This window comes from Trachurus japonicus, chromosome 9 (assembly GCF_045865225.1).
Source record: "Trachurus japonicus isolate A0001 chromosome 9, Traja_1.0".
Taxonomy (NCBI): Eukaryota; Metazoa; Chordata; class Actinopteri; order Carangiformes; family Carangidae; genus Trachurus; species Trachurus japonicus.
This window is the reverse complement of record NC_140915.1, coordinates 27,884,063-28,128,807: the sequence shown is the minus strand read 5'-3', so window position 1 is coordinate 28,128,807 and position 244,745 is coordinate 27,884,063. Positions and strand designations below refer to the sequence as shown.

The 244,745-nt window shown below is 41.2% G+C and overlaps 10 protein-coding genes and 3 non-coding genes across 23 annotated transcripts in view; 6 read left to right on the top strand and 7 right to left on the bottom strand.

Moving 5' to 3' along the window:
- Positions 1–8,788: 8,788 nt before the first annotated feature.
- Positions 8,789–16,731, bottom strand: arrdc3a (arrestin domain containing 3a). Of its 2 annotated transcripts, none has more exons than XM_085787113.1 (8): positions 16,213–16,731; positions 14,093–14,245; positions 13,834–13,981; positions 13,368–13,470; positions 12,916–13,172; positions 12,236–12,392; positions 11,998–12,140; positions 8,789–11,879 (listed from the first exon to the last, which is right to left on the bottom strand). In XM_085787113.1, exons 2-8 carry the CDS (start codon positions 14,215–14,217, stop codon positions 11,811–11,813), a joined length of 1,002 nt encoding a protein of 333 aa, XP_085643239.1. In that variant the 5' UTR covers positions 14,218–14,245; positions 16,213–16,731; the 3' UTR covers positions 8,789–11,810. The 2 variants fall into 2 exon arrangements, with proteins under 2 accessions (XP_085643239.1, XP_085643238.1); XM_085787112.1 differs by having other exon boundaries at positions 14,093–14,174.
- Positions 16,732–16,815: 84 nt separating this feature from the next.
- Positions 16,816–21,718, top strand: arsk (arylsulfatase family, member K). 2 transcript variants are annotated; one of them, XM_085787111.1, is made up of 8 exons: positions 16,816–16,930; positions 18,637–18,766; positions 18,898–19,057; positions 19,385–19,667; positions 19,784–19,955; positions 20,622–20,846; positions 21,034–21,249; positions 21,339–21,718. In XM_085787111.1, exons 3-8 carry the CDS (start codon positions 18,900–18,902, stop codon positions 21,611–21,613), a joined length of 1,329 nt encoding a protein of 442 aa, XP_085643237.1. In that variant the 5' UTR covers positions 16,816–16,930; positions 18,637–18,766; positions 18,898–18,899; the 3' UTR covers positions 21,614–21,718. The 2 variants fall into 2 exon arrangements, with proteins under 2 accessions (XP_085643237.1, XP_085643235.1); XM_085787109.1 differs by lacking the exon at positions 16,816–16,930 and adding an exon at positions 18,172–18,454.
- A 173-nt stretch (positions 21,719–21,891) lies between these two features.
- On the top strand, positions 21,892–37,101 carry skic3 (SKI3 subunit of superkiller complex). Of its 2 annotated transcripts, none has more exons than XM_085787103.1 (41): positions 21,892–21,985; positions 22,337–22,437; positions 22,565–22,708; positions 22,889–22,980; positions 23,136–23,211; positions 23,308–23,454; positions 23,568–23,666; positions 23,785–23,893; positions 24,412–24,552; positions 24,697–24,795; positions 24,936–25,060; positions 25,226–25,312; positions 27,059–27,162; positions 27,292–27,418; positions 27,606–27,785; positions 27,927–28,051; positions 28,147–28,397; positions 28,506–28,608; positions 28,723–28,905; positions 29,022–29,166; positions 29,252–29,330; positions 29,642–29,703; positions 29,794–29,850; positions 29,942–30,010; positions 30,378–30,452; positions 30,674–30,815; positions 30,938–31,031; positions 31,123–31,200; positions 31,299–31,423; positions 31,529–31,652; positions 32,136–32,360; positions 32,531–32,603; positions 32,746–32,799; positions 32,997–33,108; positions 33,448–33,576; positions 33,657–33,781; positions 33,876–34,040; positions 34,922–35,074; positions 35,465–35,595; positions 36,309–36,438; positions 36,639–37,101. In XM_085787103.1, the coding sequence occupies exons 2-41, from the start codon at positions 22,348–22,350 to the stop codon at positions 36,717–36,719; spliced, it is 4,710 nt and encodes a 1,569-aa protein (XP_085643229.1). In that variant the 5' UTR covers positions 21,892–21,985; positions 22,337–22,347; the 3' UTR covers positions 36,720–37,101. The 2 variants fall into 2 exon arrangements, with proteins under 2 accessions (XP_085643229.1, XP_085643230.1); XM_085787104.1 differs by having other exon boundaries at positions 21,897–21,979.
- A 352-nt stretch (positions 37,102–37,453) lies between these two features.
- Positions 37,454–39,260, bottom strand: LOC146981669 (uncharacterized). The gene is made up of 2 exons (XM_085787105.1): positions 39,191–39,260; positions 37,454–38,345 (listed from the first exon to the last, which is right to left on the bottom strand). The coding sequence occupies exon 2, from the start codon at positions 38,342–38,344 to the stop codon at positions 37,670–37,672; it is 675 nt and encodes a 224-aa protein (XP_085643231.1). The 5' UTR covers position 38,345; positions 39,191–39,260; the 3' UTR covers positions 37,454–37,669.
- Positions 39,261–39,347: 87 nt separating this feature from the next.
- On the top strand, positions 39,348–39,421 carry trnai-aau (transfer RNA isoleucine (anticodon AAU)). Its single transcript has one exon. It is a non-coding gene; the product is annotated as a tRNA-Ile (tRNA).
- An 841-nt stretch (positions 39,422–40,262) lies between these two features.
- On the bottom strand, positions 40,263–45,465 carry LOC146981666 (uncharacterized). Of its 2 annotated transcripts, XM_085787107.1 has the most exons (3): positions 45,416–45,465; positions 43,621–44,367; positions 40,263–40,366 (listed from the first exon to the last, which is right to left on the bottom strand). In XM_085787107.1, exon 2 carries the CDS (start codon positions 44,316–44,318, stop codon positions 43,656–43,658), a length of 663 nt encoding a protein of 220 aa, XP_085643233.1. In that variant the 5' UTR covers positions 44,319–44,367; positions 45,416–45,465; the 3' UTR covers positions 40,263–40,366; positions 43,621–43,655. The 2 variants fall into 2 exon arrangements, with proteins under 2 accessions (XP_085643233.1, XP_085643232.1); XM_085787106.1 differs by lacking the exon at positions 40,263–40,366 and having other exon boundaries at positions 43,334–44,367; positions 45,416–45,464.
- On the bottom strand, positions 40,385–41,093 carry LOC146981667 (uncharacterized). Its single transcript, XM_085787108.1, has one exon. It carries the CDS (start codon positions 41,052–41,054, stop codon positions 40,395–40,397), a length of 660 nt encoding a protein of 219 aa, XP_085643234.1. The 5' UTR covers positions 41,055–41,093; the 3' UTR covers positions 40,385–40,394.
- Positions 45,466–45,536: 71 nt separating the features above from the next.
- trnai-aau (transfer RNA isoleucine (anticodon AAU)) lies at positions 45,537–45,610 on the top strand. Its single transcript has one exon. It is a non-coding gene; the product is annotated as a tRNA-Ile (tRNA).
- Positions 45,611–46,012: 402 nt separating this feature from the next.
- trnaf-gaa (transfer RNA phenylalanine (anticodon GAA)) lies at positions 46,013–46,085 on the top strand. Its single transcript has one exon. It is a non-coding gene; the product is annotated as a tRNA-Phe (tRNA).
- Positions 46,086–46,681: 596 nt separating this feature from the next.
- On the bottom strand, positions 46,682–59,756 carry fam81b (family with sequence similarity 81 member B). Its single transcript, XM_085788186.1, is given in 9 exon segments — positions 46,682–46,705; positions 46,708–46,808; positions 49,079–49,250; positions 50,878–51,013; positions 53,086–53,192; positions 54,322–54,451; positions 56,774–56,892; positions 58,341–58,548; positions 59,125–59,756. Coding segments are annotated over 9 exon segments (1,041 nt in total). The 5' UTR covers positions 59,169–59,756.
- A 2,149-nt stretch (positions 59,757–61,905) lies between these two features.
- mctp1a (multiple C2 domains, transmembrane 1a) lies at positions 61,906–205,695 on the top strand. Of its 7 annotated transcripts, none has more exons than XM_085787087.1 (22): positions 61,906–62,827; positions 118,004–118,124; positions 134,200–134,342; positions 134,565–134,644; positions 137,170–137,281; positions 138,851–138,889; positions 141,883–142,047; positions 142,675–142,805; positions 143,622–143,808; positions 150,434–150,527; positions 155,280–155,382; positions 156,280–156,382; positions 156,978–157,079; positions 157,578–157,652; positions 159,913–160,032; positions 168,040–168,156; positions 180,247–180,303; positions 186,406–186,504; positions 195,221–195,330; positions 196,114–196,223; positions 196,529–196,626; positions 204,549–204,865. In XM_085787087.1, exons 1-22 carry the CDS (start codon positions 62,291–62,293, stop codon positions 204,618–204,620), a joined length of 2,775 nt encoding a protein of 924 aa, XP_085643213.1. In that variant the 5' UTR covers positions 61,906–62,290; the 3' UTR covers positions 204,621–204,865. The 7 variants fall into 7 exon arrangements, with proteins under 7 accessions (XP_085643213.1, XP_085643214.1, XP_085643215.1 ...); XM_085787091.1 differs by lacking the exon at positions 61,906–62,827 and adding an exon at positions 98,573–98,825; XM_085787088.1 differs by lacking the exon at positions 138,851–138,889 and having other exon boundaries at positions 204,549–205,695.
- Positions 84,307–86,772, bottom strand: LOC146981662 (uncharacterized). The gene is made up of 3 exons (XM_085787102.1): positions 86,699–86,772; positions 85,734–85,803; positions 84,307–85,517 (listed from the first exon to the last, which is right to left on the bottom strand). Exons 2-3 carry the CDS (start codon positions 85,778–85,780, stop codon positions 84,413–84,415), a joined length of 1,152 nt encoding a protein of 383 aa, XP_085643228.1. The 5' UTR covers positions 85,781–85,803; positions 86,699–86,772; the 3' UTR covers positions 84,307–84,412.
- A 2,959-nt stretch (positions 205,696–208,654) lies between the features above and the next one.
- The window catches only part of slf1 (SMC5/6 complex localization factor 1), a 37,221-nt gene continuing 1,130 nt past the window's right edge, over positions 208,655–244,745 (bottom strand). The window contains exons 4-17 of the mRNA XM_085788260.1: positions 244,552–244,705; positions 243,476–243,598; positions 243,236–243,301; positions 242,519–242,665; positions 241,869–242,038; positions 241,620–241,754; positions 241,250–241,403; positions 240,878–241,055; positions 240,361–240,506; positions 239,635–239,744; positions 236,165–236,244; positions 231,192–231,284; positions 229,718–229,900; positions 208,655–209,127 (exon numbers count right to left, since the gene is read on the bottom strand). Coding sequence (XP_085644386.1) covers positions 208,655–209,127; positions 229,718–229,900; positions 231,192–231,284; positions 236,165–236,244; positions 239,635–239,744; positions 240,361–240,506; positions 240,878–241,055; positions 241,250–241,403; positions 241,620–241,754; positions 241,869–242,038; positions 242,519–242,665; positions 243,236–243,301; positions 243,476–243,598; positions 244,552–244,705 — 2,212 coding nt within the window. The remainder of the gene's footprint in view (positions 209,128–229,717; positions 229,901–231,191; positions 231,285–236,164; positions 236,245–239,634; positions 239,745–240,360; positions 240,507–240,877; positions 241,056–241,249; positions 241,404–241,619; positions 241,755–241,868; positions 242,039–242,518; positions 242,666–243,235; positions 243,302–243,475; positions 243,599–244,551; positions 244,706–244,745) is intronic.

The following is a 244,745-nucleotide window of genomic DNA, read 5'->3' as shown; positions in this document are numbered from 1 at the left end:
GGTCTGTTATATTCTCTGATGTCATACAGCCAACTCAAATCCCATCAACATTTCAGCAGCTCTCACTTTGTTGTGATTAATAGGTTCTGTGGCTTTCATCAAATTGTCATTTGGACGCAATCAAAAGTGTTGCCAGGGGACAATGTGGACACACAACTTTAGAGTAACACTTGTATGTGTGTGTTTAGACTTCACCGTGTGTTTCTGTGTGTGGGTGTCTATGTGTGTCTTCTCCTTGTTTAGCCACCTGGTAATTCCTATCCATTTTGTTGAATTCAGCTTTACAGACACCAGCTGGAGCAGCAGACATTGTTGTTTACACTTCAGTCTGACCGAGGGAGCGTACGCAGGGTTGGGGAAATGCCCACCCTGTCTAGTCCAGTCCAGGCCAGACAGATTCTGGAACATGAGCTGGGGTCCCGAGATATCTGGCAACAAATTTAAGTGCGAAGAAATGTAGGTCTTGTCAGCAAGTGTGGGTTATCATATACCTGAGATGATGATAAAATATTGGATTGGATGTGTGTTTTTTGATATCACACTCCATTAATAGCTGAGGTCTTTAAGACAATATCATCGACCTTATCTTGATCCCCAGCAAAAAAAAAAAAAAAAAAAGTTTTTTTGAAGGATGTTACAAACTCTTAGAAAGAACCCAACACATGAGTAGCCTCTGGATAGAGTAAGGATAATAATAATGAACAGACATTTTGGTTTTCTCCATAAAATAAAACAAAAAGGAACATTGGCTGTAGATACCCATCAAATTATTGAAGATAGAAGACTGGACGTCTGTCAGCTCTTATAAAATCAGGCTGCTGCAGGGTTGTTTTTAATGTCAGCTCATACGTAGACAAATCAACAACAAGTGTCTCAGGCTTATTTTGAGCAAGACTAAAGGAGAAGATTTTATCACTTGTGTTTACCAGAAAGAGGGTGTGTGTCTTGACAGTACAACAGCCGCTCCAAAGGCTCCACACACATATAATCTCAAAATAGCATCAGGAACATTCTGCCTCAAGCCAATTAATATACATACCTGGAAACATTCATTCAGTAGTTTCAATGCAGTAAAATAAGCAATGGGCGGCCATAGACATACAGTAATGGTGCATTTACAAGCTCCTTGGATGGTCCTGTTTCCAGAGTTCGGAAGTCTGGAAAAAGTGTCTTTACGCGGAAACAATATGGCTCCAAAGAAGTAACCATTAAAGTGATAGTTCAGGGTATTTGATGTGGGGTTGTGTGGAAGTGTATTCTTTGTTTTATGTAATTGTTTTTGTTGATTTATCAAACTCCACTTTCCTCTGACACTACAGTTTGTGAGCCACTGAGCTGTCGTATTCTTTCACATAAGTGCTCCCATGCTGCACACAGTTACATCCCACAGCAGTTGTTTGTATTTGGCCAATCAGTGTTGAGACAAAAGAATACCTTTGTGACCGAAGGTAGACACAAAACTTTTGCAAATGGAGAATGAACAAGTTGAAAGTGATGGGAAACCTATGTGAGAGCCACAGGCCTTCTTGAAAATATTCAAAACTGTTTTAACAGAAAAGTATATAACGACCCACATCAAATTACCCAAACTTTCCTTTAAAAATAACTCATTAATGGCTGTTTCCACTATCTGTACCACTTATTATCAGGGTTGCTGCCAAACCGTAACTTTTCTAACCAATCTAGGTCACTCTACGTAGACAGCAGCTGACGGTGGAAACCTTATATCAAACTACAAATGGAAAGTAAACCATATATGACGTCAACAACTTGGCAAGTGGTGTACTAAATTGGTTGGAAAATTCAGCTTTTTCAATTATTCCAACACCACACCACATAGCACTGGCATGTTTTATGATTTTGACATTGAAAACTGACATACTTTTAACGGAAATGAAAATATACACATTTTTACTGCTGTTTTATTTTACTGCAGCTATACACAGTAGATAAAGTTTTAACTCAGCAACTTGGCAAACACCACAGCTGAACCTCTAATAAAAACCCTTTTGACACTTGTAAACACTTGTGCACTTACCCCTCTCAAGCTGTATTGTACAAGCTGGCCCATTTTCCTGTATGGATAAGGGCACCATGCTATTTTGGAAGTCACTGGGCTATCACCTAGAGGGTGTTAAACAGAGAGATCTGGGTTAGAGAAGAAAGGGCATTTGATGTTGGGAACCTACTGTGTGCACAACACTAGTGATGGCCTAGAAACCATATGGACTACATACAAAGAGCAAACCGCTGCACTGACCCACTAAACAGGCAGATGTTGTTGGAGTTCCCGAATGCTAAAATGTGACTTTACACAAATCATGGTGATTGTGAACAATGAAATATCTGCAGAGAAATGCACATTTGTATTAAGAAAAAAAAAAAAAAAAAAAAAAACTAAACTAAACTAGCATGAGTCAGGCTATTTTTGTACCAGGGGTCATCCCTGTGGTAAGCTCCTTGCAGTGTAGGCGCGATTGTAGAGAGGACATTGTATAATTTGCCTGGAAGGAATGTGCATCCATTGGAAAGAAGAGTGGCAGGAGTTTGAGATTAGAGGGGCAGAGAAGTGGCAGCGGTGGAACGAGTGCAGAGATAAAGGTGGTGGGACGGGCCAAGAGGGGGTGAGAGGGTTTAGACAAGGATGGGGAAGAGGCGGCAGATTGGATGTTTGGAAGGCAAAGGGGGTGAAATAACAGTGAGAAGTGACGGGAAGGCTTGGACACACTGCCCACCAGACAGCCCGCCCTCTGCAGGCCCCGCTGCACCTGTTGTTTTTCAGTAGAGGAGTGAGACGCACTGAGGGAGGGGGGCTGAGAGACTGTGAGGTTGAGGAGGAGATGGGTGGGAGGGTGGGGGGGACTGTCTTTGCTCCCTGTGACTCAGGAGAATCTGAGCAGGCAAAGAGGGGGAGAGTTAAAGCTGAGCAGGGACTTTGCAAAAGACCCAGGAGGTGGGTGAGGGGGGTGGGGGATGGGGGATGGGAGCTATGCTATGAGTCAGCCATGGCTAAAAAAGGAAACTGAGCAACTTCCACCGGGGACCAGCGGTGTAAAATAAGACAAGTGGCGAAACAGCACTCCTCAGCCCGGCCTCCCATCCCCTTGAAACGGAACACAAGGTGAGGGACTTTGGGGAGAGAGTTGCATAAAAAGCACATCAAGTTTCACCTTGGATAATCATGCTTGACTTGTTGGCATGCCGTTAGATATCATGTTTTATATGCCACAAATAGATCTAATAGGACCGAATAACAAACATGAAAAGGGACATTAGCGCAGCTAAATCACCTGGGATCTCAATTTCCAAGAGGCGTTGATATGATTTTGTCAATGAATTAGTGAAGGCGATTGTCAATACTATATTAAGACACATGCAGTGACTGCTGCAGACATATACTCAATTCATCTCTTAACAAGGTACTAACTGCTACATCTTAAATGTCTTTTTTTAGGGCTACACCAGAATTTCACCCACACTGTATTTCTGGAGCCTTGACATAACAGGCGAGGTAGAGAGTCAGTGGTGAAGATATCTCCCATTCCTCCCTGCAAGCTCTCAGAATAGAGCAGCATTGCTTATCATGGTGAGTATATGCAGTAATCTGAGTTGCATGCTGTAACGCTATTTTATGTTGCGGGGTGCTCTTTGAACAGAGAGGCTGACTTTGTTTTTCTCCTTGGGTCCAGCAGCTCATGCTTAGCACCCAAAGTCACTGGTCCTCCTCCTGACAGTTATGATAAGCTATCTTGTGTGGGCTCGCCACAGTCACTGAAGCAGTTCTGGCATCTGCACAACTTCTCCAACACATCAGATGATTAGGTGAGATTTTGAAGACTTGTGGAGTATAAAACAAACATGTTGAAGCACAAGATGCTGCAGATGACAAAAGGAAAAGAGGATGAACTCTGAGTGACTTTTTTACCGGGGGCCCGTGGCTCTGACAGGATTTTAAAATATTACAATCAAAAAGTGTGGAATTTACTTCTGCTGGCTGGGGTGAATGTATAAAATGTGGAGAACAGCTGACATCCTTCTTATGCAACAGTATGACTGTCTAATCTCTCTGCATCTTGACTAACAGAAATCAAACTAACGTCACTGCACTAGGCTTGTTTTTGCATGGCTGCGGGCTCAGTTACAACAGCCACTTAAGGGCTGTACTCACTCAGTGTCTCATCTTTTAGAGCACAGGTGAACTAGGGGATTAGGTATTCATACAGTATTTCTTTTTGGACAATCAAAATGCCACCTAATATTTCTGCCACTACCTTGAACCTGACCCCTACCTTTAAATACATCTATTCTGGTCAGTGCCTATCATCCAATGGGGAGTTGTGCAGGACGTTTTGTAGCAGTGGTGACGGCAAAGGGTTTGAACTTGTACTGCTGTGTAAGAGTTGCATACATGCCAGTGAAGGGGACTACAGTGCAGTGGGTCTATGTGTGTGTGAGGGATGGTCGGATGTGGAATGCTGACCATGCTGGGACTGTGGTATGGCAAGGATGGGAGTCCTGGCATGGGAACATAGCACAGTGTCAGTGTCTGGCTATCAGGTTCCTGTCCATACTAAACATGGGGGTTCACAACGGCCCATACAGCTCCACTGAGGATATTTAAAAGGATTTTCAATTAGCACCATCATCATGAATTATACCCGGCCTGTATGTTCAGACCGCTGTGGTAAAGCCATTGATAGCCACATCTAACTCTCTCTCTCTCTTTTCAGAGCAAAACAACTATTTCATTTCTGTGCAGTGCACAGAAAAGACGTCAACGAGGTGAGGACAGACTGTGCACTCGAGACTGAGATTAGAGGAGGAATCTGACATCTGTCTTTCATGGAGGGACTAACTTAGAGTCAAACAGTCTAAAAACTGACAACTGACATATGCTGTTTATGTGCAGCAGCTGCCATTGACATGCACGCACTGTATCAATATTCATTTAAAACGTCTGCCGCGAAGTGGCATGTGCTCGGATGTGTTGATAGAGACAAGACGCAGGGACAAAAGGTCTGCAGGAAGCTCATCACAATATGGGTTCCCTTTGTACTAAAGCAGAATTGCAGAGGTCCTGCTTTGTGTCATGGTAAGTTACTCTGGTTCAGCTGTCCAACGTGGTGCATTCAGCTCAAGGTAAACAACTTGTTCCTGGCAAGGTCAAAAAACAGCCTGGGTCTCAGTGAAGAGAAAGTAAGCAGCCTGTGCTGTCAGCCTCCTCATGCAGAAGTGCTTTAAACTGGAATGAACCAGCTGCCAAGAAAGATCATGACGAAAAGCCCTTGAAAAGAACATCGCTCCCCTCTTTGCCTCCATTCAGTGTATCTGTGGCTCTAACTCTGTCCTTTCTCTTGGAAAAACAGAGCAAGTCTGTAGTGGGGACAGATGGAGAGCTGGCTGCAGGGCTGCTGCTGATGTGTGTATGTGTGTGTGAGTGAGTGAGAGAGAGAGAGAGAGAGAGAGAGAGAGAGTGAACCGGGGTGATGAAAAAGTTCATGACCAGAGACTGGTGTTACTCTCCTACAGGATGTATTAACAAAGTTATTCCCTATTTTTCCCTCTGCACTCTGAAAAACAATTTGTTTACTGTCACTCCACTCTGATGTTTGACCTTCACTGTGCAGAATAAGTGTGTAGAGTTTGACCCCCAAGAAAGAAAGTTTCCCTGTCTGATTTTAGGAGGTATACATGTGACCATGACTTAATGATAACACAGTTGCTGGTTACTAGGCCTATTGTGTTCCAATATGCAACTTACACAAGAGTGACTTGGCATAAATCAAGTTTACACCAACGTGCTGCACATCCACACTGACCAGGAGACCATGTGTATCCAATAGTTAAACAGATATGAGCATATTAACACAAACACACAAAACAGTGTTATGATTAGCTCCAATATTCTAAAGTTTAAGTGGATAAGGTTGCAAAAGAGTTTGTATGAGTAAGATGATGAACTTTAAGATATGTTGTGATGACGGTGGTGGGAAGGAGGACAGGAAGACCAAATAAACCATGTGTAGAGTGTCATAGAGGGTTTGTTTGGTTTGGGACCGGATTCTGGAAAAGGCGGAATAACCACAAAAAGAAATTCTTGGAGAAATATGAAGCGTGTTTCAGAGGTTCTGAGAAGTTGGTGTTCTTCCTCGTTGAACTTTTCTTGCTTCATTTAGCAGACAAGACAGTAACATTTAATGTTTGACACAGAGCAGTGAGACGTCCAGAAAAAGTGTGTTAATGATAATGGTAACTAATTTCTGTCAATTATTGAAGTTATCAGCTGCAGAGGTCAACCTGCCACTAACATCTCCAGGCAGTATGACCTGGCCATGTCAGCAAAACAAGTAAGTGACCAATATAATGTTCTGTGTGCATCGAGTTTGAAGGGACTGAAGAGTGTGATATTGTTCCTGTGAGCCCACATGTACATATGAGGAAGTTCCTCCTCCCAGGCTTTGATAAAAACCAGTCACAAACTCGACTTTTCTCATATGCAGTTACAAGTCTCCATCAGTGGATCTACTCCTGCATCACATTTTGAGAAGTGTTGTAATATTGGCTGTTCCATTGTTTCAAGGAATGCGTGGGCTCACATCAATGCTGCGCCTCAGTGCAGAGATGTGTGTCTGTGTGTGTGTATCTCTATTATGTCACAATGATGATGTGGCACTGGCAAGCAGGCACAGAGGGGCCTCAGTCCAAACTTCCCCATCCATGCTGAACGTGCCTGGTCACAGCAGGCTGCCGAGAACCTCTGGATCACACGGGCTTCTGGGTAGTGGGATTAGCTGGTGAGAGGAAACAGCTGAGGCCTGTGTAGCGTCAGCACTTGCTAATCAACACTCCCACTGCACACACATGCATGCACGCCGCCCAAATCTATGCTCTCCATCAATAATCCTCTCCTCCTTTTTTTTTTTTTTTTCAATCCGCAGGGGTCAGACACCCACAAAGGCCTGGGCCCACAAAAGTCAAAGGGGCCTGGGGGGGGGGGGACTGAGGGGGAGGAGGGGACAAAGGCAAACTGAAGTGCTTGGTCAAAGCTGACAGAGCTGCTGAGTCATCACTGATGCTGGCCCGAACTGATAATTTGCAAAAATTCTCCCGTGAAGTTGATGAGCTGACACTTTGTATTTAACATGTCAGTTTTGGGCAAAGGTTTACACCCTACATTCGCTGCAGGCTCCTGCGTCACAGGGGCCTTTTGGAAATCAAATCACTGGCAACCTCAGTTACGCAACACCAATGACTTTCATGCTCTTTTTTTCAGAAATCGTTCTGTGCATTAGTTCCAGCTTGACCTATGAGATAAACAGCACAGTATATTCATTCACCTCCGGCATGATCGAATTTTCTGACTTCATTTGTGCTCGCATGCTTGTAGTTTGCAACAAAATCAATTAGCATAAAACCAGACTGACGTAATAGACACGTTGATACGCTACGAGTGATATTGACTGACTGGTCACGAAACAGGCTGTTGACCATCATAAATAGGTCGTGTGTACGCAAACTGTTGGCAGAAAGAGAGCAACCCAGACTAAACACAACATGGCAACATATTCAAATAAAGTCCTGCGTCAGCAGCAAACAAACAAGGATTTCAGACTCTAGACATCTCATCCTGATCATAACAAAAGAGTTCAAATGAATACAAGAGAAGATTAAAGAACATGGTTAACGCATTTAGATCTGATGCTGGCACCTTCTTCATTACTGCTCTGCAGTGGGCTGCCATGCCTTTCTTGCATGCATCATTCAGCAAGGATCAATAAATCATGTGTTTTGTTACATGTTGACCTGTAGCTGTGGGTCACCTGGCTTCTAGCCATCAACTCATATCAGGTTCACTGTGAGTTTTTCTTAGTGAGGGGCGCTGCACATCAACCATGATTCAACAGCTGAGTTGCCACTTCATAACCAGCTGTTTTTAACACACCAGATGTGAGGACCACCAGTCAGCATCACATCAAGAATTGAAAGATTTGGCTCCATCAACAGAACTAAACACGCCTGTAATACAAGGTGAAAAGATTCTGGGTTAATTATTTGAAAACACAAATGTAATGCAGTCACATAAGTAGTGCTTAGAGGGAAAAGTGCATTTCTTTGGGTTAGCCCCTCCTCTCCTGACCTAAGGAATTTCCACAGTTAACCTCTGGTAACTTTGGTCGGACCAGTGTGGACATGTACAGAATAAATCCCAAGCTGTCTGTGTCTCTGTCTAAGAAGCAGTAATGGATATTTCTGTTCTCATGGACGAATTCCAAACCAACTTGAAATATAACTAAAGATTTTTTTTTTTTTTCAAATAAACTGGACCATGATTTACTGTAAGTAATACTTATCCAGTGGCAGCCTTTGGGCCTCACTACCATACAGATTTCTGCCAGCAAAGCCCCGAGTGTGTTTTTTGAAGCACCTCTAGGGGCACTGTTGTACTAGTTTTAAATCAGATGAACTGTGTCCACTGTCCAGCAAAGAGGCAACCTGTAATCAGAATTGGCATGACCCAAATAAAATGGGTTTCTAGGGTAAAACCAGCCAAAATGATTAATCATTGGCAGCTTCTTTTTTTTTTTTTTTTTTGACTCTGTTTGCTTTTCAGTTGAAGAGATGTTTTGTTGTAATTCTGTGAAAGAGTCATCAGCTGTGTGACTAAACAAGGGTCAGTCTTCCAAGTATACATTTTTTTCTGAATTAAGCACACTTATACATACACAGCAGCTTCCAATCAATATGATGTATATGTGTTCATTGTGTAAAAATGCACATCAGTCCATAGTAATTTAAAACAAAATGTTTATTCAAATCAAAAGGAAGAACTAGACAAAAGGTTAAATCATTCAGAACATAGTATATTCATAGAATATCTATTCACCGTCATGATTAACAGACAAAAAAGATAAAACAAACATACAAATGGAGAATGAAGAAAATTCAGTGAGTAATATTGCACTTTGTTTCTAAAATGTTTCAGATCCCGTCTCCTAGGTTCTTTTATCTCTGAACATTTCAGTTCCTGCCTTTAACAAGTCAGGAGTTTAGCTTAGTTTTGACACTGGACTACACTGAGGCCCAAGCAAATGGACTACGGAATTGACCAACCTGAAACAAATATGTAAGCTTATTCATTAGCGTGTAGCTTGATTCAGTTTCCCTAAGATAAAATCCAAACAAAGAACTGCAAACAAATAAAACAGCCTAGGACAAGAGTTTACTGTGGAAGAAGCAGTTTGTCTGTTATCCCATGTTAACTAAATGTTTCTCAGAGAAAAGGGGGGGAGGGGGCTGGTCAACAGCTGCCACCACCACCCCGCAGGCCTGAAGGGGATCAGAGAGGTCAGGGAGACTAACTCAGGAAGGTTGCTTGTTAAACTAGAAAGCAAACTATCAATGCCCAGAAACACATGGAAAAAAAAATCAACCCTCATCAGCTTCAGAAAAATAACACAATCGAGAGGCCTGTCCAGGATGTCTTTTTTTTTTTCTTTTCTTTTTTTTTAAACACTTGCTTCTAAAGGACTTTTTTTTCCCTCTTCCCTTTTTGTCCTTTTGAATAAACACAGAAAGGTTTAAAACATACAGGTGTTTACAAACATAATAGAAAGGAGAACAAGAGTTAACGTAGACACTGAAAGATGAAGAATCATGATCAGGTCTTTTCTGTGTCAAGGCCACTAAGATAAGATCACTTTAATAATCTGCAGTTCGATTACGGTCAGAAGCTGTATATTTAGTTGCCAGCTGGATCTCGGTAAGAGCGTGCACACACACACACACACACACACAATACATACAAACTTGTGTCAGCTAAAATGTAAACTTAAAAAAAAAAAGTTATTAATCTTAAAAAGATTATATAATGCATTTACGTCCTACACAACACTGCTTTACTGGAAAATCCTCTAGTATATTGCGGTTAGTACCAAATGGTTTTTTATCCAGACCTTCACCATTGAATGCTTTTTTTTTTTTCTTATCAAAAAAGTGCTGCTTTTCTTTTTTCCTGACTGACTCAAACCTCTGTTGCAGCTGGTCTTTTGTGTTGAATGAGTTAGAAAACCAATGTATTACTCATGTCAACCTACCACTACTTGTTCTGACCAGTCTGAACAGAGGTTTAGCAATGTCCCCAGCTATTCATTTGTGCTGGGTTTAGCTTCTTAAATGCAGAAGCAGTGTCATTCCTCCATTTTCCTTCCTTGATTTTACTTTCTTTCTTTTTTTACTAGCATTCTGGCTTCACTGGTCTGGCAAAATCTAACTGTTGGTTGGATGAATAGCGCAAGTGCAGCAAGACAAAAAGGGAATGTGATTTATCTCAGAAAGCTGCCTTGCTTCTCTGCAGGTCTGTTCTCTTGTTTTGGTAGTTAAAAAAAGAACTCTTCATTATTTCTAACAGTGCAATTTAAAAGAAAACCTAAAACGTTTTTTTCTTTTTCTTTTTTTCCCCAACCGTTTGGCAAGTGAGAAGACCACCTGAGACAGTGCTTTTTGGGCAGTTATGCAAGCTTGTCCTGAGATTAGGAGTAGGGGGGCTGCAGGTGACTGGGGTGAGGCGAGTCCCTCCACCATGTGCCACCTTCTGTCAAACACACAAAGTCACACACACTTCTCTCGTCAGCTACAATTTCAGTGGCAAATTCAGGTCTGCAACCCTCCTAGTCCAAATCCAGAATGACCGCAACATAAAAAAAAAAGCTAAAAGATATTCTATGATTGGAGCCTAATACAAGAACAGAATAACAGAACTAAACTAAGAGGAGGGAAGCCACACTTGGATCCAAGCTGAGGAGGCAACATCTTAAAGAGATTCAAGATGGAGATGGTGTGCTGCAGCTGTTGTAAAAGTCCAGTCTAGTTCTTTATAAGTCACTGAGGAAATGTCATAAGGAGAGAAAGAAATTTCTTAAACAGCTTAAAACAAATTCAGTGCATCGTTCTTGACCTTTTTCAGTCTTGTTTTTGTTTTGTTTTTTTCAAAAATCAAATCCTGTTCTCGGCATTGCTCAAAATGATGCAGAAGAAAGTCTTTAAAGTTAAGCCTGCAGTCTCATATTCTTAGTCTGGTGCATTACAAGGCTGAAACCAAACTATTAGTGATTTTTTTTTTCAATTCTCATCATTAAAATGGAGCCACACAACTCAAGTAAAGAATAAAATGTGCAAAACAAAATCCCAAATGAGGCAGGAGGACCTAGTCTTTGCTCTGTTGATGACTGCTGCCGCTGAAAACTTTCATTCATACAGACTGTGGTGGTTAGAACGTTGTTGTCGTTATTTTTCTCTCCTCGTCCCAGTTTCTGCGGGAGATTCAGCGGAAGTCTGGACATGATTACTTCTGCCCTTTGTGTGAGGAGCCATGTCCATATGTGCCATGAGTGCAGAAGAATCAAGGATGAACGAGGAGCTTGGCAGGCCGAGCCTTGGTGATTCTTCCTTTTCATCGTCAATACTTTCACCAGGGCTCTCGCTACTAGTGGGGTATTTTTTTTCTTTCATACAGACTGAATATGTGTTCATCTGTACATATCCCACCCTCAGCAGGCTGGCACAGGAAGGAAGTGATACCCCCCACTTGTGACTCCTGTTTCTCTCACTGAGGGAAGGCAGGAACAGATTTGTCCAACCCGACTCAACCGTGGGTATTTGTCCAAGACTTGGTTGGTCGGATACTTTGTTTTCTCGTGATGTCAACAGTGTAGCATGAACGCTGTTGTTGGAGAATAATAAACAAAGTTGAGCCTTGCAAACAGGTTCCTGGGAGTTCATCTTGTTGCTCAGGGGAATTTCAGGAATACCCTTCAGCGTGATGGACAGGCATCGAGCCTGCGCTCCTCTGTGCGGCTGGCATGATCTGGGTTTGGATCGATCTGAAGCGGAGGAGGGAACAGAAGAAGGTGTTTTATTTATGGACACAAAGAGCTGATTTCATTTAGCATGTAATAAAAAAGATGAGTGGGAAATGCTTTGCCTCAAAGGCATTTTTACCTCAGAGTACAGAGGAGGAGGCTGGAAGCGGAACTCGTGAATATAGGCGAAGAGAGGCCCATCCAGCTCCTCACGTGCTGCTGGGACATCCAGGCTGCTCTGCCTCTGCTCTTCTGTCACAATTTCTGCATAGCTTGGAGGAGCTGTAGAGCAGGCACAAGGCACGTGTGAGCATTCTAGGGAATTACATTTAAAATAGAAATTTAAATCTGATTCATGACCATGAGATCTAACCTACCTTCAGGTCTCTCAGGTAGACCCATGCCAAGCCAACTCATGCTGCACTGGCTGCTGACGCTGGATGTGCGGGACCCGAAGGGGTGGAGGGGGATGGTCCCGATGACCAGGGGCAGGTTCAGGGACAGGTTGATAGCGCCCGGTATGTCCACGTATACCTGAGGCGAGACACAGGGACACCACAGCAGGTTAGAATGATGCAAGTTATTTGGATGTTTAATCAATCTTAAGATAGAGCCACGCTAGCTGGGGCTACATGGGTTGTGCAGCAGTTCAACAATATGTGGGTCGATTTCATGAGGTTGGTTGCTTATGCAAGGTAGAGCCCTCGTCTGGTGCCTGTCTGCTCACAGGGTAAAGAGGTTATAAGCACCCGCGAGGCAGGTGTTACCACAGATATTCTGGGTTAATGCTCTTAGCAGCATGTGGAGATAACACCTGGTGCAATCCAGAGTCCAGATTTGGCAAGTGCAAGCTGAGTCAGTCAGGTTCTTTACCAGAGGAGATACTGACTTACTAGGAAATATTGATTATGTTCTGATAATAGCACTGAGTAATGGTGATTAATTAAGGAAGAGACACTAGCCAGTGATCTCTAAAGGGAGGGAAGGTGGCAAATGAAATGGGGGGGGGGGGTTGTGCTGCATGCCCAGGACATGAAAGTGGTGAGGCCCTACTTACCATGAGCGAATACTCCACTCTGATGATGCTGCAGTCCAGGATGGAGGGTGAAACTGGTGGGATCTTCAGCATCTTGCCACTCCAGGTCTCTGTTTTGCCCGACGACAAAGACTCTCCCCGCAGGTTGGCCACCAGCTGCTTGACCTCCTTCATCTTCCCTTTGGCATAGAAGGTCTGGGTCTGGTAGATGGCTGCCTTTGGCACGACCATGCGGGACGAGCAGTTCTCAATCTCGGCAAAGATCTGGATTGACTCTCCTGCAGAGTTGCAGAGGGTGAAGGAGAAGTTAAGTCAAGGTCCTTTTAGTTTTTAAATCAGCTTTTCATCCCATGTGTGATTACTAATCAATGCAATATTCAGCAAAGTGTAATACTTTCATTTACTTATCTATGAAGTTAATAGATGACTAACAAGGTTATCAAGTACATTGTTAATCATTGACTTATTCTCACCTGGGGTGTATCCCTTCCTTTCAATTTTGGCACTTAGGGAAATAGGACCTGAGGTGCAGAACCAACAGCAAAGCGTCTTGTCTTTCGTGCCGGCCTGTGGTGACTGAAACAAACAAAAACACAGAGATTGATCAGATCTGTGATAATAGAATGAAATAATTTTCTTTTGTTCACCAATATTATTGGAAAATCCATCTTTACAAGACGGCTTAACAACTTTTCCTCTTCCAGACTCACGAATATCTATCTTTCCATAATTCAAGGTTGTGCAGTTGAAACTGCTGACATTTCTGAATACACAGTGCCAGGCATAACACATATGGAAACTAGATGCAAGAGGTCAATTTTTTTCAAATGTTTCCACATAATTAGGAAAATTATGTCTGAAGTGAATGATACTCTTCATACAATGCCTCTGCCTGCTGAAAGCCATATTCAGAGTCAAAGCTGCTTTAAAAGAGCTTACCAGCAATAATGGAGTGTTGATGTCAATGTGCTCAAAGACTGTAAATTCCTTCTTGGTCTTCATGGGCAGAAGCCATGGCCTGTGAAGTTCTGCCTTTACCCAATAGCGAACACTGCCATGCTTCCCTTCGAAAGAGGTAGCCAGAGGTCTACAGAGAAGAAGAGAGGAGGGAAAGAATCCAGAATTATATTTTGAACATCTGGATATTGGTGGTGTTGAAATGTAATTTCCATCAAAAGTGTAATATTGAGACACTTACGTCTGTGGAAGCTCGAGGCTGAATGCATACTCATGTCTTCCTGAATGGATAGTGGTGAGTCCTTCCTCAGAGTTGTCATCGTCTGAAACACAAGGAGGACAATATTCCAAACACATGTATACCATACCTGGGTAAAATGCTCTACGAAGGCATCTGAAAGTCATACCAAAAAAAGAAAGAAAAAAAAAACACAGGGTGGGGGAGGAAAAAAGAGAATAAACTGATTTTACTATCTGTCTGTAAATAATTACTGTATTGAGAGATGAGAAGCAGACCAAATATTAACAGCAAAGAAGTTGATTGGATGAAAAGGAAAAAGTACAAGAAATCTGAAGGTGGAAGATTGTGCTTTTGTAAGAACAAAGACCTACAGCCCTTAGACATATGAGAGAGAGGATATATGGAAAACTAGAATACGAAGCAACGATAAAAATCCTAATCAGCAGGAACAATCTGTCTCACTAACAACGACCCATTTGTTTTTATTTTCCTCTGACATAAAAAACTAAACAAAACGAATCCCCTTCCGCTTTACAGGGGGAGGACACATTCGCAACGTCACACTGCTGGTTAAGTTTTTTTTATTTTATTTAATTTAGGTAGGAATAAAAAATTAATTTCTCATTTATAACATCATGAGTGCGTTATGAAGAGCTGGGGCGACAGGCTGAGCGTGCTTCTGCCAGCTCAGCACTCCCTCCCCCTAGCAGCAGCCGTGTGGTAAACAAGTGCGGAGCTGTCAGTCAAAGCAGCAGACTCCAGCAGGAGGAGACCGGCCTAAACCGGTGCGAGCAGCTTCCCACAACCGCTCCGCTCTCATTACGCATTCACTGTGCGACACCGCAGTCACTACTACAAGCCTGCTGCTGCTCACCGTCGGGCTGCAGCGGTGGCTCTCCGCCGCCTCAGCCCCGAAGGAAACCTTTCATTCATTATGAACTTTTGGTGAAATATGTTTTTTAATCAATTTTCATGAAAGGCGTACAGCACTGGGTACAGTGTCGCCTCCCTGCAAACGCACTGTTGATTTTAACAGTTTGCTTTGCATGACACACAAAAAAGACTCTGTGGCTGAAAAAGGACAGCTGGACCAAACCAGTTCACCTGCACATATTGTCGACGGCTTAAGACTGAGTCTATTAACTATATCCATTTATTTAGTAAGAGTAGGGATATTACAGACGATGGAAAACAACAATAAGCTTAACCCTAAACCATTTGATGCACATTTGCAGAAGCCGCCGCTCACGATCGAGGTGTTTTACTTTTTACAACCATAATATGCTGCGGTTAATATGACACATACATCAGTGACATACGTCTCAACCACTAAGCTGCTGACAGGAAAAACCCAATGCAACCCAATTAGCCTTCTATATGACGTAAAGCACATAATCGAGTAGAAAAAAAGAACCGAAACTGCGTATTTTAATAGGTTTTTCATCCAACTGCAGGTACTTTCACCGACTCGTAATATTTTGCAGGTGCTCTCCAAATTAAAAAGTTGCAGGATTTTCTGTCACTCTCTGCAAGAAGGTGATGTCATTGGCCACACATGAGCACCTCAGCCAATGACGCCCCGCAGAGGGAGGGGCCTGCGCCATGGCCCCGCCCTCTCCCGGTCCAGTTTTCTGAACAGGATTGAACCGCTTTGAACAATGGGTGGAAACTTCAGAAAAGCTACAAAGAAACGCTCGATAAGATGCGGTTCTGGGCCAAAAATGTATGATAAAGCTACACGTACTTCACCGCAGATTGTTACTCTATCGTCCAGTGTGTCGAAAATGACCGAAATGGTCGATTTTACACTTGAAATGGAGAGAAAAACACGGATGCTCGAGCTGCTGTCATTCATTCTGACACCTTGACACAAACAAGTGACGATGTAGCTTCATCCAAGCAATGTCACAAAACAGTTATACCAACACCAGCATAAAAGGCTGTAATGTTTAAAGTCCTCCAGCTCTTAATTGTCGTTTTATAATGTCATCATCATTGTTTGTTGCATTCAAGCATCAGCATCCTCCAGTGAACCTGATCCCCATCCAAGCACAAAGAGCATCCTACAGTCAGTTTCTACAAACTTCTGCCTAAGGAGAAATAAAGGCACGGACTCTTACCTCTCTCGTGTCCAATTAAAATGTCTTTGTGATTTAGGTATTCCACTTCTTCTGTGTAGTTTTGCGTGTAGGCAGTGTTGGATCCAGCATTTCTCGATTCAGTCCAACGAACTTTTGCAAATCCTTTTGCGTGGATTTTGAGAGATTTCACACGGATTTCTCCCGTGACTTCGATGATCACCCTCCCTGAGACGCAGTCCCCGCTGGAGAAAACGGGAACATTGCTGTCATTGAGACAGTCGTAGCTTACTGTGAAGCTCTTTACCTTTCCTAGCACCATGGTGGAAAGAGACAGGCTACAGAGACCTTGAAGTTAAAAAAGAGTCTATGAAAAATAATCTCATAAGAAAAAAGGGTATGCAGTTTTTAGACACTGATCAGTATCTCTGCCCTGCAAAAAGCAGTAGGCACGATCAGTGGCTTCTCTGCGAGCAGTTCATTGAGATGTGTGAAGGCTGAATAACAGCAATGGATGCTGTTATCATCCGCCTCTCTGCTAGTTGGTCTCCAGTCAAAGACAAGGAAACCCCCGTAGCTCAGCTCACTTTAAGCGACGGTCTGTGTGAAAAACAACCTTGAGCGCATGCGCGGCTCTTCACAGCCCCCTCCTTCCGCCTTCTGGAACAAGGCAGAGAAGTGTGGCACACAGCCAGATGACAAGTTTGGTCAAACAACTGAAAGACTGCACAAAGAAATGTTCACCACACTGGCTCTCTAGGTGAGGCTATACAGGTAATTTGTAATATTTGAAATATGCACGAATATCCATCCCCACCAAATGTTGTCCCTATTCATCTCCACATTTTAAATTCTGCGACTGATGTTAGGAATAGGCTGTGTGCTTCTGATTGCACCAGATATAATGAAAACAAATATTCCCATTTGTTATACAGTCATTAGGCCTATACAGCCAATCATGCAATAGGCTATAGCGCATAATCCCACATGTAACTTCCACACTAAAATGTTAAGACATAATGCTCATTTATTTGTGGGGAAAAATTCCTCACATACTCGCAACAACCTTTGTGTCCCGGTGCAATCAACAGAAAACAACAGATCTGCATCCTGTATGATGACTGCAGCATAGCCCTCTTGTATTGATGGATAATATGTGGTTTTATGGTTTAAAAGGGTAGGGGGTTAAACAGACATATAGCTCCCTGTGTACTAATCTATCACATATATTGTTTCTGGATTAAGATTAAAATGATGCACATATGGGAGGAGGGGGATCTCTCATTGTGTTGAAGTCACAGTTTTACAGAAAAACAACTCTGAGGCTCAAATCGCCACCTGGTGGTCGTCAGGGTTTCTGAGACGAGCTGCACGTAGGCTACCACCTGTTGAATAATAACACTGGCTGGCGCACTGATTTCAACATATCGACGATTGCCAGAAATATCTCTTTCAGTTCGATGTAAGTGTGTTTAATTAATGCACATTATAATTTAGTGGCACTATTTGCATCTATTGGGTATTTACAGGAAACTGCAGGATGATGCAAGATCTGCAACACCAAGGCAACTGATAAAGCTGTATATCATATAAAGCCCTCATTAAAACAAACCATAAAAAAGATGACTTGATGAGTTGTCTTTTTGTTGTTTGTTTAAATAAAAAATAAAATAAAATAAAAATAAAATATATATATATATTTTTATAATACCATAACAACACAGTCAAAAAGATTTTACCATTGAAATGCTTACCATGTATAGTTTCTCACAAACGTGTGGACATCCTTCTCTATTATAACTACTACTACTACTACTACTACTACTACTACTGCATCATGTACCTACTAAAAGCATGTAGTTATGGCTATAGCAAAGCTGACTCAAGACTGTGCAGCCAGCATACATACGTATATTACTGTAAAGTGAATGCTTCCCTCTAGAGTTTTCACCATGTCATTACAGCTTGGTTTGATATGCTGCAGAAGAAGGCTCTTATTTTGAAAGCTTTACCGGGATGTTTATAGTCTACATTTATTCCCCTGACTTGCCAGAGCCTACAAGCGAAGAGGAGAGGAATTATTTTTATTGCGCACTCTAATGAATCGTCTCCACCTCTGTCAGATTTCTGCTTTGCAACAGCAGATCGCCAGAACACTAGAACTTGAAACGCTGTCATGAATATATTAGTACCGACTTTGATTTTTCTGTTTCAAAACTGTGGTCAAAGTTTTTGCCACACAGAACCCAGACCTAACATTCTGATGGTGATGAGTGATGCTTTTGTAAGTATGGATTACATTAGCCTACATTATATGCTTTATTGCTGCCAGCAGAATGAGAGAATAGGACTGTGGGTCTAACTTGTACACTTTACAAAGAGGCTCTAAAGTCTGTCTTTTGTTTTTTAATCATATAATCTTTATCCGTCTGGCTGGTTTAAATGTAATATGTCTTGATTCTTGAGGATGGGCGATTGACCTTTGAACCTGGGAGCAAAGTTGTTCAGCTGCCATTCATAAACTACCTCAGGGAGCTTGGTTCAACCTTTCTCAATGCTTACACTAATTCTCCCATCTGCTGCCCTTCAAGAGCAGGTAAGTGACTGATCTCCCCGCCAAAATGCAAAGAGAAGTTCCCTTTTAATTGCAGTTAAACATATGCCGTGGTAATTAGCATGGTTTTACAGGTGGAATAATGAACATGTTTCAAACGTTGTTGTTCTCAGCAATGTGGAGCGGTCAGTTTGTTCACCTCACTCAGTCGTGGAACAACCACAAATGCCTAGATGCAAATACAACCACATGGATGAATTTTCTGGAGGAGAATGGATATCGCACCAAGATGATGGGCAAGCTGGACTACACCTCAGGGAGCCACTCTGTCAGGTAGGCAGACATTGTCAGTGATGTGGACAAGAGTGTTTTTAAAGTAGAGCCTGTATCCCTGGTGTGGATTCAAGAAAGAAAACACCTTCACTATCTTTTTCTTCTCCAAACTCATCTTAACCTAAAACACACTGATATACTGTACACAAAATGACTGGCAGTAACCTGCTTTATGAATATTAAGCAACAACCAACTGTCTGCGTGGGCAGATTTTTTCTATAACAGTGTGAATCATCGGTCTGATGCTTTTCTTAATGTCTCTTTCCATTTCCCATTTTTGTTTCCTGCTCGCATCTTGTCTTTTCCATGTTGTGCCACTTCTGCAGCAATCGTGTCGAGGCTTGGACAAGAGATGTTCAGTTCCTCCTGCGCCAAGAGGGACGGCCAGTTACACAACTTGTTGGGAACATGTCGACCGTAAGGATCATGGGAGAAGACTGGAAAAACACAGACAAGGCAACACAGTGGATACACCAAACAGCTGCATCCTCACAGCAGCCCTTTGCTCTTTACCTCGGTCTCAATTTACCTCATCCCTACAAAACTAAATCCCTGGGTCCCACCGCAGGAGGATCCACCTTCCTCACCTCACCATACTGGCTCTCAAAGGCAGGCTTGTTTTTATCCCTGGTTTATTTTAGTCTTCTCTCTGCTGTTGCGAAATCACACCATATCACTAGATAGAAATCATTGTCAAACTCAATTTCCCTACTTCATGTACACAGGTGTCTTCTGATCTCATCTCTGTTCCGAAATGGCTGCCCATGTCTGCCATGCACCCTGTCGATTACTACTCCACCTTCACCAAAAACTGCAGTGGTGTTTTCACTGAGGAGGAAGTCAAACGCATCCGTGCCTTCTATTACGCCATGTGTGCTGAAGCAGATGCCATGCTCGGTTAGTTGACATCAGCAATTAGCCTAACTAAAAACCAGTCTCACCTGCTATTACTTTTTTGGCTTAGACAGCCATCTGTGTGTGTGTGTTTGTTTGTTTTTAGTGTACAAAGATTTCCTCAGTTCAAACCAGACTCTGTTTCTAAAGTAACATTAATGAAACAGCATTTTTTTCTCAATGCTACTTTTTTTGAGAGACTACTTTACTTTAGAGTGCAGCAACACTCTGGCAACAGCTGGTGGCGAGACTGTATGTGCATCAGCAATAGTAATAGATGAATTTTACGAATTTCAGTAAAGTTAATTCCCAGTGTTACTGATAATACAAAACAGCTTGTTAGAACACTTAGGGGCTTTGAATTTAATTAGGCCTACCCTTTGCTACTGCTCTTTTGGAGACACAGTAATACGAGAGGGAGCCTATTTCTTCTGTGCCCCACTAGTTAGAGCAACAACATGCAGCTTTCTTCTCTGTTCTCTTAAATGCTCTGTATTCCCTGTATTAATTATTCATTTCCAACTCAAAGCAAAAGCGTATACAGGACTTTACGCTATTTCCCCTCAGTACATCAGCTTCATCAGCAGAGAGATTATGTTAACCGGCATTTTCTGATTTAAGTAGAAATTGTACAGATGTCCAGCTTACTCTGTGCCTTTGTCTCACCAGGCCAGCTCATTTCAGCTCTGAGAGAAACTGGGCTGCTGAACAACACTGTTGTAATCTTTACGGCTGACCATGGCGAGCTAGCCATGGAGCACCGGCAGTTCTACAAGATGTCAATGTTTGAGGGCAGCTCTCATGTTCCCCTGCTCATCATGGGGCCTGGGCTGATGTCTGACCTTCAGGTCAACCAGCTTGTGTCTTTGGTTGATCTCTACCCCACTGTGCTAGGTAAGGAAAGACAGAAAACGCAGGAAGAAATTGCATTCTGAAGGTTATAATTCATTAAAATGTCAGGCCAGGATAACACTGTTAATGTGTTATCTGGTGCCAATGGTCTGTAAATGCAAACAAGTAAAAGCACCAAGATTTTGATTTTCGTATTTTTTGATTTGACTTAACACACTGTATTTTTCAGACATCGCTGGTATTTCAGCAGTTGGTAATCTCAGTGGCCACACCCTCCTTCCTCTGCTGTCCAAGTCCATTGGATTTTCCAAGAAGCAACATCCAAACTGGGTAATGAGTGAATATCATGGTTGTAATGTCAACGCCTCTACATACATGCTGAGAAGTGGAAGATGGAAATATATCACCTATGCAGATGGCCTCAGTGTCCCTCCCCAGCTTTTTGGTGAGTTTCTCAATTTGGAAACAAAACTTAAGTCACTTCACTTTCTCTTACTGCTCATTCATTTTTCCATTCTTCTTTCTCTTTTGCAGATCTCACACTGGACAAGGAAGAACTTTACAATGTGGCTCATAAATTCCCAGATATACAGATGCATCTGGATAAGCTGTTGCGGAGCATTGTTGACTATCCAAAAGTGTCTTCAACTGTCCATCTCTATAATAAAAAAGCATTTAGTGCTTGGCGAGATAGTCTGGGAAGAAACTACAGTGAGGTCATTGCTAATCTCAGGTGGCATGTAGATTGGCAAACTGATGTGTTAGCCAATGAGAGAGCTATTGACGGGTGGCTTTATGGCTCTTGGTAATTTTTTTCATTTTTAATGATAGTTAAGAGCTGGACTCACTCTGATTAGAAATTAGATCATTTCCAATTCCTTCCATTCCTAATTTCATCATAAATAAAGACGTTTGTTGTTGTTTTTTTCAAATAAATCAGTCTTTTATTTATTTACTTACTGACTTATTGTTTTGATTCTCAGTCTGCCTTGCAAATACACTATTAGGGCGGACCAGAGCCATACTCTGGGGCGGACCAAAACTGCAAGAGTTTTATTTTGAAAATTCAGAGTAGGAGGCGCGGCTACTTTCAGTTTCACTTCCGTGTTATTGGACATGAGCAGTCAACGTAAACACTGGACGGCTCCCAAGTTTTGAGAACATTTACCAAACCTGTAAGGGTAACTATGGCCGAATCAACTTAAGGAGCTTTGTAATGTGCATAAATTAAGGTATATAATACGTTTTTATTTTAAAGTACATAGTTTGCAGGTCTTGACAAGCTTCAGAGCTAATGCTAACGTGCATGTAGCTAGCTAACTCTGCTAATTCAAATGAACTAACTCCCAGTCAGTCAACTGTCAGGTGTTCACCTAGGTAACAGACAACTGGGGGTCAGGCAGCTAACTCGTGTTGGGGTAGGTGGGCACATGCCGTTTGTGTGTTCACCAGGCTGTAAGGCTATCTGTGTTATTTATGACTCAGCGTGACGTGTCAGCATTTCTCTTCTTATGTCTCTTTGTTATACTCAGATAATCTCAAGATGTCTGGTAAAGAGGTGAAAACAGCACTAAAAAGTGCCAGAGAGGCCATTAAAAACAAGGAGTTCAAAGAGGCTCTGAAACACTGCAAGGTAAAGGATTATTTACATGATATGTTCACTGCATGCTCCAACTATTGTGGCTACTGAATGAGGCAATGCACCTCTCACATAGGGATGTTGTGTATAGTTGACTTTTCTCTCAATGATGTGGTTTTAGGCTGTTTTAAAACTTGAAAAGAACAACTACAATGCATGGGTATTCATCGGCTTGGCAGCCAGTGAACTGGACCAACCAGATCAGTCACAAACAGCCTATAAAAAGGCAGTGGAGCTGGAGCCTGAGCAACTACTGGCATGGCAGGTAAAATTCAAGTAGTAAGCGCTAACACTGTTTCTTAGATGTCAGTCATCAGTTGAACTTGCATAGTGATTTATACCATAAACAAATAATGTTGATAATGTGAATGAGGGTCATGCATTTATGTTACTTGTGTCCATGTGTCCAAATATGAACCATGTCAGTAACATGTTTGTGCTTCAGGGTTTAGCCAATCTCTATGAAAAGACGGACCAGTGGGATTTCCAAGTTGAGCTGCCTAATGTTTATCAGAAACTTGTTGAGTTGTATGCTAGGTAAGATATGGGATTGTTTTTCATCAGTATGTTTATAAAAACATTATCAAAATGTATGATGGTTTCAGTAGTTGAGCTCACTTCATTAGTTTTTAATGTCATTTTTCTTGTTTGTGGTGTTTATGAGCAATTTTCATTTTGTTCTCCATTCACAGCTCAGACAAAAATAAATGTTATGAGGTGATCAAAAAGGTGTCGGAGATCTATCAGTCTGACAAAGAATATTTAAAGGTATGCAATTTTAAGGCACATTGCCAACACTAATGAAAGAATGGTGTTTTGTGTTACTCTCACACATTTGAATGCATATTTTGTACATGTGGACAGTTGGCAAAGGTTTGGCTGCAGCTCATTAGGCTGAAGGAGGAAGAAGCTGTGGACAAGAAAGTGTTACTGCAGCTATGGCAAGACATGACCCAACAGCTCTCAGAGTGCCTTAATGAGGAAGAGCAGGACAATGAAATCCAGCAGCACGTAAGTTTTCCTAAATGTTAACAAACCAAATCAAAACGGATATGCTTCACCTCGTGGAACCCATACTGACTATCAGCCTTTTGATAACTATTTTATTTGTTCATGGTCATCAGTTAATCACGGCATTTGAGAGCACCTTGGCTCTTATGGAGGCTGTGCCAGGAGAGAAACACAAGAAGATCTCAGCTGACTATGTCAAATGTCTTTCTAAAGTAAGCACACCTTCTTTACATATGTTTCACCAACCATCACAGAAATTAAGTAACAATAAAATGCTGTGTACAGACTTTCCTAAATCAATTGCTCATCAGGAATCTGCTCTTACTTTAGCTGCCCCAGGAAGAAGCTAAAATGAAAGAAGCCTGTGAGACCATGCTATCCCACTACCCCACCCAAAGTTATCCTCTTGAGGTCCTTTGTTCTCATTACCTCAAAACAGGTAAGACTCTTTTGAATATGTCTGTACTGTGATTTTAGATTTTATGAACAAGACAAGTACAAGCTCTATTTGTAATGCCTCTGGGCTGGTGACAGCCATAGCTAGAGGCATATTGTTTTCAAGTTGTCCATTTGTCCTTGTGCGTACGTCCCATTCTCATTGATATGATATCTCAGTAACACTTTTAGAGCTTCTTTAGATTTGACACAAACATTCAAAAGGACTTAACGATAACTAATTAGATTATGGTGGTCAAAAGTCAAGGTCACTGTCACCTCAAAAAATACTTTTTAACCATTCCTCAAAACTTAACACAGCAATTATGTCAGGATTTCACACAAATGGTTAATATTTTAGATTAAGTAAATAAACGGGGATGTGATTTAAAACTAGTCTGAGCGGCAGACAGCTGCAAAGAGGGTATTCAAGTTGATTTTTTTTTTTACAAAAGGCCTTGGTCAACCACTGTCAGTGAAGGGCAGAGGCAGTCTTAAATCATGTTATGTTTTTATTTGAAGGTATCCTGAATGATGACGCAGTCAGCTGTTTCTCTCGGCTCCTGAATCTGGCCCCTAACTCTGGGTTAGGTCACCTAGGTCTGGGCACCAAAGCACTTCAGGAAGGAAGATACAAAGATGCCATTAAGGACCTTTCACAAGGTACATTTGAGCAAATGAGAAAGACGGAATTCTGTTTGTTGTGCAATCACTGAGCACTTAATAATGACGCAGACACTTTGTGGCCATCATTGTGATATAGAATGACAGTGGTGGTGGTGGTAAATGTCCCCTCTGTTTTTTTAGGGCTGACGAAAATGGGCAGCAGCACAGGTTGGTACAGTCTGGCTGAAGCTCAGTTTAAAGTGCACCGATACTCAGACAGCGCCACATCATGCTCCCAAGGTATGTTTAATCTGCTATACATAACTATTAGACAAACTGACAATCTCTGATCCAGATATAATCAAAAAATAAAAAGTTAAAAAAGTGTAGAAAACAGAGGATTTGTGAATGAACTAAACGCCAGCGTCTGGTTCCCTTAGGTCTGATCATGTGTGTTCCTGGAGACAAGGAGCTCAGGGTCAAACTGCTCAGGATGAAGCTAGAGACTTTAGCCAGATGTGTGGGAGAGGCAGCTGCAGACCAGGCTTTGGAGACATTTTCACAGGTAATGCAATTAACTAATACCTTTTTTTTTTGGATAACTGGGTGTCAAATATTTTAACAGTTAAAAGTATTTTATTTATTCTTGATTTAATATGAATGTATTTTGTAGTTGTAATTGTGGATAAACATACAAATGTCATGTTTGTGTTTGTTCTTTTTTTTTCAGATTCCAGACGCTGGGAAAGACCCTGTTCTAGTGGCTCTTAAAGGGCGTGCATACCTTAACAAAGGACAGAGTGATCAAGCACTTAAGGTTGAAACTTTCACCTACTATGAAAACTTTATGATAAACAAAGGAGTATTTTTTATACTAATAAAATTGATTGATAAAAAATTGTATACAATTTGTAATAATTGTAATAATAAGAGCAAAATATTATTTTTTTATATTTTATTCCAATATTATTATATTTCAGTAAATACTACATTCAAATCATAGATGATTATGTTTCTGTAACTGGATTTTCTCACAGACAGGCCTCAGTTTGTTTCGGCAGCTAAGAACATATCAGCCACCATTTCATTGATTGTGGTTCCCCAATGGGAAGATGTGTTCTGAGTTCTTTATTATACACTCTGATTTCAGTTGTTGTGCAAAGTTAAGTACAAACTATGCGGAAGACACAACATGGATGTGTCTCATCCAGGGTTGTCAGGAAAAGACAAATGGAGAAGAGGTGACCATTTTTGCAGACTGTTGTAGTAACAACAATCTGGTCCTGAATAGTTGACGACTAATTTTAGATAAACCCATGCATATGCCGATCTACACTGATGGCACTACTATGTGGATGTCCAGTACAGCACACTCTCAGTTCTCAGTCCATCAGTCCTCAAAACCTTTTGTAAAGGCACTATAGAGAGTGTTTTGATCGGTGGCATGTCTCTGGTATGAGAACTGTAATGTCTCGGATACAAAGAGCCTGGAGAGAGTGGTGAGGTCAGCTGAGAAGAGCCACTACTAAAAAACTCACACTGTCATGTACTGAGGACTTGGCCTAAATATGCTGCCTGTCAAAAGCCACCAGCATCATCAGTGATTCCACTCACCCTTGCCCCTGCCTGTTTTTCCGACCTGCCCTTGGGCAGGGGATAATGCAGCCTCATTAGCAGGACCGTCAGGTTCAACAAGAGCCTCTACCCAACTGCCATTAGACTGCTGAGTAAAAAAAAAATCCATCCCTGATCATGGGTGCACCCTTAACTCGTGCGATACGCTCTCAGCCTCAGAGTCTAACTTGGAGCAATTTTATGCTGTGAAATATTTAAAGCAGAAGTAAGTGGTCCGGTCGTTTTCACTAATGCTGCGTTCCAGGCAGGCTTTTGAAATCGTAAATTACAGCTTCAAGTCACAACTTACGACTTTGTAGCGTTTCAGGCAACCCACTCGTGTTTTTCCGACCTGTTTTACCGGTGAAAGTCACTATAACGGCCACTCGTAACTTCCGACCGGTGAACTCGTACCAGATCGAACTGGTACCACTTCACGGTCGGAAAAATACGAGTTTCCTTGAACGCACCATAACAGTCCTCGTCGCTACGTCACCACATTCACGGCGTCCCTTGGCTGCACACACAGCCCTGCATGCCGTTCTCTCTCCTCATTGGATAAAAACTGTAGGATACGATAAATGTTTTCTCTTCGGCTCAGAGCAGAGCAGAGGGACTGAGAGACCCGTGTTTCAGTCCAAACACTCTATGTAAGTGATTGCTGTCGGAAGATATAACTATTTAAGACTTATATTAACACAAATATATCACTTACTTCTGCTTTAACAGTATCTTGTGTGCAGTAACTATGAGTTTCAAGATGTATGTTTTATTTTTTTAATTCATTTTTTAAAATCACGTTTATGCATAGTCACTAGCTTATTATTTGTTTTTTGTTGGGGTTTTTTTATAGATGTTTTCAGAAGATTGATTCTGCTGTGCATCTCTTGGTGCACTTGTTTTAGATCAAAGATGGTACAAATAAAAATAAAATTTGTTTCTTCCGTAGGTGTCATCAGAGTTGGCGGCCTCCAACCCAAACCTTGCCCAGGGTTTAGCACTGAGAGGACTGGTACACGTGGCTGAGGGCCAGCAGCAGCTGGCAGAGCAGAGGTAAAAACAAGCTCATTTATGTTCTTTTATTCCATCTGTTGCACCGACTCCATTAACTGAACTTAGGTAGAGTAGGCCATTTGTATATTATTAAATGATACAATTCTCCCCTTTTCTTCCATTGTGTAGTTTCTTAAATGCGGCTACCCAGAGTCCAAACGGTGCAGAGTATTACTTTTTGCTGGGACAACTCTACTGGGACATGGGAGAGGAGACCCGTAAAGACAGGAGTAAAGTTCATACAAATTTGCTGAAGGTTAGTATGACTGTTGAAAAATCAAGGTTTTGGTTGCTAGTGAGAATTAACTGTATTGCTCCATTTTTGATAATTAAAAACTGCCTCCCTGCCTCATTTACTCTTAAGATTGAATATGTGTCCAACTACTCGACTCTCCCATAAATACATAGCATCATAATTTGAAAGCCTCATTTGTCCATTTCAGGCTGCAAAATTAGATCCACACCATGGCAGTATATTTCGCTACCTTGGACATTATTACAGAGAGGTGGCAGATGATCTTGGCCGTGCACGAGGCTGCTATAAAAAGGCCTTTGAGTTGGACAACGAGGATGCAGAGTCTGGAACTGCCTCAGTGGATCTCAGTATGGAGCAGGGGGATATGGTGAGTCACCTTAATGGTTAACTAAAGCCACATTGTTCTGAGTTTAAGTGTGTTATTGGCTTTAGTTTCACCTATGTATTTACCCATGTTCCCTTCCTTTCAATTTTTTTTACCCCCTTTCCTGTTCCTTGAATGCCATAGGAAACTGCCTTAGCAACACTTGAGTCAGTGATAGAGAAAGCAACTCCAGGCTCAGCTAAATGGGCTTGGATGAGGCGAGGCCTTTACCACCTGAAGGTTGGAGAGAATCAGCAGGCCATAGCTGAGTAAGAATTTCATATCTGATACAACTAAATCTATTGCCTTACTTTAGATGTTTTATGTATATGAGCATTGTTGACCCTTGGGTTTATATTTATAGTCTACAGGCAGCTCTGAGGGCAGACCCAGAGGACTGGGTGTGCTGGGAGTGTTTGGGTGAGGCCTACCTAAACCGCCGGAGCTTCACAGCTGCTCTGAAGGCCTTCGGTAAAGCCCATCAACTGAAGCCCTCCTCCATCTACAGTGTTTACCAGGCGGCTGCAATCAAGCAGACGCTGGGCAAGTTCAAAGAAGCAGTCGCCGAGTACTTGCAGATCACTGCACAGCAGGATTATGTTCCTGCTCTTAAAGGTTGGTGTTTGTATGAATGCATCTAATTTTATATAATTTTATGTTTTTATTGCATAACCACTGTCTTAACCTGAGCATTTAATTAGATTTGTATGATGTGTTGTTCAGGTCTTGGAGAGTGTCAGCTGTCTCTGGCAAAAAGTTTCATGGAGGACTGCAGAGATGGTGGAGCCATTGACCTCATTCAGCAAGCCATACAGAACCTCTTCAGGTAATGATTAGGCATTTGTGCAACTAACAAGCCTTTATATGAAATGATGCTTTGTTAGTCATTCATATACGGCAGTATCTTTAACTTTGAGTGCATTTCTGCTGTTCTCTTCAGAGCTGTGGAGCAGCGTCCGGACCTGTCCTGTTTGTGGAAGCTGCTGGGAGATGCATGCACCGCAGTCGGCACCGTATCACCAAACAGAGTGCAGATTCTAGTGCCTGCCCTGCTGGCTGGTGCAGACCCCAACTCACAGAGCCACATGCTGAACCAGGCTGAGACGATCAAAGTCGGTGAGAGGTATGTCCACAAACAGGCATAGTTTTCCAAGCTGACCATACCATCGCTACTCTGTGAAAAGCTCACACTCAATAGCTTCAATGTCATAATGGGTTATTTGGGTTTCTTGTCTGTAGATGCTATGCTCATGCTATTAAGATGATGCCTGAGGCCCCCAGCCTTTGGTATGACCTAGGGCTCAACTATTACCGCCAGTACAGCGTATCAGAAGCAGAAGCAGACCAGAACTCCCAGTCTGTGGTCCTAGAGAAGGCTCAGCAGGTAATATCCTGGATTCATACACAACAGTTTTGCATTGTTTGCTCCCAGGGGTGGATTTTTTATGACAGTTTTTTTCTCTTCTCAGTGTTTGAAAAAGGCCATCATGATGGACAGTGGGAACCACAGCCACTGGAATTCACTGGGAGTGGTTTCTATGAACAAAAGTAACAATATGCATCCTCATATTTGTAAATAATAGTGGTCTTCCCCATCTGGTTGACACATTGATCAACCACACCATACTGTACACTTTGCATGATAACACAAATACAACAAATGGGAAAATGTGCTCAAAATCAGAGTTCACTATGCAACTTGCAGAATTTTTCCAACTGATAAACAAACACCTATCAAGCATTTCAAATTAGACCTAGTATTTGCTCACAGGGCAGTGTGTTAAATGAATTGTATACATTTGAAATATCAAACTTGTAAGTTAAGTCTTTCTTTCTTTTCTTTCTTCCTGGCGTGTCAGGTTCGGAGAACTTTGCTTTGGCTCAACATTGCTTTATCAAGTCCATACAAGTTGAACCCAATGTATGTACAACACATTTTATCTGGCAATTAATAGCATTATCAGAAAAATATTCAGAAGTTTTTACTAAACCTGATGATATTTCATTACAGAATGTTGTTGCCTGGACAAACCTTGGTACGCTGTATTTGAAGAAGGACAATATAGAGGTATGTATGATCAGTTTCCTTGCATATTGTTCTTGTTTTAATCTTGGCTGGCAGATATTTGTAGTGTTAAAGTCTGGACTTTTTGTCCTAGCTTGCACATGAGGCCTTCAAGATTGCCCAGTCCTTGGAACCACTGTATGTCAACTGCTGGATCGGACAGGTACTGCACCCCACCCGACCTTATCTTATGAAGACATCAATAAACAATGTTGTAAAGGTCGCTTCAGTGCCAGCATGTTGTGGAAATTACCATTTGCCTGTAGTTCACTGTGGCCGGGGTCGTCACATACTATATATATATTGTACTACAGACTGAGGGATAAATAAGTAAAATTATTGATGGAATTCTGTTGACCTTTCTACAGTGTTAGAAACATGAAAAATGTGATTAGCAATAAAAGATTTTCATTGGAGTGAAAATATTGCAATTTCATGGTTACTATTTATGAGACTAAATGTATTTCTGTCTTTGATATCTTTGTCTGTGTATCTAAATTACATTTTTATCTATTTTCTTCTATTTCCAGGCTCTGATAGCAGAGAGAGTGGGAAGCTATGACACAATGGATCTTTTCAGGCACACCACTGAACTCAGCACACATGTGCGTAACCTCCCAAAACCACTTGGGTTTCTATTGTAATACCCACTCATTAGCTAGATAAAGGCAGTTTAATATTGGCTTCAGCTGTCACAGTCATTCTGCTAAATGCTCAGTTATAAGTCTTTTGCTGCTACTGTTAGGTAGCCGCCTTACTTCATCAGACTTTCCTGCTGTTCTCTTTCTTGTCATCTTCATTTCTGTCACTCTTCTTTCCCTGGCAGATGGAGGGAGTGAAAGGTTATGCCTACTGGGTATGTTCCACCCTGCTGGATAAGAGCAACAGAGACTCTGAGCTGTATCGCTACAACATAGTTCAGATGAATGCCATCTCTGCTGCTCATGTGGCACTCAGCAAATACACAGGTATAATGTCTATTTGTGGGGTGATGATGATGCAGGATCCACATATCCCTTGGTTGTATTTGGGTGATGTGTTGGAGATGAATGTTGTGTGACATGAAGTTTCTTTTTTTTTTGTCCCCCAGAGAGGATCCAGTCAGATCCTACAGCCTTTATTATGCTGGGCTTCCTGAATGAGCATCTGCATCTGAAGAGACAGGCCTTACAGGCTTACCAAAGGTAAATTACACTGACTAAATAAATATTTATATATATGAGGCAGATATTTGTCCCATAATTCACTTTTTTCAATCTTTCTCTCTTTCTTCAGAGCTGTTGAACTGTTGCGATCCGTGTCCTCAACAGAAGAGCTGGCTTTTGCTCTGGGCAGCTATGGCCGTGCTTTGTGGTAACAACCAACTGTCTCATTATAATGTGTTGTATTTCTTTGACAATACTTCCATTTCTCATAATTCATTCTTGTGTACGTTCCACTGTGTTTCGCAGCACCGCGGGCCAGTGGGAGGAAGCAGTGCATGTTTATAATTCTACTCCACTGCAGGAGCTCAGTGATCTGGCTGGGCTGGCTCTGTCTTACTGCAGGGCAGGACTCATCACAGAGAGCACCAGTGGTGAGGACTGGCAGACACACTGAAATTAGAGATTGTATTTGCCTTCTCATGTCAAAGTGACTGTGAATAAACTATTGTGTGTGTGTGTGTGTGTGTGCACCGCAGCCTATGAACGTGCCTTGGCTGTGGCCCCCACTGAGAAGGAGAAAGCTTACATCTTGACAGCTCTGGCCCTGCTGCAGCACCAACAAGGAAACGTAGACTCAGCCAAGACTCTGCTGTTTAAGTGGTGAGAGCCCATGCTGATGTTTGGACTGTATCAGTGGTTTTGTTTGTTTTTGTTCTTGTCCATTAATTGAAATGTGTTGACTTAACCAGTCTTTATTTTCTATTCATGCCAGTAGAGATAGGTAAACAAGCCTTAGTTAAATGTATTGCATTTGTTTCAGTTTTCAGAATTTCAATGCAATTCAAGCAGGATTTTCAAGCTAAAACATTATTTTAGTGTCAGTCAGGGACAGGTTACCAAACAATATTGAATTCACATGCCATGACGCCAGAAATACAAACCTGATTGACAAAGAGTATAAGGTGTTTAAGGACTGCTTAGTGTAGATGTGATAGTCTGCTAGTCAAAGCATTTGATTGAGCATAGGGAAAGCTTGACTTCAAAATTGTTATTGACTGCATTATTACTTGACAACTTTGGGAAAATACATGCACTGTACTTGCAAGCTAAAAGTATTTCTCTGTTTGCTTTCTGTCTCCACAGCTCAATGTTAAAGGAGCCAATCCCAGAGTCTCTGCTGTGTTTATGTGCCCTTGGGTTGGTGCACAGTGATGCTACACTAGCTGCTGCTGCCCTGACCGAGTTGCTGAAGCAAGGTGCAGCCTCTGGGAGTGTTGTGGAGCAGCGATGTTTACTCACCTGCACCTTGCTGGCCCTGCAGGGTAACTACAGTGCCGTGCAAAGAGAAGCCTCCAGAGCTGTGCACAGGTGAACTTCTTGCTTGAGTTGTTTAGACCCCACTCTACTGCTGCGCTTTACCCTGCAATAGCCGTGTGTGCACCTCCTGTTTATTTTAAACATCGCACCCACTGAGATGTAGCTGAAGAATCATCATCATGTGCAACAGGGTAGCAACATTGTTTCTGTCTTATTCACAGCAATCCTGGAAACCCCTCACTGTGGGCACTGCTGTCTAGAGTGGTACCACAGTACTACCCCAAGAGGGCAAATGTAAGTCAAACACACAGGCATAACAAACATCCCAAGCACAAGCACAGGAAAATACACATATTAAACTAAGCAGCTGCTGTAGTGCTGTAGTGCTGCTGAACAGCTACAGGTGTTTTCTTCATGGTTTTGATGACTGTTTCAGGGTGGAGCAGTGGCTGGGCATGTTGCCTGTCTCTCCAGTATGACCCAAGGAAAGGTAAAACTATGACTGCATCATGTCGTTTAAATGGCACAATTTCTAGTTTCTAGTTCACAGTCATTTATTCATTTACCTCAGATTCACTATGTTAAATATTTTGTACAAACACAGCTGAAAAGGAAACTTGGTTAAAATCCTTCTGTTCTTTAGTGTTCATAAATTAACCTGAGGTGGTTACACTTGTGTCCCTGCAGAGGGCATTGTTGTACAGTGGAGTGAACCAGCTGGCTCACGGAAAACACTCTGGAGAGGACAGGAAGAGGAACGCACTGAAGACCATGCAGAGAGCTGTGCTGCTCTGTCCCGGTAAACATTCACATATACACACATATGCAAACACAACAAAGTTCACATACTTAATGAAAATGCAGATGGCCATGGAGAATTAACCAGTGTTAAAGAAATTATGAAAAACCCACAGTCTGAAATGTCTGGGCACTCGAGTGAAATATTTAAAATGTAACTCCACTGTGTGTGAGAACCATGCTTCAGCATAATGGTGTCTCTGATGTTGTACAGTTGAATGAGGTTTTGCTGTTTTGTGTTTATCCCTGTCCAATCCAGAGCTTTATTTTATTTCATGTACCAAACTGATACTGTGAAATATCTGTGTGATCTGAGTCTGAGTCTCCTCTCTACCTCCAGATGATCCAGCTGCATGGGCAGGATTAATGGCTGCCTGTCACACAGAAAACACATCCTGTTATCTTTCCGGTTCTGCTCCTTGCAAACAAGGACTGGAGAAAATCCTTATGGCAGTAGTTTCTGAGAAAGGTATGTTTGTTGGGGTGAGGATTTGAAGCGTGTGTTTTTTTATTCTACACAAGTCACATCGACCTCTTTCTTTTATTCAGTGCGAAACGTGGAGGAGATAGAGCGCCCTCTGGCCCAGACGTTAGAAGGCTGGGTGCTGCAACAGGCAGTGACCGGTCTGGTGCTGGCTGGAGAGCTGGAGCAGGCAGAAGCCCTCTGCACACAGGTTTGATTTGAACACACACAGCAACAACATTGTTTAAGGCTTGTGTTGTTCCTTCCTCTGATGTGTACCGTGTGTGCTCTCTGCTTTGTCCCAGGTGCTGAATGTCTCCCCAGAACACCCAGCGGTGATGCTGTCACTGAGACAGGTGCAGTGTCAGCGCCTCCTTCTGGATAATAAGGGCACTGCCCTTCCAGACACGGTGCTGGAGCAGCTCAACAACACGGTGATGATGAACCCCACCAACCTGGGGGCATGGCATGTAAGTGGGCGCACATTCATTTTGTACTTCTCATTAAAATGCTACGATGGCATTTTGTTTTGAAGTGAGATACTAATGATCTGTTACTTTTTAATTTCAAGCACCATGTTTAGTGCTACAAACAGCATCATGCCACATAGTTTATGCAGACAGACAGTATAAAGGCAACAAACTATCAACCAGATATGAACGTACTGCTTGTGTCAGCATCAAATCGTAACTTGTTTGAAAGTTGAGTTCATGTTATACTGAGACAATTTGATTTTCTTTTCTTCTCACCAAAAATGACAGTTTTCTGTCACTTACACTGACATACCAGCCTAATATCGTGCCTTGCTTGAAGCCTCATGTTGCAGCACTTAATGTCAAATGACTGCAATCAGCAGATGAGAAGCAATCAGCAGATGAGAAGGCCAATGACCTCAAATATGACAGTGTAAATCAGGAGTTAGAGATGTAAACGTACATCAATATCAGGCTGTCATGGTCAGATCGGTATAAAACGGATCACATAAAAATTATGTCAAGATACGGGACATACTTTTATTTAATGATAGACATTTCTTGCTGTTTCTTTGTGTCATTTTGTCTTTGGATAAAATATTTAAGCTTTATAATTCATTGTTGCTGCAAGTAATAAATGAGACATTTGGCTTCATTGTAGTTAAGAAAAAAAAAAAAGAAAAAATATTGTACTTTACTCTCTCCTGCCTCTTGTTTAACCTTTCCTCATCTCATATTGCCTGTAACAATCTTTTCTATGTCCCTCTTGTCTCACCTCTCATATTCTTTCTCCCACACATTCCTCTGTACATTTCCCATTCTCACCTCTACTCCCACTCATCCGTGCTTGTCCTGTCACTCTCATCTCCTTCACTCAGTGGCTGGCTGAGGTGTATTGTAGCCAGGGTCTGCTGGTCCAGGCAGTTATGGCTTACAGACAGAGTCTGCAGCTTGCCTCACAGCTCGGCCTGCACAGCAGTCAGGTTTCCAGCCTGCTTCGACTAGCCCTGCTGGCTCTAGGACCCTGTATGGTGAGTTCCTGCAACAATCTAGATCCATAATATTCTTCATTTTCGGGTATAAATAAGATCCTTTTCAGAAATTGGAAATTTAATGGTATTGCAAAATAGAAGTTAAATGATGAGTGTTTCAGCAAGAATGGCTGGTAGCATTGAAAATAATGACACACACACAAAGCCAGAGTCAGGCTGGCTATGTTCCCTATGAGGGCAGAAATGAGGTAGAAGGCTATCCAGCTGAATTATGGGATCAATAGCCATGGCCTAATGGAAAAACAAATGAGACAAGAGGGAACCCTTGTGATTTGACTGGAGGAAATGTGGTTTTTAGTCCAATGCTCACATGACAGAGATTCCCATGGTTACCTTACGTAATTAACCAAGTGTGATCTGACCTCTCAGGCAGGTGTCCCTGGAAACGACTGGAAGGACCTGGTACTAGAAGCCACAACTGAGGTTTTGAAGCTGGGCTCCTCCCCAATGGCTCACCTCTTCCAGGCCCTGATGCAGTATGTGACCAAGATGGCAGCCAGGTCAGTGCTCCACATGCTGTTGTTTACCTTGCTGCACAAACTATGCAAATGCTTGTGTAAACTGCTACGTGTCAATATGCAAATTCTTATTTTCCACCATGCCTCCATCTGCTTTTTTCAAGATGTTGGCACTTCTGGAAATGCAAAGCAATTTCCAAAGCAAAGTTTTCCTGTCCTCACATAATAGCCTTCTGTCACTACTTGACAGACTTGCCAGGATGCTTAACGAGAGTGCTACATTAATCACAGGCTGAAGAGAAGGCATAGGCCAATAGTGATTTGGCTCCTAGAGAGCTCCAACAGGAATTCCTCTGTGCCAGACATCATCACAATACACCCGCAAGACCTTTTCATGTCTGAGACTTCGATACACTTTACACTTAGAAATAAAAATTGAAATTATAATACCGGATTTCTGGAAGCCAATGAAAAGCTGAGAGAAGGACCGGCACAAGCAGCAGTCATATTTTAAGTAGGGGCCAATTACTCTTTTGGAAATTCCAAACTTTCAAAAAAACAAGACAGAGGAAAGACAAGTCAAAATGACAGCACTGCCTGCAGGCAGGGAGGAAGAACACAACAAACCACACTCATTCATACAGCATGACTCAGTTGTAATACATATATATATAAATATGTCAGAAAAAACTAAAGGGAAAACACAACAGACAGACATGAACATGTTTGACCTTTTGTCTGTTTGTCTTCTGCAGGGAAACGAGACGTTTGTTGGAGAGGCTGGTGTACGTTTCCTCTCAAGACTTTCCAGTGAGTGTGGTGCAGGTGGCCAGCTGGTACCTCCTCAGACACTTGCATGCCAAAGACGACCAGGAGCTGATCACTGTGAGTACACAGCTGCCCACCTACACTAGCCCCAGATAACTGTGGTGATATGATGATTTAAAATGCCTGTTCCCAACCAAATCTTGTGTGGAGACGGCATTAGCACAGAAATGTTCAATGTGATGCAGGCTCATGTTTATGCATATTTGTTGTTTATTTTCAACACAATTTTGAGACGTATTTTCTCATCTTTTTTGCAGGTCCTTTTACAATATGCTAAAATAAGGGGAGATCAAAGACTGCTGAAGTTGGATTCACTGCTAGCCTCTTCTTCATCCTGAATGTTCCATATCTACAAATACAGCTCAATGAAATAATGTATTTTAGCTAATTATGAATGCTTGCATAAAATGGACACTAATAATATGAAATTTATTAGTTTTACATAATTCTTTGGTTTGCCATTATACAGCATTTAGAAAATCAATGCAGTAAAACAAAATCATGAGTGAAATTCCATATTATTTAAAAATATATGTCAAACAACATACCCGATATTAACATTCAGGCTGAAATAAAAGCATTGCCTTCAGTATATGAAGATAGTCTCATCTTGATTGCATATAATCTTAACACATGCTGATCTGTCAATTTAACATAGAGTACAAATGAATGGCTCATTTCCATCACATGTGCAAAAATACATTTTGTTATGATACAGTATATCGTGTTCCTCAAGTTATATGCAGCAGAAACCAGTAACCTATTACACCAATTACAATTCTTAAGTTGTGGAAGAAAAAGGGAAAACTTTGATTGTCGTTTCTGAAGTTTGATTATACTGTACCCTGAGTTACATTTCTTTTCTAGTTAAACCTGCATTGTGGGAATTTTGTCTCCCCCTTCTGGCAGTGAGAGTAATTACACACATACTGTTGATAAAGTCAAAGTTTGTTCTTGCCAACAACTTCTTCCTTTTTAAGTCTTGTTTTCTTTTTTTGGGCTATCAGACACTTTTCTTGAATACCTTTTAGGTTTTTCCACCACACTCTCTCTTCTTGAGCTTAGGCAATCAGTGCTGGGTCATGTATTGGAGTGACTGTCACGGGCACCAGATTTAAAACTCTATTACACATTGATATAGATTTAGTTGTTGTAATATCGCCATCTGTAGCCTTAATTAGCATTGTGTAAACTCTTTCGGGGAAGGTTTGAAAGTTACAACTCATTTACACATAACTCCCACACTACATCTTTAACTGTTTCGGGTCATTGGTCATGGATCCTCCTCTCAGACCCTACCTGAACAAACATGCTTGGTCATGAGTGCGCAGATGTTTTGCCCACAGCCCCAGCAGGATTGTTTTATGTGTGGAGATCCATGGAGGGTCTTTCTCTTGCACAGCGAGCACACCGCTGAACCTTGTGATGCTGCATCGCCTCCTCCGTTGTGGCTTGTAAGACTCTTAGCCACACTCTGCTGAAGCTCTGTCAGCACATTGCCCGGTGCTTTTGCAATAGCCACCACCTTCACTCTTTTGGGGTCAAACACACAGTCCTCCTCTAGGCCACTGGGCACAGCTTTCATGCCACAATTGGGGGGGACCCAGGCAGTGTCATACCCCTGTGTGCTCCAGGTGTACTGCATAGGGTGGTTGTCGATGTCAATTCGCTTGACACGGCCAAGACGCACACGCAGCTCAAGGACCACGCGGTCTGAAGGGTTCAAGTTCAATGGGTAACGATCAGCCTTTTTCTTATCACGACTGATGTACACACCTTTTCCCAGCATGCCACCTGGCGACTGCTGAAAGCCGTTGGCAATGATGAGTCGTGCATTGGTAACGCTGGTGCCATGGTACATAGTGTAGGTGCCCCGGTCCTTGGGCTCCTGGGCGGCCCCCAGCTCCACACGAGGAGAGTCATCGTCATAGGTCGCCTCCCAGCCAAAGAACTGCAGGGACATCCTGTTTCAATAGGATAATATTAATAACAAATTTAGGAGTGATGGTATATGACCTTTCATGGCCAATGATTGTAAAATGACTGGATGTAGCTTTACTGCCTCAGTGGACATGGTGTCCTGTTATAAACAACGTTGTGATCCATCAGATTCATACCAGAGAAGAAATTCACCTCTGCAGCCACTAGAAATAATTTTATCATAAGATCAATACATATATGTAGATTGGAACTGAAAATGTTCCTGCAGTTTTAAATACAGGGTCACAGCTTTTTATGGCTACTGGCAAAAACTGTAGTGTGCTGTAACACCATGTCCTCTATAGGCCTGTGTATCATTTTAAGAGATAATAGGCCTACCTATATACTGTAGAAATCACAGCTACCTACGTTGTGACCTCATCTACATACTAAACGGGGCACCACTACATCTGGTAAAAGCTACCAAAAGCAAGTCATAAAATATGATTCAAAAACACACTAATAAACTGACATTTTCACGGGGCCACAGGTAAGGTAAGGTAATCTGTCCTATTTCTGGTCTTGCACAAGTTAGGTGCTATATGTTGGTTTTCATAGTGTTGAGGTATAATCCTGTCACGTTATAGAAATACACTTCACCAAAATGAACTATATCATATTTAACAAATCTAAAGTTGCCAAGCTAACGCTACATTAGCATTGTTTTATAAGAGAGCATATTTGGACGCTACAGTGGAATGAAGGTGAACAAACTACGGACTCAAACGTCAACTCACTTCCATAACTTCTGTCCCGATCATTTCATGTAAGTTCTGTGTTGTAGGCCAAATATTTTATGTATTTTACCTCGTTTATTAAGTGTACAAACCTTATCGTCGGTCAGGAGCTTCGGTCTGTGACTTCAGTAACTTCCACTTTCTGTTCACGAGATGTTAATTGTTGTGTATCTACTTTCGTTTCTTTTACAGTGATGACACCAGTGTCAGGATGGATTCATTTTGTAAAATGTGTAGCCATATGATCACGGCCGGTTAGCTCAGTTGGTTAGAGCGTGGTGCTAATAACGCCAAGGTCGCGGGTTCGATCCCCGTACGGGCCATCGAGTCTTTTTTCCCCCCCAGTCGTCGTTGTTGTTCTTTCACCAGAATAATCACAGTGACTGCCTTCTGGTTCTCTTAAAAAATACACACATATTTCCTATCAGACTATCAGAAACTTGTAACAGAAAGTTCTATTTAGAGGACTGAGTAACTTTCAGTCTGTGCTTCAGCTGAATTTGGGAATAGGATCAATTGTAGTTTGAAGATGTAATGGTGATTCAGACCATCTGCTGATGACAAACAGCTTATTTTGTAGCCGTGCTTGTGCCCCCCCCCCCCCCATCTTGTCCTCACTTAACAAGGCTGAAAACACCATGCAAGTCATCTATTCTAGTGGAAAACTAGTGAAAGGTAGGCCGGCAGGCAATCCTGTACACATCAGAAATCTAAATTTATCCTACAGAAATATGACTGTATTGGCTGTTTGTACCAGAACTGTCATCTTTTTTCTATTTGCATGAGCTTTTAGTACCTGCCAAAATTACTTCAGCCCATCTATTTTGCAATTGCATAAACTCATTAAGCTGTGTGGGTCATCTGCAGGCCGATCCCAAATCTCTTCACTGGATATGGAGGCCTACCAAACCAGACATTTTGGTTGCCATAACATAATGAAATTTATTGGCTTTAAATCTGTTTAAGCAAATCAACATCACTGTCACATTTAAAAATATAAATCACAACAATTGGTGTGCTCTGCTCTAAGTCACATTACTTTAAATTAATAGTGTCATGCTTGACTAGACATGATCAGAGAGAATATACAGCTAGTGCATAAGAAATATAAGTAATCATTATAAAGACTGATCAAATTATGAATACGATTTTACATCATTTATAGATTCCCACATGTCAGGTAGTGATTATCATGACAGTTTGCACCTATAACACTGAACATACAAAGGCCACAAAGATGTGAATTGTCTTCGCACCATAACTCCACTCTTTTTTTGGACCTTCTTCTGCCCTGGTTCAGCGTTTAGCCTGACAAAAATGCTTGGACATGAGAATACAGATGTTTTTCCCACACTTCCAGCACTGTTGCTTGATGTGTTGAGAACCCTGCTGGGTCTTCCTCTTACACAGTGAACACACCTTCACTTTAGCAGCACCATCTTTTCCAGATGGTTTAGCCAGAAGTTGCTGAAGCTCCGTCTCTACGGTGGTGTCTGGTGCCTTTGCAATGCCCACCACCGTCACTCTTTTGGGGTCAAACACACAGTCCTCCTCTTGTCGACTAAACAGCATATTCCCACCCATGGGGGGGATCCAGGCAGTGTCATAGCCATGTGAGCTCCAGGTCACCTGCATGGGATGGTTGACTGTGTCAATACGCTTGACACGGCCAACACGCACACGTACCGCAAGAATAACGTGGTCTGATGGGCTGCAGTTCCATGGATAAGCAGAGGCTTTTCCCTTGTCGCGACTGACATACACGCCTTTCCCCAGCGTGCCACCTGCTGATGGTTTGAAACCACCAGCAATGATGAGCCGTGCGCTGGCAACGCTGGTTCTGTGGTACATGGCGTAAACGCCCCGGTTCTGAGGTTTCTGTGATGCCCCCAGCTCGACCCCAGGAAAAGAGGCGCCATCATCCACCACCTCCCAGCCAGAGAACTGCACTGACATCCTGATGTAGGAGTGTGACTGAGAGACAGTGTTGTCCAAGTCCTAACCCTGTCAGGGATGAATACAGAAATGTGATATGTTGTTAAAGCAGATTTAAGACTGAACTGAAAAGTGTATCTTTTACAACACAGAGGCAAGCAATAGTCATTTTTATCCTAACCCAATGGTTGGCACCGTTTTCCTTTCACTCCACTTTCTTTAATTTGGAACCTAATGAAAAAATATTATTTATGATGAACTGCATTTCTCTTTTCATGCATGTCTCTCACGGATTTTGTTTTGCAAAAGGGAGTGTAAGTCGATCATAACCCAAACTGTGACTGTCCCTGATAGGAGTATCTGGCACTGCATGGCAATCTTTATTCCCATCTTTAATCTCTTCTTGCCTATTTCAACTTTTTAAATCTTCTAGTTAACTTTAATCTTTTTAAACCATATTTTATACATGTCTTTATATCTATTCCTTTGTCTAAATTCCCTTTTACATCATATTGAAATCACTCTGAATTGTCTAGGTGCAAATAAACTTGCCTTGCCCTATGCCCTCTTCTGCTTCCTCATATGGGTGACATATTTGCTCTCTGAATCACTTGTGTTTCCGTAGTGTCCTATGTTTTGCTCAAGTGAATCTTGACAACATACAGTTTAATACACTATTGTTTGGGGCATGGATTCAGATCTGTTCATCTTTCCGGTACATTTCTTGTATATAAGTGTTGTAGGTGTTCATTTATTTAGAAATGAACACAAAGGCTGCAGATTCAGTGTCATCAGCTGACGACCTTTGCACTTAACACTTTTCCCTTTATGACCCTCCATGGGGACCCTTCCTCCACTGTGAACCCACCACTGGGTTGGACAATAATCTAGGCTACATATATTTACACAAGTAAAACAAGGCCATGTAGCATGCCCACCTCTAAATGATTACATTAGTGTTACATGGTATATTATGACACCCATTGTTTCATGAGGTTGCTGTTACGGAGATTTTCTCTACGGCTTTTTGAAGATAAAAGAAAACACCTTACCGTGCGTGAGGAGTCGGTCTCTGCCAGCTGTAGCATACAACTTTCACTTTCTGTTCAGTAAGTTTCACTTGCCTTCTAGCTGACGTCATAAATTTTGCAAGTCATGGCTGGAAAGTTTAGTTGGTTAGAGTGTTGTGCTACTAACACCAAGGTTGTGGGTTTGATCCCCCTATGGGCCAATCAGTCTTTTTTCAATCTCTGCCACTGATGTTGTCATACAGTATGTCTCACCGCGAGCGTGCCTATGTTCCCACAGCCCTATGTTCCCTCAGCCCTATGTTCCCTCTGGACTCTCTCTACCTATCTGGACTCTCTCTATCTGGCCTGTCTAGCCTCTACCTGGTCTTTATACTAAACTTAACCAACTCCTTTCTTCATTGCCTAAACCTAACCAATGGTGGGACCAAAGGGCTGAGGGAACATAGGGCCTAATTTTCAGTGACAACAAAAGTTAGAAATGAGGGAACATAGGGCTGAGGGAACATAGGGCTGTGGGAACATAGGGATGACCCCGTCTCACCAGCTGTTCATAGTAACTCTATTCTAGCTCTCTTAATTAATTACACCCAGATTTTTAATTAGATTATCAGAAACTCAAGAATGTTGTTATTTAGAGAACTATAGGCCTAACAGTCAGGGCACAGAAGCCAGGTGACACTGAAAGCGCTGGAGCCACTGTGGGAATAGGATCGATTGTAGTTTGAAGATGTATTGGTGATTCACACCATGTGCTGACATGACAAACAGCGTACTGCTTTGTTATCTTGTATGCACCGTCACCGCCCACCCTTTCCCTCCTTACGTTGTCTTGACTTATAAAGTTGAAAACACCACCATGTCTCTCTGTCTTTAAAAATCAAACCTCCAGGTCTGTGTGATGGAGGTCAGTGGAAAATGTTTTTTTGGTTTTTTTGTCAGTCGTGGTTAAAAAAAAGAAAAGAAAAAAAGTACTGGTATTCAAGTTAGGTTGTGGTTGGTGGGCCAGTTTCCTGGTAGCAATAAGAAATATACAGAAATAGGACTGCATTGGCTGTTTGTACCACAGCTGTCTTTTTTATTTTTTATTTGCATGAACCTTTAGTACCTGCCAAAATTACTTTCAGTCCATCCTAAATTTTGCAATTGCATCAGTATAAAATCATGAAGCTGTCTTCACTGGATATGGAGGCTTATCAAACTGGACATTTTGGATGTGATAATGACATTTATTAGCTTTGAATCTGTTTCAGCAAATCAAAATCATAAGAGGACTGTCACATTTAAAAAAATATACATCACATAAAATGATTGATGTCCACTAAGTCACACTGCTTAAATACAGTGTCTTGTCTTGACTAGACATGATCAGAGAGAATATACAGCGAGTACATAAGAAATAAGTAATCATTATAAAGACTGATCAAATTATGAATAAGACTTTACATCATTTATAGATTCCCACATGTCAGGCAGTGATTATCATGACGGTTTGCACCTATAACAGTTAACATACAGAGGCCACAAAGATGTGAATTGTCTTCGCACCATAACTCCACTCTTTTTTTGGACCTTCTTCTGCCCTGGTTTCGTGTCAGGGTTTAGCTGGACAAAAATGCTTGGACATGAGAATACAGATGTTTTTCCCACACTGCCAGCACCGTTGCTTGACGTGTTGAGAACCCTGCTGGGTCTTCCTCTTACACAGTGAACACACCTCCACTTTAGCAGCACCATCTTTTCCAGATGATTTAGCCAGAAGTTGCTGAAGCTCCTTCTCCACAGTGGTGTTTGGTGCCTTTGCAATGCCCACCACCGTCACTCTTTTGGGGTCAAACACACAGTCCTCCTCTCGTCCACTGGGTACAGACTTCATCCCACAGTTGGGAGGGACCCAGGCAGTGTCGTAGCCATGCGCGCTCCAGTTGTACTGCATGGGATGGTTGTCCTTGTCGATGCGCTTGACACGACCAATACGCACACGTACCTCAAGAACCACGCGGTCTGATTGGTTACTATTCTTTGGATAATCAGAGGCTTTTCTCCTGTCGCGACTGACATACACGCCTTTTCCCAGCATGCCAACTGATGACGGTTTGAAACCACTGGCAACGATGAGCCGTGCGCTGGCAACGCTGGTTCCGTGGTACATGGCGTAAACGCCCCGGTTCTGAGGTGTCTGTGATGCCCCCAGCTCGACCCCAGGAAAAGAGGCGCCATCATCCACCACCTCCCAGCCAGAGAACTGCACTGACATCCTGATGTAGGGAGACGGTGTTGTCCACGTCCGGCAAAGGTCTCTAACCCTGTCAGGGATTAATACAGAAATGTGATATAACAATAATAATAACTTAAAACCTTTCAAAATACCCAAGGATATGTCGTTAAAGCATATTTAAAAGTGAACTGAAAAGTGTAACTTTTACAACACAGAGGCAAGCAACTGTTTTTATCATAACCCAGTGGTTAGCACAGTTTTCCTATCACCCCACTTTCTTTCAGTTGGAACCTAATGAAACAATATTATTCATGATGAACTGCATTTCTCTTTTCATGCATGTTTCTCATTGGATTTTGTTCTGCAAAATGGAGTGTAAGATGATCATAACCCAAACTGTGAATATCTGGCACTGCATGGCAATCTTTATTTTCATGTTTAATCTCTTCTAGCCTATTTCAACTTTTTTAATCTCCTAATTAACTTTAATCTTTTAAAAGCGTATTTAGCTTTCTCTCAATTTCCTTTTACATAATATTATAATATATATAATATTGAAAGCACTTTGAATTGCCTACGTACAACAAATAATTCTGCCTTGCCCTGTGCCCTCTACTGCTTCCTCATATTTGCTCTCTGAATCACCTGTGTTTCCATACTTGTCCTATGTTTTGCTCAAGTGAATCTTGACAGCATACAGTTTTAATTCACTCTTATATTGTTTGGTGCATGAATTCAGATTTGTTCAACTTTATGGTAAAAGTTTTGTAGGTGTTCAGTCTAGTTGCAAATAAACTCAAAGGCTGCAGTTTCAGTGTCTGACAACCTTTGCGTTTGAGTAGGCTACAAATTATTTTATCCCTTTCCCTTCATGACCCTCCATGGGACCCTTCCTCCACTGTTTGAACCTTACAGTCTATGGTTTGAACCCGCCACTGGGCTGCACAATAATTTACGTATCTTTATTAAAACGAGTACAACTGTGGCCATGTAGCAGACCCCCTCTAAACGATCACATTAGAGTGTTTTTATACTATATTGTGTTATATTAAGACACCCATTGTTTCATGACACTATAGGTTGGTGTTACGGAGATTTTTTCTACGGCTTTTTTAAGTTAAAAGAGATCAACTTACCGTCTGTATATAGGAGTCGGAGTGAGGAGTCGGTATCTGCCAGCTGCAGCATACAACCTTTACTTTCTGTTCAGTAAGTTTCACTTGCCGTCTAGATGACGTCATTTAACCCTTGAAATAAGGCCGGTTAGCTCAGTTGGTTAGAGCGTGGTGCTAATAACGCCAAGGTCGCGGGTTCGATCCCCGTACGGGCCAGCGAATATGTTTTCTTGAGTGTCCTGTCTAAACTGTATGGCTTAATCTAGAAGCCATGTTGAGTCCCTATGGCTGAGTCACATCATAATCAAGTTATGGTCCCAGTAGGCCTAATATGGCGACGCTATAACTTCACACCACACGCTAATGTTTCCTGTACAATAAGTTTGACTGTGTAGGCTACACATCACCGAAAATTATTAACTCTGACCCAGGAGATTATTAAAACGTTATCATTTTTAGTGGGAGAAAATATCGTATCCCACTCATTATGCTTAATCGTTCGTCATGTAAATGGACTGTTCACTCACAGGCTGCATGCATATATGTTACATGCTTTATACAGTCTATGGTTACATGTTAGAAATGTGAATCTTCTCTGCTCCATGGTGGGGCTCATAAGCCGAAATAGCTCAGTTGGGAGAGCGTTAGACTGAAGATCTAAAGGTCCCTGGTTCGATCCCGGGTTTCGGCAGGGTTTTCCTTTCCAAAGAAGTGTGCCACAATACTTCTGTCAGTAAAGTAGTACATCCTCACAGTATAGCTACACCCCAGTCTACCTGTAACAGAACAGGATCTACTAACTATCATAGACTGTACATAAGGAAATTACTTTCAAGCAGTCATTTGTTACTGGAGATATCAAATATAAACAGTATGTATGTATATTTTATTTTTTCAACAGGAAAAAAAATGTATGTAACAGGTTCTGTCTTAAAACAGGTTTAAACTATTTAATCTTATATTAAAAAAAAAAATCAGTCAGGTCTGTGTGCTTCTATAAAAACATGCAAACCTAGACAATCTTTGTTAAATAGAAAAAAAATAGGCAAAATAGGTTATTGAGACAAGCGATCACGACTGGCTCACAGAAGGTATCCTCTCTGAATGACAAGATTTCTCTATTTCTCATGAAAAGATTGAATCAAACACAACTACAGTCTACATAGCTATGGGCTCATGGAATAAGATGTGAATGGTGGGCTAGTGAGGAAGCAATCAGCACTGTCATCCATGGTCATGTCTTGAGAAGAGGCTTGACAGTAAAATGAGCTCCTCTTCAGTCATGAGTCATTGAGCTCTGCCACCTTGCTGCTGATGTGCCTGATATCTTTCTGCAGCATCTCCTTGTCAAGACGGGCTTTGATGTCACCTATCTGCCTCAGGGACTCGATGGCATCATGCACAGACAGGAACCCTGTCCAAAATAGAAGCGTGGTTAACCTCTTCTCATTGAGATTATACTGGTACTGTCTGAGTTGGGCTTCCGGCCTGTGGCTGTGCACTGGCTTTGTGATCCATCACTGTTTTCATCACCTTGTATCATTTGGTGTTCTATACCAACCTTTGCTAACCTGTTACACTAATATTTAGTTTCACTTTTGTCGAATGATGTTAGCCTGCTGCCGGTAATGTGGAGATAAAATTGGCTGCGGTCCCCATGAGGTGGAGGGATAAACTTCCTTGCACAGTGGCGGGATGATAAATCTCTCCTTCTCTGTTTGATTCCTTTGCCTGTCCTGCCACACATATTTTACGACTTTCATTAAGTATGCATTGCTTTTCTCCCCTCTCATACCGTCTCCTTCCATCTTTTCATCCTATACTTAAAACAGAGCCGTGGATGAATTGCTCTGCACTGAGATCGGTGGCTGAATGGTGATTCATAGAGTAGTTTACCCCCTTCTCTTATCTGCTGAGGGAGACTTTGCCCGTTTTCTGTTTGTCTGATTGAAAGAGACTGACAAGAGAGTGGGAGAGTTTTGAGATCTAGTGCCAGGGCTCCTGGTAATTGAACTTCCAATATACACAGCGGAGAGATGGGGATGAATGCCGACAGCAGCATGATGCAGAGTTGTGCTGTAGGAGCGTTGTGTGCTCCAATGGCTTGTCCCATGAATTATTAGTTTTGAGGTAGCTATATGAAGCAGCTGTTGCTCACATCCACCCGATTTCCTCTGGAAGTGGAAAAGACTGCTGTATCTCCAAGTCCTTACACATCCCTTGCATTTTACCTGAAGCTGAAGGAGTATTTGTGTACCAAAAAATCCCTCTTGATATATTTGTCCTTTCCCAAACTTCACTCTAGAGTGTCGGGTCTGGTGTCATTTTGTGTTTAGTCTCTGAGCAATATCTCCAGATTGGCTGACTGCACTTTGAGACAGGCAAAAGATTGTAGCTACTAAAGCTTTGTCAAACTCACAGATGAATGCAAATGCTGATGGTCAGTCAGTGCTGAAATGCACTGAACAGATTGTCAAAGTTAAACTAAAATTTTCTGTTTTTTCAGAAGAATTATACTTAAGCCACTGAGCTTTCATATTTCCTATCCTTGGAAAGCTTGTGCAATAATATATTGGCTTCCTGACATCCAAGACTTTCCTCATCATTTTTCTGTCTCAAGACTTGCACACTCAGTGATAAAGTGACTTATTCGTGTTGTGTTGTGAATAAAGGTAAAATGGATGGTTGGTCCTCGAGGACCATGCTGGCAGCAGGGTGGACAGCTTCTTTTAAGGCAGAGTTTATGACTATGAGCTGTGCATTTTTATGTGCTTTCTCCATACGCCCACAGTACTACAGTAATACAATACCACTAATTCTTTATGTAAAAAAAAAATTTTTTTATGGAAATCTCTATTTCTACAATTTGGGACCTTTAAGATTCAGAACTCACATCAGTGTGTTGTTGCTGGTAGTTTTCTGTGTTGCACAGAGAGTCTCTGGTTGACATGTTTTTGTGATATACCCATAACACTACCGTCTTTAAAAATCCATATATTAGCATATAACGGTTAAGTACAGCAGGTAGAGTGTTGTTTGTCATGAGCCTGTTGCAGTTATGGGTGAATATATGTCTTCCTTGGCAAAATTGATCATGGCCTGTCAAGAGATTTTTAGGCCAATTAGAGGCCAGTCCATCTCAATAAATCAATCATTGGACTGGTTCTATAGTTGTGCTGCTCACTGAAATAATTATTTAAGTAGCTGCCAATGTGAAGCGAATTAAAGACAAAAACAAAGAACTACTTCAAAATACAATATACATACAATAATTGTAACTATTTTACAAAAGCATGACAATGACATTTGGAGAAGTTGTGGATTAGGTTGTATTCATGTGTAGGCTATATGAGCTGTGGCCCACAGTGGCTAATTTAAATGTAGCTTGTTTCTCGTGCATCATTTAAGATGTCATCACCAAGTCATCGACCATTGTGATTAACTGCTTTACTGAGCATCTCATTTGTGGACAAAAGAAATGACCCACATTTGTCGAGCAGTCGGGTCACTGAATTTATGACTCACTTAACAGTCTCTGTGTATCTTGCTGCGTCTCTGTTTCTGACTGTTGTGAACTGTGACTGTTGCATGTGATTTCTTTCCTTTGACATATATGGTATGGCACATGTAGTATGTATGTGTTTACTCACTGATGACAGGAAGTTACCCACAGAGATCACTCACCTTTGTGGTATTCCTGTTTGAGCAGCTGCAGCTCCTGCTGAAGGCTGTTCTCCACAGAGGTCATTCTTTTACTGAGTTTGGTTTCAGAGCGTTTCAGCTGATTTGCCTGAAAGTGCTCCACACGGGCTTCCAGAGCGTGCAGCCGTTCAGCTAACCCAGACTCTGCTTCTAGCTTAAAACAGAACAACACACACACATAAAACTAAGATTTCACAGTTAGCTACAGCACTGATCAGTTCTTTAATCCTCACTGTGTATACGCAACAAGTCCTAAACACTCTTTTAATCCTGTTTTAAGGCACTAATTGTTAAAAATTGCAGCGTTATACATATAGAAGCACATTACTTTTAAGATTGGTGTAACACAAAGTTCACAGCCTGCAGCCTAAGTACATGAAACAGGAAAAGGATGCTTGTCATCAGGGGAAAAAAATGCAGAATTGTGCAATGAGAAACAAGAGAATGAAATCAAGGCTTAATCAGCATGCACATTCAAGTGAGTGCGGGAGCAAGTGTTGACTTTTTATGTTAAATAAGAGAATGATCAAGGGCACTATCACATGCTCTACAAAAAATGTTATTTATTTAATCAAATGTCCTTGCGGCCTGGCCTACGTCGGGAAAACCCAAAGGGCATTAAAAACAAGAATTGCTGAGCACAGGAGTGCAATCAGAACACAGGATTTGCGTAGCCCGGTGGCGGTGCACTTCAGGGAAGCTAATCGCCCAATTTCTTCCCTGAGATACATTGGCATCGAGCATGTTAAACCCCCCAGAAGAGGTGGAGACCACAATAGTCTCCTATTGAAAAGAGAGAGCTTCTATATCTTCACCCTCCAAACACTAACCCCCAGAGGACCAGGAGTATGATATTAAGCATTTTCTTTAGTCCCCTAAAAAGAGGTTTCTAACACTTGCTCTGTAACTTTAATGGTTTATTAATAACTTTGTAACTTTAATGATTTATTAATATTTGTTTTGTAACTTTGGTGATCCTTTATATGTGTAATGTTGGTTGTTTATGCATGTATCCACTCTGGATCATATACACGTTGTTTACTTTTTTTCTCTCATGATTATGAAATATTTGATTACTGTTTCACTGCTATGATGAAAATAACTTTTTGACTACAAATGGGTTCCCACTGATTATATTTGTGTTTTTCTGGGCCCAATTGTTTAATGATAAGTGTATGATGTTTTCTATATTTAAAAGATTTTCTATATTCAAAACTGTATATTTAAAACTATATATTTAAAAGTGTATAATTAAATACTGTAAGCTGAAGGATGTGCCCCTTACCTTCAGGCTTGCCCCTCCTCACCTCATTGGACCTCACACCCATACACCTGTGACCCTATATATGGGTGTGAGCGTTCCTTTGTTCTGTTGGCACCTGAAGAAGACCACACATGGTCGAAAACGTTTGTGCAAGTGCTAAATAAGTCACAGTGACCTCCTTTAAGAGTGTGCGGGCAACCCTCTCTTTTTCTAAATAAGAGAATGAAACCATACAAAAAATCAGGGAAGCTATGAAAAGCAACAGCTTTTGTGGTGGGCAGGAAATTATATCACAGGGCTCATACTTCATTTACTGATGATGTATCAGTGCTTATGTTTGTAAGCACTGACCTCTGACTGTGCAGCTTTCTCAGCATAAGCTATTTTCTGCTCAAAAAGTATGAGTGAACTCTGCACATTTACACACCACTAATCAATCAGTCAAGTAAAGGGAGTTTAAATGCACAGATATGATATATTCTGGATTAACTGTGGATCAAACTGAAAGACACTATACCATTTTGTCTTGCAGCAGTGAGCGGAGCTGTTGGCTGCACGGTGCATGTGTGTGGATAGAACTCTTGAGCTGTTGCTCTGTCCATGTTCGTAGTGAGTCCATCTGCTCCTTGACTTCCTTTAGCCCACATGACACCCTACAAAGACATCAGACAGAGAAAGTAGAGAACTGAGTGAGCTGTAATTTGAAAATGCAGTAAGGGATGACAACTCCGAAGATGCAAACAATTTAAGTAATAGTAGAAGAGATTAAAAATGTCTTGGAAATGCATCTAAGCTAATATCTTTCTGAGGATCTAGTAGGTAATGCTAAATGCAGCTCCTCTACTTAGGCTCTGCTTGGTGCTTGGCATCAGAAAAAGAATTTGTTTCCACAACCAATAATTCACTGGAGCCTTTAATGTCTAATAAACCTAGACATAAATGTCTGTGAAATGAAAGTGGAATGCCAATCATATATCAATAGGCTACTTGATAATCTGACAATTTATTTTAAAAGTTGCTTCATCTGCTTAAAAGGAAGTGTTAATTAGATGTAAGACTTCCTCAGCAACAGTGCTAACCTCTGCAGGCAAAAAACTGTTACTGTGTTGGGGTGCTGTTACTGTATGAGGATAGTGGTACAGACTCACATTCATATAAGCTCTTTTCAAATGTGATAATTATTGATTTGTATTAGCTATTAGCAGGAAGGAACAAAGGTGAGAAAAAATGGAGACATGATTCTGCATGATGCTAAAACAACTGTTGAAGAACATCTGCTGTCATTCTTATTGTTTGTCTCTATTGAGTGTTTGCCATTTATATACTGTAGCTATATTCAGCTGATATTAATCACATAGCCCAACTTTTTTAGCACAAGTTAAAAAGTTAAAATGTCTCTGAGGTAAACTTTGACTTTGTAACCTTGGACAAGTTGGGTGAAATTTTATGTGGGATGTATCATACTATATAGTTAAGTAGCTATCTCATTGGGAATATTGAAGTGCCATTTTTTTTAAATTAAACTTAGAATAGAATATATCACTTCAGCTCAGCCGACTGCCTTTCCTTTCCATCAATGTGAAGGATCCTTGAGACAACCACTGAGGCAAATGTCAGGGCTGTTGGAGCATCTTAGACAGTTCTTCAAATCAGACTCTGTGGCTGGTCCTACACATTCCCATCAATCGCTTGTGTTCTTGGTTGTTTTAGAAAAAACACGAGACCCCCAAACAGATATTGGGGGTGCAAAGTCTACAGAGCTACCTCTGTGAAATGAAAGCTAAAAACACGCTGTCTGACTTGTGTGTCAGTTTATGTGTTTGTGGACATGAACCAGTCGTACAGAGCAGACACAACATGAAACTCTGATTGTGGCTTTTCAGCAGCTATTTTCATGTGTTGGACTTTGTGGTTTTAACATAAGTGACCTGGTTTCCCACTGATCTTCATCATAACTAAAAAGAGCATATTCATGGGGCGGTGCGTGGCGCAGTGGTTAAGGCGGCCGCCCCATGTAGAGGCTACAGTCCTCAATGCAAGCGTCCCCGGTTCGAATCCCGCATCGGGCTGACCCTTCCTGCGTGTCATTCCCCCTCTCTCTGCTTCCCCCTTTCCTGTCTATCTCTACTATGGCTATCAAATAAAGGCATAAAAAGCCAAAAAAAAAGAGCATATTCATCATTTCTGCCTCCACTATGGCAAAGCTATACTCACTTCTTTTAGCAAATTTGCTTTTAAATGGAATTATTTATTAGTTTGGTTAGTAAAAGCTCCATACTCCTTGTCGGACCTCTGGTATCCATGGCTTTCTATGGCTTTAGAATGCGAAGGTTTGGCATATGATTTGTTAACAAATGAGTAACTTGTAGATTTTTCCCCTATTATGTAGGTTTGGACAGAATAAAAATAGCAAAAAGGAGAATCAGTCCCAAGGCTTGTTAAAAAGCAAATAAGCCAAATTTGTTACCCACAATATCAGCTGTAAGATATTTTTGCTATCTTCACTGTTTTCTTTCTTTTTTTCTTTTTTTTTAACGCCTGGTGACAAATTCCCTGCTCACCATGTTGCTGTGGAGACACACTCATTGCATTGAGAACACTCCATGAAAAGAGAAGAGGGAAGAAAGCAAAAGTAAAACACAATAACTCCACTACATTCTTCACTTCGTATTTTAACAAGTAATCCAAGTGTGGGTTGTGCTGACTTTTAAATGCATGGCCTTACGTGACTTCTAGTTGTTGGACTTGTTTCTGCAGATCAGACATGGAGCTAGTTTGGCTCTGCAGATGCTCTGTCAATGAGGCCTGCAGTCTTCCAAGGTCGTGACGAAGCTAGTGACAGAAAAAAAACCCCAACAACACACAAACAGATGCTGTTACGTGACGTGGGAGTGTCTTGAGGTGCAGGCTCCATTAACTGACCCTTACCCTTTGCGGTTTCTGCAGAGTCGAGCTGTTCAAGACACTGCACCACTCCTGCAGCCAGTCAGGACCGCGACCCACTTCCTCTGCATTTTCAATTATCCTTATGGTACATGCTTGACCACTGCACCACAGCTAATGTGCTACCATCACAATGATTTACCACCTTCTGCCGCCAACACAGCTGAGCACAGGCTGAATGAGTATGGGTGTGTGAGATTAAGTAAAGTGGGGAGTATAATAATATGTGACATATATAGTATACAGTATGTTCTAATCCAGGGTTTTTGTGTTTTTATAACAATGAACGTGTAAAGGAAACTGGAAAAAAGGACGGTGAAAACTATTTATGGTGCGACCTTGCCATCCCTGTTTACTTGATTTCATTTCACATCTCATTTCCTTCTTTCTGGGGCCGTGACTGTGGTTGAGCCCCTGAGTTTACTCATTTAGGCTTTTCTCCCCCAGCAACAGTAAGCTCTAAATCACCTGCCAAACAGCCAGTCAACCTCTCTCGGATAAACAACAAAACACATCCCCTGTGTGTATTGTCAGATTATACTCCGTCACACAAGCAGCAGTTTAATGAATATAATCCCCCCACCCCTTTATACCTACTGGGAACCATTAATGCCAAATTTGTGTCAGTCCGTCCTCTAGATGTTGAGCTATTTCATGGGATAAAAGAAACATTTCACCATGTGTGGCACTTAGAAGATGATTGTTTACCAAAGTAAGGTGGCTTCTTCCTCCTTCTTCAGTTGTCAAGACATGTCACTATGAAACAAATGTTAACCTGCTGGTGGACCTAGTATAGAGGAAATGTCAAAATCATCATTTTCTGGGGAGCCTTGAATATCTGAATAAACTTCATAGTAAACCAATGAATAGTTGTTGAGTTATTTATTTTAAAGAGGATTTTCATTGTGGCACTGGTGATCAGCTGTGTTGCACATTCTGTTAAATTCAGTTAACTAAACTGCTGCTTCTCGTTTATTCTGTCAAACATCTTTGTCAACACTGATGCACCATATCTCACCTTGACTTCCAGCTCTTTGACCTTTACATCCACAGCTGACCTGAGCTCTGCCACCTCCTTCTGCAGTCTAATCATCTGCTGCTCTCCAGAACTTATTTCAGTGCTCAGCTTGGCAATGCTGGCATCACACCTGAGATAATAGGTGAAGAAGCACAGAGGGATGGTGAGACTGTGGTGAGAATAGTGGGGTGGGAGGGAGTTGGGGAAAGGTGTGAGGACAGGAGAGATGAGCAGAAGTCTGGGCAGTGCTGGGAGGAAGAGTAATGAAGCACCAACAGTGAAGAAGGTAAGCAGAGAGAATTTATCATTACAATGCTGAACAAACACATTTGAATGTGCCAGTGGTTTACTGCTGGAAAAACAGGCAAATCACAGGACATCATTTCACAGATCCATTCTTAATCTTTCTGTATAAGACTAAATCTGACACAAAATATTTCACAGTCTGCATTTTTCAACAAAAAAAGACTATTAATCTATCTGTTTGTCCATATATCCTAGGTATCACTATTCAGATGTTTTCATCCCTGTAATACAACATTAAAACTCAACCCCTTCACTACAATTCTAGGTTAAGGCTAGGCTTTTCTGGTCATCAAAGAAATGCAATTTCATTTGCCTTGCCTGTCAACTTATCCTGTTAAATTTTAAATTGGATAGCAAAAAAGCCACCAACTATTAAACAATGCATTCAGCAGGTGATGTCAATGTTATAAGGTCAGATGTAGTGTACATGGATCACACCAAAGGTTTGATGAAACTTGGTCACCTTTTCTTAGCTACTTTGAAAACTTTTCATTTGAATAGCCTGTAAGTATGTACACGTATTAATAGGTCAAATGATTGTATTTTGAAAATGTAAATGTAGCTCTCTTTAAGCACGCCCCCAAGCCTCTTCCCAGTTTTCCCACTCTCACTCCACCCTTCTTCACCTAATTCATCCAATCACAGTCTGCCATCCTCTCTCTTCTATCAAGCTGTCATTAGCTGTCAAAGTTAAGAGTGCTCTCTTTCTCTGCTGTCATCCAGCTGTCATTTCAGCAGAACTCTCAGCCCACCTCCACCCCTGCACCACCTCCATCAAGATACAGACCGTCTTCATCCGGATCTTCAACCAAGATCAGTTCACTCAGCTAGTCTCCTGCCCGAGGTCCAAGCACCAAAATTTATTTTTTGTACACAATAAATGTAATTTTGTCTCTCTTTGTCGTTATTAGTCTGCCCTGATTGGAATAAAGTTGTAAAAATCAAAGAAAAAATGGGCAAAATACAACATCAATCAAAAACGTGAGTATCACCAAACCCAATCCAGAGAGGGTGGAGAAGTATATTTACAGCCTCTCATTATGTAACATCTTGTTTCTCTGTGCACTTTCTGTGCTGACCCTTTATCAGCATTGCAACACAGCCCTCTTCCTTCCTGTGGCTTGAAGATATCATCAACAGGGGCAGCAAAGACTCTTAACTTGTCTATATCAGGGATACTGAGTCTCAATATAATATTTGTGTTAAAACAAATATACGCTCATCAATCAAATCCAGCAGTTAATTATTGAAATGTCCAGTAGGCAATTTATGTTAGTTTCCTGTGTAGACCATTAAAATGCTTCCACAGAGGGAACAATACTTTATCCACAACCACTGGACCCTTGCTTACTTGATTATTTATGACAAATGACAAATTATTTATGACAAAATGTTATTAGAGTGAGCAGATGTGGTTTTTCTATGGCCTTATTGGACCATTAATCAGGTATTTGTTGAGTAATAGGCAATATCCTTCTCACCACTGACCTCTTCAACCCCATGAAGGATGCTTTCCTGCTCTGAAACAAGAAGCTCACAGAATAACACAACTTCTTTGATATTCTGTCTGATGCCAAACTACATTATATCAGACTGAAATGATTACTGGGGATGTTCATAATAATTGGGCTCAGGTAGCTACACAGCAAAAACACAATTCCTAATGCAAGTGCTGTTAATCAGAGCACTAAGATGACAGACTCTACTCAGCATTTTGATCTAATGAGGATGACCTGAACAGACACAGACACAGAATAGCAAATGCTAATCAGACTGTGTTCAAATCTCGAAACTTCAGTGTGGTGATAAACACATTTAATTGTGTGCATGTGTGTGTGTCTGTGAGGCTGTCAGAGGTGAGGCCATGATGGATTTGGAAGTTGTGAGACTGTTAAGAGCTGCCAGACAAGATGCAGCCTCCACAATTTCACTTCATTAAGGGGAGAGAAAAACAAGTTGGATATCTGCAAGGAGACTTAATCAGTCTGATCACCCTGTGCAGCAGACCTGGCTCTAAATTACTGTGAAATTGCAGTGAATAATGCTTTGGAGGAAATTTTTAATTACTTGGTAAACATTTCATTTTTGTATTTCATACCCGCTGTGTCGTTGTGTCTCAGTGCAGACAGTGGGTTTGTGTGTATACCTGGCCACTCTTCCTCTCAGGTCTCCAATACCAGCCATGTTTTTCTGGTCTAAGCTTTGAAGAGCTAGTGTGGTTCCAGAGGTTACAGAGTCCCGCTGGGTGAGCTGTCTCTCTAAAGCCTGTGTGTCACAAAAGCAGTGTATTTGAAATACAGTGTCTATTTTAATTTAAAAGAATGGAAATATTTTCTCAGCAAATTAAAGTTAAACAAAATACAGATGAGAACATGTAATAGAAAATGTTTATGAAAGTGTTATGGATGACTTTCATTCATAATCGCATGTTAATTCCCTCTCTATAGGGATGCACCAGTGCATCGGCTGAACATCGGTATCGTCCGATGTTTGCCTCATTGACTGCCATCGGCCATCAGAAAATACTGATGGCCATGGCCAATGTAAGTGGCACATTATGCTGACTCGGAGGAGAAGCCTGTTTTCTATTCTCTTTTTTGGGGGGATGTGACTCTGCTGAGACACCAGAGGGCGCGTGAAAGATCAATTTGTTAAAGTCAAGTGAGCAAAATTTCTGTGTTTTTGTGAGTCATGAAGATTTCTTGGTTTCCTTTACACAAAAGAGGAATAAACAACAGAGAAAAAAAATCGGTACCAGCATCGGCCATTGGCCAAATTGTTACTTGTAACATTGGTATCGGCCAAGAATTTCACAATTGGTTCGTCCCTAGTACTAACCATTGTTGGTTAACTAAAGATAACCTAAACTATTGAATTTCATTACCACATTTACATGACTGATTGTTCTTGATGTATGTAATATCTAACATCAGAGAGACAACCTTATCGTAAGAGCAAAGAGCAACTGTCTGATGTTACTTGCATTTGATTTGAATAGTCCTTTCATGGTTTAGCTTATTACTGCTTCATCTGCAGAATTAATTAGCTCTTAGGCATTCATGTAATATTTCGGATAATGACACCCTCTGAACACATTAACGTCCCATTTGGTGTGCACTAATGAAGCTGTGTATTTCATTTTAGTGCTCTGTTTCTATATCAGAGTGTGGCTAGATATTCTGGGTGGTCAAAGATGACTCCAAACCCTAATTTGTTTCATGAGTCAAATTTCCATGCAGTAATTCTTCTGACCACTGTTTTTCAGACATTATTACATAACATAATAGCATTTATTTAACCATGGACATCATTATTTTTTTGCTCATACAGATAAGATGACTACGAGCTGCTGCTGATGAAGACTCAGTTGGACTTTGCTCAGACGCTGCACCATTCTATCAGGTGTAATCAAATCAGCTGTGAGTTTGTGGTTATGAGTGTGTGTGTGTGTGTGTGTGTGTGTGTGTGTGTGTGTGTGTGTGTGTGTGTGTGTGTGCGCGCATGTGTGTGTGCTGTAACACCAAAAGAAGTGAGGAGAAGAGAGCAGATCAAAGCATGTATGGGACGCACAGGAGACCAAAGGTGGAGACAAAAGACAAAATTACTATGTAACACGTTTCAAGTAGATTACACACATGACCATTATCTGAGTAGTTTTGCACATAACACCTTATTCACTGGCACTGCTCTCCACCATTCGCCCACTTGTATACCTGGATGTCCATGCTCAGCTGCTTCACAATGCGTGTGATGGTCAGTATGTGACTCTCCAGCAGTTTGCGGGAAAGTGCCTCCACCTGGACAGAGCCTTTGCTGGACTGCAGGCCTGATGCCACCTCCTCTGTGATCCTGAAAGCCTGCTGCAGCAGCACCGCCAGCGTCCTCTCCTGACCACGCAGACCATCCTCTAAGACACCAGACCTTAAGGGGAGTAAAGAGAAAAGCAATCTCTGAGTCATGAAATTTTACAAGCTCATTATTATTGATTTTGATAATGTGGTGCGACTCGGGCAGGGCCAAGTGAACGTTCTATAGCACCACAACACAGGAATATACATATTGGGGGGAAAAAAACTCTGGAGTATAATTCAGTGAAACATTCATCCATCCAAAAGAATAATGAAGACAAAATGAGATGATGTGTATTCGCTTCCATACCCTCAGGTCATCCCCCGACCAGATCTCTCATTGACTTCATGTCCCTATGCGTGCTGTGTCACCCTGCCTGATGCTACAGTGGATTAGGGATTAATTTGATCAATGTGATTCACAGTGCTGTTAGAAAGGTCACAGGTGGTTTCAAACCTGATTTTCATCGCATCAGAATGGGGGAAATTCTACTTATCTACCTCTCTGACAGAATGATATTTAGAATTCAATGAGCGAGGCATAGGGACAGTAAGTAAGGTGAAAAATAGTCATTGTAATGCAGTTATGGTTGAAATACATGATTAGAATACATTGAGTTATATCATATAATTAAGTAAAATACATTACCTGCTGTGATTCTTGCGGGGCTCCAACCTTGACTCATGTGTCATTCTTCTTTTCTAAAAAAGAAACTACAGCAATTGCTGCTCACATGTGTTTAGTCTCACTGCTGCTTATCATAATCTTTACCATTTATTGCAATTATATAATGCAATACAATATGTTGCCTTTTATTAACAGCAATACAATGAGCAATTGTTTTCTTATTTTCTCTTCAGAATACTCACAGGCCTGTATGATTTCCTTCAGTCGGCTCCTGAGTTGATGTGTTTGTGTTGTCATGTCACTCGGTAACTGTGGTCTCGATGTGCCTGCCTGACAGTATGAATTTGTCCAATGGCAATGCGAGAATGAGGCATTGTATATCTTGTGAAGAAGCTTAACTCAGCGAACCAGAAGATCTGCTGACCTGGGAGTGTGAGCAGTAGTTTAACTGAAAGTCTCAGAAATGTGATTGACAAATCTGTTTACATAACTGCAGTTCTCAAGATAAAACACACCATGACACATTAAGCCAGTAGGAAAGCAGTGGTTGAAGTCACTTCTTACTCTTCACCTCAATAGATAGGATCAGATAAGGACATTAAACATGTTGGTCATCATGTTAAATAATCTTCTCCACATTTTGAATTTCATTTTGGTGTTCTATTTGCCACTCCATTTCAGTGGATTTAGCCTAATCTTGACCTTTCAGAAATGGTTTCAAAATTCACTTTTATTCAGAGTCTAATGCATGTGCCTATGAAGTACAACAATCAAGCCCTTCTCAAATGGTCTCGCTTATCGGATATTAGAATTAGAATGTGGTCAATTTCTGCACAGATCACAAAATGACATTACTGGCATTTGATTAAAAGTCTGTTCCTTCCTGTTGTACAGGAAAATAAAGGTGAAAGTCACTGGTTTGTACATTAAATTTACTGGAATCATTTCAAGATTAAATAGCAAATTTAAGACTTGACTCAATAACTATCCTAAAGCTGTTTAGATGAAGCACTTAAGCTTTAAATTACATCAATGCAGCTGTGCTTTGGCCAGTGTTGAGAAATGTGCTTATAGCCACTTCTAATAGGTGAAGTGGACTAAGACTATAAAACAGGATATCTGATTATTTTAACTGCAGACAGTAGGGCCATATTGGGCAATTCATCAAAGGCATCCTTTTCTGCTGTTGCTTCAATACACACAACATAATATAATAACATATTTTATTCTGTGGCACTCCATTGTACATTCATCTTTTTTCTGGACTGAATGACTTGTGTCTGGATTGGAATGATAGAACATGTAGTAGCCTATATATTAACTGAGTCAAGTTACTATAGTGGTGTCACTGAATTACATGCAACTGAGGTGAGATAAAGACGGTGTTTGTGAATGGCTAGAGCTGTTTGCAGGTGTGTGCATGCACCGCCACACACACTGTGGATTAGTCTCGTATCAATAGGATGGGCATCATTAAGGGGAAAGGCCTGCTCAGTGCAGACTCATCAGTTATCCATGCAAGCCCAATAGAAAAGCCGATGGCAGCTGAAAGAAACCGTCTGGCTCACATTCTCACATCTCAATCTACTTAACTGAAAGTGAGGTTCAGGGCAGCTCACCGTGTTGCTGCCAGTGGCCTCCTGGTTGTAATTAAAGTGTTGTATTTTGTAGGATGGATGAAATATCAAGTGATCTCAAGCTAAAAGAAAATCCCATGTTTAATTGACATTACTCAGATATATTTATATATGAGAGGAAAATTACAAGATAAGGGTTAGGGTTAGAAGTTTAAAGTTACTGTATGATTCTGCTACACTCAGTGTAGCTTTAAATAATCAAATACAGCTGAAGGCTGATAAGCATTTTCTCATTGTTACAGGGTCAGGGTCAAGTATTATCAGAACCACTCACGCTTTCACCATCGCTCCTACATCCAAGTGATGCCAAGGTCTCACATGATGAGACGTCCAAACAAACTGCATGCAAGTCCTTCAAACTCACTCCTCCCTAGTGGGATGATGTCCATATAATTATATAATTCATATCCTTTTGTAATTTATTTGTTCAAAGTATAATTGCATCAGTCCCATTTACAGAGAAAAGGTCATGATGTGACCTCGTCTGTGTGTGTGTTTGAGAGAGAGAGAGAGAGAGAGAGAGAGAGAGAGAGTATGATGGCGAGACATATTCACTGTTGTAATTACTGTCTGTGTGTGTTTGTTCATATGAACGTGGGTACAGTGTTAACCAGGGGGATGGAACAGGCCGGCAGTGAAACAAGAGCCAGAGGGGAAGACATAATGAGTTATTATACACATCACAGCAGAACAGCAACTATAAAGAGAAGAGAGTGCTGAGCTCTGGCTGCTCACTCCTGCAATGGGGTGATAACATTCAGTGAAGCCTGGCTTATTTGATGGGTAGAAAATACTGAGATGGCTACAGTGTGGAAACATTCTCCACACACAAAAGACAACAAGTCTTTTAAACCTCTTAAGCTTCAAACTCACAGCTTTTCATTGACCAAGGTCATCACTTTGAAAGAGTCAATCCACAGATCAGCAGTCACTAACAGCACTTTGGCTATCAGTTTACAAAGAGATACATACACACCGGATGGGCTGGGAGGGAGCCTACAGTTATAATATAAACGTCCACAAGGCACCGTGGGGTTGTGTTATGCAATCACCAGCATACAGATTATCCAGTCGTGTGACATGGTTGGCCAGAGGGAGGCGCGGTGGTCCCTCCGTCCTTCATTTGAATAGAGCAATTAATGAGGAAGTTTGCTCAAACCCTGGTTTAAGCACAGTGGACAGAGCAGGGAGGCAAAGACACGCAACAGCCGCGCGGAGCATTTCTTTTTTTTAGGTTATTCTTGCAGAAGTGCACACTGCATGTTCTCCAAGTTCACCACAGAGCTGAGATAAACCTTCATTCACCAGAGGAAGGTTAATGATCGCCGTTTAACAGGCGTGCTGCACTGAGTGACACTAAATTGACAGTGTTGCCTACATAGGCATTCTGCAAGGTCCGTTGTGAGGCTCGCACCCCCTCCATCATCACACTGAGCGTTTCTTTCTTGGCGCTCATCAGTGGAAGTGCTCCCCGAGCCGCAGCAGCCCAACTGTGACATCCTTCCACTATACGGAGTGTGCTCAGGCTGGCTGGCTGCTGCACAGGCACCATGGAGCAAAAATCACCCAAGGATGAGAGCAGCGCAAAAGGACAAGAGTCTCTGTCCTACCAGCGGAGGATGTGGAAGAATTTCCAGGAGAAAACCAAGCCGTGGCTCAGTCCGAAACTGGGGTCGGAGCGTCGCGGGGCCGGGGGCGCGGAGGGCAGCAAGAAGGAATCGGGGCTGTGGATGTTTAAGAGGAAAAAGAAACAACTAGACCGCGTGTTCTCGTCGTCTCAGCCGAATCTGTGCTGCTCTACGCCGGGGTCCTTTGAAGGGGACAAGAAGTCAATTGGGAGCGACGCGGTCCCCGGCACCAGCAAAGACGGACAGCCCTTGACACATCCCCTTGGCGCGGCTTCTGGGGCCACAGGGAGCAAGCCGGAGCTGACGGCGCACGGGAGCCCCAAACTCCCCGTGTCCCAGCTGATCACGTACCAGCAGAAGAGCTCCTCTCTCGGCTCGGCGTGCTTCGAGAAACTGGTCGTGGACACGGCCGCGGTGGTGGGAGAGGAGGAGCAGCTGCGTAAAAACGCAAGTGATTCTGTGAGTAAAGACTCATGTGGTAAAACACTCATCTTGGTCAATTCTCTGGAAGATCATAGCAGAAATATATATAGGCTATGTATTTAAAAAATCACAAGAAAAAGGCTTGGGAATGAAATAAAAGATACAAGTTTCATGTTGATGGTGGTGCAAGGTGCTCAATCATGTGAGGCGCTCATTGATTTGCCAGTCCACTGATTTCTTGACTCATGTCCTGTATAGCTTGAAGGGCTGCAGATGACATCCAATGCAAGTGTAGGCCTGTGTAATCATCACCAACAACAACAAGCTTGCATCACAAGCTACTTGTGTTGATGTGTTCCCAATCCAGCTACCCCTGCTGCTACATATAGCTGACTGAGAGAGGTTGTTTTCCTGAACAGGAAATCTGATTTCAAAACAGACCACATGCTCTAGTCTACATTGTCAACAGTCTGCTTGTGCATGCTCAGACCGCTCTCTTCCAGAACAGGGTTTGTCCCCTAGCTTCACACAGTCCATCTGGCACAGTGTCCTTGCCTGGAGACAGAGGCTGCAACAGGCCCCGTGTGTACTCAAGGGTTCATCGTGGCTTTCCTTTTTCAATGAAATGTGGTCCAGTTTGCAAATTGATATCAGGCACGCCACCAGTAGTAGCTGGAAATCGATGACAGGTATATTCCCACATCACTCAACGTGCTGAGTCAGGGTGCCCAATGAGGAACTCAGTGAAAGGGATATGTCAATTAGAGAAGGCAAGACTGTGAGGGATATAGTGACAAAAATGACAAATACATCCAAAAAGGTCTTTGAGAAAATGTGAATTTGCAACTCAGTCAGATCACGTGAAAAATGCTGAGTAATGTCTTGAAGGCGATGCTTGGATCCATGTTCTAAAGTAGCTACAGCAATTTTATTTACTAGACCTACATTGGGTCATGTCATTTCAGAGATGCTGTCCTGATATTTATCAATATTGACAATTATGAAGACATAATACTGTGTGAAAGCCCATAAGTGTATTCTGCTTCAGTGGCCACAGTTATTGCAAAGCTTTTCATCCCACCACTCTAGAAGTGGTCCAGACCTGCTTCTAAGCATCATCCAGATCGCTGTCTAAAAGTGATTGAGCATACAAGAACATCTCTCTCCGCTGAAGTTGATGCCAAAGATCTTCTCTCCATTAAATCTGTTGGAGAAGTGCACTGCACTCAGCTGAAGAGGTAAAAAAATTACTTCATTGAAATTGATCTTGCAGATTCATCACAGCACTTAGTCTACCAGGTCAGTTACATAATAGAAAGAGATCTCATTTTTGCCAAATAAAGTTCTCGCATTGAGCGGGGGCCATTGCTTACCTCCTGTTGTTGCCATGTGTGGTCTGTGTTCATTTGTTGGATTTTCCATGTCTGCAAAAAAGAGAGCAGCAGTCGGCACTATTGACAGTGACAGCATCATCTTCTCAGGTTACAGTGTCAGTCATTTGCTGTTAGCTATATGCATGTTTAATCTCAAGTGTAAGATACACAGTATGATGTAAATCTACTATATAATGAGGTCAGAGGAAGAAGAAATGAGAAGAGCATATGAGGTGATGGGTAATGAGAGGAAACATGTGATAAAGACAGATCGAAAGAGTGAGAGATAATGAAATTTGATGAGGTGATGACATGAAGTAAGATAAAAGATGATGTGAAATGATGAAAGAAAATTAAGATGAAAGGAAAAAAGTGAAAAGTGATGAGAACAGATGAGATGAGAGCAGACGAGTTTCATTAATAACCGACGGAATATCAAATATCATGATGAATATACAGTTATCCAGCCTTGATGTTCTTTTTTGCATGTGCATATTGGTAAAACACTTGTGTGCTGTGTGAACACGTTCCTGGCTCAATCAGGGTTAGAGCTCAAAGTCAGACATGTTTATAGTCCTCCACACACCCGGGTCAGTGTGTACAACTTCTCATTACTGAAATGAGAGTATAAAGCTCCAAGCCCCAATTTCATAAATTAAATAGGAATATACAGTATAAAGCACAACACCCAAAAGCCATTTCACCCTGGAAAATGAGTGACAGAAGGGATTATTGCCAAGTTATGGAAGTCATTTCATTACTGACTCAGTGGCGTAAAAAATAAGCAGATTTGACTTGTGATGCTTACATTGCAGGGCAGCTGGTGTGTGTGTGAGAAGGCTACAGTAAAATATGGGAATCTTTCTCGTCATCAATTTCCCCAACACTGTTGTTTCTGTTGCGATTTGCACACTCCCAATTTCACTGTCTCAATGACTTATGAATTTCAAGGCAACCTTATTATGTGTTATCTCTTTTTTATGTCACTTTTCATCTCCAGAAGATTTATTATTGTTACTGTAGTTATTGTAGCCTATTCCTTGTCATTCTGTCTTTTTAATTGTAGATTTCATATTTTATAGGATTTATCCCTTTTACAACTTTTCCTTTGCTCGCTGGAGGTTTCAATGTACACTTGGGATTGTTCTGTAGTGAAGTCACCCAGCCATTATCACCCATTTCAAGTCTGGTCTCACCTCCATCACCTTTCCTAAATGTATAGTTGAATCAGTCTCTGTCCAGTGATGGTGCCAGTTGAGCCACACATAGTCAATTTCACACTCTTTTTTTTCTTCTGTGGGGAGGTGAGCTCTCCAAACTGTAGCCTTGACCACATAATCCCTTCTATCATTACCTGATGACCTATTGATAACTGGGAAATAACTTATGTGAAAAAATGTGCTGCTTCCAGATCTCTGTCTCCGTGGCCTGGGTTTCAGACATATGGAGCTGTGCTTAGATTTATTTCTTGCCATTCGGCCTACCACGTTTGGCATTACACTGGTTTCTTCCCTCCAACTCTTTTTCTTCCTGTTACAAATGAAACGAGTTTCGCCTCATTAACTCAACATGTAACTTTATCTGCCTCTAAAGCAAGCCAACCTCAATTTCACTCCAATCCAGTCATTTTGTGATATATACTGAATATAAGATAGAAAGTTTAAATTGAGACAGGGGTATGCACTTAGTATTGGTTCAAAAGATTTAAATATTTTAATGTAAACCTGGAGATAATCAGAAAGTTTGACTGACTGGAGATTAAATATTTAATATTTGTTTCTAGCTATCAAATTTAAAGAAGTTTGGCGCAATGGCCAACCTAACTCAATTTGACAAAAGGTCAAATTTCCTCGAGTAGTATCCCTTCCATTGAAGCATTTGTTCAGACGACACTCAGGTCGATTTGATCAGAGCCTGGTTCATATAACTCAACTTGCAGCCTGTGGTCAACTGCTATAAATAAGGCTGTGCCTCAGGTTTCCAGTAGATTATTGCTTTTTAAGTAACATAGAGTGAAAATGTTGTCAGAACTGAGAGAAGGTGTCATAGGTCAGAACAGTGTCAAAAGTCCAATCATGACCAGACTTAAGGTTTCTGAGGGGGCCCGGGGCCGTGCAGTAAACTCAATCACTTTGCAGAAACTGAACAGCACGATCAGACAGACCAAGGCTACACATGATCAGAAGACCAACACATCAAGCTTAATTCCCTGGCAGAAAGAGGAGTAGCTTCATCACAGATGAAGAATTTGCTAAATAAAGAACACAAGTCTCCAAAAGGAGGCTGTCTTTAGTGGTCTGTGAGGATGCGTAGCAGTTTCTAAGCCACTGCTCAGGAGGAAAAACAAGGCCACATGTTTAGTGTGGGCTAAGAAATACGAGCATTTCACAGTAGACATAAGTCAAACTTTGCCATTGATGGTAGTAAAAGAAGGATGTATGTTGTGGGACTAAAAGGAGAGAGGAAGCAAATGCTGCAGTGTTAAAAATCGACAGTTAAACATGGTGGTGAGAATATTCAAATCTGGGGTTGTTTCTCCTGGAGTTTGACATTTGCACTGAAGTGAATTCAAGGAGAGTTATACTATTGAATTCTACAGAGACCATGCTGTACCCTCTGGTTTTTATCTTTTTGTGGAGTGATTCATGCTGCAGCAGGATGAACACTCCTCAAAGCTTTGCAAGAACTGGTTAAAGACCAAGCTCTTTCCCCCCAATCACCTAACTCCTCTGAATATTTCTGGAGGCACCTTGACTGCATAATATCATCACAGAAAAAGGAGAACATACCAAATACGAACAATAAGATGGTGTTGTTCAGTGGCTACATTTCTCAAACATTAATCATAGCCTACTTAAAAAGTGCTGTTTCATTTCTATTGAAAATAATGTAGTATTACTTTCTATAAAAATGCTAAATAGAAGTTTGCCAAGTAGGCTAGTCTCAGACTTTTGGACCCCACTGTAAAAATTGGTTCGCTCCATAAATTGGAGGTCAGGAGGTAGCTAAGCCACACCTGAATTAATTAGCTTAATTAGCTAATACCAAACAACAACAACAACAACAACAACAAAAATGTATATGTGGAATTTTTTTTATCGTGGTTTTTAGTCGACACACAAGTAACACCGCTCCTCGAGTCAGCTAACGTTAGTTTAAATACCTGAGGAAATGGTCGCGTCCAAAAAGTGAGGGAAACCAGCAGAGATCAGAGGTGAACGAAGCTAACAGTTCATCACGGCTTATTGTTAGCTTGTAGCGAGCCTCCTCCTGTCTGTTTCTTCCATAACACCTGTCTTCGTGTCGTGTTTTTTAGACACCTGTCTGGGTCGTGTTTTTTTTTTCCCCCATGAGTAGCCTACGTAGGAAAAACAATGGTTAGCATCTCGGGGCGTTTGCTAGCTCACATGTATCCCGACCATGGACTGTAGCTGTAGGCCCGACATTTGTGCAGCTTCTGCGCGGACAGTCTACCTGGCCCAGCCTCTTCTGCCTTCAATCATGGACTGAGTGACTGTAGCTGCCTGCTCTGCCTTGTGTGAAAGTCTGTTCTTCACGCTCATGGACATGTTCATGGACGAGCCATGTTTCACGGCCAGGTTAGTGCAGCTGCCCTCCCGGAAGTGCTGTAATAATTATCCTGAGATGGCTCAACAACAGATAGTATCAAATGGTGAGTAACGATCAACGTGTTCTTCTGTTGTGCCTAAATTCTTACAAGTAGCTACACCATACCCTTACGAAAGAAAAATATATTTACCAATATATTACTTGCAATATATTGTAATATATTGTAATATATTATTCTTCCATTACATTTTCCAATATATTATATATTGTAAATATATGGAAAAATATATTGATGACACATATATTATACAATATATTATATATTGCAATATATGGAAAAATATATTTATGGCACATATATTATACAACATATTATATATTGATGTAATATATTGTAATATATTGCAATATATTGCAAAATATACAAAAAACTGCCCCTTTCAATATATTGAAATATATTAAACCTGAATATATAATATATGGGTTTATATATCCCAAAATATATGCAATTTTATATTTATAAATATCCACCATAATGTATTCAGATTTATATGATAAAATGTATTGATAATATATGAAAAGATATAGTGTCACATGTATGTTCAATATATGGTAGAATATATTTTAAATATATGTAAAATTATACATGAAATATATGTATGGCTATGTGTTCAATATATTGTGGAATATATTTAATATATGGAAAATTATATGGAAACAAAAACATGACATATGTGTTCAATATATTGTGGATGAATACTTAAATATGCAAACTGCAATATGTGCACAAACCTTTATACCACATATTAACACAGACTGGGTAATTTATCAAAAGCAACCTTTATTTTCTTTTAATCAGGCACAGATACTGAACCCAGTTTGAGGTAGGGAGCTATACAGGCCTATTAAAACCCCAACCAGGGTTCCTACAGCTTAAGCCAAGTTAAATTTAAGACTTTTTTTAAAACCACTTGAAATTAAATTTAAGACCAACTTCATAATAAACACAAATGCAGAAAAAAAAGAAACACCTCACATCAATTACATAGGGTTAGGGACAATTTGACCCACTTTCCTATGTGATCCAAGGTAAAGTGACTGCTACATGAACATTGGATTGTGTCTCTTTCCAGCTGTCCTTTCAAAATAAATGCATAAAAAGCCCAAAAAAAAAAACAAAAAAAAAACACCACTGACTCGGAATCTGGTGGCTGTGAGAAATTTAGCGTTGACGGCCACCATAAAATACCACTTACCAAGTGTTAACATTTTTAAGACTTTTGAAAAATTGATTTAAGACATTTTAATGCCAATTAAGGCCTTGTTTTTAGATTAATGAATAAGGATCCGTAAGAACCCTGCCAACAGGCCTGGCATATGGTCAGACAAAGGAAATGTGACTGACTCTACATTTCTGAACAGTGCAACATTTTTAAAGAATGCCATTGAACAGACAATACATATACTTTTGGAACTGTGGAAAAGAAATAAATAGCCAAAAGAAAATTGATGTAGCAGATAAAGCAGATGTATGTATGTAGCAGATGAAGAGATGTCCACCCTCCAACTGGTAGTAATCAGCTGGCTCCTTGGTGCATCTAGGGAAAAAGAGAGAAAAAAAAAGAGATTTTTTAAATATTATTTAAATTATCTGTATAAAATGCTCTGATGTCCTTTGCTTCATTCTAATGTTCAACCTAACATCAAACATCAGATCATTCACAGGGGGTTTGGAGGGGGGTGTCAAAGAGTCAATCGATTAGTACTCCGCGATTATCAAATACTTTCGCTTGAAATGCCTATCCCTACTGGAGTCCAGACTCCACACCAGTAAAAACAAGATAATAGACCACTAGTTTAATGTTAGTATTCAGTCGGTATTCAGCTGTATAGTCAATGATTTCCCTCAACTCTATCACTCAGTCAGCCAGCATCTAGTCTGGGGCCGTTGACCCGCTGTTTTGGTAGGAAACGGATCTAAGCACCAAGCTAATAAAATGCGGTAAAACTCTTTAATTTAAGGAATATAATTTACAAGAAAGTCCCCGAGCCATTAAATTGACATTTTGCTTTTATTGTATTACAAGTTAATGTTTATTCAGGGTACCCCCAGAATTTTGCAACTCAAATTTAAGACTTTTTAAGACCTTTTTAAGACCACATCTAATGAAATTTAAGACCAACCTCGCAACAGTCATTTTACGTTTGCCAACGCAGCATTCCATGATTTTTTGCAAGTAGATACAGTTATGTTGTTGCGATGTATCATGCAGATAGATAAAAAATAAGACCTTTGTAGGGGTGTAACGATACACATAAATCACGGTTCGGTACGCACCTCGGTTTTGAGGTCTCGGTTCGGTTCATTTTCGGTAAGAGAACAAAATGCAAAACATAAATTTGCTTGTTGTTTATTAGGAATTTTCCTAAACCAAATTTACATGTTTTAGTCAAATGTAATTATTTTACTCACCTACTAATGCTATGTTGTAGGTACATTCTGTCCCTGATACAAATAAACTTATTAAACTAAACCAAGCCATTATACAAAATATGAAAAAAATATAAAAGGCTACTGTTGTAAAGTGCTGCCTAATAAGTTCAATAAATTATTCTCAAAATAACAAAACATACAGCCTTACAATGATTTTTTTTTTTTTTTTTTTTACATGTAAAGTGCAGCACTAACAGTTCGAGCCAGTGACGGACTGACCATAGGGCAATGTGGGCAAATGCCACAACGGCTGCCTGACGATGCAACCGTTCGGCCGCAAATAAATAAATAAATGAATGAATAACGCGGGTCATCACGAGGCACAGTGCGTAGTGTCAACACAGCAGCGACGTGCGCCTGCTCTGGGCGCATCTGCAGCAGATCCACATGTACTGGAGCTTGTGCGCAACACAGACACAGAGAGAGAGAGAGACAGACAGACAGACAGACGGACAGGCAGACAGACAGAGAGGAGATAGGAGCCACAGCCCCCCCACCTCCACCTCCACCTCCATTCCTCCCAAAAGCAGGAGGGTCTTCAAGCCTCTGTTTTCTCGCTAGCGGTAGCATTAGCAGTAGCATTAGCGATAGCCACGACGTAAACGGGCTGCACGTGTAGCTGCAGGCGGACTGTAAACACACACAACTTCTGTACCGAAACTCACTCGTTCACAGCGCTGTGCTGAACCGAACGCCCCGTACCGAATCGGTTCAATACAAATACATGTACCGTTACACCCCTAGACCTTTGAGAATGAAATTTAAGACTTGTAAACTAAATTTAAGACCTTTTCAAGGCCTTAATTTATAGTTATCAAATTTAAGACTTTTTTAAGTTTTTAAGACCCCGCGGGTACCCTGTTATTTTATAAGTTTTATGTTGGTGAATACTTTTATTTTGGTGAATTTGGTGATTTCGGTATCAGCTACAGACAGGAACCAGAATGCAGACTAATTGGGAGGTAACTGACACCAGGCTCTTCGCTTGTCTGAAGAGCCTGGTGATGCGAGGCTAGCCAGCATCAGTCCTGTGGAAATTTCAATTACTTCTGTATGGGATGGTGCTATACATTTAAAGCGATAGTTCACCCAAGATTGAAATTTCACTCATTATCTGCTCACTCTCATGTGGACTAAGGGCTGGGAGAAGTTTCAGAGTCCTCCGTGGCTTCTCTGAGTTACAGGGGGTCTCGACGTAGCAGTGCATGTCAATATAACGGTTGCAAATGGATACCAACTGTCTTGGTAACAAAAAGACACACCAAAAAAACATCCAAATACCTCCATGCTGCTCGTATGTAATGTCCGTCTTGTATTGAAGCCCCGAAATGCGAAATTGTCCCGGAAAAAATTGAATAAGTCAATTTTTCAAGCTTGTTTTGTAGCGGAAGCTTCTCAAAGCTCCTCTTCCTGGTTCGTCATATTTGGACGAACTGGGAAGAGAACAGACCCTGGTTCGTCCAAATATGACGAACCGGGAAGAAGAGCTTCGAGAAGCTCGAAAAATTGACTTATTTCATTGTTTTTGGGACAATTTCGCATTTCGGGGCTTCAATACAAGACGAACATTACATACGAGCAGCATGGAGGTATTTGGATGTTTTTTGGTGTGTCTTTTTGTTACGAAGACAGTTGGTATCCATTTGCAACCGTTATATGGACATGCACTGCTACGTCGAGACCCCCTGTGTAAGAGAGAACCCACACGGAGGACTCTGAAACTTCTCCAGCCCTTAGTCGACATGAGGGTGAGTAGATAATGAGTGCAATTTCAATTTTGGGTGAACTATCACTTTAAAAAACTTGAACTGAAATTAATCTGACTAGGTTTAATGAAAAAATTTAAGAAGCAAAAATGCATTTGCCATAATTCTTGGTCTGTTTGCCTACCTGTTTGCATGTTGAAGTCTGTACCCCATCATCTTTTGCTCTATTGTCACTTCGGGTTCTCCAGCACGATGATCTCATGGGTAGAGCACTGCTGATGGGTCCTTGGCTGTGTAAAAATACAGATTGACATAACAAAGAGTATTCAGTCAATTAGAAACAGAGTAAAACATTAATTAATCAAGGACAAAAATATCTTTAGCTGTGTCACAGTATTAAGGATAGAATGATTTTTTTATTTTTTTATTTTGCGGCTGATCCTGATTATTATTACTCAAATAACACTATATTTAGAACTAATATCCTAATGAAAATTACTGCCACATATCTTTGACTTTAAAGTTTCTATTATTTTGTCCAACCTATGAAGGGTGAATTGAACTTATTACACCTGTGTGTATAAACTGGATTCACTAATGATGGCTTATTTGCAGGCTATATCATTTTCAGCTGGATGACTAATACTTCATCAACCGAGTATACACTAATATCAGTGATACTTTACTTTTATTAACAGGAGTGAGTATTAGTAACCATGCTAAGAGGCCACAGTCAGTGTAGTGTCTCATCTCCAGTAGTTTCTGTTACTAGCAGAGTTCATGTTGTTTTCTTCTGCAGCAGAGTGCGTTTTCTAAAGCAGTGGTTCTCACACACACACACACACACACACACACACACACACACACACACACGCGCGCGCGCGCCGCGAGTAGCCGCGAAGCAGCGAGAAGCGGAGCCCTTTGATGTTAACGACTGTGTCACACCGGAGCCACGTCGCTCCGGTTCACAGCAGCAGCGGCGCGGCGCGCGAGCCGCGAGCTATGGCCGCGAGCCGCGAGCTATGGCCGCGAGCGAGCCTGTCAAGCCGGGCAGGAAGTCGCACAAAGAAACAGCGGAAGAATCCGGTTAATTTTCAAAATAAAACACATTCCGAAGCCGGTTTACCGCCCCCGCCCCCCCCCCTCCGTTTGGGAACCACTGTTCTAAAGGAACTTTCACTTATGGTTTACACAGTGTTCAAAACAGTGTCTTAAATAACTCAATAAACAGCCCATGAAAAAAATATTTTTTCCAGCAGATATCTTTGTTACAACATGACTGAGCTAATTGGAGTAGTTTCATGTTGTGTCCGACAACGGAGGGTTTTAACAGCTGACGTCCTGGCGTTAGCTTAGCTGCTGCTGTTAGCTGTCAGCAGCAGCTAAGCTAACGGCTACGATAGCCATGACTAGTTTGCAGAGGCGTGCACACAGAAGTGGTGGTGTTTGTTCGGTAATTCGTTTTGTAGATTTAACAAACATCAGATTAGTCAGGGCGGTTTTGGCAGCCCGGAGCCTCCACATTTGGTGCCTACACCGGTGGCTAATGCTACCAGTTTAGCCGCTAACGCTACCAGTTAGCCGCTCGCTAGAATGCTACTACGGGGTTGAAAGCCGGATAGCTCATGTGCTAATGGCGATTAGCTTTTCTCTCTTTTCTTTCTAACCCTTTTCTCTGTAACACGTTAATGAAGCCATGTACCGCTGAAACCATCCTCCTCACCGTTGGTTAGAACAAGGAGAATAAGAAAAAAAAAAAACCCTCCATGGTGACATGTCGAGACATGTCCAGGACTTCACATCCGTTAACGTTACACAGCCCCTCCCTCTCACCAGAGCCTGCCTCGTTTGAATCCCTGACACCAACAACGCCACAATAATAACAGGAGAAAAATATCGTACCTGGTATTTTTTGCAGGATTTAAATTCACTCAAGCTCTCGCTAGGACCAGGTTCCAGCCGACTGTTTGTCCATTTATCCGTATCGTAAAAATAATCCACATGACTGGTCATTCTTGAACGACTGAAGTGCGTCGCGGGGCGGTTCCCGTTTCACAGCAGCAGTAAACGGTTATTTTCAAATTTGGCGCCGGAAAGGCGCGCACAGCTGTTCATTGGCCAAGAGCCATTATGTCAGTCAGATCAACCAATTCATGTTCAAATGCTCACGATGAGACAGCCAATGGATTTTGTTTCATTGTGGTAACTTTTTATTTTTTATTTTTATATCTAATAAAAAAAATAATTCCTGACCTGCAATCGGTTCACAGACCATTGCTAAGTACAACACACCGTTGCTAGGGTCACCGCTCTGATCAGACGGACAACAGAGGAGGAGAACTATGCAGGATATTTACTTTAATTGGAATTTTTACCTTCAGCTTCGGACTAATTGTGATGTTAGATAAATTACTTAACTTGTTACAGGGGGGGGGGGGGGGGGGGTTATAAATATACACATATACACATATACTATACTATATACTATATTTTTTGAATGTTTTACACACACACACACACATATATATATATATATATATATATATATATGTGTGTGTGTGTGTGTGTGTGTTGTATAAAATATAAACATTTAAAAAATATAGTGCCTTTTTGGCCTTGATCTCAATATATTTTTCAATATATACACATATATGATCCATGCATATATATGAAAATATATAAAACATTAAAAAAATATAGTGCCTTTTTGGCCTTGATTTCAATATATTTTTCAATATATACACATATATGATCCATGCATATATATATAAATATATAAAATATTTAAAAATATAGTGCCTTTTTGGTCTTTATTTCAATATATTTCTCAATATATACACATATATGATCCATGCATATATTGCAATATATTGGAAAATATAAAAATTAAATCCCATATATGGGAATATATTGCCTAATATATCACATGATATTTTCTAATATATTGCAATATATTTTTCTTTCGTAAGGGTAGTCATGTCAGTATAGACTTCCTCTCATGTGTTGGATGTTGTATCACTTTAAGTGTCGCTGTCCGTGGTTTTGAATGGCGGATGTTAGACTGTGACCCGGTGTGCACTATCCAGACCAAGAGGCTGCTTAAATGGACATCGGTCTCAACGTGGCTTGTCCCTAGAGGACTCTTGAGTGTTTTACTTTTTGTAAAAAACAAACATACATGACATGCGCAGCTCCTCATTCAAAAGCAAATTAATTCAAACAAAACGGACTACTAGAGAAAGAAAAAATCATGCCTCCCCCTCCTCCTTCTGCTCAGCTCATATGGAGTGCTTTAAAATATTTAACACATATGAAGCAGAGAATTGGGTTTTTGTGTCACAGAGACTATACACCCGTTGCCTAATGCTAATTATATCCAATGTAAAAGATGCGTGGAGGGTATTTCCAGCCAATGTAACTGTCTCACAGACAAGGTGAATGGTAGGCTAATGTTTGGAGGCAATACACCTGTTTTTGCTGAAGATAGCCTGGACAAATGCTCCATCCTTTTTAACCACAGAGTTAGTGTATCAGTTTTTATATTTCCAATTCTGCTGTATCTGCTTGAAAATGTGATAACAATCCTTCAGGCATTGATCTGTGCTATGTGTCCAATTGATCAGTTTAACCAGGAGGTCATTGCACCTTACTTTAACCACTCCTCTTAACTCGTAGATGAGTCTTTCTGCTGTAGCTTTATAAGATTTTGGTGGATTAGACTAGCATGTGGGTAATAAGGATATAATAATCAACAATAGTTTACGGATCTCAGTGCATATTTCATATCAGATACAGTAACCTTGTGATAATGGTTGTTGTGCTTATGATAATTCAGTGACTGTGAAATTAGGCATGGATGTCCTGTAAGAGAAGGTGCTGCATTTTTGAATGTTTTCCAAACTGTGTTGTGAGAGCAACATCATGGCCATTTGGGAACCGCCTGTGGCCTCTTTCTGGAAATGTCCCGATGACAGCTTAAATTAGGATTCATTACAGCCCGGGAGGATGGGGCATCAGTTGTAACGGACACCGACAGGCACATGATTGATGCTGACCTTAGAGGTGTCTGGACAATGAGGACTAGGAGGAAAAACATCACACTGGTGAAACTATGACTGATGCCATTTGGTGATGTTGATGGATTTAAACTCTCACGTTGTGATTAAGTGTCTTGAACTGCCTGGTGTCTGCTTCCCACTCATCTGAGCGTGCCTGTTTCTGACATCTGTGAAAAACCTGTGATGGAGAATTTGAGTGGTGGGCTGCAAATTTAGATTTAATTTTAGTTTAGGAGGTGATGATGACTGATGGCTCAGCCGTTTCCAGTGTTTATTAAAGGTCTGAAGGCTAATTATGTCCAGTCCCTTTGCTTCAGCTTTCTCTATGCTCACAAGGGCTGTCCGCAGCATTTTAGGACGGTCCACTAAAACTTAAAGTGCTGATATGTGTAAGTATTATTTATCTGTAAGCCATGTGACCTTAATATCACAGGGTCTGCTCACTTACTGCTTATTACAGCCCAGAAAAAGATTGAAGATTAATTAATCTCTTTTTTATGCCTCTGGGCATTTCTGTGCCTTACCAGATTCTTTCCATGTTTTCATTTTTAAAGCTGGTTTTATCCTCTATCATTTATTCACATTACTGGAAAAAAAAAATCAGAAATACTTTATTTAAAAAATTTGCTTGATTAGTTTTGCTTATGTGACTCGAATTCAAAGTACTGATGATGAGACCACAATAAGTGGAGGAAAAAGTCAATAAGGGAAAAATAAACAGGGTTTGAAAATACAACTCAGAAAATGAAAAATACTTTGACAGAGTATTAATTTGAAAGCTGTTGAGTTACTGTCTTGCGATTCATGATTCAAATGCCTCGAGCAACAAGTTCCCTGAAATAGCTAAGAGAGGCATAAAATGGCTAGAATGAAATACCTGCTGATGCTGCTAATGCTAATGCATGCTACAAAACCCCAACATTCAGTAAAAAACAATGCAAGAAACAGAAATGCTGATTCACCACCATAAGGCCTGGAATTAAGAAGATTTAAACAATTATTGCTGACAGCTATATCATTCAGCCTGTAATTAAACAGCTATCTTAACTTCCACTTGATCAGATTATTTTCTTTTTCTTTCGTTATGCTGGTCACTGCCTGTCAATCATTCAGTGTACCTTGAAGTGTTCCCATGTCACAGGACTTGTTTTTGTCAGTCCTTGCCCTCACAGATCCAAAAAAAGCATTCTTTTTTACCTCCATTACTCCAGCAAGTCCTTGAAGGATAACCTTACATGCTGATCTATCTCTCATCTCTCCTCTGCTCATCCCAGCCCTGGTCTCTCAGATAACAATACTCCTTGCGAGTGCTTTCTGAGGACAAGTATATTTGGTCTGTCAGAAAAACAGTCTGTGTACTGCAGAATGGAAGCTCTGCATTTTGACACTGTGTTACCCTGTTAGCACTGTGCTCTCCAGTCCCAGCCAGCCCCTTTGTACAGTCATATACCTATAAGCACAAAAACATACAACTATTGTATAGGTGAACCTCAGTGTTATTGTAAACAAGATCAAATATGACAGTGTAGACAACTGAATGACTCAGGAATACCAACGTTTCTTCCTGAACGGCAGCTTTACACAGACAGAGAAATAGTGATTGTTGTGGCCCTGGTATTACTCTCAGGACCCTCCTCCTCCTCTCTTTCATCCCAGCAACAGGCAATGATCAAGCACACAACAATGCTTATTGAAAAGACCCGAAAGCAGTGGCAGCCATGATTGTCAGCCAGAGTAATGAGAGGGCAGAAAGAGATGGGTCAGCTTTTAAATCGATAGATAGAGCCAGAAAATTAGCTTTCTAACTCTAAATGCTGCCCTCCCACATAGATTAATCATCACCAAGTCGAGGATGAACGGTGGCTCAGTGTATAGGAAGCCTGTGTGTGTGTGTGTGTGTGTGTGTGTGTGTGTGTGTGTGTACGTGTAGGGAGGGTCAGATTACAGATGACATCCTTTTTACATACAGTCTATGATGATGACATCCAACAATAGCCTGCTATGTGATATTTGTCGAATAACAGGAAGCAGAGAAGTGCTTGTGTGAAAGGATAAGTTGAGCGATGGTGTAATTTTCTTGTGTAAGAGCAGAAACATGGACAGCGAAAATTTTATTTTAGTTTTTGAAAAGTGGGTCGGGTGCACAAGATGAAAGCAAGGGCAAACCCAGACAGACAGAGGCAGACAGACAAGAGTAAAATGGCACAGGTGGGCTGTGGTCATTCTTTCAGGACAAAACAACACATGGTGACCAAAGGCTGTGGGATGTTTTGCCTACTCCTCATGCTAATCAAACATGGAAAATTTGCAACTCAATGTAGACCCCACTTCCTCAGCGGTGAGTGAATATTGAATATTTGCAAATTAGCTTCCCTGTAGCATAAGATGTCCCAATACTGAGTCATAAGTGTTGCTGGGGTCCATTAAGATCAATATGGGAGCTTGGTTTGGAGCTAGATGTACTGCATATTAAGTACACGTGTGCCTCTAAGTGTGTCCAATTATTCATGTGTTCCACGTAGCTCAATATAAATCCATGTCGTTAAAAATCAAGAAGAAACGTGAGACACCCATTTTTTGTGCCCCCTGTAGCTGAGATTGTGGCTGGTAAATTGTAGACAATTATTGGATGTGGTGCTTTATGTGACTTGCTATTTTTCTGTCTCTTGAAGGAACAATGTTTATATTTTATATACTAGTTCTGGTCGACTGCTCCTGAAACACATATAATCCAATGAAGCCAATATTCTCCATTATTTAAGGTCATATGAGGTGTATAAGAGTTTAGTGAATCTGAGGCTTTTGAACCAAGGAATTATCTTTATGGGGTTTCTTGGGGAGTCAATGTAATCATCTGAAAAGCCACTGTATTGATCCAGAGCCAGAGACAGTCTGGCAGAGACAGAAATGAACAAGAGCAGTAGAAACAGGGGTTTAGTATCAGTTAGGGAAATATTTGCAAGGGAGAATCGTGCATTTAAACGCCCACCTCACATGTTTTGCATTGGTGTTCTTTTGAGTAATGTCTGCCCAGTGTTCAGTGAATTTGGTACTTCTAGAAGAAAGTGGTCTTGAGGTGCTATAGGACTGATTTAGAGTTGGAGCTCTCTGCCAATTTTACATTTGCCATGAAAAACTGGCCAGGAGAAATGTACCAATGCAAATAAGAGTCTAGGATCTATCTGGCTGTAACAATTTCTGTTTGTCTGGGATTTGTTTCTTGAACATAAATTTACTTTTCCCTGTGACAAGACATGGGCCAAACTGAACGGTCAATGTGTTTTTAAACAGATTATTTATATGATTATTATTTTATTTCTCTTTGAGTTTTGTTTTTCCCTGCTTATGCAGAGTGGCTCAGTGGTTAAATCAAGGAATGATTGTGGTTAGGCTTCATACATTTGGCACCCATTTTCTGTGTAAGTGTGTCTGTGTCTCTGGGTATTTCGTTTTGAATTTATTTTTGAATTTAGTACCAGATTTATTATGCCTGATTCCACAGTTGGGTTAAGTAGTTTGCTTGAGGCAAAAGTAAACGGCTAAGCTGTGGCTGAGGGACTTTTTACTTTAGCTAGAACTCACATTTTGAATAGATTCACAATTTCTAGCATGTAAGCCATGCCCAGAGCAGCTTGCAATTAGTGAAACATAGGGTCAGTTCCAAGTAGATATCTATAAGAAAATGCAGGCTCCAGGTACCCAGTGTGTGTTTTTTTTTCACATTTCGGTTCTGCTTATCAGTTCCTAAACTCTTCATATCTGCAACAATCTGCGTTACTATCTGCAAGGACCTGTAGAAGAAAATGGCAACATGAAGAATTGACATACACATCAAGTCCAGGGTTTTCCTTTGGTTGTCGGAGGGTCAGGTGCCCTCCTTTTTTAACCATTGTAGAATAAAACTGAAATTGATAAGTGGAACCAGAACCGATAAAACTAAACGATACTTAACTCTAGTGAAACAATAGATTAAGAAGAGATTCCTATATCTTCAAGAACATGCAACTGATAGTATAGCATGAAAAGTCAAACAAAATATTGCACTGCCATTGGAAAAGAATGTGAGGTAGAAATGATGTTTGCTTTTAAACAGAGGCAAATGGTTAAAGAGGACATGAAAACATTGGGATATAAACAACCAGAGTTGTTAGACATGAACTGTATCTATTATTATTGACTTAAAACATTTATACCAACTATAACAGAGAACATAATGTTGCAAATTCACTTAGAGGTTCAGGCAAATTCAATCCGCTGTTAGATTCTTTCCTTGCTGGCATCTCGACATGGAGCAGACAGACAGCCTGCAGACATGAATGCTGCAGCAGTCCTGAAACACTGGTGTGGAAGGATGCACCTCATCATGGCTGAGCAGAGCTAGATACAGAGAATTTTTCACATGAAGGCCTGGTTTATTTATTTAAGGCATCCTGCAAATCACATGTTCTGAGAATGACAGCGGTAACAGACGGTGAAAGATGATGATCTGTGCAATTGTTCATGACGCACATTCAGTGACACCATACGAATATAAATTACTTTATTAATCACCAAATCATAAAATAACCATCTAGTCCATGTTCAGATAAATTCACATTTGTTCACCTTGTTGTGGCTTTTTCTATTATTTTTACTTCACTCATCACAAAGAGAGGGTGTAGGTGTATGTGTAGGTGGGTGGGTGGACTTTTTTTTTGTTTTTTTGTGGAATGTTTCGAAGAAAATCAAATAAGATAAGGAAATAGGAACAGCAGTTCAGCTGTATCTACTTCTTACACTTAAACTGTTGTTTCAGTGAAGGAGTATTGTGTTTTGTAGCTAAAGCTAAACTGAAGATCAACTTAAAATCTGTCCTTTACTCACAGTCATGACTTAGAGTTGACCTTTACAGTTGGCCATGATATGAAAATTAGGAATAGACTCACATCTGCTGTCAGACATTTTTTTCAACTGTAAATGCTCCTACTGCAGTAAATATTTGCGAGTTAAATTATATCTGTTCTTGTCTTAATTCAGTTGTCTGGAGTCAAAATTGGCATTCATATCCTAAAAGCTCAACTCCATCTGTTCCTTAATGTTGGGTGTACATGTGAAGCTGTCATTTTTCTACCGATATTCATCTTACTAAGAGCAACATCATTTTTGCACATTGATTATCACGTTAGTAAAGTGTTACCCACAGCAGAGAAAATGACAGACGGCAACACCATCTCAGTATTTTACGTTCTAGGATGCAGTGTCTGCACACAGCTGATGGAAGGCTCAGCCTGTTGACACTGACAGCATAAAATCAGTCTATCATGCTTGAGAGAGAAAAAGCATGGTTCGTATCAGTGTGAACTTTACTGGCTTTGCTGTCAGTGCTGCTGAATTTGGCAAGTGCTTAGAAGGGACTTAGTGCCACCTACTGGTGCAAACCTGATGTGGACGTCTGGAGAGAGGAAACTGGCAGGATATGTATGATCAGAGGCTTTTGGCTGGCTGGATGGATGTGATGCTTAGCCCTCCATTAATATCAGACCATGGCCACTCTCTGCACTCACTGCACTGCTTTCTGCACACTATGCAGTTTCTCTCTGTGATTAAAAGGTTCATCTACAATATCTTTAAAAAGGTTATTGTATTGGACATCATTCATTCATAAATCATAGTTTCTCTTCAGGTGGATTTAAGTGGCTCTAGTAATTATGAATGTATGACCATGCATATTGTTTTGTTTTTTTAATTCAAAATTTGCTTTCAACCTCATGTAAGTATATTTGTTTATCAAACTAGCTTGTAGCCAAAGAAGCTGTAAGGTAAGGAATTGCATAAGTTGCACCTTCTGTGGAAGTGTGGGTGTGTGCATGTGGGCATGCAAAACTAAAACACAAATAGCCATGAATGTTTTAGCTCTAGTTTTTGTATAAAAAGTAGTTTATCTTTTCACCAACATGCAATTGTATTTGGAGAAAAGTCAGGTGAAATGACAACATGCGTCATCTCATGTAGGCTACATTCAAATAAAAAAATAAAAATGGTGTGGTGAGAAAGAGATGCAAAATTCATTTCAACCCCAACAACTGATTTGTTTGTTTTCACATGTGTTGTACATACAAATTATGTTGGGTTGTTGGTTACACAGAGGAATTTATGATTGCAAGTGAGTGATCTCATTCACACCAGAGTCCAATCTCAGTGTGGTACCAGAGGCCTAATCCCCTATCTTGGCCTGCATCCTGAGCACAATAACAGCCGAGCTCAGACAGCTTTACTGCTGCCTTTTCTCTCTTCCATAAAGAGCCACTCTCATCATTAGCTTGCTTTGCTTATTTTTACACTATAAAATCATTCATTGAGGAAGTTATTTGAATTATCACTCATCTCTTATCAATCTTGTTACATCATTTCATATCAACCATAGTGCTAACCAGTGATGGGAATAACGCCGTTAAAATAAACGGCGTTACTAACGGCGTTATTTTTTTCAGTAACGAGTAATCTATCTAATTACTATTTCCACCGTTACCACGCCGTTACCGTTACCGACAATTAAATGAGGCGCGTTACAAACTACTCAGTGAAGCCTGAGACCTAAAATTTACATTTTCACATTTTAGACTTTTTAAGACCCCGCGGATACCCTGTTATTTCATATAAAAGTTTAAGTGCATACATATTTTATGATGCTGTGTATTATATATTATATATTTAAGACCATCTTAGAATTTCCTAATAAATGTAATACTTTTTAAGGCCTTAATTTTAGATACATGAATTTAAGACTTTTTAAGGATCCGCGGGTACCCTGAGAAGTTGTGCGCTCACAGCAGGACAGATAATCAGATGGATAATCGGTAAAGTTAATAATTTCACTTAATGTGGCCATGAATAAATTAATTTCGATGTTTCGCCTGTTACTAAACGCAAATCTTGAATAGGTCTCCGCTGTTTTCACATTTAAAAAGGTCTTTGTTGTCTTTGTACAGAGACAATATGAGATTTGCTTGTAGCCACAGCACTTAAAAAACCCACTGTAACCTATTTTCATAGGCACACCAGCCTCGCTTTCAATAAAACACACACTCGCATTCCATAATTGCGATCAGTGAAATATATGAAAACAATAAAATACAATTTAAAAATGAGAGAAAAAAAATCCAAATTTTTTGACATATTTAAACTTTAAAAAAAGAAAGAAAAAGTAACGCAATAGTTACTTTCCCTGGTAACTAGTTACTATTATAGTGAAGTAGTGGAGTTACTAACTCAGTTACTTTTTGGGAGAAGTAATTAGTAACTATAACTAATTACTTTTTAAAAGTAACGTTCCCAACACTGGTGCTAACACTGTTTCATAACAAGAAGTTTGACTCCCGGGCCTAGTTGACTCTAAATTGTTGTGATTGTGAATTTACAAGGTTGTTTTTCTCTATATGTCAGCCCTGTCCTGTGACAGGCTGGCGGCCTGTCCAGAGTGTACTGCGTCCTTGCGCTGCACAAGTAAGATAAGTGGCAAGAGAAAGGATGCATGGATATTGATTGCTGTTTGTAGTGGCCAATGTCAACGTCTGTGTGATTATGGGTAGCTACAGTCTTCACCTGCTGCTGTGGAGGACTTTACCGTCATCTCCCCTTGAGCTCATTGATGAGTCGGGCGGGGAATAAACAGAGGAAGGTGATGAAAACAGTGACAACATTTTTGTAATGAGAACATATAGGCTATATTTCAGCCTGGAGCCGAAAGTAGCTCTTACCAGGCAGCAGGGGAGAAATGGCTCATCCCAGCGACAGACCTGATGCACAGACTTGATGCACAATCACAGACACAGCGCTGATGCATACTCGTAAACCAGCTCATAAACTATATGTGATGGAGACTGGCAGGATTTATGGTTTGAGAGAGAGATGTAAAAAATTATGAAAAGGTTTTAATTAAACGCAAAATTAGGAATGCCCTTGAGGGCACAATTGTTTTATAAGAAGAGGATCATGAATTTGACAAATATCAGCAAACAATTAGGAAGATACAGGACTTAAACTGGGAAAATACAATTTCATGTCATGAGCCTTTAAAGATGTGTTAAAATGCTGTTTCCCTGAAAATACACAGGTGTGGAAATATTTGATCTGTATCTCTGCAATATATTTTTAGTAACCAAGTTTGTCCCCATTATGAGCCAGTGGCTGTATTTCACAATTTAACTTTTTGAAGAAGAAAACATGTTTCAGGGGTGGTAGAGTTTTATCAAGGAAAAGTGCCTCTGCAGCACTAACATACTGCAAAGGGAGACATTGTCTTTTTTCAGTTTATTATAGCTGTATATTCAATGTACTGGTTGTGCACAATGTTTTATTCTTATATTTTTGTCATACAGTAATATTCAGATGCTTTATAATATATTCCAAATGGGTACATTAATGGATATTTTTGAACTGAGTTATGACTCCTCGTTCTCGAATTTCTCCCACTTATAAGATGTAAAGGGACTTTTAAGAAGTTCGCTGAAATATGTCTTCATTTTCATTAGGTTGTGTCCTCCGTCTACGTGTTGCCTAGTTGGATTGTTTGGTGCAGGGAGTGCAAGGTGCGCTGGCTCTCCCTGCGTTTCAGTTTTCCTTTTGACCACTGGCAGCTCTACTTTGGTATTATTTCCTCCAGTTTCCTGTTTGTCCATCCATTCCTTCCATTGTCTCTCAATCAGCGAAACCTCCTCCTCTTTCATAGTCTCCACTTGGACCTTTTCAGCTTCGCATCTTCGTTCTTGTGTAATGAAGCTGGGGTTTGCATGGCCGGGATTCCTTGAGCTGCCCTCCCCTTCTGAGTCCACTATCAACTGGTTGATGTTGGAGAAAATGAAGTCATCCAATGGGTCCGCTTGGTTTTCCTTTTGCTCCGTTTTAACCATTGGTGAACCGTTCTCAGCATCACTGCTTCTTTCATTATCCCAGAGGTTATACGGTGACCTGACTGATAGTGAGCTTATATCAGCATCACTGGAGACATGGAGACATGGAGACTGGAGACCGGACAAGACATCAAACAAAATCTTTATGACTTTGCGTGTGTCCCTTTTGGCTGGACGTGTGATGGTGTCAGCGTCATTGGGGACATCACTGGTTTCAATATCAGATAAGATATCTAATAAAACCTTCAAGATTTCCCCCAATGGCAGTTTGTGGTTAACTTCCGAGGAGTTTTCAGAAGAGAAGGGACTTGCTGTCCTCGGATCCAGCAAATTTTTTTCATCCTCTTCGTCGGCCCTAGAATTCCTCTTGTTTTCCTCTATTATCTCTAGCAACCTTGATCTCATACTTTGCTCTCTGTCCGACTTGGTGTATAGTAGAGATCTCTCTCCTGCTTCATTTGCCATCAACTCCGTCAACTGCTCACGAAGCTCAGTCATCATCTCCTCTTTCAAGGCATTGTTCTTTAAAATAAATTCTGAACGCAGGTCTGCAATTCTCTTCTGCACCTGTTTATGCACCATCCTGTTGATCCAGATCATGCTGAGTCTCCTGTTGTTTGCTGCTTCCTTTCTTCCCCTGACCAGTCATTAAGACAAAAGTCATTTTAATACAGCAACACTGAACTGATGAACCTCCCAGTAATGACACGTAGTAATGACATTTTCATACTTTTATGTGGTAAGCTGTTACGTAAATTGCAACTCAATTTGTATTGAAAGGTGAGGTCTGTCTTAAAATAGATAGAAAACAAAGCAACTCAACATAAAAACATAGAAAAAAAGGACATTTCACCTGAGGAGAGAGAACTTGGGACGTTTCTCTCTTAAAGTTTTTTCCATCTTGGAACTTTTTGTCCCGAGTTCTGTGTGAAAAAAACAAATGCTGGGTGATTTCAAGATGTCAGCTCTAGCCTATCCTATACAGTATGGCCCCAGAAGGTGGGCAGCGCTATAGATTAACATTTGATAATCAGACACGATAACGGCACGTATAGAAACACGGAAACAGGTGAGACAGACAACTGTAAATATAGTTGAGGACCATCTCACTCACCCATCTCAAGGAACAGAGACACTGTTTTAATTAAATTCATGAATTCACATTGACTCCAAGTTGCATATATTCTCCCCATGTGGCCTGCTTTAGAACTATATTTATTTGACTATTTTTGACAGCCTGGTGAAGACAGTTTTGCCAGCTGTGTTTACAGCTCAGAGAGAAAGCAGGAAGCAGAAAGATCTGTGATGACACAAGACAACTGAAGTCAGAGTCAGTGTTGACTGCATGGACTAGGCTACATACTTCAGTAGCTAGTGCTTAATGCACCACCCACATTGTGTTGTTAATGTGGATTACCAGTCATGCTTTGTTTATATAGGCTATTGTTTAGCAGAATGCAGTGCCGTTCTCTATTTTGAGATTGAAAGTAAGTATCAAAATGTAAACATCGGCTCAGCTCAGTAAACCCCTTTCTCTTTAGATGTTGCCTAGCAACAACACATGACAAAGGAAGATAACTCTTTAGTCACTCAGTGGACCAAATCAGATTTTTAGAAATGTCCTTGTTAAAAACATTTGACAGCTACGCCCACTTTCTTCAGCAGTAAAGTGTTTACAGGCTCCTCTCTAGAGACAGGTGGTAGGTCAGGTCTTAGCTACCTGTAGATCACTACCTACTCTTCTTTAGTTTCTGATAGCTTTTCTAATGTCTCTGTATTATTTTAACAGAACTGTTGAAATATTAATAAAGGACTTACCTTGTTTAGAATATGAGTAGCTAAAATTAGTTTTTCCTCCTTCTTATAGTTGCATCAACTATCCACCTTTTTCCATACGTCAAAAACGCTTTCCTCTTCGGTTTTGCTCCTCTGGTGGAATTGTATATTTACGTTTCCATGGTTTCAGTAGTTGCAGTAAATGCATGGATCTTTCTTCTAAATTCTAATCAACTATCTGACAACAAACATAACAAACACATTGGGTATTAAAAATATTCTGTGGATGTTTTATAGTATTTTTCCTCTTTTTTCTTTGGTAACATAATTTTGTGTCATGTCATGCAGACTTCATATCATTTACAACGTCCATCATAGTAGGCCTAGTAGTATTTTTGTATCTATTTCTAGCTGTAATATGATCAGGAATATCTGTAGCCTAATTGTTATTTTTCTGTCCAAGTTCCTGTCAGAGGCCGTTGCTTCTCTTTGTTGTGCTGGACTCTCCGCCTCCCAACAGGTGGCTGCTATTTCTAAGTCATGATTATGACCACAAGCCAGAGTCTCTATAAAAAGGCTTGCCACACTATGGCATTTCATGAGACTTCATTTCATTTTTCGCTGCTTGTCACTTTCCTTTATAAATCTATTTGTGTGCCTCCCTCTTTGCTTTGTGTAATTTGTCAATGTCAGTCTTATCTCCATCTTAATATTTCTCTTCCTTCTGTCCCATCTTAAGGACAAATGACAGAGATGTTAAGGAGTGTTACTGACTTGTAAAAATCTAAACTAAGAGGTGTGAGAGGGGTCATATTCCTGTTGGTCATGGCAGGCTCCTCCTAGCATGTGCATGTTCATCCACTTGTTTTAAATCAGCGGTCTGACTTTAGTGTGGGGCATGTTCTCTGGTGACCTCGAAAGCTGTGAGCTCAGTCATTGCCATCCCCAATCGTGTGCACATCTGCTGTTGACACACCAGCTGACATACTGGACACTTTGGGACGCACATATTGCTCATTTACTCTGTCCCTCTCAGTCCTCTGGCTGTATGTTGCTGTGAGAGAGATACTGTTGTCACCCTGTTTCATCCATTAGCTCCACAGAATCGGGGGTGAGTTTCATATCACTTTTCTGTAACTGTATATACATGTGATATATAGCATTATCACTGTTTATACAGAGCTTGAGTCTCTCTTTTTACTATTACATCTTCACTTTAACCGATCTTATAATCAGTCTGATGACTTCTTAGGGAAATCTGTAAAAAATGACTCTTGATTGTATTCATCTAACTTCTTGCTGGATCAAAGTTGTTTGTTTATCTAGTCTTTCTTTCAGTACATTTGACAGAAAGTCACTGCACACCAGAGAGCCTGAGATTTCTGTGGCTGTCACACAGCTTTACCCTAATGACAGCTGCCTGCAACTCAACACAGGCACAGCACACTCTCACCCAATTCAATTTTTATGTCCTTTGGTGTGAAGTTTTACACCCTCATGTGTCAGAAATAAACACATCCATATACGATGGATCAGTCTTAGACAGGAAATGCAGCACACATGGAGCAAGGTGTTCTTGTTTATTTAGCCTTACTGCAAAAAGGAAACACTGAAATCTGTTGAGAACTGTATTTTTTTCTCATTGGAGAATACTGAACTTGGACACAACCATTCATATAATATAACAACTCAGTAAACTGAACAGTAATACCAAGATTGAAACATGCGGTAGCAAGACAGTTGTTCATTTGACATTTCTCTGACCCTTGACTGTCTGTAGAGAGAAAGCAAAATAGAGAAAGACTTTTTGTCATTGTGTGTCAGTGACACTGAAGTGACTTTCATCATCTGGAAACTAGGAATTTTACTTTCAGTCATCAGCCATCTGTCCTTCCCTTTCTTTCTGTCTCTTCATATTTGTGTAAAATATTTCCCGCTGTTCATATTTGTTTATTCTCCTTGTACACCAATGCATACCAAATTAGTTTAAGTGGGTATTATTATGGGCTTTCACAATGCCACGCCTCTCAATGCCTTGTTGTTGCATCTCTCTGACAGTCCAGTGCACTACATGAATGGCGAAACCATTCATATCACCCCCTAACTGTATCTAGGGCCTGCACAGTGGACAAATGGGTCAGACATGAGTATCAATATCACATAGACTACAATACAGTCCAGTTTTCTCATGAGATTAGATCAGTTTAATTTTACATTTTAAATTCAGTGACAATATACTGATGTCCCTGTTTTATTGATCATGGTATACTCTGATCATCTTGTGCCTTAAAGATGATTCTTAAACTAATCTGTGATGTGATCTATTACTGTAAGTCAAGACAGACAGTCTTGAAGAGCTGGTGTTTTGGATGAAATGAGAAACAAAGTCGTCATCATGAAAGTTTAAGAACTGGGGGCAAGGACAGTTTTCATAATGAAGCCTCCGAAAGAAAGGTTTTTTTTTTCATTACTGAAGAATTCAGGAAGGTGAAACCTAAGGGACCAGTGCGCTCTCAGTGGTTATAAAAGAACCATGTGGTGTTATGAGCATCCGTGTGGGTGTTGTTATCATGAAAGAGGATGAATCACTGGGTGGATCTTGTAAAGACTGCTACTACAATCGCTCAGGTCTGGAGTGTGGGCTTCTTTCCAGGTCTGGAGTGTAGGCTACTGCGATGACACACTGTGTGGGGGAGGAATCCCGAGGTGTTCAAGGAAAAGCCTGTCCTATATCCTAAAACTTTTTAAGGAGCTGTTGTGACATATCCTGCATTTCCGGGCCCATATTTGTTTGGCAGTGTTTCTTTGTCACGGATAACATTTAAATGCAGGTATTGCTGGAAAGAATGATCATGTGATGTCACACCAGTCTATTTCTAGTGCAGCTGCAGCAGAGCTTCACACAATGACTTGTGTCAGTCCCACACAATCAAAGAATGATGGCTTCATTCTTAGCTGATAGTTTTGCTTCATCAGGAATCAGAGCTACTGGTTTGTCCATTGACAGGAGATCAGTATACAATAATAATATGGTATTAGTAGTATTGTTATTTCATAAATTATTGTTGTCATTGTGGATTCACATTCTCCAGTTATCTTTACAGGACAATCTCACTTTCCTCGACATAAACATACAGTTCCTCCCTTCATATAATCACCCCCTCCATGTTGAAGCCATAATGCAGAGTTTTGGTAAATTACTTAATCTAACTCATAAATCATGTTATGTTATTTCTGTGTATATTATACAACAATGCCCTTGAGCTTCTTAAGCTTGCTTATTGGATGGCTCCTGACGCACATATCCTTGGGACCCACAGTTGACGTCTCCTCTTGAAAGTATGTGTGTTCTTCCACTTTTGCCTATTTAATCAATGAACCAAAGAATTATTTCTGCTCACAGTCATACTGTGTATAGTGATGATTCAGCAGAAAAAGTTTCATTTCCACCCAAGCTGTGCTCTAACACTCTCTGCAGAAAATGAATATGATTTGTATTAGTGTAATACGATTTGAGGAGTGAGGACGTAGCTTTTTTAGAGGAAAATAAGAGTATGTAAATATTATTGGACCACTATTGTTGTTTATAACATACACATGATTATTTGGACGTAGCCAGTCTAAAAAATAAAATAGAATAATTAACATATATCTCAAGTCTTTATTATTTCAAAGGGGAAAAAAATGAGGAAATTATTCAGCTGGTACTTGTGACTGTACTAGGGGGGTTGTGAGCCAGCACTGTAGTATGCTTGGGGGGTCGGGGGGTCGTGTGAGGCAGTAATAACAGACCACTCGCCCTTTGGTCTGGTGGAGGCCTATAGATCCAGTTATGTCTCAGATGAAACAAATCATACAGTAAAGATAAAGGGGTAGCATTTGACCCACACATCAAAGTTTCTCTGGTTGGAGAATATTGCAGCGAGTATCTCAAGGCATGGACACTCTGAGCTCATGCACAAATCTCAGTCACGATGCATCTGCAGTAATGTGATGGAAATTAACCAGGGGGAACAGAGCGTGATTCAGAATCCATCAAGAGCAAATAATGCAGTGATACTTTAAATGGATAATTTGCCTTAAACTTCCCTCGTGGACTACCTCATTTACATTTCAGATTCATTTGTGACTCTTTATAATGCGGCTCATTGACACTATTATATCATTGTGCCAAATCATATCTGAGCTGAACAATGTTGTATTACAGGAGTATTTCAAACCAGAGACATATTGATAAACACAAAACAGCTGCTTATGTGATGTAAAAGTCAGAATTTACTTTGTTACAATGAGGACTTGACTTCTGTTGGCTGTTGAGCCTCAGCTCCTTTTACAGTGACCTGCAACCCACACAAAGAAAGTTAGTACAACAGCAATAACAGGAGAGGAACTACACATCAAAGTGGAAATTAGTACCATTACCCGGCCTTTAGAACTATGAGGGACCAGAGCAAAATCACAACAGAGGAAGGTCCCTGGCAACAGTAGAAAAGAAGAGAAATGCAATGGTAACTGCAAATGTAATTATAAAACAACAAGTAAAACAAGCCTATGAAAACACAATAGGCACTCACACATATTTTAACATCCAGTATATCCTGTACAAATCTCACTGCACATTAAGAGCTTACACATATCATGTTCAGGATATTGACAAACCGGCTATCTTGTTCTTTGCCCTGTTTCCTGCAGCCTCTAATGTGAAGGGTTTTCCCTCTGAATAATAATATCAGGAAAGACACATTAACTTCATTGTATGCTTTCCTCGTTACTGACACACACAGAGAGCTCGAGGGAAAGAGAATGAAAAATTACACGAAATTGTAGACCAAATTACATCACTACGAGGCAAGATTATGGGGTGGAAATGGGCATCTATGTTTTGAAAATATGAAAGCTAAATACGTTTTCTAAATTATGTCTTGCTTCCGTGAGTCTGTGTGAGTGTTGTTCCCAAACGGCATTTTCATTTGTTACACTGATTAGATGAACATTTCCATGTAAATCTTTGTTGAAATATATTTTACTTTTATTTTTTATTTTTTATTAAAGCAACTGCATACTTGTAAAAGGGTAAAATAAACGGCCTAGGTTGAAAATGATTTAAGATGTGGACTCCACTTGAAAGATTCTTATTCTATACAATACACTGTCAGGGCATATTATGTATATTATATTCAGTCTCATGTTAGGGTGATTCAGAGCAACAAATATATACCAGTTATCCAAAAATCAGAGATTTCTCATCTCCTCGCTAATTGAAGTGACCATTTACTTTTAGTTTATCTTTACTTCTGTTCTTGAAATGCTGAATTCAGATTGGTTGTTTGGCTGACCCTGAAGCTGTCCAAGGATACAAACTCAAAGGAAAAAGGGAGACAAAAGGAGATGAGACAAAAGGGAGACAGGAGGGTTTTGGCACCTGTTTGACACAGTCAGGAGATTGGTAGTTGTACAAGTAAGTGATGAAGCAAGCAGAGTCGAGGAGTGGTAGAGCAGCAGAGAGAGAGAGAGGGAGAGGGAGACACAGACAAGACATGGACAGAGACAAAAGTAAACAGAGCAGCGAGTTGAATCCATCTATAGATCCAGGGAAGGCAGTGATTCTCCCAGGAGGGGGTACGCTGTGTCTGGCCTGGCTCCCAGTGAGTGTTAACCTCCTCTGTTGGCAGCCACCAGGGCTACTCAGCCTTTAACCAGACTGTGCCCTTTGTACATCACTGCATCCTTTCATCCTTCACCTGACCCGACTGAAACCTCTTGTCACTCTCCCTCTGTCTGCCCCCTTTTCATTTCTGTCCATTTATGTTGTGGTTTCATTGTTTCATTTTATTTCTCCTTTGGATTTCATTTAGCTGTGTTTTGTTTGAACCCTTGTTTTTCCATATCCCTTCCACAACCTTCATTTGCATTTTTTTCTTCTTTAGAATCTAAGTCAACTTTTTTCTTATGATTTCTGGTTGGCTGCTTTATCTATGCGTGTTTTTTTGTTTTTCATCTTGTTGTGCATTAGTACCGATGGTGCTGCTTAGTACTTCTGTAGTTATAAAGCTTTAATTGCAGTGATACAAAAACAGGCGGAAATTGCCAAAAATGGCCTCTGCATGAAGAGGTTAAGGACTCTGCTGTGCTAGTTTTGGTTTATTTTATCACAGCTGTTACAAACTAATTACACATCTCAGAGCTCAAAAACAGATTAAAATTCCAGATTGACAGTTAAGTAAGTTTAAGACAGTAAGTTCAATGATCATCAGATTTGTATTACGCCTTCAATAAATCGTGAGTATGGAGTTCTTTTTAAACAATGGATCTTTGATTCTCTGGTGTCAAAAAATCGTGGTGTCAAAACAATTTACACTGTTTTATGTTCCCTCCCATTACCAAAAAAAATGATTCCAGTGAGCCCCATCCATAAATTTGGCATAAAGCAAGCACTGCCATCAGACTGGTCCTTGATTTTGGCAGATGCCCTGAGTTGAAATTTTGGAATTAGTTTCTGGAGCGAGACAGGCATCCCTGTTGAATAATCAGTTAATACTTTAATCTCTACTATGTTGGCAGTCGTATCAATACAAACCTATTCCACATATTAATTTTCAACAGGACAATTACAGTCATCTAATATTGTTTTGTATGAAGCTCCAACAGAAAGATGTACTGGAGACATTGTGTGTGTGGGTGTCCCGTGACTATGCTACATTTTTACCTTAATTAAAAAGCTCCGGAGTAATTGTGATCGTTAACTACATGACTTGTCACGACTCACGAGTGACAATGGAGGCTCTCTGCCTTCCACCTGGCGTCTCACGGCTGAAAACCAACCTTGCAACATCAGTGTAGTACCTGGCCGCCGCCCCGGTGTCCCAGCTCTCGTCTCTGCACACCGCAACACAAACGCGCCCCGTAACTCGTAATCTTATGACGGTTAAGACTACACAAACACACACGCCGTATGTAACGTTTTCCACCACTCCATTTATTGATTTTTCGCCGACTTCGTTGTAAACAGATGCACATGGGCGGGAGCAGCGTAACCAAAACAGTGGAAAAGCGAGCGGACTTATAGTTCCCCTTTAAATATTCATTTTTTTATGCGGATGATTCTACCATGTACAGTGCAACATTGACAAATATTGAGCTATCTGATATCCTGAGAGCACTGAACTCAAGAAAGTGGTCAACTGGGTGCACAAAATATGATATTTGGTCCCAGACATGCATTGGTAAATGATCCTCAACTACAGCTGTCTGTTGATGGAACACAAATTGAACAAGAAAACAAGATCAAGTTACTTGGAGTAGTCTTGGATAAACTTTCATGGTCAGAACATATTGATCACATTATGAAGAAAAGTATGTTGAATCAGATACTCTGAATCCAGTAATCAAGGCTTTAGTGTTGTCCCATCTGGATTATTGCCCGGTTATTTATCTGCAGCCACTAAAGATATTAGAAAACTTCAAATTGCACAGAACAAAGCAGAACAAAGTTGCTCTCAATTGTTCACCGTATGCAAACATCTTAAAAATGCATCAGAATGTATCATGGCTTCTGGTTGAAAACAGACTAAAATTAAGTCAACTTTCATGAGTAATATGATGAACGATAAAAAAAACACAATATTTCTCTGATCAGATAGTGATTTAGTGATAGTGATAATTTATTGTAGGAATTATTTGTGGGTTGAACTGTTCTGGTAATGTCTGATGTATTCTTTATACCTAATGTAGTTTAGACTAGACCATTTGCTGTTTGTGTATGATGAGGTGTTTCAGTGATCTGTAACAGTGATGAATGTGAGTATGTTCTTTTTTTTAATTGCGTGCGGACCCCAGGAAGAATAGCTAATGTCATGACATCAGCTTATGGGGATCCTAGAAATAAACAAATAAACAAATCTGTCTTCTGCTGGGAAACAGAGCCTACCTCTGGTGGTGCTTTGTACGTGTTAAATTGATTATTCATTTACGATACGGTAAATGTCACGAGTTTCCTACAAGGTGTGGGGCATGAAAATAAATAAATTAGTCATAGTGTCTGTGTGCTTGTCCACCTTCCCATCGCTCTGTCTCCTCCCTTTCTCTCCCTGTCCATCTGTCTGCCTGATGGAGGCCATCGCGCTACTTCCTTCGCTGACAGAGTCTGGTCATATGAGAGCAGAGGTCTGCATAGGCTTTGAAAAGCTTGTGTCAGTTCCAATGTTGAGTCATGTCATTGCGGTGTCAATGCTGAATCGTTTCAGAGTACGTGTACTGTGGGTGTTTCGCTGATGTTCGGTTGTGCATGGTTTTTGTGGGTGTATGTGTGTGCTCTGATGTGTGGTGAGTAAAGAACAGACAGATGGCGCACACTCCAGGGTTCAGTGGTGCAGACATGCCAACACAGGAGATTTAGGCAAGGATGGAGGCATCACATGGGTGTGTTTGTTTATCACAATACATGCATGAGTGTTTGGAAAAAGGAAAACCTCACACATTTAGATGGGGGGTATAGACTGTGCATTATTTGTGTGTGCATTAACACTTGCTTGTTTTTGCTGGGAAATTATTGCTGCTTGTTTACTCAAGCATGAAACTGTACAGATTATAGCCTCATTGGCCACATGTTTGCTAAATATACATGAATGTGGCAGCTACAAGGAGGCACACACATCCACACATGGTACTGTATATGCAGTTATTTTTTCCTAAGCCCCAAAGGTCTCAGTTATGTCATTTCTAAACCTGTCAGAATTGCTCTAGCTCTAAGGAAAGTGTGCTTTATCAGAGAGTGCACCGAGGCATCAGAGAAACCATTTTGTGGTTGTTGCTGTTTTTCTTGAGATGTGGGTGAAATCTAGTTTCATCTGTTTTTCTATGGCACTTGAGGCCGTGCAGGATGAGGTGTGTTAGGTCGGATCGAGCTCAGCATTTGAAGTCATAAGACCTGCTGACAGACACATCCCTGAACAAGCCTCATACAACTGCACACATGAAAGGGCCAGCTGTCGTGTCCTGGGTTCTGACTCCATTGTAATATAAGAATGTGCAGACACACACACTCATGCCTGCATGCGCCCGTGCAGCGTGCACACACACATACACACACACGCTGCTCTCTTTTGTCACTCGTGCCTGGACAGAGTTTTTTGTTTTGACTCTGCAATTGTACTATATCGATGCCAGGAAGCAGAGTGGCACCTCCCTGCTGTGGCGCCCCCTATCTGGCCTGGCAGTCGCCCCGATTTTGCTTCACAAATGCAAAGCGACAAGAAAGATTTTAAAGTAAGAAAGAGTGAAAAGAGTATATGCCTCCTGTTGTGTGAGCCCCCCCAGTGTTTTCTTCCTTTTCTTGGTGCTATCAATTGCTATTTGTTATTCATTTCTGTCCGTCCATTCCTTTAGCTTCTCCTGCTGTTTATGTCTGCACCTGAGTTTTTCAATTTATTGTGATTCCCTATGCAGCTGTCAAAACACTTTTCGGTCCGACCCTCCATATATCTACCACCTAATCTCCCTCCTCCTGTTCTTTCTGCTGGCCCACCTTTCGATCATCTGTGATGCTGTATTTTCTCTCACTTTTTATAGCTTCCCTTTTATGCTTCCCCTCACCGAAACACATTTCTTTTTTTTTTGACTTGTGAAGTGAACCTTCCCAATGTTTCTCTCAGGATCAGACTCTTTGTATTTGTATTTCTGGACTGGTAGCTCCTGCAGGGGAGTGCTCTCCACATGTGTGATATGAATAGCTATCACACAGAAAAGCGTGACGATAGTGCTGACAGAGAGAGTGAGAGAGGAGGAGAGAGGCTGGAAAGACCAACGTTTTACATTATTTACAGCTTACACATGTACTCAAAGTAGATTACATGATACTGCTGTTTGCAAAGCATGATAGAATATTTGCAACATGAAGTTTGCACAAACAAATTGTGCACATCGTCTTGGATATAGTGCTATATTTTCTTGTTTATTGATTACTTTCGGTATTCCTGAGAGATATACAGAATGATAGCACCATATCATACTCAAGGCCGTTTTTGTTATTTTCATGCACTGTACAATTAATTGTTCCCCTAAAGATTGATTGGCCACCTGAGTGAACAAACCTGGATCACCTCAGTATGATGTCTTTAAGGGAAAGTACAGGAAGGTTGTGGCTTCACAGCATTGTAGTAATTGGTTTCAGTGGGAGTTTTTTTGTTCTTGTTGTTAGTTTCCAGTAGAGAAATGTTTGTTCCAATTTCTCTCCTGTAGTGTAATAGTTGGAGAAAATGTGAGAATGAGTGTGTCACTGGCATTTATACCTGGAAAAAATCAATTTCTGACACAAGTCAGTCAATTCAGCTAAAAGACTTATTTGTATCTGGTTTTACGTGCTACCAAAGACAAACAGAAATTGTGGCTAAATGAACGGTGATTAGATGCAGCAGCTCTGAGGCTTGGCTAGTTGGAATAATATGTGGTTTTTCCTGCTCTTTCCAGTCTGCAGATAAGGTGCAAGAACAGTATGTAGGTTGTCCCAAGTGTGAAGGAAATGTCAGTCAAGGTTACATGGTGCAGAGAAGAGGTCTCTGTGAGTGGACTGTGGATTTGTACTGGCTCTAACAAGCTGCAGTGCCATTCTACTGTAAATGAACATGAGTTGGAACTAATCTGTAAATTGTGCATCCATGCATGTAGGTAGCGTTGGTAACTTTCTCTCAATTGAAACCAATTTTTATTTTTTTTTAAAATATGTTTTTCTGAGCTTTTTCACCTTTAATGGACAGGAGAGTTGAGAGAGAGAGACAGGAAATGGGACGCAGAGAGGGGGGGAATGACATGCAGGATATGGCCGCTCGATGCGGGATTTGAACCGGTTGCAGTGAGGACTATAGCTTATAGCGGGTGCCAAACCAACTGAGCTAAACAATGCTCCTGAAACCAATTTACAGTTCAAAAATGGTAGTCGGTAAGTAACAAAGGATACTGTCGATATAGTAGCTTATAATTAGGCACACACAATTTGTGTTTTGAAATAATTTTTTGACTTGTGTCAAGCAAGTGAAGCCACATTAGAAACATGTACTCAGAGGAAAGCTGTGGTGTAGGCAGAGCAGAGGTCAAGTCAGCAGGCTAGGCTGTGGAAATGAAGCTAAGATAGCTTTTCTCTTGCAGCGCTGTGGCTGCTGCTGCTGCTGCATGTCTGACCGTGATGCATCTTTACTAATTAACAATTTATTTCACCATGAGGCTCAAAGTCTGCCAGCAGCAACTGGAAACCTATAAGGTGGGATTATTTGATTCTCAATTAATAATAGATGTTTGGAAATCAGTCAATAACACCTTCAATGTTATGTTTATTTGCTGATCTCTCTACATGACATGTGCTGATGATTGGATCATCAAGCTCTTGAAAATGTATGTAAAGTCTGCAAAGTCTTTATGTAGAAGATGAGATCAGGTTGAATTACTTTATGTTTTCTACAACTCACTTTGTTCTCACTCGCGCCATGGAGGAACACCTTAATAGAAACCAATATGGTACCATCCCTCAGACTAGTGAAGGAGAATCACATCAGATCCACTTACTGTTTGAAGACTACATGTTCCCATTTATTAGTACTGCAGCTGCTGACATCCCACCACAACCTTTGTACATGCATTCTTTCTCTGTCTATATTTATCCTCACATAAATAATGCTTTTTCGTCACTGTTTCATTGCTCAATGAAATGGATATGTAATCTCTCTAAAAATGTCCAACTGACAGGACTGCCAAGGATAAAAAGCAGCTCTGCTACTGGCTAAACATCTGCAGATGTTTGAGACAACAGCTGGTAGCGAGTTTGTAGTTGAGCCTTTGTTGACGGTTTTTTGTTATCGCTCCATCCTAGCGGATTAGTTGGTCTGCAGTGAGCATCCACACACAGTTGTGTGAGTGACAGAGAGGGGAGAGAAAGACAGAGAGAGAGAGAGAATTGTAAGTCTGAGTGACTATATGCAACAACTTCACAGCTGGTTGCCCTTAACTCTGTCTGTGTGTGTGTGTGTGAGAGAGAGAGAGCAAGGTACGGAGCGAGTCGGTCTGTGTGTCTCTCTTATATTCGAGGGTAAGCCAGCAGGCAGCAGCAGCAGTAGTACAGAGGAGCGTGTTCAGTGTCTGGATGTTAGCACTGCCTCTCTCAGCTGTGGGACGAAGCCTTACTGTAGGTAATCGCACACACACACACTGAAACAAACGCTGCGACCTACATACACATGCATACATGTATACAGTCCTGTTCCTGTGTTGGCTATATTCATATTTGTATACTGTTGTTCTTTGTTATGATGGTGTATTTAGTGTCTAGGCATATAGTGGCTGCACAGGAGCGTTCTTTTCTTCTTCCCATTTTCAGTCCGAAGGGTCTGAGACAGTTGAATGAGATGAGGTGATGAAGGGATTAATATGTGCCATTCATCAATGCAATGTTTCCATCACTTCGGCACGTTCACACATTTGCATGCAGAACAGATTTTCATACAGCATTTCCATAAACCAGAGTGCCTGCTTTGTGAAGTGGCGATTTGCACTCAGTTTTACCAATTGAAAGCATTGGCTTTCTTTACAACTGTGTGTGTGTGTGTGTAAGTGTGGCGAGGGATGGCGGGCTAGAGGTGCAGTGGGTGTGTCGTGTCCAGTTTCCAGTAGTGTGGAACCTGAGCTGGCTGCTAGTATGACATGACATGGGACTAAGTCAGACTATTTGAAGAGAGAGAGCAGAGGAACAGAGGGAAAAAAACAGGGACATGAATCGTGATGGTGAGGAAATGAGAATAAACTTGAGAGTTAGATATGTGAGACAAATTGATGCAGTTAAAGACGGATACCTTCTTGCCTGTGCCTCTTCCTTGACCAGATGAGTAAAAAAAGAGGAACTGATGAATTGCTAAATTTGTAAAAAAAACAAAACAAACATTCCCGTGTGTGGCAGAGAAGGTTTATGTGACTCCCCACCCCACCTACGACTCATCCTCCTTGTCCACATCCCTTTGCCTGGCTCTCCAGCCGCAGTCTTGTTCCCTTAATTCCGGTTTCAAGGAGCTGAACGTGCTCAGAATGAGAGCAAAACAGCAGGGGAGTTTGTGGAGAGGCAAGAAGCGGGAGTACTGTAGATATTAAGAAGAAGCAAGGTAACAGAGGAGACGAGAGAACATGCAAAGATACAGCAGGTGGGAATAGAGGGAGGAGTGAGTGACAAAACTGCAGGTCCTCTCATCAGACAAATGCTGAGTTCGTTGCAGGATCGTTTCAATATCCTTAGATGTTTAAAGCACAGTTTCCCTCAACTTCCCAGATCACTTGATGGTAAGAAAGCATTTGACATAATGCGTTAAAATTTCTGTGTCATCTAAAAAGAGTCAAATATTTTTACTGCCTTCGAAGAAACAACTGAAAGAAAAGCTAAACTTGTACCTGAATCCCTGAGTAGCATTCCTTGTTAATGCTCACATACTCAGTACAGTACATGCATTATGCAGAAGTTCTCCTGGGGGGGACTAATGTGTTTTAAAGTGCAGCATCCGCAAGTTTTGTGTGGAATGTGATGTGACTGAATCTTTCATTTTGTCACTTAAAATTCTGCATCACAAAATATTGTCCACACTCTTTTGATGAATGAAGTAGGGTCACATAACACACTGTCAGAGGATGAGATAGAAAATAGATCAAAGGATTTTTAAATGATTGAAGGACCTTCCCTTTTAATTCTGCATATCAAATAAATCCATTACTCACATGGTTGGTGTGAGAACAGCATGATATAACACAGTAATGTTTCCTTCTACTAAAGATCAACATTTTCTGATGGGATCGTTTCCTTCATTCATGTAAGAATAATGGAAAAAAAAAACTGGCATGGCAAACAAATTGTCATTATAACCAACCAGTTTAGTTACAAATGTCATCAGGTGCCTCGGGTATTTTGTCCCCCCAAAATGAGTTCCTGACTGTGAAAATACGGTAACTTCCAAACATTTGACTGATCACCTGTCAACGTGCCAAGATTTCAGCAACAGCCAGCATTTGCAGTATTTCCCAGCTGGGGAGATCAGGAGAGTGGGAGGCTCTTGATCTTTACCGATGCAGTAGATTAGTTACAGTTGCAAAATGTTATTGGTTTGTTGGTGACAGATTTTGTAAGAGCACAATGTGAAAATAATGATTGCTGTCTTAAATGTGTTGTTTTGACTTTAAATGGTATAGGAATCAATAAACTATCAATAAAGTTAGATTTGTAGTACAGTAGATGCACTTGCTTATTTCTTAGTGTTGAATCAAGTGTCATGTATATTCTTAAAGGTTGAAGAATAGCTTCTACCACTTCTTCTACAACTCTGCAGGTGGATATTGTTCAGGAGCTCGATGACTCGTACATCTAAGCACCTACAGTATATACCTTCCATACAGTGGCAAAAAAAAAAACCCTCCCTGTATCTCTCTAATGAAGCGTTCCCGTTAAAGTGAACTAAACAGTCTAATTAAAAGCATCTAGGCTTGTGTTTCAGTGAATGAATCAGATAAACTCATTGTCTCTCCATCCTCTACTCTCCCTCACAATTTCAGTCTCTTTCTGTCACTTGGCACATTGCTTCACATCCATCACCTGCTCACTGCACTGATACCATCTACACCTACAGTTCCTCTCACCTCTCCATCTTCACATTTTCCCCAAACGTAATAGTGTAGAGGGTATACACTCCTGTCACTCAGCCAGTTGGTTTGTTTGCCAGTGTGGAGGTGGTAGTCTCTGATTCGCAACCATCCTCGCGGTGTGGAAACAGCGTTGGCTGGCGCAGAAACAAACTGCTCTATGTAGAAAAAAAATTGAGATCTATTGAAATGGATATTCAATTTTCAGGCATATTGCTGACATTTATCATTTGATTCTCTGTCACAGAAATTGATTTAGTTCCATGCTTAGATTCAGCAGCCCATAGAGCAATATTTTATGACAACCGTCGGTACACAAATAGATAATCAGAGAGAAGCCAGCCCATCTGGTCAGTGTTCTTAACCTTTTACAAAGCAGCTGGTGCTGGATCACATTCAAAAGGTGTAGCTTTAAGCATTATCCTTTGTCCTAAATACTGCAGCTCACACTGTTTCTGGTGTACACCACAATTCTTGTAATACCATAACATGTAAAGCTTGCACAGCATTTCAGAAAAAGAAGCTGGTGTCAATTTTTTATTTTAAATGATCTGAACAGATGCTGTTTTTTTTTTATTTCGTTTTTCTGTTTGCAATGCACAGAGTATTGTCTCAAAAGATGCTGCTGTATTTCAGCATCAAGACTGAAATAGTGTGAGAGGGGGGAGCCTATGGTGCAGGGGGAGCCAACAGTGATGTGAGGTCATGCTTTGTCACACAGTCACTTTAATACCATGGATGTAATTAAAAAGGAGAGAGAGAGTGGACTCACATAGCAGCCTACATTCTCCCCAGGCAAACAGAGGGATCTCAACGTCGTGAGGAAAATGAGGAAAAATTTGTCCCAATAGAGTAAGAAATGAGCAAATAAAAGACAGAAACTCTAACCTTCCTTGCAGCTTTTCTTATTAAAGTACATTATACAATAGAACGTGCAGCATACAACAAGACAAAATAAACTAATGCCACCACAAGCTCTGCAAGCTTTCGTTCAGTCTAGGAAGATTTTAAATGGTTCACAAGGGAACTGCAACTCACTGGAGTGCATTTAAAATTAGATGGATAATAGCCTTTTTATTTTCACACTTGTTTGAGTTTTCACATTTGGGAAGCGCTATCTTTTAGACAGAGAGAGTCAGGGAGAGATTCTGATAATAAAAGGCAGTGGTAGTGGTGAGTGTAAAGAGATAAACATAACACAAGGTAAGATATTACTGATGGGCACTGCTGCTTCTTTACCCATCTTAAAGTATTTTGGTATGAGTCCAGGACAGCACACCTACTGAAACTACTGATCATTGTTTAAAGTTGATCATTGTGCCCCGGTGTACTAGAGGTGGTACAGTATATAAACATGCATTAGCAGCCTTAGTCATCAAAACAGCCACAGCAGGTTGAAGCACAGGGATTTTCACAGAACAAGCTAAATTCAATTAAGATGAACAACAAGCTGTTTTTTCATCTACACTAAAACATTACCAAATCAAAAAAACAAATCCTTTTACTCCTCATTAGATAAACTACATTATATCATGGAACAATCTGTTTATTTGGCTTATGAGCACATCATTTATTCATTTTCATAAAACCAAGTGCCATGGATTAGATTCAGTCCAATCAAATAAGTTGTAATTACTCGTTTTGGTTATCATTCTGTGATTAATGTCCTCTTGGTGTGTGCTCACCAGTGCCACTCAAACCGTTGCACTGGTAGATATCACCAGATCCCCACTGTGGAGAACACCAACATTTATAGTGGGGCTGATGGTGGTTTACATGAGTGCAAGATTTTATGAGCAATAGCATGAATGCTAATAATACATTTGTCATATCACAAGCATCCATTCAGTAGCAAATATTCACAAAGTACACCTGTGCATAATTGTTTGATTTTTAATTAATAAGTGATAGCCTTGAACATTTTGAGGTAATAATTGATGATGCCCTCACAGGGATGTGTTATGTGTATGTAAATTATTCTGACAGAAATCTGAAAAGAAACCATCTTTTGATCCCTGGGAGCTTAGATATGTTCAGTACAGAGTTGCAGTGGGTGTGGGATGATGATGCTTCAAAATATCACATCAGCAGTCTTTTTGGAGTAGTTCTGTTCTGCTGTGAAGTTGCTGAGCCTGCAAACGGAGGCCTGGGTCGACATGTTCCAACCGAATGTGCCCCGTTCGGAGGTGCACTGTGTGTGCTCTCTTCGCGAGTCGCGTCAGCCTGATCTCCTGCCGACTTGCTCCTGGTCAGTTGACAGGTTGGGTTGACAGCAGGGCGACCAGCTTGTCTGCCCGTGATGTTAGCAACACTTGACGCTCCTAGCTCAGTTTGACTCCACCACCAAAGAATTCACTGGTGACAAACACATGGGAAAAAAGCTGCTAATGCTCTGCAGCCTGCCAGTATGTTTGTTGTGAGAGAGAGGCTTCCTGTTTTTTGATTGTGCTCTGATCAGCTTGGACGTGTTTCTGTCTGTTGGTCTGTCTTCGTGTCGTCATTTTCCATCTGACTCCAACTTCTGCTCTCGCCTATTCTCATCTTTCATGTTGTCATAACCCCCACTATCAAGTCACAGCATTTCAACTGTCCGCTGTGTTCCATTCATCATTCCACACCTCTTTTTTTCCTGGTTCTTTCTCTTTGCCTTTTGAATGCTCACTATCTTCACTGGCTCACTCTGCCACCACCACCCCCCACCCCTCACCCCTGGCTCTTATTTCACATCTTTTGCCTCAGTCTTTCTCTGTCGGTGGTAGATCCTTCCTTTTTATTATTTATGGAGAGTTGCTGCGTTGTGTAGCTGTCAGATGCAGCAAACAAGAGGCATGTTTCTCTAGCATTGACCTGTACTGAATTTCAGGCAAATCCTTGTCTCATATGTCCTTGTCAGTGTGCCTGAGAACGTCAGCTGTCACCAGAATCATTATCATTGTTAAACGTCAGCATGTGTTGCAGAGGGAAGACCAAAACAGTTGCATGAGTACAGACACAATGAGAGGCACAGCAAGGCATAAACGTTGTGAAATATTATAAAGCTACTGTTGGCCAAAATGTATCCTGTTAAGCTCACTCAGTGAGGTCAGTGACAAAGAAGTGAAAAAAATTAATATAAACAAGGCTAGATGTCATTACCTGTGGCCAACACAAAGAGATCCCTTAACTAATCCAAATAACTCACCACATAGACAACAGCTTTTCCTCCTTTGAGTATTCAAATGGTATAATTATCACACGCTGTCACCATAGTAAATCTTTACAGACAAAAAGCAAGGTGTCCTTAATCTGCATTTCAGAATATTTTCTACCACAGGAAACCACCTTAACCATATAAAAACATTTGCAGTAACTAAACCTTAATTTCTTTTTCTTTGAATTCAGAATTTATTTATTTGTCATTGCACAACATGATTAAAAGCTAAACCTTAAAGTGTGATCACACATAGAAACAAAACAGACAATAACACAATCAGTGCCGACATTCAGTTGTTGTATTGTATCTCAGTGCACCTAATTACTTTGTTCGAGCATTTTTTGTGTATTGTCTTGCTTTGCTCCAGCCTGTTCCTCAATATCCATTCTTCAAATAAACTTTATAAATTTGTACTGATTATGTAAGGAAAAAGTAGGCATTCAAAGTATCAAAAACAATAACCAATCTCAGATTTAAGGAATACCTCATTGAGTTCACAGTGTTAAAAAACCCTATGAACAAAACTGTAACATTGTCAGCCAGTCTGCAGTTGAAGGATAGGCAGCATGGATTGCGTGATCCAGCTATTAAATACACAGACACACTGAGTGCGTATAGACAGTACACACACTCACAGGCTTCAACTTAATCTGGCTAATCATGAGATTTACAATGAAAGAGGCTCTCCCTTGTCTTCTGGTCTCCGCCCATATACAGCTGAGTGTTTATTGGCCCACCACCCACTGTAACCCAAAGTGGGTGAAAGCACGCCGCTCCACCCTGACATCTGCTACAACTGAGAGGGAGGGTCTTGACACAGCTGGCAGGAAGGAGGGAAACTGGGTTACTGGTCTGAATTAGATTAGAGTCACACACAGGGGGCAGCCAGGGTGACATTAAGAGTGGTGGTGAAGATGATGAGGAGGATGATACAGTAGTTGATCAGTTGTTAGAAAGAGCAGCCCATACAATCATAATGAGGCTGCTGCTCCTGAGTCTGGTGACTTTATTGTGGTCTAAGGGGACTTCATGTTTCCACTTCCAACCATTTCATCTCTCATTCTCAGTTTTTTTCTCTCTTTCCACTGTCTTCTTCTCAGCTGTGTGCAGATGTTTTTGATGTGAGAGTCAAAATGTTTATCGAACATGAATCAGGCTTTCAAGCATAACCACTATGTTTCCCAATTCCCCAAAGCACTGCTACAATGTATACAAAAGCCATTACATAATGGTATACGAACAAACACACACAGTTGCAGTTATGCCATGGGTTTACATTCAATGATTTCAGACATATTGCCAAGTGTGACACATATAGACTGTCAGTTCATCAATAGAATTTAGTTCTTGTTTATAGAGTCTTTGTTCCAGCTCCAACCTTCATTTAATTACTCGAGATCTAACATAGCATCTGCGCTGTGTTCATTTAAAAAAAAATTAATAATGCAATAATATGACAATTATTTTTTACTAACTATATATTCATATACCATGCAGTCATTTATCTATCAGTTTTCATAATCACACCTAATTGAGTGTTTAGCTATGTGCAGTATGTGTAGACAGTTGCATCAGTGTGTCTAAAGGGAATAAAAGGTTTGTTGTTATTCCCCGTCAGCAGTAAGCTTGACGTTTTCCCTTAAGGGCTTAGAAAGCTCTGAGGATGCCCTAACCTACTTTGACAGGACTGTATGCCGCATTCCTGCTGTCACTCTGTACGGGATGTCACAGGAGACAGATAGGAAACACACAAAAGCTCTGAGAATCCTGTCCTCAGTTGGTCCTCTGACTCCCAGTCTTTTCCACTAATACTCATATGCATAAGAAAAGTACACCACACCCTGCACATATACAGTAGAGGACACATTTGAGTCCTATTAAGAGAGTTAGTTGCTGTGATGGCCACTGACCACAAACTGCTCTGAGACTGTACTGACAGTCCTGTCATCAAGATGGGTCACTGCAGGATACCTTTTAGAGCTGACAGAAAGCAGTCTGGTCCCTGATGATGTTGCCGTTGATGAAAATGGGTTGATGCAGGGCTCAGCACTGTCAATCTTTGTCAATAATACTTTATAAAACTGCTTTAACCCTCAAAGCCATTTTCACTAGTTATTCTCCTTTTCTCATTAATCACTTGTGTTCGACTCAGTGGAGCACACATCTGCAAGATTAATGTCAGTTGCTTGGTCTTGTAATGATATCTGCAGGATTATAAAGGATTAATGTTTTGGTAATTTAATGACAATTCTAGAGGAGACGTTATTTAATTAAGAGGCCTTTGGGTGTTCATTCATCTCTAAGGATGAACCTGTAGTTCTTTTGTATCACTGACTTACAAAGAGCTATTGATTGTGGTCAATGATGGATCCATGTTTATGAATGTCAGACAGTAATCCCCTGGAAGTCAGTCACCTGATCGCTGTTGAACTGCAGATTAATAGGAGATGAGTTTGGTTTTGTGAAGTCAGGGTTGTCTTGAGGACTCAGACAGCTACCTTGCTCCTAAATACCTTTGCCAACACCTGGCCACAATGACCATAATAAATCTACTGTTGTGTGAAATACAAGGCTGTTAGCTAGAGCTGCTGTAGCAGCGTGATAAATGAATTAGCTGGCTATTGTATCCATACCTTTGTTGCATTTTTGTCATGTTGATGTATTTACAGTACTGTAGTTTTAGTACACAAAACACATTTTTCAGTGCTGTACTCTATAGAGGAAAATAATTGTTTTTCTCCACAAACCTATTCTCCATTTAACCAAAGGAGGAGTTAATGCTTTTATGTTGAACACAATCAGCCAGACAAAAATGTTTCCTATTTCTCTTTTAGAATAACTGAGAAGCAGAACGAATCTGTACAAAACTTTTCACATTTAGCTTTTGTTGCTTGACAGCTGTCAGTGCTCGGTGCAGTAGACACATTTCAGTAAGTTCACTTCCCTGCCTTCATGAACAACACCCACAAGTGGGAATCTTTTCCATTCTCTCCTTAAATCCCACAGGGCAGGTACCGTATGTGGTATGAGTCACATTACTGCTTGCTAAAGGAAAGGCGACATCTTCGTTGAGGTTCGAATCTCATTTCAAGTCTCTCAGTAACAATGTTATAAATATTTTTGGTTTCAACTGACTGATAGTTGAGATCACTCTTTTACTTGAACTGCCATTGAACATGTGAACTCCTAAATCACTGTCATTGCACTTTACTTTTGTAGTCCTTTCAATTCTTTCCATCTGTGAATCCAACTCTACAGTATCTCACTGTGTCTCTCTTTTGTGATCATATGCAGTCAATACACTAAAATATCACCATATGAGCTGTTAAATCATCTTCAAGCATCAGGTTAATGGGAAAGGAGAGAGAAACAACATTTTGACATTAGCATCTGTCTCCAGTGACATCAGAGGGAAATAAGCTCAATAGCAAACAATGATGCCATTGCCTACAGTGCATGAATATTCAAAAGCAACTTATTTTCACCATTCACAAATTCAATATTTTTTTTTTTTTTTTTTTTTTTTTTTACATCAACAGAGATTTTCAGTATTTATACAGTTTCACCATTGACTCACCTGTATTCAACCACATCAAGTGTTTCAGCTGTTATCAGCAGTATTGCATCAAGAGATTCATCCCCTTTGTCTTAGACCAGCTTTATCTCTGACACTATAAGAGAGAGAAAGGATCTTGCTCTTTGCACAGTGCACTGCTACGTTATTAAGAAAAGAACACACTGGAAAGACCTCATTATCTAGCCAAGTGGCTACTGGCTTTCTACCTGCTTGAGCCCTGCACTGGTTCTGTGCTTTGTCACATTACACATTACCGGGCTGCACATACTCAGGAGAGGAGAGGCTCAGTAATGGCATTTAATGGAGCAGCTTATTTTGGCAGGGAAAGTGTAATGGAGAGCATTTCTCAGGGTTTTGTGACCGGCATGGTGCGATGAGAGAGAAGTATGAGTGCGTTTATCTGTCTCAAAGGTTTGTGCAAAAAATATAATATAGTGCCCCAATTTCAATAACTGTACCGTAAGTCCCAGACCTGGCAGTGGAACAGTGATTTCTTGTCGATGTGATGCTATTGTATGGTGCAGGAGAGAGCGAGAGGGCAGGAGAGAGGAAGACGAGTAAGATGAAAAGTGGCAGCGCAGAATGATGATGATTCACTGAAGTGACAACGTTATTGAGTTGCTGACAAACACCTTACTATGTGTGGCTAATGTTTGCTGAATGGAAGTGTGGCTCCATGTAGGTTTTGAAGTACTTGATTTGATTCATTTATTGAGGTCAGAGATTTTTAATGGGATATGACTAATAGAACTTTTTTTTGTTATTAATCTTAGGGTTAATTGAAATCCACAAGATTTTTTAAATAATTTTTCATGTTTAAATTCTTTGGCATATCATTTTTCCAACAATTTCCTAAATCATGAATATGAGGATGAATTTTTCTGGATACAACAATGTCATTTCATCCAAGAAGCACAAGAAAGAGAGGTTCAAAATATGTAACATGTAGTCATGAAACTATCACTTCACTTCAGAAGGGTCCTGAGGGAGAAATGCACTGTAGTGTAATATACAGCTGGAAACAACCTCAGCCTGAATTTCTTCCTCTCCACTATTTGCCTCCCCCATATATCCTATATTTAGAGCAAGTACATAAAAGACACATTTCTAGCAATTCAATAGACCTCACTGACAGACCTCAGGAGGCTTCCTTTCCTTTTACTTATGTGTCTGTGTTCAAAAGTGTCTGTTTACTGTATGTGATCATACATTTATGTGCTGTGTTTAGTCAGTGGATATTTCAGAGGCTAAGGATAAAAACTGTGAAGCACCGTACTCAAAGGAGGAGACTGGGTCAGTATTTAACAAATTGAATGTATTTTTAATCAGTGTGATATCATTACATTACATTAATGGTTTCTTAGCTGTGCCCTATTATTTTTTGTGTGTATGTGCATATGCAAAATGTGAATGTATCTGTGTATGTAGGTGTTACACGTGTATTGTGCTGAGCTTACATTCTGTGCAGGCAAAGCTTGTTAAGAGCCGAGGCTTTGTAGCTGAAAATGAATCCATATGGAGAAGTAATGGGATCACAACTCTGACTGGGAGCTGCTGTCGGCTTAGCCTACCTTTGATTTGCACTATTTTTGTGACATGGTGGAAAACAATGTTTTGTTTGCCTCAAATAGATAACAACTTTGGTTTTTATTTATCTTTTTTTTTTTTAGTGGTTGCATAGCAACATTCAGCTAGCATATTAGGTATTTGCCCGTACAAGACCTAGATTGATGCCCTAAGGAAATAAACAAAGGGTAGACAAGAGAAGCAGACTTCAGTAGCATGTGCCCGTTTTCTAACCTCTCCTGATAGACATCTGCTCTAATGATGTTCATTTGATTTTTTGTTTTCTTTTATTATTTATTAATCATTTCTTAGATGTACCTCTTCATGTACGTATATTAATTATAGCACACAGATTTTTGTCAAGGTCTTAAACAAGACATTGATTACAAGTTAGTGGCGTGTGTGTGCATTATTTACAATCAGAGTCACTGAGAGTGGCACAGATTTGACTTTGTAATCGCTAGTGACAGAATGGTGTCGAACAAAACAGTTAAAGTGCATCTATCAACAGCCATGTGTCACAATGCAGTATCTTGAATAAGATTACACCGTTTACTGCTATAAGACAATTGGCTAATGAATAAAACCACACATTAATATGTTAGTCTGGGTTTTGACTGGAATTCTGAATACTGCATAATGTCATTTGCTTTATCTATTGATTAGATTTTATTACTGCTTCTTAGAGCGAGATCCTTTTTTCCACAGCAGTGCTGCAGTTTACACGGTCTTATACCCAGGCATTTCTTCAGGTCATGCTCAGTTTGGAAAAGAGAAAGCATTGATTTAATGTCAAGACCTTAGAACAAATAAGATAGGATTCCTTTTTCTGTTTTGTTTTGCTCACACCAAGTCGCCCAGAACACATCACCAAACTGCATGTTTGTGACCATGTTAGATGGCTTCTTACTTGAGTGATCATTTAAATCTGTGAGGAATCACACTTTCAACTGAATTACCCATTTCCTATCATTGATAAATATTTAAAAAATTGTGCTTTGCTTGATGTGTAGCAGCAGAATTTTTTATTTTTTTTTCCAGCCATCATGGGGAAATCAGATTTCCGATCATTGAGCAGCTACAAGCATGAACGTGAATGAAATGGACCTTACACCTGGTGCATGTACTTTAGACATTTGGATAAATCAAGTAGAATAGTGTATTAAAGCCTATAAGAATCTTTTTTAAAAGGAAAGGGAGATGGTAAACTTTTTTTTTGTTTGTTTGTTTTAAACTAAGTATATAGAACTCTTTTGATCATGTGGGACGGTTATTTCCAGCAGTTTTATGCCATTACAGGTTTTCTGTGGGGCAGCTGGGAGTGGCATCTCTACTAACAGGAGGAAAACTGTCATGATGTTCTTATTAATGAGCAAAGCAGGAACAGGTTATTGTTATGCAGGAATGGAAGTGCAGAGCCTGGAAATTACCTGCCATCGCTGTGAGAAACGAGAGTCTGGCTCCACACAGCGCCCAGGGCTAAATACAGGCTTCCTCCTCCATAAAGACACTGGTGTCATGACATATTCAATTCAGGAAAAGAAATAAATGACTCTGGTTGATGTCTAAGTTTTCAAAAGCAGCTTTGCTTATATAGTTTGCCCTTAAAATATGAGTTGTGAACTCTCTCAATAGGCAGTTTTTCACTTCAGCAGTCAAGGTTAAATTGCAGGACTAGGCTATGTTTACTGTAAATGGCGGCACACATCATTTCATATTTTTAAAATAACATCACCATCAGGTATCAGTCTCACCTATCTGCTGTGTTACAGGTGATTGAAGTGCTGACCAGAAAGTTGATTGCAACACAGCTGCATTATTAACAGAGGGGAAGTAGGGATCTAAAGTTCTAGCAGGGAGTCTGGAAATGTAGGTTTTTACATGTTTCTTTTCTACATCAACACAACTGCCTGTACTCAGGAAGTAAGAGCAGCAACTGACAGACTGTTAAGTCCAGCAACTTTCTCTCACTGATTACTTACAAGTAGCAGTAGCTGAAAGGTAGTCTGGAAGTTTTTGCTCAAAAATAATACAAATGAAATCCGTCATCATCCCCTATGGGCTTCTAGTCCTGTGTGGTGGTGACTGTGTCTGCAGAGCCCCCTCCCCCTGCCTGTATTTTGGTCCTTTGCTTTGTTTTCTTGTGCATGGGGACGCTTCTGGGTGGAGAGTCATGTTTTCTCTCCAGCCAATGACAGAGCTCAGGTGAAGTTTCGTGCAGCATGAGTGGGAAGGCTGCTAGCCCCGCTAGCTGTCCAGATGCTAGAGTGTGCTAGTGGCGGAAGTCAGCAGGCAGCTAGTGGGTGTAAGTGGTGGCGGCTAGCATTCGCCACAAGCACCCACTTGCCAGCTCACCACAGCAGCCCTACTTGTTACAGCATGATTCACGAGGCTGCCGTTGCCGGCGACGGCTGGGTATCGGTCCGCCACTCCAGCGCTTCACTCGCCGGGGCAGGAGGCTGCACAGTTGAGCCCGAGAGGAGGGGCCCATTTTGAGTTTTGTTGACAAACTGCAACAAACAAACCTCCAGACTCTACCTTTAAACCAGGTGTCACATATGCAATTATTATTAGAGTTTGTGGGTAGTAACAAATAGTCTTTTTTATTGTAACTTCTCTTTAGTCTGCCACAGATGACTGCTCATACTGAGTGCTGGAAAAAATAGAACATTGTGAGCTGCCAGATGACCAGCTTAGTCTTTGGATGTGTGTCACGTTACCACTCTTCCAGTTTGAGACTATGGCTAAAAGGTGGAGATTTAGGAGCTGAAGAGGCCAAATCCCATGTTCCTCTGTTGAACAAATGTTGAGGCCTTCGATACAGTTTCAATTTGCGATACAAATGTGTGAAAAATGAAAAGTAACAAAGGCGATACAATTCATCACCTCAACACCAAACTGTTTTCACGGTTGGTTTACTTTACAGAGGTTCAGTGACATGGAATACTTTGCAGCTGCAGACATAAAGAAACAAGCAGTATTAACGTTTTTTAATTTTTTATTTCTCTGTACTTTTTAATCCTAATTACTATTTACCTTGTGCACTTGCATATAAGTTGATTTGTTTTCATGCTGATCTCTATTTTTTTCTTTTTTCTGTTTTTGTTCCCTGTCTGCCCTCTTCAGTTTTAATTATTTAAATTTTTTTGCTTCTCTCTTTTTTAATGGATAAATGTGATTCAGTCTTTGCCATGGAGATTGCCCAGATGAATCCCTTTTGAAGGATTTTTGCAACCCTCCATCACATCCTATTGACTATTTCTGCATTATTTGCATATAAAGTAAAAAAAAACCCCAAAAAACCCATAAATCTTAGTTTTCTGTTTTTCACCTAATTCTACGAAAACTGCTGCCTTGATCAAGCTGGGGAGTTTGTGTGTGTGTGTTTGTGTATTTGTGAGTTTTGTTGCACAGTTGAATTTTAATTGAAGTTCAGGGCAGTCAATGGAAGAGAGCCTGTTTTGACTAAGTGGTTTTTATGGCCTCGTAACATGCCTGAGAGCTGAACTGAAACACAGTGCAGTATATCCACATAATCTGCTGCTAACCCACTTGTGCCCTCCTGGCAGCAGATAATGTGCATCGTGTCTGGCTGGAGTTTTGTTGGTGTGGAATATCCTATTGAACCTACTCTCATTTCAGAAGTGTCATCCGTCTTATTTATCGATGAACGGTCACCTCCCCTTATGATTCAGTGCTGATAAGCCCATACATTCACAGACACACAGACACAAACATGAAGAAAAAAGGAGCGCACGCATACATGTGCATGTGTACACACGCACGCACACACGCACACACACACTGTCAGTCCATGCACTCAACATGTATGCAGACCAACCCCTGGAGATGATGGAGGGATGCCTCCAGTATTTTCAATGCAGTGTTGGACCCCATTTGTCTTGTTTGTAAAGCAGTATTTAGTTAATGGAAAAGGAAATTGGTATTGATTGGTATTTGAATGGATTCAGTTGGGATTCAGTCTGAAGAGTTTTCTGTGAAATGCTGCATCCAAGTATTCAGAGCACTCTCCTCTCGGGTTCCCCAGGGATTATTTAATGTAAATGGAAAGTGCTCTGATAGTTGAGTCTCACTGGCTTGGTGCCACATATTGAAGTTGTAATGGAAATCTTTTTTCTTTGCTGTATTTACATTGTGCTGCTGTTTATTTTGTTTTTTAGACACGTGCAAAGTGAACCACAAACATGCCCAAACTTTTTATCATCTAAGGTCTAAAGTTTTGGATCTTCATTATGCATTCCTTTTTATTTCTGTAACTACAAGAATTGATTCATGCAAACTGTACATGACCTCAAACAAAATGAAACAAGTTGGTAATCAGTTACATCTACAAATCTGCAGAAATCTTAAATAGAATATTTAATTATATGCTTGTTTATATCATGTGTTATCACTGGCATTGCAAAGAAATTGTAGAGCAAACACAGTGTTGTTCTGTAAGGCTTCCTCTTGCAGATTGTTTATTGCTGACTGGGAGAGAGACTGAAAATTGGGATGTGGAAGCTAGTATTGTTTAGTTCTCTGCCAGCTTCAAGGAATCATGAAAGGGAGCAGGTGGAGTGAGTTAGATCTTGGCTGACTTTCCTTTCCTTCCTCTCTTCCCTTCATCTCCATTTCTGTCATTGTGAAACTGCATGCGGTGTGTGCCTTTGGAGAACATGTCTCTTTAGCCTATTAAGGCCTTATGTGCAGAGACGTCTACTGGACTCAAAAACCTCTCTGCCGAATCTGTCCCAAAGGATGGACTGGGGCCGATTGTCTCTGTGTCTTTTATGTTGTGTTATTTTTTGTGCTTTACTTTTTGAATTCTCCTCAAATAATAAAAGACATTTCAGCTTTAACCCATATTTAAATCTGCCTCCATCTTTGGAAAAGGCTGAGCTTTTAAATGAGATAAATGAGTGTGAACAATGAAACAGTAAAGATGAACACACTCCTTAGAGCAGTGCAAATGTCACTGTCATTGGTCACACGCTTGAACACACAATGCAAAGCAGCACTGTAGTTTTTATCTGCTTGTTTTGTTCTCTCTGTACAGTAACTGATGATCTATGAACATGTATACTGTCACTCACTCAAAAAGCCTACGCAATATCCAAATCCATTTCATAATGGACCTTGTGGCCCCTATTTTATTTGTGTGCATCCATGTGTATGTGCTTTTAATGTGATGTGTGTTTGTTTGTTGCACAGTATAGCATAGACAAAAGCTACAGTGATGCAATACAAAGCACTAACGGTTTTTTGCCCCCCCAACAAATAAACAAACAGAACTCTGGTCTACTTTTCTGTGGACACACCGTGTCCTGGTATTTCCTTCTTAATCGCTTGTGGGTCATGACTTGACCCTGCTCAATGTTGTGTTGCCCAGTGTGTCTCTGTCACTGTTTGTTAGCCATGTCCATAGACAAAAGGGCTTAATGTTACATGGTCAGACCCCTGTAACTGTGCTTCAGTCCTATTGGTTGTATCCACACACATCCACAGCTCAGTTACAGGGACTTACATGCACTTTTGACCCTGGTTTATCCTATCCAATCACAAAGCTTTAACTCTCTGTCTGTCCCTGGATGCCCACCTTTCATTTCTTCTGAGCCAATGCACCTGTTACCTAACAGATTACATTTTGGTCTGCAGATGTATTTCAGTTCTGACTTTTCCCTGGAAGATTGACTCTTCCCCCTGTTTCCTCTGTTTTTTGTTGTTGTTGTTTTTTTTCCTGTTTGGCAGCAGGTGCTGTGAAGCTAAAATTGTGTTGGGGGTTGACTTTTCCATGGAGATTTAGGGCTTCCAGGCTTTACAAAACACCACATTTCTTGCCCAGTTGCTGTATTTTCAATTTGTTTTGTGTGTTGTCCACACTTTGTTTCTGTTATTATTTTGATCTCCACAATCACAGATATATGGATTTAAGTAATTATTGCCCTTGCACTGTGTGGTGACAGTTATTTCAAGCTTGTGTCTGTGTGCTACTGCTAACAGGGCTGAAACAACACTGTTAAGATTTCTTTCATTTACAGTACTTCATTCATTACAGAGAATTATATGGATCCTCTCTGAAGACGGCACAAGATCATGTTTATAATTCAGTGGCACTACAAGGACAGCAGTGTAATTACAGTCACCACTATTAACCTGCAGCCTCCGTGAGCCTGCAGCATGACTGTCTCTTAATAATACTTGTGTTTAAAATATACTACTATTTTAACATGTAACATACACACCTTGTTGCCATTTTACACATTTTTATAGTAGATAGCACTGTTATACACAGCAATACAGTGGAGCTCTCCATCCCTATCATTGCTGGGGTTTTGAAACCATTAAGTAGGTTTTTTTAATGCTACATTGTAAAAAATAAACTGAACACAGTCTACAGGGAAGGTTTATGTCAAAGGTCAGTCAAATTATTCTGGAGGGAAATAATGTTGTTAATAACATGAGGAAATACTCTGACAGCCTCATTATGGAAGTTTGTGTTATGATGGCTGTTAATAGGAATGATCCTTGTGGGTCCTCTTTCTTCATTTATTCATTTGTATCTATATCCTGTTTTTAACTGTTTGGAGATCTCTCCGCTCTCTTCTGCTAGCCTTGGTAGTCTGTTAGTAGCCTCCCAGTGGCCCACTAGCAGTTTTCTGCTTTTATAGTTATTCTTAGCCTTATCTCAGAGTACGATAGCTGGGGAGACATGACAAGAGTGCCCACGCACCGATTCTCCAACGGGGAGGGGAAATGAGGGCGGGGGAACAAGATGAGCAAGAGATGGAGAAGCACACTAAGCTTTAATGCATCTCAGCATAGCCTGGTCCATCATGGGGCTTGCTAATGGGCCTTTAGCTCCAAGGGGAACCACAATTAGAGCCAGTGGGGGTTCCCTGTCAACATGAAGTACAGTACTGACCTCAGGGCTACATCATGACATAGAAAGCCACATAAATGACCCTTCAAAAAGCCTGACATGCACTCATCCCAAGGAGGCTACATGCTTGCCATGATTAGTTTTCAGACTACAGTACACGCAACATATAATATAATGTTATTTTTAAATGTTCTCATCATGAGCAGTTCCTCTGTCAGTTTGAGGGTTTTCTTCCCAACTGAATATGATTTATTTAAAGCCTGGTGGTTATTTTCTTACATTTTGGACACAAATCATAATAATTTGACATTCTTTGTCCCTCAATATGATAAATAAATGAAAGAGTCAGTCTTATGAAATATATAGTCTCATACAGTATGTGCTTGTTGATTACACATGTGGGATGTAAACATCGTTTGGTCTGTTCATTTCTTGCGACACATAGGGGAGAGTGGGGTAATTTGTGCCATGGGGCAAGTAGTTCCACCCCTGTTATCTAGAAAACCATAGAAGAAGTTGGTCATGTGACCACATATTTTTGAAGGGGCATCCATTTCACTCATCCTATCAAGAAGGGAGACACATGGCTTGAGAGGAAAGCACATTTATGTTCAAAAAACTAGTTTTTTCCCTCTAAAGTAAAATTTCTATGATCAAGGTTTTTTGATTGCCGTGTTTGAACAATTATAGATAACTTTGAAAACAGTCCATACATGTTTTAGTGCTTTATTAAGCTACACCATGAGTCTATACAGTTAGCATGATGCCAGCCCAAAACAGCTGGGGAATCCTTTTTTCTCAAAATGCTGGGCTTGGGGTAATTTGTGCCAAAGGGCCTGGGTTAAGTTGTGCCAGTGGCAGTGCTGTCTGTGTATAGGAGAAACATGGCAGTGGCACGGATTTGCTTGAAACTTAACATGTGTGATGAGGGACCGCCCCTGAACACACCTGCCCAGTCTGGTTGTGCTCGTAGCCTGGTGGATGAACAAAACGTTGTGTTTCTTTGCGCCACAGCCCCCAGCGTGCCTCAGGCCCCCGCGACAGCATGGGGACAAGCGAGGGCCCGATCATCGCTGCTTCTGGCTTTAATTTTGTATTGAATGTCTTGCTTTTATATAGCATTATCATTAAATGATCTGTTTTACTTCAATTATCAATGGCACAATTTACCCCAGTGTATTCTCTCTAATGGCACAACTTACCCCGCACCGGGGGCAAGTTGTGCCAGAATTTTTTTTTTTTTTCTGAAGCTATATTTCTGAAACAGTTGATTTAAGATTCAAAGTGATTGTTCCCAGGGATGCACAACATCCTAAACTATATGTACATATATTAGTTGGGGGCATTATTATAATCCCCTTGCTTTAAAGGCAATTTAAGTAAAAATTGGCACTACTTACCCCGCTCTCCCCTACAGTATATGTCTCTCTTCTGTATGTGCTGTGTCTTAACTTATGTCAATTCTCTCTACAGGGCATCAGCATAGTGGGGCCCAGTAATGCAGAACCCGTGCCTCGACCTCCCAGTCCAGCCATGTACCAGCTGGATATCATCCTAAAGAAAGGGAACAACCTGGCCATCCGAGATCGAACAGGTAGCTCTCTGCCCTTCTCTACCTGTTACATCGGCATCGGTGTATGTGTAGAGTGTAGACTGGGCAAACAGCCTTAACAAGCCTCAATCTAGCCCACCAGATGAAAGTTACTCTATCCTGGTCTTTGTCCACCTTTCACAATTGCAGTGTGCTACTGAGGATACTACTATCCTCATAGGATTTAATTGTTCTAGTTTCATAGTTATTATTCCGTCTGTTCGTCTGCAATCTTGGAGTGGTCTCATCCATTTTTATTCTCAATGTAATATATTTTCGCTGTGTTTTCACCTCCACTCTTATTTCCCCTCACCTTTTACTCCCTTATTTTCTTTCTCATCTCTCTGCCCATGTAGAATTTTATTAAATCACACATCCCATCCTCATAGCTCACTCCATTTTCCATGTGTGAAGCAAAATAGAATTACGAGGAGTGATGATGTGCATCTAGGAATGAAATGAAGTCAGCTTCGGCTTTGGCACAGGCATTGTACACAAAGACAAGCAAAGCGTCACTGACTGGTTTGGATAGCGACAGATGCCAAGGTCTCATTAGTGGTTGTGGCAGTCACCATGATGACAGAGCCAAATGAGGTATCCTGCTCCCTCACAAAATTTTGCTCGAATAGCTGTCCACCTGAATAATGAGCGGTACGGTACAGAGCTCACCTGTCCTGTTGTGAACACTTTAAAACCGCTCATTACCGACAGGCAGAAGCATGGGAGTACAGTGGACTAAATTCAGCGATGAGCAATTATGTCTTAGTACCTGTTTCATCACACATGGCACAGGTAGGATGTCTTAAAGGGGATTTATGCAACATTTTTTACCTTAATTAAACAGCTTCTGGGTAATTATGATGGTTAAATGACTTGTTATGGAGAGAATGGATCCCAGATCTCGTCTACCGAGAAACATGGACTGCTTCACGGCACTACAACACAAACACGCCTTGTAATCCATAATCTCTTGTTTATGACAGATAAGACTACACAATTATACACAACATAAAACTTTTATGATATATAATGTTAACCCACCTCGGTAGACATCGCTCCACTGATTGCCTTCTCACTGGCTTCGTTGACAACAAATGCACATGGCCTGGGGGGACGGGAGGAGGGTTAGCTGTGAGTTTTTATGACAGTGTTGTAAAAAAGCGACCAACTTGCCCTTTAAAAGTGTTAATATACATTGCAATCAATGCCAAATGTATTGCTGGACCTTTGAATATAGCTGCTACTTAACTGTATAGCAGGTGAAGGATAAACTGCATTAGGCAAAAATGGGATTTCCCATTCATTATTTTTCCATCTCTGTCTTGGCCTCCTTGTCAGATATGTTGACTGGGGAAGAGCTAAGTTGTCAAATAAAACTAGTTTGCTGGGAGAAGCAGTTTAGTTCTGCTACCTATTGATTCACTAAAAGCCCCAGCATGAATTATAAATGATAGAAATACAGTAGTTTCCAGTTTTGTCTGCAAAACATTTTGAAGCAACAGCTTCTCAGAAATACGTCTGCTTGATGGAATTTCAGAAATTTAATCTATTCATATCCAGTGAACCTGCAAATGAAACTAAAAATAACCATGTGGAAAGTAGCATTTCAAAATGCAGGCTGGCATAGGAATCACTTTGTGATTTCCCAAACTAGTGTGGTTTCAAAACAGGCTGCAGAAAGTATTGCTTATGGTGTAGCCTGAAGCGAATCACTGAAACACTCACCACAAAGCAGTGGAGTCGATTCTCTGACTACATTCAATAATTTGAAAATATCTTGATGTTGATAACAACCTGTTCATTTTCTGTGGTCAAAGAGAGAATTATTTTATTATGTTGTTGTAGGGTAATGATTGATGGCAAAAACAGACTAAATTGATAACGTAAAGGATGGTTGGAGGTGGGAGGTTGAAGCTTTTCAAGAAGTAAACAGAAGCACAAAGTTTTGTCAGACATTGCGGCTCTGATCCATGCATCAAAGTGATGTATGCACCCAGAGACAAGGTTGACTAGCCAGACACAAAAGAAGGAGGGAGGGGGCCTCAGTGACAAGTGGTGTCCGATTCCCTATTAACACATTGTCTCCCCTTGATGATGATTCCAAGGGATGAAAGGCAACAACAAAGGCAAGAAAGAAATTAAAGTTGAAATGAAGCAGCCCTCACAATCAATGAAGGGATGTCTTACCATACAAAATTTAATCTCCTTAAACTGAGGAGCAACCAAAATAAAGTGCTTTAAAAGACTGACACAGGATAGTCAGTAATAGCAGCAAAATATATTGGAAAGAAGAAATTTAATTGTGCCAAACCATTTTTAGGGCCGTTTATTTTTCCACAGTCCTCCTCGCTATCTTAAAGATAATTGATCAGGGCTAATGTTCTTTAAGTGATTTTGATTTTAAAAAATAAGAAAAGGCTGTTCCGCATCCATGAGCCCCTCTTTACTGGCCAAAGAAAAGCCTTTGCTCCACATGTCGTCAGCAATCAGATTCCTCATAAAACATTTTTAGCCTGTGGTACCCTTTTGCACTCATTCATTTCAGCTGAGCACGCAGGTGCTGTCTGTCAAAGTCTGAGATGGTGCAGTGCCTAGAGCAGAGGGTGGACATGAATGTGGACTATAGATACAGCGCAGGCACTGGCATGATGTAAAGGCAAAATCAGTGCATCATTGTATAAATACCATGTGTCAGCCTGTGATGGTTATATGCAATATTTTACCCTTCTATAGCTTTGGTGAGCCAGGCAACAGTTGTGACACATTTCTCAGACTTGATTCTTCATGAACCTACTCTTTGTCTTCCCTTACTTCCGTTGCATTAACACATTATTTTGGAGGTAAGGTTAAAGGTATTTTGATGCTCTGTACACAAAGAATGGAAAACCATGTCCAGGTTGTATCTCTATAACTGTGATTCTGGATTGCCATTGACTTTAGGGACATGTTCATTTAATGTCACACATGGTGCTCAGAGGTTGTTTTTTATCTTGCTGAACCATGAGCCATAAACTGTACAGAGACCTCCAAAGGAGGTATTTTCTTCATCCTCAGGAGACAGTGCAAGGCTGTCTGATAAAGAGTTAGGATGTATCACTCACTCACTCACTCACTCGCCTGGTGTTAAAGAGACGAGGGCCATTTGGGAGCTTTTTCAATACAACCACAATAACTTGGTGGCATTGCCGTCGGTCTCCCCTGAGCCTGCATAGTTTACCCATTTTACAGTTCGCCACGAGGAGAGACAGCCAACACTCTGACATAGTTTACTGCTATGGTTGGAAAGAAAAATACATAATGGAAATTTGTTTTATTTGTTTTATGTTTTATTTGTTAGGATCCCCATTAGCTGCGCTCTAGAACGCCGCTAGTCTTCCTGGGGTCCACAGTTAAAACCAGTACATTTAAACGTAAATCTGCAATCACAACATGAAAGACAAGTCAACAAAATCTTACATTAAATGGAAATGGAAATGGATGAATGAAGTAGACATCAAAGGGAGATGCATGTCACATTTATTGTTGATGTGGTTTTCCAGCTAATCGTGTTCATCTGCATCTGATGATATGTATTAATTTTAATGAGCAGGATGATGGACATTAAAGGCAGTGAGTGTGAGAGAGCTGCAGCGATAGCCACAGAGCATTTGAGCGACCACAAAAGCAGCTTCTGAGTAAATGATTTTCATGTTCATGTTTATTGCTCCAGCTCAGTAAATTCTACCTGTCAAAAAGCCATGCATTGAATTTCACTGTATCCTGTATGGGTAAGACCCTGTTTGGCCCCAGGGCTCCCAGCCCTGTCTTAGCTGTCATACATGATGAGCTGCCAACAGGAGGCTGCAGCTTTGTAGGTGACCTCAGATGAAAACACTCTGCCCTCTGTCTTTACCCATAGTTCCCTGTGGGTGTTTTACTGTAGCACAAGGTAAAGTGTGTCCATTGTCCAAGTCCTGGCACGACTTTACCCCCCTCCCATCTTGCAGCACAGTGCGTGTGTGTGTGTGTCGGAAGGTGTGCAGGAAACATTTAAATCCAGTGCATTTCACAACCAAAATTTTAGAACATCGCATTAAAAAGAGTCTAATTGTTTAGGTTGATTTTTGGTGCTGTCTGATCATGTGGCCTTTCCATGTGCTATTTCAAATTCAAAATCAAGATGCAGGCACAGGTGACTATGTTATAGCAGTAGTACAGTATCCGTCTACCAATTATCACCTACATCTTGACATAAAATCGATTGTGTGTTGTGTTTACCAGGAATCTACTTTCTGCAAGTTGGAACTTTAGTGCAGCATTGTTTTTCTGTGTTCCACTTCTGTCACAGTAGATTTCCGTACCAACTTTAAATAATTATAGATACTTAATGATGCGATGGGGAATAAACCATAGAATCATTAACAAGTGAGATCAACAATCAGTGGAAGGAACGTGAGGTTCATGCACGTGCATAATTTTAACGTGCATTGTTTGTGTGGTGTGAATGTGTAGTATACTGGATGGGCATTTGTATTTGAAACAAATTCACATATGTTTTTTCAATTTATTTCTGTTGACTGTTTCTGTTGTGGTTTACCCGACCTGAGCTCTTCAGAGTCACCACATAATTATTATTATTTGTAATATCAAAGTGCTTTTAAAGCATATTGTCAAACAGTTCGCCACAGACTCTGAGTGGATGAGTGGATTGCTGCCATCAGAACTATTCCTGATGCTCTATGCTATGCTATGTAATGAAGGATGATTATGTAAATAGTTTTAATACATGGGTTTCACTGTATTGCATTTTAGGCATAGTTAGGTTTCATTTGAATTCTGAATTGTTAAATTGCTGCTATTATTTGTAATAGAAACTAGTTTTTGGTCAACAAAACATTAGCGCCTCCAACAGACTTTTTGCTGATTGTTGTAGAGTTTCATTTAGCTTCTTATGCCATAAGTGCACAACATGTCAATCATAACCTAATCAGTGTTTTAGATACATCACAGATTAGCTATACATCATTGACATTATGAGCAGTAAGTCAAAGATATGATGTATTTGCAGCAGATGACCATTGGAACCAAACTACTATCAGATTTTTTTAATACGTCTGAAATGTGGTTTTCAGGTGTGGTTTTTTTGGTTTTCAGTTTTGAAACTGAAGTAGAATTCTCATTATAAAGTATTTGTGCACAATGTAGTAGACACTGGAAGAAATGTTGTGGGTGTATCCTGTCATTAATGCTTCATCACAAGCTGCTTACTGTCTTCCCTCCTCTGGGTAATAGTCTGCTCATCCTCTTTTACCTGCTGTCTGTTATTCTCACTGGTTCCTCTCACGATGTGTTTGCTTCCTCTCTCACTGCATGTTTTCTTGTTCTCTATTTTTGCTTTCATGTTGCCGATCTAGTTATCTCCGCTTTTGTTGTCTAGCTACATTAACGGTTCCATTTGCAAGAAGTGCACAGCTGTCAAAATATGAGGTCTGGAATGAGGTTATCCTACTCTGGCTCTTAAAATCTGCAGTGAGTTGGCAGATGAGTAAATGGTATGGCTAACACTACTGTAGGTGTGTCTGAGCCATTTTGACTTGTAGACACAATTTCCCCACAACTAATGCAATGCCATATATTTCTGCAGCCTTAATATGTGATACAATTTTATGAGTTGTTAAATTATGTCTAAATGTAATGTGTCCATAAATAACATGAGCACTCCAAGAGCTGCAGTTAAGCCTGATTCTTAGTCCTTAAACATCCCTGCCAGAAACTACTGTAATTTCATCCCTATGAGACTAAGTAATGACTAGCCAGACAGTTCTAGACTCTGTTATTTGCATGTGCTGTCACATTTGTGTTCATTATAGAGTACATGCATGCTCTGTGTGTGTGTGTCCGTGTGCATGCCTGCATATAAAGGACTAATATTAGTGTGGGGTTTTACAGTGATTAGTTCTGAAATTACAGCTAACAGCAGTGAGACTACAGCGAGTCTAATTATCTCATCTGCCGTACAACAGTTTCTTAAGATGTGAAAACAGTGTGAGAGGCAGAACTTGACACCACTGTCGGCATGTTGTTGCCTATTTTATTTCAAGTCCCCTTCACTGCCTTCTCACCTCGTTATTTTCCCACATGCCCTGCAGTTGCCTTCTTTATTTTTCGTTCGTGCTCATACAGCATACGGTGTGTTAAGCAAGATATCTTACTGTTGCGCTACCTCACACTATGCACTTTGATCACAGCAAGGTCAGGCTGCTCATTAGTAACGGTTCATAAGAGGTAAAAGTCAGTGAATGAGAGGAAAGTTACATCTTCTTAGCATAAAGCAGCAAGAGGCAGAGGCATACACGTGTCTGATAACTGTAATAAGGAAGGCTCTCCCATTTGTCAGCAGTCCGTGATGGAGTTTCTTGTCTTTGTGGCCTAAACCAATACGTGCTCTTGCATTCTGGGTAATCACAAAGCTGCAACCATTCATCAGCCCTGACGTTACACATGCGCCAGGAACTCTCTCTCTCTCTCTCTCACACACACACATGCACGTGTGCACACTCAATTTGCAGCCACAAACGGCTACGATCTGAGAGTGAGGCTGTTCCAGCTTTGCAGCATGAGCATGACTGTGGGTTTTATGGGCAGCTTTACTACATTTTTCTCCTCTACTGTTCTCACATCTCATGTCAAGCATCAGTGAGCCTCCTGTGAGAAGTGGTTCTTAATTACAGTGTTTTTGACAGGTTATGTTTTGGCCATCTCTGAACAGGTCATCCTGAACTCTATATTTTTGATGCAGTAAGTCCCCAGAAGAGGCGAACGTGCGAGTGAGAGCGGACACTTTGACACTAAGCTGATGCAGAAATCCTTAAAATGAGACTTTTTGCTACAGTAACTACCATAGTTACAGTAGATGTTGTAGGTACTGGAGATGTGATTATTCAACCCTACAGCTTTACACTAAACTCAAAGGAAAGGAGCTAGGCAGGCACATTAAGCAATAACAACAGCACGTGGAACGACAGCATGAACTGCTGGTGTTTTTGTATTTGACATGGACTGTAGCATCAGGGTTGATGCCAGCTGTCAACTGGCAAAAGCTTGACAACTTTATATATTATGACATTTTATCAACATGTTATCAACATGTTGATAAAATGTCATTGCTATTGTTACTGTTATTGTTTATGAATTGTGCGAGCTGGCATCACACAACATTCACAAAGGCTTGCTTAGGCAAAAGTGACGGCTCATAACATGTGCTAGGTGCTCACTACATCAGCAGGCTCCAGTCATTATGTAATACTGTGTTTAATATTTTTTTTAGTTAGTTAGTGCAATTCCAGTGAGCTGGATGAAGTTGGAAACTTGAATTGAGTGAATAGATTTCTGACATCTGTCCTCTTGGCTCTTGCATACATTTTTCAGTGAAATAAATCACTGTTGGCTGGTACAGGAATAATTTAACATTTGTGTTTTATTTATGTAGTGTCTTTCTTCAAGGTAGACAGTCATTGAGTCATAGAATTAACACAGGTCGAACTAATGAACCATTGCTACTGAAATTCAAAGATCTTGTTAATCTACAGACAGCTCAAATAATATTTAAAGCAAGAAACAACTCACTGCCTGGAAATATTCAAAAATTATTCATTGAAAGGGAAGGGGGTTACAACTTAAGGGGAAAATTTAACTTCAAAATCCGGAACATACGAACAACAAGAAGAAGCTTTTGTGTTCCTATCTGTGGAACTAAACTATGGAACAGTTTGAATGTGGAGTTAAAAGAATGTCCAAACATAATCCAGTTCAAAAAGAAATACAAATAAATTATTTTCAGTATGTACAGAAAAGAGGGTGTCTGACAACCACAAGGTGCTTATTATTATTTATTTGGGTATTATTTACCGACTTAGTTTATTTATTGCTCGGTTCATGTTACTTTCAGTTTGTCTTTATGTATGAATGTGTTTGCATATGTTTTATATGTATATGACTATATAGAGAAATAAAGACTAGTAATCATATATTAGAATAAATCTATATGTATATAAATATAAATATAATAATATATTAGAATAAATCCAGTTAAATAACTCATACATTAACTTACTGTATATATTATAATGACTAGATAACTTGATAGATAAATTCAAGTAATAATGACTAGATAATTTGATAGATAATTTATGAATAAGGGGTGGGAATAAATAAGTTTTACTTCTTCCCACCTTTTCGGATATGAAACAAACAAATAAACAAACAAAACCAAAAAAAATCAAATTACCTTTATTGAAGCTTTATTTTCAATTATTTTCTTTTATTTTTATATATATATATATATTTTTTTTTTTGTTCATATGTTGTTTTTGCAAAGTTTTTACATGTTATGTCTGTCCATTTCTGTATTATGTTTTATTTCTTTTAACATGTCCGAAATAAACTTAAACTAACTACTAACTAACTAACTAATTGCAGTGACCCTGATTACACACTACACACCCCTGCATTTGATGTAGTTACTCGTTATGTTATTGGTTGCACCTGTGTCTCTTGTTCTACATGTCAAAACGTCTGTGCTGAAAAGGGTCTGTTTGCAACCGCTGCTTTCACCAAGGCTGCGTGAAGAGTAAGTCTATCACAGGAGTTAATAATTAGTAATTTTCTTTACTTTGGTGAAGGCTTGTTGAGGAAAGGTGCTGCACCTCCATAATTGCTATGATATGTCTCAGCAATTGTTTCTAGAAAACAGAAAACAGACAACACACAACAAGAATGCAGCATGTGACAAACTTAGACCTGTGTATGTGGTGCAATAGTGACTGACAGTGATGTTAACCTATTAACACTGAAATAATTTCCAACTGATACAAAAGAAGCATCGTTTATTGATGTGCATTTGAGTTCTATTGTGTCTCATTTCATATACTGTATGTTCTGTTATTTTATGAGCAAGTCAGTCCCCCCTCATAGAAACAACTTTAATTTAGATGTGTCTGAAAGCTTCACACCTAGGCTGCTTGGTAAACGGAAACTGCAGATTTCATATTAACATTATGCATTATTGATGGTTTTCTAATGCTAGCAGCAGGCGGATTGTCATCTATATTCATTGTGTTTGGATACTGAAACTCTAATCAGTAAGTATCAGATCTACAAGGTCTGACTCCTGTTCAAATAATATTTTCCATATTTTCAGATTTGTGTTTGGTTTCTTTGTAATACATAATTGGGCTCAGTGTGTGTAGAGCTGCCCCCTGTTATTTTTCTTCTTTGGGTGTTCCCATGCCTTTAATGTGTGTTGTGTGCGAAACATTGATAAGTCAGTTTCTGTTTATGTATTTATTTACTTATTCAATTTAATTAATTAATTATTTATGTGTTTTATTTTAGGAACAAGCAAACTCCTTAGATCTTTACTACTATAGCCTATTGTAATATTCAAAATAGTGAGATGATGACTTTTTCATGCAGTATGATACTTATTTTTAGAACATTATCACACTGTCCCCTGTAGAAATGTAATTACCCTCTGATATATTATCAGTTAATAATTCAGCACCATTTGTCTGCCCTGTGCTGACACATAAAGCTATTGATCATGAATGGATAATGGGTGTCTAAGGATTTAGTGAAAATGGGAATGCAGAATAATTCACATATCAGTGTGAGGCCATACAGTATAACACAGATGAATTTGCAGCTAATCACACAGCTGCATCACTGTTAGCCTTGCAGTCAGTAACAATCACTTTTTATGATCTTATTTAAGAGACTTGACCAAGGAATAATGTTAAGTAGAGCTGAATGTTTTTTAATGAATCTGAATGTGACCTTAACGTCACATTGTGCCATTTAAGTGCAGCAGAAGTGTCCTCTCCACAGCATACATATCAGGACTGTCTGCTCTGCCTTCTTGTCTCTTACAGACAGGAGCCATCTTTTGCTCTGTGCCAGAATTTTTCACCCAAGGTCCGAACATTATGTTCTTTCATGAGCTCTGCCTAATGGTTTACATTTATTTTTTATTGATACCCGACCCGAATCCCAAAGCGTGTTACAGAAAAACCATTATTCGTTCACCACATTCACATCGGTGGTGGTAAACTACAACCATAGCCACAGCTGCCCTGGGGCAGACTGACTGAAGCGTATAGCTGCCAATGTGCGCCAAACCGCCCCTCTGACCACGACCATGTAATGCCCTGCTACTGTACATCAGAACAATCAACGTGACAAGCAATTGGCCTTGGATCTGTGTGTGTGTTTCATGTGTGAGGGAGATTTAGTAGCGACTGATGTATGAGAAAGCACTGTCTGTAGTTGTGTTTTCATCAATGGGTTGACCACTTGTGTGTGTGAGTTCCTCTAAGTGCAATAAATGCCTCACACATTGATTGCACAAACACACAAACGGGCTCGGAGTTCTTCGTCTTCTCTTCATGAGTTTTTCCTTTTATGTGTAAAGTAAACACATGCTTGGATATTGATCAGTGGGTTTGTCTGGACCACTGGGAGGCACTTTCATGATATTTATTGTTGCTTAATCCCAACGCTGCAAGAAAGCATTACATTTTGATTAACTTTCCAAAATTATTAGCTCACCCCAATAGTGACGTCATGGCTTCTAATGCAGGAAACTGAGTCTCTTCTATTCTAAATGGATTTGTAGTTGACTTGACTTTGTTTTTATTCACAATCCCTCCAAAAGACCACTTACTAAAATCACCCACAACATAAGATAAACAAAAACTGAGAATATAGTCCCACATGTTGCATGAAATGCCACATTAGTGCTACATATTTACGTAATTCTATAACATCTACCCCTAATGTATTGATTTGAAGCATTTGTCAGGTGCTGGTCATATTACCTGGCCTTTCAGTTGCATTTTCCCTCATGCCAAAAGCAACATGCTGCAATAGCTTGTGATTTTGATTGATGGTGGAAATCTTATTTTCGTTTTACTCAGTGGCAAGTCATGCATCCTGATTCGTGAGCAGGCTCCTTGACGATATGGTGAGAAATTATGTCAAAGCCATAACTTTCCCTAAATACCTTCGACAGAAAAGAAATCAACTGGAAGTTAGTGAGATGAGGCTTAGTAATGTAATTAAATTTGGGGAGCTGGAGGGAGAGTGAAAGAAAACGAAAATGTTGAAACAGGGAAAAAGAGGAGGTTGTTTTAGGAGGGAGAAACAGGCAGAAAGAGAGTGAGCATGAAAAGAAGTTCAGTCTTCAAACCAAATCTGGCAAATAAATGGTGCAAACGGATCCGGTCTAGTGCATCACTAAAATTAAAGGCTACTGCAGATCAAAGGCAAACAAAGTAACTCAATAAGCAGAGCTGGGATGACTTTTATTCACTCCCACTATCCCTTGAGTAAGTAGACGTTGTGCATGGATGCACACTGCCTCCCATTGGTATCAGCTGGTAGGTTATGAATTGGACAGAGGTTGTAGGCACATTATTAGCATATGCTTCTGCAAAAGATGATCATGCATATTGCTATATTTTCAGTCTAGACAATAGGTGTCCTGTTTGTGTTTGAACCTTTTGTTCCAAACATCCTGGATAACTTACGTGTCATAATGTAAATATGATGCCAAGTCTGGTTGCTCCCCCCTCAACCAGCAAGGTTGCTGATTGTTTGGTTGCAGAACACAAATGTTGCTATTCCTTTTTAGCTTTTGTTTATGAAGTCAAATTATTGTCCACAATCAAACAAGGTGTCTCAACACAGGTAAAGTGTGTGCGAAAAATGTTTTGTTGACATCTGATCATTGGGTTGTCTTTTTAAGCTTGCTGTCGTAGCATTCTCAGATGTCTGGCAGGAGAGCCTGGTTTACTGGCAGACAGACACAGTGAGCAGTATTTTCATGGCGGCTGCCCATTAGGGGTTCAGAAGAGATAAATGTGTGGTGGATTATGTTTTCAGCTGCCTGTCAGGAAGACAGAGAGCAGCTATCAAATGCAAGTCTATCAGTCTGGGTCTGCCAATGTGCCACGCCCAGAGCAAATTTACCTGCTGCTTCTACCCTTGGGTCCCCTCATAAATAAATGTACTATATTTCAGCTGTTATTGTTAGGATTATTAGTATTGGTTGGTTTCAATGGCATATATATGATGAATAGATTAACATATGTATATGAGCCACTTAGTATCGAGTTGTGTCCTTTGCAAATTCTCCTCATGCACTCACCCAGTCTCTGGACTTTCAGTGAGGAGGATTAGGAAGCGAACTATGTCTTTGATATCAGAATTTAGAGAAAAGCCCCTCTTATTGGGTTTACATTGTCTGTTTACTATGGTAAATTAGAGTATATTCAGACCCCTTCACTTTTCTCACATTTTGTTATTTGCAGCTTTACTGTATGCTGAAATTGTTTCACCTTCAATACCCACTATAGCAATGCAAAATGATGTAAGTATTCAGACCCTTTGCTAATGTATGTCAGGTACTTCCCATTTCCCTCAATCATCTTTGAAATGTTTCTACACTTTGATTGGATCCACCTGTCAGATTTGATCGATGATTTGGAAAGGCATACACTTAGGCTACCTATAGAAGGTCATGTATGTGGCAGAGCAACAACTAAGTCATGAGGTTAGAGACAGGATGGACTCTCAGACTGTGAGAAACAGGATTCTCTGCTTTGATGATACCAAGATTGAACTTTTGCGCCTCAGTTCTAAGTGCTATGAATCCTATGGCACACCTCTGGAGAGACCTGAAAGTGGCCACTGAGGGTCCCCATCCAACCAGAAAGAGCTTAAGGGGATCTTCAGAGCACACTAGAAAATCCTTAAATCCATGTGTGCAAACCTTGATTAAAATCTTGCACCCTGGTCTCAGCAGCTCTGCCTCTGGACCCTACCTCCTCTTTCCATAAAAGTGACCTAATGCATGTATAGTAACATATATGAATAATCATTGGAAGACTATATGAAGGGTATTTTTGTTTTATCACAGTTTTGATGACTGTTTCCTGTCCATGTAGATTAGGGGTGTTTTGACTGGAGCCCGTGAGCATCAGCACTAATGCCATTCAACAGTGGAAAGAGAGAAAAACACTTTTTAACCTCGCTTCAGTGCCTTTGGCAGATTCTGCCGCTGCCAGTTTATCAGCGTGTGACACATTGCCTCCTTCTACCCATTCTCACCTTACTCAGCACTTCCATTTCACAGCCAACTGCCCATAGGGTGGACAAACATTGAGGTCCACCAATCAATCAAGCCACAGTCTTGAACCTCAACTGGTTTTAGGCATTCATGTCAACCATTATTCATTCTTCCAAAGTTTATAGATCTTACAATACCTATTGCCTATTGACCATTTCAACACCAGCCACCTCTTTGATCATTCCTCTCTGCTGGATCATTCCCTGGCTCACTCCTACTCAGCCACTACCCACGTACTGTACCACACCATTTCGTATGTTTCAGCCTGTGTGTGTTTATGGCACCATAAAGCCTGCGCTATGGGATGCATGAGACAGAGCCAGTGATGTGTCTCAGAGATATTGACCCAGTGGGACACAGAAAGAAAGAGCGAGAGAGAGTTGCTGCAGTTTTAGAGATTGGTGGCTTTTGCCTCCATGATGCAGCAGGGGACCATTTCTCTTAAGTCTTGTCTTTGTTCCCACATCCTCTCATCTCATGGTCATGATGCAGTGAGTGTCTTTTAAAGGGACACAGATTCTATTTTTGATGATTCCATGCTTGTATGTACAGAATTTTGCACTGTTTATGTCTTTGCTGCCTCTTACACTACATTGATGTCATCCTGTCACCTGTGTCCCCTTGCAGCTCTCCTGTAGTGTATTTCAAGTGCAACAGTGTGTGCATTAAGAGTGTGTGTGCCTCATAGCTGTGCTGGTGCACATGAGGTTGCCTGAGGTTGTTTTAAATGTGAAGAAGTGGACATCCTTTCCCAGCCAGCTGGTGTAGGTAGATATGTTGCCGCTCTAAACATCAAAGCTTGCTGGCAGCAGATAAGCATGTCAGAACATTTCATGCTTTTGTGATTAATTTTGTTAAGACTATGTACAGTATTTGAACACTATATCGCATTCCTTGCAATGAATAATAAACCCTGTCAGTCTTCCCATTTTCTCCTCACTGTCTCCATCAACCATCAGTAAAGTCATTATTTGAGAATCACATATTTGCTGTTCATCTCTTGCTACTGATAAAGCAAGACCGACTTGAACTGATGAGACATCTGCAAACACTGAGGGAGCTCATCCTGTTCTGTGCCCTTGCTGTCATTCTTGTGTCGGATGTACTGTGTTGGATATGTTGACAACACATCCACCCTCGAGGCTGCCAAACAGAAAATAGGGCAGATTACCATACGTAAATATAAGGACTGGTTACTTGTGATATTCACTGGTACTGTATAGTCTGTATATTTAGTTAAATTGTGTCTAATTCAAGAGATAAAGCACAGCCAGTGTATATGCTCTGTGTGAGAGCGAGAATTGTTTCATAATAGGATTTCCTTTCCTCTTCTATGATTTGCCTTGTAATCACTTTGGTCACAGTGCATGATAGCATAACACTGGCTTGAGACATGTACAGCACGTAAACAGATGATGGGTCCAGGGTACTGGCAAATCACCCTTTCCATTAGATGTATATACACTGGAAGGCGTGAGGGTGAAAAGATACCATGAAGTGGTCTGTGCAAATAACATATAACTTCCTTGCAATTTGATTCCATTGTAAAAAGCCTTATATACTGTAACTAACACACTAACATACTGTTTTATATGTGTATGTAACTACTGTACATGTGTTCTATATCTGTGATTAGTCTTATTCAGGTCCCTTTAAGTTATCTGAGTCTGAAAGTGAACAGACTGCTGAGCCAGTGCACAAACACGACTTTGAATACAAACACCACATTGTGAATAATTTCCATTTGCCTAAAATCTGTGTTGTTTCTTTTTTCATTTTAATTGTGATCCAGTAAACTAATGAACATCTGTGTTTGACTGAAAAAACCCTACTTTGTGATTCATATTGAAACTTATCTGCTTGATTGAATATCATTAATAGGCTACTTTTTTTCTTTTTTTTTTAACCTTACAGTCTCCTTATTTCTTGAACTGGGCCTGTTGTTTTTTTATGGTATGTTTTCCTGAGCTCTGTTAGTTTTCTTTGCCTGTCAAACCAATTGACTTTTTAGGTTTATGGACCTTGGGGAATAGGACAGTAAAATAAAGCTGAAATGTAATGGACAGGAGGATCAATGCCCGTTTGTCATGGTAATAAAATGTAGATTTAAAATTACACACCTTTTCTTTTTCCTATTGGTCATCACCATGAGTGGTGGATGTACAGAGATAATAAATTGTGGATCCTCTTGTCTGTCTGTCTGTCTGTCTGTCTGTCTGTCTGTCTGTACCATTTGTGTGTGTTTGTGTGTGTACTACACACACAATATGTATTTGTTTACATTTATGTTTAAAAGCTTTTGTATTTGTTTGTGCCCAGTTTAGCAATGCATTGTTTGTAAGCATGCTGGCCCAATCAATGTTTTTATTCATTCATTTATTAATATACAAAACCTCCGTTCACAATAGTAATCAGTGCAACCAAAATAAATCATCTGTGGCCCTTTATGAATAGATGTAAACCTATGGCACCATCTAGTGGTCAAATAGAGTCACTGCACAGGACATGACCATTCACAATTACATAGTAGTGATCATGTGACCCCCAATCACATGACATGCTTTGTGACAGTTCTAGAGAGGCTATGATAATAAAATGCATGGTAACATACGTATGTTCTAAATTATGCAAACGTATGATTTTTATATTTGGAAACAGACTTATACAACACATACATTTCTACATTTCAAACGTTAATTGTCAACAGACCAGGTTAATCTAAATGTTCTTGACTCAAATGTCTAAATATTCGATCATAGTCACTGTAGATAATATGACAATTTGACCAGTGATATAAGCTACAGCTACTACTTACTCATGATGTATTGTTAGACAGGTAGCATATGTTAGTGGTATTCTTCTCTATCCTAGTATTAACCAGTTTGTGTCTGTGTTTCCTGTCTTTCCCGGTAGGCACCAGTGATCCATATGTGAAGTTTAAGATAGCAGGGAAGGAGGTGTTCAGAAGTAAGACCATCCATAAAAACCTCAACCCAGTGTGGGATGAGAGAGTAAGCCTACATGTGGAAACCTTGAGGGACCCACTATATGTCAAGGTACTGTAAATAAGTGAAATCCAACTTTCAACCTACTGTAATATGAATTTTTGTATTATTTTGAGTAACAGTTGTCGATGAACAACCCTCAGTGCAAGCTTCAGTTTTTTCTGCAAGTTACGACTAATGAATGTGAAATGATTGTCAGTGACAGACACATGTGCAGTGTGGTGTTGAGGGTCTGCTCTTGACAATGGTTACTGTCTAAATGTCTCTTTGTAGGTCTTTGACTATGACTTTGGACTTCAGGATGATTTCATGGGATCAGCGTACATCTACCTGGAGTCGCTGGAACACCAGAGGTCTCTTTGTCTCTTATGCCCTCCTTTTTTTAATTACATCTTTCTATTCCAGTAACACCTTAATCATCTTTTAGCCTCTGTATGTCTTTTAACTCAGCTCTCTCCTGTAGTCTTTGTCTATGATTGTATTTGATAGACCTCATTGTTAACTGCAAGTCAAGAGGTTAAAGCAGAAGTAAGTGATATTTTTGTGTTAATATAAGTCTTAAATAGTTATATCTTCCGACAGCAATCACTTACATAGAGTGTTTGGACCGAAACACGGGTCTGTCAGTCACTCTGCTCTGCTCTGAGCCGAGGAGAAAACTTTTCTCGTATCCTACAATTTTTATCCAATGAGGAGAGAGAACGGCATAAAGGGCTGTGTGTGCAGCCAAGGGATGCGCCTGAATGTGGTGACGTAGGGACGAGGACTGTTATGGTGTGTTCAAGGCAACTCGTAACTCGTGTTTTTCCGACCTGTGAAGTCGTACCAGTTCGATCTGGTACGAGTTCATGGGTCGGAAGTTACGAGTGGCCGTTATAGTGACTTTCACAGGTAAAACAGGTCGGAAAAACACGAGTGGGTTGCCTGGAACGCTACAAAGTCGTAAGTTGTGACTTGAAGCTGTAATTTACGGTTTCAAAAGCCTGCCTGGAACGCAGCATTACCCAAAACGACCGGATCGCTTACTTCTGCTTTAAGAGTCAGGGATTTCTCTCCAAACATATTTCCTTTCTTTTGATGCAATCATTTTGATCAAATACAGCCTGTGGTCTCCCTCTAGTGGCAGTCTTTGGTAACTCACCTCATACCTCATGAAGCATAGCAGATCAATATACTGTCTCTGTGTGCACTCCCATTTGATCACATATAGAGGATTTTAATCACTTAATCACTAATCACTGAAAGTCCATCATTTATTTTCTGATAAGTAGAAGTGCTGCCACTGGTTGAGCCCTCCGCCCACATGCTATGTTTTTACTCCCTGAAATTCATGACTGTGACAGCCAAAGTGCACGACAGACACCCTTTTCACAGCAGAGGTTTGGCATTTTACAGCAGGAAAAACGCAGATGTAGTTGATAACATTTAGAAACAAGTGTATCCCATTAGGTAAGTCAGCTTCAGGGCACTAGTATTTTGCATGCTGGCTCATTGACATGGCTTTTCTTTTCATGACAAATTGAATAATGAGTAATAGGAATCATCCAATTATTGGGCTGAATGATTATTGGCTGCATTTCCAAGTATTGGAATCATTAGCTTTTAACTGAAAAAATTACATTAATTTCAAAATGCACTTTGGCAAGAGTTGATGCAGCTGCCTAAAGCTGTTGCGGTCTATAGTTGACTCTGTGATCTAAAGCAACTTCCTGACAACAATTCTGATTGGCCATCACGCTAAAAGCTACTGCATACATGGATGGACACAGTAGAGCTGCTGTGGCGAGTCATTGCTAAAGTTGTAATAAATATCACAATGTTATACACTAAAGTTACAATACACCACGCTGATGAATAGGATATGCTAATTTGTTCGTCCAAAATACACAACATACAAAGACAGGGAGAAAGCAAAGTTAAAGAAACCATGAGTTCTCAACAGCACGTAAACAGCAGCCGCATTAGAGAAGGTTGCTGGAAGGAGCAGAGCTAGTGTAAATAAAAAATGTACAAGCAGTGGTTAGTCATTGCCACCAGTTGCAGAAACTGAAGATGAGACACTCCACTGGCTGCAGCACACCAGCATGGAAACAGCTGCTTTTACTGAAAGGACATTTGACTCAAAGAGAGGTAAAATTACGGTATAAAATGTTCTAAAATTAAGTGCGAAACGTGTTAATATACATGAAAGGGGGAAGGGGAGTGGTAAAACATCTAATATGGTCATTAATAATATATAGTAAAACCATTAAATTAAATAGCATCTCTTGGTTGGTAATGTATATATCAATTCCTGGATCAGCCGCATACAGCTAATTAATTCACTTTGTAGCCTGTGCATGCATACTACTTCACCTAGCTGTACGTTGTTTAAGGAGCATCTACTGTAGCTAAAACTGATGCCTATAATTCTGCAGCATGTAGAGGCTTTAATGTTAATATGTTCCAGTCACATTTTCATTCAAAGAAGTTGCTTTGTATATATGCCATCTTCTCACACATTTACCAAAGATCATCACCACTTATCATAACGAAATCCCACTTTGTCAGGACTGTCTCCACATTACAGCAGCAGCATTAAGCTTTCATGACATATGTTGTAGCTTAGAGTTAGTACCTGTATTTAAACACTTAAGAATGATAGCAAGTCATGTTTTTCATCTTGTAGACTTGTTGTCTTTCTAACTGGAAAGACCCAAATGTGAGGTGTGCTGCACATTCACTGTGCCTGATTTGACCTGATTGCAAATGTGCATCCATGTCATTTTAAAATGGATGAGATATACTTGTAGTGGTGTATATGTCTGCACAGTGTTCATGTAGCAACTTACACAGCATTTGTTTTTATTAGAACATGGTTTTCTGTGCTTCTCTGTAGGACACTGGATATCACATTGGACCTAAAAGACCCACAGTACCCTGAACATAACCTGGGCACCTTGGAACTAGCGGTCACTCTGTCACCAAAGGAGGGAGACGTGAGGGATGCTGTAAGAAAATTATATGAAATTTCAGTCAGATTACTCATTCATCTTTCTCTTCCTGCACACACTACATTTCCTCCTCATTCAGGGGAATTATTATTTTCTATCTAACTCACCATTACGCACATCATGTCTGACATACTGTGGTTAATTGCACACATAGAAACACAGAGGGTATTTTCAGTGCAAAACCACACAAATCAATATAAAAAGTTATTTGGTAGTCACAATTAAAGTTCTGTAACAGTGTTATTTCAGTTCAGTGAACTGTGTCTCCATACATCAGAAACTCAGGCAGGATTTGTTGAATTGGGATGTGCTGGCTTCATTCAGCCTTAGTTGCTGGAAACTCTTCAACTCAGCAAATACATATGCATAAACACAAGTGTAATTAATATGTTCTGTGGAAAAGTTCCCTGTTCAAAGAGCACTGGATTCTCTTTCTTAATTATGTTGGCTTGTGCCTCTGCGGACATGCTCGATGTTTCAGAGTTGCATTTATTTCTGTTCAATTATTTGTTTGGTTAATTGGACCCCTGCATGCTCCATCCGGAACAAGGCAGAGTCATGGGGGAAATATTTTATTCCTTTTGATCTGATGTCTTAATTCTGCTGCTTATTTAGTACTGTAGTTCAGAGAGTCCATATTTGACAGAACAAATAAACTCTATTTAGGTTAAGCATCATTTTGGATTTCTCCAACTGTGAAGAAAATTGGTACAAGGTTGTACTAGTGCATTCTGGATGACTCACTTTGTTGCCACCTACTGGTACAGTATGGAAGGGTAAGGGATGATACAGAACTGAATCTATTTCGGAATGAATTGACTACTTAATCACTAATAATCTGGTAATTTCAGTTATTATGCTGAATCAACAATGCTTCTGTATGTGGTCATCTGTGTAATATATTGTGTGTTTTCAAATTCATGAGTGTTTGGATGACATGAGGGAATTGTGTAAGTTTATTTGTGCATATGTAAATTGCCCTCACATCATGTAATTATTATTTTTGTGACAAAAATAGGATCAAGCCAAAATGTGCGTCATGTCATAAGACTTTCAACTAAATATCAGTAGTTCTATGGACATGTCCACTTGATCAGTAGAAAAAATATTTACTCAGTATGTTCAGTTTGAGTACATCTGTTTTTCAAGATAATTCTCCATCATCGTTTCCAAACAATCAAGTACAAAACACACACCATTAAGACAAGTGAGCAGTGATTTCATCTGCTGTCTTGAACTTTGTAAAAGTATCAAATATGTTCATGCTCTGTGAGAAGCACAAACTGCAGCTACTGTATACATTCATGTTTATCTCTGTGTGTGCATGTTTACATAATGCAAATACCTCATAACACCATATGACAAGTGAGAGCGCTTCTTTACAGTTCATTGCTTATCTAACTTGCATGAATGACAACAGTTCCCCTCTCCTCATCTAACCTCCCCTGCACCAGACCAGGGCTAACATCTGAACTTCATACACCCCACACCCTTTACCCTCTGACCCTGCAGCTTTAAGGGGGAGACAGTGGGGGGCGCTCTGTAACCACTTTGTCTCATTTACAGACCATGCTTTTGAGAAGGAACTGGAAACGATCTAGTAAGGTAAACTAAAACAGCATGTAACCCCCCCACCCACAAACTTCCAACTGTACTGTAACCCTACTACCGACCGCACCTCACCTATCCCGCACTCTTCACTGGTTTCCTGGTACATGGATGGAGTCTCCCCAGCCCTTTCTCTTTCTCCCTCCTTTTCTTCCTTCCACAGTGGTATCAGCAGTTTTTTCTTTCTTGATCAGTTCTTAAGTTTTCATTATCACCAGCTTATTTTCCACAAGCTGCAATATACCACCAGCTTTTTATATTGCCTGAAGTGACTCCAAGCTACACTGAGCCTAAAGGGGAACTTTACATGTAAAGTCATAAGCTGTATAAATCCACATCCAGGGTGGAAGTAATGCTGTACAAATACTGCTATTGTTAGGAAGAATGTTTTTGGAATTCTTTCATTCAAACCTTTTGGATTAGATATATTTTAAGACGTTTAGTATTTCAGTTTGAGATCGTCAGTGACAATTACTGAATTAAAAGTTAGACCAGGCTGTAATAGTACACTTTCAGATTACATTACAACATTCATTGCCAGAGACAGATTGTCAACATTTACTGTTGTGTGAGTCATTAAAAAGAGTGAAGATCCAAGTTTGATACTGTATCTTCATGCTTCTTCCACCTTTGATCTGCATTGTGTATTGCAGCTTCTTTGTGAGAAAATAAAGCAATTGATTTGTTTTTAGGGGTTTAGGAGTCCTGTACAGCAAATCACATGTAAAATAAGAATTGTTATTGATTGATGACTAATCATAGTACACTCTTAGACCCCTTTACATCAAGTGGAAATCCTTGATGTTCACGTTATTTTGAGTTCTCATTTTGCCATACATAAGAGACTGCAACCTTATGGTTTTGTTTTTCGTGACTCTTGTTGGCTGTCAGGTCAAACAGAAAGCATGCTGGTACGGGGTCTGCTTCTTATTTGCACATGCATGAAGCTCCTACCTTGTTTTTTAGCCAAATACTGCAATATAAGTATCAGGGACAATTTTGTTCAAACGGTTGTATTTATTCGCAGCCTTGTTTGCTCATGTTTCACTTGTAAAAAGGTACTTAGGTATCATTATGTTATGATTGAGAGGGAAACAAGCTAAATCTGGAAACATACTTTTACTTTCAGTTGATTTCCTAAATTGCACCAAGAGACACTGATTGATTTCTTAACTAACAGTAAAAAGTTTGATATCCACCAAGAGACACAGATACACATTTGAAGTGTGCTTGGTTGGAGCTGGGCAGACGTCCTGCTGTATCGCGCTTCCCCAAACCGAGCCTTTGATGCCTCTAAACTGGGCCACCCCGCCTGTGACTCGGGAATTAGCTCAAACACTAACTAACTAGCTACTGTGCTACCCCACCAAAAAAGGCGCTGCTCCTGAGTTCCTCCCTGCCTCCGTGCTCGACAGCGTACAGTACACGGTTATTTTTACACAACCACTTCTTTTTAATGAAGCATATGTGAGTGCTGAACCCACAGTAGGAGATGCAAACTATTCAAGAAGTAGTTTGAAATAATAATTATGAGTCAGAGGCATACTGAATTCAGGTCTCTCTAACTTTTACCACCAGGCAAAATGCTTATTTTGGCACTTCAAACATTTTTCTGCTTCCAAAGGGCTGACAAAAGTTGAACCATGTGCAAGGCAGTATTAGTTCTTAAACTGAACGTTAGCATCTCTTACACGACTTTCAGCCTCCGAACATCTCTGTGCACGATCTCGTTCCTGCTGTACTCTGGCAGAGAGGATGTGAATTCCCAATCCAAATAGCCCATGGTTTTCTATAACAAGAGATATGTAGCAACAAAACAGGGAAACAATTAGAATTGTGCTTGAGTAGGACATAACAGCGACCTCTCATCATTAGCATACAGTGTGTTAGGAGCAAGTGAACGTGAGAAATGAAAGAAGTGGGAGTTGCTGTATGGGAGGTTGGCTGTATTGCAGGGAGCCATTCGCATTGTTTAATGTCTGGAGAATGGAAATTAAGAGGCTCCGTCTCCAGATCAAAGGCCTGCACTTGCGAGGCAGGGTTTGTTCAGAGTTTAATGAAATTCACCCGCAAAACAAAAGCTATGCTAATAAATTCTCCCTAACGAGGAAGGAGGAGAGAGAACGGCAGCGAGAGAGAGAGAGTGAGGGGTGTATTTGTTTGACAAATAAATACCCTGCTCTTTGTTTTAGTGAAGGATACTGACATGATTCAAAGAGAGGTTAAATAGGCCTGTAAGTGCTGAGAAAACTATTGGGAAAAAACTGACTTAAAATATGGATAATCATCAATCTGAATTTGCAAAGCTGTCAACTTACAGCACAGCCAGATGGAATAAGAAATTTACAGAGGTACACTGTAACAGCACCTCGGTGGTCTGCCCATTTGAAATAAGACAAGCCTATAAATCACTTACCTCCTTTGTTTATTCTTTAATATATTTAAAATGTATACAAAGAGACCAAACTGATGCGGTAACATAGACGTACATTATTTTGCATACTGAAAGATTTTTGGTCTATAGCAGATTCTCAGTGAACACAGGAGATAGAAAGAGGTCAGGTATGAGTTCTTCATTTTTCAAAAAATGAACGTCCGTTCCTCTAACAGTGATGATGTAAGCATTCTCAAGTATAGAATATAGAGGGATACCTTTGATTATAACCTCTAGTGATGTTTTGGTCAGGTGAGCTCCCATTTTGTGTTCAACTGTTTTCTTGTGCGTTTTGCCTGCTCCTCTCTGTGTTGTCTGTTTGGTACAGTATTTGTGATTTTCCTCTTTACAAAGAACACACAAGCCATAATTCTGTCTCTGGGGTTAATTAAGGCCTATGTCTGTGAATGTGTGTATTTTGTGGGTGTTTCTGTATCTGCTTGTGTCTGTGTAAATGCATGTTTGTGTAAATGTTTCTTTTGAATTTGTGTGTGTGTGTGTGTGTGTGTGTGCGTGTCTGTATTGGTGTCTGTGTCTGTGTGTGTGCCTGCTGCAGTATCAGAGTATGCGTCTGTCAGATGTGCACAGAAAAGCCCAGCTGTGGCGAGGTATAGTCAGCATCAGCCTGATAGAAGGTCGTGGCCTGCAACCCATGGATGCCAATGGCTTTAGTGACCCCTACGTCAAATTCAGGATGGGGCACCAGAAGTACAAAAGCAAGGTAAACACCTCTAACATACCTAACATTTACTATGCACTTTTACTTGATCCCCTTGCACTTTGTCTTATGGAACAGATTTAGTACTTGGTACTTACTTCAAGGTCCCCAACTGCACTGAAGCTTTAATACTGTCCCTCTGCCAAATGAGAAAATGTAAACACACTCCTGTTTGACAATATATTCTTCATGAAGTAGTTAAAAAGGAACATTTTTGGTGTTATTTTATCACAGCTTAAAAAATAACAACAAAACAGCTTAAATGATCCATATACTTTCAGGTACATACTGTACCTCTTCATAGATAAAATATTTTTGCACCAGGGAAAGTAATTGCTTCCTTGCGGATCTTGTGCCCATAATAAACCTACAATAAATAAATATTTATGATCACTTGCACACTTTTTAGTCACCTTTCCTATCTCTTCTTTCTTGACTTAACTTAGTTAAACAGGAGGATGACATGAATCCCATTAGTGTGCACAATTAATTTGAGATGTCTTTGTCTGATGCTGTGACAGTTACTGACTTGAAATTCACATGTGTAGTTTGTTCATATTTTATCAGCTGTATCATAGCTGTATTATGGCTGTATCAAAGCCATTTTATTTTCTTCTGTTGTTTACCCAGACAATTCCCAAAACGCTGAACCCCCAATGGAGAGAACAGTTTGATTTCCACCTTTATGATGAGCAGGGAGGCTATGTGGACATCACGGTCTGGGACAAAGATGCTGGGAAGAAGGATGATTTCATGGGAAGGTACTGCAGTCTTCTTCATCACTCCTTCTTAGCCATCTCACATCTTTGACCTTTCAGGACCTGACAGTCAGGGCAGATCTTACATGAAGAGACTGTACAATGACAGTTTTTGCAAATTATTTTAATCCAAAATGGCCATGCCTGTAACTTGCCTACCTTTTTTAAAACATCCTTTTTCAATATCCAGCACATATTACAGCAGAGTACAGAATTCCTGTGCAAATTTAACCCTGGGTAAATACCAAGGCATCCCTGTAGAGGTTTTTTCCACCTTCCATCAGAATGGAGGCACTTGAGAAAGCATATGCTCTGAACACCTTGACCTAAGTCCAATATTAGCCTGCCTCGATATTAGCTGGAGATATATCAAGGGCATGACAGAAAATCAATTCACCTGACCTTAGGTGCCTACTTAAAGGTTTTAATTGTGTAAGCTTCATCTAAGTTGTCCATAGTTGCTTATATTCTACACACAACATTTGACATGTATATACCTTTACTGTATTAAGTTGTTGCTGCTGTAGAGTAGGGTAAACACTGTTTCTAAAAAGGAAATGAGAGATCTCTGTCTATAGGGTTTCTTTAACTTTACAGATGCTCTATGATAATCACTTCTTCACAGACAATTTTCCTGCAAACTTCAGCCCCCCAAAACAGCCACACTAGCAGTTTAGTCTTTATTGCCCTCTCCAGCTTTAGGTAGCTTCCTCTTTTACCATCAGCCTATTTTTCAGCATGGTCAGCTTCCTCACTAAATGTACAATATTCTAACTCTGTAATTCAGTTTCTATGTTTGTGCATGTGTGTGCACTTTAGGTGTACCATCGACCTGTCACTCCTCAGTAAAGAACACACGCACAGGCTGGACTTGCAACTGGAGGAAGGCGAAGGTGTGCTCGTGCTGCTGGTTACACTCACTGCTTCCGCTGCTGTTTCCATCTCAGACCTGTCAATCAACATGCTGGACGACCCGCATGAAAGACACCAGATCATGCAGAGATATGTGAGTTTGTTTTTTTCTTGAGTTTAAGATAAGATTATGTGGTCTGGATATTTTTGACAGGAACGTTTTTAGTTTGTGAGAGCTCCACAGGAAAACTTAAACATCAGGCAGACTTTTGCTTTTCGAGAGAGTTATGAGTCTTATAAAAACACAACAACTTTGATGCAGTCACCCTTTGTATTACTAATTGACCAAGTGTCAACAAGTGCAAGTTGCAAAGACAATGTTTCTTCATGTCATGAGTCAGACTGTTATGAAGAATATCTCTTATTCATCAGGAACAGTCTCTTCCTTTGCAAGCTAATGTGCTGAGGTTTGAAAGAAAACCCACCAAGCTGCAGCTGTGATTTGAGGTTAGAAGCGGAGAGCAGAGGAGTTGGAGACGCACAAAAGGGAAAAGGAGGATGCACGAGGGTATAGAGATCAAGGAGGGAGACGAGAAACCACATATCTGTCAGGCAGAGTTATCTGGATTAACTGTTTGGAAAGGATGCGGGCTCACAAGGCCGGTTTGTTTCTGCTGCTACGATTCCTACCACAACTATTGTGTGGTATTTGCATCAGTGTCCTGCAGTGATTTGTGCATATTGTGAATTTATGATTTATGCATGTGGGCTTATTTATTTCAGTGTAAAATGTCTCAGCTAGTTAGCCAGTTGTCATTGATTTGAGCTTAGAATTAGAGAGAGAGCGGGAGAAAGAAAGAAAGAGAAAGAGCCCTAAGGCCCCATCTGCTCCAGAGGCCCTCCACTCAACACAATGGTTCCAGCCTATGTCTTTGTCTTAGCCTAGTTAACCCTTCGCACCCTGTCATCCTCACTCTTTGCTACAAAGACACACACACACACACACACACATTGTCAATTCACTGACAGCTTTGACATGAGACATTTCTCTGCACATCAACAAAATGATGTGTGGTGTTATCACTCTGCAGCCATATATGGATAAGTTATTTTAATAGAAATGTGATTGATTTGTTCACGTAATATTTTCAGTTTAATTTGAGAGTTAATAACAAAACATATTTATTATTATTGCAACTATTACATTGAATTGAAAAAGCATTGTTGGAGGACCTTTTGCCACGAAAAGCCACTTGGTTTCGTGTGTTTTTATGTGCAGGTAAACAGTGTGTGTGTGTTCACATACTGTACTGTACAGTGAATAGTTGTGTCATTGTGTTTGAGAGCCCATACATGTAGGAGGTGTTTCGGTTTGTATCTTTTGGTGTGTGCATAAGCACCAACGGTGCGGCTCCACAGGCCGAACACGGGTGCCACGACCTACATAACCGTGGCGGTGCCTTATTGGCTAGCTGCAGGAGGTCGATCACTCTGCTCCGCGCTGCAGCATCCACCCAGCATCAGAGGGGGGAGCTCTAGGACCAAGACACGCGCGTACTGTGTTTCTCCTCACAGTCACAAAATGAGGGTGGGGAGCATGAGTGTATGTGTGTTTGTGTGTTTGTGTTTGTGTGTGTGTGTGTGTGTGTGTGTGTGTGTGTGTGTGTAATAGGGGGCGAGAGGTAAAGGGTGAGGGTTGCACCGGGAAGGGAAGGCGTGTAAAATGAAAAGAAAAAGCTATTTCACCTCTCTCACAACTCGTGCAGACCCCGTTTTTCTGCTCGGCTGAAGCTGAGACATTTCCCTTCCTTCGCCTACCTCTTTTCCTGCCTCCTTCTCTCTCCCACACTTGGCATCTCTGTCCTGCTCTCGCATAAGCGCCGGCTCTTTTTCTGTCACCGATGTGGCCCTCGTGTTAGATGAAGGTGTGGGGAGATAGAGGGTGCTGAAAGGTGGGGGCTTGCAGATGGAGGGGCACATTGAGGTCGGTTTGAAGACTTGAATGGTTTCTACCTATTAACATATTCCTTTTCCCTAGACTGGCTGTCTTTCAATAAGAATTCAATAAAGATGTACCTTATCAAAAAGCACTGATAAGACCAAGTACCACCACAGTGTAACAGTGCTGCCCAAAGCCCAATCTGTGTGTGTGTGTGTGTGTAGGTGTATGGCATTGTGCTTAGGTGCAATTTTACTGATTAGTATTATTAGCTCGAAATCAGCTGCCCAGCACAATCCTGCACAAAGCATCCAACTACTGCTAATCGCAAACAGACACACTATGCAGACAGATGCAAAAACAGCACCTACCTGCGTCAGCTATCCAATAAAAAGATAGGGGTTTGGCAGAGCAATACCAGTACCATGCTGTCATCGTTGCAGCTTTAAATAGCCGGTACCTTCACAAACAATCCTAAGGAAGAGAAAATCATTGAAATCGCCTGCTCGCTGACCCCTCAGTGACTCACCTCACTCCTCATGAAAACACACACAGTGCTTGTGTACTTCAGGATATGTTGTGCAGTGGATTGCAAAGAGTGGCCATTATAAAAAAAAACAACAACACACTCACACCCATGCACACTCTGTTTAATGGCCCGATTTTCTACAGAGACCATTAATGATTTTAAATCCTAGAAATGTCCTTGTCGTTTGGTTTCACACAACTCTAATACACACTACTACCTCATGTGGTCAGAATAAGGTCATTGTGCTGTATTTGGCAGGTGTTTTTTCCCCCATTCCAATCTGTGACCATTGAAGAAACTCATTCACTCTCACTCTCAATGCATCACGGTGGCTTTCTCTGTGCACAAGCTGTCTGTGTGTGTCCATCAGGTGTGCGTTTACGCCTTTTCAGCAGCATGCATGCGTGTGAATGAGTACACATGAATTTCTCTTGCAAACTACTTTGAATGCAGTGGAGCTATATGCAACACAGTGCAATACACAAACTCAGTGACAACTGCCTTAGATGTACTATTTCTCACCGTAACCTTTCCTTCATCCCTAATTACTGTTTCCCAGAAGAAGAGAGGGACAGAGGGAGAAGGAGAAGAAGAGATTTATGCATTATGATGGCAAAAGGGGCACACACACTAATGGCTCTTAATGGGCCTGAGGTGGCCGCAAGATGAGTGGATGAGAGAAGGAGGACATGGTGACCTCCACTGAAGTGGTGGCACTTCACCACCCACCCCCATGTACTGTATAGCACACAGACACACACCTGCAACACCTCTCCTACCCACTCCATTGCACTGCTTGGAGGTGAAGTGAAAGGACACAACCTGGACAGGAAGTGCGATAAGGGGCTGCAGCAGAGTGAGGGACGGGCAGAGAGCAAACTTTGAGAGAGACTCTTGACAGTGATCCCGAGCTGATGAACAGGAGTGGGAGTCAGAGGAAGTTGTTGGCATTTGGTTTGTGTTTGAGCGTTCACTCATTTGATCAAATATACCCCGTCCCAAACAGCTGCTGGGCAGATGCTGTGTGTGTGTGTGTATGTGTGTATGTGTCTGCGTGTCTGCGTGCGCGCGCATGTGTCTTTGTCAGTGTTTGTGTGTGAAATTGTTATTTGCAGTGTTGATGAAAGGTGACACGATGACAGTGAGTCATAAGGCTATAGCAGTGTTGATTCATTTGTGTGTCTGTGCCGTGTCACACAGACGGGAAGAAGACGTCACAGTGACAAGATGTCAGTCAGAGACAGGGCGGGCGGGGGTTTGTCTTATGAAAGCCATCTATGTCCTTCCATTTTTTCTCTTCTCTCTTCATCCCTCTTTTTCATCTCCCTATACCCATCATTCCACATGCATGCTGATGGGGGGGGTGAAGACGTAAATGAGGGGGTGGGGGTTGGTCTTGGCTCTTTCTCTTTACCTGTCTGTCTGTCCAGTCCATCTATTGCTGTCTATATTTCTGATCCGGATTTGAATCCTTGTGGAGGATGGAAATGTTCTTTCCACCAATCATGGATTGCGGCTGAACCCTAAATGTCCCCTCAGGGAGACTGTGTGGTGGGAGGAGGAAGGGATGAAGTGCGGAATTGGTTGGGGGATGAAAAAAAAAGCATCACTGCATATATATATATATATATATATATATATATATATATATATATATATATATATTAGAGAAGTAATTTTGTCTCATTTCCTTTGTTCAATTGCTGTGCTAATTTTTGTGTGGTAATTTTAAATACATTTTTATATCCTGAAATTGACAGAATACAAATGCATGTGTGTTTGCCTATAAAAATGTTTTTATATGGAAAGTAAAACATGTCAAATACCTAAACACAAGCAGCCACAGAAGTTTACCCAAACCAAATGCATCCTGAAGTTCACAAATGTTTATTTAAATCACAAACTGTCTGACGAAACATTACAAATGTGACCAGTTAAATATGAGGTATATCCGTAAATATCAGATTCTATAATAAGTAAACATGATTATCAATCTGACCAGACATTTGAAGTCATCATTTGGTACAGTTTTTGATAGTCACTGCTGCAGACATATTTTGTATAGTGCCAAGAAAGTATTGTACAGCCTTACGGCTGTATTATCAGCATCTTGCTGTGCTCAACTGTTGAACACCCAAGCTAGTCGGCCACTAGTTTGCCCTCGTCCCTTTTTGTGTTGCCTCCCTCGTGCCCTCTCTCTGACTCCTTCTCTCCCTCTGTCTCTCTTCTCAGCTTCTCCCCAATAATCACAACAAGCAGCTGTATCTTCAGAGAAATCATGCCTTAAAATTGAGAGTTGTCCCCTCTCTGCCTCTCTCTCTCTCTCTCTCTCTCTCTGTATGTCTCTCTTTTTTCGCACTCTTTTTCCCCCCTCTCTTTCTTTCACACACACTCCCCTCTCATCTCCTTTAGAGAGCTTTTGGACAATGATATCGCTGGAAACAGGCAGAGTCTGACAGAGTTGGTAATAATGAATTAAGTCTGTAGCCTGGCCCTGACTCTGAAATTTAAATTATAATTACTCCTGTGGGGATGGAAGGGGTTATTGCCAGAGAGAGAGAAATAAATTGAAGTGAAGTGCATTTCCACTCTGCTTTTAAGACACGCCGACATGCTACTCAATTTGGCCTCAGTGTAGGTTTTTTATGCATGTGTTTATACCTGAGTATTTGGGTGTGAACAAAAGCATGAGTTTATGATTGTGTGTGTGTGTGTGTGTGTGTGTGTTGGAGTGTTGTGTCAGTGTGTGTCCGTGCCTCATGGCCCAGATCTCCACAGGTTTCCCTTTAGTCGTCAGATTTACAAACTAGTTTTTACACAGTCATTCCTCTCTGTCCTGGTTATTAAAACCGCGTGCACACTGTATTTCCCCTTTCTCGTCTTAGACAATCCCAGGGCCTCATGGCAACTCCTGTGTATGTAAATGTGTGTTTGTGGTGTGTAAGCATGCAAGAGGAGAAAAAACATGAGTTGGGAATAGGTAAAGTATTTGTGAGTAAGCTTGTGTGGCTAGCTGTTCCTGTTTATTTACTGTGAATCTCAGTTTGGGGACCCCCCCACCCCGCGCTCCCTTTCTTTTGTTTCTGGATGTTGTTAAAACTGGACAGTGTGTGAAGTGGTGTGTTTGCCTAACTGTTGTATGATATCAGTGCCAGTCATGCTTCACTGGATGTGTCTACTCAGTACAATACCTCTGTTATCACATTATCAGCCTAATACTCTCTCTCCATCTCCCTATAAAGCAAATAAAGAGACTTATCATTAGATGGCAACAAATACAAATAGTGCTTGTATGCTGTAATTTCTTGCACTCTTTTCTTTAATATCCTTCTTCATATTCCCATTTTGTTAGACTTTACATTGCATATGCAGGGATCATTGAGTGTTGTAAGAATTCTCTTGTTTCAAATAGTCTGTATTTCACTTTCACTTTCTTCTTTTGCTGATACCAACACTGCTATTCACACACCCTCTTAACACCTCTTTTTCTTACACACAACATTGCAAGGAAGCAATTTCGGGAGTGACAGTAGAAAAGTAAATACCAGCCAGGGTTTTTTGTGAATTTTTTTCCAGACTGACAGCACCACAAACTGAATCAGCCTTTGGTTTAAAAAAAAAAAAAAAGATTATTCATTTTATAACACACATCACATTTCCAGTTATTTGTTAAAACTGCATTTGGACTTCAGCATTTTTGTTGATTTTGTGGATCTCCTCAAGGTCAATATACAAACAGAACGTTCCACTAAAAGACAGTGTCCTCTGTAAATGACTATGTGACGAGCTTATTTATTTTGACTTGATGAAAAAACTTTAAAAACCCTCACTCCAAATGTGACAGCGTACAAAACAAATTTTTGTGCATTTTAGTCCTCTGATTAGAAATAACAACAGCACTGAAATCTGTTCTGTTTTATCTACTCAACATATTGCCTGTTTTCTTTAATGACCTGTGTTTGTTCCTCATTTACCTGTGTGCTCTAATTTGTCGTAACCTTTTATGTAATACATTTCCTGTATGGCTTGTCTTATTTACCAAATCAATAGAGTTGCATTTTATCTGAAAAGTACAAAGTTAGGAAACATCACAAACAAGCAAGAACTATTCAGTGAAATAAAATTCTGCCATTTGTCTGCCGTTAGATTCAACTATAAATGCCAGCTCTACATTTTCAAATTAGGACTGGTAAAGGACATATTCTACCCTTTCTTCTTTTAATGAAATGTCAGGCTATTGACCTGTCTTTCTCTTCAATGCTAATTTGCTGTCCTCTTTGACCTTTCACCCCTGTCCCTGTGATGTTTCAGAGCCTGTGGAGGTCGTTCCACAACCTGAAAGATGTCGGCGTGGTGCAGGTAAAGGTCATCAGGGCGGAGGGACTGATGGCAGCAGATGTCACAGGTAAGACAGTGACCTTAAGTCCAAACAACAGGAGTAAAACCTCTGTAGTTCTCATACACATTGTCAGAAGTTAGTGTCTTCATTTTTCGTGTCCATACTCCTTTGCTCAATTAACCCATATTTTTTCAGTTGTTTTGCAACTGCTATCAGAGTGGGCACTACGTACTGTATGTGAACTGATAGGTGATGCTATCAATTACAAGTGTATTATTTCCTTTAAATAACTTTTGCTTAAGTTTTTGGATCTAGACATTGAGCTATTTTTCCTCCACCACCAATCTGCCATAAATCTAGCCAAAGATAAAGTCAGGGTGTAATTTTGGTTTAAGGGATGATCGTCTGGGAGAATCCTCAGAGAGAGAGTTAAAGTCTACTTTGTGCAGGACACTAAATTTGTCTCTGCATTTTTAGAAAAGATGCAGGCTGCTCATTTGAATAATAGAGAAAAAGTACACATTTGAACCAACAAATCTCTCTCCCTCCTCCTCTCTCCTCCCGTTCTTTCTCTGCTTGCTCTCTCTGAATCCTCCATTCTCCATTAATTCTTACTTTTAATTAGGTCTACAGTGGACAGGCCTAGTTTTTCACTCCGTATTATCTAGTAGAGAGAAGGAAGTGTGTGTGTCTCTGTATGTGTGTCTGAGAGAGCGGGGGGGAGAGAGAGAGAGGGGGAGAGAGTGTAGAGTTTTTCTCCATTTGAAGCAGCCACAGTCCCATTAGCCAATACAGAATAGAGCTGGTTGATTTGGGTTATTGCGTGGAGCGACCGGAGTGCAGGGCTAATGGCTCTTGTATTTCACTCGGAGCAGAAATTTGCTCCATGACCTCGTTGTAGAGCTCATCATTCAGTCTGAGCTTCATGGATCCTTAAAAAAAAATTAAAAATCAAGACTAAAACTGAGGAAATATATCATCGGTTGATTGTTTGCTTTTTACTTTGTCTCTGCAGACTCAACATGGTCATACAGTAGAGGACGGATGTGATTTCAGTACAGTGTTTTTACATCCTGTGATGATCGGAAATTTGTTGCCACAGGTTCACTTCACAGTAAAAGTGCAGTATGTCTCATGATGCCAATCAGGGCGCAACTGATTTGATTATCATCACTGAATATGAGACGATTGGAAAGAAGTGTTAAATAGAGATTTGGTAAGCCACAACAAACATGCTTTTTTAGATTTAGTGTGGGCTTTTGTATTGGAGCATTTCCATTAGTTCTTGACATCATGATGAGGGACCATTTTTAATTAGAATAGGTTTTTACTGAGATGCCTCTGTTGCCTGCCAAATGTGGTTTGCTAAACACTATGCTAAAAGACAGTATATACAAGAAGGTATTTTTACGTACGAAACATTTTTGGTTTCATATGTGGGTTTACACACAAAACATTTCTGTTGTTGCCAAAGAGATCTCAAAGTTAGACAGTTGAATTCATGCGTTCCCACAGACACAAAGCAAATACATTTCTTTTGTTCCCCAGCAAATATTATTTTAGTATTTTCAGTCGAATGCTTCGCAGACAGATACAGTAAGTGACATGATACAACAGACAGGCAAAGGGGCTGTGTCTAGATGGCTTATCCCTGTTTTGAGTCTGACGCTCTGTGTGTGTGTGTGTGTGTGTGTGTGTGTGTGTGTCACTGGCAGAAACAATAGCCCTGTAAGAGCCACATAAGAGCCCTCACCGCATGAACACCCTATTTTAACATCCCAGACCAAGAGAGGGTCAGGAGCAAGGTGAGAGAGAAACAGGCGGACAGACAAACAGACACAGGGAGAGAGAAAGGAAGAGGAGGTCAGTGAGAGAGAGAAAGAGTTCACCGTCTCTCTCCCATTCATGCTGCCTGTCTCCTCTCCTGTCTGTCTCCTCCTCCTCCCTCTCTCTCTCTCTCTCTCCCTCCCTCTCTCTCTTTCCTCTCTGGCCATCTCTCTCTCTAATTGAAGTGTTTTTGTGGAGTAGCTCCTCTCCAGCCCGAGTAGGATAACTGAAAATAGTCTCTAAAACCAACAATCCCTTTTGTCTGCCAGCTCTTGTCCCTCTGAGTGGATGCTATACTGTTAGAACATTTCGGTGGAACACACACACACACACACACACACACACACACACACACACACACACACACACACACACACACACACACCCACACACACACACAGACACACAGACACACAGACACATGCACACACATGCACACACACACACTCGTCCAGCAGTTGTTGCACCACAGAATTTGTAGATTCTCTTTCAGTCAGCTGGAAGTACAGTATACATTTTCAATGGGTGCAAGGGGAAATAAAAAGGGCAACAAAAATGCAATTGATTTACATTTTAAAGTCTGAATATTAATTAATTGTGATTATACAGGAACTTGATCATGCATTCCCTTTCTAACCTCACCCCTCACTAACGCTAAGCTTCCTGCGAGGCAATTACAGCGCGCTCCCCCGTCTCTGTGCTGTATTCATCCTCCACACTTATCTTAGGGCGCCCTGAAATGAGTTTGAGCGCGCTCTTCGCTGCAGACCCTCAGCGAGCGCCACACAGACAGGACCCAGAGGGGGGAGGAGCTTTGCTCGGACATTACCTGGATGATCGCTGAGTGGCGCTCAAACCTGAGCGTGTAATTGGTTAAGACAGCTGCCTCTGGTGCTGTTTGCCAATAAGGTGAAAGTTCATCCCCAATGACAACTGGCTTTCTGCAGCAACGCAACCTGCCATGTCATTAAAAGCAGAATATTAGAGAGAAAATGGGGGAGGGACAGGGTTCTGCAGAGATAATTTCCATGTCTTCATTTGGGTGATTGCATTTAAATTTAATCAGACCTGATTTGTTTATGCTATGGAAGTGCTTGAGTGATTAAGGAAGATTTGAGATTTTCACTACTGTAAAAATACTGAATGAAAACTGCTGCCAAAATATTATTTCCACTTGTTTACCATTTCAAAATACACCTGTATGTGGAATATATCCAAGGTAAAGTTAGCACCGTAATACAATACATGGTTTGTATTGTGTGTATTGTATTATGTGCTGTGCAGACCACAATTTAAATGGCTAACAAAGTGTGTACATAGAGATCGACTGAGAAGTAGGCTCTTGACTTTCTTGTATTTTGTCTATTTTAATGTATCTTATATCGTAGGAGTCATAGCTGTCAATATCCACTTCAAAGACTCTACATCAATAGAGCGTCACAAACAGATATGAAAGGCAACACCTACGGCTCAACATTGATCACAGTGACATTTACTTTGCACACCCACTAAATGTCCTGCCCTTGTCACAACATTTGAAGAAAATCACACCAATCAATGACACTCGCACACACATTCTTCCCTGTGGTACACACACTCAGACGGACACATACGAGCACACACACAAATGTGACTGGGGTCTTTGAACTCAATCACAACTTTATCGAGTGTTATTATGCAACAGTTTGGCTTGAATAACATTTCAATATTTAATAATATTTTTCTCTTGGAATTCGTGTAGGACATTTTTTTTTTTAACTTCCTGACCCAGCCTTTTCAAGTGATAATCTTGAACAAACAGCTCAAAGACTCCCAACAGTTTTAGTAAAAAAAAAAAGATCAAAGACTGAATTAGGAGTTTTGTTGTTCTTATTCCATTTTGAGGCAATTGAAGGGGGGTGGGCATGGGGAGCTGGCCGTCCTTTCTGTGTACAAAGAGACTGAAATGTGAGATCTTAGTAAATAAATAGATAAATAAATATAGGACATAGTACAGTACGCTATTCTCAGGAGGATGAAATAACTTTGTGATTATTATTTTTTTTCTCATCCTCGTCTCTCTCATCCTCTTTCTATTTGGTTACATAACCGTAAAATCTGAATTGAAAGTTTTGTTGGAATGAATTAGAATAAATGAATATGATTTAGCCATATGTCAGATGTATGTTTTATATAGGTCTTTAAAGTTCTCACATAGTGTATTTACATTTTATCTTTTGGCAGAGACAGGCTACTCAAATTATTTCATACAAGATGCAGTACTTCAGTTTTTGAAAATTATTCATTCCTTAGGATTAGTTTTCATGTTTTTTTTTCTAAAATATATAAAAGTAAATTTCAGAATTAACACCCAAATACTTTCACTATACAGGTGTTAGGGGGAGATCTTTCATCATTTTTCATGTTGTCCTTGCGTTCACTCACATTTTTCCTCATGTCGTTGCAGCTGCCGCTGACTCGCTGCCACTTGTTTTGATATCGCTAATCATTCTCACACCCCTGCTCAGCTGTCTTTATCTTCTACTTCGAACTTCTCTGGCCTTCAGAGCCACATCACCCTCTGTGTTCTTAGCCACATCCATTCTTAAAGTCCTCTTTCTCTTTTCCCTCTCCCGCCCCCTCCCTGTGACTGCCCAGGGCACAGTGGTCCTGGAGCTTATCTCCTAGTTGTCCATGTTCCCAGGGTGTTGATAGAAACGGCTTGAAGCTGTTCCACTGATATGCTGTTGTATAATATATACGGCATTGGGGCTAAAAAATGAAAGAATGTTATTATTGCAGTTCTGATAAGTCCAGGGTATTGGAGCTGTCATGTGGTACTGTATAAGGGGAGGATGCTACTATCTGTCTTAATAATATGAGGGATTGGAGATAGACAAAAGCTGTTGGAATTACTTATGATTCTCAAACTCAAGCTAACAGAACTTCAGTATCTACTGTATTTATGTCACTTTTCACTAAGAAGGTCATTCTTGTTCTTTTGTTTGGCAGGTAAGAGCGACCCGTTCTGTGTGGTGGAGCTGAGTAACGATCGGCTGCAGACGCACACTGTCTACAAAAACCTCAACCCAGAGTGGAACAAGGTCTTCACTTTGTGAGTGACTCAGGATATGTCAGACAGATGTATACTGCTTGTATTCAATACGTTTTTAATGTAAAAAAAAAAAAAAAAAAGTGTTTTATTCTTATTTTTTTATTGACACATCTTTGAATTGAAGAATGCTTTGGACAGATTAAATGAACATCATAGCATTTTCTTTTTTAAATTCATAGCATTCAACAGTTAATTTGTTGTTTATCAGAATAATTCTGGTTGGCCTTAGTATTAAAAAATAGGGTGGCCACAGTTCATAGTGTGTATACTCTATTTCTGAACTGTGAACTTCCAGCTGTCTGCTCTTTCTAGTGTTTTAAAATGTGTTGTGTGCCAACAAGAAAATCCAGGGCAAGAGAAGAGAAGACATGAAATTTTAGCTTATTCAAACGTCAAATTCCTTTTTAAATACACAGTTATGGCTCTAGTTAAATGTTAATGCAGATCTAATTCTACATAATATCTTACATGATACAGTTCTTTCCACAGTACAAACTTGTGAATTCCCAGTGATGGGACGGATTAATTTAGTCATTCTTTGAGTGCACATCTTTCCCATAGCCTCCTTTCTATACATATCATCAGCCATCTTCTTGCTAGCCTAGTTTTCAAGAGATGACACGTTTGAGCTTCACATTTAAGTTCTACTCAGCTCGGCAATGTACTACAATGTCACATAATGCATGTTAATGGTGATTTTTAAACATTTATGTAAATGCAATACATGGTTCTCAAATATGAGACATTTTTTATGCTTCATATAGCATTTCAGATTTTAAACTGTTTTTCTCTGTGTCTTTAATATTTAAAGAAGGTTGTGCTAGATGTGATAGCTTTCACACTGTGGCACATATTTTAGTATATATGTCAGTGATGTGGTCTTTGTGTGTGGTCTAGTAACGTGAAGGACATCCACTCGGTACTGGAGGTCACTGTTTACGACGAGGACCGAGACAGAAGTGCAGATTTCCTGGGGAAAGTGGCTATTCCTTTACTAAATGTGAGTCAAAGATAGATTTCTTTGCATGTGTTTCTTTTTCTTTTCCCATGGGGATAATGTGGAGAACATAGAGGAACAGAAAGAAATGAAAACACACAGTGGAAGATATAAAAAGCAGAGGTTATTTTTGCAACTCCACAGATGAGACTGTTATTATTTCACAAAGAGAAAGAGATGACAGGAAGAAGGAAGAAATGGAAGAGAAGCTGAAAGAAAGAAAGATTGATAGGTGAGAAGAAAGAAAGTGAGGGGATAAAAGATAATATGAAAATGACACTGATCGAGAGATGGAACGATGTGATTTGGAGAAAAGAGAAAGAAAAGTGTCTCTTATATTTGAAAAAATATAGATAGCCTGTGGATGAACTGTGTATCTAATATATCCATGCTCTGCTGTACAGTATGATTCCCAAGGATAGTTAATTTCTGTTTGACAGAGCCGAGCTGCAGTGGGTAATGAACAGGTACTTGTCAGAGTTGCCACAGTTGTTTTGGGTTCCCTGTCAGCGCTAGCAGCTGGGGTTCAAAGGTGGCCCGGGGAGCCGATTCAGCCGGGTATTGCCAGACAGACGCCTGTCATGTCCCTCTCCCACAGATCCAAAATGGAGAACGCAAAGCCTACGCCTTGAAAAGCAAGGAGCTGACAGGGCCAACAAAAGGGGTCATCTTTCTCGAAATAGACGTGATTTTTAATGCTGTAAGTCTTTCTTTTGCTTTTTTGATTCTCTTGCCTGATTTTTTTTATTTTGCCCTCCACCCCCATTATCCTCTCTCTCTCTCCATCCTCTCTTGTTCTCTCCAGCATCCCCCCCCTCTGCGCTGCTGTTGTCTTTATTCTGTTTGTCCCCCCCTCCTCCCTTGCTTCCATCTCATCCCTCGTCCTCGTTTTGGCTTTAATTATCGAAGACTCCCTCTCAGCAGCCTTTGTTCCCCCATTCACCATCACTGTGTGTGTCCTATAGCGGCCATCTTACAGCTTTCTCCCTTGCTCTTGCTAGCCTCTGACATGGGGCACGCTCTATGCATGTGTTGCCTTGTTATATCATCAGAAAAAACAAACAAACAAACATCCAACTACAGTCCCTCACTAATTCATTCCTCATCTATATCATTTTACCTATCTGGTGTTTTCAGTATGAATTCAGTCTCACCGTTTGCTGTGTATGACACTATGTGTGTTCACTCCATCCTCCAGGTGAAGGCTGGACTCAGGACCTTGATTCCCATCGAGCAGAAGTATATCGAGGAGGAGCCCAGAGTGTCCAAACAGGTACATCAGCAGCCAACGCTTATCTTCAGCTACTCCGCCTCATTTTTATCTATGTCCACCACTGTACCAGCTCTTCCCGTTAACTGTCTGATGCAAAACCAACGGGCCTGGAGAGTGGCATCTTGCAAAGCACAACAACTGTGTGGGCAAGATATAACAGGATGATTGAAGGAAAAACAGCATTTCGTTTCTTTTTTTTCTCCTTCCCTCCTCTCTCCCTTCTCTCATCTCTCCCCCCCTCGCATCCACTCTGAGTGGTGAATAGAAATGTCAAGCTGTCAGCTGTGGGGTGCATAAGTAGATTGGCCATCCTTATAGTTGGCCCTCTTTGCCACTGCTGCTTTGCACTTCATTGTCACGCCACTCAGTGTGGCGGCACCACAAAGGGCTGAATGGTAGGGGCTGGCCCACATCAGACATGTCATATGAGTGACCGTTTGGGCTCAGCAGTCAATGCTGCGCCATGCACAGCCGAGCACAGCCGTGCCCGGCACAGCACAACACACACACACACACCAGCTCCCATACCACCCTTTTGTCAGCCCTCCATCTATTCCCTTCTTTCCTCACTGTTTCTGCCTCCTCTGTTGCTCTCTGTCTCACTGTGGCGGCCCACTCTACGCTTTTCTCCCAAGTGCAGAATCCTTTTTTCATCTCCATTTCACCTCTGACTCACAGAGATGACCCATGTCAACGTCTCGCAATGATGATGTCACTGGCTGCTTTGGAGGGATTGCCCCATGAGGGCTCTTTTGTGCGCTAGCGGCTCCCCTGCTGTTGCTTGCTGCTTATGTGCAGACACACACACACACACACACACACACACACACACACACACACACACACACACATACACAACACACACAGTAAAGAAAAGAAAAAAAACACATAAGCTGCCTGCCAAACACAACCATTTAATTGCAATTATGACATTTGACTTAATAAATGGCTTCACTACTTGTCTAAGTGTTTTTAAGGAATAACTCAAGGCACTCTTTGAAATAATTCATTAAAAATGAAATATTCTTATCAAGGCAGTTATAGCAATAATGAGCCAAGAAGAGTACAGCATGTACATCAAGTGCATGCGCTGAGGAACGTTAAAATGGATGATTCACAGTCTTGCAGTCCTCAGGGTCTATGTGTCCCCAGCAGGACACCATACAGTCATCCTCAGTTTGGCAACAAAATGCTTCACATAATTATACATAGAGAGGGAGGAATCTTCCTCTCATCTAGCATCAAAGCAGCCAAGCCACCCCTAGCCACATGCAAATCTACCCGGAAACACGTACGCGCAGACAATAGAGTTCACTGTAGTGCTACGAACATATGCTGCATACCCACAGTACTCACACATTCAAACACACACATAATTTTCCAAAGAGTAAAATAATGGCCTAGAATTTTTGAACAGCAATCTGCAGAGACAGTTTGTCCTTTGGGAGCACTTTCTCCTGGTGGTGACCTGATTGGGTGGCTGGCGTTCTGCGCTGCTGTTATGCTATTCCCTGAATGGTTGGCAGCCCAGGGGGAGGACAGCAGTTAGCCAGTTCTCTCTCATCTCTGGCCAAATGCCTGGAGAACCCTCAGGGAGGGGAATCCAGGGACTGTGTTAGAAATTGTTATTATTGTACTTAACTTTATCATTGGGAGAATATACTTAAAGAAACACTGTGAGTCAGCTTGTCACACTTAAAGCAGCAATTTGTCCCATATGTTGATCCACATGAAGAACAAGCCAAAGTAGGAAACACAATGATCTCCTCATGGTATTGTCAGTGATGTAATATTGAAGCAAAAAAAGTGACACACAAATTTCAAGTTGTAACTTTTAGGTGTTCCAGTAAACTTTACTAAGAGACACCATGATGAGGGCTACTGAAAGTATGTTTAAGGTATTGGTAATGAGATTTGACATATTTTCTCCTCAACAACTGTTAGATGAGAGATAGGCCAGAGTAGGTGTGCTTGTCCTTTAATAAGACTTTATAGCTATGGAGAGGTCACGACCATAATATGTCTTATTGTTTTCGTATTTAAAATGATACTCGGCTACCACATCAATTCAACAGTTTCCAAAGTACAGTACACAAAGTCTTTTTTTTTTTCCACCTCACCCATGTGTTAACGAACTGTATGTGCCACATGCAGCGGTAAATCACTGATATACCACCATGCCATTTTCCTTGTTACAGTATAACACATTAAGCCTTGGCTTGGAAAAACATTCACTTGTTTATGTTTGTCTCCTTTCCAGCTGCTGTTGCGCAACTTCAACCGAGTTAGGCGCTGCATCATGTTCCTTATCAACACAGGCTGCTACATCAACAGCTGCTTCGAATGGGACTCTCCACAGAGGAGCATCTGTGCTTTTGTGGTACGTAGAGGTGTATTTACATATACAGTACCACAAATTGTAGCATATCGTTTACGAATTTGCTCGTTTGCCACACATGAAGAACTGAACAACTACTTTTTTTGCCACAAAGATTATTATCCCATATTATTATGATTATTGTTAACAATGCAAGGCATATACAGTATGTAAATTAAGCTGGGCTTGCTTTTTGGCAGTGAAAAATTACTTTACACTTTTTGAAATTGATTATATATCCCACTCACAAACAATAGTCATACTGTATATGGTACTGATCACACATTTTATAGTGGTTAACACACACGCAGTAAGAGTGACATGTTCACAGAGGCTGTAGGAATTTCTGCTAACAAAGTACGAATCGCTCACTGGTAATTGCACACTCAAACACGAGAGATTGTTAATGTCTTGAGCACAGTTAAGTACATTCCCCCCACAGTAACCCCCCACTGTTTCTGTTACCCACACACTCAAATATCTTCACATGATGCTCTCGATTAACGTCTTTTTCTGGCTTTGCATTAAATATATAAGCACACTTGGTAAATACTTGGCAAATATCTGTTTTGTTGCTGGGAATGAGTTGAGAGTTGGCGATATGGCTTCTACCCCATCTTAAATGAGACCCTCAGACATCTTATAAAACTTAGAAGATGCAACTATAATCTATTGAAGTGTGACAAGCTGTGGCTGCAAACAGTGGAAATGGCAGCCTCTCCCATCAACCCCCTCTTCATCCTCTCCCCCTCCTTCCCTCCCTCCCTCCCTCTCTCTCTCCCTGTCATCTGTGTCTGGTATTAAAAGGTGAAGTGTAATTGGACAGCAGAGCTATCAGTAAAAGACATTCTGGTGCATGGCAGTGAGTGGCTGCATATAGGTTCCCTAGCCTAAAGATGACAGAGCAGGCATTTAATCCTGTCTGGTTTAGTGTCCTGACTTAAGTAGCTACAGGACAGGTGGACCCGCCCCGCCCCAGCCCTTTACCACGGGAGCACTAAGTGTCTCCACAGCAGACATTAGACGTTAGCCGCGTTTGGCTGTCTGACACCAGTTTCATCTCTGCAGGGGCTGTGTGTGTGTGTGTGTGTGTGTGTGTGTGTGTGTTTGTACAGCGGGTCACAGTGTCATCACAAGACATGGGTCAGAAGATACATAGTATTGATCAGTTAACATTTTCCCTCTGTGTGTGCGAGCAGGCTCGGGTATGAGCCTGGCTCACGACGTACGTTTGCATTTTCCCTCTTGTAAGACTGAACCAGGCACAAGCCCTCATGTCTTATCTGTTAGAAATAAATGAAAATGTCAGACAAAAAATGTCGAGGAATTCACACAAAACAAGGTCACTTCAGAATTGCCAATCTACATGGTGAATGGAGGATGCAGCCTTGGGTAGCACAGCCTCCATGTCAGCACACAAACACACACGCATGCATGCCTTGTATAGCTCTTCACCCTTTTTGAAAACACAGCTTACAGCACATCCATTTCTGAGTAACAGTGCCAACTATTCATATCCTCATTGTACTCACTTAAATTCAAAGTATTCAGATGACGATAAAGGATGTATCTAGGCCAAGGACATAGCGTTTTATAGTTTATACAAAGTCTGAAATTTAGGTGTCATTGTGCTCCCCCCACCCCTCTCTCTCGCTCTTTTGGGAGTCTGTTATGGTAGGAGTATGCACTTAGCTAAAAGCATCAGAGTATTTAGGGCCTCTCTCCACACAGGTACTCCCTCCCTCCCTTTGCTTCCATTTCTTCATCCTTCTCTCATTTCTCCCTCACTTTGAGAGGCCTCTTAATCACTTCGCTCATCTCTTTAAGTGGGTTTTTATGGGGGGCCATCTGGCCAAGGTGGTGCGTTCATGAAGTTGTACGGCTGTGTGTGATTATGGGCATGTGTGTCTGTTCACATGTTCACGTGGGTTTCTGTCTGGCTGTCTTTCTAGACAGATGTTTCACTTAACTTTCCAATGCGGCTGTAGCTACAGAGGTGGAGTTGTGGGCAATTCAAGCTATAAACTCCCAAATGTGGGCACTTTTTAACGCCTAAGTAAGCCTTGGGGGGTGAGTGGATTTCAGTGTGTTCATATATGTGGGTTTTTGTGAACACAGTAGTACAATGCAGTTGTCGCACTGTGTCACTTCACAACATTCCCTCCACGAGCACACTCAAAATTTTCTTCATGGTCCCTTACTCTCCTTCTGCCCAGTTCTGCAATGCCAGCCGCCCATTAGTACCAGCTGTGATTAGTGTGTATGTGGTGTGTGTTTTGTGTGCATGTGAGAGGAAGAAAGATATCACATAGTCTCACATGCAGCCTTTCTCTCTCCCTCTCTCTTTCTCTCTCTCCCTCTCTCTCTCTCACACCCACACTGCTGTCACCCACCCATCCCGACAGTGAATCAGCCACCGTGGCAGCTTTGCCTGAGGCGTTGGCACAATGGACGGGACTGGAGTTACCTCCTGTCCTGCATGATGGGTGGTGTCTGCATGCGTGTGTGTGTTTTGATGTGTGTGTGTGTGTGTGTGTGTGTGCATGGGTGAGTCTTAGTGTCTCCGTTCCCCTGACTTGAGGTTAAGCGTCCGCTTCCTTTCCCCACACCTGCAAGCTGAGCGTCCCTCCCTTCTATCCATCCATCCATTCCTGCCCCCCTTTATCTCCCTCTTCCCCCCCTCCCTTTGCCTTCCCTCCCGGAGAGTCGAGGCCATTGTAGGGCTGAGCGGTGTTGGGTTCTGTTCTCCTGCTGCTGCCAGCTCTCCCCACGGCCCCTGCAAGACAAGGCTGTTATTGCCCCAGGGACCGCAGGCCTCAGCAGCTCTTCCTCCAAACAAATTTGCTGTAACTTTATCTGCAATTGGGCCCTGAATTGGGAGCAAATAGAGGCAGCTTTGTGAAGCTCGAGGAAGGGCGAGGGCAGCGAGCTGAGGGTTGTTGGGGAGGCAGGGGAAATGATACCAAGCTCTTTTATGTCAGGCAAAGTAGGACTCTTATCAGGAAGAGAGCCCAGACAAGGGAGCTACTTCTAGAGGAAACTGGAGCACCTATCACCTGCTTTGCATTTAGATAAAAATTCACCCTGCTGAAATAAAAAAGAGAAAAAAAAAGCAAAGACAGGTACAGAAGCAACTATTGGAGTGTGTGTGTGTGTGTGTGTTTGCACATGTCTGGCTGGCAGTTTGATACACACACTCAGTGCAGAGACACCATAGCAGTGACTGGTACACACCACTCCAGGTCTCTTTAAATTGCTCCTTTGACTCCTCTTCAAAGAACCTATCTAACTTTTAAAAGTTTTAAAGTCTGGATTTCGTCTTTGCCCACAGCAAGGGACAGCTTTGAAAGATCTACTTTACTGCTCTCCTGATTTGCAAAATGAATGATAGTTGAAATATAGTGGCATGACTAACAGAGAATACCAAGTCAGAGTTTAATCACCAGAGATGGAGACTGAACAGAAAATGTGTGAGGCCCCTTGTTGAGGAGTCAGAGAGTGAGCATCTGTACTTCTCTTAAGTACCAGTATGCAGTTTCACTACTGTGTTAATAAAATGGTGGATGCTTTATTTTATGTTTCCATGATATTGCAAAATGATGGGAATTTTGACACATAAGTTTTAGCTTTTTTTTCAAACAGATGAACACCATTAAATGTGCTGTAGATCTATGTTCTGCAGTGGTACAGCAGGGGGCAGTCTAGCACCACTGAATGATGGGAAGGTCCGGTCACAAACAGGACACAGTCTCCCTCCCTCTCTAGTTCCCTCGAACTTAACAGGACTTCTACTTGGTATCTGGCAACACTTAGTGCCAGCATGGAAATTGATGTAAGAGAGATAAAGGGGAACTCTGAAATCCAAACTTCAGTTTCACTCCACTGAGACAGAGCAGGGGGAAAGTTAGCCTGGTGTGTGGTTAATGTAAGCCAAAGTACTGAATATTACCCTCCCACAGTGCCGCGGCGCAGAGCCGTAAGGACACGGGTTGTGTTTTGAAACAAATAATGCAAGATACAACTCTCAATATGCCGCACTGAGTGCTTGAATAAAACATTTTGACTTCTCTGTTTGGAGGGTTTTTAATACATCTTCTTGTGTAGAGGGGATTTCTTGATATTAAGAGAAACCATCAAAGATAATAACAAAATGAAATCCAGCTACAGAGACTTGTCAGAATAATTTAGTTTACTAAATTTGTGTATGGGTATTTTAGCCAAATATTACAAATTATGCTGCCATGGTTTTTCTTTGTTCATGTTTGTGATTGTCGATTTTAATAATACGTCTCATTTGAATTTCAGCTTGTGCTAAGATGTGAAGTTTGCCCAGTTCAAATGTAGCCTTTAACTGTATTTGAAATGGTTTAGCAGTTTTGACAGTGGAAAATATTATTTTACTTTGCTTAGTGACAGGCGAATAGTTGTTTTCTGACATTTCAATGGATTTCACCGAAGACTTGTTGAAGCACACATAATTAAAAAATAAATTACAATGCATTTTTAAAGAGAAAAAGAAATGGTGTAGAAAGGAAAAGTGTTATTTTATTTTCCCTGACCTGTTTTTATTTTTCATATTGGAAACACAAATGCCGACTATAGAACAAATGAACTAAACTCACTCCAAAATTAATATTGATATACATATAGCTGCTCCTTCGTTGTTGAGATAATCACAGACAATATTCTACCCGGGAATGTCACGACAAGGAGAAACAGGCTACAACACTGTTTTTTAGGTCCAGATTCATTTGCATCATTATCTTTTTGTTTATGTTCTCAAAACAAATTTTTAAAAGTTTGCATAATTTAGATAAAATTGAGGCTCATACACAAAAAGATCAACACACTGTCACACTGTTATATTTGTACGTTACCACACAGGTATGAATTCTGCTGTATTAAGCATGAGTGGGACACGGTGAGCTCTCCTTTGTATGCGTGTTCTGATATTCACGATGAACCACCACCAACCACTACATAATGCGTCTCTGACCGCACAAAGTCATCTACGAATTATTCCCACAGACTACATTTGGAACTTCATTTGGCATCTTCCTTTTCTTTTTCTCCGCAGTTCAGCATCTTTTCATCATTGTTTTTTTTTTCTCTGCCTTTTTCTGGTCACTGACATCCACAGCAGGCTGCTTCCCACTCCCTCTTCCCCAGGCGAAGAGCCTGCTATCTGGTGTAACAAGCGATGGGGGGTGGCTGTGATCACCCAGTCCTGGTGGAAAGGTCCAGGCACTGCAGGGCCCCTATTACCCTGCCGGGGGGTACAGAGACGGGGCAGAGCTGGCCACTGCTGAGCCTGGGTGTCCGGTTCCTCTAGCTGCCAGTCAAAACTTCGCCTTTAGCTACTATAACCAAAGGGAGGGGGATGAAGGGGAATGACAGGTTAAACAACCCCAGGCATACGGTGAAGAAAGTGAGATTTAAAAAAAACACACACACATAAAAGATGGTTTTAAGGTCCCATATAAACATCACAGTGAGCGGCAATTAATTTGTCCGTTGCGTGATGAAGCTACTATGAGATATTAGAAATCGAGACAGTAAATATATTTACTGTACAATATAATGCCTGATGCTGGTTATATTTATATCAGAGTATCTGAAAGGAGCAGTGTGTCTATGCATGAAGATGTTTGTAAGTGTGCAGTTATTTATAGCTTCTACCAGAATAGGTTTAAAACACGTGAGCTCCTTTGTTCATTTGACTGAAGTCATGTTTCTGCACCTCTATTGCACATTGTTTAGTTAGAGATTATTCCAGTGTTTATCAGTGATCATACAATTTTGTAAATTACAATAATTTATAGTAAGATGGATAATTTTAGAATGGATGCATTTAGTGGAGAAACTGTTACTGTGAACATTTATTATGTTATGTGTGTGTACAAGTTTCTGCCGCTGAGCTGGTCCTAACAGCTCTTTATGATGAATGAAGGGAAATGGTTGTGTTTCTTGTTAGTATACAAATATGAATTATTGAATAGATTCTTTCTAATACTCCTACACAGCTGGATAAGATATAAAGACTTTGTGTTTGCGAGAAAGTGAAGTTGAGCCTGAGAGAGACAGAGAAAGATTTTGGGTCTGTTGGGAGATTTTGTTGTTGCACCAAGGCCATTCAGGTTTATTTGAAGATGAAATTTTGCTGTGAGCATTATGCAAATGCACTGGTCATCGCTAATATTTAATTTATGCCTCTTTTTGCTTTGCATACTCAGTGTCTGTTAATTTTACATGAAGTTATTGTTCTGTTCCAAAAGTTTGGATATCAGCCTGTCAGAACTTCTGTCTGTGAGAAGTGGAAAAGTTTAGAAATTGAATTGTTTAATTGCATTGTTATTATAAGGAGTTGTTTGAATTGTTATTCAGATGCATATGTTTGTATGCAAGTGTGTGTGTGTGTGTGTGTGGGTGGGTGAGTGCATGGATGAAAGGAATATGAAATACCGACAGCACAGTGTGCAAGTGTGTGTGCTGTTTAGTGTCCGACTGGCTCCACTACAGCAGCAGCAAACCTACATACACAGTCTTGAGGGGCTGTTGAACTCCATATTCACATTAACCTTAGACTGTAAACACATTTAAGAGTTTGATTTTTTTAATCCTCCTCTCTCTCTGTCTGTTCCCCTTCAACACGCACGCACGCACACACACACACACACACACACACACACACACACACACCCACACCAGACATAAACACAAATAAAACAATTGCATTGTTGATTATTAAGCTCCCTTTCTCTCTTGTTGATATAATTCAACCAAACAGGATTGATCATAATTGGTACACAGACCAATAAATCTACTTTATACAGTAATAGTCTCAATTTCACCACTCTTAAAAGTTTCCCATCAAAACTGATTGTTAAACAGGGAAGCATTTCCATAAATAGAGTAATTAATTTCAAATCTTCGTTTCTCATATTTGAAATAATGGATTTCTTGTACTTGAATTTGATAAATATGTTTTCCAAGCAAAGATTGAGCATTAGGCATGGTTTGCATTTTCAGCATTTCTAAATAATTGCTGCCGAGGTTTCATCAACCGTGAAAATTGTCTGTATACTTAAACATGAAATTATTAGAAAAGGGAAAAAGAGTATTATGAATGTACTTTTGTTCTGTTTGTTTCTGACTGATTTTGTCCTCTGAAAAACATCCAATCTCTACCGTCTTAACTTTTTAACAACAATTGTCACACTGTTTTCTCACAAGTGACACAATACTGCTGTGAAATATCAATCTTCCATCATTAGCAATTTTACTTTCCCACAGATCTCCTCTCCCGACCACCGCGGTAATCTGCTGTCAGAGGCTAAAGAGAACTGCCAAAACCAGAATACAGGGTTTTAGGAAAGGTTAATTTTCAGATGGTACTTTGCTTGTTTGGTGATGAGAGGGGAGGTATAGAGGTTATGGTTTTGGCAGATGGGTGCAGAGGAGGTTAGAGATGGGGCATATGAGTCTTTTGGGGTAAGAGAGAGGGTATTGGTGCTTGGAGTGACAGGGTTAGGGACTCTGGGTGTGGGGCGCTTGAGGTCAGATGCTGGGGTTTGGGCTTGAGTATGGAAGGGTCAGCATTGACGTGCTGTCGTTGAAACGGTACATGACCTCAACCTCTGGGATGATTGGCATGAAGGAAAGAGACTCTGACGGCTTGCACTCATCCTCCTCATCGTCCTCCTCAGACGAAGGCCCAGAATGCCTTGAGGGTCAGAGGATTGAACCTGGGCTCACCGACATCAGGCCTGTACCTTTGTTGAAACACAGGCTTATTTTTACGCTTTGTTCCGTGGTGGTTATGATTCTGCATATGAATGTGTTTGAATGCGTGTTGTTTCCAGTTGCACATATGGTCGGCGTACGTTCTCAGGGATTTGCCTCACGAGGGTCAATATGGGGTCTTGAATGTATACATTCCTAACCCGCACTGTTCTGACTTTTTTGTTCTTGCTTTTCTTCACTGATGTGTGTCTTCTTCTCTCTCATCAGCTTTTTGTCATTGTCGTTTGGAACTTTGAACTCTATATGATTCCTCTGGCGCTGCTGCTGCCTCTGGCCTGGAACTACATCCTCATCGCGTCAGGGAAGGATACCAGGCAAGATGTGGTGAGTCACCCCGCCGCTTCTCGATATCCCTCCGCCTTTCTTTCATATCACTGTAAAACCCTCTTTCCATACACAATGCGGGGTAAAAACTCACACACCATTGTTTTATGACAACGTGTCGCTCATGACATGTTATTTATGGCATTAATCACTGTTACATACATTTTATTGCTCTGACACTGCACATCATACAAACAATATATATTGGTGATGTAAAAAATTGTGACGTGATTATGATGAATGTGAAGGCAAAATACTTTTTTAAAGAAATAACAAGATGATTATAATACAAACTCATTTAGAATATACTTTCTGATTATAATGCAGTTGTAAACTTTGAGCAAATTGGAATTTAATAATAAAAAAAAAAATCTCTCTGTTAAATTTTTTTTAAATAACTCCATCTGCCCCTTGAGGTGCTGCATTCTCAGTGCAATCTCACATTTCTCACTTCGCCTTCTTTCAGGCAAAGAAAAGGGAGAAATAATAGGCTGTCACCTTGAGCTACGTTACGCCACTTACCTGGTAGTATATTTATTTAATTCATTTATTTTTATCTCTTATACCAATTAAATGATGTCAAAGCAATGTCATGGAGAAACAGACATGTTTTAATCATTGCCAGGCACATTTGGAGAGTTGAGTGAAAACGAGAGAGAGGACTGGACTATGGAGTGAGCGTGAACAATGAAGTGATTAATTTTAATAAGTGCCTTTTTCCAAGACACAGTTGGAAATATCCAGTTAACAGACCTCAGATTTTCTTACAGTCTCTCACCTGCTAGATGTGTATATTTATCTCTTCATAAAGAATCTTTAGAGGAGTGAGATTGGATTGGATTGGAAGACGTATTAAATTGGGTCTTTACAATCAAGTCTAATTTCTCTGTCATATTAATATCACACATCGACATGAAATTGGATGTGAACTGAACCTTATTTATTAGCAGCCTCATTTATTTGTTTAATCCTAAAAACCTAGATTTTTTACTTTCACACCTCAATTTCCATATAATAAAAAGCTGACAATAATATCAGCAAAACACAAGCCAGATGTAACAGATACAAACCTTCCGTTAACTAGGTGGTTAGGTTAGTAAATTGTGGTTTGTACATTGAATTGAGGGATAGAAATTACAATGAGTTTCACAGACAAACTAAAACTCCTGATTTATGAAAGACACCGACTTAAATTTCATGGGGCACTTTTCCTCGCCTGTAGATGGCGACATTGCTTGACAAAAAAATATCACACGAGCCATAAGCTAGAACCCGGCATGATGATTTGTCCCAGTACCTGCTGCTTGTATTTGTTTAGACCTAATGATATTCTTTTACTGTGCACTTCTTAATTAAAATGAAGCAACAGAGGTTACATATTCGCATAATGTGCCACTCACTTCACATACAAGTCAGTATAACTCCCACTTCATGCAGAACTGCTTTCCTTTCCTTCTTGAAAGGGACTATTGTGTCTCAAGTACCTCAGGAATTGGTTGGAACATTAAGACACGTTGATACTATTGATACTTGTATGGCAAGTGCTTTTTTGTATGAAAATACAGTTCTGCTCAGTTGCACAAAGTTGTCCTGTGGTTAGAGACAAGGGGATGTATGGACACTTTCACTGTTATAGGATCTTAAGTTTCATTGTTTTTGATAGTTGACACTGTCGTAGTAGAATCACATCAGTCTGATTTTGATTGATGTGCACTTCCACATTGAGTCCAGGAATCCTGGACAGCATGTTTTCAACTGACTCTGTTATAATTAAAGGATTTCTTTTAAAGGTTGCTTCAATGTCATCATCTTCAAGGTGTGGTTTGAGTGTGTCTGCTCGAGACACTGGACTGAAGAGATCACTAATGTCAGGAAAGTGTTTTAGCCATTAGAACCAGCCCGGCTTCACAGTATCACATGTGACCGTCTTTCAATTAAATGTCTCCACTGTCTAAAATGAGCACATTCAGCAGTGGCTTTAAGTGAGTGTGCTGCGTACTTTTCACAGTCTTTTACGTGGCTCATGGAAGCACTGTGGAGAAGCTGGTGTGAGCTGGTGGTGAGATAGTCGGAGGCAAACACACTGTGCAAGAGAATCAGATAGCACAAGTGTATATGTACTAAAAGTAAATGTACAGGTGTTTGAATACTGAATATTGTTTATTGTGTGGTGACGGTGATGTAGTCTTCTATGTCCTTTTTTATTTCCAAGGTTATAATTGAGACACAACCAACCTCACACACACACATCCTTTCGCGTGAGTCACTGCAGGTGCTTGTGTGTATGTGTGGTACTCTCATTTGTGATAAAATACACTGAGATATAAAAGTTGTCTGTGTGAAAAATATACTGTATGTGTGCATTGGTACAGTATATGTCTGCATAGAAGAGCATACTTCCACATGAATGTAGCGGGCATTCTTTTCAGCACTATATCCGATGCATGTAGGATTAATTGTCAAAGATCAGCACCATTAATGCTCCTTTTCATGCCGCGGTGACAGTTGTGCTGAACAGTACAGAGCAGCACGGGTGACACAAAGACGATTCTCTGACAATCATCGTCTCGCTTGTCTCTGCGTTGAAGTCTTACTGCTTCAAGATCCATGAACGTGATGAACCCTCTCTCTCTCCCTCCATCATCAACTCTCTGCCTCCTTCAGTCGTGATATTATGTCAAATTTTATTTCCACGCAGTGAAAGTAATGTAGAATGGTGAAAGCATTCATTATTTTAAGACATTTATGTTTGTAAATGCAGTACACACACCCTCTAATACTAATATACATCCAGACACAAGTATCCCATGTGTCCTGTCCCTGTTTGTTTTCAGACAGAGTTTCCCAATCTGCAGCAGTATGGGGGGAAGTGTGTACAGCAAGAGCTTACAGTATCTTTGCTTCCTCTCTCAGTCCCCTGGATTCCTCTTCCGAGTCTTTATCAAGCTGAAGTCACGGACGACTCACTGTTTCCCTCTCACACTTGGCAGTGAGCAGAAAAGAATAGAAAAGAAAACAAGGGAAAGAGGCTTTCTAATTACTTTAAACAACACACCAAATTAAAGCATTGTGCAGAGCTGAGCAAGGGTCAGCATCCGGAGCGCTGTGGTTTTCCAGCAGTCTGGGGTGAGGGTAATGCCAAAGGAATCTCTGCTGAACTCACTCTGAAAGGAAGAGAGAGACAGATAGGCTGTGGGGAGAAAGAGAGAAAACAAAAAAAGTATGCACTTGAGTATAGACTTCCTAATGAAGTGAAGGACCTTGCTTCGTCTGATGGGTTCAATGTGGGGATCCTTCTCCGATTTTATACCACAACCACAGTCCATAGCCCCGTCTATAGCAAATAAACAAACGCAGTATTCTCTACATGCTGTAATTCACCACTCAGGGTCACTGACTGTTGTGTGGTTACATGCTGCTTTGCAAACAGATCCTGGATCAGAGCTCCTTACCCTCGCCCCAACCTTGACCGGTACCTGCTAAGCAGTTGGGGCGACCTCAGAACAGCGATTAAAGGAGGCGACGCACCAGCAAGGTCACCGACCTCCTCTCTTATCATGTAGCACTCTGACCCGTGAACCCTGACTCCTCAACACTGTTAGCTGACCTGTGTGCAATGCTGTAACATGCTCAATGAAACAAACAAGCAAAGAAGTTGACCTCTTGTGCTTTTGAAAATATGCAGAGGATGGGACTGCTTTTCCTCTGACATTGAAAGCTGATAATGTACTCTCAAGGAAGGCTCATCCTGGTTCTCTGCATCTGTGTGGAGTCCTCCTGTTGATGGGAGGTGGAGGAGCATTATAATGATATTAACATCTCTCCATCTCTATCTTGTTTTGAAACCTGGAACAGTTTGGGTCTTAGATCCATCCCAAGCCTGTTGCAAAGGAAGCTGCCAGTAGGCTGGGCTCGGTCAATCAGAGGACAGGCAGCTCTGCTGCAAGAGAAAAAGGCTACAGGGCGCGTGTGTGTGCATGTGTATCTTTTTTCATAGCAATGTGAGCGCCTGCTTGCATGAGTGTATATGATCTGCACTGAGATTAACGAGCGGGGACACATCCCAGTAGAAATCTTTCGTTGCTGTTCTGTTGGCCCAGAAAGGCGCTTACCAGATGTTATGAAGGTGTTAATTTCAGTGCAGGCTGTCGTAGAGGGCAAACACGAAACATGGTGATGTCTCTTTCTACCACAGGATGATGGGCAATTAGGCCTCGTCACACTAGAGGACCATCCTCTTTATCCCATACTTCAGACCATTACATAGATTCACCCACTGGATCTGCCAACCCATTACAGAAGAGAAGACCTTAATGGCCTGAAGATACTTCACACTTACAGACATGCCTCCTACGGCGATATAGAGCTGACTGCTTTCAACCCACTCTACATTCTAAGTTTGAGCATTTCCATAAAAACAAATATAGAGTTTAATCTCCCTAATGGAGCCAAGTCACCCTTGAAAATAAAATAATTGACTATGGTTTTCAACTGATTTTGTCATTTTGTATTTACTTGAATCCATGTAGTTCTGCTTGTACTAGTACTAGTTTAATCTTTACTTTCCTGACTGTGAAACACTCAGCATTGCAGCAATATATTGTTCATTAGTGTAAAGAGAGTCTGGTTTATTTCCAAGACAGTAATAATGTCTGATTTTATTTGAGTATTGTATTCATTGCCAATTTTATCTTTTCTATTTTCTCCCTGATTTTGCATCTCAAAAAACTTCCCTGCATCTCTAAACACACTCTGCCGTGCCGTGACATCTGCCCTCATTAAGAGACACACACAACACAGGTAGAGAAGAGTAAATATTAGGAAAGTTGGAGGGAAAAGAGGAAAGGCTGCCTATTATACCTCAACTCCTCCAGAAAGTCACACCTCCACTTTTCCCCCCATAAAACTGCAACTCTGGAAAGAAAAGGAGAAACGAGAAAAGAGATGGGAGTGGGAGCAGGAGACAGAAAAAGACAGAGAAGCATTCAGACGACGGAGCGACAGAGAGAAAGCAGCGGTGGATGGCAGGCACTCCTCGGTGCAGAGTCAGACATGGCAGTTGGTGACAGGTGACAAAATCAAAAGGTCATGTCACTTTTAACTGGGAGCGCCTGTGCCCCGCTGATTTCCCTCGTGCCGCCCCGGCATCACCGCGCTCATCTTTGCTCCTCTCTGCTCCTCTCGCTGTCTCTCTGTCTCTGCTAAACTGCCAGATTGGATGGCAGGCTGGCAGGCAGAAAGACAGGCGACGGGCATAGTTTGAAGCGGGACGAGAGCATCGGGAGCATCAGGAATGCCACTGCGGAATCCTCCCAGCCTCCCTTTTCATCATGTTGTCTCTCTTTCGCTTCCTTTCCCTCCATTTGTCTATCTCCCTTCATCACACTGAACCTTTGTAACTGTCTGTGCTCTTTGCTAACAACGTCAGCAGCGCCGGGTGTCTGCCTCGGTGCTTGTTGTTGTTTTGTCTATACAGTATACCTGCTGTAGCTGTTTGCGAGTTCTTCAGCTTAAACTTTGAGCTTAGGCCTACTGATGTGCGTGAGTTTGTGTGCAATAGAGTGCACATCAAGTCTGTACTGCTTTTTGCCACAGCTGAGTATAAAAAACAATAAGACGAAACAGTATCAAATGTCTGAGAAGGACAAACATTGTATGGCAGGATTTACTGTATTTACTGAATATCTCAACAATGCCTGAAATTGTCATTTCCTCTGAATAGCTGCTGAATCTCTGACTAAACACACTGGCTGATTTGTCAGCAAATAAGCAGTGAGCAAATTATGTTAGCGATGCTTATATTATTATCCTGTAACTCCAGCTTCGCCGATGCTCACAGATTGGATGTTGCTTTCAAGAATATGGAGCCACCCCCTCTCACCCCGCACCCCCCGCCTGCAGCTCCGGTAGCACCCTGGCCTCACCCCTATCTAGCCCCCTGCTGGGTGAGCCCTGGCTGGGGCAGTGCAGATGGAAGGGCCCCCCTCTGAGGGCCACGGCTCTGACAGCTTGTGAAGGGCCTGTGTGGGTCAGCCAGGCTCAGCCAGCAGCTCTTATCAGACACACAGCCCTCCCCCAGTCTGCAGAAACTGTGGTGTAGGCAATATGTAGACGCGCAGACACACACACACATACATACACACACACTCATGGACAGTGCATACAAAGTAGGGCCTTGAGATCCCCCAGCCAGCCAGTTGGCCAAACCTCAGCAGCTGGAGAGGTTAAAACCCCCTCACGTATCAAAGAGGAAGAGCAGCAGGAGGATGGAGGGAGGGAGGGATAGAGGAATGGGAGAAAAAAGGAGGAGAAAGTATATCTTCATGTTCGCCGGGATGTCTGCCTCGGCGTCAATTCCCCCTGCGGCTGTCATTGGGAAGGTTAGGCGGGGAGATAGTGGAACTCAGCCCAGCCAGGGAGGGAGTGGAGCGAGTATAGAGGTATTTCACAGGAAGGGTGAAAATAATGTGGCTACTAGACTAGTTCAGGTAGTAGATTTTTACTTTACCTCTGTGGAGTGTGGATGTGAGTTTGTGTGTACACTTATATCGTTGATTCAGACAGGCTCTATTCATCCATCCACTCAGACTGTAGTTTTTATCCCCGTCATATTAGGTTTAAACTTTAATGTATGTCTCCATCCTGGTTATATGAATAATGTTTTGATAATTAGGGGCCGGGCAGCCCAGGACCCTATTGTTTTCCTCAATGTTCTTCCTCTTCTTCTTCCTCTTCTTCTTCTTCCAAGGAAATCCTACTTCCCATGTGCAAAAAATGAAAAAAACTTTACACGAATGTCCAGTCCCATGCCAGATTTACTCAACTCCAAGGACATGTCAATATTCCTCCTGGGGGTGGGGCACAATTGCGTTTAAATTAAAAAACGTCTTAAATTCTTACCAAAGCAATGGTACATGCTACAGTTTTGCAACTTTCACCAATATGTAGCCCCAATACTGCTGAAACTTTTGTCCACTTAACTCATTACATTATGAAGTCCATCACTCCGTGTTTTTCAGGAACTGTAAAACTTATTGAACCTATCTCCTCCCACAATTTTTGCTCAATTGACACCAAACTTCCTAGAGAGCATCTCCAGACTGTCCTACACAAACGATCCAATCATTTTTGATTTATCAGAAATTGAGCCTACAGTGCATGAAAACGTTTGACTGTAAACAGTACTGTAAACATATGCCATCCAATTCTTATTAAATACATTTTCAATCTTCCTGAAAAAAATTGACAATATTTTGGAGTTGTGGTTGATGAAGTTTCGCAAATATCAGAATTTTATTTTTAAAAACTGAATTTTTGAGAACATTTTGAATTCTGCTCTCATAGGAACAACTGCAGTCAATGTAAGAGTGGCATTTTTAAACATCAGATTTTCTCTTATGATGCAAAACACTTATCGTTAAAAACAAATCACCAACATTCCCATGCTGTCAAGATTTATGTATTATCAGATTTTTGTTTAGGTAACAGTATTTCTGACATTTTAACAATTTTTGAAATCTGCCTTGACAACTTCTGCCTGGCCGGTAACTACCTGAGTCTTGGTGTCAGAGGTTGTGAGCTCAATCCCCAGCAAGGGTGATTTGGATGACACATCAAAATGCTAGATGTCCTCAATTGGAAACACAAGACAATTGTCCTCATGGTGGCGTTACAGCTTGCCTCTAAATTTCAAAACTTTGAAAATTCATAACAAATCAACCATACATGTGCTACAGCTTTGGAACTTTCACTTTCAAATTGCCTTATTTTGCCTAAAATTGCCCGGCCCCGACCATTGGTGCGCAGCAGCTATAATTTTATTTTGACTTCTTATTTCTTTTGGATTTGATTTTTTTCATATATGTATTTTGATATTTTCAAATCAAGTGTATCCTTGCCTGTACTCTCAGATTAGAATTTACTGTGACTCTCAATTTGGATCACTTAAAAGGACTGTTTTCTCCATGGTCCATGGGACTGCTAATCCCTCAACATCAGACTCAGAGTTTTCTTTGAGTTAAGTAAGTAAGGCCAGTAAAACCACACAGGAGTCACAATTGGCCAGTATTAAATTGATGATACTGTGTCTCAAGACACTGAACACCTTCAAAGTGCTCCTTGTTTTAAGTCCTGTCCTGTAAACTCACTGTCCTTGAAACGGCACTGGAGGTGCTGTTGTGCCACTGATGGGGTGAAAGAAGCTATCCATATAAAGCAAAATGATGAGATCAAGTTGTCATCTTGGGAATCAAAAGGCTATTGTAAATGTATAATGAAAACCCTTTCTTTGCTAGTCCCTTTACCTCTCTAACAACTTGTTTATCACATCTCAGTCCAGTGCCTCAAGGGCTCACTCACACAGGAAAACCTCAGATCCAAACATGCTGGATATTGTGTGTCAGACTTTTTCCAAATTCAGTCCAAACAGACTAGCCAGCACCATGGCACAGAGTAACAGTAAATGGTTGTGACAGATCTGTCTCTGTGAGGCTGAATGTAAATTTCATGACATGGTGTTGCTTTCAAGTGTTCCACTTGTAGGTTTGTGGCTCCTAAGTATCAGTCACCAAATCACAAAACAATAGTCTTGCAAGGATGCACTGAAGAACTCCAGCCAACGAAACAAGAGGCACCCACGCCACCTCTGTGCCCTTTTGTTTTGACTGTAGTGCCATCAAAGATTAGGCCGTTCACTTACACAAAACCTCCCCATGCAGAGTAGTAAGCTTGTCAAGAGTATAGTACACTATTATTTTTGCCACTTAATCTTAATACACATCAACTTGTCCTTCATGAACAGCAATAGAGTGATGTACCCTGCTGAGTTAGATGTGAGCCTGTGTGACAGAAACTAAGGCCAAACAGATGCATTTCTACTTTCACGGCCGTTTGAACTCTCAATGTCATTGTAGTCACTTATATTCTTTGTGTGTATTTTATATTATCACCATCTTTGTATGTATTTATGGGGCACAGTGTAATCTGTAAGAGTAGCCTGCATCATCCCTGTATTATTTGAATAGGTCTGAATATGTTAATCCCCACCTCAGTAGATATTGAATTGACTGGAGCAGCTCTGCAGGCAATGTGAGCTCTTACACGATCCTGTCGACAGCAAGGCTTTGATGCTGCCGTTCTGTAATGATAGTAATTCAAACAACATGATAATGGGGGGATAAGCAGACAAATGATATCATACACCAAACAGGTCTTAGAAAGAGAGAAAGACTGAGGCAAATAGCGAGAGAGGTAGAGAGAGAGAAAGAAAGAGAGATGTTTGGAATTCATCGGCTGCACTGAGGTAATTTATATCCTCCGTTACTGAGACAGTAGCTTCAGTGCACGCATTTAGCCGTGGCAATCTTCAGGGCAGATGACATGTTCCATGTCTTTTTATTTATTAATTTTACACTGTGTCTCATTGCAGGAAACATGACTTCTCTCTGTAACCAGAGGCGATAGAAGGGAGAGAGCAGAGCGGAGAGCAGAGGCAGACAAACGACTCTATCATTCTCTCTGTCTCTCTAGGTCATGCTTCTCCAGCTAGCTCATGCTCATTCCCTTTGTTTAAAGTTTGGAGCGTGTGCCAGGCATACTCTACTAAAGCCTCTGTGTGGAGGAATCCATTATGTTTGTATTTTGGCATGGGTGAAAGGATTTGGGAGGAACCATGATGACTTTATAAACAGTTATAGTCCATTTGTTCAGAGATGCCAGAAGGCTTTCGTTTTACAGTATCACGTCTACATCTTTTCCCTCAGCTGAGCACAACAATTCCCTCTCTGGTATTTGTTTAGTATAGTAGTAAATGTATTCTGTATCAATAAAGAGATTGTGAACTGCGAACAGTCAAGCTTATTTGTCTAGACAGTGATGGAGTCTAAGTGAACTGGGAATAACCAGTTGCTGTACAGTCAGACAGTTAAAACGAAGAGCGCCATGCATACATGCACAACACTTTGCCCTGGTGACTCTGAGCTATTGATAGAACACACGCACAAACACACACACACACACAGTATTGACTCTACCCTCTCAACTCTGCTGTTCTGAACTCCTCTTTGTTTGTGTGGGAAGCTGAATTTACATAAGAGGCTTATGTCAGCCGCCACATAGTTTCCCCCCTTATTCCAATGAAAAACAAAAAGGACAAAAGCTATTGTCTTGTTAAGTAATGATTTTTGGATTTCTCCAAACTAGTTTGTGCTGTTCTGGAGGTGGTTAGGGGGTTGTGGTGATGTTGAGCCTGGGCAAAGGTTTTCAGGGGTTTGGGGGTTGGGGCTGGTAACGCAATACAACAATGGCAGCAGATGAATGCTGAGGTTGACAGCCGTAAGGCTTATGATATGGGTGTTTGTTTATGTAAATTGGGAATAACAATATGACCTTGTATCTTTGATGTATGATTGACAGAAAGAGGGTGGATAGGCTGCAGACGTGATCTGTGGGTTTCCACTTTGGCAACATCACACTACACATGAACATCACAACTTACACAAGTACTGCACATACTACTGCAATAGCCTGTTTACCGCCTGTAACTCATCCAGAACATGCCGCACTCATTCTGACCAGGTCCAAAAAATACACCCATATCACACTTGTCCTTAAGTGCCTGTAATGGCTCCACATTCAGGCAAGAATTGATTTTAAAATTAATTTAATTGAAGCATTAAAATGGTTCCACTCCAAATTGCGTCACAGCTCTGCTCAATCCAAAAAATCTCAGATGGTCATTCAGTGGTCTCCTTGTCCTCCCTTGGATCAGATCAAAATCTGGTGAATCAGCATTCAGTTACCATGCCTCCCAAAATGGGATTCCCTCCCATATAACACCAGAAGCGCCTCAACTCTCAGTACTTTCAAATCCAGTCCTAAAAAGATATATATATATATATTATTCTTATTAATATTATTATTTGTATACAGTAACTGTACAATACATTACTTTGCTTATTTATGTTATACTTCTGTATTTGCTTTGCTTTTTTCATTTATACTTTGGCTGTGAAGCACATTGAGTTGCCTCTGGCTGGAAATGTGCTATTTAAACAAAGTGTTGTCTTCTTTTTCTTTTTCTTCTTCTTCTTCTACTATATCACTAAACAGTGATCAGATATACATTGTCCAACTACAGTCATCCCAGCTGATACTATTGGGGCAGGAATTTCTACATGACAATATATTTGTTTTTGGTTTTTTTTGCTTGCGTTCACATTAGAGATAGAAGTCTAGGCTGCCTCCATAATGTGTGTGTCATGCCACTAACTATAAAAGGCTACAACTTGTATTTACAGTTGTTAACATCTACAGAATACAGTATATCCATATGTGCCTTTGTGTTTTTGGTTCCGACATTGTGTGCATTGTGTCATTTTTTCTTTGTCTTGTACAGTACAGTATGTATCATACATGGTATCTTGGGGCTTCAGAGCTACACAACTCCTGTTTCATCGGTTGTGGACCACTGAAGCACATAGTTGCTGTTCTTTGTGACTTGCTCTCTGTGCTGCAGGCTTTTCCTCTCTCTTCTCTCAGAGAGCATCACTCTGTGAGGGAGGATGTGAGACGGTAGATAGATGAATGTATAGAAATGGTGAGGTAGAGGTTAGAGATGAGTGCAAAAGGTTAAAGAGGTCAGAAAAGACTGAGCACAATCAGAAGAAGAGTTGTGCTCTCGTCCTGCTGAATGGTGTAAGATTTGAATGCTTTTGTGCAATGTGATTTGAGTGGATGAATAGACTTTAATCCTCAGCCCGTTGAAATTCAAAGCCAGAGCATTTGCTTACATTTCCAGAAGTGTCAACACATTTGAACAACAGAATGTTTCTAAAATTAAATTCTAATTCAAAACCATTCTGAAGCTCATGACATCTTACCACACACCAGTCCAATGGTTGATCTAGCTGCTTGCTTTTCATACTCATTAAAAAACTCTTGCCCAACTTAAGCATATCCAATCAGCTTTAATATGCCTCTTTGGCTTTTCTGATGACGTTAACCCTGTGTTATCTAATGTTTATCTCTACTATAGCTGTTGCATAAACATTTTTATTTCTCTTTTTCTCTTTTCTCTGTTGCAACTGTCAGCAAGCAGTGGAGGACCTGCTGGAGGACGAGGACGAGGACTTTGACAAGGATGACAAGGTAATTATGTCTTGTGTCAGGGGCGCACACACAAACACATACTGTACACACACATACATGTTCACACACACACACACACGCGCACCCCAACACATACATGGACACACATGCACGTACATATATGGGCACACTGCCTCAGGAGGGTTGACACCGCTTCACAGACCAGAAACACAAACAGACAAACTAAATGACTCCATCTTTCCCTCCCATCTCCTCCTCTGTGTGGTTACTCTCACTGCCTGAGGTGCAAACATATACACAAAGACTGTACAACCTTTTAACCTTTTGCAAAGTTTTCTCTGTTGGTGCACATTCAACATGTCCCTCCACCTCTCTTCTTTCTGGCTGGGTTTGCTTTGGTCTTTTTATGCAATTTGGTGCACAATCCGTATTTTTCCCTCCATATAGTCAAAATTACATTGGTAACATTGTTCCTCAGTTTCCTGAGATCATGCACCTTATAAACTGCTTAGTTAGCTATTTAGGTCCATTCACTGCTCCTTTATGTCCCAGTAAAACAGCATCTGGGCTTGTCCAGACACTATCAGGTAACAACAGGTGGCTGCTTTACTGCCTCTGCTCGTTTACACTGGAGTAACAGCTACTGAAGCAAATGCCACTGGATAGGATACAGTACCTTGTCAATGTTCCACTTGGGAATGTTAACTGAAATGGTAAAGCTCTTTATCCACCGACTGTGTTGTCTGGATTTTGGGGAGGGCGAAAAATGTTTTTGTTTGATCAGACTCAAGCAGTGTTAAACAAGTTCATAACTGGAGTATGTGGAAACTGTAAAGCACTTAGACTTAAAAATCTGGAATTTAAATTACTTGAGCTGATACTTGATGCCTCACAGCCGCACTCCAGCAATATAAAGGTTAGTAGGCCAAGATGTGGTAATTTGCATGACCTGGTTTGGTAAACTTTTTGGAGCAAAACAAATTGTCTGGTCAAAGGCCTCTACAATTACCATTGCTGTTTGCAATGGTAATTGTAGAGGCCTTTGACCAGGCAATTTGATATGTGAAAATTATTTTGCCTGAGGACATTCTCTATACTGAATTTACTTGTGCAATTGCAACCTCGCTACACCCTCACCCATTTTAAGGGTCATAAGTGCAAGAAGGCACCAAAGGGGTTAAAATAAAATAACACATTTATAGTGCAGATGGTCAAATAGTCATCCCACTAGTAAGTCAGCCAGTCAGGCAATCAGTCAGCCAGGCAGCCAGTGGGGCGATGAGCACACAAAGATACGTGAGCATTACATCCTCTCCCACAGTGATGCAGAAGCAAAGTTTCACGGCTGTGAAGTTCCAAGGCTGAAATGTACAGGGGGGCACTGACTGAAGATATGCACCAGGCAACCTTGAACCTTTTTTTTTTTTTTCTCTCTCCAACGACTGCCTTCCATCGCTGTATTTCCTACCTCCTCTCAGGGAGAAAATAAAAATACAGGCATTTGAAAAGCTGCAGATTATATGAAATACATTTTGGACTTTCATATTGAAATGAGGTGCAGCGGCAGCTTGTGCGGCCTCCGTCAGATTTGGTGCCAAACTGATTATTCCACATAAGAAGGCCTTGCTCTCTGTGCTCACACAGGGCTGGGATGCTGGATAGCACAGCCGCCACAAAGGCTACAATTTACCAACTCTGGCTTCATACATTTTGATCTATTGCTCCCCTCAACTGTTAGCATTTCATTTGAGCTGTAGGGAAGTTGAAAGGGGGGCATTTTCTTTTTTCTTCACCTACATCTCTCTACCCTCCCACTCTCCTTCTACCCTTCCCTCAATCGTCCCCTTCCCTGCATTTTTTCTCTTTCATTCTGACACATATTCTCTCTCTCTCTCTCTTCCCTCTACTCTCGCGTCAACCTGGTTAAGTGCAGAACAAATGGAGTTTCAAGGCTTAACAAATTTGCCTTTTACATTGGATATGAGGTATTTTACATTGGATATGAGGTAACTGCAGATTGTATGAGTAAGTATGAAGGACGGGTCAAAGGAGGCCTCTTTTATGGCACAGGCCTATAGGGGAGAGAGGGAAGAAGAGAGCAAGAGAGAGAGAGAGAAGAGAGGGAAAAAACATTAATAAATGTGCCAAGGCCTCATTTTAATTGAACTTGAAGCATATGTTGCAAGTATGTACAATCCGTCCCAGATGTTTACTCCGGCCATGTGCACGGCTCTTCCCAGTGCACCACAAGGCAGCTATTAGCTGGATAACCGTTGCTCCAGAGGCTAAATGGGGTATTACATGGCCAAAAAGTAGAGCACCTGTTTTTCATTGCAAAGAGGACCCCTTGCAGGCCTTTTGCCTTGGATCACCACATGTGTTTTGACTTAACAGATTGTTGGGGAGACGTGAAAAGTGTCTTTCTTGTGAGCAAGCACTGATATTAGTCATTTAATCTCAATGAAAGTCCAGCATCTAGACTAATTGATGAGGACGGCTCGGTTGTTAAAGCCAAACAGGCGGGCACATGAAGGGTGAAAGAATGTAAGACATGAACTATTTTTTCCTCCGCTCCCCTACTCCTTCACACTGTGTGTTTGCGTGTGTGCGTCGACCTTCAACATGGAATGTTGCTTGATTCTTATTGCCTACTATACACACACATACCCACCCACACATGCATAAAATGTGTAAGCAGTATACTGCCCCAATTTTTAACCTCTATTTTCAATTAAACTCATTTTAAACATGGTGGTGTGTTGCAGGTGCACCCTTTTTAGTTTAGTGATACCATCTATTGATTTCACTCAAAGTAAAAAAAAAGAAAGAAAAAAGGTCACTTAGAATTAATGTGTTATATATATTCCACATGAAAGGATGTTGCGGCGGCACTATAAAGACGTTTTTTTTTGGTAGTAAATAGGGTTTGTGAACTGTACAAAAACCATGGATTTATGCATAAAACCATTATATTCAGACTCATGCATTTAATGCTTTGAATTTGATTGAATGCTGCTTACTTTTAATCTTTACGTCTTTAATAAAATATTTATTGAACTCAGACTCACACACCATTCTTTTTTTTTAATCTCTATTTTCATAAATATCCAATATTCTGTTGCTAAATACATATCATTAATCAAATATGCATCATTATGAACTCTGAGTCCTAAAATCACTAACTTCACTGTTGTAATTGAATCACTGAGTGAAGGATTCCCACTGGATCTTAGTTTTAACATGTAATCCAGTCCAGACACTGGAGTATGTAGTTGTCCTTGGAAATTATTTACTTTGTTTTGGAAAATGGTCTTCAGAGAGTTTTCATCCATAATCTAATAGAATTTATGGCAGTGTTCATGTCCAAGTATCTATAACTTCTTCTCACTTCAACCATTCCTCCAGTCTCAAGATGACTTTTTTTTTTTCTCTTTTTATTGTCTTTCTCAATTTTAAAACGGGTCCCTTTGCCTTTTCAGTATCTTCCAGTGGAGCTTGAAGTAATATTATGAGACCTGGGCCGTCTGACATGCAGCTCAGCCCTGTAGTGACAAGCTGCTGGCAGCAGGGGCTTCAGTGTGCAATGTAGCCTGTGATGTCTCCTCTCACCTGTGGGGTGACTGTCCAGACCTGGCATGAGGCAATCACCTTGGGCTCTGCATGGGCGTGAGTGTTTGTGTGCGTAAATATGTTTGTGTGAGCGCCTCGCTTATGTGTTGAGTGGCTCAGCTGCCTCCCAGAGGGGGGGCTTACTGGGAAAAGGGAAAAAGGGAGAGAGAGAGAGAGAGAGAATGAGAGAGAGACAGACTGAAGGAGTGAGGAGATTACCCTCACACGGTTGACTGGTCACTGAAGCGCTCATGCTCCGCTCAGCTAGGCTCCACTAGCCTCGGGAGGACCTGACACAGATAAGATACACACTGCAATCATGTCCTGCTCACGGGCTTACTGCTCGGTGCACTCCCTCTCTCTTTCGCTCCCTACATCTATCTGTCTGTATCACACACGTACAGACACACACATGCGCCCACAAGATCTTTCCCCTATCCCGTTTCTCACTCATTTTCTCCATTGCTTCCCTGTGCGCAGTTGATGGTAAATACAGAGTAGAAATGATTCATCAGCTTTATCTAGAAAATCTGAATGATGGTTAGTCATAATTTAGTTTTTAGAAAACCGATTCCCCAAGGCGTTCCACATGAATCAGCGATAACATCGTTTCATCCAGTTTGGAGGTCAAACCTATAGAGCATTTTTCTGGGCTGTTTTTTGAGCCATTTAGGGATCTTATCCTATGTCATATGATACAGTTGTGAAGAACTGAGGGCAGCTTTGTGTAATATATATACATTTTGCATGACATGCAATAATTCCCACCCAACTGGTCGTCCAAAAAGGTTATAGCAAGCTGGAAAGCACATCTGGCTTCATCAGTTTTATGAGCGCCATATAGTATATTTTTTATCATTTGGAGGTCATATTGATGACTCCACTGTGTATACAAGACAGAGCATACATGATCCTCTGTTTCTTCATCTCTCCAGCCACGCAGTCATCTTCCTACACCACAGTATCTCTTTATCCTCCTCATCTATAGTGCTGAGGCAGCTGTTCCACCCTCTGCAGCTTTCCCTGTAGGTATGACTCATGCGCCACACATGTGTGTATGCACATGCAATGCTGCATATATGTGTGCCTATCAATGGTTCTCTAGCAAGGATAAAACTCCTGGCAAAGGGCTTGTAACGGCACACATATTCATTTCTCATCCCGCAGGCCTCACAGCCATTCTCATCTGCTGATTTCAACATCCCCATCTCTGTCTCAGCTTCTGCCTCTTCTTCTATGTACCATTAAGCAAATAGCTAGGCTCTCCACTGATTGAAATGCTAAATATGGAGCACACTTTGTCTGAATATAGTGTGAATTTGTGTGAGTATAGTTAAAAGGAGTTTTCAGCTTCATCTCCAGATACTGTAGCTCTGCAGCACCTTTCCAGGCCCTGGCACTCCTCTCTCAGTCCCAGTCACGGCACTGCGCTGATTGCTCAGATAGTGACATGGAATAATGTAATTGGACTAAAGAGCGCACAGGGAATTATATCAATGCTCTGGAAAAAAAGTGTGACTGAAAGTAAATGTTGTTCTGGCAAGGCTATTGAGCTTGTGATGCAGTGGGGTTGTCCTCACGTATCAGGGGGTGTTTTCAGCCGCTGAGGAGAATGGGAGAGAGAGACAGAGGGAGAAAGGGGAAGAGAAAAGTTTGAATGTCTGTGTTCTTTTCTTCTTGCCGCCTGTGAAGGATGAAAAGCGTCACGGTGTAAAAGATGCTTTTGACTTTTCCGCTTCATTTTTCTTCCCATCTCACTGTCTTTTTTTCCCGTTGTTCAGCAGAGACGCTGGTAGGAACTGCATTTTAATCATGTTTGGCTAATAGAGGGAGGAAGGAAAACAAAAAGGAGGGTGAAAGAGGCATGCAGGGGTATTGTCTCTCTATGCAAAATACACTGCATTGTTTGTTTGTTTTTCCTCTTTGTCACACACACACACACACACACACACATCAGGTGGATCATCCCTCACTATCTCTATTCCCCCCAGATAAACATCTCTTGCTTTGTCTTTTGCTTTCTGTCATCTCTCTGCCATTTTCTTAATACTTTAAGTCTGGCCTTTGTTATTTAAATGATTTTTTTTCTTTCTTTTTCTTTGCACCATGGGTCTTCTGTTGTAGTTTTGTACAGTATTCCTAAAGGTTAACACAGATAACCATATACTCACCACTGTCATTGTAGAGATTATATACGCCTCAAATGCTGTTTAAAACTGTCCAGTATTCATCAACTATCAGATGCAGCTATTTTGAAGTTGAAACAAAAGTGAATACTGAAAGGAAATCAATCTGGAGTGTCCTCTGCATTTCAAGGCTGAAGCTCTTTCCAGTGCAGTGCTTCTGTTAACAATCTCTGCAGTGCATTCGGTGAGAATAATGTTATACACACATGCTACAACCTTGTTATATTGGCCAAAACATCAACTATAAGACCCCAGCTGAAAAACATCCTGTTTTCTTTCTTTAACCCTTTCAATCTTAATTTCTTTGGGTTGTAAAGAGAAAATCTCACTGTAATCTATCCATAAGGATCCTAAACCAGGCCCCTGGGAGGACAACTGTGATAAAAACCATATCCTCGAGGATATGTTGGCTTCCTGGCACTTTGAGTGGATACGAACGATGGTGGTAAGTGGGCATGTGTGTGGTTCTGGCACTGACTCCTGATGGTGTGTGTCGCTGTCTTCTGGTTTCCTATCCAGCTCATCGTCTGTCCAGCGGCTTTTCTGTCTGCCGTCCTGTCGGGGTTTGTGTACAATACTTGTTCCCTGTCCACGTCACAGTTACCACCCACGCACTGCACGCTTGGCCCACAACCTAACCCTTCCTCAAGGCCTCTAACTCTGCCTGCTCTTTACGGTGATGGTGAAGCTAACGGAGCTCCAGCATGGAAGGCTGCTTTTTGTGTGACTCCCTGTGGCATTGTACGGTGGCAGCTGTAGACAGAGGTGTGATGGTGTGTCAACTACGTCTTGCTGGTGGGACTTGTGGTTTGGGGTTACTAACGGGTGACGTTTGAAGCCACATGAGTGTATGCATACGGTACTTGTTTTGTGTATAATCTGTGAAGTGACAAAGGCCATGATAGAATAGATTTTCATAAAGGAGTTGAGGTTCTTTTTTTTTTAAAACCAAAAATAGACTTTTAGATTTTGATATTTTTGAAAAGCAGTATTTACTTTCCTTCTAAAAAACATGATTATTTTCACACTTTATAACCCCTAAGTCACTTATAATATGCACCTAAGCAACAAATTTTCTAATGAGTGTCACAGCGTTGGCTGTATATAAATGAGTGTGTGGGGGCGGGTGAGTGAGTGGGGGTACTGGTGATTTGAATGTGCGTGTGAGCGCTTTTTCTTGAAAGTTGCTACAGAAACAGCAAAACTATTTTATATTGCGGAAGCAAATCCCAATGCTCATTATGCCTAATGCAGCAATGTCTACTCCCCCAACTGTTATTGTTCTGAATCACATACACACAAGCGGCTGAAGCAACTGAACTTTTTGACTGATGAACTATGCATCAAAGGATTACGACGAGCACCCGTTGCACTGTAGGTGAGGAGTTCTTGTGTGCTCTCATCCACCCAAAGTAACTCTCTTCGAGACACTCGCCGAATAGGATGTTGAAGATGGCACACACTCAGCCCTCTCAGTCTCTCATTGGACAGAATGTGGAGCACAACACTTGACAGCAGTGTCGTCTGAATTTGAAAGTCAGACATGTAAGAAGGCAGCCGCCACCTTTTCTTTTAACAAGAGTCATAAATCTGTAATGAGCACAGAGAGGATGCATATTTTATTTACTTTTTTGAAGATGTGATCCCTTCACTTCATAGCTATGCACTCTCGCTCTGTCTGTTTTTTTTTCTTCCAAAACAAAGTTTAAAACAGTGGATGTTACAACTGTTTCTGTAGTTTTTTTCCCCTCTGAACATGAATATGTAATTAAAGGTACACCAAAGTTAGCAAGCTTTGCAGACCTAAGTGATGAATCAGATATTATTTAACCAAACTAGAGTGACATATGATTTGATGGATAAAAAGAAAACCCTGAAATATTCAGTAATTTTTTGATTAATTAGTTATTAATTAATTAGTGGATACTAATACACCACCTTACAGAAACAAAAAAGCTTATCCGTCTCTTTAAAATTGACTTGTCAACATAATTATCTAAATTCTGTATCTCATCTAAAGCCCATTTTTATGTATCCTCATGCTGAAATATAGCCAGACCAAATTAAGGTTAAATTTCAGGAGCATATGTTTGAAATAAGACAAGACAGAGACTGAGAGAGACAAATGCGCAGGCAGACAGACAGACAGACAGACAGACAGACAGACGGGAGGGGGGGGGGTATATGCTAGAGCTGCTAAACCAGGCCAACGGAGGACAAGAGTAATGTTGTCCCATTCATCACACACTGCCAGGCTGGATCCTGGGAAGGACAGGGGAAGGAGAGAGCAGGAGCAGGGGAGCAGAGGTGAGGCAAGGTGGGGGGGAATTGGGCAGGGTGGGGTTGCTGGCTGGGTAGGGGTCCGGTGGCATTCAGCAGGAGGTGAGGAAGGGGAAGTGATCAAGCACAGAAGTTGTAGAGTGGTAGTCATTTATATATGTGTGTGTGTGTGTGTGTGTGTGTGTGTGTGTGTCCGACCTTGAGTCTGATGGAGTTGCTGGTGTGGTGGAGGTGATGAGAGGCCCCAGAGGGAAATGGGAAAAGATGATCAGTGGCAAACAACCCCCTGCCACCCAGACACATTAGAGACACACAGACAGGCACACTCTCATAACACCAGAAACCTCTCTCTTTAGGATAGAAAGCAGAGGTCAGACCGAAAATAAGTCACCATCACCTCTCCCTTTTATACCCTCTTACTCTCTGTCCCTCTATTGCTCTCTCTTACATATGTGTATATTTATCTTCACTATGGGACTAAGCAGGGGGAAAAGACTAATTAGTGCTCGAGAGCATTGTCTGGCTGGTCCACCTTCAGCTGACAGTCTTAACTGGAGTTTGACTTTGGCTTTGTAGGCGCCATAACCCTCAGCGCTCATAGATATTCTTAAAGAAATCTGTGTGTGCATTCCGTACACACAGACGTACACGTATACGCATGCATCCCTGGGCCTGTGGGAGCGGGACGCCCCTTCACATCTTAGCATGGCCTTTATGTGTGCGAACCGCTTGATGAGGACCAGGAGGACGTGCACTGCATCTCATCACCCTAGTTAAACAGATATTTATGTGTTTATGATAAAAAGAGAGGGAGGGAAATAGAGATGTATTCCCCCACATTCACTCATGGATTAGGTGTTGTATGGCATAAATTATTTATTAAAACTGCAGCCTCAAAAAAAAAAAAAAGGAACATCTGCCTCTTTCATGTGGTGCTGGCGAGGTGCCAGGTTGCATGGTGGTATCTGAGACCGGCCGCAGGGCCTTTGTCTCATCTTGTTGTCATATCCTGACAGAGGGGAGATGTTCTTCAAGGCTACTGGGTCCCCGACTTTTTTTCTTCCTTCAGGGGCCTCTCTTAACTCCCAATGGGTTAAAAAAAAGCTGGGACTCATCGAGTTGGTAACACAACACTGAAATGTATTAGATTTTAGTTTATGCACAGTTGTTGTCTTATGTAATGTGCCTCTTAGGAGTTAAATTGTTTAAATGGTCAACATCAGAAATGCTTCAAGCATCACCTGACTCACTATGAAATATATCCATCATTTATCATATTCATTCAAATCATATTCATTACCACTCGATGTACTTACTATACATGTTCCTGCTTGCTTCCTTTTTTACCTGAACATTTAACTTTTGTGACTCTTGTTTGACTAGTTTCTTATTTATAGTACTATGGAATTGTTACTGTATGCAACAAGCTAGTGTGAATGAAAGCCTTTTGTCCTTTCATCAACCACTAACCTATACCAACAGTGGCGATGGTATCATTGATGTTTGTTGAGTACTGACAGGTGTTATCTGTCTGCCTGTCTGTGGACAGAGTGTCCATCACAACCTGCAAGACAGACATGAAACTTTACATGTGTGCACATGGGATTAAAATGAAGGCTGAGTTTGAAAATGTGTCTGGTCTGGTCGTCACTGGATCTATTGGAACGTTAACATGTTGACGGCCATTACAACTGGTGTGACGCCTACCACAAGGATTTTTCAATTGCAGTAAGTCGTTCCTTTGCTCCATATTTGATTTTTCAGGGACAGATAACATGATTAGTTTTAAATGTACAGATGCTAATTGTGTACAGGGTTTATTATTCTGTCATTCCCAATTCTAGCGCAGGCTTTGGAAAATGTAATTTGTGTCACCCCTAAAGCATTTCTCAACTTGCTCAACTTTTCAGCATCACCTCCCCTCCCCCTTTTTTTTCCTTGGGTGGAAATGGGAGGGATACCGACTCTCTCTCTGCAGTTACAAAATCAACAAGAACGCTTTCAGATGCCCTCTGGGAGCCACATATTAGCATCCTGTCACGTTTTATATGACATTTCAATTTTTACTGTGCTGCCAGAGCGAGAGAGGAAAAAAGAAAAACAAAGAAAAACAGGTGCAATTTTAGCACAGCAGCAACGAGCAGCAGCCACTTGTGGTTCAGACTCATTTTGTGGTGTGATGGGATATATGCTGCTGCATTATAACTGTTAGGTTTATCATTTTTATGGCATAACCCAGCAGGGAGAACAATGTGATCAGAGGTTAAAACAGTCTCTAATGGCTCTCGCTATTTCCACCTAGTAGATATAGGACAGATATTTGAGTCCATCGTAGCAGGCTAAGTCCTCAGTGACCTCTCTCTTGTTTAGCTCTAGGCCTTGGGTCAGTGAAGAACAAACTGTCTTTGCAAAGTTTACAACTGCTCACTTTGCACTTTTGCATATAGATGTGCTCTGCCACGGCGCTGTCTCTCTGAAAGAGAAATGGAGCATTGGAGTACACAGAGGCATTGTGCATCATTCCTTTGTTAAATATTTAATCAAGTGTTTCAAGGAGTTTACCACATTTGTTTACCACAATTTACCAGCGAGTGCAATGTGGTTAGCCTGAGTTGGCTGTTTCTAGGTGTGTGTGTGTGTGTGAGAGAGAGAGAGAGAGAGAGTGACTGAGTGAGTGTACGTACTGTATCTCTGGGCTCTCTCTAGTGTCACTGAGGGTTGTTTCTCCTTAACACATGCAAACAACTCGCATCAACTTTAACGAGCCTTCCTGCTTCTGTCTCCCCTGATGGGAGCACTCCCATGATGCAGCCTGCTGCACACACTTTTACACATGGTGGCTTAGTGCTGAGCTGATGGGTGCGTGGCTGAGAATTCGTATCACAGTCCGCACATCCAAACAATGATGCAAACTTTGGACATAACCGCAAAAAAAAGTGTATTTATTTAAGTGGCATACATGCAATTAAAACACGCAACTCACTGCAAACAAAGGACATGGACACAGTAAATATTTCTGCTACCAGCCTGATGAGAGTTAATTGATGTCAAAGAATTTCTTCTGTGTGAAGAAACAGGACAAACTGATCGTCTCAGTGCAGTTTTCCATTTGATTCACAGTGGTATGCTGTGCTGGCTGACTCTACCCAGAACTCACATCACACTCTGACCCTTTGGTATACAGTAGATAATAAAACAAATGATATTTCAAAGGAGAGATAACCCACCACACAGGAAAAGACAAGGAGAATGAATAATAAAGACAGAGAAATGTGTAAAGCCCTCAAGATCCCTTTGTATTTATATTAGGTAGACACTCTAGAGTGTGTATTGCAGGCATACAAATCAACGTTTTGAATTAGCAGAGCACTGATGGTCATGGGCATTCAAAAATTAATCAAAACACTATATTCTCTCTTATGATATATTCTGTCAACCCACAACTGGGAATGCTAAATTATTTTCTATCTTTTGATATTCTTACATCTGTTTTTTTTCCCCATTTAATGTTACTGTTCCTGCCGCATAGTATATAATCATTTTACATCCTTTGTGTTGTGCATTTGGTTTATATCAGATGTAGTCACAGCAGGAAGGAAAACATCATTAGGGTTAATCTCAGTATTGCATCAGCTTTATTTTTTAAGTGCAATTAATGATATTACATGTAGTGGTATATATACTATGCTGTGCTGTGCTATGCAGACACATGAAGTATGTTTATTGTACAGGAAAGTCTTACAGTAGATGAAATCATCAAGAAGAATATTCTGTCATCTGACGGGATTGATAATTTGTAGCACACAGACTGAGCAGGCGGTTACTGTAACATGTCAGTGTAACACACTGCAGATGAACCTACAGTTGCAGTCTATTATAATGCATGATGCTTAACTCATTAGGCGGGCTTATTACACTATCTGTCTGAATGATTCAAGCCATGTAGCAACATCAATCAGACCACTGTTGTCAGAGGTGCTGGGATTTGTAGCATACTTGGAGCATTAACATGACTTGCAACTGAAGCCAAGTCAAAGCAAGAGACCTCAGAGATTTCATTTTATTAGCCTTGCCTTCAGGTCTCCAAACAAACCCATTTAGTTTCCCTGACAGGCACAGGAAGAGACAGATGGAAATACAGGCCTTGAGTCTCCTGTAAAGACCCCGTTCCTTGAGCGGGACTGGAAGCGGGTCGGGACTGGAAAAACCATGTTCTCATCGCAAATTGCATGTGAGCTAGTGTTTAACACATGTACACACATTCTTCACAGAACCACAGAAAGCATGACAAAACAGAGTCCTTGATTTAAGTCCTGATGATAGAGTGTGTAAGTGTGTGTCTCAACCAGCTCTCCTCCCTGGTTCAAATATTTCACTATTTTGTTAAATGTCTGCATCAACAAAAAACTTCACATAACCTTGGCTCTGATGTGTGAATACTCCGTCTCTCTCCTCATCTTTCTGTATCAGTTCCCACTCTGTCGCTGATGACATTGCAGTCTAAAACAAACTTGCTCAGTATGAAAGAAACTGCTTGTAAAAGTCAAGGGCCCTCATCGTCTAATCTGTGTCAGGATATAATATCGTTTGTAGAGTCACACAGCAAGACCAGGTGTGCAGATCAACCTTATCTAATAGCTGTAGGGTGTGTGTGTGTGCGTGTGTGTGTTTGTGTGCATATTAGGTTGCATTAAAGGAACAGGTTGCCTGGCTCCATATGTGCGCAGTGTGCGGGGAAGCTGGGAAAACAAGGTTCTCCGTGGCCCTCTGTGTTATTGCTACCTCCCGCCTCCCTGAGCAGTGTTTGAAGACAGGAAATAGGAGTCAGACCGCAGTCCGAGGGGCATGTGGCAATGGTTTATACTCCAACGACCTCTGACCTATCCTCTCCACCCCCGCCCGCTCTCTCACACCACTCCCCTGGCCCTCAAACACTCTCCCCTGAGTCTGGGCCCGAAAATAAAACGGCCTGACCTGGCCCAGCCCGGCTCGGCTTGGCCTAACCCGGCCCAGCACAATAGACCCTGCGTTCTGAGATTTGTTTGAGCGAGCAATGAAAAACAGATGGACTCCGAGGAAAGAACTGAGAAGAGGAGGAGAGAGGGAGGAAGAAAGAAAGAAAGGGAGTCTTGTAAAATATTTGCGAAGAAAAATAACCCAGGGACGCTGTCTAATTATATCTATTTGTCTTGTGTGGTTTTGCTGGGAAGGCCATGTGGTCTCCCTGACTGCTCTATGGTTCATTTTTCACATTATCTGATCCTGGATGGAGAGCAGAAAGAAGAGGGTGGGTTTGGGTCTCAGTGGGAGGGTTGTGGTGAGGTGGGGGGGCTGGCCGCAAGGAGCAAAATGTGGTAAAGGCCTCTGGGGTCCTGGAGGTCTCATGTCTTTGACTGCTTCACTGTCTTCTTTGGATATAATGATAAGGATTAGTCAGAGTTTTACTTCTCTAATCTAACAATGTCCATCCATCTTCATCAATAACACACTCACTGCTCCACATGCTAGAACTCTAACAAATGAGAAATAGTCAGTGGCCGTGGAGGGTTATGCCATAATCTTTTGGTTTCTCTTAAACTTTTCTTACTTAAGCTTCATATTTTTTGTCCTCTTTGCAATTAATTGAAGTTTCAAACAGCTGCGTAATATCCTTATTTTTCCCAGCTGCATGAAATCCAGATTCTTATCTGGGCTATGAAGGTTTCTGGAGTCATTTAGTCATTCACTTCATTTTCATTTGCAAGTGTTGAATAACGCTCAAACATGGGGGAAAAGGGCACAATAATTCACTTATGAGAGAATACCAGCCCCCCGCCCGCCGGCTTCTCCACACCCACACTCCTTCCTAAAAAAAATGAGTCACTGTATCAAGACATTTTAGGGTTATTCACTGCTTCTCTGTACTGGAACTTGAAAGCCTGTATTCCCTGGCTATTACCACAGTGTAAACTGACCACTGACCATGATAGCACCACTGTACACTACAATAACTTGTGTTAGATAGTCCTCCTCTTCTTGTTCTGCCCTTCTTTTGTCTCCCAAGCATGCCCACCAATCACATCCAGGCACAACCAGTCTGCGTGTTGATGTCCTCACTCAGCTAACAGCTCTCGATCACTCTCTGTCACCTCATTCTGTCCAGATCCATCCCGTCCCTGCCTGTCAGTCAGTCAGCAGGCAGCTCGTTGACTGTTGCATGACTTCTAAAATTCTTCACTTTGTTTCAGTAAGAGGGCGGGGATTGTACTATAGATTTTAGATTGTCTTGCCTAGTTTGTGGTTTCCCCCCCCGCCCCGCCCCATTCCCCACAATATTCTTAAGTTCTCAACCATCAAAAGTTGAAAAGGAGGAACTCTTCATGGTGGGTGACGGCGTTAATAAGGATGATAATGATGTCACGGCTGGTGACATCATCACAGTGTGCCAGCCAGCAGAACAAAAGCGGGCTCTACCCGGTCTTCCTAGCTGTCTTGGCAGCAGCAGAGAGAAAGAGAGAGAAAAAAGAGTGCCCAAAGATTGATGTATCCATTCGGCTTTCAGTTTAATTCTGCCTCTCTATTCACATATTCAAATTTTCCTGTGTGAGCTTTTGTAAGGAGGAAAACATTTTGATTTGTTCTGCCGACTTTATATCTCTATTACTGGCTGGAATGAAAGCACTCCGTCAGTTCAAGCAGGATATCCGGTGATTTGGCTCCCCACTCCAGATCTTTGACGCTATTTAAAATGTATTGTTTTCGCAAAGATGCCTGTGCCCAGCCTCTGTCTTCTGTCTCCTCTTTCTCTCTCCTCCCGTCTCTTCTCTGTCTCACCCCATCCCTTCCTCCCTCACCCTTGCTTTCTTTCCCCCTCGCCTACATCTCTATCTGTCCTCTTGCAGGACTCGGAGAGAAAGGGCTTCATGAACAAGCTTTATGCCATTCAGGACGTGTGCATCAGCGTGCAGAATGCACTGGATGAAGTGGCCTCCTATGGCGAGCGGATAAAGAAGTGAGTCGTAAGCCCGCTCCTCGGCACTTGGCCCACTCCGCTCTGCTCTGCTCCGCACGTCCCAGTGTTTTTTCCACAATGCCAGGTTGCCCCACTTCCCCTTGCCAGGCTAAGTGAGAATAACTCAGTGCTGCTTTCAGGAAACACTGCCAGCATGACACTCAACCCCTAGACACAAACACAGACCGTCTGTCTTTATGTCCATCACATCTCACTTAACCCTGCATGACCTCTTAACTGAATCATGCACATCCTTGATTAAACACACATCAATCCCCATGGGCACGCACACAAAACCATCTATTTACTGTACACTTCTGCATAACCAGAAGCCCTCGCATTCACATAGTTCCATTCAAACCAAGGGGAAGGCAAGGGACTTTGTTTTGATTAAAAGCTGCAGAGAGAAAAGAGTGAGGCCGGAGATTCTTTTTCAATTACTGGTAAAAACATTTTAAATCAAACTGAAACATCTGTGACCTGTGTTTCTATAAAGCTGAGAGTGTCTCACTGATTCGATGGTGTGAATAGCATTGAGTCACATAACACATTTTCACCCTGCAATGGTGACCTGTAAGGCTTTGCATGAATCTATTTCCCTTTGCACAATTTGAGTGAGTTTGAAGAATTTGTAGTCTTGAAGTATCCAGATCCACCTGTTTGGGTTGAACGGTATTGAAACGGCCTCCCTGACCCCTCTTTATTTTATTTGTCAGAGTGTTTGGCCGGACTACTGTTTGCCATGTCTAATTTTTACAGTCCCCTTTCCCCCTCTTTTTGCAGCACATTTAACTGGACTGTGCCTTTCTTAAGCTGGCTGGTCATTGTGGCTCTCGGATTGGCCACTATCATCATCTACTTCATCCCTCTACGATATATTGTGTTGGTCTGGGGTAAGCTGATTTAAAAAAGTGTGATGTTAATGTACATGTACTACAAGTCTAAGTCATTCAAATTTATAGTCAAATGTAAATACACTATCTTAGTAAATCTATGGCAGAGCAATGCAGTGTTTGTATTTCATGTTGCTTTTTTATATCCAGACAGTATTTAACTTTTCCTGCACTCTGTGCCATGTTAATTTTCAGGGAGTGCAACAGGCATAAAGGTTTTATCATCTTGTTTACAGTAGGTGCTGATGTCCACTTGTCTTTTCCCAACTCCTCCCCACCTGCCCCCACTGTTTTTCTTTCTACAGGGGTGAATAAATTCACCAAGAAGCTGCGAGACCCTTATACCATTGACAACAACGAGCTGCTAGACTTTCTCTCCAGAGTGCCCTCAGATGTACAAGTGGTGGGTGAACTTTTGTTTTATATCTCTGCCTCATCTTTTCTGTCCTTTTGACAACACATCTGCCGGCTCCAGACATGGGCAAGAGTTAGGGCTCCTTTTGTTGTCTGTTCTGTCTGTTCTGTCTGTTGTCTTTCTTTTTCCTCCTCTCAGGCGCCAGCTCTTCATTGCTGTAATTTTTGTGTAGGGTGAACCGACTATCCATTGTTTTAGCCACACAGACATCTAATCTAATTGTTTCAAAGTCGTTTCTGTGTTTTCCCATTAATAGCTTCCTAGTCTAATTCAATTTCCACATACATAGCTGGAGCTGTGTAATATGATAACAAGGTTAAGTGAGTTTAGTGCCCAGCATATAACTAGGTTGATTGACTCCATACACATACACTCACACACAATTACAGTAAGCTGTTGTTTCCCAGCTATGCTAGTAATTGGAACAGAGTGTAAACCAACAGTTAACCAGCCCCATGCGGTTTTGCTTCTACATTAACCGTGAGATCAGATTAACTCTGTGGCTGAAGACTGCAGATGCTTCGTTAGGTAAAATATACTTGTGTAGGTGTGTGTGTGTGTGTGTGTGTGTGTGTGGAATGTAACGTGCTGTGCTGCTCAGGACAAAGTGCAGTTTAAACTGCAATTAAGCGGCAGCTTGTGAAAGTCGTTGTGTTATCCAGCACCGGTGGCGTCCGCTGTGGCTGTTAAGGCCTGCTGTGGCGAGTTCGATACACACGCACTTGAACGCACTGATAAACACACATGCAGGCTGAGGCTCAACGACCCGGGGCCACATCAGACCAATCCCCTGCCACATCAGTGCTGACACACTTCCTCTTTGATCGCTTGTTGCCTGCAACGTCTTTCATCTTTACAGGGTCATAATCCCTGCTCCCCTACACACCCCTTCCAGCCCCCCATGTTCTCCCTCCTCCGTGCAGTTTTACAATTTCATAGTTTACTGGAGCCTGCTGCAGCAGTAGGCACAGGGCAGGTAGCCATTTGCTTAAATGAGCCCAAGCTGTCCCCTCTGGTAAAGTGCAGCCACCTTACACACCTGGAGCCTGGAGGAGAGAAGTGGTGAGGGGGCCCAGGCCCGGCAGGTACGAGGCCTTTACAAGGCCCCTAATGAGTGCCTGCTGGCTAGGGAAGGTCGGGGCAGACATGCTGCTCTGGTCTGGTGCCCATACTGCTGGAGTTGTGCCTACTGTATAAGTAAGAGTGTAAGTGCTACTGTAACAGTTATTGCTGCAGCTGGTGGAATTGTAATTGTTGCCAGGTTTCACTAAGTTTGAAGGTTTTCTAAGTAATGTGGGTGAAAGACCATGGAGGGGGTTAGAGTAGAGTAGACGTTGGCAAGGGAAAAGGGAAATGGAGAAATGAGAGAAAGAAAGAGGGGTACAGGTTGTGCTGGGAGGGTTTAGTCTGATTATTAAAGGCAGGGGTAGTCTTATTTGTATCGAGAAATAAGGCAATCAAACTTTAGAGTCTCTGCTCAGTGAGCCAATGAAGAGCAGAAACCACTTTTCCACTGAATCCAAAGGTTAGTTTTCTGCGAAGACACCCTGCTCTGTGGTCGCTGGCTAAAAACAGACCAGAACATTCTGCTCTGCGGTGCGTCCCGCCGCTGCCTCCGGTGGTGGGTTCACCTCATTGCTTGCCCTCGCCTTACTGGGTCAAAGTCGTCTGTGGGGATTAAGCCCTTGAGGCTCTTGGATGATGCAGCGAGGTGCTGGGGTCCAAATGGAGCGTCCCCTCACGGGCACGTGTCCACGGCACCCATTGGCATTGGTGCAGGGGCCTACTACGCCTGACACCCTGGATGACTAATGAAGTGCTATTTCAGGGCCCTGGTGTGACCTAGCACACATACATAATCACACACACACACACACACACACACACACACACACACATGCTCTCCCAGCAATAGTACATGTGATTTGGGTTGGGGGTGTTTCAGGGTACTGTTCCGCATCATTTGGAGGTGCTTCGGTGCAGCCAGAACTGATGAGGTTCTAATGACTTTATATGCAAAGGGCAACCACACTGGGCCACAGAGCATCATTATGTACTGTATATAGCTGTACAGCAACACGGCAGCCGTTTAACAGCTTTTGGACTCAGATTTGTCATCTTTCATTGGTCTTCATAGAGTTCAAGTACATAAAAGAAACTTTGCATTCAGCAACAACTCTAGTTTCTCATCGGTCATACAGTTAGTGGAAGGTGCTTCACTACAGACCCAGCTTTTCAAATCACTGACACTGGGCCCCTAACAGCACTGTCAAACACCCTTTAAAAACTAAATCCCCAGTGGTGTATGGAAGCTGCAACAAGGAGAACTACCTTTTTACCATGTGAGCAGTTTACTTAAATCATTATGTCCCTCTGTGAGCAGCAATGTTAAGGGCTGGCATGGTGTGTAGTGTCTATGTGTGTGTGTGTGTGTGTGTGTGTGTGTGTGTGTAAGCGTTTCTGTCCCTCTCTGGGTAACACTTTCTTGTATCTGGTCTGGATATTTGACCAGTGTAAGCTGTCTTTATGGTCATTATCAGGGAATCCTTCATGTCCTCTTAAACGAGGCCAAGCTGAGCACCTTTATAGTGCTAAGTATTCCCTACCTGGCTTTTGGGAGGTGTCAGTGCACTAGTATGTTTTACGACACCATTAGCCATGTGAGCTACGGAGTGCATAAGTAGGGCCAAGGCAATTAGCTTGCCAAGTGGCCCTTTATGATTGGTGTAAAGGAGCTGGATCAAACCCCCAGTACAAAAATAAGCATGAATTCCAATTTAGCGCCTAATGAACAGTGGGGAGTTGGGTTAATATTTTTAGACAACGTTTATGTTGGAGATGAAACCTCGCTGGACATACAGGGGTCAAAGGCAGGATAGTTAAAGGTTGAAATGATGCCAGATGCCATCACTCACGTCTAGCAGAGGTCTCTCTCTCTCTCTCCTTTGCTTTGTCCTTCTACCCTTTTGTGACAAATTTAAACATTTCACTGGAGGTGGCCAATTAGTCACTATTCAGTATGTGCCGTGCCATAGCAGCTAATAGGCGAAACTTTCCTGACTTTGTTTTTTTCCCCCTCCCTTTTTTGCTCGTTGGCTTATGTCACCTTGGCATGCCTTTTCTTTCCCAACAATAGACATAAGTGCTGAATCCTCCAATGTGCAGATGTCTGAACTGTACACAAAAGTGTTTCCCTGGAAACATTTAATAACCCTTATGCTCCGTTAGGCGTCACATGAGATGAAACCTGCTGAGTTCTGTGCTCTCTGGAAAGGACAGGAAAAAACAGAATAGCATAGTATCATTAAAATGTAGCTCCCATGCTTTTCATTGACTTGATTTATTTACTTCCCTGTTTGCCTTTTCTTTGCTCACTGTCACCCACCTTGGTTTCGCCTTGTCTGTCTGCCCACAGTGGCATCATCAAAACACTGTCAAAGGTTCAATGCGAGAGGAAGAGAGAGAGAGAGAGAGAAAGGGCGAGAGACACTGAAAGCAGGAGCTGGGAGCAGGTCCCGGGATGCTTTGTGGGTAACACCGTTAAACGAAGCGCGATGCCTGGTACACGGCGCCCCTTCAGCAGAGCACACTTCAAAGCCTGTTTTGCACTTGTACTGTCAACATTTGGGATAGGAGAGGAGAGGAGCGAGGGTGGAGCAGCCTTTGAGCAGCGCTGGGTCTTTACCCACTGCCTCTTCTGTTGATGTTCCCTTTAAGCTCCCCGATCGTGTACCAAATTGCTTATGTGCTCGCCGCATTACCTCACTTTTTACTTTCACCCAATTTCAGTTTCTTTTATTTCGCTAACGTCCCACTTTCTCTTCGCCTCCTCTGCCTTTTCCTCTGTTTTTTTAACTTTAACTAGCTCTTGTTGTCTGCGTCGGGTTGGTACCTGTGTGTCTCTGTGTGTCTGTGTGTGTGTATGTGTGTGTGTTATTAGGTGAGGTGAGTGGGGAGCCAAGGGTATAGCATCAGGCAGGCCTGTCACCTGTAAGGTGGAACTGAACCTGTGACGCATGAGCAGCGTTTCTCATGGCTGGCAGCTCCTCACAAAGAAACGACTGTTTGATTGAGATATTGTTTTTTCCCTGCACCCTTTCTTTTTGTCGATCCCCTTCGCTACTCTTCATGAGAAACAAAACCCTATTTTCTACTGACATGCAAACTTTTCTTTGTGTGTCTGCACTGACAAAGAGTTTTGTTTGGACAGGAATGTCAATGCTTAGAATTAAATTGCCGTATTCCTTTTTGCTGCTGTAGGCGTTTGGCCCTATAATGGGACCACTAACAGCCAGTGATCCCATACAATATCTGCCCTAGTTTTGGATCCGTGGTAGCGCACTTGACGCTTTTAGCAAACAATGATTGACAATTCATACGCAGAGACGTTTTGATAAGGGTGGAATCTTTGTCAATTTGTTTGCAATTATTTGATATTAACAGATATGTGTCCTTGTTACTACACTACATGCAGATGTGCTGTTACTCCTTTGCTCATGAGTGAATTAAATCATTCAACCATTCACTCACTCATGTTCATCCATGAGTGCACCGCTGTCATTGATCGCAGTCAATGTGGGCACTATGCCAGGACAGTCATGGTCCCTTAACCCAACTACCGCTGCACACACACACACACACACACCCACAGATGGGGCCATATAAACCCCTCTCTGTCCCCTGGGTTTTTGCTCCGTTGTCTGCTTTAGTTGGCAGGGCTATAAAAGGATCCACACCCACATGAGAACAGTATCTGTCATCACCCGAATGTCCACTGATCTCCCTCTGTCTCACCCAGTCTCTCCTTCTCTCTCATTGTTTTCTCTCCAGTTTCCTTTGTTGGTTTGTCCCACTCTCTGCCCTTCCTCCTTTTATCTTTCTGTATATTTCTGTCGCTTTTTCTCTCGCTTCTCATCCTTCCTTGTTTTCTCCACCTGGACTGCCCCTTCATCATCTTTCAGATTATCTCCCGGTCTCCCTTCCCTCTCACTGTATCCGACAAACTGGTTGTATTTGTACAGCTGTTTAGCAGGATGTTAGTTTGCCTTGTGGACAGTGAGGAATCAGTGCAGTCTGGCTGCTTAGTGAGGCGTAGAGAGCAACACATGCTGGCCTAACCACCCTGTAAGCACCTTAACGGGACATTGGTGACCACCACTGTGAAACAGAGGAACAAAAATACCCCACTGCATATGTGTGTGCATACAGTGTGTGGATTTTTATGGGATTTTAATGACACAACGATGACTGGGAGTTGTGTTTCTGCATGACGAGGGAGGTGCAGGGATGTATGTGTGTACTGTTGTTGGTCTTCCTATAGCTACGTCTGTCTTCATTTTTGCTGACACACACACACACATGTCTTTGCATCTCAGACTTGTTCATTGCAGGCAGAGGTTATTGGGAGGCGTCACTGAAGCGACAGTGGGAACCAGTGGAAGACGAATGATAAAGGCTCGTTCCCAGCTAGCACTGAGAAGCGCTGCTGTTCCCGTCCACAGCAGACAGACCCTCCATGAGACAGAACAGAGAAACCATATTGACGTCAGTTTGTTGTCTGCCTGGAGAATCAGAGAGGGTGTCAGTCAGTCAGACAGACAGGCAGAGTAGCCTACAGTACATCAGCCTAGGAGCGATCCCACAGACAATACTGGCTCTTTGGTGCTGTGACTGTTAAGTCTTTTTTTTTTTTATTCTATTAGTATTCTGATTCAGTGGCTAGTGCTTGTCAGTGTCGTGGATCTGTCTAGGCTAGCGACTGTATTTGTGCTGAAAGCGAGAGACTGAGTGACAGTCTCTGGTTGTTGACGCTCAGCCACTGTGATGCTGTTGCGTCTGAGTGTCCCTCACTTAAGAGCAGTTTCTGTCTAAACTCACCATCTTTTCAAAGCATCACATCAAGTGGGGAACCAGTTCCCTTAGGGAGAAATAGGTGTCACTCCCTCAGTGATAGTGCTGAACCTATTCGGAAGTGATTGCAGTGTGCCACTGAAATGTCTGTTTAACGGAATGGCTATGACATGTTGGGGAAGTCACTTATTCGCTTCCTTGCAGTGAGATAAATGAAAAGACATGAGTATGAAAATATGAAGTCACCGTTAGTCAAAGCTTAACATAGGCTATAGGCATAGCTTCTTCTTACATAACTGTTGACAAATCATAGCATGAAGCTTTAAAAAAAGTGAAATTCTGCTTTTTCAAATATTTTAAAAAAATGTCTGGGGCCCTTCTTTTTTTTTTTTCTTTAACTTTATTTTTAAGTGCAAAGTTTCAGTGTCATACAAAGACAAACATGACATATGAAACAAACAAGTCAGAACATTCAGGACACCGAGGGAAATCAATCATTTTGTCTCAGAAAGAAAAGAAACACACTACAGCATTGCTTCATGTAATATAGGGCCACAAAAATCCATAGGTGGGAGGTGAAGAGGAAGGGGTCTGGGGCCCTTCTGTGTGGAGTTTGCATTCTCCCTGTGCATGCACAGTGGGTTCTCTCCAGTTACTCCGGCTTCCTCCCACAAACCAAAGACATGCAGGTTAACTGGTGACTCTAAATTGCCCATAGGTGTGAATGGTTGTCTGTCTGTACATGTTAGCCCTGCGATAGACTGGCAACCTGTCGCCTCTTGCCTGAAGTCAGCTGAGATCCAGCTCCAGCTCACCCGTGACCGTAGTGCAGGATAAGCGGTATAGAAAATGAATGAATGAATGTCTTGGTGTGGAAATCGTTGTTCAAAAATAATAACTTCGACTACAGTGCAGTCAGTGCCCTTCAAATGTAGAAATTCTGGACTCTTCTCCTCGAGCTGTCTGTAGTCTCCAAGTTAGTGGCTGACAGACAGGAGCCTCATCAGCTCAGATCTTCTCAGGGGTCCACTCATTAAGAAGGGAAGCTCCACACAGACGGACCGCTCCCTGATGGATAGCTACACTTCAGCCAGTTTGAGTGGAGAGAAAACGATGTAGAGGAAATTGAACATTATAATTTCTTTCCTAGTGTTTTGTATCATGAACAACGGAAACAATGAAAATACCTCGTGTGTTTGTTTTTTAATTCTGACCGGTAGTTCACATGTGCATTTTCTAATAAGCAGGGAGTTTTATAATGATTTATGTCAATTTGCCTAACTTTTATAATTGGCTCTTTATTCAGAAGCACAGAAACTGAGATTTAATGGTTTTGTGTCTAATTACACAGCACAGTATGTGTCAAGCTACACCTGGTTAGTAATCTATTGATACTGCAGCAACTACAACGAACAATGAAGCACAGACTTTGGTTTTCAAAGGTTACTGTGCATTTTCTTTCTTTCTTTCTTTCTTTCTTTCTTTCTTTCTTTCTTTCTTTCTTTCTTTCTTTCTTTCTTTCTTTCTTTCTTTCTTTCTTACCTCCTTCCCATCTCTCTGCCCTTTCTCTCCTCACCATCTTGCCATGCTGAGATGACTCTGTTGTCTCTCCAAGCTTTCCCATGAGCCCTTGCCCTGTTCTCTGTTTGTTTGTGTGATCCCTTCCCTCAGGCCACTGTTCCACATCTGTGGAAGTAAGTGCGTTCGTGTATATTTGTGTGCGTTTGTGTGCGAGCGCGAGTGTATTTGGAGCTTTGAACAGCGTACATGGATTGTGTGTGTGTGCATGTGAATATCTTCTCGAGCATCTGTGTGTGTGCATGTGTGTGTGTGTGTGTGTGTGTGTGTGTGTGTGTGTGTGTGTGTGTTGTAATCAGTGTGTAATCCCTTCCCCTAGGCCACTGTTCCACACAGCTGGACTCAGAGAGCCTCTGGAGGGTTTCAGTGCTATTCAAGCATCCTTTGCTCTTTCCACCTGACCGGGTGGTGTGTGTTTGTGTGTGTGCGTGCGTGCGTGTGTGCGTGCGTGCTTCCGTGTGTGTTTCTGTGTGTTTTAACAGGTGCAGTACCGAGAGCTGAAACTGGATCCCAATCCCAGTCCAAATAAAAGGAAGAAAAACAACCCCGGGTAGATGACTGTGTCCGCCCACCAACTCCTCTCTTCTCCACTTTTCTTCACTCTGTCTATTACTGGACACTGTGGAGCAGAGGTAGACGGCTCTGGACCAGCTCAGCTCAACTGTCCTTCCATTTTTTCTTTCCTATTTTCTTCTCTCAACCCTTTTTTTCTGTCTGTAATTACTCATGATGTACAGTATGGTTTCCTGATGTGTAATTTTTGTATAAAACAAGACAAGAAATCTCTTTAATTATTATCACCATTATGCTTTTGATTGATTTTAAAGGCGAGTGGGAATGATGGCTGGGATGACCTTTGTATCAGCCGTGTGAGCCGCTCTCCTCGTTTCTTTGCTCCATCACCCTGACAGCTCGGTGGACGCGGTCCATTCGTTTGCCACAGTGTCAGTGTCACACAAGGATTACAACATTTATATTCACCATTTCAAAAAGACATAATCAGTGCATCCATGTTGATCAGAATACAAGCCTTATACTAACATACTGCATTATCACTCTGCAAAGGACTTTTAAGTATTTTTTTGCTCATATTGAACTTATTAACTGAGTTTGGTAATATGTTTATATTTTCTAATTGTTTTTGTACTGAAGTATCTTTTGTTTTCTTCCCCTCTTGGATGTGGCAATGATGTTATGTTCACTGGCAGTAATTTGGATTGCCTGCACTTAACTCAGCCAGCCAAGTTGATTAGCAATTACAGTGGTAGCCTCCAGATATGTCTTTCTACAAAAACACAAAACTGGACCAACAAGGCTTGTGGTGGTATCTGTCTGTGCTTTAAAACAATGTTCATTTAGCTTTTTTAAAGACTTGACTCTGAAACAAACAAACAAAAAAATCTAACCACAGTGGACAGTGATATTAGTTTAAAGTACAGTGAATCTGTAGTTCTTAAAATTGCATAATGACCGTTAAATAGTACTTGGAGGAAGAAAAAAATACACTGTTGGGAAGAAGACAGTCGGTGTTATGACCTAAATATTTATCACTATTTATAATCCAGATAACTTAGCCACGTTTAAAACCTGTCAAAACCTCCATCAGTCAGTCAGTCAGTCAGTCAGTCAGTCAGTCAGTCAGTCAGTCAGTCAGTCAGTCAGTCAGTCAGACAGACAGATAGATAACCAGACAGTCAGTGATCCATATTCTCTGTCTGTCAGGAGGCGCAGCAGACTGGGCCTTCTGCTGTCGTGGTGTTAATATAGATGTCACCCAGTCTATGCAGAGTGTCGCCAGGCAGGCAGGCCTTTAGGCAGCCGCAGCCCTAATCTTGTTTGAAAGGCTGGTCTCCTTCCCTCTCATCTCCCTGTGTGTTTGCCTCGGCGGCCACACACGACAGCATTCACACATGCGCAAGCACAAGCATACAGACACACACACGGAAAAAAAAGAAACCCTCTCACGTGAATACACTGTGCTCACGTACAGATACTGCACCTACTTGCTCACAGATGAAAACATAACATCCCATTTGAGCAGGCACATTTTCTCAGGCACACACACACGCACTCACACAAACATGCTCTGTGTGATGCTGTGCCCCAGGCTGGCCGCCCTCTCCATCTGCCCCACCTCCTGTGCCCACAGCTCAACTTTGATCTGTCTTTCCAGAGACAGAGGCTTGTATATGTGAACTGTGCGAGAGTGTTTGCGTATACATGTTTATGCAATCAAAGACATGTTGCTTTTCTCAGCATTGGTGTGTGTTACAATTGTATCTAGCCTCCAGCTGTAGACTGATGCGTAGATTCACTGTGTGTGTTGAGTTATGTGTGTGTGCGTTTGAGTATGTGTGAGTGTGCAGCAGAAATGCCAGCTGTTATTTGGTGTGCTGGTGTAGAAGGCCGTCAGCTAGATGAGCAGCGAGTCGCTGTGTGACAAGACAGGGCTCTGAGGGGACTTAGGCCTGAGATGTCAGGGATGTGGGGTGTGCATGCGTGTGTGTGTGTATGTGTGTGTTTTTTTATGCTATTTCAGATCCTTCCTCCCATCATGCCGCTCTCCGTTTGCTCTCTCTGCGGTTCCCTCATTCGTCAGTGAGCGGGGTTGCGACCCTGTCTGAAGGGACGGTCTCCTGGGCTTCTCGTTGAGCATCTGTTGAAAGATCGCAGCTCAGGCTACATTTGAGGAGGTCTCCTCTCATCCTACTGATCCCTGCTGCTGCACCCCCACCACACATCTTTTTGTTCCCTTTAACCCCCTTTGTCTGTCTGTTCGTCTGTCTCTCTGTCTATCTTTATCACTCTAAAGCCCCTTAGCAGCAACTAGAGTTCTCCTCTGCCATTTTGTCATCCTCTTGCCCTGTCTGTCTGCCTCTCTGCTTGCCATCACCTCCCTGCTCTCCTGTTCGCTCCCTCCCTCTTTACCCATCCATCTCCATGCTTAAATATCAACAGGCTCGGATCTGTCACTCCAGAGGACCATTGATTTTGTTTTGTTGTTTTGAGGAATCCACTTGAAAGACAATAACAGACTGTCCCCTAAGAGCAGCATCGCAGACTGATTATAGCCTCCTCAACAAACACACTCTACGGCTCGTGAAGGATGGCTTTTTATAATGCCTGAAGGGACTGTTTGAATACCTGATATGTATGTGTCTACTTCTGTATGTAGTTATTTTACAGCAAATTGTGGTGACTATTGTGTGGTATTGCATCCAAATGCTGTCCCCTTTTTCTCATTTATTATTTGGTTTTGGTTCTGTTTGCAAGCAAACCAAAGTGTTTTTATTTTGTATGTTGAAAGAGAAAATAAATTATATAAAGGAATGTATCAGACTTGACAGCTGTAAAGGAAAAAGCACTTTTATTTGCACCAGGTTGAAATGAGATTTTATTTTTTAAATGATACTGTACATAGCTAACTACTTATTAATTTATGGTTGTATTTTATACAGTATGCCTGTTGATGGTCTGGTGATGATATTGTAAAGTAGGTGTATGCCTGCCTCATTTTCTAAGATCTGTCTTTTTCCGCCTGCAACGTTGCCTGCCTGTGACATCATTTTCATGTGCCCAGTTCTGACCAATGACAGTTCAGCACAGGAGTACTGTTGGAGCCAAGACATGGGTGGGTCAGGAGGAGTGAGAGAAAATAAGATGTATATTTCTGGTTTGAGAAATCAAATGCATCTGATGTATGTTGCTTATTTTGAAAAAAACAACAACAAACAAACAAACAAACATGAGATTAAATATTTTTTATCATCTTCAAATTGTCTGGGTTATTGCAACGTTTGTTTTCTGTTCGACAAGCTCATTTTTAACGGTTGAAGCCGAGGTAGTATAGAGGCATTCACCACTTCACTCACAGTTCAGGTTCATATCCCGCTCTCCTCAGCTCTGTTGCTCCATCGCCCACTTGACCCACCCCAACACGCAGATCTAATCCCCTCACCTCATCCATGTTCAGCTTCAGGAAGTGCCTCATTTCTCACTGCTGTCTGCGTGGCCGAGACCCCGAGTTCACATCAGTGCCTCCAGTATCTCAAACTAGGACGACTTGTGTGAGAAGTGGTTTTACTTTTCCACTGTGGCCCCCACAAGAAGCCATTTTCCATCTGTTGGACCACCTTTTAGAATGAACTTCAGTTTCCCCTTGACTTACTAGTAATGAAATACTACACTGGGAGTGGAACAGTCAGTTCATTTATATTTGTTTATTTTATAATAAACAGTTATTCACTGGTGAAAAAACAATTTTATATTTGAACCCGTAGAAAACTAAAATGTGAGGTAGCAACAGTCTACACAAAAATGTTAGTGTTCATATAAAAACGTGCATCATGCAATGAAAACTTTCAACATAAATACATTAAATTATAATATTTACAAAACGTACAGAACATGTTTTAACCAAAACATGGCAGCAGAAACAACCTAGTTACAGTTAACTAGTATAAAGTGGTATCTCTGACAAAACGAACATAATTATACTGTATCTAACTCCACCTGCCTAACCAAATACCTGAATGGAAAGAACAGAGAAGGCCACACTATTTTAGAACTATACAGAACATTTCAGACATTACAGAGCTTCACCCCGGGACTTAAGATCCTCCAGGATCTCCATTAAGAACAGTGTGTTCTGCCCTTTACACTGCCTCACAGCCTGAGACACCTGCCCCAGGAACCTCCCTCTGCCCAGCTCCAGCAGCGTCTCCGCATCTTCCACCAGCCTCACGACCCGCTGGTCCATCCAGCCCAAAGTCACTTTTTGGGAAGAGTCTTTCTCCAGTGCTCTGACCAGACTGTGGGCCGTATCGCTGGGTTGCATGTGACTGAGCAAGCCCTTCTCCTGCTGGTAGGAGAAAATGAGGTGCGACAGCAGAGAGGATCCGGCCTCCAGGAGTGGGAGGTTTAGCACCTCAGTCCCTGTGTTTCTCAGGGCCGAGTCTCCCACCTGCGCACTGCGGAGGAGCTCCTCCCTCTGACTTGTAGCAGAGACCAGATCCAGCGCCGTCCGGCCGACTCCATCAGTCTGCCGAAGGAGAACTGAGCCTGCAGGGGACAGAGGAGCACGGGATCAGATCACACAAACTTTACTCTCCTTGATTAAACGCATTATCCATCCATTCCTCAAGCCTCCAACACACTCCACACTGTACATTAAGCACACACCAGAAAGCAGCTCCACATGACATAACTGCACTTTTAACTTCACTCTAAATTGTGCATTAAGAAACATCTCTGAGTTGAAAGTTGACAACTCCAAAAGTTTGCCTGGAAATACATTCACTGTATATAATAGGACACAATATTTTAAATGTGCTCCAGAACCTGTTAATGCATGTATGTAAAAAATAAAGGAAAAACAAGGTCAAATCAAGTTGACTTTTTCTACAAATCTCCGGAACACCTCATCAGTTTTGCACAAAGACAGAAAAGAGGGTCTTTACAACTCTACTGAGGTAGGATAACTGTATGAAAGCATAAGGACGAAGAGTGCATCATGTATTCAGTTGTAGAAGTGCTTGAAACGAAGCGAATACATGGGCACTTTGAGCACCTCACAGCGTTCACACACACACACACCCACACACACACACACCACTGACACATGTGACAAAGACTAAAAAATCTTAATGCAAAAACTTTAACATTTGACCTCTCCAGTATTCTTTTGCTTTTACTACGTTGCCCATTTTAAAGAAATTAGGAATGCACTCTTCTGGTGATAATAAACTTGAAATGTGACATTCACCTGTACTTTTTGAAAGTTGACCTACAGCAGGATTTGATTTGATTTTAAAGCAGCAAATTGGACTCAGACTTGGAGCATAATGAGTGGGATGTAAACAACCGGCTGAAGCATCAGTGACAACATCATGACGCACATCACACCGACATGCAGCCAAGCCACTGTCTGCTGCTGTGTCGTTATCTAATAAGACACTGTGCGGGTCAACGGCAGGACATGACAATGGATATAAATAGCACCTGGACAGACACACACCAGATCGCATGTGCTATACAGGAAAATGTACATATAGACATGTGGGAAGGGGGTGTAATAAGTCAACATCTGTTTTCCCACTGAGCCTCAGTGCCCAGCCAGGGCTTTTAGCTCACTTCGGCTCTTACTTCAGCTGACACTACAGTACGCCTTAACCGTGAGACTTTTGGGTCACTTCATGTTTGTGTAAAAAGGGAACAGGTTGGGGTGGGAGGTTAGTGACCTGATGGGGGCTCTGCTTTCCGCTTAGCTTTTTTTTTTTTTTTTTTAATGAAATCCTGCAGGCGCACTTGTTTTCAGCAGCAGCAGCAAAGGAAGCCAGTGGAGGTGACAAACTTACAACAACAGACCTTGAGTGTGACATCAGAAAATTGCTCTGTTAAAAGTTTGCACTTTACAGAGACAGTGGTTTGCGAGGATGATCCGTGACGGCAAAAAGTTCCACATTAATCAAAATCATTTGTGACTGTGTGTAGTCCTGCAGTTTCACTCAAGAGCAGCAGCACTCTATTATTGAAAGGGTCACATCAATTTTTTTAAAAATTGCACGATAAATACTGCTTTCTGTTGCATTCAGCACATCTCTAGTAACGTTGGCTTTGCCCTTTGAGCCCTGCCTCACTCCATTTAAAGTGAATATGACAGTCATTGCTGAATGTAACACTTATTTTCTCCTCTCTTAAGAAGCCAGCAAAGTTATAATGGTGACATTTAGCATCTCCTCTCTCTCTGCTCCTCTGCTTTGTCTGTTCACACTGAAAGCCAGTTTCCAGTGTCAGACGGGCCCGTGCGCACTTAGCCTACACAGAGCAGGTCGAGTCTAGTGTGAGCCCTTTGTTTGCTTTCAGATAGACCCATTTCTATGGCAATCTGGTCTTGATGGCACTTGACTGTTCAACCTCGGCAATGCCGCTGCCACTTGTGAGTGAGTTTACGGTGCTGTGGAGCTTCGGTGTGACACACAGACGGCTGAAAGGCTGCTTGATACCACTACTGGCAGTTGTTGCTGCCAGTAGTGGTATCAAGCAGACAATGTGTGGCTGCAGGAAGCCTGATGTTTTAAAGGATGGACAACGATGGTGTGTGCATGTGTGTACTGTATGTGTGTGGCGCAACAAGACATAAACTACACCTACAAACCCTCCCAAATGCCCTTTGGACAAAGACGGACTTGTTCTGAATGACACTTGGAAAAAAAAAAAAAAGTTAAAACTAGAATGTTACGAATTCTGAAATTGCTCTCCATCTGTCCGTCCGCCACAGAACTAACACAGAGCTGTGAGCAGCAGTTATGAGATAATCGGTGAGAGCTCACGTAGCTGTTAGCGGGGAAGGTCAGTGCTCGTCTACCTTTTAGTGCTTCAAGCCTGAGTGGCAAAAACTCAATCTGCATAAATTGTGGCATTAATCTACATAAACTTTTACATAAGCGGGGAAATTTCAAATGCAGGGGTCAGGCGACGGGGGCAGCAGTCAAGGACGTAAGAGCACAGATTTGATCAAAGTGGCCACAAGAGAAAGGCAAAGGGGAGGGAGACGGGGCATTGTGGTGGTGGTGGTGTGTGTGTGTGTATGTATGTGTGTGTGTGAGAGAGAGTGAGGGTGTTCACAGCAGGTCATAATCACCAGGTTTCTATAACAAGCTGTCCTCGCTCATTCAGTAGGAGTGGCTGTAATGTGTGAAGCCAACTATAGTGTGACACATTGGAGAAAAGGTTTGGGCCCACCACAGAGTGTTTTTTTTTTTTTTTTTTTTTTAAGAAAGTCTCTTACAGTGCCCCATACAGACTCATGGACACGTGTAACACCATGTCTTCTGAAAAATGGATCCATCTTTGTCACTTCCAGATGAGAATTACAAAAAAAAAGAGAAGGGGAAAAAAAAAGATGGAACAGCTTTTGAAGACTGCGGCTGTTTTTCTTCACACTGCATCCTGTTCTGTACCTTCCTTTGAGAGGACCAGCCTTGGACTGAGCTCTGCAAGAGGCCTTTAAGTCTGGACCATGAACACAAACACAGTGTGGAGTGTTTTCAACCAAAGGTGAAGAACAGGAAAAGTGGAGGACAAGGTTTACTTCTCTACCTCCTTGCTAATTCTTTTCCTCTCATCAAAAATGTTTGCAGCATAATATTTCTTCAGCTGGCACAACAAAAGGGGCTTTGTAACAGCTTCAGAATATAAAAAAACACAAAAATGGACAAAAAGGCCGAAATTCAAATTCAAAATAAAACATAAGCGGAGAATACGTACACATAAAGTATGTTCACATGAACTCAATTCATAAATCAATTTAAACGAGTCACTCTTGAAATGTATGAATCCCATGCATCAGTTAAGTAAGATGAAACTCCTACAGTGTGCTCACTCAAGGGAAAATGGCTTGTTGCAGCAGCAAAGATATGTAAATGAATATAGCAGAAATAGGGATAATTTAAGCATAAAGCACCACAAAGCTGCACTTTTATACTGCAAGTCAGATTCCCGATTACAACTGTATTGTCAAACGAGAGATGGAAAAAAAAAAAATTGCCCTAAAGTCCCTTGAAAATAAATTGACAGCAATCAGCTCCAGAGCTTTCAAAAGAATCCACCGCTCACTTTTCTATAACTACAGTCCTGCTTGCTCACACACTTACATGTACAAGAGGCAAGTCTTCAGTATGAGGAAAAAAGAACAAAACAAAACAAAAAAAAGAGAAAAACACAGAGAGCCGCACTGTTGCATTTTTCCCTCCGTCACTGTGTCAAACCCGTCTGACAGACAGACAGGCTCCGACTGGAGGGATGACACTGGTGTGGGGAGGAGAGGGCCCCTGCAGCACGGCCCTGGGCTTGGCTTGCCTGAAAGCCCGTACAACTGAATGTACAGCTGAGTGTTTGATTGTAGATTTGTCTGCCTGAAAGCAAACGATGTCGGTGTGTGTGGTGTCTGCCATTTGTCACATTTGCATTTTTGCCTGCCTGACTTTCTGTCTCTCTCTTTTAAAAAAAAATTCCCATTAAGTATCTGATTCTGTCTTTTGCTTCTCCAAGAATTTTAAATTCCATCTCCACCCTGTCTCTTCTGTCCTTGTATGTTTCATCCACTGGACGAGAGAATCGGTTCAGTTATTTATCATTTATCACTGGATATAAAACGCGCTCTAATGTTGCACCACCCAGCTCAGCAGCACTTAATACAGACATCAACAGTCATAGCCGGGGCTAAATTACATATTTTCTAACATAAGACATGAAAATAGCATCACTTGCTGTTTGTAATGTAATACACACAAATATATATACACACACACACACAGAGTTATGAGACTAGAGGCTGGGGGATGGTGTTGATGCAGGGACGGCGACTGAAGTGAATCCAGGTATTGGCTCTGGGTGTCAGATATGCTGCAGTGGAGATAAATACAACACCTGGGGGATTACAAGAGAGCACAGGGTAATTACACCATCCTTTATGTGTGTGTGTGTGTGTGTGTGTGTGTATATATATATGTGTGTGTGTGTGTATGTGTGTGCACATGAATGTGAAAATGCCCTGCTAAGCCCTCAGCTCTGAAGCTACAGCAGAGGGAGCGAATTCACATACTGAGCAAAAGCCACTGCCTGATGCACCAGCCAGTTGCAGTCTGCTTCACACACACACACACACACACACACACACACACACACACGCATACATATACATATAGAGCGCAAAGCCCTTTGGCCTTTAGAGGGCAGGCGAAGACAAGAAATATAAAAGCAAGAGTGGAGGAAGGGAAAATTGGCGCAAAAAGAGGGAGGGAGGGAAGGAAAGAAAGATGCAGTGCTCCCTCCCCCTGTGTCTCCCCTCTCTGTTTCTCTCTCTCTCTCTCTCTGTCTCTGGTCTGAGGCTGGGGCTGAGGCAGACAAGCTGGGAAGCAGGCAGCTCCACAGCATGGTAAACATCCTCTCTCTCTCTCTCTCTCTCTCTCCCCCACACCCCCCCCTCACCGACTGAAAAAGAGAGGCAGGGTAAGTGTGTGAACTGCAGCCAGGGGCACGGCATCACATATCCACAGGGAGCTGCTAGCTAGCGACTAGAAACCGCAGCAAAAACAACAAGGCCAACCAAGTGAAGCACCAAAGCAGCCAGCGGAGAGGCATCAGATGTAGGAAAAAGAAAGACCAGCCAGACATGTGAATATGCTAAAATCTCTCTCTGCTTTAGCAACAGGCTCTGAAGCCCCCCCACCCATTTTCTACCTTGATATTCGGAGTATAAAAAAAAAACACATGGGAGGAGAGCCTGTGGAGGTTACATCAGGACTGTATTTCCTCGGCTATATTTCCCCTTTTATTCCAGTTGTACTGATACAAATGTCACTAAAGGCAGTGTAAAGCCTCTGTCCTCCAGGTTGCAGGTGAGCAACATCTGAACAGGTTGTGTGTGCGGACTCTTCACAGCCAAACGCAGCCTGGTCAGGCACAGATTACCTCTGGATCACAGGCTTTAGGAGGAGGGGGGCAGATAAGGTAGGGTGTAAAGGCACAGACATCAGCTGCTTAGATTGTGTAATCCCCTGCCACATCGACACTATCACTTCTGGAATGGGGGCATCAGACACACTGGATGGTAAGTGGATGCTGATCACTAGTGGGCGATTAGCATCCTAAATGATCTGAGCCCTAAATGAACTCTACACTGGTTTCCTGAATCTGTCAAAAGGCTCCTCACCATCATCGGCTATTTGTTTTAATAATGTGTCACGTAATGAATCTTCATGTACAAATAACAAATAAATAAACCCTCCCCCTACAGCCTTATTTAAACTATTTGGAAGTTAAATCTTCAAAATACAGCATTTCAAAAAGAGAAATTATTATTCCCTTTTACAAATGCAAGCCTTCTTTTTCTTTTCTTTTTTTCTGATATGGATGAATTGTCCTTTTATTCTGAGTGTTCCGAGGGTTTTTGTTTCCTGAGACATGCTGGACACAGTTCACGGTGAAAAGTAAAATATCTTGAGGCACTCAAACTTCACCGCCATTCTCATTCGCTGCTCTCTCCCTCCTCATACAACTTCCTGAGGGCAGCAGGCCTTTTCTATTATGCTATGATATCATAATACTAAACAATGACTGAGAACTTTTAGGTTGAGTCTAAGAGAACCGCAAATGACACCGCAGCTTTAAAACAGAGGCAGCTCTGTATTATATGAAGCCTTTGCATTTGACATTGCGCTGGCTTGACTTCAGTTCCCATTTGCATTCTTGCTGTTGAGAGAATAAATATCAGCCAACACTTGTGCTGCCCCTAACTCTTTGTTTCCTTTAGAAGGCTTCTGTTAGAGGTGAGCTAGCGTGGCCTTTCCGACTTCAACAATTAAAAGGTACAACACTCAACGCGCACTACGGCGTTCAGTTTGCCATTGAAAGCGAAATGCTCTCTGTTTGAGCAAACACTCAACTTCAGTTGAATGTCTCTATTTTCAGCACATGACCCCACAGAGTTCCAACACCACACACTGTTGACTTCCAGCACCCATTGTTGCACTTCTTGTTAATGAATTTCACATAAGTTCACATTTTTCTCTTGGCTGTGCGTTCCACAGACATATTTTTTTATCAGAGTACTATTGAATTCCCTGCCTGAGCTGTTGTTGAAAGATTTAATTTAAGGGCGGGAAAAAAAAGAAAAAAAGGACTATCATTTTGCACTCATGGAGTATATGATGATTTAAGTTCAGGACTGGAGAGCAGAGACTGAGAACGATCTTCATGGCCAACAAAACAAAATCGTCTCTGGCCTTTGACCGTGCTGTTTTTCTTTTCAATCAGCCTGGAAGCGAAAAGAACGAAAGAAATGAACTAAACCTTGAAACTCTGCTTTGTTTGCGAATAGAAAGAGTATGTATTTAACACTTACAATTTCACCATTTATCATGAGGTCCTTAGAAATAAATATATGACATTAAATTCAGGCTGAACCTTGTACTGTAGGTGAAAGAAGACCACAAAATAAATGAAAATAGTTTCATGTTCCTTGACCTCTGCCCTTTCTTTTTCACCTAAGCTAGCTCCTGTTCGCCTTCATTCACTGATTTTTGTATTTTGTATTTTTTTGGAGGGAAAAAAAGAGCAAGATGCCTGTGTTTGTACATTCAAACGGTGGATCTGGGCAACAAACCTTTAGTAATGAATCGCAAAATCAGCATTTCTTTCATCTACTCTGGCCCTCATCTGTATAAAACACACACACACACACACACACACACACACACACACACACACACACACACACACACACACACACACACACACACACACACACACACACACACACACACACACACACACACACACACACACACACACACACACACACACACACACACACACACACACACACACACACACACACCAATAGGGGTAAGAGGGGACCTGTCAGGCCAAGCTGCCAAGAGGGGTCTTATGTTTCTGCTTATTTTGAAAAACCAAAAATGGAATATAAAATTGACTTTTAAGGTGTTTTACCATAATATTACTGAAAATGTGACTTTTAATTATTTTTAAAGAAATTGCCAAGAGGGGACTTGGATCTCTGAGCGACATTTACCTATCAAAGAGTGGACCTCCACATACTGCAGTGGAGCTGTCTGCACCCATTCATTCACCTAATGACCCATTCACCTAATGAGTCTTTGTTTACAACAATGACTTTCTCAGTTTCTTTCAAGAATGGATAATATAACTTGAGAGTTATCATTACTTATTTTAAAGTCTCTGTAATACAAATTATATGTATATGTATATATATATATATATATATGTATATATATATATATATATATATATATATAATCATGGCCACATTTGAGAGTAAATATTTTTATTGAATTGCATGCAATTCAGAAGTAACATGGCTGCATGCACTAATATCAAGTTCTGCAGTATAAGCAACAACATTTACTTAAAACCAGCTTTAATGAATGAATTCCTTTTTTCTTAACAAAGATAATTTGCTTGTCTGTCTTTACTCATCCATAAATGTGTTGCCTCTGTCATTCTTAGCAGTCCAAGAGGGGACCTACTATCATCTCAATTTTAAATAGTCAAAATGCTCCATACATCTGGTTTCAACCAATTACAGTAATAGGAAATACATTAATATGTAATATGTATGAATAAGAAAGAAATAAGCAAAAGTGATCATTCTTAAGATAATGTTTTTCATCAAAACTTAACACAAACATTTCTAATAAAGTAGCACCAATAATGTTGTCATTATTTTTAAATGTAGGGTGTACTACTGCAACACACATTTCTACAGTCTATTAATTTTTCCCCTACAAGAGTTTTATACTCCTTGACTGCATTGTTGTTATAGGAAAAATATTTGAATTAAACCAAGGGTTTTAGGTCACATTTAATGTACTTGCATCATGAATCTGTATTTATGAGGATGTATTTCATTTACTGTTTTACATTACAGAAAAAGGTCCACACTTGGTTCATATGGAATGACAGGGGTCCACAGTTGGTTGGTGCATAATGATACAAGTGCCCACTTAGTTAGCATGAAGTGAAATACACACTCCATCATGTATGAATAAGAAAGAAATAAGCAAAAGTGATCATCCGTAAGAGAAATTTTTCATCAAAACTTAACACAAACATTTCTAATAAAGTAGCACCAATAATGTTGTAATTATTTTTAAATGTAGGGTGTACTACTGCAACACACATATCTACAGTCTATTAATTTTTCCCCTACAAGAGTTTTATACTCCTTGACTGCATTGTTGTTATAGGAAAAATATTTGAATTAAAACTCAGGGTTTTAGGTCACATGAATCTGTATTTATGAGGATGTATTTTATTTACTGTTTTACATTACATAAAAAGGTCCACACTTGGTTTATATGGAATGACAGGGGTCCACAGTTGGTTGGTGCATAATGATACAAGTGCCCACTTAGTTAGCATGAAGTGAAATACACACTCCAGTATGGGTGGATAAGCAGAAATGAGAGAAATTGCTAAGTTTTAAGATACATTTTTAATCTAAATTTAATACAAACATTTCTAACTATTAATACACACAACACACATGCACAAACACATGCAAACTCACATATTTAGACTAAAGTAGCACTGGTGAAGTTGTCATTGTAGTTTTTTTTAAACATGGGATGTACTGTGAAAACTCAATGGCAACCTATCAAGATACTTAAGGGAATATTTCAGTTATTGACATTTATGGCTCAACAATAAAACATGTATGGGAAAATAAAGGAGGCGCTGGGGGGTCATCAGTTTGTCTGAGATACAAGGGATAATTCTTCTAGAGGATGGATTAACCTCACTAAGTAATATGATATACCACTGCAACACACCTTTCTACAGTCTGTCAAGTTTTTGACTTAATGAAGTTTCATACTCCTTGACTGCATTGTTGTCATGGGAAAACTACTTTAAATAACTAAACTCAGGATTCAACATGGTCTGATGGCCCAGAGCCACAAAGTGTTATTCTGTAGTCACCTAATGTCCCATATAGATGAAGCTCTGTGGTGGCCACCTATTGTCACTCCTACTTTTTAACAGCACATGGTTTCAATCAATTTTAATGTACTTGCATTCTAAATCTATATTAATAGGGATGCATTTTACTTATTGTTTTGCATTGCAGAAAAAAAAGGTCCACACTTGGTTTATATGGAATGACAGGGGTCCACTGTTGGTTGGTGCATAATGATACAAGTGCCCACTTAGTTAGCATGAAGTGAAACACACACTCCATCATGTATGAATAAGAAAGAAACAGCTCCACGTTACACTTGTTCCAGGCTCTGCCCATCGTTTTTCTCTAGAAATAGAAACTTTTTCCAACTTTTTTATCTCCGTAGCGATCGATCGCACTCGTCTTCTCCTTCTTCCTCACCTCTTGCTCTGATCTACAGTCTCATTCGTTCTACACATCCCAGAAGCCCCAAAATTACTCACAGTGTGGGCGACAGCGTCCCCATTTACCAGCCGCAGAAAACTGCGTTTGATGTATATGTACGTCAATGGCACTCAATGAGTTAAGTGGGAGGTACACAATAAATCTAATTCTAATCAAATTTATTTTGAAAACAAATAGTAGAATGGCAATCTGATTCAGTGATTAATTTGTTACACATTTGGGTTGCTTCCTAATGATTTTTTGATGTTTTAGTACCCAGCTAAACACAAGTGTGTATATTCCTTACTATCTACAGTATGTATGTGCCTTGTAGGCACTTTACTTGCAAGTGTGTGTATGCAGTGTTTTATAAATCTGAATATTTTTTGTCACATCACATCTACCCCGACACTTTAGAGCGCTTCTGTCTCGACGCCGTGTTTGCCTTCGTTCTGACCTGAACACGGCATTTGTTGTTTGGGTTAGAAACATGCACATTTGCAAAGGAAAAAAAGCAAAATCGATTAGCGGAATCATTAAGCATGCATGCACACAATCCCAAGGAAATGATCACGTGGGAACCAGTTCTGAAGAGGAACCGGTTCTCAATTCCCACCCATAGACTTCAGTCTATGATGTGGACACAAGCATTCCTCTACATTGAAGTAGTGAAGTCATCAACACTCATGTATTTCACAGATCCTAAACCCATTACACACATAAAGATTCTCTAAATTTCAACCAATTTTTTTTATCTGTGAAAGACCCCACACATGAAGATAAAAAATCTGTGATTGAACAGTTTTGATCGTATTGTGTGTGGTGTGCTGTGATATTCCAAACACAGCTCACCACACACATTAAGATTTTTCAGAATCTTGACCCTCCGGTCAGAAAACTCAGAAAGAGATCCGTATTGTTGTAGCTACTCTTTCGGGTCTATTTCCGGAATGGACAATGAGAGCAACGTCATTTTTTTAAAATGAAAGCGGGACACTTCAGCCTTTACAACGATACCATCTGTGTGTGTCTGTGTGTCTGTGGCTTTGGACGCCGAGCAGTAAGCTCGGCTGTGAGCGGCGGTCACATGATCGTTTAAACATTGCCGGCTCTTGCCGGCTATGATCGCTACCGTCTTTGCTATCGGCTATCAGGAAATCTCCCGTGTATGCGTGAATGTCTGTGTGAACCTCATGTAATGCCAGGGCTGCACCGTGGCTCTCTGTGAGGTTGCCGGTGTTGTGTCGAGAAGTGGCTTGCCGCAAGCAGCATGCAGAGCTTGGCAAGCAGGCACTTCTCAGCACAACACCAGCTTTCCACACGCAAGATGACTTTTGATTCGTAAATATTGAACATGTTTTATATTTACGATTATCGGCGCCGAACATTTTCCGAGGCGATTGTTGTGAGAATTTTGACTCTTAACACACCACACACTACAAGAGAATCTCATAAAATAATCTTAAAACTTTAGGATAATCGGACGATTTTTGTCTTTGGTCGGAAGGGGGAAAATCGGGGCAAAATCAGCCGGATTATCTTTATGTGTGGTAGGCTTAACTCTACCTCCACTCTCCACTCTAAATGTGGAACTTGCTTCTGAGAAGTGAGTGAAGTGAGTGAGGGCTTTAAATCTGTGCCAGACGACTTGTGTCAGTCCTTGACTGTCGGCAGTGTGGGGGATGGTTTCTTGTAGCTGACGATGGTCGTTAGCAACTCTGAAGGGCAACCTGGAAAAGACTAACATCCTTCAGCCAAGATCTTATATCCAAATCAGACTAACAGACAATGGAATTCCCCAGTCCTAGGTTGGCCATGTGCTACACACCTATGGACTTCTGTGGCAACTGTAAAGAGTGGGTGTCCCAGCAATAATCCACCCTGTCAAGTCTTTGATGAGTTTTGTAAAGGTGTGTGATGCCTTGTGATCAGTATAATATTTTGTCAGCCTTTATATGATCTACCATTGTGTGCCAGTAGAAATGTTGTCTGAAATTAGGATTAATCAGATTTCCAGAGATACAGGGGATAAATCAGCTATAGTGGATGGAATAACTCCAAAATACCCACTGTTGAACTACTGCAACACACATTTTTACTTACCAAACTATAGCTCTACTGGAGTTCATGTATACCTGTCTGAATATTTTTGGTCCACAACAAAAATGAAAACTAAAACTAAATTTGTGTTTTTTTTTCCTTCTGTATATTACACACTGTATCACATAGTCATACACATCTATAGATGAAATTGGTGTATAAATTGAAGCCTAATTTAAAGTTGTCAAAAGGTACAGGATTGGCACAGGATCAGAGAGTTTACATTAAGTGGGAAGTACACAATAAAAGCTGTATTCAGTTCACACTGGTGCTCAGCAGAAATGGGTCTGGTTGCTTTCAGGATGTGTGGATTGTACATTCAACAATCCCATATTACCTTATTCATAGCATCTGAAGTGGATTATAAACAAATTCAATTAATTGTGTTCAGAAGATGGTAAAACGTTATCTAATTTATTTATATTTTTAAGTAATTAATTGTTATCTATTTTGGTTGTTTCCTAATGATTTTCTTTCGTTTCAGTACCCAGCTAAACACAAGTGTGTATATTCCTTATTATCTAGGTATAACCTTGTGCATGTTGTAGTAAGCAATGTGACTTCATTACATTTACACACAGTTTTCTAAGTAGAGTTGAACATTTTAATGGGGTTTCAGTCTATGATGTAGGCACAAAACATTCCTCTACATTGAAGTAGTTAAGTCACCAGCACTCATGTATTTCACAGATCCTAACTTTAAGGTAGAGCTGTTGAACTGGGATCTGAGAAGTGAGTGAATGGAGTGAGAGCGGAGTGAGAGCCAGATGACCTGTGTCAGTCCTTGAGTGTGGGCAGTGTGGGGGATGGTTTGTCGTAGCTGACGATGGTCGTTAGGTATTTTCAGGTTGGGCTTCAGAGTTTCTACCTTCTTTCAGCCAATATCTTATATCCAAATCAGACCGACTGAGACACAGGTATTCCCAGGTCTTAGGTTGGCCATGTGCTACCTACGCACCTATGGCCTTTGGTGACTCAACTTCTGTGGCAACTGTAAAGAGTGGGTGTACCAGCAATATTACATTTTGTCTAAATAATTGTCAGTTCTTTGATGAGTTTTGTGAAGGTGTGTAATTACCTGTTATAATATTCTGTGACAGGGCCTTTATATGAGCCACCATTGTCTGCTAGTAGTAATGCTGTCTGAGAACAACAATTAACATGGAATAAGAAATTAGGATTCATCAGATTGTCATGGATACAGGGAATATGTCAGTCAGTACGTTTACATGCAGAGCTTAATCGAGCTATGCTCAAAATTCGATTTTGGCGTCAAGTCGGACTTCTGTCCTTGTCTCAATATACATGCAACTGAGAAAATCGAATAACTGACGGGGTCCGCCCCCTCATGCGGCGTCACCCGTTGTTTCAGCGGGTTAATACGCCCTCCTGTCCTGTTGACTTTTCTGTCACCTCGTAAAAAAACTGAATATAAACAACGTAGTAAACTTAATAATAAATTCTCAACTGCAGTTCCTGACCAGATGCGCCGGTCTGGGCCGGATTCACGCTGAGAATAGGATACGGACTTCCTTTTTCCTCTCTCTCTCTCTTTTTTTTAAATTTTTTTTTTAAAAATAAAACACTCTTGCTGGTCGCGCTGTGTAAAATGCATTGAATTGGCGCTGACGGGCGGCTTCTCTGCTCCACTTGGTGCCGTCTCTACTGTTGTGGAGCATGCGCACATGCATTGTCCAGTTATACTCCGACTAAGGTGTATACATGACGGAGAAAATCTAATTCCAATCGCATTATCTGGGTGTCTTAATCGGAGTTCTCAACACCGATTTCAGTCGAACTAAGGTGTTCACATGCACTTCAGTTGTCCTGTTATAGTCGTATTAAGGCAATAATTTGGTTTTTTCAAGTGTCATGTAAACGTACTGAGTGTGTGGACAGAATAACCCCCAAAACCCCCCTGTTAAACTACTCATTAAAAGGTATTTAGAAAATCAAGGGAAACAAAGGAACGCATAAATATAAAAACACATGCAAAGCCTTACAAAGCCTTGTAAAGGACAATTAGGACACAGCAAGAACTATATTCCTCAGACACGGTCCACACCACTGTTAACTTTTTTTATTTGTGTTGCTGCAGTTCAACATTGAGCTATTTGGGGTTATTCCATCCACACAATGCCTTATCCCTTGTATCTCTGACAATCTGATGAATCCTAATTTCTTGTGCCATGTTAAGTAAGATGTTGTTCCCAGACAACATTTCTGGCAGAGAATGGTAGCTCATAAAAATGCTCTGTGACTCTATATTGCATTTACCCATGTTTCAGTCAGTCTGTTTTGAATGTAAGTAAGTGGAGTGAAATGCACACTCCATCATGTATGAATAGGAAAGATATAAGCAAAAGTGATGCAGTAATCAGTTCTAGATTGGACTATTGCAATGCACTTTATGTTGGCGTCTCCCAGTTTTCGCTCAGTCGCCTCCAACTTGTCCAAAACGCTGCTGCCCGTCTTTTAACTAACACTAATAGACGTGAGCACATAACTCCCTTCACTGGCTCCCTGTCCCTTACAGAATTGATTTTAAACGTTTAATGTTTGTTTTTAAAGCACTTAACGGCCTGGCCCCACTGTATTTATCTGAGCTACTTTATTAGAAATGTTTGTGTTAAGTTTTGATGAACAATTTCTCTTACGGATGATCACTTTTGCTCATTTCTTTCTTATTCATACATGATGGAGTGTGTATTTCACTCCATGCTAACTAAGTGGGCACTTGTATCATTATGCACCAACCAACAGTGGACCCCTGTCATTCCATATAAACCAAGTGTGGACCTTTTTCTAAAACGTAAATCAACGAATAATTCCTATACAGATTTATGACGCAAATACATTAAAATTAATTGAAATCACATGCATTTAAAAAGTAAAAGTCTGACCATAGGTGGCCCCAACAGGGCTTCATCTATATGGGATGTACGTGGCCAAAAAGTAACTTTTTGTGGCTCTGAGCCATCAGGCCATGTCAAACTGTGAGTAGTTTAAGTATTTTCCCATGACAACAATGCAGTTAAGTAGTATAAAACACCAGTACAGTGAAAAATTAATAGACTGTAGAAATGTGTCTGGCAATAGTTTAACATAGGGACTTTGTGAGATTAATCCTCTCAATGAATTATCCCTTGTATCTCTGACAAACTGATGATCTCCCAAACCCTCTGTATTTTCCCCAAAGATAACAAATTGCCGTGCCAATACTTTAATATCAGTTACTCTTTGATGGTTTACTTCTACATAATATATCATAGGTTGCCATTGAGTTTTCTGTAATATAAAACAGTAAATAAAATACATCCTTATGAATACAGATTTATGATGCAAGTACATTAAGATTACCCTAAATCCTAAAACCCTCTATTAAAAAATGAATAGACTGTAGAAATGTGTGTTGCAGTAGTACACCCTACATTTAAAAAATATTAGCAACATTATTGGTGCTACTTTATTAGAAATGTTTGTTTTAAGTTTTGATGAAAGTTTTCTCTTAAAAACTATCACTTTTGCTTATTTCTTTCTTATTCATACATGATGGAGTGTGTATGTCACTCCATGCTAACTAAGTGGGATCGTGTGTCATTATGCACCAACCAACAGTGGACCCCTGTCATTCCATATAAACCAAGTGTGGACCTTTTTCTGCAATTTAAGTCAACTAATAATTACTATAAATACAGATTGAGAACACATGTATATTGTAAAATTGAAACCCTGTGCTTACAAAAACTGGACAAGCAACAATAGCAAGGTCAATTATTTTGAATGTTTAATCAGAATTCAACAGAAATGATCTAAATGACCATTTAATTTAAAATTTTGTTATGGGTGATCAATTTTTTCAATATTTTAAAATTTCTATTATACCTAATACAGTGTTGAGTTTAAATTTAAGACATCCATGAAAATGGAACCTTTATATTTTGTTACAAAGAATAACAAATTATGTTTCAAGGTACTGGTTTGTTCACTAAGGAGCCTGTTTGATAGGCTCTCTACAGTCTGAAAGGCTGCCGGGGCTGCAAGTCGTTCACACTATGGAGGAGTGTAAGAAACGACGTGTGTGAATGAGTCGTTAAAACCCCTGCTCCAGCCTGCCGGGGCACTGCTGAATATGGTATTTTACACACACACACACTCAGGTCCCCTCTTGGCTAAAGTTAAAAAAATTAACCAGAAGGTTTTTCACATGATTTTAAGTTGATTTAAAGCATGTCCAACAGGGGACCTAAAAAAAGTCCCCTGTTGGCTGCTTGGTCCCCTGTTGGTGAATGTGTAACGACGCCGATGTCCCCTCTTAGATAGGAACAACAGTGCACACACACACACACACACACACACACACACACACACACACACACACACACACACACACACACACACACACACACACACACACACTGACTGAGAGATCTCACCCTCCTCTTGGAGCCCTGTGAGGAACAACCAGGGAGACTGCTGGAATAGACCTCCAGACTAAATCCTGGCAACCTCCCGAAAAACGCTGAAAGAAAGGTTGGGGGTTGGTGGGGGTGGTGGATAGCGAAAGACAGGCAGGAAGAAGAGGAGAGAAAAAAAAAGCAGAAGAATCCAGTTGAAAAATTCCCAGTGAGGGAAGTCCTTGAAATACTGCCTGAAGAAACCTGCAGTTGAAACATCAACACACCCGAATGAAGCCGAGAGCTCCAAACACAGCCTCACCTCTAATAGTGCGAGAGCTCAGCTCCTCGCAGTTGCCAGTTCAGGACCCACAGGGAAATAAGTGCAGAGCAGAATGAACTTTCTTTACCGTGTTGACAGTGAAGAGGCCCAAGTGTGTCTAAAGCACAACCTCTGTTTGCGTCAGTGTGTGTGTGTGTGTGTGTGTGTGTGTGTGTGTGTATCTATGACAGAGATAGACAAACAGACAGAGACAAACCATGACTGACTACAGCTGTCCGAGGGGACTGTGTGTTTCCTGTGCCACTGAGCAAATGACATCTTTCTGCTCCACAAACACACGTTCACATTAAGATCTGCAGGGACCGGCGGATGCTGTGCAGCAAGCGTGAGCGTTGTGTGTTTGTGTGTGCATACAAGAGATGCACAGAAATCCAAATAGAAATTGAAGAAGCAGTCATGTAGCAACCCCTCCTGCCTTCTTGAACTTGACTCAAGCCAATCAATTAGACGAAAAACTGAAGGAAAAACAAAACAAACACTTTTACACATACCTGAACAATTCTTTCTGCTCCTATAATCTTTCCTCTTCAAGCATCTCAATGAGTTTGTGTGTATATGTGTGTGAGTGTGTGTGTTTACAAGTTGAGGTGGAGTGGTGACAGCTTAAAGGCCCTTTTCTTTATTTCTCCACCCCCTTTGCTCACTGACACAACTACTCTGTGTATGTGTGTGTGTGTGTGTGCCAGGTCTGAACTGCACAGTTAAAGGCTCCGGGTCATTTTCCATTCAGATCAGGGGTGCCGGCTGCCCTGGCCACCCTGTAAAATTTAAACACTCCTACCAGCTGAGGAGGGGGCACAGGGTGCATCGGGAGCTAAATTGCGAGCCAGATTCAGGAAAAAAAATATTTGTGCATGCATACACCAAAATATATAGCCAAGGACACTTCCATACTGTGTAATAACAAGCCAAACGCACACACTTATACACAGAGTCATGTGGGGTGGCCTTGGGCAATGGGAGGAGGAGGGGAGGAGAGCAGAGTCAGCCTTGCCCTTAGCCATGGCATCCTTTTCTTGCCAGCTCCATAAGCCTGAAGGGACTGAGGAAGAGGGGGTAGGGGGTGGGATCCATCCACCCACCCCCTTTACAATTCACCCCTCAAAGTGCACACACACACACACACACACACACACACATACACAGAGCACAGGCCTCCAAGCAGACAGGCTTACAAAGGGGTGAGATCACTCCCAAATAAAGGCTTTGTTGGCGTGCCAGTGTCAGTGTTGCCCTCTCTGGCCTTGGCAGCTAGGTTCAGCCCGACTGTTGGAAACAACCAGGACAACGGGGTGAATGCCTCAATAAAAATATAGTTTCAGGAGATGCAGGAGGCACTCAGAAGGATTAAATAAAGGAATATAATAAACAAAGAGAGAGAAATGAAAATGCATCTGGCCCACAAGGCTGTTCTCCTACTGTACCATGGGACGCCGGCACAGAGTCTCTCTGGCCAAAATTTAAGAGAGGTCTGATGTTTGAGTGCTAGAAATGCAGCCTGAGTCTAGAGTAAAAACTGAAATGAGCAGCAACGTAAAGATGGTTACTGTAACTAAGCATCATGTAGCCCCCAAAGCCAAAACTTTCCACATTTAACCGCACTGGAAAAAAAATATCCTATGCTTATCGATGGTGTCCATGGCAACTAGATGGAGATCACGGAAAGGAGACCAAGAGAGACAATATAGCCTGGAGTCAAGAGAGGACCACCTCCTCACCAACTCGCTGCTGCAGCCTTTAGACAACCTGCCATCAAGGTGTGAGGAAATAACAACCAGTCAGGAAGAAAGCGAGTGGGAAAAAGACGTATAATGTACAAGCCTGCAGGTGTTTCAGATTGAGCGTACTCTCATTCCAGTTGTTCTGCTTGGTCCACGCACAGAGACCTGGCCTAGACAGCCGGCCAGACGTCTACTGCACACGCACCGACACACACACACAGACACTCACTCACGCACACTCTCTTTCTCGTCTAATTTCACTGATACAGATAGCTGCGTCTTCCTCTGACCTCCTTTAATTTGCTCTCCTCCTGTTACTGAGGAAGGGAAGGAAAAAAAAAGAAGAAAAAAAAAGGGAGCGCTCTCTTGTTTCCTCTCCGGGACTAAACAATCCCAGTCTAATTTATTTTTTGAGGACAGAATATGTACATGTGTTAATGGGAAAGTCGAATCAAATTAACTATAATTAGTCAAACTGAGAAGTGAGCGGAGGAAGAGGTATGTTACATGGGAGACTTGTTCAACGCTAGCAAATGGCACGCCTCCCCACCCTCCCCAAAAAGGCGCACACAGACACACACACACACACTTTCTCTGCCACCTGCTGCCGTACACCCAGCTACGCCACCCTCTCCTCTGCTTCGACACCCGTCACGCTCACTTCAACCCTCCTGAGCTCAGACTGCATGTGGCACGCAAACATGCAGACACCAAACTAGTTGTGTTGTGACACATTTCCAAAAAAAAAAAAACCTGCTTGTGAATTTCGCAAGCGGTGGATTCTGACTCCTCCAATCTCGTCAAAAAGACATTAACAGACATCTTATGAGGTGATGCTGTAATCTGTTTGGACAGACACTGCAGAGCAGGATTGCATGACGATTATGAAGACAAGCAGTGGGGGCAGAGGAAGAGATGCTATAGATGATCTGGAATTAATGCAGTAAAGAAACTGCTTTGTCCTCAGAACCAATTCTGGTTGTCTCAGGCACACTGTGCATGTGCAGCTCTTCATTCTTTACATACTGTAAATAAACATAAAAACAAACTTTTTTGTCTTTTAGCTCATCTAAAAATTCATATTCACAATTTGCCCCCCTTAAAACCCCAAACGAAAAAAAAAAACATTCAGGTAACATATAAAAGGCAGGTGTAAACATTAAAGGTGGTTATTTTTTCTTTTTTTGGGTGGACTGTCCCTTTAAGAGCTTCACCATCAACAGGTCCCTCACTCTACCAGGAGGCTAGTTAAGATAAAACTGGCCCTGTTAATAAGGTCGAAAGCAGCATTCAATCTGTCAGTAAGCTCCGCTACATTTGTTGGCTGCATTAAAGTGAAAGCTTGTCTTGGCCACAGCAGCAGTGACATGCAGCCCACCACTGCACTAAATCATTAGCTAAATGGCTAATTCTACAGATTAGCTCTCTTGGCAGCAAACTGGCCAGACAAGTTAAAGGTGTTTTATTTTAACATTATATGATTCCATCAATGTGACGGAGGCCATTTGGTTTAATGAATCGTTTCAAGGAAGATGGATTACATGAAGACATATAAAAAACAGTTGGGTACCGGTATATCCCATCCAATTAGGAAATATAAACATGGAAAACCCTGTTGGAGTAGCAATTTCTAATTGAACTGCCTAAGTAATGGCACTGACAAAAGTAAAGTGTAAAAATGAAAAATCTGGTCCTGTTTTGATAGGCAGTAACAGTAAAAGCATTAGTTTAACCTAATAAACATGCACCTTGATACACAGGGGGATTGATTTTCTTTTTAATCCATTTATGGCTGGTTTCCATAAATCATTGTGTGTGAGCAAACCACCTAGAAAGATAGTTGTGCATATTAATATTATGCACTTTTTCAATTAAAAAAGGCAGCAAAAACTTTGGCTAGAATGGTCCATCCATCCATACATACAAAAGGGGGATGGATTTATGGATTGATTGATTTTTTTTTTACTGCTCTGTTGGCCAAAGCATAACCACTCCCAAAAGTAGTGAAGTGTCACCAGGCTTACACTTTTAAGAATAGCATTATTTGGAAAAATAATAATATTTTACTATTCTTTAGCTTATATAAAGAAAAAAATTGAGTTCATGCACGTTAAGTAATGTTAAATGTCATCAATTTACACTCTAAAGCATGGAGTTTACCCACCTGCATGTTCCAGTAGCATTCTGGCAATGTCCATGTGTCCGTTGAGCAGGGCATCATGAAGTGGACTGACTCCACCCACCTGGTTATTTAACACAGGTGCAGGGTGGTGACGTAGCAAGGCCTCCACACATGCAGTGCTGCCATGATTACATGCTTCATGCAGTGGCGTCCAGCCTGCATGGTCTACATGTTCAACAAAATAAAGATAATGCACATTAATACAAATTACTCAATTAGAAAATGTCATCTGGTGTCAATTAGGGTTAAAAGGGTTAAATATATTGCTTTAAAATCTTGATATTTAAAGATAACAGGCAGTAAAACAGGTATGTACATCTCCAAAAGCAAGTTAAGGTACAGTCATGATGACAGATTAAAGAGAGATATGAGAGAATTGTAATGCGAGTGCTAACAAGCTAACAAGAAGTTAAAGAGATATGTACATCTCCTTAAGTATGGTATCTTAACTATAATGTTATGAGCCATTAGACTAACCTACTGAAAGCTAACAACTCAATTAGCAAGTTAGTTAGCAGGGGGGGAAATGTGAAGTGGTACAGCCTACATACTCAACATCATTCTTGGTAATATGCAAATTAGCACATTTTAAAAGAACTTAACAAAAATATTTTTCCATAGCCAAGAGACAAAGGAGTCCAGCATGACTGCACCAAGAGTGCTATAGGCTTTATGAGTATAATCAAGGTGGTGTTACACTGTTTAAAATTACTTAGTTACTTACTTAGTTACAGTATGTACGTATAATTGACTGACCACTGTTCATGTACACACGCATAAAAATCTGAATTTGCAAGAAATGTTGAACCAGTTTACTCCATCTGTTCATTGTTTACAGTCAAGGAGAGAGACGAGGAGAAGAAAATAACCCATTTACAGAACATCACAATGTAGATCTGTTTTATCTGACATGAAAGGACTCCAAACAAAAAAAAGTTCTGGCTCAGTTAACACGGGCCTCATTTTGTGAGACAACTGCAAGGTGACAGCCACAATTTTACCATTTTTCCCACAGTTCTGCCTGAACAGATTTTGGACATCACCTCTTGCATAAGTCTACTTAGACGCAAGTTAATTTGGATTGCTCATTACAAATTCAGGGAAACCTTTGAAACATAACATTTTCATAAAAGGAAAGCGAGTCATTATATTTGACCTAAAGAGAAAAGTAAATCACTCTAAATATCAAAAGGAATTCATTTCACTTAGGAAAAAGACTCTAAATCTATGAATTTGAACCTCCACACCCATCACGCTCTTCCTGGACACACCCTTTACATTTTAGCTAAAGGTTAACCTCAATGACGCACACGCTCCCCTATTTCATCGCTCGTCTTTTTTTTTTTTTTACTCCAATGTTAATCGCTCCTCGAAACCCTACAGCAAACAGGAGGAGTGAAAGTGAGATGACGCAGAAACAGAGGTTACAGAAAATGGGAAAGCGAAAAAGTCTTACCTTTAACGTTGACGTCCGTGCCAGGAAGCGCCAGGATCTGCAGCACCGTCTCAACTTGGTTTCTCTTGCACGCTCTGTGGAGGAGGGTCTCTCCTTCGACCAGGACACACACAACGGACAAGCACACCCAGAAGAGAGAACAGGCGGAAGAGAAGAGAGAAATCCAAAATTAGGGTGTGCCCGATGTCCTGCCCATTGTCCCCCTCCATATGGTGAACACACCAATAAAATACCACAGAAAAGTCCCCAAACACCAAAAAAAAAGCCTGACCTAAAAAAGTACGACCCGCCAATGAGGATGCGATTTAAGAAGAGTGATGAGAAAAGGGGGGAGATCTTTCAAAGGGAAAAAAATGGGAGGGAGAAAAATTAAAGATGGAGAGTTGGGCTAATTCGCCTCGCTCTTTACCTCTATTATAGACACAGAGATTTTCCACTTACACCCCGAGCCCAACAAAGTTAATATCGGGGCAGTCGGCGAGTGAATGAATGTGGTGGTGAGAAAGTGGTCTCGCTTCCTGTCCGCTTGTCCCTATATTGTTACTTGAGAGGAAGTTATGGTAGACAGCCCACGCACAAAGCCTTCGAAAAGGATTCTTCACAGATCCAGGGTTCAAAAGCTCCGCTGGGCATTGCCAGTGTCCCCACGTGATATTTAATCAGCAAACTAGCAGTGAACAGGCGTGGAAAAAAAAAAAACTCTCAAGGATTCCATTTACATTTTTAAACACAATTTTCTCCCCCCTCATCCCTTTTTTTCTCATCTTTACCCTGTCCCTCACTTTTTCTGATACAATATTAAATCAGGAATATATTAGTGGGCCAGAGCCCCCTCTTTTCATGTATGGCTGAACTTCAGAGGGAAGTTAAAGGCCAAGCATGAGTGGCTCTGTGCTTGCCAGTATAATACAGGACTGCAAAGCCTGTAATAAATGCTTTACTAGCTCTCCCCAGGATGCCACGCCTGTACAGGGGCTCCACTCCAGCGCACACAGAGCACATACTGGGGCAAAAAGAGGTGGTGGAGGAGGAGGAGAGGGATGGTGGGAGGAAACAGGGGGGCAAGGAAGAAGAAGCAGTGGAGGAGAGAGTGAAAGGGTTTGATGCATTTCAAAGCGTGTAGGGGAAATATTGAAAAAAGCTGGATCCCATTCATTCTTAAGAATTCCTTTCTTCCAGGAGGCGTCTTTGAGGATGCAGAAGATGCATTAAATGCCATCCGCCAGTAGTAAAGAGGTTGAAGAGCAGAGGAGGGGGGGTCAGTATGGAAAAGGACTGTTAATCAAAAGGAGGATCATCTGTGTTCTCCCGTGAAATCCAATGCAAGACCAAACAAATAGAAGTGAGTTCAAAGTTTTAAGAAGGACATCCTCATTAACAGACATACAACATGAATACAATACTGTTTTCCCACTACATCTCAGTTATAAATGTTGTCGCTGCACAAACCAACCTCGTAGTTGGATTACCTGTGTGAATGCTTAAAAGGTGGACTCTTCCAGCAGAGAGGCAACACCACACCAAACAACAAAACAAAGTATTTTGATGTTGCGTCATTTGGTACAATCATGACAGATTATATAATAGAGTACTTTAGTTGGTATTGAATAGGCTGCCTGACATTAAAAAGGTGTGATGGAATAACTGCTGTTTGAAAGTCAATGTCAAATGAAAAATAGAAATACAGATACAAAAATAGTCACTTATTCCTGTTCAAATGCTAAAAACAAGCACTTAAAAGCAGTGTGAGTATGCACAAACAGGCTGATGACGCAGGTACTTGACTGCAGCTTATTTCAAGCACTCTGTTAGATGGCATGTTTATCATTTTAAAAGGCAACTCAATAACTGATATTTTTACTAGTTCAGTAACCGCAATGATTAAATAATAATGTCTCACTTCATAACCTGGAATTATTAGTCTGACAACTTAATTGCTAAAATAAATAAATGATACTTTGCCAATCTGATTTTCCTTCATTATATATATGTTGCAAATGTAAAAAAAAATAAAATAGATATATATATATATATAATAAATTACAGTGCACTCTTGTTTGCCAACATCAGAGAGCCGACAGTGTTTGTGCAGTCTCAGCATCAGTAACAGTAATGAGGCCAATCAATGAAACAAACCAACACTTCCAATCTAAAAATCCAAAACACCCAAACAGAGGGTGGAGCGCAGACCAAACTACAGTCCCTAATGAGTAAGCTGTACTGTGTGGCACGTCAGTGTTCTGACATGGGCTGCTCTGCTATTACTGGGCTCTAAAATGCTGTGATTAAACACCCATTCCACTACACCCCATGTGTACACATCCTCGCAAATGCCAGGACCAATCCACGCACTGTTAAATCACTTTAATGGCTCCAATTTGGACACAACGCCTCTATTATAGGGGTAATTGCATGCTCAGCATTTACAAGCACGGAAAGGATAAATCCGCCTGTCCTTTTCTATAAATCCCCCGTTTCACACTTTAATAGAAAAGTTAAATGTATGTGTTGCTCTTTATATCCCTCAGTCTGCTCGCTGCACTCCTGTAAAGTGTCGCTTGGCCTGCCGATCCCTGGACCAAAAAGCTGCTGGAAGCCTCTAACAATGCTATTTGTCAGGAATGTGTTAGAAAGGTGTTCTGTGCCAGTTATTGGATATATTTAAAACCATTTGAAGACTACTGCTGTTTGTGGCACAGACAGAAGTGTATTAATACCCCCAAATCAAGATTAATGCAGCTCTTACTGTGCTTCAAAAGACTTTACAGACCTTAATATAAGTGACCAACATAAAAATTCCATTGGAGAATTATAATTTCATAATATTTCAATCATTCAAAAAATAAATAAATAAAAAATACGAGCGCTCTCTGCCAACATGAGGTAATGAGATACAAACACAAAGTGTCTCTTGGCTTGGACTGTACCTCATTTGCTTCGGACAAAGCTGCCTGCTTAATGAACAAATGTAAATAAATGTGATAAATCTGAAAGTCAGGCTCACAAAAAACCTTTGCCTCCGTCATCTTTTGTTATACTGAACATAAATTTCTTTCTCCGTACATAGAGGAGCAGAAGTGAAGTTTGGCATTGGTCAGAATCAATATTCACCTCAAAGAAAATCTTTTAATTCACTTGTTGGAAAAACAGATGAAGGAGTAGAGAGATAAATCAAATTAACACAACTGAGACAGTGTTTCCCCTGACGAATCCCCTCACGTAGTTTACAGTGTGCTCCAAGACAGGAGCGCTCTCTGGCCAACTCCACATCATGCTGATGACCACAATGGGAGTCCAAATGCAGTTCAGTTCCAGTTTAATTGAGCAGATTAGACATTCATTCAGTTATGAAACTTGAGTGATGCTATATTGGAAATTAAATGAAGTCGCCAAACTCCACGTACTGATATGAATGAAGACGATAAAAGTGGTTCCACCTTCACATATGCAACAACGCTTATAAACATGTGAGGGAGATGTCAGTCAATCACAGTTCTGTACAGCTGAGTGGTGATAAAATATTGGTGAGACTGTGAGACTGTTCTGCCAGCAGCTGTTTCCAAGGCAAAGTGTGAACTTTCAGTCTCAACACAGGTGAGAAGACATTAAAACGTTTAGAAATGTGACTCTACGATTCTCCACCAGCTGGGCAAACCTCTTCTGGTGAGGAAAACAGTGTGACACAACTGAAAGCTCCACAATAGTTACAATTATAGAGACAACTTTTCTAATAGTTACATCTGTTTGTTGGATAAAGTTGCCGTGTGTAGCTGAACTTGCCAAGAACAATCAACACAGTCTTTAAATATGCTTCTGGACTTTTAAGTTTTGTCTCAGGCATGACATGAAGATAGAAGCGAACTGATTCTTGTTTGTCGACTACAGTGATTTAAATCAAAATCTCTGCTGAGCTTCCAGAAGCAAATATGGGACTGAACAAGAGAAGTTCATCCCGAAATCCCTCAGCCCCTCTCAGCGACTGTGACAGAGACACTGAGGTTCCAGCAGCTGAGACAGATGCTCCAAAGAAGTGCAGCAGCATATAAGAAAGCGAGCTTACATATGTGGGTGAAAAAGCCTGCAAGAGAAAGAGGGGAAGAGGGGGAGAGAGAGAATGGGATGAGAGGGCGAGAGGGGAGGATGCTGTGCCGATGGTTCATCAAAAATTAATGCCGACCGCATCGGTATAGAGATCACGTAGTGGAAAAACAACACATGCCAACAGCCTTGAGTCTCCTGCCTCAGTCCTCCTTCCCCCACTACCTCTCCTTTACCCTCCACCCCTCCTTCACACCGGCACAGGGCCTTTCTGATCAGGTGGAAGGGGGAGATATGAGCTCTGACACCTTCGAGAGTTCACACAGAGTGCCATGCCTCTAATTGCAGGAAGTTCCACCAGTGCAGCCGCTGTACATCTGCAGTGCAACCCTAATTGCTGCATTTAATATCCCTAAAATGGAGATCTGAGGCGCACTGTGCGTACTAATATGCGTTATTGTTTTGTGTGAGAAACCCATTATTTCTGTCCGGGCCATTTATTTATTTATCTATTACTTTTTTTTATTTTTTTTAAAGAGGTAAATAAGACATGAGGAGGAAAAAACAAAACAAAGAGCACAGCTTTGAATTTAAATGCAAATGGAACAAGTGGAGGAGGAGGCGTGAGAGGTGGTAATACTGTTCGCACTTTGCCCTGAACGTACACGACAGGCCTACTTATGCAGCAAAGTTGCCCTTACAGCTGACTTGATGGAAGCGTGGTCGGATGCAAATCAATCACTCTCTCCATACATTATGTGCTCTTCATTAAACTGAAAGTGATGACAGAGCTATCATGTCCCTCTTTACTGATGACCTAGTGCAGTGCATCAGTCCATTAAAAGTCCACTCCTTGCAAATGTGAAGCTATATTGTCAAGCAGCAGCAGTGTGTGTGTGTGTGTGTGTGTGTGTGTGTGTGTGTGTGTGTCGTACCTGCTGCGTTCACTCTGTTTAAACCTCTTGGGATGTTCTCTTTCTCCGGGGTTGTTTCATTCACCAAAGAGCTCTGGGTTCTGCGTGGCAACAAAGGACACGGTCAGAGGGGTTATGAGAAGTAATGCATGTATATACTAAACCCAATTCAATAAGAGATTACTCGTGATTCACATAAACAAGTCCAGTGTTTCATTGACTGACCATTCCAGCATGACAGCGAGGAGAACCGGTGGTATGGAAAGTGGAACGGGCAACAGTGTACTGTGAGAAGTGCCATTAGCAAATGAATCCCTCATGGCTCTGTATCATCTTATATGAAATCTGACAATATCTGTCAAACCCCCACTGTGCTGGCCACACACACGCACACAAAACTCCACACACCCAATCCTCCGTTCCCGTCTCCAAAGCACTTTTCCTCCCACTTATCGCCTCAAACACAGAGACGGAGAATTCGATGTGAGCAAGCACATTAGGAGGAATAACTAGTAAAAGAAAGTGAAGCCTCTTCAAAGTAGTGGCGTGCTAATAGCTGTGGGCTGTCACTAGTCCTGTGAGTGGGTATGGGAGATCTGCCTGCATGAAGCCTGACAGGTGTCTTGTGTGTAGACGTCTGTGCACGTGCGCGTGCGTCGCCTTGAAGCGCAGTGCCATCCGTATTACAGGGAAGAGGCTTGTTCCCTGGTAATTGGCTTGTTCAGAAGCCAGGAAGGAGCTCCCAGCAGTGAGGAGGAAACACACGTCCTGTCACGCGTTGCTTGTTATTAGCAGGGACAAGGCTGAGAAGAGATGAGAAGAGCTGTGTGTGGATGTGTATATGCGTGTGTGTGTGTGTGTGAGAGAGAGAGAGAGTCCATAAGAGTGTCTAGAATGAGGGCGTAGCACTTCTCATCTCAAACCACTTCACCCGTGTGTCCCCTGTCCATATAGGCTGGCAGCAGAGGAAGTTGACAGTACTTGGCTTGTATAACCCCCTCTATCTCTCCTTCCCCCATGGCGTACTTCGGGAGGCCAGCACGCTGTCACTGGCCCAGTGATCATTCCTGGGCCTGGGGCAGCGTGCGCCTTTGGAGGACGACTTTTACCAAACTTTGGAGCAATAATGCAAGTAATAAAGAAGTGTATGTCCGATGCTACAGTGAGAAGAGGCAACATATTACATGTCCTACTCACTATGCTTCTACCCGAAAGACAATTACAACAAATTCCTTGCTGTCCTTTTTACTTGTCTCCATTGCAAAGTATTTGCAGGGTTGGTAATTTCTTTTTTCTTTGGTCCAGCTGACACTGACTGTTTATGTTGAAAGACAACAGCAGTGCACAGAGCTCGGAAAACCCCTAGTTTAATTACACTTCCACTCTTCAAACAGCACTCACTGCAACGCAGCCAGCCAGCAAGTCAAGCGGTCATCTTCTCAGTCAGTCAGTCAGTCAACCGTCCTGTCAGCTTGCTATGGCTTGGATGTGTGCCCTAATGCCAAGCTGTCTGTTTGTGCAGAAGAAGTACACTCTCTATCTCTCAAGTCACAGTAAAACAAGCTAATGTGCTCTAACAGCCAGAAATGAAAGATAAAGGGGTCACGTGTCTCCTCTTAATCCTTTATGACCCTATTTTCATAATTGGAACACCCAACCTTTTAGCATGGTTTTGTCTTATGCATCAGCATCGACAGTTTGAAAGCTAAAATAAAACTGAGACCATTTAGTTCCAATACTTCCCTATTTAAAAAAAAAAAACACAACCACTATTGTGCTGTTTAAAAGTGTTTTTCTGCACTGATTTGTCTTGCAGCAGTGTGAATTACTGACAAGTGTACTAACAACACAGTTGTTTTTTTAAATCAGAGTCAAGCAGCTCAGACAGACAACATAGAGAAATGTATTGAAAACATGTAGAGACTGAGGAGTGTGTCAGACTCATAAATGCTTCACAAGTTAATTGATTAAAAGTGTCAACATCAATGAAAATATGTATAATATCATGAATTCAACCATGGAAAATTAGGAAACAAGATTTACTTTTGGTTTCTGTTCTCGATTCATCACAGGTTTTGTCATTTTGATTTCATTCTTTCTTTTAGGGTCAAATGATTTTACATGCCCTTTGGCATTTCTTTATCTCAGCCGCACAGATTGTGTTCTTTGTTTCATTCACTTCTTCTTCTTCTCATGTCTACGTCAAAATAAACATAATCCTTGAAATTATGGGGAAAGCGGGGATGCAGACAGTAGACAGAGAGCATGGATGGAGGCGAGAGGGGATCTGGTCTGGTCAGTGCATGAACCAGTAGCCTTCTCATGAACTTGCTCCCCAGTGACTCCTGCCCTTCTACAGGCCAACTACCTGCTGGTGGAAGAGCAGATGTCTAACATGGGGTATGGAGCGTGAGATCGTGTGTGTGCATGTGTGCATTCAGAGAGGGATTTAGTATGCGAGAGGGAAGATCAAGAGAGGTGCAGAAGAGGGGGTTGAAGGCTGAGAGCTGGTGGTCGTAAGGGAAGACACAAAGGCCTGATGGGATATCCTAGTCTGTCGATCTGTCGACTTCCTGTCCAAATCAGACTCAGGACTGTGTGTGTGTGTGTGTGTGTGTGAGGAGGGGTCTAACCTCCCTTTGCACCCCTTCTGTCAGCCAGCACTTACTGATATGATCAGACCTGGGCATGACCCATCACATGCCAACTCCTCACACTCCGTCTGACCTCCATTTGCCTCTCTCCAGCCTCCCGCACACACACACACTCCCCCTCTCTCCAGGTGTTCCTGTTCCTTTGTTCCTTTTCACTCACATTTCTCATCAAATCTGGACATTTTCAGTGACTTTGCCTCACACTGCCTGGCCTTTAATCTATGGGTGGAAACCTGACAATGGAGGCAGTGTAGATTGCTGGTTGAATAGTTCTGTTATTTTAGACGCACAAGCCAACAAAGACGGGAAACAGTGATACAACTAATTTGACAGGATGGCAGCAAGTGGCAGATTTTCATTTAAAGCTTCAGTGAAATCTGACCGCCATCATGTATACTGTTACACACCCATTTTTGTTAACTGTTCAACTCTCAAATGACGCTGTGGGCACACTGTGCTTTAAGAACACAATGTTTTGAGGAAGCAAAAAAAAAAATACTGAACCTAACACAGTCCATTAACATTGAAGGTTTTGAAATGTATCTTTAATCTACATAGAAGTGTGAACAAGAGAGAGAAGAGCAAAGGACTTGCAAGATCAGGCTTATCTTTAAACATAAGTAATTCAGTTGCATTGAAGTAAATGCAGCCTAGAAAAAATAATTTGAAAATAATATTTGTAAATATATTAACATTTAAAACTGTATTTGGAGTTAAAAAACTTGCAGCGCACTCCTCTTTCTGCATCTATGTCCTCACACAATCCGTTTCGGCCTCTTCGGAAAATGTACCTGGAAGGGGTACAGAGGTACAGACAGACAGCTGTGTGTAACTGACCTGCAGCCTGTCTCCTGGCTGGTGCAGCTGTGGGTGGAGGATCCAGTCCTACGGTAAACACCACTGGGACTCTGAGCTAAACTTCCCAGCGCAGGCAGGTAGGAAAGCACCTGAGAAAAGTCACACAGACACACAAAGTTAGGCAGTGCCTTTCCACTTCAAGTGAATATTTGTTTTCTTTAGAGGACCGAGAAGGCACAGAGACAGCAAAGGTGAGTGAGAAAGCCAGATGTTCTACTGCAACATAATATATTGTCTCAACCACGAAAGTAATCTTTGTCTCTGTAGCGGCAAACTGTAATATAATCTACACCCGTTTTCACACTGCCAAGTTAACTAATGCAGAACATCTGTGTTTTATGCCACTTTATCACAATGCAAAAGCACAGTGGAAAAGGAGCACCAAATGCTTAAACCTAATGCATTTATTCAAAACATTTTATATTAGTAATGTAGATAGTTTAGAAAACTATTATTAATTGATGCACTAATTGTTCAGACAAACAATGTTGTGAGTGGTTTCATCGGGAGTCTATTTTCTTGCACACTCTCAATCACTAGAACAGTGAAATAAATAAAAAAATCCCACATGTCAGATGGAAATGGAAACTTAAGAAGTGCATGAATCAAATTAGGATTAATTAAGTATTTCGATGGCAAAACACGCCTTCAACACAGGGCTGATGAAAGCAGTGATCAAATAAAGGACAACACACACACACGCACCATTTTCTTAAGAGAGAGGGGCTCATCTCCCACAGTGAATCCATTTCTGCAGCAGAGATTCCTGAATATGGCATCAGACATCACCAGCTTCAGTCTGGCAAAGGAGACTCGGGCCACCAGCTCTGCCAGAACAACTGGAGACACATCTGCAGGACAGAACAGAGGGTAAATGAAAACATCCAATACTGTCCATTATTACCGTACTTTATTTGGAAAAAGCAAGCCAATTTGCCTCCTTAAAATATTGCTCAATTAGAGTATTGCTTAGTATTGTGATTAAACGACTTGAACAGATCCTATTTAAACTTTTTTTTTTCTAAAAGCAGTGGCAACTGAAAAATAATTTTACTTCTATTATTATGTTCCTTTTGTTCAACACAGCACACAATAAAAAAAAAGAAAAACTGCCAATCAAAGGTCAGCATTTACACACATGACACACATAGCAGAAATTTCAGGGAGTGCAAACAGACATTGCTCTAGATATTCTTCCTATTCTGCAGTTTTTCTTCCGTACCCTGGCTGACGACAGCAAAGTGCTCTGCTAGGTCTTTCAGGCCCTTCTCCACCAGGCTCTGGTTGAGTTTGAAGTGCTGCTGACACCAGAACTCCACCAGCACCGACAGGATATCCAGCAGGGTGTCCGCCAAATGCAGCCTCTGCTTCTCCTCCTTCTCCTCCTTCTCACTGTAGTCCTTGAGTTAAGATAAAAAAATATTTCATCACACTCGTTAGCAAGTTTTAGGGATGCAAATAGGAAAAAGAAGCTGAAGTTTACTGATCATGTCAAATTAGAAGAAAAAAAAAGGCCAACCGGGCTAATACAGATCAAATTAAACCGACGCTGGTGAACGCACTCTCCAATTAGAATATCAATACACAAATTTACCTCAATGGCAGCCTGTAGCACGAGCTGTGTTAGTTGTTTCACAGCACGTGACAGCAGGGTGGACCGTTCCCACACAGTCCAGAAGGTTCCATATAGCAAAGATCCTGACGCTGACCCCTGAGAGACTCCTATTCCCTGCAGCGGTGCAAAATCCCTGAGCCAGAGAAAGACAGGGCTGAGTGCAGGAAGGACAGACAGATCTACTTTAACTAATAAGTTGACAAACTAAACACAAAATGCAGCTGTATTGTAGTATCCTATTACAATGATTTGTAAATAATATGCATTTAAATTTGAGGGGAAATCCCTAGAAAAATAAAAAACAAACAGGGGTAACCCTATCTCCCTCTGTTTATGTGTAAGTTGGTACCCGGTAGTGACAGAGTGGAGCTCCCCCCGGAAGAGCCTGAGGAAAAATGCCACGATGTCACTATGGAAGTGTATCAGTGTTGTCAGTGCAGGTCCAGGGAGTGGGTGACATGTGACCTCACTGGACAGGCAGTAACTGAAGGGATACACACATATGATAAACAGTAAATTATGAGAAAATGATAAGTCAAATTATAAAAATATTTGGAAAAATAATTTCACAAGAAATCTCATGTGGCATCAGGATTACCTGATAGCTGTCTCGAGAAAAGGCCAAGGGCCCGTCTTACAGTGAGGACACTGCAGCAACTGGGTGAAATATTTTTTCACTGTGCTGGGAGCCCGCCAGGGAGGGTTGGTGGTGAGCAGGTTGCACATTACCTGCTGTAAATTTCTTAGGAAGACAGACGAGGCGTAACCCTGTGACATAATGGACACACAACAACAGAAATTTGAGTGTTTTTTATATTTGTTAGTTCAGAAAGAATGTCAACATCACAGCAGACCTGCAACAATTATGGCATTTATAAGAAACTTAAAAAAAACTTCTCAATGTGAGGATTTGCTTCTTTTTGTTGTTCTACATCATTGTGAACTGAGCCACATTAAATCATTTGATGTTGTCACCAAGTACTCGTGGGGAAAATGTGATGTGAAACCTTTGAAATACCTTCTGATATTATATTGACAAAACAATAGACTGATTAATCTCACTGATTAACAAATCAAAACAATGACTGTGAAGAACTAAATTCCAGTTTATTCCACTGAGACTGATCCCAAAATAATACACCAAAAAGAAGCAGGTATAGCAACCAATTTTATACTTTCACACAAGCCCTGGGGCTTGTGCTGCAGCAGCAGGTGGGAATTTCTGCAGTCTGGTAATTCTGATCCTACCTGCTGTGCGTATTCTAAGAGAGAGCGCAGGTATGGCACTGGCGGCAGCAGACCTGGGAATACAGCACTTCTGATTGAGTCCAAGGCTTCAGTGAAGAGGCCGCAATCTATCATACTACCAACATTGCTGAAGTCTGTTTCTGTTGCCTGGAGGAATAAAAGAACAATGATGAAAAGTAAGAGGAATATGGAAAGGAGGAGAAGACATGGCACTCAAAGAGACGGGCGGCAAAAAGAGGAGATAAAAAGTGAGGGCAGAAGGGTAATGGAAATAGGAAGTGAATGGCCATAAAAAGTTCCTAGGGGTCATTTCTGACTGTCACTTATTGGCAAATATCATCTGGATTCTGAAAGTACAGAATGGAAATACATGAGCACTTATAATAGCAATCTGATGGAGATCCACTTGGGTAAGGTATGGACAGCACAGTGGAGAGCATTGTTAATAGGCCTGCCAATCAGAACTCTCAGCTCAGCTGACAGTAGTGGTTAAATCAGTGACCTGAGTATGATGTGCCCTTGCTCTACATGTCGCTTTCCATTGAAATGTATGACATAAAGGAAATTGAATGACCTGATCTTCCTGATGAAACACATAGTTATTTTAGAGATGTATGGTAGTGATCAGAGGTGTGTGTGTGTGTGTGTGTGTGTGTGTGTGTGTGTGTGTTTGTGTGTGTTTGGGGTAGGTAGAGGGGTATGTGTGTGCATGTCTACCTGTGACTGTGGACGATAAGGGTCATGGTAACCCAGAAATTCAAGAAAGCACAGTCTCTGCCGACCCTGCTGAAAAAGACCCTATTAAGAATATTGAACACATACAAATCAGCCAAAACGGGTAATCAATCAATCATGTACCACATTATGTAGACTAACTAAGCGATAACTGAGTGCATTAAACGCTTACTAGAAACTAAACTTCAATACTTGGTTCCACACACACACAAACAAACAAACCTCCTGTTTGATGACATAGTCCCTGAGCTCTGTCTCCAGATTAGAGAGGTCAACATCAATAAAATTGGCCGTCTTTGATTCTGCTGGATTTTCATGTGTCTTCATGATATCCACACAATTGCTCTGCCAAAGACAAAGGAAAGCATAGACTTATAGACATAATTTTTCTTACATGCAAAAGTTTCAATAGGGTGTACAGCCAGTGCACTGTTTGTATTCGGATTCGGGCTTTTAAAAAAAAACTTCAAATTTTATTATTCTGAAAGAAACCGGAAGTGGGCGCACTGACTTCAGATTAGCTAGTGCTACGCTGAGCTAGCCGGCTAACTAGAATGGGAATAAAATAATTTAATCGTGCGGCTCTTCTAGACTTTACAAACGTATTCGGACTGAATGGATCAAATTCTGGTAGTGAAACGAGTCGTTTTGCGGGAGTTGTGACACACAAAAATTATCCACCGTTTTATAGCCGCTTCTTTTCCCATTATTGTCTATGAGAAAAATGCTAAGTTGTTGAACGGTGACCCTGGAAGTATCGGTAAGCACTTCCTGTCTACTGCAATGCAATGCATGCAGGGAGTTGCTGTTTTTAGCAATCCCAATGAAAGAAAACATGAACTAGGCACAAATGACTCCCGTCGCGGCAGCCGGCAGTGCTGCCTGCTCGATAATATAATACATTCATGGTTTGACCATAGTGTTTGACACTCTACCAGACTGTACACTCTACTTGTGTTGTGCTTCTATGGTGGGCGCACAAACGTTAAGGTGCATTACCGCCACCTATGTTGGAGTGTGAACCAGAATCAGGGTTATGTGCTGTTGCAGACCCAAACGTTTCCTTTTCTTTAGAAAAAATCTCCCGAATTATGAGGAGAAACTTCGGACAGCAAAACTATTCGGGATCAAAGCATTATTTGTGTACTTCGGAATACGTATTCGGGTTCGGGTACACTACACCCCTATTGTGCATCCAATCAATAGCAAAATAAGAGCCTGTCAAGTCTGACTACTGACCACACATACAACGTAATCAATATAAATTGTATGTTTTTACATAAATGAGTATGATTTACCCCAAAAAGATGCTGGACAATGTGGCTGACGGAGTAGCAGGGAGCACTGTAGGGTTTTGAGTTTTCCATGTATGGTTTCATCATGACATGAGTGATGGAGGCCTGAGGGGGAGGGGGGGTGTTGTAAACTTTGGCCCTGCCTGCTTTTAACAGCCTGTGAAAGATTAAAGAATGGCATATTAATTATCATGCTT

What these genes read in the sequence shown, in the direction of transcription:
- arrdc3a (XM_085787112.1), bottom strand. Translation starts at nt 16,492, where the DNA reads ATGGTGCTAGGAAAGGTAAAGAGCTTCACAGTAAGCTACGACTGTCTC. An exon ending in TCTACCTGAGAGACCTGAAG is followed by an intron (nt 12,141 to 12,235) that starts GTAGGTTAGATC and finishes CCTGCTCTACAG; the next exon opens with CTCCTCCAAGCTATGCAGAA. An exon ending in CTCCTCCTCTGTACTCTGAG is followed by an intron (nt 11,880 to 11,997) that starts GTAAAAATGCCT and finishes CCTCCGCTTCAG; the next exon opens with ATCGATCCAAACCCAGATCA.
- arsk (XM_085787109.1), top strand. Translation starts at nt 18,347, where the DNA reads ATGAATATATTAGTACCGACTTTGATTTTTCTGTTTCAAAACTGTGGT. An exon ending in CTGCTGCCCTTCAAGAGCAG is followed by an intron (nt 18,767 to 18,897) that starts GTAAGTGACTGA and finishes TGTTGTTCTCAG; the next exon opens with CAATGTGGAGCGGTCAGTTT. An exon ending in TCTCTACCCCACTGTGCTAG is followed by an intron (nt 20,847 to 21,033) that starts GTAAGGAAAGAC and finishes TGTATTTTTCAG; the next exon opens with ACATCGCTGGTATTTCAGCA.
- skic3 (XM_085787103.1), top strand. Translation starts at nt 22,348, where the DNA reads ATGTCTGGTAAAGAGGTGAAAACAGCACTAAAAAGTGCCAGAGAGGCC. An exon ending in CCAACCTGGGGGCATGGCAT is followed by an intron (nt 34,041 to 34,921) that starts GTAAGTGGGCGC and finishes TCCTTCACTCAG; the next exon opens with TGGCTGGCTGAGGTGTATTG. An exon ending in ACGACCAGGAGCTGATCACT is followed by an intron (nt 36,439 to 36,638) that starts GTGAGTACACAG and finishes TCTTTTTTGCAG; the next exon opens with GTCCTTTTACAATATGCTAA.
- LOC146981669 (XM_085787105.1), bottom strand. Translation starts at nt 38,344, where the DNA reads ATGTCCCTGCAGTTCTTTGGCTGGGAGGCGACCTATGACGATGACTCT.
- LOC146981667 (XM_085787108.1), bottom strand. Translation starts at nt 41,054, where the DNA reads ATGTCAGTGCAGTTCTCTGGCTGGGAGGTGGTGGATGATGGCGCCTCT.
- LOC146981666 (XM_085787107.1), bottom strand. Translation starts at nt 44,318, where the DNA reads ATGTCAGTGCAGTTCTCTGGCTGGGAGGTGGTGGATGATGGCGCCTCT.
- mctp1a (XM_085787087.1), top strand. Translation starts at nt 62,291, where the DNA reads ATGGAGCAAAAATCACCCAAGGATGAGAGCAGCGCAAAAGGACAAGAG. An exon ending in AGGGAGACGTGAGGGATGCT is followed by an intron (nt 137,282 to 138,850) that starts GTAAGAAAATTA and finishes TCTCATTTACAG; the next exon opens with ACCATGCTTTTGAGAAGGAA. An exon ending in ACCAGAAGTACAAAAGCAAG is followed by an intron (nt 142,048 to 142,674) that starts GTAAACACCTCT and finishes TTGTTTACCCAG; the next exon opens with ACAATTCCCAAAACGCTGAA.
- LOC146981662 (XM_085787102.1), bottom strand. Translation starts at nt 85,780, where the DNA reads ATGGAAAAAACTTTAAGAGAGAAACGTCCCAAGTTCTCTCTCCTCAG. An exon ending in CCCAAGTTCTCTCTCCTCAG is followed by an intron (nt 85,518 to 85,733) that starts GTGAAATGTCCT and finishes ATGACTGGTCAG; the next exon opens with GGGAAGAAAGGAAGCAGCAA.